Source organism: Mirounga angustirostris, unplaced genomic scaffold, assembly GCF_029215605.1.
Source record: "Mirounga angustirostris isolate CCGP_5_RB_7025 unplaced genomic scaffold, mMirAng1.0.hap1 SCAF_6, whole genome shotgun sequence".
Lineage (NCBI taxonomy): Eukaryota > Metazoa > Chordata > Mammalia > Carnivora > Phocidae > Mirounga > Mirounga angustirostris.
Window position 1 is genome coordinate 153,718,329 of NW_026991714.1, and position 262,477 is coordinate 153,980,805.

The 262,477-nt window shown below is 58.8% G+C and overlaps 5 protein-coding genes, 1 long non-coding RNA gene and 1 other non-coding gene across 23 annotated transcripts; 4 read left to right on the plus strand and 3 right to left on the minus strand.

Annotated features, from left to right (window-relative positions):
• Positions 1-2,738: 2,738 nt before the first annotated feature.
• Positions 2,739-21,447, plus strand: DPYSL4 (dihydropyrimidinase like 4). 2 transcript variants are annotated; one of them, XM_045879101.3, is made up of 14 exons: positions 2,739-4,642; positions 7,810-7,898; positions 8,466-8,650; positions 10,607-10,771; positions 11,336-11,397; positions 11,492-11,572; positions 13,065-13,133; positions 13,512-13,632; positions 14,366-14,522; positions 14,833-14,974; positions 15,610-15,780; positions 17,759-17,938; positions 19,548-19,713; positions 20,645-21,447. In XM_045879101.3, exons 1-14 carry the CDS (start codon positions 4,604-4,606, stop codon positions 20,734-20,736), a joined length of 1,719 nt encoding a protein of 572 aa, XP_045735057.2. In that variant the 5' UTR covers positions 2,739-4,603; the 3' UTR covers positions 20,737-21,447. The 2 variants fall into 2 exon arrangements, with proteins under 2 accessions (XP_045735057.2, XP_045735056.2); XM_045879100.3 differs by having other exon boundaries at positions 2,739-3,607.
• LOC135364673 (uncharacterized) lies at positions 15,786-17,636 on the plus strand (the record flags this gene model as incomplete). Its single annotated transcript, XM_064593560.1, has 3 exons — positions 15,786-16,858; positions 17,098-17,452; positions 17,535-17,636. Coding segments are annotated over 3 exons (1,530 nt in total), but the record flags the coding sequence as incomplete, so codon positions are not given.
• Positions 21,448-22,785: 1,338 nt separating the features above from the next.
• On the minus strand, positions 22,786-94,086 carry STK32C (serine/threonine kinase 32C). Of its 5 annotated transcripts, none has more exons than XM_045879104.1 (12): positions 93,810-94,086; positions 51,511-51,566; positions 35,144-35,295; positions 32,582-32,755; positions 31,640-31,677; positions 31,449-31,538; positions 31,098-31,201; positions 30,482-30,598; positions 29,134-29,259; positions 28,918-29,049; positions 24,337-24,404; positions 22,786-23,445 (listed from the first exon to the last, which is right to left on the minus strand). In XM_045879104.1, exons 1-12 carry the CDS (start codon positions 94,069-94,071, stop codon positions 23,307-23,309), a joined length of 1,458 nt encoding a protein of 485 aa, XP_045735060.1. In that variant the 5' UTR covers positions 94,072-94,086; the 3' UTR covers positions 22,786-23,306. The 5 variants fall into 5 exon arrangements, with proteins under 5 accessions (XP_045735060.1, XP_064451552.1, XP_064451550.1 ...); XM_064595482.1 differs by lacking the exons at positions 51,511-51,566; positions 93,810-94,086 and adding exons at positions 47,437-47,662; positions 48,512-48,658; XM_064595480.1 differs by lacking the exons at positions 51,511-51,566; positions 93,810-94,086 and adding exons at positions 47,437-47,662; positions 48,485-48,658.
• A 2,242-nt stretch (positions 94,087-96,328) lies between these two features.
• LOC123846964 (uncharacterized) lies at positions 96,329-119,202 on the minus strand. 4 transcript variants are annotated; one of them, XR_010412629.1, is made up of 4 exons: positions 119,044-119,202; positions 116,251-116,368; positions 102,535-104,311; positions 96,329-99,344 (listed from the first exon to the last, which is right to left on the minus strand). It is a non-coding gene; the product is annotated as an uncharacterized LOC123846964 (long non-coding RNA). The 4 variants fall into 4 exon arrangements; XR_010412630.1 differs by having other exon boundaries at positions 102,535-104,321; XR_010412628.1 differs by having other exon boundaries at positions 102,678-107,301.
• A 111-nt stretch (positions 119,203-119,313) lies between these two features.
• On the plus strand, positions 119,314-153,764 carry LRRC27 (leucine rich repeat containing 27). Of its 6 annotated transcripts, none has more exons than XM_045879106.3 (11): positions 119,314-119,691; positions 120,949-121,218; positions 123,909-124,039; positions 128,080-128,138; positions 133,704-133,856; positions 136,513-136,885; positions 137,815-138,009; positions 141,315-141,411; positions 146,135-146,253; positions 147,901-148,027; positions 153,056-153,761. In XM_045879106.3, exons 2-11 carry the CDS (start codon positions 121,012-121,014, stop codon positions 153,197-153,199), a joined length of 1,605 nt encoding a protein of 534 aa, XP_045735062.1. In that variant the 5' UTR covers positions 119,314-119,691; positions 120,949-121,011; the 3' UTR covers positions 153,200-153,761. The 6 variants fall into 6 exon arrangements, with proteins under 6 accessions (XP_045735062.1, XP_064451554.1, XP_064451557.1 ...); XM_064595484.1 differs by lacking the exon at positions 119,314-119,691 and adding an exon at positions 120,040-120,133; XM_064595487.1 differs by lacking the exon at positions 119,314-119,691 and adding an exon at positions 121,567-121,651 and having other exon boundaries at positions 121,092-121,218; positions 123,909-124,046; positions 153,056-153,764.
• Positions 153,765-160,664: 6,900 nt separating this feature from the next.
• On the plus strand, positions 160,665-192,953 carry PWWP2B (PWWP domain containing 2B). Of its 4 annotated transcripts, XR_008506410.2 has the most exons (4): positions 160,665-160,851; positions 169,634-171,243; positions 174,787-174,901; positions 185,174-192,953. XR_008506410.2 is itself a non-coding variant. In XM_045879111.3 (3 exons), exons 1-2 carry the CDS (start codon positions 160,727-160,729, stop codon positions 171,228-171,230), a joined length of 1,722 nt encoding a protein of 573 aa, XP_045735067.1. In that variant the 5' UTR covers positions 160,666-160,726; the 3' UTR covers positions 171,231-171,243; positions 185,174-192,953. The 4 variants fall into 4 exon arrangements, 3 of the variants coding, with proteins under 3 accessions (XP_045735067.1, XP_054364452.1, XP_064451558.1); XM_045879111.3 differs by lacking the exon at positions 174,787-174,901 and having other exon boundaries at positions 160,666-160,851; XM_054508477.2 differs by lacking the exons at positions 160,665-160,851; positions 174,787-174,901 and adding an exon at positions 166,470-168,516.
• A 31,920-nt stretch (positions 192,954-224,873) lies between these two features.
• Positions 224,874-224,946, minus strand: TRNAK-CUU (transfer RNA lysine (anticodon CUU)). Its single transcript has one exon. It is a non-coding gene; the product is annotated as a tRNA-Lys (tRNA).
• Positions 224,947-262,477: the final 37,531 nt, after the last annotated feature.

Genomic DNA, 262,477 nt, shown 5'->3' on the forward strand with positions numbered 1-262,477 from the left:
TGAGTCTCTGTGTATGCAGTCATGCATGCTCAACCAGGAGACAAGATTTTAGCTCTTTTGAGGCACCTGGAGGTTGATGTGCTGGGTGGTGACACCTGCAGCCAGGTGAGAATGTAACAAACAACACAGCATGAAAGGAAAGCAAGCTGCGTTTCTCAGGGGCAGAAAGGAGGGGCGACTGTGTCTGCAAGTGTCAGGTTCATTTTCTATTTGCATCAGAAGGCGTGTTCAACTCTGGTGCACACGGCTGTCACCAGACCAGGCTTGATGCCCTAGGTTGAAATCGGAGAAAGCTTACAGGATCAGACAGATATGCTTCTCTTTAGCAGGTGCGGGATTTCTGCTGGGCACTGTTAACCCGCACTCGTCCAGGAAGGACCCATCCTTTCTGTGGTCATGAAAACCACAGTTACTCACTTGGACAAGATACAGGGTGAGTCCACTCCTCCAGCTGAGGCTGCTGCTGGGGTTTGCAGACCGAGTCTGAAATCTTGTTTCATCCTCCGTGCATAGTTTTGTGTCATTCCAAAGACTCCATCCTCTCGGCACTCGTTGTGCTCAGAACCAAATGTCAAACAATAGTCTTGAGCTAATCAAAGCCGCCGCGGAGCTATGGATGAACTCCCAGACTGGAGCTGGGTAGTGTATGAGGCAGGCGTCCAGGAAGTCCGCATGGGGAGGCACATGCTGCCGCCCCAGTGGTTACTGGCCAGGAGTAGCAGCCGAGCGGGCTGGCCATTCAGGAGCTAATGATGTGCACTCGAAACCCAAATTCACATCGCCTGTGTTCATTTGGATCATCGTGATTTTGCATGTTGTACATCTGTGTGGAGCACGTCATAGGCTGTCCACCACATGCCAGACAGTCTTATCATAGCTCTGTAATCTGGAAATGGGCAAACTCTGCAGGGCAGAGAAGCATGTAGATCTGGACCAGTGCTTACTAAGTTGTTGCTTAAATGTAAAAGTACATAGTGGAAATGGCTCAGTGAATGTTTTAAATAATATTCCACGTACCAAACTGTGTTTGTACCATTGCCATGTTCCCAAAAGCCCACATGGAGCTGCGATGCCCGCCCTTGTCTGCAGAGATCCCTGTTTCTATTCATGTATCTGAGGCACCTTCTTTTCATCTGATCACAAAATCTAGCATTTTGGGACTGGGCTTTTGCCAAAAAAAAAAAGGAAAGAAAAAAAGCAAAAAGCGATTAGGTGCATTTGTCACTGATTCCTGCTAGTCCAGTGAGCATCTGAAGAATTCAGGTGTTTTAAAATTACATGCTTTTTCTAAATCCTAGAGTATACCTTTCATGCTAAACCAGTGGGCTGCATTGAATTTCCTGAAAGTACCTGGGCTCTGTTACTGCAACTCCTCAAACAGGGTATGCTGTGTGTCAATGCCACTCTCTCTCATGAAACAAGAGGACGGACCAGAAGTTGCCAGAAAGGTTTATTGTGTAACCAAGATGTGGACATGTGTTATCAACACAATCACACTGTGTCTACAATACCCACAACAACACAGATGTTTTTGTTTGTCTACATTAGAAATCCATGTAAATTACAGCTCCCTGGTTGACACGGATGTGTGAGTGTGTGCACCTCGTTTCCACGTGTCCACGGTCTGTCCAGCTGCTGAAGGACTGTGGCTCTTCCTTAAAGTGTTCAGCTCTTGCAGAACCCGTAGCCTTCAGGACACCCTGCGTGCCTTACACGGCTTGTCAATACCGCATTGGATGTCAGGAAGGAAGGTGTGCCGGGAGTGGGTTTGGAGGCATGGAGACATCAATCCACATGGACCATCACCCCATCACTGAAACCTTAAGATGGATTGTGTGTTTTAACACAGTAACGGATTTACATTTAGGCTCAGGAAAACCAAGTTGTAAATATATGTATCAAATCATATATTTGTTTACTGTATTTTAAAGAGCTTTATTGTAAATTTATGCAACAATGAATTAGGACTCGTTTTACCACGGCAATAGCCAGCCAGTATCCGTGTTCTCTGAAGCAGCTCCTTACTAACCACATTCTAAACATGTGATATTCTGTTCAGTGCTAAACAGTATTCACAGGCCTAAAATAGGTTTGTATGGTGGTCAACTACAAAATTTTGCACATATTTTTGTATTGTGATTCCTATGATACATACCAGAGGATTTTTACTCATTTGTAAATTATTGTACAGTTTTAATAAAAAATGTTTTAAATCTTAGAGGATCAAAGTTCCCTCTTCCCAAGGCATTAAAGTCTGGACATAGTGGCTATGCTAGCCACTTCTGATGCCGTGTTCCACACCAGAAAGGGAACTGGGTCTCCTGCGCACTGGGGAGGGGAGCCAGACGTGTTACCCGCAGCCTCATCCTGCCTCACAGGAAATCACCTGGAAGACAGGCTCTGAAATCACAGGTGCCTGGCAGCAGCTGGCTGAGGTCAGCCACCAGGCAGGCTCCTCCCATAGCTGTTTATCAAGTGAGAACCAGAAGAGAAAATTTAAGGTTAGGAAGTAAAAGAATTTCTGTCCATGAATAAGAACACTGGGCACCAGATTTCACTTGCACTGGACTTCACACAGGTAAGTAGAGGCTGTTTTCAACCACCTTGGGGGAGTGGAAGCCAGAGGTGGACCAGAGGTGGGAAAGTTGCTGATTTAGCTCTGCAGAAAAGCTCCTGCTGCACCAGCACACGTGTCCTCAAGGTGACCCTCATTGTCCGAACTTATATCTTGAAATGCCTGCTGCGTTAACAGGACAGAGGCTGGGATGTCTTTTCCTTAAAAGTCAGTCTCTACAGGGCTTGACAGACGGACAGCGTCGTCCTGTGACCCTGGGCGGGCTGAGTCCCTCTGCCCTGTCTCACCCCAAAGCCTTGAACTTGGCTTTAAGGGCAGTCAGGAGCAGCTCTCCTGGGTGTATCTTCCTGACCCTCTCCACTTGCCAAACGTTTCAGAGTCAGAGCTTCCTGGCCGGGCGTAGGACCCCCCACGGGGCCCAGAAATGTGGCTGGAGTTGCGACAGACAGTGATTTCTTCAGTCGTGCCCTGGCCCGCCCTGCCGGTTGAGCCGGAGGTGGGAACCCACGCACTTCGCTCGGACGGAACGCGCGCCCTCGGGCCAGCCCGGCGCGTTCAGCACTCCCTGCGCGGACAGCGCCAGCCCCTTGCCGGCTGGCTCGTGGTCCGGCAGGGGGGCGGGCAGGGGGGCGGGGAGAGCCAGGCCCGGGCCGCCGGGTCCACGCGCAGCGAGCACACCCGCCACAGGAGGCTGGGGGACCGGCGAGCCCTCGCCCGCTGTCGCCATGGCCGCACGCCAGCCACAGGAGCCCGCCGAACCTCTGCCCGCGGGCCTCGGGACGCTGGGCGCAGGCGGCCCCCGGGCTCGGCCCAAGCTCGGCGGCGTTTTCCGCTGCGTGGAGGACGCCTTTGAGAATAAGACGCTACAGCTGGACGCGTCGAGCGGCGGCCGTCGGAGCCTTCGGGCTAGAGAGCCTTACAGCGGGCCACGTGGCGACCCAGAGGGACCCGGCGAACCAGGCCGACATGGCCCGGAGGCTGCGGCAAGTCTGGGAGACCGCCCGGCTGAACCAGGGCCGCGGCCCCCAGCAGGTAGTAGCCGCAGGGCAGAGGCCGCCGGGGCGTGGGCCAGGGGCTGGTCCTCTTCCCAAATCCCCAGGCTCTGCGAGGGGGCCTGAGGGATCGGGAGGGGCCTCCCTCTCCCTGACCGAACGCCTCTGTGCCTGGGGCTAAGCTGTCCTGCGCAGCGCCTCAGCCCCAGCCCGCGCTTTCGGCCTCTTCTGCCTTGGTTTTGGTCCTCTGGTCCGTCAGGGGCGCTGGGTAGCTGTCTCTTCCTCTCGCTATCCCTTTCTATCTCTGTCTGTGTCTCCTCAACTCTTCCCCTTGTCCCCGAGCTCCGCGCGGCCTCCGGAGAGCAGCCTTGTGGACGTGTGTCCACCGCCGGGTCCCAGAGCCCGTACACCGCCCTGCGTTCCGATCCAGGCCCGGGCCATAGATGCTAAGGAGCGAGGCTTTGGCCAGAGGCACCTCCCGGAGGGAGTCCGGCTTCCGCAGCGCCTGGGCCTGGACTTGCGATTAGGTTCAGTCCCCGCGGCCTTGGGTGTTCGGGTCACCAGGGAGCTGGCGGTGGTCCGCGGGGCAGGGGCGAGGGCGGGCCTCGCAGGACTTTGCGGGACCTCTCCACCCTCCTTCCGGGGGTGCAAACTCCGCACACACAGCGGCCAGGACCTGTCGCAGCCCTCTCCCACTCCCCACGCAGCATGCGTCCGCGGGTCCGCGTGGGCCCTGGGGCACAGGGACCCGGGCCGTGGCCACCGCAGGGGCCGTGGGCCGCGCAGCTGGTAGGTCCTCAGCACGGCTGGGGCGGGGCTTGAACGCAAAGGAGCAGCGGCGGGCCGGGGGCGGGGCGGGCCCGGGGGCGGGGCTCGGAACCGGAGCCGTGCGCCCTGGCGTGCTCGCACTCGGACGCTCTGCGCCCCCACGTACGCTCCCGGGCTCTGCGCGCCTCCGCCCGGGACCCCAGCCCAGCTCCGCTTGAGCTAGGCGGCGCGGGCCGAGTGAGGCAACCGCGCCGGCCGGAGGAGCAGGATGTCCTTCCAGGGCAAGAAGAGCATCCCCCGGATCACGGTGAGCCCCGCACCCAGCCCCCCTTCACCCCACGCCCCCTGCCCACCGCCCCGGGTGGACTGTCCCGGCTCCGCTCCTAGCGCTCTGCCCTCCGGGTCTAGCCCCGGTGCGTGCTTCTGTCCCGCCGCTGGCGCTTCCCGCCGGGTTCCTTCCCGCGCCGCCGGCGGCCGGGTTTTCCGCGAGCGCCTCCCCGGACGCGTTTCCCGAGCCGGACGCACAGGTCCCAGGCCATGCCGCCTTCCCGGGACCTCCTCTGCGCCCGGGGAGGGCGCGGGGCCGGGAGAGGCCTGCTCCGCAAAGCGCAGAGGTGCCTCCCTCCCCGCGGTGGACGGGCGCCGAGGCGGGCGAACCTGGTCTCGGGGCTCTGCCCGGGGCTTGGCGGGCAGACGCGGCCTTTTGTTGGCACCGCCGGCCAGGCCTGGGGCGCGGATGCTGTTCCCCGCACGGCGCCGCTGGCTAGCTCCGGACCACGCGTCCGCCGTGCTGGGAGCTCTTTGTCCGAGACAAAGCGACTCAGCCCGGAGCCCCTGGAGGCCCGGACCCCTCTACTGAACCCGGGCTCGGAGACCGCAGGGGAGGCGAGCGCTCACTGGTCGCGGCTGAGCGGGCACTCTGGCAGCCCCAGACCTCGGAAGGAGAGACACCCTCCCCCCAACAACCACATGCACGGGTGCGGATGGTCAGACGGTCCATCCCGAGCTGCCGGGAAACAAAGCCGCCCCTTCCAGAAGCCAGGCGGAGGGAGGGAGGGAGGCGCCCCGGCGCCACCTGGACGGGGGCAGGGGGCGCCGGCGGGGCTAAGACCCGACTCTGGAGCTGACCTCAGCCGGAGGGTGGCGGGGTTGCCGGGTTCACTTCCTGAGAGATGCTCAGGGAAGAAAGACCCCCTCCATTCCCGTTCAGGAGGGGTTCCTGCCTCCAGATTGGCTCAGGGTCCAGATGATGCGGGAAGCCTGCCAAGCGGCAAGCACAGGTTTGGGTGCGGGTGGGACAGACACAAGGCATCTGGTTTAGGGGAACTTGCAGCCTGGTCGGATGAGCACAGCCCTGCATCTCAGCTGCACTTCCTTCTTGGTTCCAAACCCAGGACAGTTTCCAAAGTCTGAGCTCAGGTGCCTGACAGCGGAGGAGTGTAGAAGTGTAGTGACCACAGGTCTTTTCCTAACTGAGGGATAGTGGGGGACACGCAGATCTTCCTAACTGGGGGACAGTGGGGAACACGCAGACCACAAGTCTCTTCTGCCCAAAGCCCTCCCCTTCCTGGGTGTCCTTGAGTTTATCTGAGAATGAGTCGGTCCACTGGCGGCTGCCTTTGGCCTGTGGCAGTTTGTCAGCTGTTGTGTAGACAGACGGTGGGTGGTGGTTTTACTAGTGACTAGAATCCTGAGAACACGGTCCACATGGATATCAAGAAGAGCGGAGGATAATGCAGTAAGGCTCCCACGTAGTGGGCTGTGTGTTGCTTCAGCCGTCTCGTAGGTTCTTGCTAATCACACTGCACAGCTTGGCTCCCGTGGCATCAGGCTGATGGTGTGTGAAGAGCCCTGGCCTGGCCTCTGGGTGGACACTTGGAAGCCCCAGGCAAGGGGCCAGACCTCCTTGTGAGGTCCACATGCCTGGACAGGTCAGAGGGAGTGCTGAGGCTCAAACTGAGTGATAGAAAAAGGGCCGCAGAGCTGGGTTCCCATCCACAGCGTTCTGCACTCTGCGTCTCTGCTCATTTTCCATGTCTCTGCCCGTAATTCTCACCTGAGGTCAGACCATCACCCCTGACAACCGTGTAATGTTCCATGCATGACTCCACTTTCTACCCCTCTACGCTCCTCCACCATTTGGTGAGGTTCCTAGAAGTGGTTTATGGCTGCCGAGCCCTAGATCAACCCCCACCTGGTGCCACAGCTCCGTGCTGTGGTGGTGACCCACCAACAGCTGACCTCGCTTGCTGGCACTTTGGTCACCCATCTGGGATACCTCCAGGCAGCACCACGACCTGTGATCACCCCAATGTCTTCCTGGCCCTTCACCCCCATGGCCTCTCCATCCGCAGCTCCTGCCTGCCCGACTCCCAGCCTCTTGGACCCCATCTCTGCTTGGCCCCAGGGTTCTGGCCTGAGGCCCCCCATCTCACCTGCGCAGGCTCAGACGGCAGTAGGCTATGGCCCCGGTTCCATTCTCAAACAGCACATTCTACTTTTTACACAGAGCCAATGTGATCCACCAGACCGTGCTCAAACCCCCCCTTCAGGCCCCCCCAGTGGGGCCCACTGACACCCCAAGCCCAGCATGTCCCACCTGCATCAGGCTCTTGGTCCCCTCACCCCTCCCCTCAGAAGGTTCTGGCCCATTTCCTCTTGTGTCCGGTATCAACTCAAGCTTGTTCCTGCCTCAGGGCCTTTGCAGGGGCTGTCCCCTGGCCTGCAACACCGTCCTTGGCCACTTCATGTCCAGCTGGACACTCCAGTAGGCCCTTCTCTGTCCCTGAAGCAGCCCAGCCTCCTCTCCCATCACGCTGTGACATCAGCCTCTTTGTGTTCTTGGTCTGTCACAGTCTGCGATGGCCTTGTGTAATTTCTCATCCTTGTCTGTCTCCCTGTGCTGGGAGGCATTCCCCCCCCCGGGGTAGGGATCCTGCCTGCTGGGGCACTGCTCTAACCCCCACATTTGGCACCACGATAGGCCACACCATTCTGGTATGAACCGGAGCCCAGCTGCCATCCAGGAGCTGCCTCTGTGTGGGCTGACGAGGGGGGCCGACCCTCCAGGCCAGGGTGGGATCCTGTGACTTTGTCCCCCTCTGACCTCAGCCTGAGCTCTATGAATTAGGCGATAACTATTTAAATGTAATGCATTTCATTGCTACGCCTTCACCCACATTGGCCCCCATGGGGCGCTGTGCCTTTGGCGAGGCCACACTGCGGGCCCTGCCTGCCCTGTGGGTGTGGGACCTGCTCGGGGCCTGTGGGAGCCACCGCCGAGCCGCCCTGCCGCTGGTCACCTCCGCTCCATCCTTGGGGGGTGGAGGACAGCGCAGGCTTCTGTGTCCACCTCTGTGCGTACGCATCGTGCCCGAGGGGTTCGAGCATAATCCCAGGGTAAGAAGTTATAGGGACGATGCTGAGGAACTAGGTTTGGAGAAAACTTACCCATCTTCTGTTTGTTTCCGATAGAGCGACCGCCTTTTGATCAAAGGTGGGAAGATCGTCAATGATGACCAGTCCTTCTATGCTGATCTGTATGTGGAAGATGGTTTGATAAAGTGAGTTTCTGCCTCAGATATCTTCACAGAGCACATGTGTACACATTGATCACAGATTATCCACAAGTTTACTTTTGGGTGAATTCCACCTAAATTTCTTTTTTTTTTTTTTTTCCTTTTCCAAAACCCAGCTCAAGCCCAGGCCTTGAGTCACGAGAGATCTCGCCAGTTAGTGGCAAGGTCTCGGGAAGCAGGACATTCATTTGTGTTATCATAGCTTTAGGACGATTTGGGGCTCACAGCAGGTGCTCAATAAATACTTACCGCACCTGTTAGCTTCTCTGCTCGTTGTCTGCATGCGCTCCAGCCACCAGTCAGTAGAACAGCACGTGGAAGGCCAACGGACGTCACAAGGGCAGTCACACAGGCCCAGGTCCGATCCTCCGTGTGACCGTCTCGAACCCCTGGTGGGATGTCGTGCTCTCTCATGGTCTCCAGGGGCCTGGTCAGCGAAGTCTTGACTGTGCTGCCCTTTTCCTCCAGGGGCCCAAGCAGATGCTTCCCTGCCTCACCGTTTGTGTTCTGATCCAGGCTCTTGATAACCAGTGAAATCTGTGTTGCTTTCAGACAAATTGGAGAAAACCTCATTGTCCCTGGAGGCATCAAAACCATCGATGCGCATGGCCTGCTGGTCCTGCCAGGCGGCGTTGACGTCCACACGAGGCTGCAGATGCCTGTCCTGGGCATGACCCCTGCAGACGACTTCTGCCAGGGGACCAAGGCCGCCCTAGCGGGAGGGACCACCATGATCCGTGAGTGTCTCCTGGTGTGCGGGGCACCCATCCCACGCCTTGTTCTACTAGCCAAGCTTGTGTGTTGTGGGAAGAGCCTTAAAATGGGACATTTTTAGGGGTCTGTTTCCCTTTATTACCTTTCAATCTAGGAAATCCTTGCATACTCTTTTGTTTTCCCCGTTCGCATTGTGAGTCATCTTGCCTTGGCCAGCTCTGGAATGCTCCTGGGGTTTCCACGGGAGCAAATGGATGTGTGCCCAGGAATTTATTATTTCCTGGGAAGCTGGCAGCTGGCCAGGGACTAGGTTTTCAAAACCAAAATGCCTTGTGCACGCGGAGGGGGTCGTGTTGTCTAAAACAGATACATTTGCTCCTGAGCCCCGCACCTCTGAAGCTTGGTTTGCACGAAGTCCCTGCCTGTGTCAAGAAGGAGGCTGTGTTTTTAGGAAAAGAATGGCAGAGATGCTCGCCCTCTGTTTAGTGCTGGCCCTGTGCTGGGCGGCAGCTCATATGCCGTGGGAGCTCGGCAGGCAAGCCCCACCTAGCAGCTTGCAAGGTGCATGGGCTTGCCTGTGGTGGACTTGACGGTGGTAAGCGCAGAGCCAGGACGGGACCCAGCCCCTGCTCTGGTGGCCTTGAATGCCGTCAGCTCCGCGGTGTGAGTGCAGGCGTCTCTGCTGTGGTTAACCCCTGGCCTCTCACGCCTAGTTGAACGCTGGCTGCACCGTGTTCGGGCTCTTTGGCTGCAGGTAACTCAGCTAACTTTTAGAAGTCACACTCTGCTAACCTGAGCAGAAGGAGGAGGAAGACCCTCCCTAGAAGGCTGTGAGGGTGGGCTGCGCTCACGAGGTGCTCTGCTGTGCATGGTGCACGGTGCCTTCTGTCACTGCTGCCTCCAGACCCTGGGCTACTTCGCAAGTGGTATTTAGCCATTACTCAACCACCAGGCAAAAAAAAAAGCCAACAATGATCCATTTTTTAGTTTGACTAAGGAGACTGGCCATTTTTGGCTACAGCTCATGTTCGTCACTGGTGGCCAAGGCTGGCCAGGACACCTTCGTGGTTGTCACCTGCTCGTGCCCATGCCGAGGCATCAGACAAGCCGTGGGGTGTCCCCGTGAGGATGGACAGATGCTGCAGGTGCAAGGCTGGCCTCTGCCGAGCCGTGTGTCTTCCTCAGCCTGCCAGGCCCAGGCTGGAGCTGCCGAGGGACCGCGGGGTGGGGTGGCATACACTCCCACGGGGCCCTGGGCATGAGATCTGAGCGGTGGGAAGCAGGGGGGCCTCCATGAGGGGTGCACTGGAGGAAGGCACAGCGTGGGCCAGTAACCCTTGGGTGGGTGTGCCTTCTTGTTGGCCACCCCTCCTCTGAGCTCTTTCCCTGTGCCCAGGAGAGGCCGTGAGCAGTGTTTGGACCTTGGACCTGAGGCTGGGTGGGGGGAGTGACAGCGCAGCAGCCATGCACCCCTGGTCTCCCCAGGTGTGGGGGGGCGCTGTTGGAGGTGCGTGTAGTCCGTGAGGCACAAGCGAGGGAGACCAGCCCTGGAAACCAGCCCCATGCCACCGCTCCGGGCAGGCTGCCCAGCTTCAGCACCATGGACGGCGCCCGCACCTGCCCCGCCCCACCCTGCCCTCCTCGGGCCCTCCAGGTGCGCCTCCCTCCGGTAGACACCTGTGTGGGAGGTTAAGACACCCTAACTGCCACCGGTGCTCCTTGGGGTGAATGTGTCCATCAGGGACTAGGGGGGCTCGAATCCGGCCCCTCTTCCTCTGCTCAGAGAAAGGCTGGGGGATGTGGGGCCGATGGGCATGTTCATGGTGGCAGCAGCCCCGCGTAAGGGGCCTGCGGCCTCTCCACTGCTCCCCAGGTGCACTTTCTGATCTCTCGGGAACGTGAAACCCGTCTCCCCTGGAGGCCAGGGTGGTTCCCAGTAACCGGAGTGGGGGCTCAGCTGACCGCAGTGCCCCCCACAGTGGACCATGTGTTCCCCGACATGGGCGTGAGCCTCCTGGTGGCCTATGAGCAGTGGCGGGAGCGCGCGGACAGTGGGGCCTGCTGTGACTACTCCCTGCACGTGGACATCCCCCGTTGGCACGAGAGCATCCGGGAGGAGCTGGAGGCCCTGGTCAAGGACAAAGGTAAGGGCATCTCCCGAGGCTGGCCTGGGGGCCTGGGCTTCCCTAGCCTTGGCTGGGAAGGGGCGCTTCCCTGGGGCCCCTGGCCAGGCTGGACTCTGCATCCGTCTGCCCCGGGGTGGGGGAGGTGTTTGGGAGTTGGGGAGAAGTTGGACATACTGAAGGTCTGTTCTACTTCCAGAGGATCCAGACGAGGAGGTCATCCACCTCTGCATCTGAGGGATGTGTCCTCTAGTTGCCCTTAGCTGTCCCAGTCCCCTTGTCTCCTGCCCCGGGTGAAGGACGAGGGCTGCACATCTTCCTAGACCTTGAAGGTCTTTTTAGGAGCAGAATGCTTTCAAACCCACAGTTCTCTATGCTGCCTGTGTTGCAACAACCAGTCGGGAAACAAGGCTTAAGCTCTTTTAATCAAAAGTCCTAAAGCTGAAACCGCATTAGAGTCTCAAGGCGGAGCTGATGTGTTAGTTCGGACCAGGCGCCCGTGGGAGGAGATCCGGGAGCAGTGGAGGCTCCTGGGCATCCGACCGACAACAGCCGAGCGTCTGACCCCTCTTGCCTCTCCTCCAGGTGTGAACTCCTTCCTGGTCTTCACAGCGTACAAGGACAGGTGCCAATGCACAGACAGCCAGGTGAGGGCAGGTGTTGAGAGGAGGGCACAGCAGGTGTTTCAGGCTGCCAGCAGGATGGACGCAGCCCCACACACCTCGTGTGCCCTCTTCCCAGATGTATGAGATCTTCAGCATCATCCGGGACCTGGGTGCCCTGGCGCAAGTGCACGCAGAGAACGGGGACATCGTGGAGGAGGTCAGGGTCTGGGTCCGGGTCCAGGTCAGGGTCTGGGTGCAGGTCCGGGTCTGGGCCCGGGTCAGGGTCCGGGTCCGGGTCCAGGTCAGGGTCTGGGTGCAGGTCCGGGTCCGGGCCCGGGTCCAGGTCAGGTTCCGGGCGGGCTGCCTGCAGGGTGGGCGGGGGTCGGTGAGGGGCAGGGGTGGCTCCTAGACACGCAGAAGTGAGCTCTTCATCCCACAGAGCCCGGGGTGGGGAATAGTGAATATATTCTGGTGAGTAGGTTGCCCAGAATCAGAAGGCAAGCCAGCAGGAGCCTGGGGGGGCTTTTGGCCGTAGCAGATTTTTCATGATCATCACGCTTATCAGAAGTTCCCCAGAACCAAAATGTTGCTTTTGGGGGGCTGATATGGGGTTTCCCAGTGCCTTCTGCCCCTGTGGATGGAGGCCTCCCAAGCTGGACCTGTGTTCCTTCCGACCACTGAGCACATGTGCTGGTCCCGTGCCTGCCTCTTGGGCCCTGGGCTGTGGGGTAGGCACCCCCAGGTGCAGGTGCTGCGGGGTACCTGGGAGGTTTGGGGGCTCCTCACAGGGCCACACATAGCAGCACACCTCCCTGGCATTCCAGACCCACAGAGAAGCTTCCTGGCGGGTCAGGCTCAGCCCCATCCCAAGCTCGAAGGTGGTGACACCTGGGGAGGGCCACGTGGGGTTCCCAGGTAACTTGTCCACCCGCCCCGCCATGAGGGCATCGAGTGCTTCACGTGCCTCTCTGGTCCAAGGCCAGGCCCGGCGGCATGGTTAGGAGAATGTGGTGGGTCCAGCTCAGTACACAGGTGGGTGGGCAGAGCGTGCCTGGGAGACACCCCACCAATGCTGGGGAGTCTGGTTATTGGGTCCATGGCATTCTGCTTCTCCCGCATTCTTCACAGTGAAGCTTGGCATCCACATCTTCATTTATGCAAGAGGCCACTGAGGTACAGATCTTCAAGGGCAAGCTGGGGGAAGATGCAGTCTGTCCACCCCAACTGCAGAGCCCCCAGCACACCCCTGGGCGTGTCCTCACTGGTGGAACCCAGTATGGCCGGCAGGGTGCCCTCACCAAGCCCTGTACCTCATCTGTAATTTAGGGATCTGGGGTCACCCACCCTCTTCCTCCATTCTGAGTTCTCTGCAGTTGGTGATTCTGGGGGACCTGGTGGCCCAGAGCTCAGTTTAGGGGTGCAGGGCTCACGTGAGAGTCAGGGGGCAGGGCTAATCTCCGGGTCAGGGCTAACATGAGAGATTGGGGATCAGGGCTCACATGAGATGTGGAGGGCAGGGCTCATCTCAGGAGCAGAGCTCACGTGAGAGATGGGGGGTAGGGCTCATCTTGGGGGCGAGGCTCATGTGAGATGTCGGGGGCAGGGCTTATCTCAGGGGCAGGGCCTCTTGGGCATCACACCCAGACTGGGGCTCTGCAGGGCTCTGGCTGCACCTGGGCTGGAGTGTGTTGTCCTGTTGGTTTATTTAGGAGCAGAAGCGGTTGCTGGAGCTCGGCATTACCGGCCCTGAGGGCCACGTGCTCAGCCGCCCCGAGGAGGTAGGAGTTTGCCTGCTGAGAGCCACCCCAACCCTGACTGCACCCCAGACTGCCTCTGCACAGGGGCAGACCCTGACCCCATGGTGGGGCAGGGCTGTGATGCGCTTGTCCCCCTCTGGGAGGGGTGAATCAACGGGCCCTCCCCCCCACTGGGCTCATGTCCCCCCATGACCACTGGTGGCCCAAGGCCTCTACCGAAGACCAAGAAGGCGGTGAGGACGGGCTCTGGGTACTGCTTGGGTCAACCCAGATCCTGGGCACTGAGCCACAGGCGGGGTCCTCAGTCATGCACGGTGCCCCCTCTGGGCCCAGGATCCAGGGGTGATGGTCAGGAGGAGGCCCAGGGCCCTGGCCCGCCTGAGCGACCCCCGTCCCCAGGTGGAGGCCGAGGCTGTGTACCGCGCTGTCACCGTAGCCAAGCAGGCCAACTGCCCCCTGTACGTCACCAAAGTGATGAGCAAGGGTGCGGCCGACGTGGTCGCCCAAGCCAAGCGCAGGGGTGAGTGCCAGGCCCTGGCCCCGCACGCTTGTGGGGGGAGCTCCTGGGGGTCAGGGGTCACGTCTCAGGACCGGGCGCTCGGCTGGCTACCCTGGGGCTCGGAGCAGACAGGCCCGAGAAGCAGGGGCTGCCCTGCCTGGCCTGGTGGGGGGTCCCGGGTCTGTGGCCCGTGGGGGAGGCAGGCCCTCTACAGGCGGGGCCCAGTCTCCTGTCTCGTCCGGGTCGCAGCTGCTCACCTGTGGGCCCTGTTTGCCCGGAAGTGACAGAACTGGGCACATGTGCACGTGTCTCCTGCACGCACACGTGTGCTGTGTCTGTGTGAGTGTGGCGTGTGCGTGGGGGACGCAGAGCCCGATTCCATGTGTGATGGAACTTGGCCCCCCTGGGAGCCCCACGTCACTGTTCGCTGGGTCAGGGTCTGCCCGTAGAGCACCCCGCAGCTGGAGGAGGCAGGGGGTACAGAGAAGAACTGGGGTCCACGGGGACAGGCCTCGGACAGGCAGGGGCGGGCAGAGCGGACCGTGTCTCCCCGCAGCCGTCGCCCGGCTGCTTCCCCGGCAGGCGGTGTGGGGGAGCGGGTCCGGAGGGGCCCCCCGCGTGGGAAGCTGTCCAGCGTTGGGAAATTGAGGGACAGTTGGGGGTTATCACCAGCACAGCGCCAGGCTCCCCACTCTGCCTGGGTCCTGGGGGGCATGCAGGCCGGCTGGGGCCCCTCTCACGGGTCTCACTGCAGGGGTGGTCGTGTTCGGGGAACCCATCACTGCCAGTCTGGGGACCGATGGCTCACACTATTGGAGCAAGAACTGGGCAAAGGCCGCGGCCTTCGTCACATCGCCCCCCATCAACCCGGACCCCAGCACTGCAGACCACCTCACCTCCCTGTTGTCCAGGTAGGGACCCGCTCCAGGGTGCCCCCGCTGTGGCCCGTGAGCTCCACACCCCCCCGCCCCCTGTCGCCTCAATCTGCCAGCAGCTCCGACTTCTGCACAAACACTGGCCCAGGACGTCCCAGGCCGAGGCCCCACACTCATCTGCCCCGGCCCTCCTGTGCCCTACCCAGGGGTGGCAGCTCTGCCCAGCTCTCCCGGACACCCTCCAGCACCTGTGGGCTGTGCTGGCCGGGGAGGGGGACAGAGCCGACGGCGGCCTTTGCTGGCAAATCAGGCCACCGTGGACTCCCCCGACCCCGACTTTTCTCAGTGGGGACCTCCAGGTGACCGGCAGCGCCCACTGTACCTTCACCACTGCCCAGAAGGCCGTCGGCAAAGACAACTTCACACTCATCCCCGAGGGCACAAACGGCATCGAGGAGCGCATGTCTGTGGTCTGGGAGAAATGTGTGGTGAGTAGAGTGGGGGCCGCAGGCCATGCTCCACGCAGGTTGTCGGAAAGGGAGGCCACTGACCACTAAGCACTCCCTGTGCAGGGAGTGTGGGCTCCCTGGGGTGTTGCCGCCCCCAGGCCTGCCATCCAGGACTCCCGGACAAGCGGTTCTGGTCCCCCTGGAGGAGACCCCCGGCACTGTGAGGCAGCCAGGCCCTCCCCCAGATTCATGTCACCTGCAGAAAGCATCTGGGAGAGTGGGGTTCCTGTCTCCTGTGGAATTACACTCTGCGCTGCTAGTCTCCCCAGAATGGTTGAGATTTCCTCAGACTGCCTGTACCCCCAAACTCCAGCCCTGACCCCAGGCCTCTCTCACCGCCCTGCTTCCCTAGGCCACCTGGCCACCTGGTGGGGAGGGGCTGTCCTGTCCTTCAGGGGACACAGACATCGTCAGAACCTCACATTGACTGACATGCAGCGAGCACCGTGTTCGTGCGCAGCCTGAGAGGGACCTGGGAGTTCGCAGGTGGCGGCACCCTGGGCGCACGATCCTGACGCCGCTCGCTGCCTGGGGGACGGGTGCCCCCGTCCACACACAAGCCTGGAGCCTAGGACCCCCACCCCCCACCCCAACTTGGCTGTCTTGCTTCCCAGGCCTCAGGGAAGATGGATGAGAACGAGTATGTGGCTGTGACCAGTACAAACGCAGCCAAAATCTTCAACGTGTATCCAAGGAAGGGGCGAGTGGCTGTGGGCTCCGATGCTGACCTGGTTATTTGGAACCCCAGGGCCACAAAAATCATTTCTGCCAAGAGCCACAACCTGGTAAGAGAAGCCTGGTCCCTAGGTCAGGGTCCGGGTCAGTGTCAGGGTCCAGGTGCAGGTCCGGGTCAGGGTCAGGGCCCAGGTCGGGGCCCGGGTCCAGGTCAGGGTCTGGGTGCAGGTCCGGGTCAGGGTCCGGGTCCGGGTCCAGGTCAGGTTCTGGGTGCAGGTCCGGGTCCGGGCCCGGGTCCAGGTCAGGGTCTGGGTGCAGGTCCGGGTCCAGGCCCGGGTCCGGGTCCAGGTCAGGGTCTGGGTGCAGGTCCGGGTCCAGGCCCGGGTCAGGGCCCGGGCCCGGGTCCAAGTCAGGTTCTGGGTGCAGGTCCGGGTCCGGGCCCGGGTCCAGGTCAGGGTCTGGGTCAGGGACTAGGTCAGGGTCTCGGCCCAGGTCCAGGTCAGGGTGCGGGTCCAGGTCAGGGTCAGGGTCCGGGTCCGGGTCCGGGTCAGCGTCAGGGTCTGGGTCCGGGTCCAGGTCAGGATCCAGGTCAGTGTCAGGGACCAGGTCCGGGTCCGGGTCCAGGTCCAGGTCTGGGTCCCGGTCAGGGACTAGGTCAGGGTCTCGGCCCGGGTCCAGGTCCGGGTCCAGGTCCAGGTCAGGGTCTGGGGGCGGGTCCGGGCCCGGGTCCAGGTCAGGGTCTGGGTGCAGGTCCGGGTCCGGGCCCGGGTCCGGGTCCAGGTCAGGGTCTGGGTGCAGGTCCGGGTCCAGGCCCGGGTCAGGGCCCGGGCCCGGGTCCAGGTCAGGTTCTGGGTGCAGGTCCGGGTCCGGACCCGGGTCCAGGTCAGGGTCTGGGTCAGGGACTAGGTCAGGGTCTCGGCCCGGGTCCAGGTCAGGGTGCAGGTCCAGGTCAGGGTCAGGGTCCGGGTCCGGGTCCGGGTCAGCGTCAGGGTCTGGGTCCGGGTCCAGGTCAGGATCCAGGTCAGTGTCAGGGACCAGGTCCGGGTCCGGGTCCAGGTCCAGGTCTGGGTCCCGGTCAGGGACTAGGTCAGGGTCTCGGCCCGGGTCCAGGTCCGGGTCCGGGTCCGGGTCCGGGTCTGGGGGCAGGTCCGGGTCCGGGCCCGGGCCCGGGTCCGGGTCTGGGGGCAGGTCCGGGTCCGGGCCCGGGCCCGGGTCCGGGTCTGGGGGCAGGTCCGGGTCCGGGCCCGGGCCCGGGTCCGGGTCTGGGGGCAGGTCCGGGTCCGGGCCCGGGCCCGGGTCCGGGTCTGGGGGCAGGTCCGGGTCCGGGCCCGGGCCCGGGTCCGGGTCTGGGGGCAGGTCCGGGTCCGGGCCCGGGCCCGGGTCCGGGTCTGGGGGCAGGTCCGGGTCCGGGCCCGGGCCCGGGTCAGGGTCTGGGGGCAGGTCCGGGTCCGGGCCCGGGCCCGGGTCAGGGTCTGGGGGCAGGTCCGGGTCCGGGCCCGGGCCCGGGTCAGGGTCTGGGTGCAGGTCCGGGTCCGGGCCCGGGCCCGGGTCAGGGTCTGGGTGCAGGTCCGGGTCCGGGCCCGGGTCCGGGTCAGGGTCTGGGTGCAGGTCCGGGTCCGGGTCAGGGTCTGGGTGCAGGTCCGGGTCCGGGCCCGGGTCCGGGTCAGGGTCTGGGTGCAGGTCCGGGTCAGGGTCTGGGTGCAGGTCCGGGTCCGGGTCCGGGCCCGGGTCCGGGTCAGGGTCTGGGTGCAGGTCCGGGTCCGGGTCCGGGCCCGGGTCCAGGTCAGGGTCTGGGTGCAGGTCCGGGTCCCGCCCGGGTCCAGGTCAGGGTCTGGGGGCAGGTCCGGGTCCCGCCCGGGTCCAGGTCAGGTTCCGGGCCAGGGCCGGGCCGGGCAGCCCTCAGGATGAGCACCCGCCCCTGCCCCACCTGCCCAGTTCCTCCTCAACCCCGGCCCTGCCGAGGTGACGGTTCTTGTCGGGGGTCCTCAAGCGGGCGCACGGCCTCCGAGGATGCGGTCGGCCCGCAGTGCGCTGAGGGGAACCGGGGCCGCAGCGCTGGGTGCCGGACGCTCCCCCCTGTCTCCCCAGAACGTGGAGTACAACATTTTCGAAGGCGTCGAGTGCCGAGGCGCCCCCACGGTGGTCGTAAGTCAGGGCAGGGTTGTGCTGGAGGACGGGAACCTGTGCGCCACCCCCGGGGCTGGCCGCTTCATCCCCCGGAAGACGTTCCCCGACTTCGTCTATAAGCGGATAAAGGCGCGCAACCGGGTAAGGCCCCGGCGGGGCGGGCGGGCGCTTAGTAGCCGCTGTGTTACAAACATCAGTGGGCGCCGATAGGCTGCGGCGGAGGCAGCCCGGCTCCCCGTGCGCGTCCCCGTGCGCGTCCCCGTGCGCGTCCCCGTGAACACTCACGCAGGGACACGCAGTTTCCCCAACAGCTTTCGCGAGCTTGGAAGCTGTGAGTCCTCTTCCCTCTGCTGGGCTACGCACTGCGTCGTCGGGTGCCCCAGGCGTGCGTCTGCCTAGACCCCCCCCCCCCGGCACGTGTCCGTGGCTCACGCACGCGCACGCACAGCACACGTTGGTGGCTCACGCACGCGCACACACAGCACGCACTGCTGGCGCACGCACAGCGCGTGGATGGCGCACGCACAGCACGCGTTGGGGACGCACGCATGCACACACGCACACGCACAGCACGCGTGGGTGGCTCACGCACGCGCTCGCACAGCACGCACTGCTGGCGCACGCACAGCGCGCGTTGGGGACGCACGCATGCGCACACGCACAGCACGCGTGGGTGGCTCGCGCACGCGCACGCACAGCACGTATTGGTGGCTCGCGCACGCACTGCACGCACTGCTGGCGCACGCACAGCACGCGTGGGTGGTGCACGCACAGCGCACGTTGGTGGCTCACGCATGCGCACGCACAGCACGTATTGGTGGCTTGCGCACGCGCACATACGCACGCACGGTACGCACAGGGCTGCTTTACGCAGTTTCGTAGAAGGATGGCGTCTGAATCCGGAGCAGGGCGGGCCGGGTCAGGGGTCTAACGCGCAGACACACGGGGGTCTCAGGTGCTGAGGGCCGCGCAGCTGCTCCCCGGGAGGGACGTTGAGAAGGCGGCCCCGCCGGCCCAGGTGCGGCGTCCCGGCCGGCCCAGGTGCGGCGTCCCGGCCGGAAGGCCCGGCATCCCCAGCCCTCCCGCTCGGTGGGGTGGGGGGCCCGGGGCACCACGTACCACCGGCGCACGGAGGGGTGGAGGGCTCCCGGGCCCTCGCCCAGGGTGATCGGGGGAGTGTGGACGCAGACCCAAACCCTTGGGACTCGAAGCCCCACACTTGCCGCTCGGTGGTGCGCCGCCACCCCGTGGTGACCGCCCCGGGGCTGGCCACCGTCCTGAGTCGAGACACGAATCCCAAGGGAGGCGCCCACGGGAAACACGAGCACACGGGGCGGCTTTGCTTCGGTTCGCGGCCCGTTCGTCTGTCGTGGGGGCTGCAGGGAAAGGTCTCTGGCCTTGGGGCCACTTTCAGGGAGACCCAGGGCCGCCTCCGGGCTGGAGTGGGGGCTCTTCTGGGGCCACAGAACCGTGGGTCCTGAGGAGGCAGGGGCTGTCGCGGCTGGGTTTCCGTTCCCAGAAGAGGCCACCTGCTCAGGGCTGCCCGTCTGAGTGGTGTCCTCCAGCCAGGGCACTGCCGCCCAGCCTCGGGGGCAGGAGGAGCTGTGTGCACGTGTGTGGGCACGGGGACGTGTGCGTGCAAGTGTGCAGGTGGACGCGGGGAGCCCTGGGCTCTGGAGCCCGACCGAGGGGGGCCCGTGGGGCGGAGCACGCTCAGCCCCCCTCACGCCCAGGCCCCTCGGCCCTGCAGCTGGCGGAGATCCACGGCGTGCCCCGAGGCCTCTACGATGGGCCCGTCCATGAGGTGATGGTGCCTGCCAAGCCGGGGGGCAGTGCCCAGGCCCGTGCGTCCTGCCCAGGGAAGATCTCGGTCCCACCCGTGCGCAACCTGCATCGGTCGGGGTTCAGCCTGTCTGGTGAGTGGAGCGGGGCGGGGGGCGCTTTGCGGGGGCATCCGCAGGGGCAGGAGGGCCCCTGGGGTCACAGGTACCAGGGCTCAGCCTGTCGGGGGGCGAGCACAGCAAGGCTGCGGACTCCATCCACAGCCACCCGCAGACTGGGCAGGGTGGGGACTGGGGGCAGAACATGCTTCCGCCTGCCCTCCCGGGACCCAGGCCCGGGGTGTGGACCCGTGGGGAAATCCTGTCCTGCCCCGGCGTCCACCCGAGTGGCCGCAGTGACCCCCACCTTGCACCAGCCATGCTGAGGAGAGGGCTGTCACTCTGAGCCTAGGGGTGAGCGTGGGATGCCTCTGTGGGAACCCGAGTGCCACGCGGGGTCCAGCCCCTCCAGTCTCAGAGTTGCATGTGAGGCACATAAGGAAGGGGTCGATGAGCCCATGGGGACCTATGGGGATGCTTTGGAGGGCTCAGGTGGCCCGGTGTGCCGGCCGCTGCTTGGGCCTGTGGTCGGGGTCCTGGCACGCTGTGTTCCTGCAGGTTCCTGCAGCGGCCCTGGGCCCCAGGTCCTCCCTGCAAACCAGAGCCAGACCCTCCCTCTTCCTGCCCCCGATGTCCTGGCCTGACCGCCCTCTTGGGTGACAGTCCCTGCTCGCTCCCTGGACACACAGGGCCTGGCCAGTTCCCCCTGGAAAGCCAGGGACGTCTTAAAAGCCAGGGCAGCCTTCTCCGGCCACGGGGCTGAGACCCACGGGCAGGATGAGCAGGCCTGGCCCCCGGCCGCACTTCCTGGGCACCCCTGCCTCAAAGTGGGAGCATCGGCGGGTCGCCTCCTCCCTGCACCAGGCTGTCCGCGGTGTGGGTGCATGGGGACGCGGCAGCCACCGCCGTGGTCACAGCTGCAGCCAGTGCGGCCGCGCCCCTGCCCTCACACCCGCCTTTTCTGCAGGGTCTCAGGCTGACGACCACATTGCCCGACGAACGGCTCAGAAGATCATGGCCCCCCCCGGCGGACGTTCCAACATCACCTCGCTGTCCTAGGCGTCCCCTTGGGGCCGTCCCACAGGGCAGCAGCTGGTGGGGGCCGCTCACCTCACTTAGCTCTCCCTTTGTTGAATTTACCTGAAAGGTGCTTGGCCTCACCTTCCCCCCGAAACTCCCCTTTTGGGGTCCCAGGTCTTGTAGGAGGAGCCCGTGCAAGGAGAGGAGGGTTTCACTGCCAGGTTGAGGAGGCTGGAGGTGGTGGCCCTGAAGGACGGCCAGATGCTGCACGAAGGCAGGGCTGCCACCCCGGCCAGGCCCACCACAACCCCCGGGCCCTCACAGATGCACAGATAGCGGACCAGGCTGCAGGTTCAGGGTGCTTGCTCCCTTCTCCCTGTTGTGGATCACTGCCCTGCAAAACCCCGGGCCTCCCGCCGGCTCCTCTCCCTGTCCGCTTGGCGTGGGGGGAGCACCCACGAGGCTTCAGGGACCCATCGGGAACTTAGCGAAGGGCGGCCTTGTTTGTACACGTTGCCAAGGACCAAACTTGGCCCGCGTAGTTGCCTGTCTCCAGGGGAGTCTTAGGATCCTTTAGCTGAGATGCTGTCCTTTTACTACTAAGTGTGCATTGCAGTAGTTGGTTAGAGCAGTGGTTTTGTGCGTTGGGGACAACTGTAGCCGGCAAGCTGCATGCCCCCCGCAGCCCCGACGGCGGCCTGCGCCCCAGGCCCCCGGGAATCGCGTCAATTAAAGGCGTCCAGATGAGAAGCTGCTGGTGTGTGGCCCTGACTTCATTTTCCCACCAGCGGCTTATGCGTGGGGCCCTCAGGGACATTCCTGCTGGCTGCACGGCTGACCACCCCCGGGGACAGCTCTGCTCCACCTCTGGGCAGGGAAGGGGCAGGGCTGGTGCTTCATCTCAAGGAAGGGGGCCTGGGAACCGTGCCTGAATCCAGGCCTGCTGGCCAGACGCAGCCAGACAGAGGGATGCTGGCGTGACCCACGGCCAGGCGCTCCGAGAGAGAGGGTTGGGCTGGAGGACCTGCACCCACATTCCGACCAGATGGGCCAGGAGGGTGTGGCCCTGGCCTGAGGCCTGTGCCTGCACCCCCCAGGGTTCTGACCCAGGAGAAGGAGCTGCTGGGCTGGGCTGGCCTCTCCTGCTTCGTAGAAATGGCCCCAGTTCTGCTCCCAGGTGTGGGATGTTCCCAGAGGGTGTCTTCGCCCTGGGAGCAGGGTGTGCATGGTCACTGGGAAGAAGTGCTGGACGGGTCAGGCAAGGTCCCCCACACCTCGCACTGCCAGGCACTCCGGTACCTGTGCTGACGTCCATTCCCAGTAGTGACCAGCTGTGTCCTCTGGGGGGACACGGACAGCTCCACCCTTGAATCCGGGCTTCTGGTGAAGCTGCCATGGTCCAGGGCAGCCCCTGAAGGTCCAACCTGGTGGTCCCCGTGTACCTGCTAGCCCAGATCTGTTGGGTCAGTGTGACCTCACAGCCAGGTTTCTGGGGCTCTGCTGGGGCCCGTGTCCGGGTCCTGGTGAGACATGATCACGGAGCCAGGCCACACCCACATCCTTGCTGCCAACGCAGGAAACAGGCTTGAACTCAAGACTTGAGCTGACCTCAAGAGTCGGACGCTTAACCAGCTGAGCCACCTGGGCGCCCAAGATTTACATATTTTTGCAAAACCGTAAACCTCTTTCCCTGTTCCAATCTCCAACATCACCAGATCTGTCTCCATCTAGAACCTCCTCTGGGGGTTGGTACCACCCCCACAGGGCATCCTGCAGCCGCCCTCCCTGGACCCTGGTTTCCCGCTGGTGACCGGAGCCCTGAGTCCCCACATGAGCACCTGGGGTTGCATTTCTCACTGCCCGGCCCTCAGCAAGTGGGGCAGCGAGCCTGCCTCCTCCGCCCGGGCCAGCCAGCTCCTCACAGGACCTGCGGTGCTGCTTCTGGTTCTGCGGCAGGCCCGGCCTCCGCCCCGCCCCCCCAGGGCGCCCCCACCGCAGCCGTGGGACTGTGGGAGCCGCCCGGCCCGCGGACAGGCCTGTGCACCCCGCAGCTGCGGGCACGCGACACACACAACACAGACACCGAGCAGCTCTTACGTCGTGATGCTCAGAGGTGAGAAATCTACAGAAACACGGCAGAAGTATCTCTATAAAAACACTCTTCATCTCCCCCTCCCCCGGACGCACAAGCCTGAGTGGCTCCCAGGGAGCCCGTGAACGGTGTCCGTCTGCCCACAGCAGGGCCGGCGCCCATATGTACAGCTGGGGGTGCTGGGACCTCTGTGACTGCCGGGAGTGGGTCAGGGGGCCACCAGGAGAGGCCATGGGCCTCCTGCCACAATTGCCGGGAACGGAGCCGCTGGGGAGGGGGGCACCCAGCCTGCTTGCCCACCCCTCGGCCACACTGACAGCCTCCGGTTGCCCTATGCTGACGAGAGCCAGTGGGCAGGCAGCCCGTCCCAGGGAAATCAGGGCCAGGGTGCAGTGGGGCCACCGGCCGGGTCTGTGCTGGGAGGAACTGGGCTGCTTGGCTGGGAACGTCCACGTGGGGCCTCTGCCCGCCGCCTGTCCTGTCCTGCTGGCCGACCGAGTCTCCAAAGCAACTGGCGTTAACTCTCAGTGAGGCGGGAGGGGCAGATGGAGCCGCACATGGGCCCCGCGGGGCGCGCCCCCTCCCGGTCCTCCGCAGCATCCCCGGCCTCGGGGGCGGGTAGGGGCTCGCTCGTGGAGTCCTGGCTCTTCTTCAGCCTGGTGGGGAAACACAAGGAGGGGCTCTCTGCAGCCTCATCAGCAGCCCCCGGACGCTTCTGGCCGGCACCCAACTTGTCCGAGGACTCACGGGATGGGTCCCCCGGGAACACTGCTGGACCTCATGTCCCTGCAGGCGCCACGGGGAGCTGAGAGCGATGTCCAGCCCAGCAGCGCCCTGTGTGACCACTGAGGCCCCAGGCTCGAGCAGTGGGGCTGGTGAGCCAGAAGCTGAGGACACCTAGTTTAAGTGCATTCCTGTGCATCAGCAATTTTGGAACAAAGCTTTGCAGAGAGCTTGACCGAGTCAGTTCTCACTCAGGCCTCTGACCTCCAGGATGGAAGCCAGTGCCCTAAACCAGTGCCCACACATTGTCCTGGTCACTGAGGCAGGACAGAGCTCAGAGCTGCCTCCTCCAGGAAGCCCTCCGTGCCTCACCTTGCCACTCCTCTCCTGGGCCCACTGTGCTGGGCTTCCTCCCTCCCCTGCAGCAGGTGTTAGCGATCTGTGGCTTGTCATGTCTTCCTGCCCCACAGTCCCTGGCACTCGGTAAGGGTTTATGGAATGCATGAGGGGTAGCAGTTCATGCGACTCTGCAGGACCGCGAGTCATCGGCCCGTCTGGGCAGAGCACCGAGGGTCTCCCCAGGAGATTCTGGCAGTTAGACCCCCCATATAGAACTGAAAGTTCCCAAGGAGCCCTCCTGCACAAGCCTGAGCTGGGGCCTCCCACCCTCTGCCCCTAGGGCTGCTGCCCTAAGGCCCCAGGAGGGTGGGAGTCCACTTCCCAAGCCCCCTGATGCCTCGTGGCTGCTGGGGCTCAGGACCTGTGTGGCCCAGAGAGCCTCAACCTCCTCCCTGCCCGCCGCTGCCCACCCCCAACACACTCACTTTTCTCTGTTAAAAATCACAAAGTCTTGCTGGATGGCATCAAGGCAGTCCTGAAGGTAGTCATTCTCCTATTAGTCAGAAAAACATACCGATGAGTATAGTGGATGCTCTGAGGCTCCCTCGCATCCCCTCAGGGGGTTCCTGAGCTTGCCTCCCTCCCCACCTCTCCTGTGGCCTGCACCTGAGGCTTTCTTTGGAGACCTGCTTTCAGGCTGCTGGAGGAACTGCCCGGGCAGCCAGAGCATCTGGGGCTTTGCATCTCCTGGGTGACCTTAGCCAGCGACCAAAGGATGCCCAGGTTGGAAGCTCCTGCCTCAGGGTGGGTGCTGACACGGAGACAGTGTCTGCAGGATGAAACTTGGCCAGAAACCACACCTGGCTTCACTCCCTCCCCTCCTTGCACCAAAGCCAAGGCTGTGGGAAGGAGGGAGCTGGACCCCGGAACCTGGGAGGGCCTCTGAGTGGACATGGGTGGGCACATTAGCCCCGCGATGTGCCCGCACCTTCCAGCCTGCAAGAGGCCCCCCTGCCACGGGAGGAGAGCAGCACCTCTCCAGGCTCCTGCAAGTGGCACAGAGCAGCTCCCCCAGATCTGCTTCCACCTGCCCTCCTGGCCTCTGAACAGTCCTGGTCACCAGCAGCACGGCCAGTGTGGGACCTGCTACGGTCAGAAAGCCGCTCCCTGCTGTGGGAGGACAGCCTGGGTGAGCACCCGAGGGCTGTGGGAGGGCGGGGTGTGGGCTATGCAGTTGCATGAGGCATCCTCTCATGACCGGGGAGCTCATTCCCTGGCAAGACCCCTGAAGTGGGGTCTAATAAGCTGCAGGGAGGCTCCTGGAAACTTGGAAGACATGATGGCCTAGAAAATTCCAGAACAGCCTGGGGCCAGTGCTGAGGGGAGCTCAGTCTCAAGAGAAGTGGGCAGCTAGAATGGGTCGACAGACTCAAAAGAGTCAAGAACCAAGGACCCTTCAGATGACCATGTTCTCCTGGAGGCCCCAAAGGACATTCCTTTCAGCAAGGTGCTAAGGAATGAGCTGGTGAGGGTCACGGCACCATGGGGCAGCTCAGCGCTGCCTGTTTTCTAGAAACCATGGTGATGATGGCATGTGGGAACGGCAGAAGCCTGGACCTAACTTAGCCGGACCTAACCAGGTGGGAGTAACCAGGGTCACGGCAGTGGGTTTGCAGTGACAAGCAGGTCACCTCCAGCCCCGGGATCCAGTGATGTCCGACGGGTCACAGACTGCCCCTGGGGGTCGGAGAGGTGGACAGCGAGTGCTCAGACACGCGCATGCGCACGCACGCGCTCGCACATAGGCAGTGAGATCAAAGGTACGAGAGCAGAAGGCTGTCATCAGCAACCTTGATGGGAAATCACAGTCATTTCCCGAGCGTACCCCTGAGCACACCTGGGGAAGGGGGAATGCCGGCCTTCGGAGGTCGGTTGGATGCAGGGTCTGCTGGGACACCTGGCCACGCCCACCTCACCGGGGCGGTGACCCCAGCCCCACCGCGTGGCTGTCGCCCCGCCGCCAGCCGCCGAAGGCACCAACAAGGTGCACTCGTGGCATCCGGCAGAGCCTCGCGGCCGTGGGGAGCAGCTTCTGTGGTGGAAGAGAAGGTCCTGCTCCCTGACCCAACAAAGCAGCCTGGTCCTGATAAATCACAAGCCCGCGTCTGCGGCGGAACGGCAGTCCACGACTTCAAGTCTGCACCTTTGCCTTCGAACATTCAGGGCACAGGGACGCCGCTCCCTGTTCTCTTCCTGCCCCTTGGCAGGCCCGGCCCCTGGCTTGTGGCAGACGGCGGGGGCCACAGCACACGTGACCCCGCGGCCGCTCCAGGCGCAGCGGCTGAGCGGGAGGCAGGGTCCTTTTGCCGCACCGGTTACGCGTAGCTCTGGGGTGTGGCTCGCGGCCTCCGGGTGGACGGAGGCGTCCTCTCTGTGCCCCCCACAGGAAGGACGAGGACCGGACTGCAGTCACCCGAGGTGGACCGTGGCACTTCCGTGGCCTTGGCCCAAGGCCGGCTTACCCTCCCGGTCCCTGTCACGATGGAGCCAGAAAGAGCCTCGCTCGTCTGACGTTCGCGGTCCTGCGCCATGCTGGTGGTGATGGTAACTAGATGGGGGGCAGGAGGCGGCACGTCCTCCAGATGTCCTTGTCCACACGCGGCCACGGTGGGGGGATCAGGCGAACTGTGCCCGGCCCTGAGTGGGCTCCAGGCGCCCCCAGCCCGAAGCTCCTCACACTGGTGGTCAGCGCCCACTGAAGACTGGAGGCCAGCACCCGGCATGTGCAACTCTGTCCTCTGCAGTCACTGCCCTGCCACCTTGGCCTCCCCAGAGGAGCCACCACCCTGGCCAGGTGACCGCCTCCACCATCAGGGACAGGGCTCCTGCTGATAATAAATGGACGAGTGCACACACTCCCGCCTGAGAAACGATGCGCCCAGGGCTCTGAGCTCTCGGGCGAGGGTCCGCGTCACGCCAGGAGGGGAGCGACTGACACACAGACCCCCAGAGGAGCAGGTGCGGGTGGGGAGGTACATGAAGGGACATGGAGGGCGGGAGCGGCCAGGGCTGTGGTCCGTCCTGCTAACCGTGCTCATGTTGGTTTTCGCAGGAAGCCTGAGGCTGGTTCCAGAACTATCCAGGGCACGGTGGGAGCAGGTGGTACCGAGGTGGGCCGCACACACCACGGGGTGCACAGAGCACCCCCTTCCATGGCTGCGTCGCGTGCGTCGGCAGGAAGCCTTGTGCTGTGTCTGTGCGTCCGTCCTGCTCTGGGCGCTCTCCTTCCAACGCCCACACTTGCACCATTTGGCCCTCGGCCAACACACACATGGTCGGAAGGCCGCAGAACGCATGTCCCTCCTGCCCCGTAGCTGATGGCCGTGGGGGCTGGGAGATGAAAGCCAGCATCCTCGAAGTGTGGCCGACACGCCAGGGTCCCTGGAGGGTCAGGCTGAAGCCGCTGTCCACGGGACTTTGACATCCACCCCCCGGGGCGTATTTCCTGAATAAACCCTTTGGATGAATCCCTGTCTCCAGGCAGACGTCTGTGGGGCCTTAATGAGCACTGATACCCCAGCTGTGACCACAGAGCGGACCCCAGCTGTCGTCCGCGGAGCCTGCGGCCAGGCTCCACTTCTAGCCAAAAACAGACCCGGGAAGCAGCTCAGATACACTTCCCAAACCTCCTGCAATTCACCGAAAACGCAAGGGACCCAAAGCAGCCGAGCGATCTTGAAAGAGAACAAAGCGCAGGACTCACGGTTCCTGATCTCAAAGCGTACTACAAAGTTACAGCCATCAGGACAGTGCGGGGCTGGCACGAGGAAGACGGACAGATCAATGGGGTAGGATCGCAAGTCCATAAATAAGCCCTTACTTTTGGCGGATTAATGTTTGAAAAGGATGCCAAGCCGTTCAATGGGAAAAGAAAGGTCTTTACAACAAACAGCGCTTGAACGAGTGCATCCACATGCAAAATTTCGACCCTGGACCCCAACCTGACGCTATCCGTAAAAATGAACCAAAGCGGACCCCAGAGGTAAAACTACACAACATTTAGAAGAAAAGGCAGAAGTGAATCTTCGTGGCCTTCGGTCAGGCAGCGGTCTCTTAGGTAAGATGCCAGAAGGAGGAACGAGAGAGCAGAAGTGGACACCCCGTGCTTCACCAAAGTCCAACGCCTCCGCGAACAACACCTCCCGCAAAGAGAAAACCCACAGAACAGAATGCTTGCAGCGCCTCTGATAAGGCCCTTGCCTCAGGACACGCACACGACTCTTAGCAATCCCCGCAGGACCAAGGAGCGTGGCTCGCCTGCTTCCGCGGAGGGGCTCACAGTGCCCACCCCACAGCCACAGCAAAACAGCCCACCTGGAAATGGGCGGGGCCACACCTGCAATTCCAGCTCCGCACACCAGGGGCCGCCACCAGATGCCGGGCCCCACTGCTCCCCAGGATCCAGGCACCCCAGGAATGCCCGCAAACCTGCAGCCCTGCAGGGGGCGACACCCACCTCCCACCTGACCCTGTGCAGGGGAGCAGGTGTGAGGAGGTGACACTGGGCTGGGGGCCTCCGCCAGCTCAGACGGGTCCAGGGGTGGAAGGGGGTCACCAGTGGCTTACAGGGTCACCACTGTGACCCCTGTACCTCCAGGTGCTTCTGAGTACCAGCTGTTCCCCGGGGGACAGGTGCAGGATTGATCCCATGCCCACAGCCTGAGCTCCCCAGGAGCGCCCCCACCCTCCTGGGGCAGGAGAGGGGTTGCTGTGGGTTACACTGTGTCCCTCCCAGACTGACATCCTACCCTGCAGCTCCCTGGAATGTGACAGAGTCAGGAGAGGGTCATCTGGGGTTAGGGTGTCCCTGTAAGAGGAGACACACACAGGGAGAGTGTGGGAGACCCGGGAGCAGAGCTGGGCATGATGCGTCCCCAGCCCGAGCACCACAGCCAGAACGGGAGGGATGTCACCTGCGTAGGAGAAGGACGAGCGGGGCTCAGGTCGGGGGGGGCCCTCAGATCAGGGTAAGGCAGGGAGGACCCCGCACCAGGCCCGTCACTCACCGACTGCGAGCTGTCCCTGCTGCTGTCCCGGGACCTGTTCTTGGCCAGCCGCTTCTTCTTCTTGTGCAAAGGCCTGGACTCCAGGATCATCTCCTCCAGCTCGAAGGTGGGGTCGCAGTGAAGGCGGCCTTTCTGTGGGGGGACAGGAAGCTCAGCCCTGCCTGCCGGTGGGCCCACACCTGCCCAGAGCCGCTGCCCATCGCCTGCCAGGCTTACATTGGGCACGAAGCCTGGCGCCACCTTCTTCTCACTCAGGTCCTGCCACAGCACGCCGGCCAGTGACGGGGCTGCCTGCATGTCCTGCAGGCTGGACACTCGGTGCTTGGGGTCCACAGTGAGGAGCTGGAACGGGGCCCACGTCAGACGGTGCCCAGGCCCAGCACGATCCTGGTGCACAGAGCTGACCGCCTGACCTGGGGCCAGGGTACCCCAGGGAGGCCTCACTACAAGGATCTCAAGGGTCAGGCAAGGAAAGGGGGCATCTACCTCGGGTCAGTCCAGTAATGTGGCCAAGGGGACAACCTGGCCAAGCCCCTGGAACCCAAGGCCAGCAGAGGCCAGCAGAGGGCATGTGGGGTGCCCAGGGACATTCTACTGCAATTCACCAGCAGGCGGCAGCCTCAGCCTGGCTAGCTGCAGGGAGGGCCACAAGGTCCTGGGCACAGCCCCTAGGGAGCCCCAGGGCGCCCTGTGTGACCAGGTCACGCAGGCTGGGTGTCCCCCCACATGCTGTCCTTCCTCTTAGAGGAAAGGAGGTAGACCTATCTGAGGCTTCCCCAAGGCGTGAGGCTTGGCGCATGGATGGTCCCCGCTCCCTGTTTGGGTCTCTGGGGGCCAAGGCCTCACTGCGGGAACCACCTGGGCAGGTGTGGGCAGAACTGTCAGCAGAGACTGGGTGGAGAGCCCCCTGGGGCCCGGGAGAGGCCTCCGGCTGCTCGGCTATCATTCCAGGGCGAAGGTCTCCCGCAGGGGTGAGGGCACGTGGAGGAGGGCCCTGTGGGCCGGGAGCCAGAGCCGGCTGAGCCTTGCGTGTCCAGCAGGCTCTCCCACGCCCGGTCCTGAGCCCGGAGGCACCGGTGTGCTCCACGTGGGGCTCCCTGAGTGGAGCGCGGTGGGGCCAGCCCAGACCTGCACCCCGGCTGGAGACGCTCGGAGAGCATCTCCAGGTCCCTGCCAGGCTGCGGTCCCCTGGGCTGCCGCAGCCGCACGCTCAGGCCGTGGGAGGTGCAGGGGGCTCTGGGGTCTTCTCTGGGTGCTGCTGGAGCTGCGGCCAGCTCATCTCCGACACAAGGACGGGCTAGAGGAGGCCGGAGCACGGCGTGGGTCCGGCTCCCAGCCCACACGTGCCCTCCCCCCAGCACGCCTGACACGGTGACCTGTGCCTCAGTTTGGGCATCTGTGAAATGGGGTGATCATCGTGGGGATTAGGTGAGCCAACGGGCACGTGGGCTTCAGCTCACAACCAGTGCTCGGCAAAGAGCCTGTGGCCGGACGGGCCGTGGGCCTGGGCGGGGGGGGGGGGGTCGGGGGCGGGCGCGGCCTTCCTCCGACGGGAGAGGCTCACCTTCCGCAGCAGGCCTACCATCCCCTTGGACCAGGTGGGCACGTACTGCACGCTCGCCGTGCTGAACAGCTGCACCAGGGACTCCACGGCGTTGCTGGAGTGGATGTCGTAGGGCCTCTGGGGGGGGAGGCAGCGCTACACCAGGTGCCCACCCCCACGCCCAGAGGCACCTGCGGCGGTGACCACCCCCAGCGCAGGCACAGCTCCCAGGGGGAGCCCGGGGCCGGGAAGGAAGCACGTCACCCCTGAGAAGGCCTGGGCCTGGGTGGGTGGGCCCTGAGGCCAGGAGGGGTGGGCGGCGTGGCTCAGGGTGCAGGGTCTCGGAGGCCCCATGACGGGGTGGCCACCAGGATGACCCCCACAGGAAAGTCCCAAGAAGGCCGACCTGCTGACAGGTCTCTGACCTGCCCACGGCCCCAGGGGACCCTCGGGGGCTTCCACTCCTGCACCTGCTCAGACAGTCTCTCTCCATGGAGACGCTCCACTGAAAGCATACATCCACGGAGCGGGCGGCTGTCCCTGAGCACCCATGGGGGGGGCAGCCTCATCCTTCCCTGGGCACTCGGGCCACCGCTGGGGGACACAGCCAGCTCAGGGTCCGGGGCCAGCTCCTTACCCATCCACGTAGCAGCTCGTAGGCCAGCACCCCCACTGACCACCAGTCCACCTCGAAGGAATAGCCGCTCCCACCACTGACGAAAGACTGGAAGATCTCCGGAGCTTTCCAGGAACGGAGAGGTAGCTGAGTATCCTGGACCCACAGGCCCCAGGCCCCCTCCTCCACTAACTGCCTGGGGGCCCCTCCTCCCCCTGGTGTGGGCTGTGGGATCAAATTGGCTGTGCTTAGCAGCCTGCCTCCGTCCCACACCGTCCTGTGCCTTCAGGGGAGTGACCTGAGCCCCCCCTCCCCCCCCCGGCCTGGGTCGGACACAGCACGCCCAGCAGTGGGCCCGTGGCCTCGGCTCACCCATGTACGGCTTGGTCCCAGCTAGTGCGGTGGCCCGCTCCCCGTCCTTTATGATGGTGGCGATGTTGAAGTCGGTCAGATGCGCATGCCCTGCGAGCAGAGAAGACAATGCAAGTGTCCCAAGGGCTGGAGACGCATCCCATGGGCGAGGCGCACGCCCCCACGTCCAGCCTCACACAGCCTCGGCTCACCTTGCTCATCCAGCAGGATGTTGTCGGGTTTGACGTCCCTGTTGAGGGAGCAGGAAATGGGGAGATGGTCCAGGAGCCCCGTTCGTGCCTTGCAGTCCCTGGCAGGGTGGGGCGTCCCCTCAAGGGCCCCTCCCCACTCAAGGCAGAGGCCCCAGAGACCCAAGTGGGCCTTAAGAAGTTGCCACCTGGCAACATTCTGACGGAGCCAGGTTAAACTAGCTATCCTGGTCTTGGGGCTGGGGACGCCTCCAGCCCCCCACCTGTTGAGGCCAGACAGACCCGGGAGAATGCACTGGGACACAGGGGTGCTGGAGCCTCCGAGGACAGATGCAGAGCCCCCTCACCCGCACCCCCAGGCTGGCCCCTCTCCCAGAGCCCTGGGGCTGCACCGAATTGATGATCTGGGTCTCTGCCTTCCACCAGCTGGCCTCAGGCCTCACCTTGCCTGACTTCCAGGTGCTCAGTCAATGTTTCGTGCCTGAATCGTAACCAGATAACAGAATCCCCCAGGGCAGAGATGCAGAGATCCCACCCATCCAACTTGATAATACACCACATGCATTTGCTTGTTTTGTTCTCGGGTACAGCTTTATCTTCCTAACTTGCTTTCAGCTAATGTTAAAATTCGTTTCAGTCCCCAGGGGCATGGCAGATGAGCAAATGGCCTCTGCTAGGTGGTGGCCGGGATCCCACAACTGGACAGACCGGATGAAGGGGACCCCCATCCTGGCTAGCCGGGGGCTGCTCGCACAAGACCCACCCCCAGGGGGGCATCAGGTGCACAGCTGTGGGGCTGGCCTGGAGCCAGGCGCTGATGGGCCCAGGTGCTACACCTGAGGGCGGTCTGCAGGCCAGGGGGTGGGCAGCCCATGCAGGAGCCTGTCCAAGTTCTGCAGGTGGACTGGCCTAGGCAGGCGGCCCAGCTGTCCGGTGTGCACACACCTGTGGATAATGTGCTGGCTGCGCAGGTAGTCCAGGGCCAGCGCCATCTCGCAGATGTACAGCTTCACCGTGTCCTCGGAGAACTGGACGTTCTGCTGCAGGTGGTAGCGCAGGTCCCCGCCCAGGAGCAGGTCCACCACCATGAACATGTCCTCCTCGTCCTGGAAGGAGTACCTGAGGGCACCGGGGGAGAACGTGGCACACGCATGACAGGGGAACCGAGGTCACAGCTCCTGCCACACCTGATGAACCATCTAAGGGCTTGGGTACCCCCACCTCCCACGGGCACTCCCCAGGAGCAAGGCCCTGCCCAAGGCACTGACTCTGCCCGTGCTCAGGAGCTGCTCTGAGCCAGGACCCTCAGGAAGGACAGAGCAGCCGGTCCTGATGGGAGGCAGCCCAGTGGGGAATAGAGATGCTGGGAGTGACCAGTGGAGAGAACACAGCATCATTTTTGGCCATTTCCCTGCTGCTCCTCTTCTCTAAAAAGGGGATAAAAACATCTGCCTTGGAGGATTGTTAAGGAATGGAGACCACAAGGCAAAATGCTCAGGCAGTGCTGCACAAGGGACCAGCTTCTAACAATGGTGGTGATGGTGATTATGGTGGTGATGGTGATGGTGATGATGATGGCAATAACAAAACAACAGTTTAAGGATCTCCTTCCACTTTGTAATTTCTTTTGTGAGCTCTCAGAGGGAGCTCTTATTGTTAAGCAACTGGCTCTTTCAGAATGACGTTACAAAGAATTGACTTTTTTATGTGCTATTCCTCTGCCTGCCCACCAGAAGCCACCCTGCCCTCATCTCAGGGACAGGTGGCCTGGGGAGGGGGATATGGGACCAGAGAGCAAAGGGACTTGGAATGCCAGGCTCCAGGACAGGTCATGAGTCCTGGGGAGCAGTGGACGAGAGCAGATGGCCTCCCACAACGGAAGGTGAAGCTGCAGCGGCCCTGTGCTACCCGGCCCTGGGATGGTGGGAGGCAGGCCAGCCTGTGCAGATGGGGTCCTGGCTGCAGCAGGGCGGGAGGGGAGGAGTAACTGTAACGATGGCTCCCATCCTGCCTCACCTGGGTGGAGCACTTTGCCTGTATAGATGCACCTCCTGTTCTGCACTGGGGACCACTCTGACCTCTCTTCCACTGAAGAGGTGACTGCGGCAGGGTGGACAAGTTCAACCCAGGAGCCCATGTCCTGGCCACTAGGCACCCTGCCTCCCCAAGAGAGGCCCAGACGGCCTGGGAGGGAAGCTAAAGCCCCCATGTTGGGAAATCCCAGGCCTTCCTTCTTGACAAGCCTCCATGCCGTGTCATGGTTGAGGGTCAACCACAGATAGCAACCCATTCCTGTGAGGCTGCAAGCAGGTCGTTTACACCGCACTGAACTACCACCCTAGCGGAGCAGTCACCACCTTTGAGGACAAGGGCTCTGACCCTCCCTGGCCATCAGGCAGAGAGGGCAGGTTTAAGGGGTGCTTGGATGCCTCCAGCTTTAGAACCACTGTCCCAGGATGCTGAAAACGCCACCATGGAGCACAATGATGCGGTGTGGCCCTGCTCACCTGTGCTCGCACAGAGACTAGACAATTGTAGGGCTGTGGAGCCACAGCAAGGGAAGTCAGGGGCCGCATCCGGGGGTGAGGAGCCGGAGGAGGCCTGGGCAGCCCCGGGCCCCACTGCCCTGCAGGCCTGGCTCAGCACCTGGGCAAGGCCACGCCCCCTGTGGCACAGCCAACTCTTCCTCCTGTGTTACAACCAGGCAGGACCCCGGGTTCTGACTCGCGGAGCTGGCTGCGGCCTGCTGGTCACGTTGAAGGACCTCCTGCACCTGTGGTCGCCCCAGGTGAATAACCAAAGGGGGGTCTTCAGCCCCGAGTGTGTCCCCGGAGGAGCTAGCACCAGGTCGCTCTCAACAATGCCCTGTCCCACCTTTCTGTCCCCAGATGCTGGTGGGGCTGCCTCTCCCTCCACGTTCGGCTGACGGACCCCCCGCTCATACTTGGGGGGATGTTTCAATCGTCCCGAGGCGGCACTACCAGGACCAGAACCCATTCACCGCACGCCTTCCCAGCTGCTTGAGCTCCTATGCCCACAAGGGCCCTTGGGAATGCCGCCCAGTCAGTAAGCCCATCAGGGAGCACAGACCCCAGGATGGGGGCTGTCCGGGAGGATTCAGTGAGGACCTCGTGTCGGGGAGGACCCTCGTGCAACAGGACTCCCACGTAGGAAAGAGGCAGTGATTTCACTGCAGTAAAGGGCTCCTTCCCCTCCAGGAGCTGGTCTGGGTGCCCATTCTATGGAAGAACTCAGGCGCCCAATACTCTCCCCACTGGCCTTAGTGGCAGAAACTCCTTGGGCCACAGGCCTCTTTGCGGGAAAACCTGGCCCTTCCGTGGGTGGGGAGACCTGCGTTGACATGGTGCGCCCTGCACACCTGGACAGCTCTGGCCCCGGGGAACCAGAAGCTGAGTGGTTGGAGAGCCAGGGTGTCCCCAAGGCAAGGGAGGAGGGAGCACCGGGGAAGGGCCCTGGGGCAGGGGAGGGTGGTGGCAGGTCACCCACCACAGGTTCACCAGGAAGACGTGTTCGATCTCCTGCAGGATCTCCAGCTCCCGGAACACGTTGCGCACCTCATCCCGCTCGATGCACTGCTGCTTGTTCATGTACTTCATGGCGTACATCTTCTCTGTGTCCCGCTTCTGCACGATGCACACCTGGAGGGCAGACGGAATGTCCACGTCGATGCCACCACCCTCACCCCCCACCCTGCCCGCTGTAGACGCGACCCGGAAACGACTGGATGTCTTTGGTGGGGCAGGACCCAGCCAAGAGTATAGCGCTGGGGCCCCGGCCCTTCCCCAGCGGTGATCTGGCACCCCTTCCTGGGGCTCGGAGCAGCCGCTGACTTGGCAGGCTGTGGGGGGAGGTTGAGGAAGACCCCCTCAGCCAGAGTCCTGCACCGGGAAGGCCCCATGTGCAAGAGCTGCTGTCCTCATCAACCCTCGGCCACCATCCCCATCGCAACAGGGACCCTCCTGTGACGACAGGGGAGTCCTTGCATGGCTCTTAAATGCCAACCCCCTGGGGCACTGAACTGCAAAGTCAGTTAGCTCTGTTGATGGTGCTTACACGTTTGGGACGGAGAGACACAAGAAGCACACAGACTTGGCTGGGGCAAGCCCGGGTGGCCAAGGGGCATCAGTCAGAGCCAGGGACGAAGGTCTCCAGAAGGAAGCGGGGCTAATGCACAAAATCGTGGGCTGGGGGAGGGGGGGCAATGCCATGTCCCCCATTTAGGTTGTAGAGAGACCACTCAGGGACAGATAACCCAAGCCACATGTGAGGGTCCCCTCGCCTTCGGGCTTCAGATCTCCAAGCCACAGGAGCCAGGGTGGGGTGGGGGGTGGGAAAGAACGGGAGGAAGTGGAAGATTCTAGAACTTGAGGTGGGTGGGAGGCTGTCCCCGGCGCCTCACCCAAAGGCAGGTTGGCCCTGACCAGAAGTGTCAGTGAGCATCAGAGTCTCAGGCCAAACCCCCGGGATCCAGCCCGTGTGGGGGAAGCCCACATTCCCTCACCAGGAATGCATCCTAAGAAATGAAGGTGCTTTTTTCAGAAGATGTTCATCATAGTTGAACAAACTGCTAATAACAGACTTTCAAGCAACCTTGACTTCCAACAACCTTACAGACATGGGCAAGTGAGCTCCGTGAAATACCACGCAGCCACGGAAACAACTTTTATAAAGACTTTTAATGACGTGTGACCTTTTTTATAATGCCAAGCAAAACCCAAGGCTCCGGCATTGAATGCATGATGTGGAGGCGAGGTCCCGGACGCAGGCAGAAACGGGAACGGAGTATGGGTGTCTGGCGGGCAGGCGATGGGTGACCGTTGGCTTTGGGCTGCGGACGCAACAGCTGAGCAGCTGTAGCCCGAGTGCCGAATGCGCCCACATGATCCAGGACAGGGCCTTCGTGAGCTGCAGATGCAGTTTCCGAGGTAACGCCGCGCACCACCCTGCCAGCCCCCAGGGAGGCAAAGCTTGCCGGGGTGACGCCCACGGGCACGGAGGGGCATCCTGCCATGCTGGGCTACAAGGACCTCTGAGCCTGCTCAGCTCCCACCTCCAACCCACCCGGGGGCCTGTGCAGGCCACCAAGCCCCCTGCAAAGCTCTGCCTAAAACTGCCTCTAGCTGGGCTGACTGCCAGAAAGCTCGCAGCCAGGGATCCGGGGGCCAGCCTCAGACCTGCGTCGCTTCGTGTTTCCAAAGCCCCCCTACCTGGTCTGGATGCCCCGAGTTAAGCCCGTCCTTCCTGCTGTGCCCAGACCATGGTGGGGGCAGACACACCGAAGCCCCGTCCCTGAGGGGGGGCCACAGCCAACGTCCTGCCCCATCCATGCCGCCAAGGCTTCCCATGTGGATAAAGGCTGGGAGCAGTTCCCGTCTTCCCATGGCAAGAGGAAATGTGATGACCAGAGGGAGGGGCCCCGGTGTGTGGTCTTTTGTCACAGTGGACCCAGGAAGCCAAGATGGCGGGCCGCCCGCTGTCCTGGGAGCCGTGAGGGACGGAGAAGGGTGGCCAGTGTCACTAGAAGGCATGGTCCACGTCTGCTCTCTTTCCCAGCTGTCGGGGCTGCTGGGCGGAGATGGGCGGCCTGTCTGTCGCACAGGGTTCCGGGCCTTGCTGGACAGAGACTGGGCGGAGGCAAGGCCCCCCCACGCATGAGGCCACCAGTGTGAGAACCATGTGCTTTCTAGAATCTTCCTCATTTCAGCAAAATGGCCCAAAAGTCATCTGCAGGAGGGACAGCCCAAGCGCTCTCCCAAAGGGCCTCGGACCGCCGGGCTCAACGGGCTGTGCTGCGTCCCCGTCTCCATGAGCCCGACCTCCGATCTGGGGCCGTCCCCAGGGACGCAGACTGACAAAAAGGAGCAGTGGAGACCAGGGTTTCCCGGCAGGTAAGTGATCACAGGCGTAAAGCCCAGTCACCTGCTTGTCACCCCGGCTCTCGACGCTCTTCCTCAGGATTTCTGGGCCTGTGCGGAGAGGGGCATGGCTGGCGGGCTCCCCCCGTCGGCTGCACACCCGAGGGGCCCAGAGCGGCAGGCAGACTGCACCCCCACCGGGGCTCCTGGCCGAGGTCATGGGAGGAGAAGCCTGGAGCTTCAGAACCGCCTCCACGTCTGCCCAACGAGGCACATTCGGTGGCTCCCCGCGAGGCCGGCAGTCCGGAGAGCTGAAGGCCAGCCACCCCCTCCCACTTTTGGGAGACCTGGCTGACACGGTGCTGCGGTCGTGGACTGTGGACGTGTGGGTTACCACGGGCCCATCCTGCATGTGACAGCTGGGATCACGGGTGAGGTCCTGCTGACAGGGCCCAGGGAGCCCAGCGCTCACACCACATCCCAGGGTGCAGTCCGTCCTGCTGCCGACGACAGTCAGCTCCCGCCACACAGAGGGACAGACGGATGGACGCAAGAGCAAAGCCAGCCCTGTTTCCAGCGGACACTGCCCTCAGGTAGGAGAGCGCCGACTTCTGGACAGGCCGTGTCCAGGGAGGCCGGGCACCTTCAACAGGGGAAACCAAGGCCCCAGCCGTGGAGCGACTCAGAGCTGCCTTCCAGGACTCGGTGAAATTCTGAAAGAGGAAATTGTCTCAAGTGCCAGGAGATACTGCTAGCCAGCCGTCTGATGATGGGAGGGGGCTCTCCACGGCTCGGGGTTTGCGGGTCCAGCCCCCAGACACACCTGTTAGGTGGGTCTCAGCCTCAGCATCACCTCCCTGCCCAGTGGGAGGAGAAGGCCAGGCTGGCGGGGTGGGGACAGCCGCGTGCTGAGGCCGCCGGCCAGAAGAGGGGCGGCAGAAGCCCAGGTTTTGGCGGTGGAGACCTGGGACTCTGCTTCGGCCCCTGACGGGAGAGCTCGGACAAGCAGGATCTGCAGTGCTGGGCTTGGGCGCCATCCCCGCCATTCCCACCATCCCCGCTGTCCCCGCTCAGGCGGCATTTACAGGATGGGAGTGGAAGTGCTCGGGCCTGGGAGCAGGCTGCCGCATTCAACCATCTCCTCCAAGGACCTGGTCTGGGCTTTCTGAGCCGCTTCCTCCAGTCGAGGACTGAAGCAGACAAGCAGGATGGAATCGGACTGAAGCGCCAAGAGGAATAAGCTCTGCTGACCGGGGCACCTGGGCGGCTGGGGTTCCATGCGTAGCGCCCAGGGACAGCCCAGGAGCAGTGGTGGGTGATGGCAGGGTAACTGCCATCTTAATTCAATGCTGTTGGTGTGCGTTGCAGATTTAGTGATTCACCCCAAGCTCTTTTCCTTTCCAAGTAGTTTTTGTTCCCCAGAAAGCAAATGCCTGACAATAGGTACTTAAAGCCTCAAACACCATGAGGAAAGTGCCTCCTGCTCCCACCTGGGGAGCTTCTGGAATGCTGGGGGGCGGGCAGTCCAGCAGGGATGGAGGAAAGAGAGCAGGAGCGCCGGCCTCCATGGCACCACCCTCCGGAGGGCGCCTGGCTTCCCTGACACGCAGACCCACGTCCAGACCCCACGGCGGGCTGCGCCTCGCCAGGGAGAGCTGGGGTCGGTGTCTCCCAGGACGGGCGGGCATGCGCAGGAGGTGGAGGTGGAGTTGTGCTGACCTTTGGGTGGTTTGACGCCCCTCACCCCCACCTCTCGTCCCGCACCCGGTTTGCTGACTTGTCCGCCTCTGCCCGCCTCTTCCAGCAGCCCCATGGACCTGATTTTGTCTGCCTCGTTCCCAGATGTTTCAGCAGGACTGGCATAGAGTAATGAATATTTCATTAATTATTTGAAACCGAAGGGTCCCAGTGCCATCCAGGGGAGCTTCCTTCCCAGGCAGAAGGAACAGGTCTGGCCATGTTCCTGCCCCAGGGCCCCCAGCAGGATGCTAGGTGAGCCAAATGCAGGCAGGACCTAGCCACACAGGACCCCTCATCCACAGACGGGCCCTCAATCGGGGGCGGTTCATATTCATCTTCTCATGTCACGCCCACGGCAACCGCCCCCTCACGGATGAGGAATGTGGACGAGGAAACGGGGTGAGAGTGCAGTGGGCGCCCACGCAGCCCCATCCCAGCCAGCAAACACAGCGCCTGAGTCAAGGCCAAAAGATGGCGACGGAAGATTTAAAACCACCTCTGCTTGCAGATGACCTGGCTTTGCATCTGGATTTGACGGAATCAAAGTAAGCACAGGGGAGTGAGGGAGGCTGTCATTCTCTCTGGAAAGACTCAAGAGTGGGCTGAGCATGTGGAAGGCAGGTTAGGCCCGGAGACCTCATCAGCCTGTGGCTCCTTCCCGAGCAGCTTTACCAGCACGATGAAAACACCACCAGGGATGTTTCACTGTGGTTTGGGCTCTTTCTTTGCTTTGTTTGTGTTTGTTTTTTCCTGGAGCTAACAAGTTGCTCATACAATTCATTTGGGAAGAAAATCAAGCAAAAGTAGGCAGAAAAAAACCTCTAAAAGGAGAGCAAGGCCGTGCCTTTGCCCACCAGGCAGAGCCTCCTCAGTAAGCGATCCTGGAGCAGGACAGACGGGCCAGCCAAAGAAAATGAAGAGAGCCCGGAATCAGCCCCACGGCACAGAGATGTGTTAGTATATCATAAAGGTGGCACCTTGAATCTGTGGGAAAATGGACTTTTTTTTTTTTTTAAAGGATTTTATTTATTTGACAGAGACACAGCGAGAGAGGGGACACAAGCAGGAGGTGTGGGAGAGGGAGAAGCAGGCTCCTCACCGAGCAGGGAGCCCGATGCGGGGCTCAATCCCAGGACTCTGAGATCATGACCTGAGCCGAAGGCAGACACTTAACGACTGAGCCACCCAGGCGCCCCAAAAATGGACTTTTTAATAAGTGGTGTTGGAATCACTGAATAGCTATATAAAAAAGATACAATTTGATCCATTCATGACACTGCGAGCCAGGATAGACCCCAGATGCATGAGTGTTAACATGATAGCTGAAACATAGACGTGCTCCACGAAAGCGTGCCCACAGAGCTGCGTGACCCAGGACAGGACAACGTTCCTGTGACGCGAAGCCCCCGGCAACAAGGGGAAAGACCGATAAACAAGATATAAAAATAAAACATATTTTACATGGAAAAAACACATAAACTTGAAAGACAACACAGTGGGAAAATATTTGCAATTTACGTCAGAAACAAAACGTTAGTGTCCCTGATATAGAATGAACCTCTAAAAATAAAAGAGAACATCAACCCGACAGGAAAAGAGGCAACGGATACGCAAATGGCCTCCTAACACCTAAAAAGATGCACAAGCTTGCTTATCATAAAAGGCAAAGTAAAAACTCACTGAGACGCCATTTCTCTCTGGTCAGACTGGCGAAAATCCGAACGTTGGGAACACATCTCAGAGCAGGCGCTGTGGTGGGGAACACAATGGGGGCTGGCCGGGGGAGGCCACGTCCAGGCCCTCACGTCCTCACGTTTACCTTCCAGCCCACACGTCCGCACCTGCGTCCACGAGCGGACCCCCGGATACACTGGCAAAGCTGTGCGGAGGCTCACGCACGTAGATACGGCCCTGCCTGCAGCTGCACTAGCTGATGACAGCCCCTCGCCTCCCCCAGGGTGTGCGGTCGGCTGGACAGCAGCCCCCAAACATGTCCATGCTCTAATCCCTGGACCTGCGGACTTGTCACCTCACGGCACAAGGGGCTTTGCAGATGTGATCGAGTGGAAGCTTCAGAGATGGGGGATCACCCCTGAGCACACAGGCAGGCCAGGTGTCATCATGAGGGTCCTTACAAGGGGAAGGAGGCAGGAGGGTCAGAGTCAGAGAAGGAGGCAGGGTCTGAGCGATGCGGGGCCACGGGCCAGGAAATCAAGACATGCAGGCTCCTCTAGAAAGTGGACGATGCCCCCTGGAGCCTCCGGAAGGAGCCAGCCTGCCCTCAGCCTGACTGCAGCCCACGGCTCACCCACGGCAGACCTCTGGCCACCAACACAGCCACAGAACACATCTGCAGCCACTGCACTTGCGGCTGTTGTCACAGAGGCCACGGGACACCCATCAGCACGTCCGCCCAGGGTCACGCTGCCACAGAACGGAGTGTTGGTGTGGAGATGGCGGGTGGGGAGTCACGTCCAGAAATCCGATGACGTGAAAAGCAAAGCATGGAGAAATGCGGAATGGAAGCCACCACTGATTTCAGAAGCAGGTTGTATGAAAATATGAAAAAGAAATGAATGCGCATATAAACCGAACTGTTTCCAAAAGAGGAAACAGGAGGGAAGAACAAAAGAGGCTGCCCTTTCCTGAGTGGACAGATTTTCACGGGGCACCACGCAAATATCCTACACAAACATCACATTTAATATAAAGGGCAACCCCTAGAAATCGAGAGCAAAATAAGACATAACACGGGGTGTGTATCCAGGAGGTGGGTTCATCAGAGAGGAACGACTTCAAGGGGCTGTGAGCACCCCCCCGCCGTGGGATGCCCCACGTGGACCTCCCAGCTCTGGCCACGACGAAGGCCTGTAAAATGCGGCCAAGTCCGGGAGCGGTGAGCAGCCCTGGAGCCCAAACTGTGGTCCTAAGTGTCACCCCCCACACCAGGAGGGGCCGGGGTCCCACGGGGAGACCAAGGCTCTGCTCCTTGGGGCGAGGGCGTCGAGTCACACCAGCAAGCGATGGCACCATCGGGGCCAGTGAGCCGAGCCCCAACAGCGTCACAGTGTGTGGACTGAAGGACGGCGCAGGCGACCCATCCCCAGAGTCAGCGTGGCGGTGGAACGCCACTTTGCTAGCCAGTAGAGGACACCAGGGGACCAGCTCTGTCCTTGGACAGCGGAAGAAGGCGTGTGTCCTTCTGGATGCGCTGTCCTCCTGGACAGAGAACGGTTACGGGTCAGCAGAGCTGCAAAGCCAAGAAGACTTCGTGCCAGAACCAGAATACCGCCTCTTGGGGCTCCTCAGGAAGCCACGGGTGAGCCGCCCGCGGCTAACTCGGACGAGACCACGGTGGCCGCGGACAGAGCCGGGCAGCAAGTCAAACCGGATCCGCCCGCTCGTGTAGACCACGCCCGGCTCGCCAAGGGCGGGGCCGTTCGGGATCACGTGCGGGGGCAGCACACACAATGACCTGGACCGTCCGCAGAAAGCGCGGGGAGAAGGGGGCCGGGGGGCCGGGCCTCGCGTGGATTCTGTTCTGAGTCATTGTATAAATCCTCACCATCATGACCACAAAGCACCAGTGGGATCGTCTGAGTCTGACCAGGTCCGGGTAGGAGCCACCGGCGCGGATTATCCCAGGGGCCGAAGGGACCGAGACCGTACGAGCAGAGACGCCCGCTGAAATGTTCACAGATAAAGCGGGACAATTTCGGGGTTCAGTTCAGCTACCCCGAGTGTGGGCAGGTAGCAGCTGAAACAAGATGAGCACCGAGCTGGGAATAGGTGCGGGGTGGTGAATTTTTCTCCTCCTCCCCATTTGTATTTATGCTTGAAGTTTTCCAAAATGAAAAATGAAAGAAGATGGGAGGCTGCACCCTGGTGGCCGTGGAGCCTGATGGGGACCTCAGCAGCAGCCCAAGCGTGGGCCCGACCTGCTTCCCCAAGGCGCAGAGCCCGCAGGATGGGCTGGTCGGCGAGGGACGCGGGGCCCAGCTCAGCGCTGGCATGTGGGGAGGCCTGGAACTCGGGGTCCTGGGGGCTCACGGCTGACTGCCCTGAGACACGGCCCTGCCTTAGCCCACTGGGGGCGGCAGACCTGACAGGTGTCCAGACACGCTGACTGGAGGTGGACCCTCGGGGCTCCCAGGGTAAGCAGCCTAGGTCAAGGGCACCTGCACCACCTCCCAATCCTGAAGAACAGCCTCCAGCCGCTGGCCGTTGCACCAAGCCGGCCTAGCAAAGGAAGCTTCCTTCTCACCCGGGACACACACGGGGGTGGCCGCTCCTGCTGGGCCATGGGCTCACCCCTGGCCATCCACCCACTTGGTGCACCCAAGCCGCTTGGCCTGGAACCAGGCGCGCCTCTCTGGCCTCGGCCCCCAGCAGCCCCCAGCCAAGATAATGACCGTTCATGCGCTGATCAGGGAGGAGAGTGAGAAAGTGGGTGGGAGTGTCCTCCTTCTCTGGAATCAGTCACCAGGGAGACGGCTATTTAAAGGCACAAAAGCAAAGCCTGGGTGACCCAGAGACCAACCCAGCAAGTTCACATTGTGCTTTGGCCCACTTCAGAGCATGTGATAAAGGGTCTATTAGATGCTGCTCCCAGCGGAGGCTGCCATGCCGGGTCTCTTTGTGCCTGTGAGTCTGAAGGAGACGGTGACAGCTGGGAGGGTGCCAGGCACCTGCAGGTCCCAGCCAGCTTCGGCCCTCGGCCTGGGCAGCGTCCAGAGCAGACCCCTCCACCAAGTGAGCTCCCTGGGGTAGGGAGAGGAAAGAGGCTGTGCCCTCAGCCCCGGCCCTCCCTGCTGCCCTGTCCAGCCCCTTCTAGCTGGGCACTGACCTCCCACTGCCCCTTCACAAATCCTCCCACTGCTGCATGCACGGTGTCCCTCTGGTTCTCTGACCAGTGCCTGTGCCCTCCCCCCACACCCTCCGCCTCCCTAGGGCTTGGTCTGTTTGGGCGTCAGCATCCCTCACCCCTCGAGAGCCACCGTGTAGCCCTCAGCCCGCACCCCACCCAGCCCAGCAGGGCCCCTTCTGTGAGGTGGGGTGGACACAGGTCAGCTGGGCAGGGTCCCTCATCTGACTGCTGGCTCTGTGGCCAAGCCCTTCCCATCAGGGTGCCCCAAGTTGGAGCTGCTTGTAAGGTCACTTAGGAAACTTCCACCTGAACACGGGCCCTGTGGAGCCGCGTCGAGAGGGGAGGACAGCAGCGCAGGGAGCCCTGGGTGCTGGAGCCACGAAGAGCTGAGAGCCGGCCCGGCTTCTGCCGAGGGGGGCTGACACCAAGCCCCCCTGACAGTGTTGGGAGCTCAGAGCCTGGAGCATGAGCACACCGGGGCCTCTCCAGCCCTGCCTGGGGGCGCAGGGTCACACTGAGCCGGAGCTCAGGGCCCTCGGGGCTGCTCCTCGCAAGGCTGAGACCCTCCTCCCTTCCTCCCTTCCCCCATGTGGACGCTCGGGCCCCTTCCAGCTGTCCGTGAACCATGCTGTTGGGAACATGGGGGTGCAAACATCTGTTCCAGTCCCTGCGTTCAGTTCTCCGGGGTGCGCGCCCAGGGGTGGGATCGCTGGACCATAGGGCACCTTGTGATATTTTAACGGCAGTTTAATTTTTTTTTTTTTAATCTCTTCTGTTCATTGGCCTATTCAAGATTGCAACTTGTATCATCAATTTGGATAATTTTCTACTTTGCTGGGCTTTGGGGTTTTGCTGATTTGGGCGGGTGTGTGTGTGTGTTTGGGGTGTGTGTGTGGGGGGCGGGTGTGTGTACGTGGTGTGTGTGTTTGGGCGGGTGTGTGTGTGTGTGTGGGCGGGTGTGTGTGGGGGGGTGGGTGCGTTTGGGCGGGTGTGTGTGTACGTGTGGGGGGGCGGGTGTGTGTGTGTGGGCGGGTGTGTTTGGGCGGGTGTGTGTGTATGCGTGTGGGGGAGTGGGTGTGTGTGTGTTTGGGCGGGTGTGTGTGTGTGTGTTTGGGTGTGTGGGGGGGCGTGTGTGTGTACGTGTGTGTCTGTACGTGCACACATGTGCTGATTTGGGCGGGTGGAGGGGGCAGGGGGGTGTGTGTTTGGGTGTGTGTGTGTGTGTATGTGTGTGTACGTGGTGTGTGTGTGTGCGGGTAGTGTGTGTGTGTGTGTTTGGGCGGGTGTGTGTGTGTGTGTTTGGGTGGGGGGGCGTGTGTGTGTACATGTGTGTGTGTGTGTGTGTCTGTACGTGCACACATGTGCATGCTCACGGGCTTCCCTGGGCTGGGACGAGGCTCTTCACGGCCAAGGGCCATTTGCGCCATTTGCGTGGCTATGAGGATGGACCCTTGTGGGAAAACCAGGGCTCGGGCTTGGGCGTGTGCGGGGCCCACAGGCTGCTCTGCCTGAGGGTGACCAGCGCCAGGCCACCAGCCGCCGGCTCCTGCAGACACTGCCGGACACCGTGCATTCTGGTGGCCACGGCTAGCCGGCCTTCAGCAATGCTTCTCCCCAGGGCTCCCCTAAGTGACTGGCATGGTCAGGCCACAATCAAGCACGTGATGCGAACAAGAGCACGTGCGCACGGTCTCTAAGATCCAGAGTCCAGATCTGGTGTCTGGACGTCTCAGAAGGGGCTGTGAGCCTGGTCCAGGAGCTGGAGGGGCAGGACACCCGAGCTCTCGGCCACAGCTGCTCGTCCCCGCGGCGTTTCTGCCAATACAGAGCGTGAAACCCCAGAAGGCTCCTCCTTTGTTAACGGGAGAGGCTGCAGCACCTCGCTGGGCCGCTGGGTGGTGGGTCACTTGCTTCCTCTGCAGTGTTGCCACGGCAATGGCTGGGTGTCCTCACAAACAGGGACCCCCAGGAAAGAAGCAAGGCCGTAAGCTGTAGGACTGCACTTCCTGCGCCGGCCCCCACCTTCCCACTCTTGCCTCATCTCCAGGGTCCATCTGAGGATCTGGTGGTCACAGGGGCATCAGGAGGTTCCTCAGAGTTGTTGGGGTCTGTGGCCAAGGCACACTGTACCCCCACTGTCTTAGCTCTTTCCCCATAAACTGGAGAGAAACAAGACATGCTGGTCCAAACACTTCTCCCCTCCACAAGTAACAGCTCAGCCAGCGCTCCTGCGAGAGCCAGACCTGGGACAAGGGAAAAGGGTCCCCAGGCCTCACAGCTGGATAAGAGCCCCCATCCCTGCCAGATTTCACAGCAAGCACCCTAACTCAGAACCCAGAGCCTCCTGACAGGTCTGGGCTGGGTAGGGGACAGAAGGTGGCCAGGCCCGTCTACCCACAAATGGACAGCAGTAGGCATTCCCAGAAGCCTCCGTGTGAGCTCCAGCCCAGCCCTTCCGCAAGTGAAGAAAGGAAGGGGGTGCCTCTCATACAGGGCATGCAGGGCAGTGGGGAGGAGGAGGCCTGGCCAGGGAAGGTCAGAACCGATTCAAGACTGGGCCATGAGGGCAGAGAGCGGCTGGAGTGCAGGACAAGGGCCAGGACATTCCTACTCAAACACCCAATCGTGCCCACTGTGCAAAAGCTAGTCACATCTCTGAAAAACGCACCCAAGTCAGGGAACTCTGGACTCACAAGGGGACACCCCACCTGCAGGAGACGGGCCTTTGCTTCCTGAAGGGCTGTGCCCTTCTATTGCCTCAACCTTTGCTTCCTGATGGTCCGGCAGCCTGACCAGGTGCCCCCTTGAGGAGGCTCTGCAGACCCCAGTCCCAAGTGAGACCTGGACTCTGTCCCACAGACAGCATCACCGGGAGACGGTATCTTCCAGCAAGGAGGACATTCAGGTTGGCAAAGCCAGATCCCCACCCACTGGCCACACCCGCCACAGCGCTGCCCCCGCCCAGGTTGGGCGCATCAGCCCCAGCCAGTGACCACCCAGGTCCTCGGACCACAGCGGCCACAGTGGCTGCGGGAATGCAGAGGGCAGCGGGGGTCGTAGGGGAACAGGGGTGAGGGGTGACAGACGTCACCATTTTCCAACAAACTGTAAAGTTTGAAAATACAATCTCCTATTCACAATAACAAAGACAGGTAACATGCACAACAGCTTAAAATGTAGTAACTATAAAACAACAGATAATAAACATAACAGGATGCAAAGGATTAATATGAAAATATAACATTTGAATAAAAAAGTATTAGATCCCTAGTTGGTAAGTTATCAACTTTCCCTTAATCTTTAAATGTAATTCCTACCCGCATTTCATGAGTTTATTCTGGTCTTGACAGCACTTATTTAGTAAGTTCAAATGGAAAAATAAATATGAGGACAGCCGGCATCCTGGAAGAGCGTGGGGTGCTGGAGGGCGGGAAGCGAGTACAGCTGGACCCGGCAGCCCAGGGGCGGTGGGCTTGCAGAATCAGCGTTAAATTCCAGGTGGGTAAAGGATCCTTCTCCAAAACCGCGCTTCCTCTGTTCTGGCTGTAAACGCAGTAGTTAGTGATACCGGTCGCACAAGCGCACTGAGAGCGGAGGCCGGTGGGAGGGGGCGGCTGGGGACGTGGAGGGGGCAGGGAGGGGACGGGGACAGGGAAGGGCGGCCAGGGACTGAGAGGGGGCGGCTGGGGACACGGAGGGGGCAGAGAGGGGGAGGGAAGGGGCGGCCGGGGACGTGGAGGGGGCAGGGAGGGGACGGGGACAGGGAAGGGCGGCCAGGGACTGAGAGGGGGCGGCTGGGGACACGGAGGGGGCAGAGAGGGGGAGGGAGGGGGGAGGGAAGGGGCGGCCGGGGACGTGGAGGGGGCAGGGAGGGGACGGGGACAGGGAAGGGCGGCCAGGGACTGAGAGGGGGCGGCTGGGGACACGGAGGGGGCAGAGAGGGGGAGGGAGGGGGGAGGGAAGGGGCGGCCGGGGACGCGGAGGGGGCAGGGAGGGGACGGGGACAGGGAAGGGCGGCCAGGGACTGAGAGGGGGCGGCTGGGGACACGGAGGGGGCAGAGAGGGGGAGGGAGGGGGGAGGGAAGGGGCGGCCGGGGACGCGGAGGGGGCAGCCGGGGACGAGGGGGGCTGGGGACAGGGAGGGGGGAGGGGGGCAGGAAAGGGGAGGCCGGGGACAGAGAGGGGGCAGGAAGGGGGCGGCCGGGCACGGTCGGGGGCGCACCCCGCAAGCTCCCCCCGGGGAAGGCGGTGTGTCCGCCCTCGCCTCTCACCGCGCCCGCAGCCGCAAAGAGCAGCTGGAGAAGCAGGGCCGCCCCTTGCCCGGGGGCCCAGGGCCCCGCAGGAGGAGCAGAGAAGGGCGCTCACCCAGCCGCCCCGCAGAGGGGCACGGACCCGAGGCCCCGGCCCCCGGGGTCGGCGTGACTGCTCAAGGCGCCGCAGACCCCCGACCTGGAGGCGCCGAGTCGGCGGGCGCCGAGTTCGCAGCCGCCATGGGCGCCGCCCTCCCCGCCGGCCGCGTCCTGGTCACATGCCCCACCAGGACCAATCAGAGCGCAGCACCCCGCGTGGTTGGTGCGGGGCAGGGGCACGTGGTCGCACCCAGCCAATCAGAGGGCAGCGTGCGGGTCCGAAGCCCGCCCCGGCTGGTGCGAGAGCCCCGGCGGAATCCCCGGGCAGCGCCCCCGCCCCAGCCCTTCCCCTCGCGGAGATGGGAGATGTTTGCTCACATCCGCCTGTCGCCCTCTGCGACTCGCTTGGATCAAGTGTTACTGGCGACCCGAGGCCCCAGGCACCAGCATACAGCTCCTGCCAAGGACTGTCACGCTCGTCACCGCGGAGGCGTCCACCTGCCCCACCCGCTCACCTCCTGTCCCACCCGCTTACCTGTCCCCACCCGCTCACCTGCCCCGACCCGCTCACCTGTCCCACCCGCTCACCTCCTGCCCCCACCCGCTCACCTCCTGTCCCACCCGCTCACCTGTCCCCACCCGCTCACCTGTCCCCACCCGCTCACCTCCTGTCCCCACCCGCTCACCTCCTGTCCCACCCGCTCACCTCCTGTCCCCACCCGCTCACCTGTCCCCACCCGCTCACCTCCTGTCCCCACCCGCTCACCTGTCCCACCCGCTCACCTGTCCCCACCTAGTGAAGCCGGCTGCTGGACTCAGGCGCCTTGGGAACAACACCTCCCACCCCCAGCCCGCAGCGCAGTCATGGGGAGCTGGGAGGGGCCTCCTGCACTGAGGGCCCCCCCCCCCCCCCGCAGGCTCCTGGCCTGGTCAGAAGACCCGGGGACAAGGCCCCTCCACCGGGGAGCCAGTGGGGACTGTGTTCTCAGCACTCAGACGGTGGGCTTCCACCACCAGCTTCCACTCCGCCTTGGAGAACAAAGCCATCCACCCTGGGACGGGTTTCTGAGGAATCCCAGCAGTTTCCGTTTTCTAAGACAAGGGAGTCTGGAGACGGAAGGAGGTAGAGGTTGCCCAGAAATGCCCCGAGCTGCACTCTTACGGATGATTACAACCGTATGTGTAATTTTATCACAATAAATAAAAAAAAAAAAACCTGGAAAAAAACAAAACCAATAAGCAGTCTTTGTACCCAAGGACCAGAAACAGCAGGCTTGTGAATGGGTGTCAGTGAGCTATTGTCCTGAAGGATGGAGCGGCCTCATGGTAAACAGCCATTGCTGGGAAGAGACCGGTCCTGTCAGACACACCAAACACTTTGCCTCCATTCATGAGGTGGGGGCATCGGTGAACTCGGGACGTTTACATCCACCTGACCCGGTCATCCTTATAAAGCCCAGCTCCACTGTGCTGCCGGGCATGGCCGAGCCTGTGCACACACACATCTCAAATAAGGCCACAAACAGGCATTTACGGGTTCGGCCACACAGGCTTGGAGCTGGCTTTCTGCGGTCATGGCGAGCTTCCAAATCCTCCTTCCTTCTCCTCGTGGGGCCACTGCCCTAGCCGCCGAGAGCAGCTAGAAGGAGCAGAGCCCAGGTCTGGACAGGCCCTGGGCTTCTCCACATTCCAGAAACCCATCCTGCACAGGGCGCCCGCAACTGCAGCCCAGAGACCCTGCAGGCCTAATTGGGCGGCCTCATTAGGGAGCCGTGACAAGGCAGCTTGCATCTGAGGATAAAATCTCAGCAGGACTCCACTGTCACCCCACCACTCTGCAGAGCTCCGTTTCCCGGCCCCGTGGCCAGCTGGCTTTTTAAAGCTAAGACCTGGTCTGAGGAGCCCGAGTCCTGGGGTTCTGCGGACACTGCGGCAGGGGGTGTATGCTGTCCCGTAGTGCAGGAGGAGCATGAGGGGGATGATGAGGACGGGAGGACGCAGGGGACAGTGACGGGGCTGCCCCAGGCCAGCCCCCAACACGGCTCCTCCTCCATGTCTCCGCATACAGGCCACTCCTCCCGAAACCTGTGCAGGGCTGGTGTCCTCCAAGGCCTGACCCTAACCCTAAGCCCCAACGTCTCCCCCTCGACCTTCCCCACGCCCTCTGTGACCCTAGCAGACAAAATTTACATTCCGTTGGGAGAAGCAGGGAGGGCAGAGGGCAGTCCAACCAGCAGATCTTAAAAATACTCTCCTTAACAAAAGCGTTTGAATGAGTTCCTGCGAAGGAGCTAATTAGCTCTGGTTTATAATTTCCCCAGGCCTGGGGGAACCCAAGGCACAGCGTCCAGACAGCTGTTGGAGAGGGGGGCGAAGGCCTCATCTGCCAAGACTCCTCTGCTCAAAAGACACTCTCCATTCCAAAGTGATCCATCTACAACAGACCCATCATGGCCGAGTCCCGAGAGCTAATTTTAACCTTCCGAGTGCTCGTTAAGCCTCTTTGAGTTATAATTACCCCCAATCTCGAGACATTACAAGGCAGCAATCAGGAAGTTAGATGTGGACAAGAGAGAACAAAAGGAGCAGGGAGACAGTTTCGAGCAGGCCTACTTAGAGGCCCGAGCGGCGTGGCTGCCCCGGGATGAGGATGCACACTCAGCTGCACGCTCACCCCTGCCACCTGCACCCCTGCGGGAGCAGCCTGGCCCAGGGGTCACGAGGGTCATGAGGGTCACGAGGGTCACAGAGGCTCCTGGACACTGATTATCTACTGGCACCCCCCCACCCCCGCAGGGGCTTCTAAGACACTTCCTTTGCGGCCTTGAGTGGGTTCCGGTCTCTAAGGAAAGCGGCTCCACCACAGGGCAGGCTTCAGTGTCTCGAGGGAGGGGGTGTCAGGGTCTTGGTCCCACAAAGCCCAGCAACTGCACCATCTGCACCCTCAGCTCCCACTGACAGACACAGGTGGAGCTGGCCTCCCCAGAGCCGGTGGGCCGCGGGAACGGTCCTGCCACGGCCTCCTTGCTGGCTCCTCCTTACCTTGCCGAAGCTGCCCTTTCCGATGGCCCGAAGGATCTGAAAGTGGTCGAAGTTCACTGCAGAAAAAACAGAGAGATGCCCGGTGAGGCGGCAGAAAGACCCAGTACCGTCCACCAGCCCCCAGCTGGAGCAACCACCCAGGGGCCGCCCCCCACCACTGCAGGGAGCCCCCCTGCACCCTGGAAGTGGGTCCTGGTACAGGCTGGAGGCTCAACTCAGGCTCGTGTGTAATGCGGGGACGGCCTGAGCCAAGGCAGAGAGGTGGGTCCTGGGGGCCATGCTCTCCCTCTTCTGGGCTCCTTGCAAGGCCAGGCTAGGCCATGCTGCCCACAGACTGCATACCGGATGGGGCGTGAACAGAGCAAATGGCACCCATAGCAGCCCTCTTCAGTCCCAGGTACCCAGACACCCCCATCCTGAGCTGCCCCCAATGCATGAAGCCCTACAAATAGGGGTCCTGGAGCATGGGAAACAGGCCCCCTGCCCTCCTGCTGAATCTCCTGTAGGGTTCACAGGATGAGCTACAGGGGAGCCTACTGCGGCCCCAGGATAAATAATAGGGACTTTCCAAAGGGAGGTCCCCAGGCCTGTGTGAAACCACCCGGATCCCGATTTCTATTAACTTCCTCCAGACATAAGCTCCCCTTAGAGAAAGGGGTCGTTGGAAATTGCAACTTTACTGTCACGGCACTCAAGAAAGATGTTCCCCGCCACGCACACAGGCCATGCACACAGGCCACGCACACACGCCATGCACACATGCCATGCACACGCAGTGCCCAGCGGGGGGGGGACGTGATAAACTGTGAGTGAGAGCAGTTCGGACGTGCTCTCCAGGACTCTGCTTCACTCTGATCCTGATGTGTAAGGTCCACTCCACTGGTTTCCTTCCCGCGGGCATCTCAGTGCCCCAGGCAGCTCGGGCCAGCCTTGCTTTCCACACCTGCCAGCCAGGGTGCAGCTCCCCCAGCTGACTCTCAGGCCACCAGCTGGTCCCACCTGTGCCCCATGTCTGCATCCCCCCAGGTCCCCATCCACAGGTCTGTTCCCCCCAGGATTCTGTCCCCAGGTCTGTGCCCCCCAGGTCTGTGCCTCCCCAGGTCTCTATCCCCAGGTCTGTGCCCCCCAGGTCTGTGTCCCCCCAGGTCTCTGTCCCCAGGTCTGTGCCCCCCAGGTCTGTGCCCCCCTAAGTCTCCATCCCCAGGTCTGTGCCCCCCAGGTCTGTGCCCCCCCAGGTCTCTGTCCCCAGGTCTGCCCCCACCAAGCTTGCACCCCCCCCCAGTTCAGAACCCTCCCCAGACGGCAGGGCTGCGACATGGCCCATGGCTCTCGTTCTGCCCCTTCAGGCTTTGCAGCACCTGGCGAGTCTGGCTCCAAATACCCTCGGGCGTGTGCCCTGGGCACCTGTGAGAGGCATGGGGCCCCCAGACGCCCGCGAGCCTGCAGTCAGTGCAGCCTGGGCTGTTCCCACGGGGAGGGGCAGACGAGGGCCGCAGCACGCCCACCCGAGAACGGCACGGGGAGCCTGCCGAGGGCACCTGTGTGCGCGGCCCAGCATGTGGCGCTGGGAAGTGCCGCCCAGCGAGCCCGGGAGTGGAAGGCCGTGCGTTAGGGTTGGGCGTGCTCCCCAGAGACGCCAGCCCAGTGCCGGGCTGGCCGCGCAGGGGCACCCCCAGGGCTGAGAGTTAGCAGGGGGCTTAGCCAAGGCAATCACCGAGTTCAGAGGAAGACACGTGTCCCGAACTTCAGGGCTCTCCCAGAGAGGAAGAGGATGAGAACAGATGGTGTGGTAAACAGTAGGTCAGAAGCAGAGGAAATCCACACCATGCCTCTCACTCCGCTTTCACACACTGGAAAGTGAGGTTATCACGGAGAATCCGGGGAAAGAGGCACTTGGAGTTCGGCCGGGCACGGACATGGGAGGAGCTGTGGCCTGGGTCCACGCTGGCTGGCCCTGTGGCCTCTCCTGGGCCTGCTTCCAGGGAAGGGAAGGGAGGGCGTGTACCCTACTGCACAGCACCTGTGATTTTGAGCAGAGTCATCCCCACTTCCTGAGACCCCGGGGCGGGAGGGGGCACACAACGGATTCCCAGACGGCGGACAGGACACTGAGTCGGCCACCTGGAAGCTTCACAGGGCAGACACAGGCGGGACGGGAACCCCAAACGTAGCTGCTGGGCCTTGTGAGGCCAGTGAGCCAGGAGGAATCCCCCGGCAGGCCCAGGGCTGGGCAGGGCGTGCATCCCGCGGTGGCCAGAAGCTGTGAGCAAGGCCACCCGGACACACACAGTGCGCCTGCTCGGAGGAGCTGTTGGCCCGGAGCCTCCAGCCCCACCCGGTAACTGGGGTCACTCTGTCCTCTGGTGCCCGGGGGCTCCTCGGGGCACCCCACGGGCCCACCTCCTCACCTAGGTGCCCGGGCTGCAATCACAGCACACAGCACCTCGCACCTGCTCCGGAGAGCCCCCCGGGGGGAAATGCAGGCCCAGCAGCTGCTCTGGGTCCCGTCCCCCCCACGAGGCCCTGGACTGACTCTGGGCAGGACCAGGAGCTCCTCTAACTGCCCCAGCGCCCAGCACTGTGATTAGGCCGATGCACCCAAATCTGATGCACACACCACCATCATCCAGAAATCCAGAGTCCAGTAGAATCGTGTTGATGAAGTTTGTGAAGTTCCCCAAACGCTGAGCCTGGGCGGGTCTCACCGACAGGAGCGGCTGCCCAGGGGGGCCAGGAGCACAGCACGTGGGGGGCATGGGGGACGGGCCCCTGGCAGGGGGCTGGGCGTTCGCACTTTCCTCTCAACTCTCGGATCTAACGCTCGTGGACTAACTCCCCTCCCAGATCTCCCACTGCCGCACCGAAGCCAGAGCCGCTGCTGGGCAGTACCCACCCCTCAGCCGTCAGCCGTGAGCTGCGCTCAACCTAGAGAGGGGCTGGGCCACCAGGTGGGTGGAGCCCAGGGCGAGGCTGGTCCGCACCCTCGGTGGGGGTATCGCAGCACCCAAGGGCCTGCGTCCAGGGGCCTACTCACACAAGTTGGGTGCAAAGCCTCGGGCCCAGCTCCTCGTGGGCTTGGGTCCAAGCCCTGGGGGCCAAGCTGCCATCCGGCACGCACACCCTGTGCTCCCCACAGGTGTAGGTCACCACCCCTGGCTCCTGCGAGTCTTCGTCCTCTTGTCCTCTGACCGTCCATCTCTCCCGGGCAGACCTGCAGCCTCACAGGGCCCTGTTGTCCTGCACGTGGCTCCTGGGGGGCCTTCAGGCACCCCCATCTTGCAGAGGAGACTCTGCTTCTCGGGCCATTCAGTCCTGGGCCTTGGCACCATCTGACTGAGGGCTCTGGCCACAGGTCTGCACAGGAGGCTGGGCCCCACCGAGTGAGCCAAGGTCGGAGGCCGCTGCGGAAACCACAGGCCAGGCCTGTCCTGGACCCTGGAGGAGGGCAGGGAGGGGTCGTCCCAGAGTGGACACTCTACTGTGGGGAACCAGACTCCAGGCCAGCAAACAAATATGGTGCCAGGTGCCTGGGAGGAAAATAAAGCAGGAAGCGGCGGGGGGTGTGTGTGTGCTAATTTTGCGAGGTTTGGGCCCAGAGATGAGGTCGTGAGCTGGGAGTTCCTGGATTATGGTTGACGGAGACCAGTCTGCTGCATTCGTACAGGGGGTTCATGTCGCTGTGTGACGCTGTGGGTATGCTCCCTGCCGGAGAGACACCTCCGACGTCACAGGTAAAAGGAAAAGGCAATTTGGCCCCACGGTCCTGCGGTTTATATGCCTCCTTGCCAGGAACCTAAGCACCGCAGGAAGGAGCCGTGCCTGCAAGGAGGCGGCCGGCTGTGAGCGCAGCGCCCGCCAGAGCCCTCCTGCCACGCGGGCGCGGGCACAGGCTCTCCCTTGTACAGATGAATATTTAAAACACAAAGGTCTGAGAATATTTGTTCTTCAAGGAAGGCTTTTATGTTGCCAACTTGGCAATCACAAAGCACGGCATTGCTATGAAAATAGGTCATCTTGACGTCGACTGACCGCGAGCGGAGGGAGGTCCCAACTCTGTTCAACCAGGTGGAGGAGTGGCTGCCGGGTCCTTCTCGAGGGCTGCTGGTGTGCCCCAGGGTCACCGACAAGCCCAGTGATCCTGGCACCATTTTTCTTCACGTGTCTTAGCGTGAAGTCCAGCGCCCAGACCGAACTCCCCACGGGGGCTCTCCACGTTCGCCGAGGTTCTTGGCCGCCGCCGGGCTGCACAAGGAGCCAGATCATCACCGGGGGAAAGGCCAGGAGCTTTTCCAAGGGTGCCCTCAGCACTCCCACAGCCGTGATCCAGTGGGACTCATGCAAATCTTTCTGGTTTCCCCGCAACCCAACCTGACCTGACCCTCTGGCCTGGCCACTGGGACACGGTGGCTGGAGGGAGACTCCGAAGCAAGGTTAGGTAATCTCTGAACACTGCCGACTGGAGCTCAGCGCTCGCCCTCAGTACCCAACAAGGTCTTAGGGGAGCTGTGGGTCCCCGTGAGATCCCGGGTTTGAAATGCAGCCCTTTCGTAAGCCAGCGCCCCCAGCGAGGAAAGCAAGAGAGAAGGTGAGCCCAGGGAGAGTAAAAATAGAACTGCTGCAGAGCTGTGAGTCACACTGCTGTGACAGGTGACACAGTGCCCGCACCACAGGGTGGGGGAGAGGGGAGCCCAAGCCCCCCCAGAGGCCAGCCTGCTCCTGACGCCCCTGGCCCAGGTCCTCACGGCCGTGGGTCCCGTGTGGAAGGTGATCGGCCCATGGCCACAGGACAAGTCCTTTCCCACCTGCCTCCCTGTCGCCCAGGAGAGGCCCGGCCCTCTGAGCATCCTCAGGTGAATTCTATACCAGAAGTTGGGATTTATTTGGAAAGCTGCAATCATAAATCAAATGTCACAAGCAGCTGAAATTCATTCAGAAGTTGATGACACTTTGTCAAACAACCTATGACCCAGAAAACTCCCGGAGAAAATCATCCAGTCCCGCTGAGGCCGGTCCCCTGCAGAGTTTGTGTGGCCCCTGTGGAAATCCTCACCCAGCTCTCCCCAGCCAGCACGGGTCCCCTCCCTGGCTCTGCAGGACACACCGGCCAGCCGTCTGTGTAAGTGGTCGCCAGACGGTCTCCTCAGAGACACTACTGAGGCCCTGACCTGCTGGCCACCACCTGCCCTCCCAGGCCACCGGCACGCACCATGGTGGACACCGTGCCTAGCCCTCCAAGTCCTGACCCATGCCAGTTCTCAGAGCCACTCAGCAAGGGATGCTCTCCTCTTACTGGCGAGGAAACAGCTGGGGAGTCTCGGCAGACTCCGGGGGAAGGACCACAGGCCCCTCGGGACATAAGAGAAGGGACCGCGGGGAGCCAGCACCCCACCCCAAAGACCCGGGCCTCAGGGCCTGCCCTTCCTTCCGCCTGGGACACTTCTGTGCCCCGCTGCCTCCCGGCCACCTGCTCACCCCTCCTCCAGGAAGCCTGCGCTGGCCCCTCCAAGCACTCACCATCCTGGCGGCGGGGAGAAACATGCTCACCCTGGCTCTTCCGAGGATGTGGCGCCAGCCCAGAAACAGCGCTGAGGCCTCTGGGGGGGGCCTAGGTTCCGGAACGGTCCCCCTTCTCATGCCCAGGAATGAGCCTGGGGACCTGAGTGACTGGAGGCCCGAAGCCCGGGGGTGCTGATGCCTTCCCGCCCCCCGGCCGGACTCCAGGGGAGACCGCCCCCACGTCTGCTTACAGGAAAACCTCGGTCCGTACCACCTTCGGTGACAGCCCCGCAGCCACGGCTCACCCTGGGTCGGCCCGGCTACCGCGTCTGGAGCTGTGAGCGTCACTTTGACGATGACATCCTCAGACAGCCCGGGAACCTTCATAAACGAGTGACTGCGGCAACAGCAGGATCAATAAGGACCTCGGCCAGCTGGGGCCCCGCCCCTCCAGGGCCCGCAGGGGAGGCCGTCTGCACAGGCGCCCCCCGTCCCGTGGCTGTGGGTGGCATGCCTCCCCCAGGGGCACCCAGTGGGGTCCTGCTGCTCAAGGACCCCACCCCTGGCCACCTCCCTGTCCCAGGTGCTCGTCCCCCACCAGGTCCACCATCAGGGACGGCCTCGAGCACCTCAATAGCACCCCGGGGGCTCCCAGTTCAGCCTCAGTACTCAGGGGCTGGGTGGAGGCCGCCGTGGCTCAGGGTGGGGGGCCAGGGAAGGGGAGAAACAGGCCTTCGGAGCAGCTGAGGCCTGAACCCCGAGGCAGGTCTACCCAGCAAAGCCAACTGGCCCCCGGGCCTGGTGCTGACGGGGCTCGGCCCTGTCGCCTCCAGCCTCAGCACCTCCAAGAGCCCCCCAGCATATGTGGGCCCCAGGGTTGGGACGCAGGTGCCTCCCAGGTGCCCCAGAGGAGAATTGAGCCAAGGAAGGGGCAGAGTGAAGCCAGCTCTGGAGGACCAACAGCCCCCCGGACTGCGTCAGCAACAGCCCAGCCCACCCAGGGAGCAGAGTGCAGACAGACCCAGTGAGGCCTGGCCCAGGGTAGACGGTCAGGGCCAGCCCCACATCCTGGGTGGCCACAGCCGCCCTCGAGAGCAGCTCTGGCTGCACACAGGCAGTCCACCAGGAGGCTGGCTCCCTGTGGAGGGTCCGAGGGGCCCCAGGTCCCCAGGGGAATGGAGGAATTCCATGGAGAGAAGTCAGAGGCCAGCACTTGGTGGGAGATGCTTGGCTAGGCCAAGGGCTGAAGAAAGCCGTCCCTCTATCTGTCTTTCCATCTGCCTGTCTGCCCATCTGCCGCCTCTGGGCTCAAAGTACAGCCCTGCCATGCCCCCTCCCACCATCCCCACAGAGAGGAGCCTCCTGGGGAGGCTAGAGCAAGGGGGCACCGGGGTGCCCAGGCCACCAAGCGCAGTGCCCAGAAGGGGGCCTGGGGGAGGGAGGCTAGCAAGAGTGGGGGGGGGCATGCATGCTGAGAAGGGTGTTCAAAAGGGAAGGGAATGAGGCCACAAAATCCAGCTGGCGGGTGCCCTGCGGGGAGAATGAGGATGGGGTCGTCGGCAGCGTCTGAGCTCGGGCTGGGGCAGGTCCAGGATGTGGATGTGAACCGCACATTGGAACATCAGGAGATGCGTGTCAGGACCTCGGCCTCGCTGGAGGAAATGTGCGCGGGTGGGAGGGAGCGGAGGGAGGAGGGAGCCCGGGGAGGCGCCCGCGGTGAGAGACGCACGGCGGACAAGGTGACCCACGAGACAGCCAGAAGGCGGAGACAGCACAAGGGCCCGGCGCTCGTGAGTGGGCAGGCACGACGCGTGTGACCGCCGCTGAGCGGAACCGTGCTCTGACGCCCGCTGCGTCGAGGACGGGCCTTGAAACCCTGGCGCTGAGCGAGAGGGGCCCGCCACAAACCCCCCGTGCTGCACGAGGCCACGGCCCAGGGACTGGCACGGTGTTTCCCGGCGAAGATGTCCTGGGACTGGACCGGGGGGTGGTGTGCCGCCGACGGCTCCCTTCAAAACGGCAAAGTTTAGGTTACGCGAATTTCGTTTCAGTAAAAAACAATAATCACTGTTTTTAAAAGTGAGCCACTACTGAGTGGGCTGAGGCCAGGTCGGGGGTAAGCCCGCTGTTGGTGGCCCCACGCAGACGGCCCCGCGGCGGGGGACGGAGGTCAGGGCAGACTCTGTTCAGAAGCAGGGGCGCCCCAGGGGCATGGACGCATCGGCAGGTGGGGCGGGGGTCCGAGGAGGGAGGGCGGATGCGGGCCGAACCAGCCCGGCCACACTCACGCACACGCCTGCACCAGCCCTCACCGCCACCCCAGACTGGCAGGGGGACCAGTCCGATTTGAATGGGGCTCCTATTTCCAGGTGGTCACCCTGGGTGGGAGGCCAGGGGGCGGCACACTCGTTAACCCCATCTTTGCTCAATGGCATAGATCATGGGTGTAGCTAGGGCAGCTTCGTTCTGACCCCCTTGCTTCAGAACCACATTGAACTATGTTAAATTCGAGCAAACCCAAGCCCCACCATCAAATCTGTATTTTATTTACACTCAGCCTTGTTTTAAAAAAAGGATTGCAGGCCGCGCTCCATTTCCTCGGCATAGGAGGGCAGCAGGTCGTCTGGGAGGACGTGAGCCTGCATCCTGCCCCCGGCAGCCACCCTCTGGAAGGAGCCAAAGGGCTGACCAAGCAGGCTCCACTCTCCTCTGCCCGGAAGCCCCCAGCTCCCTGGGCATCCACCGTGGTCACGCTGCCCAGGCCGGGCCCATCGGCGTGAAGCTGTCCGACCGCAGCCAGCACTAGGCTTCTGGATCGCGGGACAAGTGTCCCCCACGGTGGCAGGGATGAGCCTGGAGGGTCAGGTCGGACCGTCCTGCGGTGCCACGGGAACAAGGAGCCGGCAGAGCGGACAGAGGATGAGGCCAGTCAGCATCCCCTGAGCCTTCCCCATGACACTGTCAGATTCTCTGTTTCTCTGGCCAACACATCCTCTTTTTACTCAAGTCCCCTCGAGTGCAGGTTCCTGAGGTAAGGCTGCCTGACTTAGACCAGAGCCCCTGTGCCCGTGCTGCCCAGTCTGAGTCCTTCCTTCGTCCTGCGTGTCTACCCAAACAAGTGCCGGCCTTCCTCACTTGGGCTTCACGGTGGACACGTATTCCATGGAGGCAGCCACCGCCGGCTGTGACCCACCTTCTCTGGGGGCCCCTGCTCTTCCATCTCCATTACCGATCCGTCCGTCTGGTCCCGCAGAATCTCCGTAGGACTGTTTGTTCCCTTGGAGTTCAGTCACTCTGTACATCAGCCCTGAGAAAACTGACGTTTTTATGGCACTTGCACCCATTCAGATGCTGTGTCCTCACCTACTTAGGACATTCTCCGCGTAGACGTTGTGCACGTTATCTTAGTGGCTGCTAACTGTATGAGGTACTTTCACAGCTTTATCGAGGCGCAAGTGACACACTGTAGTGTGAACGAGGGGCAAGCGTGCGACTGGGTCGGTTCTGACATCTGCGCACCCTCGTACGTCCCCACAGCCAGGAACTGCTGGTATCTACGTACCGCCAGGGGAGCAGAGCAAGGAGGGTGCACTTGGAACAGATACCAACAAACACCCAGAGCGTGTTAACAACTCCACAAACCAATAAGAAAAAGACATAAAACAACAGAAAACAGTCAAGTTTGTGAACAGGCACTTCACAAAAGATGCCCAAGTGCCCGCACAACATGGATGCAAGCTCAATGTCTCAGTGACCAGGGAAACGAAACTCAGCAGAGCAGGAGACCGCTCCACGTCCACCAGAATGACCGAAGCCAGACATGCTGGCCACACAGAGGTGGCAGGATGTGAGCAGCGGTGTTCACATAAGCTGCCAAGGGAGTGAAGGTGATCTACGGGCACCCCACGGCCCAGCCGGGGCAGACACAGACACATGCCCGCCAAAGGCACGCACCAGAAATGTGGGACGGTCACAGACTGGAAACTCCCCAAATGCTCAACCTTGTAGAGCGGATAGTAGGGTGATTGTCCACACAGAGAACCCCAGGCATAAAGAAGATGAGAGAGTTATTAACCACCATAAGATGATGGAAGAGAACAAAGTGTATCTAAAGTAGGAAGAAAAAAATAATAGAAACAGATAATAGAGGAATATCAACAAAACTTAAAGTTATGTTTGTGATTCGTAACACAGACAAACCTTTGGAAGATCGATTTTTTTTTTTAAGTTTCATTTATCTATTATTTAGAGAGAGAGAAGGCAAAGTGGGGAGGGTCAGAGGGAGAGACAGAATCTCAAGCAGACTCCCCGCCAAGTGGGGAGTCTGACACGGGGCTCAATCCCACAATCCTGAGATCTTGACCTGAGCCAAAACCAAAAGTCGGATGCTTAATCAACTGAAGCAGCCAGGCACCCCAAGACCGATTTTCTTAAAAAAAGAGAGAAAACACAAACATTAAGAGTTTTACAAAGATGATGTTGTTATGGATCCTACAGGCATCTACAGGATGATTAGAAAGATCATGAACAACTAACTTTATAACAACAAATTATATTATGTGGATGAAATGGAGATTCCTTGAAATACACAATTTACCAAACTAATACAGAAACAGAGCCTGAAAAGGTCATTACAAAAGAAAACTGCAGACCAATATTTCCCATGAGTATGGATGCAAAATTCCTTAACAAAATACTAGCAAATTAGCAGCAATATAAAAAATATAATACATCATGACTGATGAGGTACATGCCAGGAATGCAAGGTTGGTTTAACTGTGAAAACCAATGGCTTAAAGTCACTGCACTAACAGGATGAAGAAGGACAACCCTATGACCACCTCCGTAAATGCAGGAGATGCACTTGACAACACACAGAGCCGTTTGTGATGAGGACTCTCTGCAAACGAGAACAGAACCTCTCAACGGGTCATACCACGTTTAACTGAGGCGCACTGAACACTCCCCCTCCGAGATGGGGAACGAGGTGAGGCTGTCCACTCTCATCATTTTCTCTAATGCTATGCTGCCCTGGCCAATGACATAAGACAAGAAGCTAAAAATAAAGAATGGAAGACAGCATAGTGGTCTATGGAGAAGGTCCTAAGGACTCTACAAAACACTTCCAGAGCTGACATGCAAATTAAGCAAGGTCACATGATAGATACGTGGTCTATACATAAAATTTTTTGGATTTCTAATATAATATCAACAAACTATTAGAAAATGAGATTTTCCAAATCCCACCTCATTACATATGTAGGCCTATGTCTAAGAAAGGTGTGCAAGACCCTTACATATAACACTGCAAAACAGAGATTACAGAGGACCCAAGTAAGTGGAGAGGCGCCCCGGGTCAGAGCAGTAAACAGCAAGGGGCTACTTCTTCCCAAAGGTATCTATAGAATTAGTGGAATTCCAGTCAAAGCCCCAGTTGGCTTTTTTTGCTAGAAATGTGTGGGCAGACACTAAAATTTATAAATGAAATGAAATGAAATGAAATGAAATGAAAATGACCTAGAATAGTAAAAAAATAATCCTAAAAAAAAAGAGCCAAGTTGGAGGACTTCACTACCTGATCTTAAGACTTAACATAAGGGTGGGGCACCTGGGTGGCTCAGTCGTTGAGCGTCGTTGAGCGTCTGCCTTCGGCTCAGGTCATGATCCCAGGGTTCTGGGATCAAGCCCCGCATCAGGCTCCCTGCTCTGCGGGAAGCCTGCTTCTCCCTCTCCCACTCCCCCTGCTTGTGTTCCCTCTCTCGCTGTGTCTCTCTCTGTCAAGTAAATAAAAAAAAAAGACTTAACATAAGGGTACAGTAATCGGGACAGTGGGATGCAGTGTGGGGGCAGGTGCAGGGCGATGCAACAGACAGGTCACCACACCCTGGTTTCCACAAAGGCGCTGACATAAGTCTGTGCGGCAACGTGGGCCTCCAAACAATGAGTATCCACGGGGAAAAATGCCATACCCAACAACTAATTCTAGGGGGGTTGCAAACATACACATAGACCAATTCCTGGAAAAAGCGACATTTTTGCAACCTGAAGAGAGGCAAAGATTTCTCAGACGTGATGCTAGAAACACTAACCGTAAAGAGACTAATAAACTGTGCTTCATCCAAATTAAAAATGTCTGCTCTTTAAGAGACACTATGAAGGAAACGAGAAGTCAAACGCAGCAGGAGGAATATTTGCAAATACACACGTCCAACCAAGGACTTGTAACCAGATTATATAAAGAACTCCTTCAAATCAATAAGGAGATGACAGCCAATGTGAAGATGAGGGGAAGTCTTGGACAGACGTTCAGAAAGGGGGACAGAGGAGAGGCCAGCTAGCGGGTCTGAACCTCCAACCCAACCAGGTCCACCACACCCCACAGCACAGCCCGTGCACTAGACCAAAACCACCAAGTGTCGCACGCACGTGGGCGGCTCAGCCCCCCGCTGCTGGTGCGGATGGAGCCCGCCGGTCCCTTTGGCCGCCTCCCACAGACCTACACGTGCACTTACCTCGCGCTGCCAGCCACCACCTTCCCAGACATTTCCCAGGAGAAACCAAACAGACGTCTACACAGCACCGTTCTCGGCAACCTTATTGGTAACAGCCACGTACTGAAGGCAACCTAACATCCACCAGGGGAGAGCGGGGAGACACTCTGTTATATCTGTACAATGAAACGCTCCCCAGCGGCTTTCTTGTAAGATCCGTAACAACATGGATGAATCTCAAACCACTGCGTCCAACAAAAGAAGCCAGATTCAAAAGAGCACATACCGTACAGCTCCACCCCGTAAGTCTGAGGACAGGCAAAACTAGTTCAGGGTGACAGAGCCTCCAGGGGCGGAGGGGGCTGTGCGGAGCAGAGCAGGAGGCAGCTTTCTAGGTGACAGCAGTGGGTCCTGTCCTAGGGGGTCCTGGTTACACGGGAGTACACATGTCCTAACTTCAGGTCTCTGCATCTTACCGTAATTACACCCCCTGTACAAATACATCAAAAAGAGATGGTGGCTATTTTGCAGAGGGGTGGTTTTAGGTATCCAATCTGCTATACTGCAGGATGGAGCCATTCCCCACGTGCGTGCAGGAAACTGGGGGTCAGAGACGTTCAGTGACCTGGCCACGGCCACCAGCAGACAGAGCAGTGGGTCACAATCCAGTCTCCAGGACCCACACACACCTGTGCCCGGGGCAGAGGGGACGGGCCAAACCCAGGACACTGAGCTGGGCGTGAGGGGGGTGGTGCAAGGAGCGGCTCGTTCGTGGTGGGGGTGGGGAGTTGGTCAGAAGGTTCTTTCTGGAGGACACGGGTATTTGAAGTGGGCTCAGCTGGTGGGAAGGGGCTCCGAGGAGAGTGCCAACGTGAAGCCCACGTCATGGGAGCAGGGGCTGGTGGAGGGACCCAGAGGCTGAACCAGCAGGCCTGGCTGCCAGCCCTGGGCCCTGGAGCTGAGGTGGGGAGGTCAGGAGGAGCTGCGGCCACGGCCTCTGCCGCTCCCCCCGGCACTGGGGGCGAGGCCCTCTCTGAGGGGCAGCGAGGCTGGGTGGGGGCAGCTGTGCGGGGTGCCCTCCCCAGCCCCTGCCGCAGTGGAGCAGACCCGGCTAGACCAGCCGGCCACAGAGCCCCGGCGGGAGCGGGTTAGCTCTGAGACTGCTCCGTCAGTGGTGGCCGGGGTAACCCCGCACAGCCCAGCGCCAGACTCGGGACCATCCTGGGCCTGCCCAGAACCACTGCCCTCCCCCCACTCCGCCCCAGGGGCTGTGCCCACACAATGTGCCCCGGGCTCAGTGTGGACAGAACTCAGCAGCCGTACCAGGGGCCATCCCTCTTTAGAAGCAGGGTGCTGGGGGCAGGCTGCTGGTCTCCTTTTGAGGTTCCTTCGAAACCTGACCAAAATGGAGAATTTGCACAGCACAAAATTAATTTTTATTCTGGAGCCCAATGACACACCTCAGATCACACCTGTGTGTATATATGCCTGTGGCTGCAGCTCTGTGCATGTGTGTACATGTGTGCTTGTGTCTGGGTGTGCGTGTATGTGTGTGCCTGTGGGTGCAGCTCTGTGCCTGTGCCTGCATGCGCACGTTTGTGGGTGTCTGTGTGCATGTGTGTGCACGTGTGTGGGTGTCTGTGTGCATGCGTGTGCATGCGTGTGGGTGTCTGTGTGCATGCATACATGTGTGCATGTGTGTGGGTGTCTATGGGTGTCTGTGTGCATGTGTGTGGATGTGCGTGTGCATGCGTGTGGGTGTCTGTGTGCATGCATGTGCGTGTGTACACATGTCTGTGTGCATGTGTGTGCATGTACGTTTGCATGCATATGTGTGTGTGCATGTATGTGTGTGCCTGTGGGTACAACTCTATGCCTGTGCATGCGTACATGTCTGTGTGCCTGTGGGTGCAGCTCTGTGCATGTGTGTGCATGTGTGCTTGTGTCTGGGTGTGCATGTATGTGTGTGCCTGTGGGTGCAGCTCTGTGCCTGTGCCTGCATGTGCACGTGTGTGGGTGTCTGTGTGCATGTGTGTGCACGTGTGTGGGTGTCTGTGTGCATACGTGTGCACGTGTGTGGATGTGCATGTGCGTGTCTGTGTGCATGCATGTGCGTGTGTACACGTGTCTGTGTGCATGTGTGTGCATGTACGTTTGCATGCATGTGTGTGTGTGCATGTATGTGTGTGCCTGTGGGTACAACTCTATGCCTGTGCATGCGTACATGTCTGTGTGCCTGTGGGTGCAGCTCTGTGTACGTGTGTGTGATGTGTGCTTGTGTCTGGGTGTGCGTGCGTGCATGCATGTGTGTGCCTGTGGGTGCAGCTCTGTGCCTGTGCATGTGTGTGCATGTATACGGGTGTCTGGGTGCATGTGTGTGCGTGCGTACCTGTGTCCATGCATATGTGTGCATGCGTACATGTGTCTGTGTGCCTGTGTGTGCATGGAGGCCCTACACAAGCTCTCTCAGGGTGTGGCTTTACTGAACAGCCGGCCCCACAGGTCTGACGGACACATCCAGCCTGGAGCCTGCAGGCTGCACTGGGATCCTGGCAACATCTACGCCGTGGGAAAGAGATGCAGGGCGAAGATGCCAGACCCACCCCCAGAGAGCTCGGGAAGTCCTGCGAGCTGAGCTGCTACGGGGAGGGAGGTGCCCGGGGAAAGCTGTCCAGGGAGCACGAGGCCTCGCAGCCGTTTATCACCCCCACCGCCCTGCTATGAGCTGCTGCTGGGGGCAGGACTGATTTATCCCCAAGGCACGAAGGCCCCTTGCCGAGCTGACGAGAGTCGCACTCCCACGTGTCAGCTTACACATCGAGAGCCACCAGGCCCCGGGCTGCCCCGGGGCCCCACCCAGCTGGGGTGCCCGAACCGTCCCCAGGCAGAGGTGGGGCTGTCCCGGGTCCCCTTCAGCTCCCGCGGCCCCAGCATCGACCATCAGTTAATATCCTACATAGTCATTTACACCTCACCAAGAATCAGTGACCATCTAGCCAGCCTTCTAACGGCTTTCAAACAAACGGATGGGATTCGGATGGTGCTTTCTGCGTTCATTACATGGCCTCGCCCAGAGGACAGCCTCCAACCAGGACAGGAGCTGCTTGTCCCAAAATGTGCTCTGAGGTTCTGCTCTGTGTACCTGGTGGATCCAGGCTGGGGTGACCCTGGTGCCACCCAAGTTATCCTGCGACGCCCAGCCTGGTCCCCTGCACCCGAGAGGCTTGTTGAGTGAATGACTGAAGGAACCAGTGAGTGAGTGATTGAGTGGGAGGCACGTTTCTGCCTGGGGTCCCAGGGCCGGCTTCCCCAGCACAACCTGCCCGGCCACCACGAGCCAGTCTGCCCCCGGGTGTGGCCATTCTTGGACCTGGATGCCTCCCAGGGTCCGAGGGCCCGGGGCGGAGGGACTGGTCTGGGGGCTCCGCTGGCCTGGGGAGTGGCTGACAGCCAGCCCTGGCCCAGTGCTCAGCAGAGGGCAGCCCAGCATCTCAGTCAAGCTGAGCCCACGCTGCTTTCACATAAACAGAAGCACTGCAGCATTGTTAAGGAAAAGTTGTTATTTTAAATTCCATCTCACGGTAAGTGCATGGTTTTATGTCAGACCTTTTCTTTGAAAAGAAATTTGTACATAGTTTGGATCGAAAGTCGAGATTTAAGGATTAATAAACCACATGGCTATTTGTTTTGCAGGAGACGAGTGTTGACAAAGCCCTTTAGCAGGCTCCAGAGGCTGACCCGCCAGGCTGACATTTACCCAAGGCTTGGGAATCTGATGGAGCCGGACCATGGGGCCATCCCTGCCTCTTGTCCAGGCAGACGCTCACCACCTCAATCCCCAGGCACTGGCCTGTCCGCAGAATGAACCTGAGCAAACGCAAGCCAGAGCATCACGGGCCCAGAGCAGGAAGGGCCCTTCCTTGTACCTCCCCAGCGTGATGCCCCCGCAGCAGTTGGGGCCTCTCCGGCTCAGAGCCATCCACCGGCCAGCACCAGCCTCGCAGGCTGGCCGCTTCCCCCCAGGAGCACTGGCTGGGCCTGAGGCACTCTCCCCTCCACTCTCTGGAGGACACCCCAACTGCAGAGATGGGCCTGCTGCACCCCAGAGGTGACGGCTGTGACAGGTACCCTAAGGAATCAGCCCACAGTCCCGAGCCCCAAGGACCCGGCCTCTAACACAACAGGGCTTCCTTGAGGCACCAAAGGGGGCCCAGGTCCAGGGCCCTGTCCCCAGCACCTGCCACACCTCCACTGGCCGCCCAACAGCCACGGGGGCAGATCCCGCTCTCCACGCACCGGCATCCGGCCGCAGGTGTTCACGCACAGCCGGGTGGATGCCTACCTGCAGGACAAGCTGGTGCCCACAGCAAGAGGGAGGTGAGCAACAGCGAAGGAGCCCCATCCCTGCTGGAGAAGTCACTTGGTGCCATGAACACAGGCCAGCACACCAAGGAGAGCCCACTGTAGCCCGTGAGCCCTGCCTCAGAGTCCAGTGTCCCTCCTTGTATCTCAGCCTGTTTTCCTTAACACGCTTCCTCCAATGAGCTGGCATGGCACCAGCAGACCCCGTGGGCCACTCCTCTGCGGCCCAGAGCTAATCATCTACATCCGTGATTTTAAATATGTATTTATTTATTGGGGGGGCAGAGGGAGAGAGAATCACAGACAGACTTTGTGCACTGAGCACGGAGCCTGATGCGGGGCTCGATCTCCCAACCCTGAGATCATGACCTGAGCTGAAATCAAGGGTCAGACGCTTAACCGACCCAGCCAGGTGCCCCTGCATCCCTGATTTTAAGTTGGACAGCCAGGGGGTTTGGGGCCACCGGACCCCACACTTGCCCCCTGGAGCTCACCCAACTTGTATTCCTCTGGCACCGACGTCCCCGCACGGGACCCGTCTCCATTAGAGGTACGGTGGCCTCCCCCCAGCTCAGCTTCTCTGTGAGGAAGCAAAGATGCTTTAAGCTGTGTGGAAGGGGAGTTTGCAAGGAAACCCCATCTGTCCAGAAAATCCAGGTCCCAGCCCCTTTTGGGGGCCTCCTACTGTGATGGGGAGGCAATGAAGACAGAGACCCCGCAAGGGTTGGAAGGAGCATGGAGCCGCCAGGAGGAGCCCCAACACGCGCTGGGCAGGCAGCAGGTGGGCCCTGCCCTGGGGTCCCCCTGCCCCGCCCCAAGTCTGGGGCCCCGTGTTCCAGTCCACAGGAAACCAGAGGGCGGGGTACAAGTCAGCGGGGAAGGTGTTCACAGAAAGACACAAAATGCTAAACCCTAAGGAGAGTCACACGGCCAAGCAGCCTGGGGCTGGTCCCACAGACAGCCCTCCGTGGATCCCTGGCCAGGGATGAGGTCAGGACCGCCACCCTGAGCTGGTCCCAGGGTGTTTAGATGGGGCCTACTTGTTTGCTCAAATCCCGGAGCGTGGCCACAGGCAGGGAGCAGCCCATGTTTTCTCTCCAGGCTGGTCAGGACAACCGCCTGGCCTGCCTGGCCCGGCACACCAAACCCCCAGTGGCTGACATGCAGCTCCACTCTCTGGCTCAGGAGGTTGGACAGTCATCCTAGGAAATGGTGGGTCTATTTTTGGCTAAACTGAATAGAATTAAGGAAAGGCATTATTTTGAGACAGAGCATAAGACTTCTGCTCTCCTTCATGTTTCCAAAAATAAGAGTCAGAAGAACTGAGTGGCGCCAGGAGTCTGCATCCTCGTGGGTGCTCTAGCTTGTGGTTTCCAGGATGAGAGTCTTGGCCAGGATACGAAATCGTGCGAAGGTGGGACGAGGTGGCCAGGCCTACGAGGTGCTCCCCAAAGCCTCCAGGGAAAGAGCCAGGGCTGCCCAGCATCTGCAGGCCTGGGCGCAGCATCAGCCTCACGCAGTTCCTGGTGCAGCGAGGTGGCCGGGCGGGGTGTGCCGGGACCATCAGGATGTCGGCCTCCCGCCACCTGAGCGCACTTCTCCTTGTGAGCAGGTACGGAGAACCAGCCTCAGCTCTGCACCCACAGCCTCCACTGATGGCAAATGGAGACCTGAGGACCTGAGTTACCTGCTGGCCTGTGACCCCTGGGACGACCCGGCAGGCACCGATCCTGACCTAGAGGGGATTATACGGGGGAAAGCTTTGGAGGGAACAGGTTTTTCCTCCATGTTCCTAGCACACGTGTGTGCACACATACACTCCTTTCCAGCTGGCTTCTTACCTGGGGCCTCAACATACACTTGCCTGACCATCTACCCCGTCCGTCCTCAGCCCTGTCACCCAAGGCCATCGTGCACTCTGGCTGGCTGGGACGATATTCCTTCACCTCCTTATCACATAAATCATGTACATTGATCCTGCAGAAGGCAGGAGGTGCAGGGGCATGGCAGAGCTCCCAAATCCCTCCAGGGAGAGACGGGGGGTGGGGGTCCCCAGGGGGAAGACCCCCTTCACAGGAAGGCTCCCGGGAACCCCATCTCCCACCACCCTCATTGCAGATCTTACCCTCTAATACAACTTTCAACTGTCTCTTAAAAGGGGGTCCTGCAAGGGGCGTAGTTAGCAACAGAACCAGACAGACAGAGATCATCACACGCCGGGACACAGATCATCACACGCCGGCGTGCGGAGAGACCCCGACATCCAGAGCTCTGGGCGGGACAAAGGCCTTTCCAGTCAGCACGTGAAGAGGAAAGACAGGAAGTTTGATCCTCCGTCAGACCTTACGACCAAATAAAATCCAAACACAACAGAGGTGGGCACCTGTGTGCATGTGTGTGTGCATGCACACACACACACACGCATGCATGTGTGCATGCACACGCACGCATGCACACAGACGCATGCACACACACATGCACACACAGATGCACACGGACGCACGCACATGCACAAACACGCATGCACTCACAGATGCACGCACATGCACACACGCACGCACACACAGATGTACACGGACGCACGCACATGCACAAACATGCATGCACGCACATGCACACACAGACGCACGCACATGCACATGCACGCATGCACACACAGACGCACACATGTACACACGCATGCACAGACATGCATGCACACACAGACGCATGCACACGCACGCATGTACACACATGCATGCACACACAGATGCACGCACATGCACACACACAGACTCATGCACATGCACACGCACACATGCACACACAGACGCACGCACATGCACACACATGCATGCACTCAGATGCACGCACATGCACACATGTATGCATGCACACACAGACACACGCACATGCACACGCATGCATGCACACAGAGACGCAGACGCACACACATGCACACACACACTAAACCCATAAGAACTCTATGATAGTGAATTTATCTATAATTCTGCAGCAAGAGGGGCAAACCCCAGAAACCACAAAGGAAAGACTCTACCATTAGTTTAATCATATGCAAAATGTTAAAACCTCTGTACACAGAAAAAATAAACACTTTTTAAGTCAAAATCCTGCAAGCTGGGAAAAGGTATTTGCAACAAATATGACAAATCGGGGCTAATTTCCTTGCATTACAATGAACCTCTACAAATTAGTGGGAAACCCAACCTGACGGGAGGAGGCCGGACGGGTGGGTCAGGCAGGAGACTGTGCCCACCTCATTCTCAAGGTAAAAGTCAACGAGACAAGAAGATAGCGCTTTCACTCGCCAAAGTGAAGGTTTGGGTCCCACCCAGTGCTGGAGACGGTGCGGTGGGGCTGGTGGCCCTGCTTGCTCCCAGTGGCGAGGGGAGAGACCCGGCCCTTGTGGGGGCTGTCAGCACAGGGATTCAGAGTCGGGGCGAGCCCACTCCTCCAGGCAGGGATGCCACCATCATCAGGCCCCACGGCCACTAAGCTCACAGAGGCCCATCGAGGTCTCAGAGACGTTCAACACCCAACAGTCCCAGCAACCCAGGTGCCCACAGCCGCAAAGTGGACTATCGTGTGGGTGTGGAAAAGCAGGAAGACTTCTGTGCAGTAAGGAGCTAGCCCTAAGACTCAGTACACGGTTTCCACAAAAGTGCGAGAACCCTGCTAGATGGCGGCTCCGGCTGGGTGAGCTTGCAGCCTACCTCAGGGGCGCACGCGGGGGTAGACCCGGAGCATACGGTGGAGGACAGTGCGTCCCCACTGCTCCGCACGGCTTTCATGTTCACGCCCTGCTCACCAAGGAAGTTTTTGTGCCAATAGGGATTATCTGGGTGTGAGATTGTGGGTTTCTTTTCTTCTTTAAGCTTCTCTGTTTATTTAAAAAAAAAAAAGCCTGTTAAATGTGACATAAAAACAGGCGTTCCACAGCTATCCCTGATATCCCTGATGTACTCTGCTAGCCCTCCCCACTGGGTGAGGGAACCCGGCTTGAATGGGCCCAGAGCCAGGCCTGAGGTTGGGGGACTAGCTCGGGGGGGATCCGGAACTGAGAACGAGTTCAGGGGGCTCAGGAGCCCACAGACGCAGCTCAAGAAGCAAGTTGCAGGTGGCCCGGCGTGTACGGCCCTCGGTGCGGAGACGGGAGCTGCCTGGGGGAGCAGACTCTTCCGTCCGCAGGTCTTGTGCATCGCGGGAAGGGGGCGCCCTGCGGGAGCGGCCACAGGCACCGAGCTGCGCCACACACCGGTCTCGCTGGGCTTAGAAAGAGCTCGGCCGCGCGGTGACCGCGCCCCCCGCAGGCTTTGCAGAGCCACCCACCAGCTCTCTAGAGAAAGCAGCCGCATGCCGCCCCCTCCCTGGGCCACGCGTCCCTGGCACAGCCGGGGTGCCAGCCAGGACCAAGAAGGCTCCCGAGCACCTTCCCCGGGGCGCCAGCCACAGTGGCCCCCACCGGCACGCAGCACAGCATCCTTTCTGGGATGGCTCTTGTGGGTTCCTTCTGGTGCTGGGCGCCCCCCGACCGCAAACCCACGCTGCTCCATTCACGGCTGGCCACGCTGGCCCGTGGCTTCGTCAGGGAAGCCCCCACATAAAGAAGGAAATCAGTGACTGTTAGGAAAATGCAGCAAAGGGCATGCGAATCTCTCAGCTGCCCTCAGGAGCCGGGGGCCATCAGTTAAACGTCTTGGCCACCCGCTGCCACACCTCCACGGAGCTCAGCCAGCAGAGGGGATGCTGTGCATCCTGCTTGTCACCAGAGGGAAGGGAGGGCACAGTGCCCGGGGAGACGCACGGGACTGGTCAAGCGACAAGCTGAGGCCCGAGGAGGTGGCCCTGTTCCGAGTCCCCTGCTCCCCCACACCCCACTGCCAACATGGACCGCCCACCATGCAGCTCAGCAGGTGCAGGTGCCCATGGGAGAGGGAGGCACAGCGGGGACGGGGAGGGCGCAGGGCGGGTAGGCCCGTGCTCAGCTGGGGCCTCCAGGACCCGGGCTGCACCCGTCATCCTGCCAGAGCCTGCCGCTCTCTCTAAACCGTCCGAAGCAGCCCCAAAAAGGCCCTCCCTCCCTGTGCTCAGCACCAGGCAGCTCTCGGCCAGTGGCTTCGGGAACCAATGCAACAGGGGCCTGCTGCCCGAGCAACTCCGAGGGGAAGAATCTGCCGGGGAGGAATCTGCAGAGCCGCTTTGTGGGCGTGTTTCCAGGAAACAGCAAGTGTCGCTGAGGCACAGAGGTGTGAGGATCCAACCCTGCACGTGAACCCGCCGCGCGGCCCAAGCACGCATTCTCCTGGGCCCAGGGCTGTGGCCGGACAGAGGGGCCGCCGTGCCCTCGGGCACAGAGGAAGCGGGCGAGGGCGCAGTTTGCTACTGGAGCCGATCTGGGCGGCGTCTGGGGCAGGACGGTCTCCCCAGCAGCCGCAAAAGCTGGGCGCGTCCGGCTGGCTTTCTTGGCCCCAGCGTCTGCTGCAGAGCCGAGGGCCCCGGCGCACAGAGTGGGTGCAGATGGAGGCTGCCATGGAGATGACCCAGCGCCCCGGCGAGTGGGGTGCGCCGATGACGCCCGCAGGCTGCCCTGCCGTGGTGGTGACTGCATGGGAACCACCAGCTGTCACCTCCCCCCCTTCGCCCCCACGGGCCCAGGTGGCTCCCACTTCTCCCCACACTCAGGCTGTCCCAGGAGGCCCTGCCCAGCCCCCACCCCATTTGAAGGCCAGGGGTCCCGAGGGAAAGGAGGGGCACAGCCATGTCCCGAGGGCCAGAGGCAACGGGGAGGCCGGGACCGAACGCGCACGCACAGCACACAGCCAGAGCCTGGTGGGCGCGGAACGTGCTCTTCTTGGTCGCAGAGTCTCCACATTCTGGGGCTTGCTGCTGAGGCCCTTGCAGGCCAGTTGAAGGGAGGCAACCCCCGACACAGGCATGCAGCCTTCAAGGGGAGACGAGAACCAAACAAGACCCGAGACCACCCAGACCGCTCCCGGGGCTCGCCAGGCTGCAGGGAAGCCTGGGAGCACAGCCTTGCAGATCAGGAGGTGGCGGCTCGCAGTGCAGAGTCATCGCCCGCACCACGCGGACCACGTGGGCCTTCGCCGTCCAGATAAACAGTCCTGTAGGGCGTCAGCACTGGGCCCACATCCCGAAGACCAGGGCTGCCTTCAGTATATGGTCCCAGATCTGAGGTGCTGGGGTGTGCAGTGGACCAGATTCCCCTCCCCTTACCTTCTAATGTGGAAATTGATAAACAGTGGATGGACAACTAATAGATGGGGGAAAAGGAAAAACAGAAAAACCCCAGCGCAATTGTAGGCTTAAACCCAAACATACCAATAATTATATTAAAGTAAATGGATTAAAATTCCAATTAAAAAGCAGACATTTTCCGACGGATTTTTAAAAAGCAAAACTCAATGATATGTTATTTTCAAGAGAACTACTTCCCAGATGGGGTAAGAGTAAACAGGCAGAAAAGGATGTCTCCTGCAAACAGTCATCAAAGGAAAGCTAAGTGGCCTTGTTAATACCAAAGTAGACTTTAAGCCAAGGCGTATTACCAGCGATAAAGACAGACATTCACAATGGCCAGGGTTCCAGCCGTCGCGCCGACGGGACAGGGCCGGCTGTGCATGCGCCCAGCAGCAGAGCAAAAACTGTGAAGCAAAACCAGACAGAATGACAGGCGGACACTGATGGGGTGGGAGGTTCTACCGTTCCTCTCCTGGTCACAGAAAACACAAACCACCACCGTCAGGGATGGAACAGAGGCATCGCCGCAGAGCTTAGCCGGAAAATGACAACTTTATGCCAATAAGGTCAACAACTCAGCTGAAATGGGCAAATGCCAATCCTCGAAAGACACAAATCACCAAAGCTCACATGGGAAGAAATGGAAGATCCAAATACCCCATGTCTATTAAAGAAACTGGATCTTCCCACAAAGAAAGTGCTAGGCTCACATGGCTTCGCTGGGGAACTCTAGCAAAACTTGAGAAACTCATGCAAACTTCTTCAGAAAACAGAGGAGGGGGGAGCACCTCCAACCAATTTTCTGAGACCCGCATAAACATGATAACAAAACCAGACGAGGACTTCACAAGAAGATAAAATCTAGACCAATATCCCTAGTGAGCATGGACATAAGAATTACTGATGAAGCGGGTGCCTGGGTGGCTCAGTCAGTTAAGTGACTGCCTTCGGCTCAGGTCATGATCCTGGAGTCCCGGGATCGAGTCCCGCATCGGGCTTCCTGCTCAGGGGGGGTCTGCTTCTCCCTCTGCCCTCTTCCCTCTCATGCTCTCTCATTCTCTCTCTCTCAAATAAATAAATAAAATCTTTAAAAAAAAAAAGGATTACTGATGAAGCATTAGCAAATTGAATGCGGTAATATATAAAACCTAACTTAGAGACCCAAGGCTGGGATTGTACTCAAAAGACAGCGTAACTTACCACATTGGCAAAATAAAGGAGGAAAATCGGATCACCTGCACATGCACAGGAAAAGCACTTGACAAAATTCAACATCATTAATAATGAGTAACAAAACCCCACCAGACGAGGAAGAGAAACTTCCTCAACCTGACAAGGGCATCTCTGAACAAGCTCAGCCGAGACGGCACTTGATGGTGAGATACTGAACGCCTTCCCCCAAGATCAGGAGCCAGGTACCTGCTCTCCCACTTCCGCTCAACTCTGTGCTGAGATCCTAGACGGTGTGCTAAGGCATAAAGTTCTAGAAAGGGAGAAATAAAACGGTCTTTGTTGATGACATGATCGCGATGTACAAAATCTGAGGAAATGTACAAATGAGATACTAGAATGAGTTCAGCAAGGTTTTAGGATACAGTCAATGTGCAACAATTCATTTTTTAGATTTGATTATTATTATTTATTCTTTTTTTTTTTTTTAAACACAAGACTTCATTATCCCCGTTACAAAGGGCAGGTCTTCGCAGGATGAGGGAGGGAGTTCTGATGGGGAGGAGGCGCCTACTTGCCAGCGATGAGCGGGTTCTGCAGGGCCGTGACGACCGAGTCCCCGCGCAGGAGTCTTGGAGATGTGGCGGTCCTTGCTGACTGTCCTTGCCGCTCTTGGGGACTCGATCCACATCCTCCAGCACCACGTTGCAGTGCCCGTCGGAGGCCTTGCTGTGGCTGTGGGTGAGCACTAGGGTGTCGCTCTTGACTGACTCTGTGAGCACGGAGAGCGGACCCATGTCATACCCCCCTCCTCCCACTTCTCTGGCTCCTCTGGGGTCACGCCATGCTTGGGCCCGTCAAGGAGGCTCACGGTAGTAGCCGCTGCACCCCCAGGTCAGGGCCGCCTCCTCTGGGCTGCGTCTGCATCTAACAACTTACTGTTTTACACGTTGAATGTGTAGGCATAAATTCAACAAAATGTGTGCAAGCTCTGCCTTGAACGTATGAAACACATCAGAGAGTCAGGACCAGAATGAACAGCATGAGTTGCTGTGTTCATGGGTTGGAACACTCAAAAGTTTAAGAGGTCCATTCTCTCTGAATCGACCGATAGTTTCAATGCAACCCCGATCAGTGTGGCAGCCAGAATATTTTAGGAATTGACAAACTGATTCTAACATACCTGTGGAAAGGCAAAGAATCTAGAAGAGTCAAAACAATTTTGAAAAAGAAGAACAAAGCTGGAGGGCAAACACATCTGCTTCAAGATATATTATAAAGCAACAATAATCAGTACAGTTGGTATTGGTGTAAAGATCAAACAGACATCCCTACTGCAGAAGGAGGGGCAGGAGGAGGAAGAGGAAGAGGGAAAGGGTGGAGAGAGGGAGGGAGGAAGAAAGATAAGAAAGAAGGGATGGAGACAGGAAGGGAAGGAGGACGGAAGGGAGGGAGGGAACACTGATCCTTACTTCATGTTAATAGAAAAATCAACTTGAAATGGAACTTAAATGAAAATTAAGACAGATAAAGCTACACAAATTCTAGAAGAAAACAAAGGAGAAAAACCTTTGTGACCAGGAATTGGGCAGATATTTCCTAGAAAAGACAGAGGAACAAACCATAGAGGAAGAAATTTTGACTTCATCAAATTAAAAACTTCTTATTTTCCAAAATCTCCTTCAAAAACTGAAAAGGAATCAGATACACAGCACTGTATCTGCCCATTCCATCGCACACCTGAGTTAACCGTCAGAGGATGGGAAACCTTTCTGCGATGACAGAAATATTCCACACTAGACGGCAGTGGTGGTTACGCGACTATATGACTTGTGAAAAGTCACTGAATCACATCCTTAAAAATGATAAATTTTACTTTACGTAAATTACAATTCAGAAAACTGAATTTAAAAATCAACTTATTTCTATTGATAGTAAATATACCGATAGTAAAAAATATACCGATAATAAAAAAAACCTAAAAACAAGACTATAAGAAATAATGCCCCTATGACAGCATCAGACCTAAAATGCTTAGAAATAAAATTAATGAAAGATACACAAGACCTGTATACTGTGTACTGGGCGTGTACTGAAAACCACAACCCATCGCTGAGAACAAGTGAACAAGACCTAAATAAATGGAGAGATACAACGTGTGCATGGATTGGGGGACACAGTATTATTAAGACGTCCATTTTCCCTATAACTGATATAGGAGATTTAACATAACCCTCAAAAAATCTCAGCAGACTTTTTGGTAGTAAGTGGCAAGCTGATTTAAAGTTTATATGGAGGGGCGCCTGGGTGGCTCAGTCGGTTAAGCGTCTGCCTTCAGCTCAGGTCATGGTCCCGGGGTCCTGGGATCGAGCCCCGCATCGGGCTCCCTGCTCCTCGGGGAGCCTGCTTCTCCCTCTCCTTCTACTGCTCCCCCTGCTTGTCCACTCTCACTCTCTGTCAAATAAATAAATAAAATCTTTAAAAAAAATAAAATAAAATTTATATGGAAATACAAAGGACACAGAATTGCCAGAACAATTTTGGAAAATGAACGAAGTTGGAAGATGTACACTCTCTCTCTTCAAGATTCCTCCACGCTATAATCATAAGACAGTGTATCATTGGTATAAGAGACAAAAAGAGACCCCAGAAACAGACTCCCACATGGAGAGCAACGGACTTTTGACAAAGGTACCAAAGTAATCCTGTGGGGAAAAGGAAGTCTCTTCACGGGAGGGTACTGGGATAACCGGGTATCTACAAGGGAAAAATAAACTCCCTACCTCACGCTCTGCACAAAAATGAATGAGAAATTGGTCCTAGACCTAAACGTGACTTCACAGTAGACAGAGATTTCAGACAAGACGCAGAAATCACTAATCAAAAAAGGGACTGCTCATCAAAAGAGAGCACTGAGAGGAAGAACAGGCCGAGCACAGACTGGGAGAAAGTACCACCGCACAGACATCCATCAGGAGACTGGAATCCAGGACATCTAAAGAGCTCAGTACTCCTACAGAGCTCTGCGTTAACAACGTGCACACGCACACACATCCACGCACACACACGATACAGAACAGGCAAAGGCTCGAACAGACGCTTCACACCACCGTAAGCTACAGAAGTGGCCCATCAGCAAATGAAAAAGTCATCGACATCGTTAGTCATCAGGGGAATGCAAATGCTCCTGACACCAAAATGTCTCTTTGTTCATCACTTTTGGAACATCATCATCTGCCAATGTAAGAAACATAATTTTCTTGATAATTGTATAGTTCTCCATGACAATTAGATTCGGCCGTGCCTGCAGGAGAGATCTGCAGAACCCCTAAGATACCAGCCGGCCACCCTGTGGGCCAGCAGATGCCTTCACCCCAGACCTCACGAGCACCCCAGGGCCCAGCCAGAGAGGAGAGCAGGTCCGGGCCATGACTGCCCCTGCAAACTCCAGAACATTCCCTGAAGGAGACCTGGCATGCATGACACCCATCTAGTCAGAAAGACCCAGCTGGGGCTGGTCTAACCACTTCCACATCAGCTCATGCACTTCCTCTTTTCACCCAGCTTAATTCAATGCAACAAGCATGTATTGAGCGCCTACTATGTGCAAGGCCCCAGGGAGGCCAGGATGAATGCAACGTGGCCCTGCCCTTGTGGCATTCTGAGAGCTGGAGAAAGATGGGCGCTCCCGTGATGGAAGACTCCTAGAGAGGGTCTCTGTGTACTGTGCATGTGTGTGCATGCACGGACCCACTCTTGTGTGCAAGGGCATGGTCTACAAACAGAAGGCCAGTCTTCATGGTGGGGTCACCAGTGCTTCCACGAGCCCCCTCGAGTCTTCAACCCAGGCCATGCCCACGTCCCGCGCACCGCGCCCCAAGCGTCGGAGGCCTGGGCTGCTGACAGGCCCCCCCAGGGCCCGGGGACAGAGGCATCACCGTCAGAGGGTGCTGGACCACCGGCCCCCACCTCACCCCTCTCACGCCCCTCCTTCACGGAGGGCGTTCATGGAGCGCGGCTCTCTGATGGGGGCTGCTATCTGCTCACAGGAGTGAAGACACTGTGAGATCGTGTAATTAACGGAGCCTTTCGGGCCCTTCAATTAACTCAGTCTGCAGATGGTGAAGTCCTGTTCTCTGGAGCATTGCACTTTTTTAATTAAAAGGAATTTGAGATCATTTTGTAAAGGTTTCTTGGATTCCACTGGACATGACCACGCGGGCCCAAAGCCAGGTGGCCCCGCCTAGCTCCAGGTGACCAGGGTCCCCTCCGCTTTCTCAGCCTACATGGCCGTCACAGTAAGACCCCAGGGGGGCCAGAGCTAGCAGAGGGCGGGGCTCACCTTTGCAAGGACCGAGGAGCCCTGTCTCCCGCGGAAGTGACCAGCCCGCCGGGGAGCCGTGCGGCACAAACCCGCTTCCCAGCCCCCAGGCCCAGCCCTGGGGGCTCTCGGCCTGCGGACCTGCTGCACACAGTCAGCACGGGCTCCACGTCCACCTCTGGGCACAAGATGGCCCTTCCTAGCCTCCCGCCCCAGACAGACAGACGCCGGCCGCAGCAGGCAGACAGGCGGGTCTCACCCTCCCCAGGGCCCCAGCTCCCCCAGCACCAGGCCTTTCTCAAGATCCAAGGCTCCCTCTGCGGGGGGTCTGTGGGGTCCTGCACAGACAAAACTCCTCCTGGGCCCTCAACCGCTCCAGCTGCTTCTCAAAGACACAGGAGCGAGAACATCCCAGACAGCAGCCTCCAAAGGGAAGTCCAGCTCGCCGTGCACGGCACCTCCCACCTCCACAGGGAGGAGGCGTCCACGCGGAGTGGACGGCTGGGGCATGCACAGCCCCGGACACTCGTGCGCCAAGCCGGCGCCTCTCCCACACTCTCGAGGCTCACACATACTCGCACACACACAGGCGTGAGTCCGTCCTGCCAGGCCCAGGGGCAGGGACTCCCAGAGACGCTCTGGAAGCAACACCAGACCCTCAGCCTCAGTGGCACTGCCCAGCCGGTGGCTCGGTGCTCCCACTGGTTAGGGCAGTGGTTCTCAGCTGGGGGCGGTGTTACCCCCGGGGGACACGCGGCAACGCCTGGACGCATGACTGACGGTCACAGATGTGGACGGGGCTCTGCTGCGGGCACCAGTGTGTGGAGGCCCAGATGCTGCTAACGCCCTGCAGGGCAGGGGACCAACCCCACCACACAGAATGGTCCGGGTCCAGATGTCCACGCTGTGGAGCCAGCTGGCTTCGAGGGGGCCCCTGCTCCACCCAGAGCAGGGCAGCCCCCACTGGCTCAGCCTGTGGGAGTCCAGGGGATCCCGTGGGCAGAGCCACGCCCAGCCGAGGCCCCAAAGCCCCCCCATGCACCAGTGATGGCCCCAGGAGGCGCCAGGACCCTCCGCGGAGGGAAGAGGCCATGGCCCTGGACACGAGGCACGCACCTGCTCATCAGCCAGGTTCTCAGCTCCTGTCAGATGTGCGTTTCATAACCAGCCCACACGCAGAGTTTCCAACCTAATTCAGGGAAAGTGCTTTCGGGACACTTGCACCTGCATCTGCCGAAATTCATCCATCACGTTTGGCCCAAAGGCAAGTGCGGTCAGTCTCCTGCGTCTCCTTCCGACAGCCAGGGCAGCCGCCCCAATCCCGGCCCACCGCAGCCCCTGCCCAGACGCATCCTAAAGCCTGGCTCCTGGAACTGTTGTTCTGAGTGACCAGGCAGCTTGACCTAACGGCTCTGACAGCCGGAATAGAAAGCACGCCACCAGAGAAGATGGAACAGAGTGGTCAAGAACAGCAGCCAGGGTCCGGATGCCCCAAGGGCCCTGCTGCTGCTGGCTGGGGAACCGGGGTCACCCTGTGCCTGGTGCCCCCAGGGCCAGGGCCTTCTGATCAGACACAAAGCTAAGGAGTGAGGCTTTCCAGAAGCAACAGATGAGCTGCCAGGAGAGCAGGGGGAGGGGCCAGAGGGCACGGAGGGCCGGGTCAGGGCACCCAGCAGCAGGGACTGTGGCCGGACACACGGGCTGGGAACATGGGGAGCCCGGGGAGGACACGGGGCCCCAAGCAGGGGTCAAGGCTTCAGGGCAACAGAACTTGAGTTTGGAGGGGCCGAATTTGGGAGTATGAGACACACGAGTGGTGGTGTCGAGTCAGAGACTGGACAGAAAAGTCTGGAACGTGGGAGGCAGGTCCCGGCTGGAGATATAAATTTGGGAGTCGGCATATGGATGACATTTGAGGTGGCCAATGCGTGAGTGTAGCGAGACGGAGTCGAGAAAGAAGGACCAGCCAAGGGGCCAGGAAGAAGCCCGGGTGGCAGCGACCGGGAAACCTCATGAAGGGAGGGATCTAGGAGGGGTCTAGGAGGGGTCCGGCGTGCCGGGGGCTGCCACGGTCAGGGACGAGGAGGGCTGAGGACTGGGCATTACTCTCAGCCACGTGGACAGGACCTTTCCCAGAGCGCAGGGCCGTGGGCTCACGGGAGGGCTGGACACCGCAAGGACAAAGCAGGTCGAGGAGTCTCGCTGGAAATGGGGAGCAACAGGGACACGGCATCAACAGAGCTTTCTCAGCACGGGAGAAATGCAGCATGCTGTTACCTCGCTCCACAGGCATGCGTGAAAAGCCGTCAGGATGCCTGGCGCCGCATGCCCCGGGGACACAGGGACCCGTGGCTCAGCCCTGTCCACCCTCAGAGCACGACACACAGCTCAGGCTCAGCCCTGGTGTCCCTGGAGCTGGATCTGCAGGCTCAGTGTCCTCCCCTCAGAGCCGGGACCGTGGACATCCTGCCATCCCAGAGCCCCCAGATGTCCTGGGGCAGGGAGCGCAGAGATGCACGCATTTTGTTGGGTCTATACCTAGGAATACAATCCCGGGTCGTAGGGGTCAGTGCTGCCCCCCAGCCAAAGACAGCAGACATGTCTAAGGCTGACCAGGCTGGGTTTACTGCTTCCTGCACCGTTGGGGCACCGGGGCATCTCCGCAGCAGGGTGCTTGAAAGGATGGGTCATAAGGTTTGGGCTGGGGCGGGGGCGCTACGGGGGTCGGGGCAGCGAGCCTCAATGCCGTCAGGAGCCATGTGCCACGCCAGCTCCGGATGTGAGGGCCGTGCGCTCTCTGCCACGGGGTGTGTGTGTGCGTGCAGGTCCTGCCGAGCAGTTTCCAGAGTGGCTGCGTGAATTTACGCTCCGTGTCCGCGGCCGGCAGCGCAGGTGCCCTCTGAACATACTCGGCCCGGTGACGGGGCGAGGAGTGCGTGAGGAGGTCAGCCTGGGCTGTAGAAAGACGGTCCTTTCCCAGGAGCCCAGGCCTTGGATCCCAACACCGTCCCCGACAGAAGGACTGGGGCTCCCCGGAGAGCTGGTGAGTCGAGGGCTGGGTCAGGGGATGCACCGGTCGGGCCAGAGGAGAAGGAAGTGCTCAGAAAGCTGCAGCCACAGGGGTGTGCCGAGGCCACGGGAGCCCACGCCAGAACAGCAGGAGAGGCAAGAATGAAGTCATACTGGATTGTGACCCAAAGTGCAACCCAGCAGCGTGTGAATGGGGCGAAGAGAGGGATCTTCGCAGAATTCCAAACCACTTACATAGACCCTCCCCTCAAGGAGGTGGAGCGTGACACCCACCCCTGACGCGTGGGCTGTGCGTGGTGGCGTCCTTCCAAAAGGTCAGCGTGGAGCGGACAGGACAGTCCAGTCCCCTGACAGGGGAGACTCCTGACAAGCGGCCTCAGCCAGGGCGTCAAGTCAACAGGTTCAGGGACCAGACAGACCCCTGCTGTGACGTGACCCCAGGTGCTTTCTCTGAGCCCTCCCCGAAGACCAGACCCCAGTGTAACCACTGGGAAAACCGCAGAGGAATCCTACAAAGCACCCGACAGTCATCCTCAAAACCGTCAAGGTCGTCAAAAACAGGGACAGGCTAAGACACTGCCGTGGCCCAAGGAATGTCAAGAGAGACCACGGAGCGTCACATGGGGCCGTGGAACGGAAAAGGGATGTTAAGTAAGAACGAAGAAAATCTGATTGACCTGTGGACTTCAGTTGCTCGGTTATGGCTGTTAATTTTACGTGTCAACTGCGGGCGCCCCGATTACACACTACCCTGCGCGTGTCTGGGGTGTCTCCGGGTGACGTTAGCACCAGAGTCTGAGCATTCTGCAAAGCAGGTCCCCCCCAGCAAGGGTCTAATGGGGGAGGAGGGAGGGATTCTCCCTTTGTTCCCGCCTCACCGTCCGGGGCGGCTCAGCTCAGGCCCGGCTCACCTCGGCTCTGCCTGAGGCCTGGGAGCTGCACGTCGCCTCGCCGGGTCTGGGGCCTGCAGACAGCAGACCGCACACCCTCTCGGCCTCCCTGACTGCGCCGGTGGCCCACTCCTCGAGATAGATCCCCGGACATTCACGCACACGCGCACGCGCCTGCCCTGCACCTGCTCCGCATGTCCGCTCCCCTGGAGCGCCCTGGCTGGGACGCGGACGCGTCCCCGTGCGCTCAGCAGGTGCGGCTGCCTGACGCCACACTAACGTAAGACACTCCACGGAAACTAGGCGCGAGCACTCGCTGCCTTGCCTTCCCGACTTTGCCGTAAATCTACAAGATTCTGAAATAAGTGTATAAGGAAAAAGTTTTTAAAAAGCCATACACGCTTTGTCTGTATGGGAGCTCGGACTGGGAAGTGGCGGGATGGACGCACGGGGCTGTGGTCTCAATGCTGAGATTATATAAGACACTGAATTTCCTCATATTTTTTTCTTGTCATTTTTCGTTATATAATAAAAAGCTATAAAGTAAAAAAAAAAAAAAATCATCCTGGCAACAGCGTCTGGTGGCTAGATGAGCAGCCACATAATTCATCACCCAAAGCAGGACACGTCCGAGGGTGACAGGGATGCTGTTAATCGCCATGCCCGGTCACGTCCAGCGACCACAGGTGTGCGGTCACCACGCGGAGGCAGGATCGCTGGCTGTGCCCTCCCTAAGTCCCTAAGCACAGGTGGCCCTGGAAAGGAGCTGGGTCAGCAGGTAGGGAGTGGCGGTAAGGGGCCGCACACTGAGTCTGCCTCGCAGGCTCCGTCCCCACGACCCCTAGCTCGGTGTTCACTTCCGGAGGCACTTCATCCATCAGGCCCCTTACTTCTGCACATTCTAATTGTCGTGGGCTCTGGTAAAACGGCATCAGGATCCTAATAACTGGGGATTCCACGGTCCGACTCCCAGTTCCACGATATGCCCTCGGCAAGAGCTGCAGAGACGCGCCCCTTGGGGCCTGGGGTCTCCCTTCTCTGTCATGGTCGCCCTGTAAGCCCGCACAGCCAGCCACCCCACCACGGCCTACCGACGCCTGTCTCAGGTCCCGCTTGCTGCTCAAGCACCTTGCAGGACTGGCGGGAGGGGCCACCCCAGGTTTTCCAACCGCCAAATGTGGCCACAGGGCCCCCTAGTCCAGGCATGCGGGTCACACATGTGGGGACAGGGCCCCCTCTCTTTGCAACTTCCTTCCTTCCTGTGTCCCTGGACCCCACTCTCTGTCATGTGCTAACTTTGCAAATCATCCTTTCTGCCTGAGGAGCCAAAATACGACTTCAGCAACACAAGATGACCTTGATTCTTGAAGAAAAAGAGAAAACACAGGAATTGGGCCAACACAAACAGACATGACCTAGGATAGCCGCAGGTGGGTCCCCCAGAGCACAGGGACCTCTGAAGCCAGGACGCGGGTGACTCGCCCAGCAAAGTGTCCATAACCAGGTTGGGACACAGGTTGGCAGCCTCCCGGCTTCTTGGACCCACCATGCTTCCCCTCAGAGGCCTGAACTGAATTCAGTGTGTGTCCCAATGTTTTCGGGGGCTCTGAAACAGCGACTGCTGAGCTGGGTGCTGCTGGGTCCTCTTGGCCACACTGGCATCCTGCGTGGCCCCAGGTTCGAGGTGGCCCAGAGGGAACTCGGGCAACACAGGGAAGGCAGACACAAGGCGGTGGTCCTGATGCCCTGAGAGATAGGCCGGGTGACAGGGGCTTCCACCTTGTCCCTGTCCTCCCCTGCCCTCCCCATCTTCCCCAGCCCAGCCCTCCCCAGCCCTGCCTTCTCCCTCCCCTGCCCTGCCCTCCCCTGCCCTCCCCCTGCCATCCCTTTTCCTCCCCCTGCCCTCCCCTGCCCGGTCCAGCTCCATCTGACAGCCAGCCCCGCCAGCCACCCCCAGGTGCAGAGTCTTGGCCCTGTGCATTCCCTCTCCTGAACCTGGGGACCTGCTCGAGCCCACGGTGCCTGTCCACACCTACCCCATGCCTTGGCCTCAGCGCACCCAGAGTGGCGGGAGGAAATCCCACTCTCCCACTGCGGAGACCAGTGGACATGGAGGAGCCCTGAGGCCACAGAGGACAGCTGGTGGTTTAAAATATGCCCACATATTCTTTGACATTTGCTTCAAAGGGTGGAGCCCGATCCCCCCCGTGAGTGTGGGGCGGGCACAGTGAGTGGCTGCGGACACACGGCCTAAGGTGGGCGTGCCCGCACGTGACCTCAGAGTCTGGGGCCTAGAAGGCACCGTGGCTCCTCCTGTCTCCTGGCTCGCACAGAGGCTGGCCGCCATGGCGTGAGGCCACATAAGCAGCTCCACGGAGAGGCCCACGTGGGGGGGAGCTGGCTTGGGAGCAGGGCCCCCACCCGCCCAAGCTGCAGACGGTGCAGCCGAGCCGACAGCCGCATGCGGACAGCGAGGGGGACCCTGAGCCACACGCACCAGGAGAGCCGCCCTGACCTGACCGCTCCCAGACACCGAAGCGATGTGCCTGGAGCCGTCTGAGGCCGCTGTTAGCAACAGATCCCAGGAATAGATAACAAAGAGCGGACAGCGAGACCGAGACCCCCAGGGACGTGACCCGGGCGAGCCTGCCAACCGCCTCCATTCCAGCTGAGAATGAGGCCCCACGTTGGGGACCGAGGACGCGCCGCAGGGGGCCTGGATCCCAGGCATCACGAGCAGCAGGGAGACCCGTCCCCACGGCCCCGACCCGTCGTGAGACTTAATAAAGCACAGGCATTGCTGTGTCTCTAGGTTTGGGGTAGTTTATCACCAGCAACCACCAAGGGTGCGGGGACCCCGCCCCGGCCTCCAGCGGGAAGCTGGTGGGAAGGACACGGGCCAGCCAGGCACCGGGAGAGACGAGGGGCCTGGACGAGAAGCACCGAGCACGCAGCAGACCCCTCCTTGCCCCACGGGGGCACAGCAAGGACGAACGAAAGCTGCGCTGTGAAAGGCGCGCACGTCCGTGCCATGCCTGACACACTCACAAATGACAAAGTCGTCTATTTCTCGCTTTTGCCACAAGTTCTGCCTTGTGCATGCAAAGCATGAAGAGTCATGATGTGAATTCTGAAAGCAGAGACCTTTCTAAAGTCAACTTTTTAAATCACTGTGAGAAAGTGAATGTACTCAGCTCCTATTTTTAATAAATTGGGGGCGACACTGACTCCCACCTACACCCTCTCCTGGCTTCAGAACCTAAATAACATCCCCGGGGTTTTCACAGGATCGAACGGGCCTGCGCCTGAGCTGCCGTGCTGAGGACCATCCGTGGGCTCCGTGTCACGTCGGGGGAAACGTGGGCAGGGAGACGCGGCCCTTCTCACAGCTGAGAAGCCTGCTCTCTGCCCTCGGCCACACTGATAGCAGTTGGCTGCCTTGGTTTTTAAAATAATAGACTTTAGGGGCACCTGAGGGGCTCAGTCATTGAGCGTCTCCCTTAGGCTCAGGTCAGGGTCCCAGGGTCCTGGGATCGAGCCCCACATCGGGCTCCCTGCTCCCCGGGAAGCCTGCTTCTCCCTCTCCCACTCCCCCTGCTTGTGTTCCCTCTCTCGCTGTGTCTCGCTCTGTCAAATAAATACATAAAATCTTAAAAAAATAAAATAATAGATTTTAGGTCAATGACAAAAACATTTTTTGATGAAGCAGGCATCCCAGATTTTAAAAATAACAATAATTTTATTAATTACAGCTTCTCCCAAATTGTCTCAAATTCTGATCATTAAAATCATTCAGCGTTTGGATCCAGCCGGTGTATGGGGAAGGGAGAAGTAGCCCAGCATGTCCCGCAGGGTGCCCGGCCAGCTCACTGCCTGGGTGGGAAGGCGCACCCCGAGAGGCACTCTGGGCATGGCCAAGCCCTCAGGGGGCAGACATATTGATCCCACCTAATGGATGGGGAGCAGGGATGGAGAAGGCTTGCATGCTGAGGACAGCAAGGTCTAACCATTTCTTGGAATATCAGCCAGGAGCAAGAGTGGCTACCGAAGCTTTATCTTTACCTACGGTTATACACAGATTGCAGAGTGAGGCAGGTATGAAGAAACAGACAGTTCAACATATTTTTAAGTGAGGAAGAACAATCTGGACAGGAAGGAAAAGCGACACCAGGTGGAAGGCCTGGTCTTTCACCAAGGTGAACGCCGAGTTTGACTGAGCTTCCTACGGACGGGGAACTGAGCACAGGCCCCTAAAATAAGAACCAACGGGTTCCAAAGAGGACCAGAGCGGCCACTTGGGCCCCCCAGGAGGGCAGACCGCACCCATCAGCCCCACAGCGAGGCCCTCGGGGTGGGGCCGGAGCCACCATGCTCCCCACGCACGTGGGTGGGAAGCCGAGCGCCCTCCAAGCAGCCAGCTCTGGGATCAAGCATCTACACACCCCTCAGCAACCCGCGGCTGGTGGCAGTCGCACCAGCAGCCCTGGGGAGGGGTCAGGGGAAAGATGCCAAGTCCCCACTTACAAAGAAGGAAGACCGGGGAATCGTGCGGTGGTTACGTGTGTGACAGGCAGTGCCTGAGAAGAGTAACGCAGAGATAAAAGCACAAACCAGAGACGTGGTGTCATCCCCTGCGTGGCAGCTTGTCCCCAGAGGATGACGAGGGCACGTGTGGTCTCCCACCCAAGCCCATCGCCCTGCGCACCGAGCCCGGAGGGTCCTGCCCTCAACAGCCACACCTGCTGTGCACCTGCTCTGCCCTCCCGACTCAGAGTGGATCCGAGGACGGGCAGCAGGACAGGCAGACTTCTGGGCCCCACCCCAGACCTGCTGAATCAGAATCTGCCCCCTTCCCTGAGGACCCACAACGGCTGGAGACCCTGCAAGGGCCGCCCTGACCCTGTGCAGAATGAGCGCTATTCCACGGCTCTGCTTCCTTCAGACCATCAGCCCCAGAGAGAAGCCCTGAGCAAAAATTACCCCCGTTGCATTCTTGCATTACTTCTCGACTGGAAAGCTGGGTGGTTAAATTTTTAAAAGAAAATCGGCTTATTTTTAGCACTTTAAAACACACAACCAGATGGACAGGCATGCAGAGCTGACGTGACAGTAGGTCCCAAGTCCATTCTAGGACCAGCCACGGGGAGAGAAACACATCGAGCTCCATGGCTGCCCACAGGCCCTCCGGGACCCAGAAACCCAGGAACAAATGTGCCAGGGGGCTTTCCAAAGGGACTGCATGCCCTCCTACCCAACTGGAACCCAAATACCCTCCCCCACACCAAGGGCCTCGGCACCGTTTCTGCCAGCTGGCAAAGGACCCCACAGTGTGCAGCCACCAGGCTTCTGGCCACCAAGGGAGGCCTGCAGTGTGGGGAGTGGGTGTGAACTGCCATTAGCCCGAGTGTGGGCCCCACAAAAAACCGCCACCCTGTCTTCCCAGTCGGGAGGGAAGGAAACAGACTCCTAATAACCAGGGGCCAGACTGGCCCCAGAAACTCGGGCCCCATCAGCATTATGGGGCCAGCCACACGTGCGCCCAGCGGCTCTCCTCAGCCCTGCGAGCTCTCAGGAACACAAAGGAAAAAGTGGGGCATAAACACCATACGGTAACGGACCATCCTTCCTGGCGGTTCATGGCAGAGCACCGAGAAAAGCCAAGCAAAGCAACTCAAAAACTCTGGCAACCAGCAAGGGTCTCCAGCACAGTGGCCACTTCTAGGAGGAGTGTTTTAAAAAGAAGAGTGTGCCTTCATCCCAGCACTGATCAGCGTGAAATACGATGGGGAAAGAGATCCTGTTGACGGTTCAACAAAACCCAGCAACCAACACACAGTAAAGGGCATTTTAAACTTAGAAACAGCCGAAATGTGCTCAACCTCAGAAAGCACGGGACCCCCAGGAGGAAGACCCTCTAGCTGCCGGGTCACACGGTGTTCTGAATGGACTGGAAGTTTCAATCTGTGTATAACCGTAGGTAAAAATAAAGCTTTGGTAGCCACTCTTGCTCCTGGCTGATATTCCAAGAAATGGTTAGACCCTGCAATAGAAGGAGGCACAGACGTGGGCTTACCAACGGGGACAGGGCACAGCAGTAACACGACACCAAGGCCGGAAACTGCCGGAAAGGAAGCTATTGATGAATCTGACCACACAAAAATTAAACACATCCATACAAAAAAACCCCTAGCAGCGTTGCAAGATAAATGGCAAACGTGCGTGGGGTGGGGGGGCGCTGTGCCAGGGTACGGCTTTGCGGACCCAGGACGGGGCAAAGACACGGGGCCGCCACGGTCCCAGCGGGAGGCAGGGGCTCGGCTGGGTGCCAGAGCTCCCCAAGAGACAGATGCCCCGACGTGAGAAGCAAAGACATGGTCAATCCCACCAGCAGTCAGAGAAACTCAAAGCATTCATACAATCCTTTCACCTTTCAGACTGTCAGAAATCTAAGCATCGCTAGCAGCCAAAGCTTGTGAGGATTCAGGGAAAGAGGACTTTTGAGCATGCCCAGAACAAGCAATGGCCGTGCGTCCTGGCCACTCGTGCTCTGCCCTCCTCGTCTCTCTCCTGTCTGCTGCCGGTCCCCCACGTGCCCCTTCGTCTGCTTACCCCGCACACAGCAGCCACATCTTGAGTGGCCGCCATGGAAGGCGCGCCCAGGACAGCACCTGGTGCACAGAGGGACGGTTCCTATGGGCGCCAGCAGGTCAGCTGGTCAAGGTGCCTTCCGTGGACACAGTTCTGGGGTGGCAGGTCGTTCCTCCATGCAGGAACATGAGCACACAGAGATGCTCATTGCCAGGTTTGTGATACTGTGTTTGTGAAGAAAGTGGAAACATCCCAGTGTCCTACAGCAGGAAATGAGGTGAGCAGAGAACATCATGTCTACCCGGAGCAAGGCTGAAGGGCAGGGACTCGGCCCTGGCCACCCGTCAGAACCACCAGCAGGACAAGATAGGCGTGCCGAGCTCCACCCCCAACGGGAATTCCTGGGGGGCGGGGACCAGGCATCCGTAGTTTTAAGGGCACCATGGAGTCTAGCTCCCAGCCAGGCTTGAGGGCCGCTCTTGTGAATCCAGCCAACAAATGCTGTAGATCTATCAGATGTTGGCGACATCCCGCTAAGTAAAAAAGCGGGTTACGACCAAACCATATATGGAATGCGATCCCATTTCTGCATCAAAGGAAAAAAGTGTGTTTCTCCACGGCTGGAAGTGTGAGAACATTCCTAGAACAAAGCTGCAGAAAACGCACACTGACATGTTCGCTGCGGAGAGTCTCGGTGCTAAACCTACACGTCTGGATTTTCCTATTTAGGGCAATTTTAGGAAAAACAGGAAAGCATACACATGTATACATTTTAATGCTTCTATAATTAGAAATAAACAAAGGATTTCTTTTTACATTTTAAGAAAGGTGACTTGAGAATCTGGTGGCCTCCCGTCCTGGCGTGCTGCCCACCCACCCAACAGTCCCGGGCGAGGTGTTCTGCGGCCTTCAAGGACTCCTTATCCCCAGTCTTCTCTGGGGGAGCAAACCTCGCAGTGATTAGTGGTCCCCCACTAGGAAGCTAACGTCACATTGGGTTTGAGTGCTGGCCATGACTATGGAGAAGGGCGGGCGCCCCACTGGGTTGCGGACCTGCTCAGGGGGGCAGCTGGAGCCCCCTCAGTACCGCTCAGCAGCCTCATGACCAAGACCGTGTGGACCGTGTGGACGAAGGGGCTCGCGAAATAGCGCGAAATAGAGCGGCTCTGGGGCAGGGCAGCCGAGGAAAGACAGGTCCCTGGCAGGTTCGGCCCCTGAAATCCACGGCTCCCCGAAGTCAGCGAGGGCTGGGAGCGGAGGAGGTGTGGCGTTAGGGGGAGAGGGAAAGGTGCCCCTGGTTCCAGCGTGAGACAGAGGTGCAGAGAATCTGCACCTGTGCCCGGCACCTGCCAAGTACCCACAGGGGCTCTAGACTCCGCGGGACCGACGGGGGAGAGGACACTTCTCTATCACAACCACGCTTTCTAGTTGGGGTTTACCTGGCACTCTGTGAAACTGCCTTTTTCTTTTCTTTTATCCTTTTCTCTGCATACCAAACTTGATATATTAATTGGGAGTTTTAATCCAAAAAATTCATCAGAAGGTCTTCCATTGCCATAGCAACCGTGCAGTCCCGGTAAATGCATGTCCGCGGCACAACACGGCTGCCTCTTCAGGCCCGCTCGGCAGCGGGGCCAGCAAAGTGATGCAGCCCCGTCCGGGGGGGCCGGGGGTGACCTCACACTGGCCTGGAAGAGAGCTGGGGGTCAGGGGCCACGCCTGCCCCCGACTCGCCTTCCTCCGTCCCAAACCCCATTCCCTATTCCTTAAATAAGCCCACGGCCCTCTCTGCAAGCTCGTGCCGAGATGCTTGAGCTGTAGGTGCCCCGACGATGGAACGCACACGCGGGACGACGCGGCTGTCCGGCCAGATGACGCGGACGGCTGCCGCGCCCAAGCTCACCAAACAAAGCCTGGATAAGTCCCAACGGTGGGTTCAGTTTGGGCATGTGGCCGCCATGCCAAGTGATGAGCAAGTAACTGATGTCACATGTCCTAAAGAGCAAGCACCTGTAGCAGACTCAGCGCCCCACCTCCCACCTCCCGAAGCAGCTGTGGCCTCGGCCAACCCACTGCAGGCAAATGCAGGGGTTGGGGGATGCGCCGAATAATTCTCAAATCAGATTGCGAGCAGCATCGACAGATTCTGTGCTCTTTTTGCCTTTTTAATGATCCATGAAATCTGAGACATAACACACTGTGAGCCAGTAGAAAAATCCTACGTTAAAAAGCTGAAGGCAGCCCCCGAGCAACATCAGTTTCTCTACTCCCGAGTTCTCTGCCTCGGAGAGCACAAGGCTAGGGCATGGAAAGAGTGGCCAGCTCTTGGCTGACCCAGCGAGCACAGAACTCAGATGTTTTTCTCAGACACCTCCTCATCGTGCAGCCAGAGAAGCTTCCTGACCAGTTCCTAATGCACTCTGAGCTCTCCTTACTCGGAATATTTATGTTGAAAACAAAAATGCATAACATAGGAAAGAGTCACAGCCCTGAGTTCTGCTGCCCCAGAGCTCAGGGCACAAGGACGGCAGACCCAGAACACACCGGACTGATGGGGCGGGTCCGAATGCCCCTCCCCTGCTGACCGTGGCCACACTCAGCAGCCCGGCACCCCCTGGCCAGCCCACGGCAGCCTCTCCGTCACTCCGATGACCACCCGCACACGGCCTGCACACTCACCACCACTGAGGCCTGAGGTCGTACTACTGTGATTTCCTATTATGCTTAAATTATTTATCACAACAAATAGTTTGGGCTCCTGTGCTGAGCTGTGCTCTAAAATTATAAAAGACCCATCTTACCTCTGCAGGCTGCCTACAGATGAAAAAATGCATATTTCAACTATTTTGAGGAAATGTCAAAAAAACATCAAATGTGTCATCATTGTACCATTTAAACTATCTCCATGACATCCGTAGAAAAGAGCTGTATGTTTGCGTGCGAATGTATCCCGGTGCCCCAGAGGCAGACCTTCCCTGCAGGCAGCTGCCAAGTGAAAGGTGGTCGGTCACGTGTTTTCCATGGGCACCTGCCTCCGCGCGGCCACTCAACAGATGCGGGTGGGTGGTCTGGGTCAGCAGCTTTACCTGCAGGAGGACCTGAAGGGAAACTCTCAAAGGGAGTTCCCAAAGGGCAGGTCTCCCCACAAAGGCCAAGCCATCTCCACCGCACATCTGAGCCCAAAGGTTGGGCACGTGGGGCCACACCACACTGTCAGCCGCAGACTGAGAGCTCCCGGAGCCAGGGACCCCCCACACCTGTGGGGCAGGCGTCTTCCTTCGCAGAAGCGGCACACCACAGGTGCAGCGTAGACCAAGCCTGCACCCCACCCCTAAAAGGAAAATGAACACATGCAGCCCCCGCCACAGCGCGCGGCTAAGCCGGGACCGCTCCGACCACGGACCCTCACCCCGCAGGGCGGGCCGGAGCCCCCTCCCGCCGCTGCGCCGCCACTGGACACGGAGGAGGCAGGAGGGAGCCCTGGACGCGCGTGGGCGCCGCAGGCACCATCCGCGAGTTTCCTCGGAAACCGAGGCGCCCGGGATGCCTTCCCACCCGGGTGGGCGCAGTGTCTGCACGCGAGGAAACCCTACTGCCGCGGCCCCTCTGCGAGAAGGCGCAGGGTCCCCACGCGGCGCGGGGCCCCACGCTGTCCCCAGCAGCCCGGGGCCCCCGCCGTGCGGCCGCGCTCACCGTCCTCCTTGTCGTCAAACACCGGCCTCCGCGCCGCGGCCGCCGACATGGAAGAGCCCATCCTCTTCTTCCACTTGCTCCACGGAAACAGGGGGCGCGGCTGCGCGCGGGCATCGCCCGCGTCCCGGGCCCGGGGCTGGCCGGCGGCGGGCGGCGGCGGGGCCGGGGGCGCGTCGGGGCCAGGGGGGCGCGCGCGGCCGGGGGGCGGCGAGCCGGGCGGCGCCGCGGCGCCGCTGCCCCTGCGCTCCGCGCCGCTCCTCATCGCCGGGCCTGGGTGCGCGCCGCGGCCGGAGCCGGGGACATGGCCCGCCCGCAGGGCCGGGAGCGGGAGCCGTGGACAGGGCTCGCCGAGCGCCCCGGCCTCGGCGCCGGCGGGTCCTGGCTCCCGGGCCGGCTCCGCCGACTGCCGGCGCGCGGGGGCGGGGCCGGGGCGGGGCCGGGGCGGGGCCGGCGGGCGGCGGCGGGCGGAACCGAGCGCCGGGGGCGGGCCGGGGCGGAGGCCCGGCGGGCTGGCGCGGGCGGCGGCGCGCCACGCCTCGTGCCCGCCGCCCACCCCGGCGGGGCCGCCGCGCCGCCCAGGAGGCGGAGACAAGAGCGGGGGAGGCAAGGCCACGGCTCCCTCCGGGTATCCCGGACCCCGAAGGACGGGAAGAGTCCCGCTCTGCGAGGCGGCGGAGACCCGGGGCTCCCCTTGGGTCTCCCCACGCCGCGGCCTCCACGGACAAGGCCGGCCGCCCGGTGTGGGCAGCCTTGAACTTGACCCTGCGGCTCTGCGCTTCTCGGGCCGCGCGCCGGGCCCGGGAAGAGACGCTGGGAAACGGCCGCGCGGGGCCGAGGCTGGGCTGGGGTCGGCGCGGGCGGGCCGGCTGTCCCGGCCGGGCGCCCATCCCGCGCTGCGGCTGCGCCCCGGGGGGCGGGGGCGGGCGCGGCGCGAGGAGCCCGGCTTGCGGGCGCGCGCGCCCTCGCGCACACGCGCCCTCGGGGTCTCGTCGGCTGGGTCCTCGCCGCGAGGCCGGCGGGACTCGAAGCCCGAGCGGGAGCCGCTGGTCCGCGTGCACGCCGCCGGCCCTCCCGGAGCCGTGCGTCCGCGTTGCCCGGAGTCCCCCGGGCCCGCCCGGGTCCGACGGGGCCGCGGCGCTCCAGGTTGGACCTCGGTGAGCCTCTCCGCCCCTGCTTGCACGGGGCAAAGACACGGGGCCTCCCCGGGGGGAAAGCGCTCGGCACCGCGGACGCCCCGGGAGAAGGCGCTTTCCGTACCGCCTAGCCCCCTGCGCTCTAGACCTCGTCACTGAAGAATCCTTTCTTGTGACGGGTTCACTTACGGAAGCCTGAAGTTCTGCCTGGTGTGCAGGCCCAAAGCCTGTCGTTCCTCCTCCCCCGGCCCCCCACCCCCCTGAGGGCCTGGAAGGGCCTTCCGCTTCCCCACCGTGAGAGCGGATCCCCAGCACCCCCCACCCTGAGTTACCAGGCCCTGCGGGCGGATTTCCCCCGCGGCCGCTCCTCCCCCCGCGCACATCCTTCAGCCACCCTGGGCTCTGCCCTGACCTCACAGCCCCTCTCCTGGCTCCACCCCCATCCCAGCTTGTGGTACTCAGTCTTGGTGGTCCCCACTCGGGTCTCTCTTCATGGTAGGCTATGCTCACCCCGCCTTTGAAATTCAGTGTGGCTCCTTGACCTGCTTGACCAATGAGATGTCAGCAGAGGAGACCAGTGTCCACCTGCCTAAGAGGGAGCCCGCATCGCTTGGGACCACCTGCAGACCAGCCTCAAGCACGCAGGGCAGGTCTTAAGCCATCCAGATGGGGGGAGTTACTTTTACCTGAGCAGAACCCAGGTTAGTCCACTGACCTTCTACCCACAGCCCGTGTCCCTGCCTGGCTGACATGTGCGCATATCCCGTCTGGACGTAAACTGAGGCCTCCCAGATTGGGCTCAGCCTCCCTCCCTGGAGCTCCATCCAGCGCTGCCGTCCTGGGCTCAGACGCACGCCTATTTGCCAGTCGCTGTGCTCCCTGAGCCGGTGCCCTATAGGAATTCATCCTGCAGGAGCGAATGTGGAATGTTTTTGAAAAGGGGGGGCAGTGAGGCAGGGTTATGCTTAGAGCCACCGTCCCTGGGACTGCACATCAGAATTCCCCCAAACCCACAGCAGCCTCGGATTGCCCAGTGCAGACTGACCACCCTGCAGTCTGCACCCAGTGCAGACTGACCACCCTCTCCTTCCCAGACCCTCTAAAGGGGGCAGAATTAAAATAAAAAGGTATAACCAACCCCTGCCCAGAGGAAACAGATGAGATTTTTTTTTTAAAGATTTTATTTATTTATTTGAGAGAGAGAATGAGAGCACGAGAGGGAAGAGGGTCAGAGGGAGAAGCAGACCCCCCGCTGAGCAGGGAGCCCAATGCGGGACTCGATCCCGGGACTCCAGGATCATGACCTGAGCCGAAGGCAGTCGCTTAACCGACTGAGCCACCCAGGCGCCCGAGATTTTATTTTTTTTTTAAGATTTATTTATTTGAGAGAGAGAGAGAGAATGAGCTGTGGGGAGGGGCAGAGGCAGAGGGAGAAGCAGACGCCCCACTGAGCAGGAAGCCTGACTTGGGGCTCGATCCCAGGACCCAGAGACCATGACCTGAGCCGAAGGCAGATGCCCAACTGACCGAGCTACCCAGGCGCCCCGAGAAAAGACTTTAGAAGGAAAAAACATGTCAGTGGATTCAGAAAGTGGCTGGAAACATTACAGGGACCACTGGCGAGACTGAGGGCTTGTAGGTAACAGGGAGCCCTGGGAGCGGGGCCACAGAGGGGCGGGGAGAGGAGCAGTAGAGCCACAGGGCGACCTCCAGCGAGGACAGCTGGGCACAGACAGTCCTTCTCTGAAAGGACTTGTCTGAGAGGCACCAGGCCCAACAGAAGACAGTGAGGGGACCAGCAGAGATGAGTGGGGACATCTGCACACTGAACTGGGAGCCCCAAATGCCCAAGCAGGCACCCGCCCTGGGGTCAGGACATAAGAAGAACCTCCTCTGGGCACACTGAGCACCTCTCAGAAGACCCCTGGGCCCTAGGATTGTGGGTCCCTCACAGGCCCAAGCAGAAAAGAGCAGGAACCAGCACAGCAGATGGGCCTCCAGCTGGCCTCGGGGCTCAGGGCACAGCTCTGTCCGGGAAACCCCCTGTGCCTGGCCATGGGACGGGGTCTCAGGAAACCCAAGGACTGGCTATGCAAGCTGGAGCAGGCCCACAGCAGGGCACGAGACAGAAAAGGTTAGGGCTGCCTCACCCGCAGGCAGACCAGGTCACCTCAGCCACAAAGGTGACCATGGAATTCAGGGGAGGCCGGGAGGGAGCAAGGCTGGAATGGGGGTCAGCTGTGAGTGGAAGGGGGCATTGAGGCCAACAGAGTGTCCCTGGCTACCCTGGCTGCCCACACTGATCAGGAGCATCAGCTAGCTCAGGGCTGGCTGTCCTGTTCCGGTGACAGGAGACAGCCAGTGACTCAGTACCAGGTAAACATGTCTACCACATCAAGCATGCAGGAGCGCACACGGGACCGTGGGCGGTGTATGACCATGGAGCCACTTTATGGGGTGGCTAGGCAGGGTTCTGAGACTTGAGCATATACCAGCAGCCCTCTGAAGGCTGTGGCTGGGGCCTAGGATGCTGGCCCCAAGGTGGGAACAAGCTGGCGTGCGAGGACATGGAGCGGCCCGTGTCTCTGGGGGACAGTGAGCACCCCCTGAGACAGGGAATGCAGAATAGCCAGGGGTTGATTTCGCACGAACGTGCACTGGTCTCTAATTTGTCCAAAAAGAGCTGTGCTTCCTGAGGGGGTACCCTTGACATTGAGTCAGGGAAGGTCACATGGCTGGGACCAGCACAGCCTTCAGTTCTCAGGCAGTCTCGTCTTAGGTCACTGTTGTGACATTGACGCTTGCCCGCGTCTTCATGAACAGTCCTCTTATCAAACTGTGCTCAGACTGCCTGACTCCCATGTGCAGTTTCCTGCTCGGGAACGGATACCAGAATGGCCCCGGGAAACGGGAAACAGAAGCTCCGAAGGGATTCTGATCCCGGGGCACTCACCTGTGTGCCCATGTTTAGCCTCGTCCCTGGCAGGAAGTGGAAAATGGGTGCCATCAACATTCTCCCCACGCATCAGTTCCCAGGGCTGCCTGAACAAAGCATCGCAAAGTGGGGGCTGGAAATAGCAGAAATGGATTCTCTCACAGCTCTGGAGGCTGGGCCGTTAGCAGGGCTGGTTCATTCTGGAGGTCCTGAGAGAGAACCCATCCCATCTCCAGGCTTCTGATCGCTCCTGGCGATCCTGGAGTCCCTTGGCTTGCAGAGGCGTCCCTGCCTCGAGACATCACATTTCATGTATGTGTCCTTGTCTTTGCTTCCCTTTTAAAGACATTTGCTGTAAGATTTAGGGCCCACCTTGATGCAGGATGATATCAACTTGAGATCCTTACCTTAATTACAATCCTTAATTGCAAAAGCCCTCTTTCCAAACAAGGTCCTGTTCATAGGTTCTGGGTGGACGTCTCTTTTGGGGGGCCCACCATTAAACCTGCCACAGTCCACTCTTTGGTCCCCCAACATCTATGTCCATGTCGTGTGCAGAATACATCCACTGTGTCCCAGCACCCCCAAAGCCTCAGTACTGCGGTATGAACTCCAGGCCTACAATCCCACCTAAGTGTGATCCGCTCGTGGGCCCCAGTGTCACCATCTGACTCAGGTGCGAGTGAGACTCTGGGTGTGTCCTGTCCCTGCTTCCAGACTGCACAAGCACAGGACGGACATCCCCATCCCAGAAAGAGAAACTGAAGGAATGAAGGAGTCACTATTCCCAAGGAAATTCATAACCTCGCAGGGAAGCTTCAGTTAAGTTCCGAGGCCCGAGGAGAATCCTGTCACAGGACGCACCACCCTCGGGGCCGTTCTCCTTTCTTCCTGACAGGCCGCACGTCCTTGCTGCTCAGCGGCTCCATCAGCCCCTGTCCTGCTTGTGGAGCTCTGTGCGTCCCGTAGCAGTCCTTCCCTGCGTCCTGAATCTGTTCCTCCCAGTCCCAGCCGGCGGACTTCTGTTCCAGTGTTCTCAAGGGCCTGGTATGTGTCCCGTCACACAGGAGGGCCCTCCGCGGATCTCTCCCCCACGATCACACCTGTACCCCTGGGCTCTGCTGAGATGGCCAGGTGGGTCCAGAGTTGCTCCGCTAAGCTCTCCAGCAAGTGGCTGCCTTGCTGGCACACCCTTGGCCCTCTGTTTAGAATGTGCTTTTCCGACAGTCCATTTCCCAATTTTTGTATTCTTTGCAATCTGGATGAGCCAAGAACCTCCCAAATCATTAGGGGCTGGTTCATTTCTGCTTAAGAGACCTTCCTCAGGGGCGCCTGGGTGCCTCAGTGGGTCAGGTGTCTGCCTTCAGCTGAGGTCATGATCCCAGGGTCCTGGGTTCAAGTCCCGCATCGGGCTTTTCGCTCAGTGGGGAGTCTGCTTCTCCTTCTGCTGCTTCCCCTGCTCGTGCTCTGTCAAATAAATAAATAAATAAAATCTTTAATAAAGAGAGAGAGCTTCCTCAATTCACCTATTTTCTCTCCATTTTACTCTGAGCAGCAAGAGGAAAGCAACCCACACCTCTAACACTTTGCTTGTAAACCTCCTCAGCCAGCAACCAAGTTCATCATCATGTTCCACCTGACATCAGAACACAATTCAGTCAACTTTTCTACCACTTTATAACTAGGCTCACTTTTCCTCTGGTTTCCGTAGCACATTCCTGGTTTCCACCTGAGACCTCACCACCTCACCCCCTTTAACATGCACACATCTGCCAACACCGTGGTCGTAATGAAGAGTGTGTCCTCTAAGATAACATCCCTTACTTCCTTCTGAGCTCTCCCCAGCCCACCGCAATGAGCCATATATCCACCAACTGTCTGTCCAGAGCATTCCAGCTGATTAATGAGACCCACCCAGATTACCCAGGGGGATCTCCTTTGTTTCAACTTAACTGATGGCAGATGCTGACCACGGCTTCCTAGCACAGATCGTAGCACACCTTCCCGGCAGCTGGTTTAGTATCTGGTTAAATAGCTCCAAGCCTAGCTGACGCATAAAACTAACCATGACAGCTGTGGTAGAGTAGAGCATGGTGGGAGGAAGAGGGACCTCGGGAATCAGATGGGGACATCTGGGCACACGTAGGTGAGGTGGAGAACGTTGAACCCCCAAATGTCCCTGAGCCTCCCTTGTTGGCAGGAGCAACCTTTCTCTCCGCCTGTGCACAGAAGCTTCTCAGCAGTTGTACCTGGAGTAGGTGCCTCTCGAGCTAACACCAATTGTTTTCAAGACCCACCCTTAACACCCCCATTGCCCAAAGGCCCCTAGGAGTCAGACGGTTGGATGGTCAGGAGACACCAGAGCATAGATGGACAAGTACAAAGACTGCTCTGGGAAGAGAGAGCCTTTATGCAGAAAGAGATACAAAACCTCACCTAACTGTAGCCAGGGGGAGCAGCCATCGAAGTGGAGTCTAGAGCCATTGGCCCAGGAAGGAGGAAATAAGGCTCAGGACGGCCAAATCCATTGACCTGGCTGCACGTACCAAGATTTAAAATATTAATTTGAGCACCTGGAGGTGGCATTAATCACCACGCAGTTTGGATAAGGAGGGGCTGGACTCCGTGGTGGGGGCAGTTAATGAGACTGAACTTCCCTGGCCTTCTGCAGGTCCTCACTCCTCAGCGTGTACTGCAAGGACAACAGCAGTGGCCCCTTGGAGTGTTGTAGAAATGGAGAATCTGGGGCGCCTGGGTGGCTCAGATGGTTAAGCGTCTGCCTTCGGCTCAGGTCGTGATCCCGGGGTCCTGGGATCGAGCCCCACATCGGGCTCCTGACTCAGCGGGGAGCCTGCTTCTCCCTCTCCCTCTGCCTCTCTCCCTGTTCATGCTTTCTCTCTCTCTCTCTGTATCTCTCTGTCTCAAATGAATAAATAAAATATTAAAAAAAAAAAAAGAAATGGAGAATCTCAGGCCCCACCCCAAACCTGCTGAGTCAGAGTATACACTTTAAAAATATACATTTTACATGTAAATGTTTTCACATTAAAGTTTGAAAAGCATGGCCTAAAGAAGGAGGCTAAAGGGTCAGGAAGACAGGCAGGTAGAGTGGACTGACCCCAACCCTGCCCTCCCTCCTTGGTGAGGACACCTCCCCACTCCCTCCATCCCCTAACGTTGGGGTTAGTTGTTCTCCAGCCCCCAGGGAGCTCCGTGTGTCTGTCCTCTGAGGACCGGAGATGGATGTGGGGGTGTTACAATGGACTTGGGCTCCTGGGTCTCAGCAGTAACAGTGAGACCAGGGGTGGGGTCAGCTGGTAGCTCCGGGTGGCAAGGCCACCACAAGCAGCCCAGGACAGAGATGCAATCAGACATCTGCCCCACAGGGATCGATGGCAACACTCACTTGGTTGACCACAGAGTCCCTAGAAATGGGCTTGACAGTGTAGCTGGGCATTCTAGGGTCGCTGGAGGAAAACTAACTACGTTAGAGAATTCACAGGAAAAGATGGACAATATGGGTGAGGAGACAGGTAATCTCAGGTGAGAAATGTAAAGTCTAGAATTGAAAGATACAATATCTGAGATTTAAATTGTTTTCAACAGCCATACTATTCTATTGGAAAAATTAAAAGACAGCATCAGTAAACATGTAGACAGGTCAATAGAAATTATCAGTGATGTATGTGGAAAATTGGAATAAAGTAGGTTCTTGTAAAGTGGAAAATGGCAGCCAACTTCTCAACAGGAGACATGAAGTCCAGAAGACAATGGAGCAACATCTTAACTTTGCTGAAAGGAAGAAACTCCAACATAGAATTCTGTATCAAAGGAGAATATGCTTCAAAAATAAAGGCTAAAAAAGGCATTTTGAGAGAAACAAACAATAGAGAGAATTTGTCACCAGCAGGAGAGCCCCATAACAAATAAAAAAGGAAGCTGTTCAAGGTAAACGGAAATCCTACTACTTGAAAAGCTTACCTTTAAAATTGATTGGTGCGGCCACTATGGAAAACACTGTGGAGGTTCCACTCCACTTCTGGGTTTTTTAAAAAAAGGAAAACACCAGTTTGGAGAGATACATGCACCCCTACGTTCCCTGCAGCATTATTTGCAGCAACCAAGATTTGGAAGCCGCCTGAGTGTCCACTGATGGGTGAAAGGATAAAGAGGATGTGGTGTATATACACAATGGAATATTACTCAGCCATGAAAAAGAACAAAATCTGGCCATTTGCGACAACATGGATGGACCTAGAGGGTATAACCGTAAGAGAAATAAGTCAGCCAGAGAAAGAAAGATACCATATGATTTCACTCATATGTGGAATCTAAAAACAAAACAAGTGAACAAACAAAAGAGAAGCACACAGATACAGGAAACAAACGTGGCTACCGGAGGGGGAGACGAGGGGTGGGGTTATATAACTGGAAGTTATAGAATAAGTAAGTCATGAGGATGTAATGCACATCACAGCAGATGTAGTCAGTCATACTGTAATGTAATAACTTCGTATGAGGACAGACAATAACCAGACCCGTCGCGGGGATCATTTCGTCACGTATGGAAGTATCAAATCACTGTGATGCACACGGAACTAAAATCAGGCATCGTGCCTCTTTCTGGTTGTAGGAAGGGTCAAATGGAGCTACGTACCTTCACCTTCGATGGGTCATCTTGGCATGCCCCACACCACTGGCCCCTAGAAATGCCACTGGGGTAGAAGGCCGTTGAATTTTAGTCCGATTTACCTCCCACCTTCCAACACGTGAACATCAACAAGCGCAGAGTATTCGTACCTCCTGCTCCCTGGGTCCAAGCAGCATCATGTCACCAGTGTAATGGACCGGTGTGAGATCTTGTGGAAGGGAAAGGCGCTCGAGCTCTCGGCAAACAGAGTTACAACAACTGGCTGGAGAGGGACGCGCCCCTGAAGCCCACGGTGAGGGTGTGCTGCCTGAAAGCAGCTGCTTCCGGGGCGTCACTGATGGTGGCCGACAGAAGGGCGTTTTCCCAGTCGACAGCATGCCAGCCAAGGGGGCGTGCTGATCTGTTCAAGCAACACATGCACGCTGGTACAGCAGCTGCGACGGAGTCCCACCCGGCTACGCTCATGATAACACACTGCCACTTTCCAAGACGTAGGCCAGACAGGGGAGTTCAGCGGGGACGTGGAGGCGATCACCACCCGGTGGCCCTGCTCTCTGCAGCCCCTCCAGGAGGGCAGGGCTGCTTCTGGCGCACTATGTTCCAAGGAAGACGAAGTTCTTGTGGCCCCCTCGGTCTTCCCCTCTCTGCGCAGGTCTGGGCGGCAAGGTGGGGTGCCACCAGCTGTTCCGTATGTCTATTCCAGTTGCGCCCCTGAAACTGGGGACACGACCACAGGGTGCCTTCTGGAGCAGGCCCGACCTAAAACTCCACTGATGGGGGCGCCTGGCTCAGCTGGGTAAACGTCTGGCTCTTGATTTCGGCTCAGGTCATGATCTCAGGGTCCTGGGATGGAGCCCCGCATCGGGCTCCCTGCTCAGCGGAGGGTCAGCTGGAGATTCTCTTTCCCTCTGCCGCTCCCCCTGCTTGCATGCACATGCACGCACTCTCTCTCGCTCTAAAAATAAATAAATCTTTAAAAAAATAAATAGATAAAACTCCACTGATTACCTGACCTCCATAAGCTCCCACTCTGACTAGTGGGCCCACGTGAGGTTCTGGGTCTCCTAGGATTGATGTCTGTTCAGAGCCAGTGTCCAGGAGTCCCAAGATGTCTGATGCCTTCCTTCCCCCCCAGTGCTCAGTTCCCCTGGTCAAAGGCCACCAGTACCTTTGGGGAAATCTGGGAGAAAGGGTAACATATACATTCCTGGTAGTGTCCTGGAGCCCTTCTTCAAGGGGACCTCTCCATTCAGGGGGCTCTGGGTGTCTACACTGGCTCTAGTCTGGAAACTACTGAGTGGCCATGACTCCTATTTTTGTGGTTCAGGCTAGACTTCTGTTCACTTGACCTGGAGCTTCTCTGACAGCACAGATCAAGTAAGAACTTGGCTTCCTATCTATTCCACCGGAAGACGCTAGAAACCAGCCAACACCACAGGGCTGCTCAGGTCAGACCACTCTGATTGCTGCTTTGCTTCTGCCCTCCATCATGGTCAGCACGCCCACCTTGCTCGTGGTGGCTAAGTGCTCAGCTGTCATTGCCCACGGCAGAGCGGTTCATCGCATTTTGGGGTGTATGTAGGATAGTCATGTTAGGTGGAATTATGGTCTCGTTACGTCTTTGCTTGGAGGTTAAGTATAGTTTAAGGAGATGCGTATGGTGCCGAGGTGACAAGGCGTAGACTCGTGTGATGGTTCATTTTATGTGTTGACCCGACTGGGCTATGGGAAGCCCAGACAGATGGCAAAACATTATTTCTTGGTGTGTCTGTTGAAGGTGATTCTGGAAGAGACTAATATTTGAATTGGTAGACTGAACAAGGCAGACTATCTTACCCCCAAGTGGGTGGGCATCATCTAATCTGTTGGGGACCCGAATTCTCTCTCTTCTGGAGCTAGGCTGTCCACCTTTTCCTGTTCTCAGACATTGGATGGAGGTCCTGGCTCTCAGGCCTTCAGACGCTGGGACTTACACCATCTAACCCCCGCCGCCCCCATAGTCCCATAGCCCCTTCCCTGGTTATCAGGCCTTTAGCCTTCAGACTGGGAGTTAGCCCTCAGTTCCCCTGGTTCTCCGGCTTGCAGATGGCAGATCCTGGTGCTTCTCAGCCTCCATAACCACAAGACCCAATTTCTATATATATCTCTATAGATCCTATTGGTTCTGTTTCTTTGGAAAACCCTGACTTGTACGACAGCCCAAGAAAAAAACAGACAAGCCCCAATCGTGGTAGGAGACTTAAATCTCCCTTTCTCGGTAACTGATAGAATAAGCACACACACATGCAAAATTACTAAGGATGCAGAATTTTGGGGAAAACCATTATCCACCTTGCCCTAACCGGCATCTAGAGAATACCATCAAATCCTCTGCAGAGTTTACATCACTTTCAAATGTGCAAGGCCTATCCGTGGAGATAAGCCATATCCCAGGACTAAAAGAAAAAGTTTCAGTAAATTTCAAAGTTTTGAAACTATACAGGATATGTCGTCTGAACACAACAAATTAAGGCACCAGGGATAACAGATGCCCTAAAGGTCTACGCACATTTCGAAATTAAGCAACGGACTTGAAATAATCCACAGACCAAACAATAAATCACAAAGGAGATTAGGACATATTTAAAACTGAATGACTATGAAAACCAACATAACAAAATTTGGGGGATACAGCTATTTTTAAATGCTTATAAGAAAAAAATCAGACAAGTTGAAAATCAATGATCTAAGTGCTATCTTAAGGGGTTAAAAAAGGAAGAGTAATTTAAATTCAGTGTGAGTAGAAGGAAGGAAAAGACATTAGAGCAGAAATCTATGAAACAGCATGGTAAGTGAGAGAAAAAAAATCAACAAAGCAAATCATTGTTCCTTTGAAAACAATCAATAAAATCAATAAAACCCTAGCATTATTGAGTAAGAAAAAAAAAGCAAAAAAAAAAAATGGCCATATCAGAAATGGAAAAAGGGGCTACCACTATAGAGCCTAATGAGATTAAAAGAATAACCAGGATGGGACGCCTGGGTGGCTCAGTCGTTTAGCGTCTGCCTTCGGCTCAGGTCATGATCTCAGGGTCCTGGGATCGAGCCCCGCGTCAGGCTCCCTGCTCAGCAGAGAGTCCGCTTCTCCCTCTCCCACTCCCCCTGCTTGTGCGCTCTCTCTGTCTCGCTCTCACTCTCTCTCAAATAAATAAATAAAATCTTTAAAAAAACACCAAAGTAATAAAAAAGAACAATCATGGAATATTGCAGAAATTCTGTGCCATAAATTCACAACTCAAAGAGGAGAGGTCCTTTAAAAATGCAATTTGTCAAGATTGATAGAAGAGAACATGAATAGGCCCATACGTGTGCAGAAAACTGAATTTATAACTAAAAACATTCCCACAAAGAAAATTGCATTTGCTGAGAAAACTGAACATCCGTATGAGAACAATAAACTCAGACCTCTCCATGAATCCTAACTCAGGACGGATCAGGGGCCTCAGTGTAACAGCCAAAACCATGGAAGTTCCACAGGAAAACCCGGGGAAACCGACGTGACTTTGTGTGAGGCAAAGAACTATCAGACGTGACACCAAAAGCTCGAGCCATTAAAAAACCAGAATGTGAAGACGGAATGTGGTGCTGGTCCCACAACCCTGTAAATTTTCAAAAAATCATTGAGTTGTGTCTGTTCAATGGGCTGCTGTCAGGAGTCTTTTGGTTTCTGGTTGTTATCTTTCCATTTTTATGAAAGTATAATTGACTTACTGCCAAACTGGCCCATGGTACCTCAACAGGCATGTTTTAAGAGACTGTGAACAAGGGGGTGGGTGAAGTGGCTTCTTGGGTAGGGCAGAGGTCCACACTGGACGGAGCTGCTCCCCAGACGGAGCTGGCCTAGGGCCATTTGGACATGGTCCCCGAGGGCTAGTAGAGGGATGAAATGACCCTGTACCAGCTGGCTGTTCCCATGATAATTCTGCATCACAAACCACCCCCAAACTTAGCTTGGCCACCAAGAATTTGCCTCTAACTCATGCATCTCTGGGTTGGCTGTGGTTTGACAGATCTCACCAGGCTTGGCCCTGGGCCACGGATTCAGGGCAGGTCTGTCCTGCTGGCTTCTATTCTCCTGGGACCAGCAGGCCACTCGTGTGTTTCCCACAGGAATATGAGGGAGCAAGAGGTCGACTCTGCCCGCATCCCGTCTGCTCACGTAGTGGGGGAGGTCAGAACAATGGTGTTCCCCGACAAGGAACAGCATATGCACGGCACCAGCTGAGAAGGGCTGGGGGTGCTGGCCGGCTGGAAACGCAGGACATGGGGGGCAGGGGTCAATCGTCACAGGCACCCGTGGCCCCACGGGGCAGGTTGGCGACTGCTGATCGCCACGGCACGTGACAGCCCTGGTCTACGGCCGTCTCAGCGGCCACGCACTCTCAAGCTTGTGTCCCAGCCGCTGAGGGTTGCATGGGACTGCCCGAGCCAGAACCACAACACGACACGCTGCAGCCGCATACCACACAGTCTCCACGTGGCCTGGCAGTCAGGTTACGGACTAATGGTGGGCCGTGGTCCACTGCGCTTGCTGTAGAATCCATGCGTTCTCGTCCTCCATGACTGGCTGGATTTCTTGTCCTTTCCTTTTTCTTTTCCACGTTTTAAAAATAGCCTGCATTGTCGGGACCTCAGTGCTCTGGTGGCTGATGACCGGGAGACAGCCCGGTGCGCTCCCGGGGGGCTCCGCGGCCCTGGCGAGTCCTTACCCTCCCCGACCTCCAGGCTCCTCATCTGTAACAACCAGAGCGTGCAGCAGGTAAGCACACCCACGTGGCAGAAACAGCTTCAAACTGCCTTGTTACGAGGCGAGTGGGCACTCTGACATTTTCTATTTCTGCTTTTTTAAAAATCCCATTTAAAAAATGCCCTGGCCCCAAATTAGATCTGACTAGTTTATTCTGAACTACTTGACCCCTGCTAATAACACAAGAGCACAGAGGAAGCTTCCTGCCCGTGGCCTCAGTCCCCCTCCGCCTGGCTGCTGTGGTCCATCTGTGGCTCACACTGATCCTCACACGGGAGCATCCTGAACCCTCAGCCCTGGGCCCCAGACCCAGCTCACGGCGTGTCCCAGACATACGCAGTGAGGCAGGCAAACACAGGCCTCCTGGAAGGCAGAGCCTGTGTCCTCCCGGGAATTCCTGCAAACGGGCCCCACGCAACATCACACGGGCTTGTCAGGGGTGGGGACTCACCCTGTCCCGTCACTCCTTCCTGGGCTGCCCAGCCACAGGCAAACACCTAAACTCACGGGTCCGCATCTTGTCTCTTGCGCATATGCGGGACTCAGAGATCTTTATATCTGACAATTTCACCAGGGGTTCCATCACCCCGGAGCAGGTGGATGAGTGGCCATCACCAGCCCACGCTTCCCTTCTCTGTCAGCTGGACTCCAGTGGGCCAGGCCACTGTCTGTCTCTACCCAGATGCTGTGACTTCAAGCCATCCTCCATGGCCACTGTCCTCTTGGAGGTACCCAGCACCACCTCTAAGTAAAACTCAACCTCAGGATCTGCCCCAGGGGCTTGTTGAGGAAGAGGGATGAGGACCACACAGGGAGGACAGATCTGGGGGGAGAATCCCCCACCCAACTTCTGATGCAGTTCCCTACAAATACCCCTGAAATCAGTAGGGAAAAGGGCCACTTATCTGCATTGTCCTGAATCCTCTCTTCAAAACAGGTGATAAAATAAAGGACAGTTTCAACTTTTTGTGGGCCCTGTTCCTGGACTCCCAGGGAAGCTACACATTGACATTTACCAAGGTCAGAATGACTCACCAAACCTCAAAGCATGGCTCTATTTCTGCCCCAGGACCCCGTGTACATCCGCTTTGTTAAAAACATACCCCAAAAGGAGCATTCCAAACATACAGATAAGCGAGAAATCCTCCCTGGTTCCCATGAGATTCAAGTCACACAGCCTCGCACAGGCCACAAACAGAAGATAAAGTCTGTAAGTTTCTGTAATGTCCGTCGTCGTGATGATTTGTAACTCTTCATGTAAAAACATACACAACCCTGCCCCAAACGTCCCTTCCCCAGGGCACTCTCTCCTTGTGAAGACGTGCATCCGGGCAGCTGTCCTCACTTGGGCTCCAATCAAAGCCCTTTCTCTTTAAAATTTTGAGAAGTTTTGTTCATCTGCGTCGAGGCGGGCTTGTTACCGCCCTGGCTACCGCATCTGGTTTTGAATCTACGGAGCAGACGCAAGCTTTGCAGCGGAAGTCAGGCTTCTTTAGGCGTTGGGAACGTATCGTCTGGTCGGTCAGGGAAAGGCCGCCTGCCCGGGCACAAACTGGCACGGGAGCCTCAGCTCATCCACACGGGCAAGTGTGCCACTTTCATCCCCCTGGGGTCCCCAGGTCAGGGCTGTGGGTCAGCCTCTGCGGGGGCCAGCCGGCACCGCTGGGAAGGTGCCAGGCCCTGCAGCCGAGAGGCTGGTCAGTGCGGGCGCTCAGCTCAGATCTGGCCCAGGCCCCAGGCACCTGCTGGGGATGGAGGGGATGGAGGCAAGGGTCGCGGTGACATCGCCCAGCCTCCTGCAAGCAGGAGCAGAGCGCCTCGGTGCTCCGTGGATGCCGGCCCCAGGCCAGGAGCCAGCGGCAGTGTGGTTATTGGTGGGGCCCTCCTCAGGGTGAGCTTGCTGCTTCTAGGGCCCCAGAAAGGCCCCCGTGGAGAAATCGCTTCTGTTTTAGAGTCTTGCTGCGGGAGGGGATCCCACTGTTTTATGTTCCCCTTAGATGTGCCCGGAAGGAGGGAGGTGGTCCAGAGCTGGGTGTGAATCCAGGTCCTTCACTCCCCTGGGAGCCGTCTCCAGCCCTCGGGCACCCCCCTGTGTCTTAGTTTCTCCCATGTGAAATCAGGGTAACGCCCCCCCTCCCAGCATCATCGAGATGAGCACCGGGCTGGGGTCTCACTGCAAGCTCCACTCAGACTCGCAACCATCCTACAGAATACCTTTCACGACCACCCCAGTTTACAGATGAGTTACAGGAGCTCGGGAGTGACATCTCGAAAGGACCTGCCCGGGCCCGGGTGTGAGCAGGGACGGGGCAGGACCCCCAGACGCCCCCCAGCAGCTGGACAACATATGCTTGCCGCTGAAGTTCTTCCTTGCTTTGCAACATGACACGCGGAACCTCCAAAAGCTCTGAAGCGCAACCGTGAAGCCCCCGTGAGCCGCCCCCGGCCACCAGCACCCTCACCCGTCGACGGTCCGGCACCTGCCCCCCCACCAGCTTCCTGAAGCTATGGCAACAAATACCACGGGGGGAAGGGGCGCCACTCTCCCCAGCCCTCAGGGTGTGGGCGGCCACCCTGTCCCCGTGTCCACACAGGGCCGTCCCTCCATGACTGGGTCCTCACCTCCCCTTCTCATAAGGACGCCAGTCAGAATGGATTAGGGCCCACCCTAGTGACCTCGTGTGACCTTCGTCACCACTTCAAAGATCCATCTCCGAATACTGTCACCCTCTGCGGCACTGGGGTCAGGATGTCCAGCAATGAATTTCGGGGAGCCACAACTCAGCCCGTGACACCCCCACGTGCACCCCCGTCTCCTGCCTGCCCCCCAGCCTGGGCTGTGGGCCAACCCACCCCTTGATTTCCCCCTTCTTAGAATTTCATCATTCCCACTTGCACCTTATCATCTAAGGTTGCTGGTATGAGAAACATTTCCTACTGCATGAGATCTCTTGCAATTTGCTTCTTTCTGTCAAAAGCTATTGATAGGATTCATCCCTGTTGTTGCAAGAAGCACCTGTTCACTCATTTCATGGCTTTCCCTTGCCCTGGGCTTGGGGTCCTTTCCAGGCTTTGCTGAAGTGGGGAGGGGGGCTGCCATGAGCGACTCTGCCCACGTGTCCTCTCTGTTTGCTTCCCTGAAGCCTCTGGGTGAGCAGTGGGGTCACCGCAGGCCTACCCGGGGTGCAGATGCTTCCCCAGGTGCTCCTAACGAACGGACGCACACCCCACAGCAGCAGCAGGACCTGGGGGCTTACTCCTCTCCTGGCAACTGAACGCTATCTCGTTCAGGATAAAATTGTTTCCCTGCTAGCTGATTACAGTGAGCACTTTTAATATCTTTATTGGCCATTTGTTTTTCCTCTACTGTGAGTGGTTGGTGCCTATCTTTTGCCCATTAATCCAATTAAACCTATTGTTTTTATCTTTTTAAATTGAATTATAGGAGTTCTTTATGTATTCTGCATACTAATCTACTGAAAATAAGAATTACCAATATCTTCTCTTGCTTTTGGCTCAGCTTTTAATTTTCCTTATGGTGTCTTTTTGATAAGCAAGAGTACTTTTAATGTAGTGCATTTATCAACATTTGCTTTTGTGGTTAGTGCTTCTATATTTCATTTAAGAAATCCTTTCTTAGCCTAAGAACAACATAAAATTCACCCATATTCTCCTCTAAGAATGCCTGTAGAATAAACTCTTCTATCAACATGGAGCAGGCATCCAGAAAACCGTGTAGGTTGCAGGGGTGCAGCTCAGATTTTCACAAAGTGTGCACAGCTGTGTAACCACCAGTCAGCACAGGAAACAGAACCTTCCAGCATCCGAGGAGCCCTGGGACTTCTGAGCTCTTCCCAGGACACACCACCCCAGCAGGGGAGAGAGTGACTGGGGAAGCCGGAGCCTGCAACGATATGGAGCCACCCATGGCAGCCCCCTCTGGCCTTTCTCCAGTCCCCCGGGTGGAAGCTGGGGTCTCTCCTCTCCCCTCAAACACTCATGCCTCACAGCCCTGCTCTCTTCGGCCCGGGGGCCGGCCAGCTAGTGCGCCCTCTCCTGAACACACTCCATCAGTTACTAGCTTTCAAAGAGCATTCTATGAGCCCAAGGACCCTGGTGTGGTTCTGTGTCTGTGGAACTCAGAGCCTCCCCAGCCCAGCGCCCAGGGCAGGAGGGGACCCTCTCGTCTGGCCCAAGGGCTGCCCCAAGCAAGGTTGACCACCCTCCCACTCTGTGTACCCTGTTTCCTTCCCCACTTTTTGTCCTTCTTGAAATAAATCGCGACTTCTTCAGTTGCTTGGTTTTCTTCGAGCCTCGTGGGAATTCTTCCGCCCCTTGCAATGGCCTCGAGGTGCCATTTCGACCACCTGGGTCACCACAGGCATCTCTCAGCCCCGGCTGGTCATGGCAGAGGCGTCCCCCTCTCCACACTTCTCCCGCTGGGCTGGGCTGCCCTTTGTTGTCATCTCCGACACTCCCCGTGTCCCCTGGGTCGTCTCGGTGGCTCCCCCTGGTTTGGTGGACGACGTTCTGTGTCTACACCGTTTGGCCCCTATTCCAGGTGCACACCTGGGATCCCGGCATCGGCTTTCACTGCCATCCGAAGGGCTGCCTGCCGTTGAGAAAAACAAAGACTCCTAATCCTTTGTAGCTGAACTGTTGCAGGCTGTTTTACTCTCTCGAGTCTTGTAGACCTTTCTCTTTGAAAGCAGTGTTTTCAAACATCACAACCTGCGCCATGCTGAGGGTCCCTTTTCTTTCTTGGCACCAGATCCCCCATGGAGCCCTCTGCTCAAGAAACATGTCCTTCAACTCTGGAAAAATTTAAAAATTACTTCATGGATTATCACTTCCCTTCTGATTTCACTCTTCCCTTTCTGATTTGAATTGTGAAACCCTTGGATTGATCCTATAGTGTTCATGCATGTTCCCTCTGATTTTCCATCTCTTTTTGGTTTTGCCTTAATTCCTGGGAGATTATCTGAAATGTATCATCTAATCCAGTTTCTCCAGCTCACCACTGTTGACCCTCTGGTGCCAGATAATTCTCTGTTTGTGGGGGTCATCCTGTGCATCAAAGGATGTTTGGCAGGGTCCCTAGCCTCCACTCGCTAGGGGTAGGGGCTCCTCCTTCCTCAGTCCCCCAGCCCAAGCTCTGACCACCAAAAACGTCTACCATTATGGCTGAGCGTCTCCTGGAGGGGCGGGTGGGGACGCTGTGCTGCATTTAGGTCTAAGGGCAATGCTGTTGCTGTCTCTGCCATGCCCTCGGGACGGGGTCCTGGCTGGTGGAGGGGCAGCCTCAGAGGCCCCCACTGGACCTTCTTGCTGTGACGGTCCTTAACCCACAGGCCAAGAAGCTAAGGGAGTTGTTTCAAAATGTACCCTGGACTTGTTTTGAACAGGCTCGGTAAGACATGCGGACACGGAAATGACCACTGTGAAGGGACAGGTATCTGTGGGCACAGGGTTCCGGAGAAGCGGGGGGCGGGGGGCGGGGGGCGGGGCCCACCCCACAGGCCGTGCGGGAGCACCCGGGTCGGCCAAGAGGCAGAGGGGGGACATGAGTGTGCAGTGTGGTTTCCAGGAAAGGAACAGGTGAGCAGCTAAACAGGCTTAGGACTGAATGGATGGGATAGTTGTGGTGGGCTCTGGGCTAGAGTGGCGGTGGTCCCTGGTTGTCCGGTGCCTGGTCACTGCCTGGTCACTGTCTGCTGGACGGTCCATGCTGGATGGAGGAGGGGCTCGGAGGAGACCTCCAGATTGCTTAGTGCCGTTCGAAAGGCAACTCCCAGGCCACTCTTTTGCCGTCTCCAAGAACTGGCTCTCGCCGCGCAGTCAGCGAGACCCAGCGTGAAGACACAGAAGACGGTGTAGTTAGTACAGTGGTGAGGCTGACTGCCACGTGTCCACTCCAGCAACCTACTCAGGAGCTTGGAGAACGGCCCTGCTCGGTGGTCCGTGGACCCAGTGTGCCCACCACAAGCCACACCTGGACCAGGACGTATTTATTACCTGATCTCTACATGCTCTGCTCAAACGCGTGGCCATGGCGACACCTCAGGCCTTCGGGTTGGACAGCCCCGCCTGTGAGCAGCAGCCCTTGAAACAGTCCAGTGCACATGGCCACAGCACCCTGGGGAGGCACTGGGGGACACTGCCCACGCGGGGAGGGCCGCCCTCTTCTGTGGAGCCTGGTTTCTCCACGAAGCCACACGTCGCGGGTCCAAAGCCAGGCTGAGGTCTGGAGACGGGCCAGGTGTCGTGCCTGGTGCGGCAGCTGCCCCTGGCTGCTTGCTTTCTCCCTCCTGGACTTCTCCTGATTGTGTGGATCGTGTGGCTGGCCCGGGGCTTCGTCCTTGGTGCCGCCAATACCCGTGGCCACAGGCTGTCGGCCACCGCATCAGGTGATCACTGCACTTCTCCAGTGAAGGCCGTGCCTTTCCAGGAGGTGTGCTGTGGAGACGACATGACGGCCCCCAAAGACGTCCACATCCTAACCCCTAAAACCTGTGAACACGGTATGTACAGGACAGAAGAGTGTTGAACACGTGGCTGAGCTAAACATGTTGAGAGGGCGAGGCCATCCTGAGTTATCTGCCGGCCAACATCATCACAGGGTCCGTCCAGGGTGGGAGCAGGAGACGCGACAATGGAGCGAGGACACTGTTGGGGGCGCAGAGCCAAGGGATGCAGGTACCTCTAGAAGCTGGGAAGACAGGGAAACAGATCCTCCCCAGAGCCCTGCAGACACCCGACATCACCCAGGCAAACGCGTCCACACCTCCGCCCTCCAGAGCGGCAAGAGAGTAAATGCACGTGTTGCAGGCCATTGAGGCTCTGGCCATGGCAGCAGCAGGAAACGGGGTTAAGACAAGCTGTTCCCACCCTACGGGGCATGAATGCCCAGGTGATGAGAGCCCAGCAGACACCTGCCCGGAAATACGTCTCAGCTCAGTCTGTGCAAACAACAGCCTTTAGTCCGACGCCGAGAGCAAAGCATCCCTGTGTGTTGCCTCCCTCCTGGGCACCAGTGATGCCCGCCCTCTGCGCGGCGTCCCCCCTGTCGGGACCGTGTCATCTGTCCCACTGCCGCTTTCTCTGCTCGCCAGAACCCCCTGAAAGGTGCCCACACATGGAGGGGCAACAACACGCCAGTGAGGAAGACAGGAACACATCCTCATTTGCTCACTCACTGAAATCTGACTGGGCTCCCACATGCCGCTCTGGGGCCTGGCCTCCGTGCTGATGCCCCGAGGGGCCCCCCAACCACAGAACAGCAAGGTCCCACAGAACCCACATTTTCATTGCACTGAGGGGCTCGCAGGAAGTGAAGGACGTTGCCAGGGGACAAGAAAGTGACTCAAAGCCTAGTGTGTCTGGAGGAAGCAGCTTCATCCCGAGAGGAACAAGGGAGAAGGGAGGGCCGGGACCTGGGAAGATGGCGAAGGGCCGGGACCCTTGGGGGGGGCTCCGAAGGGCAGGACTGCCCACCACCCCACGACGGGTTGGGGGTGGAGAGCTTCTGCTCTCCCGGGATTTGAACCCTTGTCCCCAACCATGCAGAAAGCCCCACTGCTCTTATGAGGGGTTTGGGTGAGTGGGATCTTTGAGGACCTTGCAGATGCCTGGATTTTAAGGGTGGGTCGATGCAGAGGATGGGAGGCCATGTGGAGCCAGCCCTCTCTCCCTGCTACGTTTCCCCCCATCCCCAAGAGCCTGAACTCACAGGAACCTGAGGAAGGGTGACTGGCACCCCCAGGCCGTGGGGCTGGCACGGGCGGTCTATGGAGCTACACAGCTTGTACCCAAATCTCAAGGTCGAGCTTACCACCCAGGGTCACTTGGAACCCTCTCCAAAGAGTCATCACACGTCCCTCCCAAGGTGCCCGAGAACCAACGTCTGCCCCGCGGTCCTCTTGCCTTCCTGAGGCAATCCCGCTGCCTGCACTGCGTGCACTCTCAGAGGGCGGGCAGCACACGTGAAAACCAAGGTCATCTGTCCTTTGCGACCTTACTTCTTTCCGAGGAAGAAGGATGTATTTCAGCCAGCGCATTTCAGCACAGTGGCCCAATGGGCAGAGCGGAGATGTAGGCAGCAGCTCGGGAGCACGCTGAACATCTTCCAAAGAATAATTTCCAGCCATTGTGACATCTGTGAAGCTTCTCTAGAAATGCTTATTTTGTTTTTAACTTTCTATATAGTAAATTTCAAGTTTTTAAAAATTTTTCTTTCGCTTTTCTTTTGATGAGGAAGTGTATTAGTTGTTGGGAACCTACCAAACATAACTTAACAGCAGTCTCATACCAAGGAATTAAACAGGAAAAAGTAAAATAGAGCAAACTCTCTTATGTCCTTTGTGTGAAAAACATTTACTTCCTCTGGAAAGGAAGGCACTATCATTCACTCAGAGGCCCTCCCACGAGTCCCTCCACCCATGGCCACAACAGATCATTTTCAAAAGAAAACTCTTAAAAACTCCAAAAGTTCCATACACCAAAAGTGGAAGGGAGATGCAAAACAGGCTGCAGATGGAGACCTCAGACCTGCGGGACTCCAGGCCCAGAAAGGGGCAAGTGGCTGCGAATGCAGTCCCTGAGGAGTGAAGGGTCTAAAACTGCCCGCAGGAAGTGGGGGGCAACAGCCCAGAGCATCACCTGGAATCAGACCTGGGACAAGTCTCCCACTTCTATGGCAGGAAGTTGAGAAAGAAAATCACCTTCTGCAGCAATTGCCTAAGGATGACCAAGAGGATGGACCTGGGCACTGCTGGCTCTGTGACTTCATCGGCACTTCTCAGTGGGGGGCTGTGTGACAGTCCCGAGCACCCGGTGTAACACACATCACCGCCGCAGAGCCCCAGAAGGCTGAGCCCGGGGACCTGCAAGCTGAGACACAGGGAGGGGTGAGCAGAGAGAGGAAACGAGACACAAACCTCTTGCTTAAGATGAGCCTGCAAGCCGCAATTCCAAAGCAGGTTCCTCTAAGAAGAGAACAAGATCCAGATTCAGCTGATGAATTCATCCCAGATGAAAGGGAAACAATACAGCAGCCTGAAAATTAAAATAATAGAGCAGACTTTAAAATAACTATGTTTAGGATTCTCAAGTTGGATAAAGAGAAAATAGCAACAAAAACTTAGAAGGGATTATATAACAAAACTGGAAAAAAATGAAACAAGAACCAGTACAACAGAGAAAATTAGAAATGAGAAATGAAATCATTAAAAAAAAAAAAAAACCCAACCCTGTAGATGACACAAACTCTAAGTGGACACCAGTGGAGGCAGATTTCCCCGTGGGGAGCGCAGGTAAAAAACAGGAAGAGCTGTTTGGAGACACAGAAAGAACAGATGGAGTGGCTTCAATCTAGTCCCTCCCCAAAGACCCAGAATCCAGGAATCAAGGTCAGGATGCAGGCCACAGAGCACATTCCATGTGAGGACAGAATGACTGCAATGTCCCGGATTGAAGACTGAAGATCTCAGACAGGAAGTGCACATCAAGTGCCAAGCAGCATAACTGAAACGCAGTCCGCACTTAGGATTACTGTAGTGAAATTTCAGGACATCAAGGACACAGAAAGAAAAGATAGATCTCCTTCACTGCAACGGCAACTGCATGGACACCAAACTTCTCATTAGCAACAACAGCATCCAGAGTCCTGTCTTTAAAATTCTGATAGAGGGGCGCCTGGGTGGCTCAGTCGTTAAGCGTCTGCCTTCGGCTCAGGTCATGATCCCGGGGTCCTGGGATCGAGCCCTGCATCGGGCTCCCTGCTCCGCGGGAAGCCTGCTTCTCCCTCTGCCTGACACTCCCCCTGCTTGTGTTCCCTCTCTCGCTGTGTCTCTCTGTCAAATAAACAAATAAAATCTTTAAAAAATAAATAAATAAATAAAATAAAATTCTGATAGAAATGAACTGCCAGCATAGAATTCTATAGCAGTTAACCATCATCCAAGAGTGAGATCAAAATGAAGACTTTTCAGAAGAATCACCCTTTGTGCCTCCTGGTTTCTCCCCTTTCCCACAGGCATGTCTGTAGCCTCCATACCGTGCCTGTCCTGCCACCTGGAGCACTTGGGAAGCTGCTCTGAACTTCTCACCTGCCCTTAATCATTGCGTGTGCCTCCAGAAATCACTAGCCTGTCCTCCTCTACTTTCAAACGTCATGCAAGAGCCCCTTGCTGGCGAACCTGTAACCATATAGACAAGTATTCAGCCCAGAGGTTCCCAAAACCTTTGCTCTGCAGAGGACACATTCCAAGGGCAGACAGGTGCTGGGTTCGCCAAAGACCACCTCGTTCTCACCCAATGTGCGAGACTGGTTCAGTGAGTCCCCTGTGATGACTTCTCTCCCTGCGTGTTGATGGATATTATCTTCTGACCGACTTTCCACTTCACCAACACCCTCTTCAGCTCTAGGTAATTTGCTAGTAACCAATCCAATCAATTTTTGTTATTGTATTTTTCAGATCCAGAATTCCAATTTGATTCCTTGCTATAATTTCTAGTATCACTGCTTCCTCGAACACATTAATCCTCATTATTTTAAAGTGCATGCTTGCTGACTTCATTATGTGGACCACCCATAGGTCAGTTTCTGTTCTCTCTTGTTCTTCTTGGGATCTGATCATGTGTTCATGTTGCCTTGTGTGTGATGCATGTTACACATTCTAAAACCATGCAGATAAGTTGAGATCTAAGATGGTATTTTCTTGCCCTCTAGAAAGTTCTGACATCGGCTTCTGGCAGGGAGCCAGACACCCAGCACCCCAGGTCACCTTAATGCAATCAGGGTCTGCCGTGATCCGAAGCTGAGCTTCAGGCCCCACGAGGTTTGGTGTTTTTCCAGTCCACTCTTCCTAGAGCCTGGCATTTTGGGGCCCCAACCCAAAGTCTGGGTGTTGACTAGACCCTCCCTCTCTGTAGTGGTCTCAGAAGAACAATTCATCTCTTTGGTCTTTGGTCTGTGGGGAGCTTTGCTCAGTAGCTGAGCTTTCTACCGCGTCTCCCAAATAGAAAGGTGCTCACTGGGGAAAAGTTACCCTTTCAGGAACTCTTCACTCCCGCGTCTGTGGAAGGGTTGGTCATGATGACCCGGTGTGCCATCTCCATAGCAGAAACCGAGAGTGATCTTTTACAAGGTGGACCTTACCTTAGAGCCTGCGTAAAGCTCTTCGGTGGCCCTTGTAGCTGATACCCTCGGCAGCCTGCCCAGTGGGCAGTACTTCTAAGAGCGACGCCAATTTATTTCAGCTATTGCGGTGGCTCTGGGAAGGGCGACTTGGCTGGCCTCAACCACCGCCTCCCGCACCCCAATTCCCTTTCCCGCAGGGTTTCCCGGCTGGGCCACCAGCGGCATTTTGGGTGAGACTGGGGGGGGGTAGCCGCAGCAAGGTTTTCACACCTGGAAGGTCAGGGTGGCGGCCCGCCGTGGCCGCAGCTCGCACATCTGCTGGCTCGCCTCCCTCGCGGGAGGCGGGGGTGCAGCTGCCCCCGCCCCCGAGGCCTGGCGGCTTCTCGGGCTCCCGCAGCCGAGCGTGCGGTTGTGACGACGGCCGCCAACTGCTTCCGCAGGAGGCCGCGGCGCAGGCCACCCTTCGGTCCGGCTCGGCCCCACCTCCCCCCGCGCGTGTTCCTCCAGCCTCCCTCCCCCGCAGCCGCCGCAGCACCAGCCTCCAGCGGCCGGGCCCCGCCACCCTCCTCCCCGCTCCCGAAGGACGCACCCCGGGGCTTCCGCGTCTGCCGGGCGTCGCCCTCCTCCACCTGGGCGCTTGGCCGCGCACGGAATCGCGCTCGGCGCTGCCCCCGCGCGGCTCCCGCCGGCGGCTGGCGGCAACTCCGGCCGAGCAGCGCCCAGAGGCTCGCGGCGCGCGGCCGGGAGGACGCCGCCGGGGGCGGGGCGGGGCGGGGGCGGGGCGGGGGCGGGGCGGGCGGGCGTCCGTGCGACGGCAGCGATCCCGGGCAGCCGGGGCTCGCGGGGGCGGCGGCGGCGGCGGGTCCGGCCCGGGGGGGGGGCTCTCGGGCCCTGGAGGCCGGTGGTCAGCCGGCGGCCGCAGGGGCCTTCCTCGTGCACACGTCTCTCCGGACCAAGGCACACGTGTCCCCGGGAGCGTCCCCCCTGGCTCGCACCGCAGGCCACAGGCCACAGGCCACAGCGCCACGTGCCGGCCGGAGTCGGCGGGCGCTGCGGGGACCGCGTGCGCAGGCGCGCCACTCTCTCCGCGGCTGCGCGCCCTCCGTGCGGCTTGGCGCCTCCGAGACCCCGTAGCGGCGTCTCCATGGCGACCGCGTGGGCTCGGCAGCCTGCATTGTTGGGCTGCCCCTCTCGGCGTCCGGGTGTGCCAGCGTGCTCGCGGAGCCGGGCGCCGCAGGTGAGGCGGGGGTGCCGGGGCGGGGGGGCGCCGCAGGGGAGGTGGGGGCGCGGTAGTGGGAGGGCAGGGGGGCTGCAGGGGAGGTGGGGGCGCCGCAGGGGAGGCGGGGGCGCGGGGCGGGGGCCCGGTGCCTGGGCAGGCAGCAGAAGGAAGGTGGTGCCCCCGCCGGCCCCCACTGCCTTGTCCGGCTGCTCTGGCAAAGGCTGTGCGTCTCAGTCCTGCAACTTGAGGACCGAGGGGTCCGACCAACCGGGCATGGCGCGGATGGGGAAAATGAGGCGGGGGGTGGGGACAGCGTCGCAGCCTCCACCCCTCAAGGAGCCAGCTCCGCCCTATTTTAGATCCTGTTGTTCACGCTCGGCTTTGAGATTTTTTCCCCCTGTTGGGAGGTGTGTAGGAGGTTGACTGCACCCCTCCCTCCCTTCGCAGTCGTGATTCACAGGTAAGGACCCACCGGGAAAGGCCCGTGGGTGTGCACCTGTGGGTTGGCCCTCCCTCAGTTGCTCGGCCTTTAGGCAGTTCCTGAACTAGCCCAGTGCTCGCATTCCTCATCCCCCAAACGGGAAGGGGCTGTGTCCACACCTATACCAGTCCTGGGACAGCCCCGGGGGTTGGGTTAATGCGAGGACGAGTTCCAGTGCCGATTATTGTTGCTGGATCCATTGTTTAGAAATTACACGTGTATGCCTGGCTGGAAGAGCTTTTGGGCAGCAGCAGCTCCTGAACTACTTTCGAAGTATTGTTGAGCACCCGAAATTCAAGATTCTATTTTGACAGCGCTGCTCACTGAGCCAATGGCAAAACTGGAGGGATTCTGGGACACAGGGAGCTTAACTCCTAGTGCGAGGAGCTCAGAACCACAGCAGAAACAGTGCAAACTTGGGAGCCCCTCCACACTCACATTTTATGGAAGGAATATATTGGTTTACAGACTTTGAAACGTTCTGCTTTGTTTTTATCCCTAAAATAGTCATTCTTATTTTGCATCATTGTGTCTTCCAGGAGTTAAAAGTTAAATCTTGGAACTCCATGGTACAAAGTGAGGAGTATAACACTCAGTCAGAACCTTCTTGATTTCCAGCTTCCTTCCTTCCTTCCTTTAAACGTAAATGTCAGATTTATGATACTGTTTATTAAAAATGATGGTTTTGTAAGCAAGTGAAATGGTTGCGTATGTGCTACCGAGCTACCCTGTGCCCCCTGGGAGGACGTGTCAGGTCACCTAGATGTTGCTGTGTCTCCCCTCCCTGTCTCCAGGTGACTGCAGACCAAGGAGGATGAGCAGAGGTCCCTGGAGCACTGTTTCCTCCTGGCTGACAGATGGAAGGAAGCAGGTCCTGCGAGGTTCCCCCGGGGCCGGCTGATCCAGAGAGCGACGCTGGTCAAGTTAGGAGCACGCCTGCTTCCCCCTCCAAAGAGGTTCACAAGGGTGTTAAGGGGGTCATCTGGTCTTCCTCGTCGATTTTAGACTTGAGTCAAAGTGGTCTTCACCATTTAGGAGAGATCTTTAAAATTCCCAACCTTAAAGTAAGTGGGGTATTTCTCAGGGCATTTGTGCCTCTGCCGAGTGGACATAAGTGGCTGTATTTGGAGTCCTCTCTTTAGGAGAGAGTTTCTAGGATGAGAGAGAAGAGGGTTAACTCGGGGTCTCATGTGCTGTTCACCACAAAATGAGAAATTCTGGTATGGGGACCAGCCAGTGGAAATAGCTCGTGGGGTCAGACTGTGATATCTATCCTCTCTTCTTGGGAAAGTCTTAAGCACCAAAAAGCCCATGGTAGAAACTGCTGCCGAAAGCACCCTTGATCTCCTATTTAAAACATTCCCCCTAAAAGCTCCCATGCAGTATTAAAACAGGTAAATGCTGTTTCTCAGCCCTGCCTTGCTGACTGACGTCACATGCTGACTTTCCCCTGTGCCTGGTGCCTCGCCCAGCCCCCACCAGCTGCTAACCTAGCAGGTACTGTCTCTTTCCCTGGGGTTTCTAGAATAAGGTTCCGTCAGAGCACAGTGTTGACGTGAGCGGGGCAAGAGTGCAGGGCCTGGGTGCCTGCTGCCTTGGACTCACGTAATTTCCTTAAGCCTCGTTTGTCTTCATCTGCAACGTGAGAATGAGACTATTCTTGTGGGTTATTACAAGAGTGGAACTGTAACGCGTGTAAAGCACGGTATCCGCAGGACACACGGACACATTGCGTGGGGCTGTTGGCTGACATCTCAGAGCGCTTGCACAGAGCTGCGTACTGGGATGTCAGTCACCCTGCTGTCGTGTGTCCCATGCCGTGCGCTGGCGGTCATGGCTGGCACTGCCCCTGCTCTCTCTTCCCTGAGCACCGACCTCTTGGAGTGAATTCCTGTGTCATCAGGGCCGCCCAGTCTGAAGGCAAACACTCCCAACCGTGAACGAGGACTCCCAACACGTCATGAGATTTATGGGACCTCCACACATGAAGGAAGAAGGAGGAAATCCTAAAACTGTTGTTCAGGCTTAATAAAGAAGCATCATAACTGTTCATGCCTCTCCAAAAACAGAGATGTGATTATAAATGTTATTACCGTGGCAACCAAACATGGAGTGAGGTGGCCCCTCGGCGCTGTGGGTTACAGGTAGTGTGCAGACGAAGCAGCGATCTCTGGAGTCACCAGTCGCACGTCCAGAGACCAGTGCACTCGTGGAGCACAGGAGGGCCGTCTTCGCGCGGCCCCACCGGACCCAAGAGGAAGGGTGGGCTTCTGCGGCGCAGCCCCCTTGCCGTTGACGGGGACAGACCTTTGCAAAGAGCAGCGCGGTCTCTTCCTGCCTTTTCTGGCATCTAGGATCTGTGGTTTCAGAGCTGAGCACTGGAGCCAGCTTGCCCTGAGAGAGAGGAGGCCTGAGAGGCTTAGAGCCCACGCTGCAGCGAAGGCCGAGAGCCGTTCCACGTCGGGGTGCGCACACGCTGTGTGTGCATAATCACCCGACCTCGTCCCAGAGAATGCCCGCGGCCAGCAGGGTGACTGGCCGCGCCTCGGCTGGCTGGAGATTTCACTTTCCATGCGCTGGTAAAGCTCCCGCCCTACCCCGAGAAGGGACTCGGCGGACGGTATGGGAGGCAGAGCTGGGAGTCGTGACGCTGTGGCCGATGGGGCGGCTGGCTGCACCGGGCTGCACTCAGTGCTGCTCAGTCACGGCGGCAGGTGGGTCCCGTGACCCCGTTTACAGGGGGGACACTGAAGCCCAGGGAGCTTTGGGAGCCTGCTCAGAGTCATACAGCTCATAAGGTTTCCAAATCTAGACTTGAACCCAGGAAGTCTGGCTTCTGGGCCAGTGTTCCTAACATCTGTGCTCTGTCATCTGGTAGTAGAGCTGTTGGGTATGCTTACGCGGCACGCAGATTCATGCAGAAACAATATCGCCACAGATCCAGCATCGGGGACGCCTGGGGGCTCAGGCAGTTGAGCGTCTGACTCTTGATTTCTGCTCAGGTCTCGATTTCACGGTTGTGGATTCAGGCCCCGTGTTGGGCTCCACGCTCGGCATGGAGCCTACTTAAAAAAGAATTTCCCAATAATCGTGCCCTGCTGTGACTGTGGACTCACGCGCGTACCTTTTACACGGCTGGAGTCAGTGCCACGCATGCTGACGTGGACCTTCCCTCCCTCGTACGCCTCACGACAGCGGATGGCTTCTGTAGAGCTGCTGATGGTAACCGGGGTCAGCAGCCACGTGCACTTGTCCTTTCGTTTCCTTTGAACTCTTGGCTTGGGACAAGTCCCTGGGACCAGACCCGGCTCTTGCCATTTGTCCACTGACCAGAGTTGCCGCAGGCTGCCTGTGATGGGCGCCAGGGAAGAGGCAGGCCCAGCGGAGCCCGAGAGGCACTGAGTGTGGGGCCCAGGAAGGAGGAGAGGGACTGAAACGCTGGGGGAGTCGGTCTGGTGTTAAAGGGTATTTGCAGAGAAAGTGCTGTGGGCAGCGGGGGAGGCTGGGCCGTCAGCCATGAGGGAGCCGCGGGGCCAGCCCGGGAGTCATACTCCAGCCCCAAAAGCTGGGCAAGGGACCCTGGTACCTTCCTCTGTGACTCTTGTCTGCTGTTTAAGCTAAGAGTAAGATATTATGGGCTTTCTTTTCACTTGACACGTGTGAATGCAAAAGCCTGTGGTTCTGGAAATGCTCTAGGATGTATCATGTTTTAAAGTATAGTTGACAAGACATTCTTGTTTCTTTTCCCTGGAAGCAATTGCATCTTCAAAGAAATGCCCTCTGTGAGATTCCTAAAGATTTCTTCCAGTTACTGCCAAACCTCACTTGGTTGGACCTCCGCTATAACAGAATCAGAGCGCTTCCTTCTGGGATTGGGTCTCACAAGTAAGTGGTATGTTTGTATTTCCAGATTTTAAGAAACCATCATGTGTTAAAATGTCTGAGTGCCTGTTCTTTTGCTGCTTATTTGCAACTCCTGATTGAATTTTGATTTCAGTGTAGAAGCATTTAATGCTATTTTTAAAGCCAGCTAATAGATGCGGTGGTTGAATGTACCAAACGCACGTAACTATAGTTATAATGTAGGGTATTTAATAGCACAAAGAATGCTGGTAGCCACAGTACCTTTGCGGGGCCAACAGTGAGGTCTTTGCAACATCCGGTTCCAGCTCTGACTCTCATCATGCGAAGCTGCCGGAAGGATCGGGCATGTGCCTGATGATCTACAGCCAGCCTCTCTGCTCCTGAGGGCCTGCGGGTACTTACTAGTTTCTGATAAATAACAAGAAATGCTTTCCATTTTGGAAAGCTGGAAACCCCAAAGTAAGGAATGCCTGTTATTGGCCACATTCCCGCCACTCTGATCCCGGGTTTTCCTCACCCCCACGTCTGGGACAAATGCCGTGCCTCCCTCCTCCTCACGTGGCCCTGGCTGGCAGTCCAGGGTCAGCCGGCCTCCCTGGGAGAGCCCCACCTCCTGTCCTGACCTCAGCGCCTACAGCTCCCCATCCCTCCCTGTCAGTGTGTCCTGACCTTTTGAAACCCTTCTGGTAAACACTGTAGGATCTCCTTTAACGTGAGTGCCTCCTGGGCAGAGGAGAGCACACGCATAGGCCATGGGGGTGTGTGGGGGGCAGATGTGGGGGATGGCGAGGAGGCCCGTGTGCCGGGACCCAGGAGGGCTTGCAGTGTTGGGCTTCATTTTGGAAGAGCTTGGGAGTCACGGAGGGTTTGAATGGAGAGGGGTGGAATTCGACGTGGCTTTGAGTTCACTCTGTAAGGAGAGGGTAGCGGGCCGCCGGTTAGGAGGCAGCGGCCTGGGCAAGGCTGACAACGCAGAGCTGCAGGGCACTTGAGAGCCCGTGGGTTTTGGGTTGGATGTAGGGCGTGGGAGGAAGACAGGTATCCAAGGGCAGCCCCCTGTTCCTACATGAGCAACTGTGTCCACAGAGAGCCATGCAGTCACCGGGAAGCATCAGACTGGGGGTCTGTATAAGGACCTTCACTGGCCTGACCTGTAGCTCCCTGTTGTTCAGAGTAATTTTTAGGAAGTGAGTATTTTGTCACATGTCACAGTGAGAGAAAATCTCTGTGAATCATTTGTGCCTTTTCAGGCTCTGCAAGGAAGCAGCTAATTTCTGATGCTAAGCGAAGGTCTCTGGCGGGGGGAGTCAGAGCCAGGAGCCGCCTTCCTGGAGCTCCTGGGATTGTTGGGGTCTGCAGAGCACATCGCCTGCCGGGAGTCGTACCACTGGACGCACAGAACTGTGTCCTTGGCCCCAACCAGGGCTGTGTGGCAGGTGGCCGAGCCTTCCCTGGGCCTGTGCCCACCGTGTCCCTCCCAGCTTGACGGCCTCGTGAGTCTTCTGAGCTTGTGGTTCAGGTGGGCTGGGGAGGCTTTGTTCTTCCCAAAGTCCTCATCTTCTGTGCTGAGGATGATTTAGTGCTTTCTGTCCAAGAGTTGTGCTCACACAGCCCAGGAGACGGATTGCTACTCAAAGGGTAAATAAACAAAAGCCCATTCCCCAAGCACTGCTCTTTCCTATAAAATAAGTCTACAGTCTTCCAGTTTTGATTTTGCCAGTCAAAGCCAGCTGCTTAGTATTGTTTAAGATATAATTTTACATGTGATTTATAGCCCATTATATCATTAAAATTAGATCAGCTTGCTGAAGAGGTGAAACACATTAATCAGAAATGTTAAGTAATTATGGGCTTATTAAAAGCCTTAAACTTTCTAAAAAGCCTAATTAAAGCAATGCCAGTGTTAATGTTCTCCCCCCATTGTCTTGGCCGGGTGAACTTGTGAGCAGAGAGAGCGAGAACGTGTGTATGTCAGTATTTATGCCTCCTTAAGCCAGCAGCTGTGACTCAGCTCGTGAATGTGTATGTTCAGCGGGAAGTCGCTGACATAACCGGTGGATTACTGATAGGATTTACGGGGTCAACATTTATCAGTTTATTATTCAAAGTGTGCACGAGAATATTCAAACAGATCATTGCCCTGGTATGCTTTCTGGTGGATGGTTGGTTGCCGTGGTCTCCGCCCACCGCAGCAGACCCCCAGGCCAGCAGGCCGGTGGGCAGGGACGGCCTGACCGACAGGACCTGCTGTTGGGGAAGTCCAGGGCACCTGCCCACCTGCTGCCCAGTCTGCAGCATCTGTCCACCTTACGCAGAGCAAGCGCTCGCCCATCCCAGGCCTGTTTTTTGTATTACACAACTAAAAGGGGCTGAACCAAAAAGCAGTAGTTGAAGTGACAACATTGAAATAATTCATCTTTGTGTACATCAAGAAAAGTTTAATCTATAAAGTCTGTTCCTTTAAAATTTCAAATAAAAAGGAAAATCCAAGGGAGTAAATGAAAAGAAAACTGCTAATCCTCAAGTAATCTGATTTTCCTTTGGGGTTGCCAATCCAAAAATTAAACTTAATTTAACTGGAATAATAGAACTCTCAATTGTATGTCTGTGAAATTGTCTTTTTCCTTTCAAATCCTGGGGACCTTGCGTTGTGATGTTGGATTTTAGTTTTTTCACCTTTGAAGGTGAAATGAGGCTTGAGATGGCCTCCCTCCACCCACAGTGTGGATTCATTTATGGGATTTGTAGGTATGCTCAGCTGCTCCTCTCTTTTCCTTTGGGAAAGGAGGGTTGAAGCCAGGGGGCACAGCTTGGACCCCACTCCAGCCACTCGGTCCCCCTGCTGGTTTCCTGGGGCCGCTGAGGTCAACGATAGAGGAGAAGGCAGCTGGGGGCTTTTCCCCAGGGGCTTGTGAGGTCTTCCCCACCGTGGCAGGCAGCCAGCCCCACACGGTCAGCATCCCTGCATGCCTGGCCAGCCGACCCACTCTCTGCTGTGGTGTGCTGGCTGGCAGACCCGTCCCTGGAGATGAAACAGTACGGTGGATTCAACAATTTTCCCAAAGTCCTGGGAGGCCTAGGGTGATGCAGATACAGAGTGGCCGGGGTGGGAGGGGCCTTGCCTTCTGCCTGGACGCCCATCCCCTGGGCTAGAAACATGGTATTTGTGGGTTTTTTATACCAGATTTCAGCTGGTGGTCCCTAAAAAGTAAAGGAGAAAAAGAAATTGATCCTTTGTGTATGATACAGTCTTAAGAATTAAATGTGAAAAACAAAAGAAGCAGAATAGGGTAAAAGGGGCAAGATAGAGTTTAACACGATATATTCATTTTTCCATATCATTCAGTTAGTTACTTTTTAGTGGGCACCTTGTATCCTCTCTCTCCACGGTACATTTTGTGTGAGATTTTATAGGAGATGTTACTAGGTGTTAGTAGGGAAGGGATCTGGAGTCAAAGACATGGAGAAACACCCCTTATTCCTCCTTGCCATGGTCTGAGACGTCCCAGAATCCTTCACCACAAATTATTCACCCCCAGCAGGGTGGGTGTGCAGCGCAGAAGGCTCCCAAGCGTTTTGACCAAGGAAACTTGCTCACAGGGCACGTCAGAGTGCTGGATCCCTCACCGCACACCTCAGGAAACACGGGAGATCAGCAGTCGGAGCACCAGTCCCCCTGCGGGGCAGTGTTGCCCCCGCTGGAGATTTGGCAAGGCTTGGAGATTTCGTGGTTGTCATGGCGTGGGGAAGGGGTCCTGTTGGACTGGTGGGTAGAGGCCAGGATGCTGCTGGACACCCCACAGGTGCAGGACAGCCCCCCCAACAGAGAATCCCCTGGTCTTGAATGTCATTGTGCTGAGAAGGCAGGCCTGGCCCACTGCTGAGCCCGGGGCCACGTTTGCAGACATCCGTGGGCCGCACGTGTGGCCGCAAGCATGTTTGCCTGCATTGATGGTGTCTCCTTAAAGAGGCGGCAGGGGAAGAAATTTGATGGTGTATTTTGGAGATGGTCATTTCATTTTTTGCTTTTTAAATTCTGTATTTTTTGTTTTGTTTTAAAGGCATTTGAAAACTTTGCTTTTAGAAAGAAATCCTATCAAAATGTTGCCTGTGGAGCTGGGTAAGTGTTCAAACAATAAAATGAAAGCTGATTTTAAAATGCTGCCTTTTTAAGTTCATGGAACCTGTAATGGGAACATAAGGCAAGTCATAGGGGGCGAGCTGGCTTGTACTTCAATCATCCCCTTTGCTTCCTCCTTCCCAGGCTCTCAGATAGCACAGCTCCCGAGAGCTGTTAATGTTGTAATGGATATTCTACATAGAAAGTATGGCACATAAACACAGGATAAGAAATAATAAAAATGAAGGGCTTTGGAGCCTGGGCACAGCTTAAGGAAAGTCGGCATCAGTGCTGCTCTGTGGAGTCGTGATCCCTCCTTCGTGCCTCCCTCCCTGGGAGCCTGGGGGTCCGGACTCACCCTTTTCTTGCTTTCCTGGAGAGCTTGCCGCTGACGGCTCCCTAACAGTGCATGTTTAAAGGGCCCTCCTTCTGAACTTTTCGCAAGTTGAATCATAACCAATATGAATTCCTGGTGATATGCAGTTTTGGCTCAGCACCGTGCTGCTGGGGTTTATCCGTGGGGATGCGTCTAAGTGTAGTGCCTTCATTTGTATTCATTTTCCCTGCTGTAAATAACGAGGAGGAGGAAACAGAAGACGATGTTCTCTGTTCTGCATCTGTTTGTCTCACAGACTTCTGCTCTTTACTATCTCTGTTTTTTTAGGTTTGATTTGCTATTCTTTTTCTAACCAATTGAGTTGGAGGCTTAGATCACTGATTTTTTTAAAAAAAAAAAGACTATTTATTTGACAGAGAGAGACACAGAGAGAGAGGGAACACAAGCAGGGGGAGTGGGAGAGGGAGAAGCAGGCTTCCTGCGGAGCAGGGAGCCCGATGCGGGGCTCGATCCCAGGACCCCGGGACCATGACCCAAGCCGAAGGCAGATGCTTACCTGATTGAGCCACCCAGGCGCCCCCTTAGATCACTGATTTTAAACCTTTCTTTCCTAATCTATGCAGTCACAACTATGATTTCCCCTCAGTGCTACCCTGGCTGTGCCCACAAACCTCAACATGCAGCATCTTTATTATCACTCAGCTCAAAATATTCTCGAATGTACTGTGACCCATGGGCTCTTTGTGTTTTGCTTCGCTTAACACACAATGGGAGATTTTCTAGTCTCTTCCTTCTGTTGAATTCTAATTTAATGCTACATGTACTCTGTAATTTTGGTTATTTGAAACTTGTTCAGGTGTGCTCTCTGGCCCAGGGTACATTCTGTCTGGTAAGCATCACCTGGTGCACTAGAGAAGCTTGTGTATTCTCACATTGTTACTTGATGTGATGTTCTATGTATTGAGTTAGGTCAAGTTGATTAATCACAGCATTCAAATTATCTACATCTTCTTTGTTTATTTTGTCAGTGCCTGAAGGACTGTGTTAAAACCTTGAACTATGTGCATTTGTCTGCCTTTCATTTTAGATCTGTCAGCTTTTGCTTTATGTATTTTGATCTTATGTTATTGGTTGAATAGAAATTTGGGATTTTTATATTGTTATTTTTGTTACTCTGGTGTGTATAGTGGTACTGCACTGTGGTTTTCGTGTGTGTTTCTCTGATGGCCAGGGACGTGGAACTCTGTCATATGCTTACTGGCCATTCAGTATGTATAAGTGTGGCCACTCCAACCTTCTGCTTACTCTTTGCATGGTGTATGTTTTTCATTCTTTTACTTCCAACCTGTCTGTATTTACAATACATTGCTAGTATTGTAGGATATATTTGGGTTCACTTTTTATCTAGTCAGACAATCTCTGCCTTTTTAATTTTTGTTTTTATTTTTTTTACAGATTTATTTCCTTAATAAGGGGCAGAGAGAAAGTGTGCATGTGCATATGCACAAACAGGGGGAGGGGCAGAGGAGAGGGAGACAAGCTGACTCTCTAGTGAGCAGGGAGCCCAAGGTCATGACCTGAGCTGAAACCAGGAGTCGGCTGCCTGAGCGACTGAGCCACCCAGGCGCCCCTGTTTTGTCTTAATTCTTAATGGATATTACTGATCTAGAAATACGGGTTGGATTTTTTTCATCTAGGACTTTAAAGAAGTTCCACTGACCCCAGGCCTCGGAGGTCATTCATTCTTTGTTCTTTATGAACTATGTTGATGGGCTCTGGTTACTTTCAAGATTTCTCTGTATCTTTGCTCTTCAACAGTTTGACTATGAGGTACCTACCTGTGGTTTTCTTTGTATTTATCCTCCTTGGAGTTTGTTGAATTTATTCAATTTTTAAATTCACATCTCTTGCCAAATTTGGGACATATTTTGGTCATTAAGACTTCAAATATTTTTCTGCTCCTGTTCTCTTTTTTTACCTATTTATTGGAACTTTTGTTATTGTCCCACAGATCACTGACCTTCTATACACCTTAAAGGTCATTTTTCTGCTCTTCAGAGAAGATAGATAAACATCTTCAAGTTTATGAGTCTTTCCTATCATCTCCGATTGGCTGTGAACATTGCCTAGTAATTTTTTTTCAGATACTGTGTTTTCATATTTTAATAGTTCCTACTTTTCTACAGAGAGTTATTTTTTCATTTGATATAAACATATTTTTCCTTTAATAATTTTTTGGATTATATCTAGGACATTGTGATAGATACATTGTAGAGATTCTGGATTCTGTTATAGTCCTTCTTAGAGTATTGGTTTTTTAAAAATAGGTAGTTAAGTTGAAAGGACTGTGATAGACTCCGAACTCTGGCAGTGGGCAGTAGCTATGGCCATGCTGTTCCCAGCCTGTCCAGTGCTTGGGAAGTTCAGGACTGTGCCACGGATTTGCACACAAAACATGTACACGGAGACAGAAGGCTCCCCTCTGCAGACTTCTTCTTTCTGGATCCACGCCTTCACTTTTTAGCTGCTGTGGTAGCCCTACAGGCCGTCCTCTGGCGCTGCAAGTCACTACAACCGTATGGGTTTCTGTCTGTTACAGCTGCCCTGTGCGGCGCAGAAAGCCCTACAGATCCTACACTCTGTGTCTTTCTCTCTCGAAGCTGTCGTTCCGCCTCTAGTTTCTGCCTGCTTTTCATTTCTTTCTTGCCCAGTTTCTGCAAACCAGCAGAATCCCCTCATTGTACCGTGTGTAGTGTTACTCAGTGGTTCTCTAGACACCACGTGCACGTCCTTGACTGATGACCGTCTGCAGAGGCGAGCGCTCTTCCCATTGCCTCCTCCCTACCTCTGTGCTATTGTTTTCATAGATCTTGCTTTTATGTCTTGCTATAAATCCAGCAGATACATCTTAAGCTGTCAGTATTTATTTATATTTTCTTACATCTTTACCCCTCGTTTTTCAAAGTTCCCTGCTTCCATCTGGGATGACCGTCTTGGCCTGAAGATCTCTCTTTGTGTTGTCATTTAGGTTTTTTTTTTTTTTTTTTTAATTTATTCATGAGAGTCAGAGAGAGAGAGAGGGAGAGAGGCAGAGGGAGAAGCAGGCTCCCCGCCGAGCAGGGAGCCCGATGTGGGACTCGATCCCAGGACCCTGGGCTCATGACCTGAGCCGAAGGCAGACGCCTAACCATCTGAGCCACCCAGGCGCCCCTCATTTAGTTTTTTGGTAATGAACTATTCAAGTTTGATTTTCTAAAAAAGCATCTTTACTGTTCCATCATTTTTGAAGAATATTTGGCTGAGTATAGGAACCCAGATTTCATTTAAAAATATCTTTATTGGGGCACTTGGGTGGCTCAGTCATTGGGTGTCTGCCTTCGGCTCAAGTCATGGTCCCAGGGTCCTGGGATCGAGCCCCGTATCGGGCTGTCTGCTCAGCGGGAAGCCTGCTTCTCCCTTTCCCACTCCCCCTGCTTGTGTTCCCTCTCTTGCTACGTCTCTCTCTGTCAAATAAATAAATAAAATCTTTTTTAAAAAATGTCTTTATTGTCTTCTGGCTTCTAACCTCTGTTGAAAAGTCAGCTATCAGTCTTACTGCTTTTCTTTTAAAATGGATGTATCTCTTTTGTCTGGCTGCTGAAAATTCCTCTCTTCATGTTTAATTTTCAGCAGTTCACCTGTGATGTGCCTGGGTGTGGCTTTCTTTGTATTTACCTTTTTGGGGGCTTCCTGAGCTTCTGGAATCTGTTTATTGATGTCTTTAGTCAGATTTGGAAAATCCCTGGCTGTCGATGTTATTTCTGTAGATCTGGCTTCTTTCTCATTCTCCTCTCCTCCTGGGCCTCCAATCACATGATGTTGGGGTTTTGATTCTGTCCCACGTGCCTTAAAGAAGCTATTCTTTTCCCATGCCCTTTTCTGTTTGTTCCAGTTCACATTACTTCCTGTTAACTTGTCTTGGAGTTCACAGATTCTGTCTTCTGCCATTAAACTCATTCATTTAGTGCAGTGGTTGTCAGCTGGTCCCAAGGCTGTATGTGCGGCGGGGAAAGTTTTCAGTTATGAATTCATTTTAGTAATTGCTGCAGGCCAGTTCAGATGAACCACTCTTCCTGCATCAGATGGGAATATCTTCATTTCATCTGTATTTCTCCAGGACAGTTTGGGTAGATCAGGGCACTTGATCCACAGGATTTTTCGGCCCTCTGAACATGTTGTTCCCTGTCCTCTGGCCTCCACCGTTTTCAACTGGAAGTTACTCTCGTTGTCCCCTTGTATGTCATCCCCTTGTTTCTCTTGTGCTGTTTTCAAGATCCTTTGCTTTTCTATGTCTTTCAGTGGTTTTGATGTTTCTAAGTGTGATTGCCTTTGGCTTATCTTACTTGGTTGTGAACGTCCCGGAAGTTACGCTGATGTCTGCCGCCAAGCTGGGCATGTTAGCACGTGTCCTCACGTAGCGCTCTGCTCGCCCCCTCGTCCTCTGGGGCTCTCGCTACGTTCCCATGGGTCAGCATGCGTGCTGCTGTCCCACAGGCCTCCGCAGACTCCTGATCTCGTCGTTCCTCACTCTGGCCATCAGACCATCACTTGTCTCTTCTGCCGTCTCATATCTGCTGTTGGGTCCCTCTGGTGCGTTTTTCATCCCGGGCTTTGTAACTTCAACTCTAGAACTGCTATTTGGTTCCTTCTTCTGTTTTTGTTGACATTCTATACTTGTTGGGTCATTTTACCATGTTTTTCTTTAATTATTTAAACATAGTTTTCTGCATTCCTTTGAACATATTTGTGACTGCTTTGAAGTTGTTGTCTGCTTACTCCGATATCTGAGCCGACTCGAGGCTAGATTCTAGTGACTGCTTATTTCCTGAGTATGGGTCATAGGTTCCTTTTCTTTACATGCCTTTTAGGGGTTTTTCTGTCATTGCCAAGAGGCGTGTTAGATAATATAGCAATTTCGTGTTCTGATTTTTGCCAGAGGCCTGTTATTGCTGCTTTTATTCATTTTATATTATTTATTTACTTTTGTAACTAGCCTGGTACTTAATCTGTGCAATCTGCCTTCCCTGCAGACTTTTTTCAAAGCAAATCTCAGACATCTGTCCTATCGTTTACCCAAAATTCTCAAAAAGGTCTTTTTTTTTTTTTCTTTAATGTGCAAACAGTATTCTCTCTTTGTTTGATTCCACGTAACAGTGTGTGTAGTTCTGGGCTTTTCCTCTCTCGCGCAGGGAACGTGACCTCACTGAAAGCGCTGAACCTGAGACACTGCCCTCTGGAGTTCCCCGCTCCACTCGTGGTGCAGAAGGGACTGGGCGCTATCCTGGCCTTCCTGCAGATCTATGCTGCCCAGCACTCTGCCCCCCAAGATTTAACTTCTGAAGGTTTGTGGGACAATTACTACAACAAACTGCATTAAAACTGAAGTTAGTGATTTTCAAAGCCAGGACCGGGGAGGCTGTCTCCTCCTTAATGATGTCACAAGGCCTCGCATGTCCTCTGCTGGACTCACACCGTGTTCATGTGTCTTTGCCGACCTGTCAGAGCTATGCCCTTATTTGGTTCTGTGCTCATGGGTTTGCATTCTCAGTTCCCATTATAGAGCCTGTCTAAGGTGGGTTTTGGTAAAAATTCACTGGGTTAAATCAGATGAAACCGTTCTCACCACCAAGCTACCATCAGGCACCTGTTTCAGGAATTACCTGGTCCTTCAGACCACTACTTAAGAGCAAGCACAACAGAACGCCCTTACTCCTGTTTTGGTGGGTGCTCATTAAACACTTGATCCCATGTTTTCAACGCACGGACCATCCAGCCGTGCATTCCCACATGCTCATGAGTGAGCACCTAGTCACACTTAGACAAAGTGGAGATAGAAGAGAATTGTAATTGAATGCTCACAAAAAAGTAAGCATTCCAAAAATTTACTTCAGAATATCTAAATTTTCTCTACTTAAAATATAACTTCTGGAATTGATAAAATACATATATTTGGAACAGCCACAATAGTTACATACGTGATCTAGTCAAAGCATGTACATAATTAAGTCTATCTCAGTAAACGTAAGGAGCATCCAAAGTGATTAGAAGGTGCTGCTGCACTTAAATCATCTTTCTCCAAAATCCAAATAAATGGCCCCAGAATGCCCAATTTTAAACACTGATTGTATTTGCAAGTGTCTTAGTCTGTGTCCCCCAGAAGCAGCCCCGAGTCAGGAGTCAAGGGCCAGTAATTGATGGGGGATGAGATCCCAGGCGGCAACGTGGAGGCTGAGCAGGGGCGATGGGGAAGGGAGGAAGCCAGCGCAGGGGAGAAATGGGGCAGGTATGCCCTGGACGCCAGCGCTTGGTCCTGCTGGGTGCCGGGTGAAGCAGGTGAAGCCCCACTGGGCCTCCGCGGTCACACTTCGCCTCTCAGGTGCCGCCCGCATTTAGGGATTTACAGGACCGGGATCTACAAGGTGACATTTGTCAAGGGCCACTGCTGAACTCAGGCCCCGGAGTTACTCCCAGCACAGCGAGGGGGAAGGGCGTGCATGCCGTGGCAGCAGCAGGGCTGGGTCAAGGGCTTCCCCTGGGGTGGGCACACAGTTCTCCAGCCCTGCAGGCTGCCTTCACACGCCAGAGGAAATGCCCAGGCACACACGTGCAGCTGGGGGCAGGAAGTGAGGCCAGCAGGCTCTGGAATGGTGAAGGCCAAGGGCATGTGTCGGCACCCACGGTCAGTCACGCATCTGTTCTGTCTCCTGCCAACCTGTCGCCGCGAGTCATGAACCTCCTGTTCCCAAAGAGTATACTAGCTTCATCTCTTAATTACGGTTCAGAATCCAGTGCCGTCACTCAGAAACCCAAAGCCAAGAAGGAGTCTATGTCAGCATGACCTGTGACCTAATTCTGTCCTGGGGGACGGGGGTGCTGCAGGAGGTGGGGGTTACTCGTAACGTCCAGAGCTGGTCCGTTGATGAGGGGACATTTGAGCCTAGTCCTAAAGGCAAGAATATTCTTGGCCAATTTTCTTTCGGGTAATTTACCTAGAGATACAAGTGTTTAAAGTCATCAAAATTATTGTCAAAGAAAAACAGTAGGCATATGGGCCAAAAATTGATTAGAAATAAAGATATTAAAAGATCTAGGGTGGGGGGAAACAAAAGTTATTTATTTGCATAGATTTATATGGAGCGTGAGGGCCTTGGGGCAGAGGGAGCCTGTCCCTGCCCCCTCCAGGCTATCTCTGCAGAGGGAGCCTGCTCCCCCCCCCCCCCCCCAGGCCTCTATGTAGAAGGAACCTATCCCCGCCCAGGCCTTCTCTGCAGAGAGAACCTGTCCCCCCCTTGCCCCCAGGCCTTCTCTGCAGAGGGAGCCTATCCACCCCCTCAGGCCTTCTCTGTAAAGGGAGCCTATCCCCCCCCAGGCCTTCTCTGCAGAGGGAGCCTATCCACCCCGCCCAGGCCTTCTCTGCAGAGGGAGCCTGTCCCCCCACCAGGCCTTCTCTGTAGAGGGAGCCTGCCCCCCCCAGGCCTTCTTTGCAGAGGGAGCCTGTCCCCCCGCCAGGCCTTCTCTGTAGAGGGAGCCTGCCCCCCCCAGGCCTTCTTTGCAGAGGGAGCCTGTCCCCCCGCCAGGCCTTCTCTGCAGAGGAGCCTATCCACCCCCCCAGGCCTTCTCTGTAAAGGGAGTCTATCCCCACCCCCAGGCCTTCTCTGTAGAGGGAATCTATCCCCCCCAGGCCTTCTCTGCAGAGAGAACCTGTTCCCCGCCCCCACCCCCGGCCTTCTCTGCAGAGGGAGCCTATCCACACCCCCAGGCCTTCTCTGCAGAGAGAGCCTGTGTCCCCCACCCCAGGCCTTCTCTGCAGAGAGAGCCTATTCCCCCCCGCCAGGCCTTCTCTGCAGAGGGAGCCTATCCACACCCCCAGGCCTTCTTTGTAGAGGGAGCCTGTCCCCCACCCCAGGCCTTCTCTGCAGAGGGAGCTGGTCACGGGGTTTGATTCTGGAGAGCTGGTGTTGGAGTCCAGTCTACTAAAACAACATTTTATCCTACTAGTGATTTCACCAGTTACAATGATGAACCTAAGTGAGCTGCCACAGCCCTCGTATTTATCTGAGGAAGAAACTGTGCCTGATGAAGATGCCATTAATTTCCAGGATCAAAAGGGGTTGTTAAAAGAAAAGGCAGTCTTTTTCCTGCCTGTTGAGAAGCTAGACCTGAGTGAACTGAGAAAGTCCACCGATTCCTCGGAAGACTGGCCGGGTGAGGAAGAAATCAAGCGCTTCTGGAAGCTGAGGCAGGAGATCGTTGAGCATGAACAAGCAGAAGTGCTTGAAAACCAGCTCTTAGCGATGGAATTGCCTCCAAATCTCAGGGCAGCATTAAACATGAAAGAGAAAGAACATTCCAGCCCAAGACATGTGCTCAGGTGAGATTTAGAAGCCATGCTGTATTTCCTTGATCTTTCCAAAGTTGTAATATTATTTTGCAGTTATCTTTTCAGACGTCAGGCTGTGTCTGGCTGGCTTTTATGGTGCAGTGCATGCTAAGCCTGGTTAGGATTGTGGTTGCCCAGAGCATGGACCCCACGGGGGAGATTATGCCAAGAGAAAAACAAGCCCTGTGTGTGTGTGTGTGCACGCACGTGTCTGTGGACATTGATGCAAAGAGAATACTTACTGGTGACTACAGATCGTACGTTCACAGGGGGGTGAAGCCATTCTAGGGGGACAGGAATTAGCCCCTGGGGGTGCACAGAAGCCTCGTGGTTACTCCGGTTCCCGGCACTGCACAGCTCAGCTCTGTGGATGGCAGAGACACGTGTCCAGAGTGTCTGTGGGGGTCCAGCTTCGTGGAGGGGCTGTTTGGAGGAGTAAGTCTGAGAGGCCAGGGGCCGGGCCATACTGAGAAGCAGATGGAAACCTTGCATTTACCGCATGAAAGGTGTTCGGGGGTTTATCATACTGTTATTTCACCTGTTCCAAAGCTTGGAAATTCTGTAAAGTCTGATTAGTGGATGATAACCTTGGAAGTAGCGGAGGCACAGAAGGCAGGTGCCCGGCCGTGACGCGGCCTTGACATTCTCTGCCTGGCCTGTTTCACGCCTGCCGTGCAGAAACCCCTCCCTCCCTGCCCTTCTTCAGTTGGGTCTCCTCCTGAACAGGGACGGGAGCTTGTCCTGCTGTGTGCTAGTCGTCCTGTCCCGAGCTCCCTGCGAGGCCACTGGTGTTTTGGCCTCGGAGCGAGCCTGCAGCCCTTGGAGCAGGAGCCCCGGGCTGTGGGGCCCTGGGAGGGCACCTCTGTCGTGCCGTCTGTCCCCGTTGGCCCTGCTTGTACATGTTGCATGTTGTGTTCTAGCGCGGGCCATCCCAGGGTGAGTGTGCATCGCAGGGGCTGTGATTGTAGAAGGAAGAGGCCCTCCATCAGGAGCGTCCTGCCTGCCCTGGTACCATCGCAGCTCGCGGGGCTCCCCCCCAGGAGGCCCCAGGAGAGCAGGGCCGTGGCCATCCGGGAGCACTGGGAGAAGCAGGTGGAGATGGAGCAGCGGAGACGGTGAGTGCTCATCAGCAGGGCTGCGTCAAGGCCTGCCGGACACCCCTGCTCGCACGGGCATCTGGGGCCAGGCCTGCTGGCCGTGACTTTTCTGGGGAAGGGTCAGTTTTTGCTCTTCGTCCTGCTTGGTCTCGGGCAGGTGTGGGCACAGGCCTCAGGCCGTCATTGCTCCATGTCCTCTGCACCCCGCCTGCCTTCTTTCCTGTCTTTTTCTCTGATTTCTTACTCTTTCTTAACCCCCTTCCCCTCCTTCTAATCACCTGGCTCACAGGTCTTTTCTAAGGAAAGGTATGTGCTGCAGACGTGTGCACAGAGACAGTTCACTCTTGCCCCGCCTCATTGGCCGTGTCGCTGGCTGTGGCGGCTTCGGTCTGCCCCCCAGGAGCCTGGCTGGGGCCTGTCCTCACGGCCGCCTCTGTCCTCCAGCTCCGCCGACCACCCGTCTCCATTGTGCTCTGGGCCCTGGGAGGCCGTCCAGCATGGACTGCATCCACAGCACCCCAGTGCCCCTCTCCTTCTGGCTGGGTTTGGCCAGTGGGGGGCCCCAGCAGGAGGTTGGAGAGGAGGCGGAGAGGGAGGGCAGGGTCTTTATCCCCCCCATGCCTCCCTGTGAATCTGCCTGGGTCCCTCCTCCTGGGGCTTGGGGCGGCTGCAGCCCCTGCCCCAGCCCCGGGCCCCTGCTCTGTCCCTGGGGGCCGTCCGCCACTGCCCATGTGAATAAACCCTCCTCCATCCTGAAATCATCCCGCGTGAGTGTATTTTCTCTGAGGACCCTGATGGGGACAGACTTGCTGGCAAACGCAACATGTCAGTGGTGCACCTGCCTCGTCCCCACACCAGACATGCTGTCCAGTGGGGTCCGGTCCCTTCTGTGAAAGGAGGGACAGCTCAGGCCCTCAGAACTGTCAGGGCTCACAATGTTCCCAGCCCTGGGCTGTCATCCGCATGGCAAGGATGCATCCCACGTGTGGCTGGCACTTGGGGGTGTGCTCTGGGCTGCACCTGGAGTCCTGGCCATCCCGGCAGGGTCATGCAGGTCATTGGCCACAGGTGCCAGGCAGCCAGTCAGCCGGAGCTCAGGCCATCCCCCCGAGGAGCCCTGAAGAGGCCCTTGGCTGGAGTGCAGGCTCCAGGGCGGGCGGTCCTTCTGCTGCTTCTCCACAAGCCCAGGTGGCTTCGCAGGGCACATCAGCGTCTGAGCTAGTGATGGAGCCCTTCTGGGGCAAAGGCATGGGCTTGACCCTGCCCGCGGGGGGCGCCTGGGCTCGCCTCTCACTGTGATGCACCCTTTCCTTGCTGCAGGCGGGTCCCCCTCCTCCCTCACTTCGGCCCCCCCCCCTTTTTTTTAAGATTTTTGTTTATTTATTTGACAGAGAGACACAGCAAGAGAGGGAACACAGGCAGGGGGAGGGGGAGAGGGAGAAGCAGGCTTCCCGCTGAGCAGGGAGCCCGATGCGGGGCTCGATCCCAGGACCCTGGGATCACGACCTGAGCTGAAGGCAGACGCTTAACGACCGAGCCTCCCAGGTGCCCCTTATTTTATTTTTGTAAAGATTTTATTTATTTATTTCACATAGAGACACAGCGAGAGAGGGAACACAGGCAGGGGGAGTGGGGGAGGGAGAAGCAGGCTTCCCGCGGAGCAGGGAGTCCGATGCGGGACTCGATCCCAGGACCCTGGGATCATGACCTGAGCCGAAGGCAGACGCCTAACGACTGAGCCACCCAGGCGCCCCTCGGCCCCTTTCTTGATGGTGTTTCGTGACAGCACCGCCCCAGCACCGGCCTGTGTGGACCCCGTAGATAAGCATCTGTGCCCTGTGTCAGCGTGAGTCCCACTCAGTGCCCGCCCCCGGCCCAGCCTGCGATCGGGACGGTGCACGGGAGGGTATGCAGGGTGCTGGTGCTTGGGGAAGCTCTGGCCACGGCGGGATGTAGGGGCAGGAAGTCGGCTTCCCTGACACAGCATGGCCGGCTCGGGGGCTGCCAGGATGCCGCACTCCTCCGTGGGAGGAAGCTCTTGACTATCAAGGGCAGGAGAACGCTCTCTTCTCGGTTTCTCTGCCGAAATGATGTTCCTTGGCCTCCTTGGTGACCGTGTGCAGAGTCCTGTCCTGTGGCTTGGACTCAGCACAGCCTGCGGACCCCCGTCAGGCCACTTCAGAGCGTCACCCCTGTGCCTCTCAAGGGGTGGGTCCTTTCCATCCCATTTCACACTCAGATGGAGCCCTGTGTCCAGAGGCGCAGCGAGGGGCTAGGTCGTGCAGAGTCACAACTGGATTTGGAGTGTTGAGTGGTGGGGAGCAGAGAGCCCGGCTCAGCCGGGGGTAGGGGCGCAGCAGACTTTGGGGAGGGCACAGGAGCAGTCTCGCAGGGCAGCGAGGCTGGGGACTCGGAGTGTGCTGAGGGTGAAGCCCAAGGCCAGCGAGGATTTGCTGGGACCCAGTCCCATCCCCAGACCTGCAACCACAGCCGAGCCAGGGGTGGGTTTTATGTTCAGAAATTTCACAACAATCTGTTGCTGCAGCCTTGCCTCTGTGCTGTGGTCAGTGAGTCTAGTGGATACTGTTGCAAGGAGGTCACGGTGCAGGGACAGGGAGGTCACCGTGGTGCAGGGGCAGGGAGGTCACCGTGGTGCGGGGACAGGGAGGTCACCGTGGTGCGGGGGCAGGGAGGTCACGGTGGTGCGGGGGCAGGGAGGTCACCCGGTGCGGGGGCAGGGAGGTCACGGTGGTGCGGGGACAGGGAGGTCACCTGGTGCGGGGGCAGGGAGGTCACGGTGGTGCGGGGACAGGGAGGTCACGGTGGTGCGGGGACAGGGAGGTCACGGTGGTGCGGGGGCAGGGAGGTGTCACGGTGGTGCAGGGGCAGGGAGGTCATGGTGCAGGGGCAGGGAGGTCACCCTGGTGCAGGGGCAGGGACGTCACCGTGGTCCAGGGGCAGGGAGGTCACCGTGGGGCAGGGGCAGACTGTGCCAGCAGCATGGCGGTGCCCCGGCGGAGGGGATTGGGGGACAGAAGAGGTTCACTGTTAAAAGTGAAACTCAACCATCTAAGAGGACGTTGACTTGTCAGGGATGCCCTCACGTCTCACAGGGACCTCTGAAGGCCTCTGACACCCGAGCCGGCAGCCAGAGCCCCGCCGTCTTCTCTGGGGCAGGGTCCTGGTGCCCCTGCTGGTCCCCTGGCACAAAGCCGTGGGACAGGAGCAGACAAGCAGTGCCCATCTGTCTGTGGGGAGGGACGGGAAAGGGCTTGGGAAGGGGCTCTGCTCAGGGCGCTAATGAGCCACGTGTCCCCCCGCAGAGATGAACGAGCGCTGCAGGAGTGGAGGGAGCAAACCCGTACCAGGAGGATGGCAGAGCAGGCGCCGAGAAAACCCCTGCCTCCGTGGCGGAGTCTGGTACGAGGGGGCCGGTGGGAGGGGTCCTGTCCAGTGCCGGGGGCGCTGCGGTCCCCACTGCGCAGACGAAGCCCGAGGCCAGACAGCGAGCAGCCTGGCCACCTTCTATGGGCCCTCTGACGGGCCTGCGTCCTTCCCGTGCGAGGAGTTGGGTCTCTGGCCGGTGGGGTCGGGGAAACAAGCACACCCACCCCGAGGCTGAGGTGTCTCTCTGGGTCTCCTGGGCCATGGTCTCAGCCTGGGCGCCAGGGCGGCGGGCTGCGCGGCCGTCCCCTCTGTTCCCTCATGCCAGCTCCCAGGTCGTGTGTGGCACACTCCACCCTGAGTGCCGCGCGTCTCCCCTGTGTCTCCCCAGCCACCCCACAGGTCTGAACCCGGGCGTCCAGGGCGGCCTGCCTGCGGAGCACGCCAGCTCCCCTCCCCTGTGAGCCTGTCCTGGAGGAGACAGCACCGGCTCGCACCAGCACCGTCCCGCCGTCCCGTGACTGGCTGCTGCCTTCCGTGAGGAGGTCACTGTGGTGCACGGAGAAGTCGCTTTGTCCATGACGCCCCCCCCCAGCACAGACCTGCTGTTCATGGGAGGGTGGCCTGATTCGCCGGGCTGTCCAGGACAGCCTCCCCCGGTCCTGTGTCCACCCGCCGTGCGCTTCCAAGTGTGCAGATCAGTTACGTTGTCGGGTGGCTTCTAGGACTGGGCTGAGCTTTTGCATCTGGGGTGAGAAGCCACAGAAGGGATGTGCTTTCTCCCTGCACGGCGTACCCGGGTTATGGCACCCACCCCCCTTGGTCCCTGTTTGTGATGCTGCTCCCCCTTGGCGGCCGGGCCATTCCTGGGGGACACTGGGAGGCCCGCAGAGGTGTTCCCGCGCACTTGTGCCTGCCATCCTCCAGGCGGGCTCTGGTCTGCAGCAGGGGGACCCACTGGCGCCTTCCTGTCAGGAACCTCATGATGCCCATGTTGCCTTTGTCCATTTAAACAAAGCAATGGTTTGTTACCCTAAAAAAAAAAAACAGTGGAGCCTTTTTATCCACGTGCAGAATTATGGGAGGACACGCACATTTTGGAAGCCAGTGTGGTGGGGATCCCAGGTCCTTAGAGCACCAGGTGGGGCAGGGACTGTGGCCTTTCCCACGGAATCCATTGGCTCGTTCCCTCACCTGCGCTTCTTACGAAGGAGACAGGAGAGCAGTTGGTCCTCTCACACGTTTTGGACCCAAACCCCTGTGTTCTCTGCAAACTGTTAGAGCGACGGCAAAGCCACAGTGACTTGGGAGGAGATCACACTCCCTGCCCTTACCTTGTCCCCTCACTCGGGAGTGGGCTGTCCTCTGCCCCCTGTGTTGTGGGCCACGTGTTCTGTGCTCCGTGTCTTCATGGTATGTGTCCTGTCCCCTCTGTCATGTAAACATTCAAAATCCGTGTTTCGCCACTTTAGGAACAAGACTTGCACAGGTAGACATTCTTAAGAATGCCTTCAGAGCTTTATTATAGCAAAAAATTGGAAACAATTTAAATGCCAGGAGATGGGGTGGCTCTAAGTAAATTGTATCCCAATTTCGGGTTACCCCTGTGGCCGTGGGGAAGGATGAGTTGGCGTGGTACCTACTGACTCGAGTGTCTGGAAGAAGTTCTTACAAGTTAAAACAGCCCAGGTTGAGAGAGCAAATGAGACTCACGCTGGTCTGTGAGAGCATGCCATGGCCTAATGAGAACTACGTTTGTCCCTTGTCCCCACAAGGCTGCAAAACCCCATGGGACCTGGGGTGGTGGCGTGTCTTGTTATTCATAACAAGCCCCGGGGAGCGCAGCTGAGTTTATGCAGACTGGGGACACAGGGTGGGCCCTACATAGCCTGGCCACGTGGCTGGTCACCAGAGAGGGTGTGCGGCTCCGCACCCTGCCCAGCACCTCGTCCTGTGCAGCTCTTCCGGAAGCTGTTCCTGAGTCACAGCCTCTGCGTTGGGTCGGTGCACGTGAGCAGCTGTGTCTCGGAGTTCTGCGAGCCACTCTGGCGAGTTATCGACCCCGCGGGGTGGTGGCAGCCCTGCTTGGTTGCCGGTCGGCCAGCAGCGTAGGGGGCAGCCCGGCCCTGAGGGACCGAGCCCTCTGCCTGGGGGGCCTGCGCCACCCTCCGCCCCTGGTGTCAGGATGGAGTTTGGTGGGCTCCTGGGTGGAGCGTTGCCGCACATGCGAGAAGCCAGCCCACGGTGGGCGAGGACGTGGGGGTTCCGTGAGCTGTGGGAGCCGAGTAGGAGCAAGCCCCCAGCCATTGACCTCCTGCAGTGTCGGTGCTGACCGTGTTGTGCAGCCAGCCCCACCCTCCGGCCCCACGACTCTCATCCTCCTAGACGGAAGCTCGGTCCCCATCCCCTCCCCCGCCCTGGCGCCCACCGTCTCGTCTCCGTCTCTGACTGTGCCGGCCCCGGGGACCTCACGAAGGTGGGGCACGCAGTGCTGGTCCTTCCGTGTCTGGCTTCTTTCACTCGGCATCAGGCCCTCGGGGCTGCTCCTCGCAAGGCTGAGACCCTCCTCCCTTCCTCCCTTCATCCATGTGGACGCTCGGGCCCCTTCCAGCTGTCCGTGAACCATGCTGTTGGGAACACGGGGGTGCAAACATCTGTTCCAGTCCGTGCGTTCAGTTCTCAGAGGTGGGATCGCTGGAGCTAACTTCTTGCACGTGGTTAGTTCTAGCTGGAAATATGACTTCTTGATACTCTGTAAGAAGGAGGGTATCCGGTGATGTATAATTTGTGAACCACATAGAGGTACTGTATGCAGTCACTGTTGTATTTTATAGCATGGAAACTTCAGAGTATTTGTATAACCTAGAATGACACAAAATTTCATAAATCAAATAGGAAACACAGAAGCTCTGAAACTAAAAACAGAAAATTGTAACTTCCTAAAACTGAAATTTCTAGATGGACTAAAATACCATAAAGTCAAAAGATACAGGAACCTATTTGTAACGTGTTTTGAGACATAAGGTTACTACCTATGACGAATGACTACAAATAGACTTTTTTAAATTAAAGAATCCGATAGAAAAGTGGGCAAGGGGCAGTCCCCGGAAGGGGAAAGCTGACAGGGTCAGCAGGATGGGAGCTCGGGAGCTGTGGGGGCGACGCCCTCAACCAGCCACTCGGCAGGGCCACGTGGGACAGACTGTGGGGATGGAGGCTGCTACAGCATGGGGAAGTAGCTCTTTAAGTTAAAAATGCGAATTTCTTTGAGCTTTTGGTAATTTGTGCTTTGACAGCAGCGGTCCGATCACAGGCACCTGCAAACACACGCCTGTGGATTGCGCTGTCCTCTGCAAGGTGACTGCGTACCAGTGAAAGCTGGCCCCGCGTGTCCCCAAGAAATGGCTGCGTCAGGCTCTGTCCCCGCGCAGAAGGGCTGTGGGCCAGCAGGGCGCGGGACACGACAGGGCACCACCCAGCCACCTTGTTTCCCACCCTGCCCCTGGTCCTTGCTCTCAGCAGAGGACTGGGTGTCTGGGAAGTCTTCCTCCTGTGTGTTTTGTACAGATAGTAAAATGTGGCTGGGGACTTCTTTCCAAGTAACGTACTTTTATACTAAAAAAAATTAAGTTGCATGTCTGACTTTAAAAAATACCTACTAAATTTACACGTGTCCTTCTCTTCCTGTTGGAATAATGTTTAAGAGAGTTCTCGTTATGTAAAAGTGGGCCAGCTCCCGCCCTCCCCTCCGCCTGCCCCCCCCCCCCCCCCCCGCCTGGGGTGTTAAGCGTCTTCTAAGGGTCAGGCATGTGATGACCAGACAGGCCCTGGTAATCCACTTAGAGGTGCCGTGGCAGACGAGACCGTTGCAGGCACCGTCTAGGTAAGCGCTACATTGATCCCACCAGACTCCAGCTGGAGGAGCCCCTGGAGGAGAGGTTCAGCACCTGCCTCACCTTCCCCTCCGCACACCTGCGCGTGCCTTGTCCTCCCCTCTGCCCAACCTTCTAACCCCCTAAGGGGCATGCCTCCTCAGAGGCAGGTACACAGACACGTGCAGACAGAGCACAAATACACACAGGTGCACACATAGGTACATTCAGGTACACGCACGCACACACACACATGGGTCTAAAGCCCCCTGAGGTGGGGAGAGATCAGTCTGGTTCTCAGACTTCACCCCCGAAAGTGGGGGGAGTGTTCGAGATCTCTCACTCCTCTCCACCTGCGTCCCATGGACGCTGCGGGTTTTCACTTGGAATCACAGTGCGCCGTATCCAAAAAAGCCAACTTTGAAGTACTTCTCTTGGGTTTCAACGTTTATTTGTGCGGGTCTGTGATGTCATTCATCTAAGAGCCGTGATTTTATGACACACGTAAGGACCCGACTCCTCCTTCCCCCCGCTTGTCAGTTGTGGGGGGTGCTTACGCATCAGCTTGAAAGTCAGCAATCGAAAATATAGTGGCATCCACTGGAGAGACTGGGGGCCCATCGTAGTGTGTTTTCTGTCTGTTGTGAGGACAGAACTTCTGGCAGGGATCACCTTCCAGGCGTGCCCGGCACCTCTCTGCCCTGCGCCCCGCCACGGCCAGGGGCTGGCCAGGCCCAAGGCGGGAGTGGGTGGAGCGTGGCCTCCTCAGGACAGCCACCGATGGGCCTCCTCACAGAGGAAGGACGAGCCCAATTCCCCTGGGCGCTTGGCTTTGTGTGGACGGCAGTGTCCCCTCGGATTCCTGAAAACATCTTGTGTTTTCCCAGATGGCCTCAAAGACTCCCTTTGCCACGGATGTGATAGATTATGAGGAAATGCCAGTGAATCCGTCTGGAAAAATGAGGCCAAGCAAAGAGAAGTCGTCAAGAGCAAGTAAAGACAAGAGGTTGGTACCTGGGATCCAAGTTCCGCGGCCCTCTGCAGACACACTCACCGCACCAGGGCCCGTGGGCAGCAGCGGAGGGCCTGGCCATCCCCGCGGCAGGCTCCGGGGAGAGGAGTGGGCCCGCAGGGAGCAGCAGCTGCTGGGGGCCTGGCGTCTCTGTCGTTTCCTGTGTTCGCGCTTCGGGGGTGTGCTTGCTGAGCCCCGATGCTGACCTAGCGTCTGCCCCCCAGGAATGCCCGCTGGGCCCCTCACCCATCCCCAGCTGCTGCGAGGCCGCTGTCTGTATGGTGACCCACCCGAACTAAATCTGTGTGTGTGTGAGTGTGTGCACATGCCTTTTGCCAAGGAACCGCTCTCTTCTTGACTCTTTGCACATGAGACACTGATGCTGTGATTCTGCTCTTCTTTTATACTATTTTTATACTATTATGCTGGGAGAGCCACGGGTGGCCGGGGGCACTGCTGGAAGACCCTGGGGCTTCAGCACCGTCTCCTGGGCCCCTCTTGCTTCCCTAGCTGCTCCCTTCTGACCTGCACCAGCCCCGCCTTGGGCACCGGAAGCCTGAGTGGAAGCGAGCTGTGGGCGTGGGTGGGGGACTCCCAGGCTCGCGGGAGGACCGGCCTGGCCACCTGGCCTGCACCTGCTGGCCCTGCCCACCGCTGTGTGTTTTAGCGCTCTGGAGACCAAGCATGGTTTGAGAGGCCTGGAGGAAGGTCATCATGGTGTGACATGTGAATGGCAAAGGGCTGTTCTTTTCTGGGGAGTCCTTGCTCCTTCGTGCCTAGAACACTTGGGGACAGTCTTGCAGGTCCGCACACTGGATGAACCCCCAGCCACGTGGAATGGCTTAGATGAACATGGACAGCAAATGTCTCCTCCCAGCTTATGAGCGTCACTGTCAGAAAGCCCCTGGCCTCTGACCACCCTGTAGACCAAGACCCAGGGTCAGAGGTGCGGACACTTGGAGCCTGTGTGGGGCAGGACTGGGGGCTGCTGGGAGGAGCGAACGAAGCCAACGCAGAGCCTGCTGCAGGTGTGGGGCTGGGGTCTTCCGGGAGGCCCTGGCCAAGGGGGAGCCGGCTGTGTTCCCAGCAGACTCACCCCAGACTCCACGGCCAGTGCGCATGCTGGGGCACTGCGGCCCTCCCACGCACCCTTCCAGAATGCTCTGCTGTTCTGAGCCTCCTTGTTCTAACAGCAAAGAATATATATTAGCCCAAAGCCCTGATGTTGGCAGAGAAAGTACATCTAAAATCCTAATTTAATACATCCTGTTTAAGGATTGATTACAACTGTGTATTTCCTTTGAAAACAAAGACCTTCTCCTGCACGTGGCTTTCTGTGCATTGTCCTGAATGTGTCGTTTCTTACCTGGATTTGAAGTTTAAAACATAGTGTGTGTTCTCGCAGCTTCTGACCACCTGGGCCTGTCTGAGCTGCTGCCTGGAGGGGGAGCAGGTGGCCTCTCATGGCCTCTCATGGCCCCACCATCAGCGCGTCGTCACCGCGTCGTGACAGCCCCTGAGCCCCGGGACCGCAGTGTGGCCTGGAGGAAAAAGGAAAATTCTCTCTCCCCTGTTGGAAGAGGAGTTTCTGAGACTCAACTTGATGTGTAAAATCCTTTCCTTCACCCTTTGTTTCCTCAGTGCCTTCCGAGCGGGGCATATAGGAGAAAACCTAAAACAGCACATTCAGAAAGTACACAAATGCAGAAAAGGGCTTCAGGGGATGGAGCCACTCGAAATCAGGCAGGCTGCGCAGGATTTGGAGATTGTAAGTATTTGTCGGCCGTGTGTAAAAATTAACTGTTCTGGGGAAAATCAAAGGGAACTTGCCACGCGTGTGTTCTCTCCCATGATGGGGAGCGTTTACCGGGCCTCATGCTGAGGGTGTGCCCAGGATCATGGTTAGAGGGCAGGAAAGTGTTTTCGTGGCACATGAGCCCACAGATGTGTTGTGCCACCACTTGATCAGTGGAGACAGATAGGGGCGTGTCTGTGGGGTCCTTGCCCACGTTTCGTGCCCAACACAGCCTGGCGGGGCCGTGAGAGGGCCTGGCTGCAGCCGGGCCCAGGCTGACCCTCCAGTGTCTGTGTGGCAGGGAGGCTGGCCTCTTCACATGCGCCTGTCTGTTCGCAGGTACTGGTACGCACCCGCTGTGTGTGCAGAAATGACTGGGGTCATGAGAGTGATGCCGTGGTCAGGAAGGCAGCTTTCCGCCCTGAAGGACGCATAGTTACCTACCCAGCCGGTGGAGGGAACCCACTGTCCTCCCTAGAATGGCCGAGCTTAGAGAGTCTGTGTAGGCTGACCCTGATGTTTCTGTGCGCTTGCTGCTCACGGTGCAGGAGAACACGCCTGCTCTCCCCGGCCGGCTGGGCTCTGGTCTGCGAGTCTCACCCCCGATGCAGTGGCTCAGCACTGCCTGTCGGAGGGCGCATTGTCACCTCTCTCCGTGGACCCCGGGCAGGACACGGAAGGTGGGAGTGCAAGCGAAAGGCCTGGGCCATGTCATAGGGACCCCCCCATCAGACTCTCCCCTCTTCTCAGAATCTTTTCCTTCCCAGCCCAGAGAACTGTACCTGCCTTCAGGTGAGCTTTATTCTTCCCAAATCTGTTGTCTACAGCTGTAACCTCCTCCTTGAACACCCCAAACTCTACCACGACTTCTAAACATCTGTGTCTCAAGCTTCACATTGTGGGAGAGTGAAAAGTCTGTTTGGTGTTAGGAACAACTCTGTGCTCACAAACCTAACGTGAAATGGACCAGTTCCCTGAAAGACACCATCTGCCAAAGCTCATACAAGAAGGAATAGATGATTGGAATAGATTGATATCCATTAAAGAAAGTGAATCAATAATAATTTTCCACTGGGTTCACTGGTGAGTTCTATCAAACACTTAAGGAAGAAATTATACCCACTCTCTATAATCTCTTCCAGAAAACATAGGCAGAGGGAAAAAATTGTAATTCATTCTGTGAGGCCAGCATTACTCTAAATCAGAACAAAGGTGTTACATGGGAGGAAAACTACAGACCAATATCTCTCCTGAAAATTGATGCAAAAATCCTCAATAAAATATTAGCAAATCAAACTTAACAATATATAAAAAGAATTATACACCATGATCAAGTGGAATTTATCCCAGGTGTGCAAGGGTGATTCAGCATTTGAAGATCAATTTATATAATGCTAAAGAAGAAAAATAACATGATCATGTCAGTGGATGCAGAAAAAACATTTGACAAAATCCAGCACCTATTTGTGATAACAGCTTTTAGCAAACTAAGAATAGAGTGGAACTTCCTCATCTTGACAAAGATATACAAAAGCTACCGTGAACATCATACTTCATGGTGAGAAACTAGAAACTACCCTTTCCCCTGAAGATCAAGGACAAGGCAGGGACATCCCTTCTGAACATTTCTGTCCAGCATCATACTGGGAGTCCTAGCTTTTGCAACAAGACAAGAAAGGGAAAAGATATACAGGTTAAGAAGCTAGAGCTAAAACTGTCTTTGTTTTCAGATGACATAATCGTCTATGTAGAAAATCCAAAAGAATTGACCAAAGAACTCCTACAACTAATAAGTGGTCATGGCAAGGTTATAGGATCCAAGGTTAATATATAAAAGCCAATTGCTTACCAATACATCAGCAAATAAGTGGGAGTTGAATTTAAGAACATATCATTTACATTAGCACCAAAAAATGGTGCTAGGTACAAATCTAAAAAAATATGTACAGGATCCATATGAGAAAAACAAAACTCTGATGAGTGACATCAAAGAAGAACTAAATGAATGAGAGGAATCCCATGTTCATGGATGGGAAGACTAGAGATTCAACACAATCCCAATCAAAATCCCAGCAAGTTATGTTGTGGGTATCGACAACCTGATGCTAACGTTTAGATGGAGAGGAGACACAGGCCCAGAATCACCACAAATACTGAAGGCGAAGAACAAGGTTGGGGGACTGGCATTACCCGACCTAGTGGAGCAAAGGTGGTCTCTTCAAGAGATGGTGCTGGAACACTTGCAAAATAATGAATCTAGAGCAGACCTCACACCTTCACAAAAGTTAACTCAAGATGCATCACAGACCTAAATGTGAAACGTGAAACTGCAAAACTTCTAGGAAATAAAATAGGAGAAAGTGTAGGTGACCTTGGGTTGGCAGGGAGTTTTTACATAGAACACCAAAGGTATGACAGAAAAAGTTGTTAACCTGACTTCCTTAAAATTTAAAAATTTTTCTCTGTGAAAAGAGTAAGACAAGCCAGAGACTTGGAGAAAATATTTGCAAAACACACATCTGATAAAGGACTGCTATCCAAAATATGGAAAGAAAAACAAACAACCCAGTTAAAACATGAGCCGTGGATCTGAACAGACACCTCACAAAAAAAGATATAGAGACGCTAAGCATAGGAAAAGATGCTCAATATTGTATGTCAGGAGGGAATTGCAAATTAAAACAGAGCTACCACTCACATGTATTAGAGTGGCTATAACCCTAGCCACTGACCACACCGGTTGCTGGTGAGGATGTGGAGCAGCAAGAACTCTCGTTCATTGCTGGTGGGGATGCAGAATGGTGCAGGCACTGCGGAAGAGATTGGTGATTTATTACAAAATTGAATGTACTCTTACCTTGAGATTCAGCAGTTGTGCTCCTTGGCATTTACCTGAAGGAGCTGAAAACTTAGGTCCACGCAAAAACCTGCTCACGAATGTTCATAGCAGCTTCACTCATAGTTAGCAAACCCAAGAGCAATTGAGATGTCCTTCAGTAGGTGAGTGGGTAAGCAAACTGTTTATGGATCCCATGGAATGTCACTGGGTCCAAAAAGGAATGAGCTATCACGCCACGAAAAGACCCGAGGGAACCTCAAATGCATATTACTGAGAGAGCCAATCTGAGGTGACAACTGTATGACATTCTGGAAAAGGCAAAACTCTGCAGATGTGGGAGGATCAGTGGTTGCCAAGAGGGAGGACAGACGGAGCGGGGAGGACACTCAGGCAGCAGAATCACTGTGACCGCACAGTGATGGACAGCTGTCACCATCTGTCTGTCTAAACTGGTACAATGCACAACGCCAGAGTGAGCCCTGGTGGGCACTACGGACCCTGGGCGATGACAGTGGGTCCGTGTCGCTCCTGGATTGTGACAAATGTCCCAGCTGGTGGGGGATGAAGACAGCTCTACAGGAATAAAGCCTCTTCATTTTCTGAAAAGTCTTATTTGAAACTGAAACCTGAGATTGCTGGGAGGGAATAGGGCACACGGGAAGGGCAGGAGAGAGGAACGGAGTGGACTCCTCACCAAGGGGCAGAGTGGTCTGCCATCGGAGGGGAGTGCTGAGCTCCGACCATCAGGCCGGGTGCCAGGTGCCTACAGAGGAGGGGGGGGTGCCTTCACGGGCGGGGTCTCAGGCACGTTCCACGCAGCTTTTCTTGTGAAGTGACCGCAGAACGCATTTCTCCAAAACAAGACAGCAGAGCAGGAAAGAGGAGTAAGTGTTCTGGGAAAAGGGAAGCTGACCCAAGAGAGTGCCCGGGTTCCCCCAGACAGCCCGCTGTGCAGGCCGCCAGGCTGGAGTGCAGCCAGGAGGCTGCAGGGTGTCTCCCAGGCAGACAGAGGAGGCTGAGCGTCTGACCAAGGGGAGAGGACATTGAGGACTCCGTGACAAGTATGTCGAAGACAAGACTTTCGACGGAGCAGTTCTTAACCCACGAAGAACTTTCTACGGGAAAGAAGATGTCACCGGTGGACACTTGCTGGATCAGCAGCAAGTGCAGTCCCCCCGTGAGCAACACAAGTGTGCCCTCCGCGGGGCGCATCGTCCCCGGACGGCACTGTAAATGTGATTTCCGGAGCGACCGTGTCCTCTCGCGCTGACTTTACTGGAAGAATCCACGCAGCACACACAGCACATGCTAGCCGACCGCGGCTCTGGCCCACAGCAGGCTGTTAGTAAAGTTTGGGGGAGTAGATAGTTACACACGGAATTTGGACCGGGCCGGTTTGGACGTTGTGCAGCGGTCAGCTGTAGTATTTACTGAGTCGTGGTGACATAAGCTGAACGTTCATTTCGCCCCTTGTTGTGATGGGTCTGTGTGGGGGGACTCAGGTGCCTGGGCTGGAGGTGGGGTCCAGGTCATGCCCAGGGAGGTAGAACTGAGGACCATGGGGGAGCACAAAGGCCGGCCCTTCTTGGGGATGGGATGGGCCCAGCACTGCCAAGGTCCCACTGGCCAGCGTCTCTGGGGGCAGAGGCAGGAAAGAGCCTGCTCCTTGGTGCTGGCCACTCTGTCCCACTTCCTGGGCCCAGCAGACTGGCGAGGAACGCTCTTAGGGACCCCTGGTCCCGTTGCTGTGTCTGTGGCGGGAGGATGGCACTTGAAGCCCTGCCCTCCGAGGCAGGTGTGAGTCTTGGGTGGGACCATGGCAGGGATGCTGAGCAGGAGAGCCTCCATCCGTCCATCACCTGGCCTTCACTCAGACAGCTGTAGGCAGAGGTCACAGGCGGGGCCCAAGTGGGACTCCAAGAGGAGTGGCCCGGGGGTAGACCTCAAGAGGCTGCCGTCCTCCACGGGCCGGAGGGCGCGCTCAGCCGGCTCCACTGCAGAGCATCCCGCGGTGAGAGGCCCCTCGGGGAAGGCGGGCTCTGGCCAGGGCGACAGAGTGCCGCTCGCCCCTGCAAGAGTCCGCGGGTCTGCACCGGAGGCATGCTTTCGCCGCGGGCCCTGCCGGCCTGGATAGCTTTTACCCCCTCCCTTTCTCCCAAAAGGCTAGAAAGCTGCAGGGCGAAGTGAGGAAACTGAGGCTGGGACCGAGCTGGACGAGAAGCCGCCAGCTGACCGCTCTTGCTGGACACCTGCCGCTCCACGCACCTGCATCTCGGCCTTGGGATACACTGTTCGACACGAAGTAGTAAGAGGAGAGCGGACAGATGCTAAGGAGCGAGTATCCCTTGTGCAGACCTGACAAGTGGGTTTAGCAGCTCGTGAGCCCGCCAGGTGCCCCCTTCCAAGCGTCTGGGGGGGAGGGGGCGGGTCCGACGCCACCCCCGGGCGGTGGTTCACGGCCTCAGCTGCGTGGCTGCTTCAGAGGCTGCGCCAGGTTTAAGCTGGATTAAAGGAGAGAATACGGTAAACAAGCCACGCGGTTTTCACTCCCGTGCCCACGTCTCTGCAGATCCGCCTGACGACATGTTTTGGTGTCAGCCCCTGTCCCCCCCACCCCTGCCGCCCTGGTCACCCATGTGACCCTCATGTCCACTGACTCATGCGTTTCAGTTGGGGGGGGGGTCAGAAGTCCATGAGTCCCCTCCCTGCACCTGGCACTGCTCTTCTTTGGCCTCACGCTTCCTGCTTGCACACCTCTGCCCCTGTCCGCCCTTCGCAGCCCGCCCTCACCCAGGCCAGTCAGACCCTGCCCGACTTACTCTCTGCAGGACCGTCTGATTGAGTGTTAAATAAATTCCAGGCCTTAACCTCGAAAATGTCCTTGATTTGACCTCAGCTCCTTGGCCTCTGGGTGGGAGGGAGGCAGTTAGACCAGGCCTACATTGGGGTCCGGTGACCCCCCACCAGACCCTGGCATACTATTCCCGCTGCCCTTGCGGGGACGAGCACCACCTGATCTCTCACCTGGGGACCCCACACTGCCTCTAGAGCTTGGCCCCTGCCCCATGCAGGGGAGGCGGGTGGACTGGCCTGGAGGGGAGGGAGCGTGGGGCAGCGGCAGTCTTCCTGGGGCACTCCCCACCCGGTTCTTCCCCTCCCTTAGCTTAGCCGATGGTTTCTTTATCGCTTCTCCTAAGAAGGGGGTGTTGGAATAACATTCTGCCATAATGTGGTGTCCCTCACTTACCGCGAGCTTGCATGGGGATGACTAACCCAGACTCCTACTACTTTGCAGGTGCGCAGGCGAGCTGGGGGGTCAGTTTTAGAGGCCCATCCTAGCTTGGCCCTGCTCCTGATTGGGCCTTGTGGTTGGTTCCCTTGTAGATTTGGAGTGTCTGGGGTGGGCGTGCCCTCCCTGGCCCCTGACCGACCCCCTCGTGCTCCCCTCTGCTGCGTGGTCATGTCCTCCTTCCTTGGTTTCTGAGTGAGCCCCTCTGTGCCTGATGGCCAGGACTGTGTGTCCTAGGACCTCCTTCTCTGCCCAGCGGCCCTGGGAAGGGAGAGGGAGGAGGACCTGGAGGAGGGGCCGGGAGGCCGGGGGTGGGGGCAGAGATTGTGCTAGGAGGTGGGATGGTGTGGGCTGTGGGGCCACGGCCAGGTGTCCCCACCCAGGACCTGCCCTGGGAGCAGAGCCCTGGCCTGGCACCATGTACCTTGCAGGCCTCGGCGCCATGACCCAAGTTTTCCTGCAGGTGGCGCCTCCTGTCAGCCGTGACCTGGTTCTGGGCTGTCCGGAGGCCCACACCCACCCAAGAGGGCAGATGCCCTGTGCCCAGGGCCGGGGCAGGGCCACCCCACAGGCTGATGTCTGGGGCATCTCCGCCCATCTTGACCAGGCACCTTGGATTCCTCAGAGACCCAGGCCTGAAAGGAGGGTCAGACCTGGCCCTTGGCTGCGACCCCTTCTCTTCCCACTGGCCACCCGTGCTGCCAGGAGCCGGTGCCCTTTGGAATCCCCCACACCGGCCACTGTCTAGCCCAGGAGGAATACTCCTGCCTCCCCACCCGTGTCTCCGAAGCAACCCACAGTGTGGCAGTGTGGCCAGGACGTGGCCCTAGGCCTTGTGGGCAGAGGTGCATTCAGGTACCCCAGGTGGTCGTCAGGCGGGGGGGGCCGCCCTGCCTGCTGAGAGGAGCAGGACCAGACCTGGGCTCCTGCAGGGTGGGGGGCAGGGTGGGGGCAGGGTGGGGCCCCCGTGCCGGGTCGAATGCAGGTCATGGCCATGTCAGGGGGGCTGGCAGTGCTGCTGGACTGGGTCGGGGCGGGTCATGGGGTGTGCAGGCCGCTGGGGCTCCTGGCGTCTGCCCTCTCGGGTGTCCGGACAGAGGCTGGCTGTTTGCACCATCCCCATGGGGCAGGATGCCAGGAGGGTCTCACAGGCTTGGGGCTGCATATTTCCTAGTGCACAGAAAGGCATGTTATGGGGCTGAAAACAGCTAGCCATGTCCTTGAGGAGCCAGAGGCTCATGGGAAGCAGAGCCCCTACCTCCCAGCATTCCTGAGCGGGAAGAAATGGTGCCACGCCCCATCCTATCCTCCCAGTGGGGTCCCATCCCCGTGCTCCCTGTGGGGTCCCCATCCTATAGTCCCATGGGGCCCCCCATCCCCATGCTCCCAGTGGGGTCCCATCCCCTTACTCCTAGTGGGGCCCCCATCCTATACTCCCATGGGGCCCCCATCCCTGTGCTCCCAGTGGGGTCCCATCCCCTTACTCCTAGTGGGGCCCCCATCCTATACTCCCATGGGGCCCCCATCCCCGTGCTCCCAGTGGGGTCCCATCCCCTTACTCCTAGTGGGGCCCCCATCCCTGTGCTCCCAGTGGGGTCATCCCCATTCTCCCAGCAGGCCCCATCCCTGTGTTGCTATATGGGGCAGGTGGAGGGCCATGTGCACCCACAGGCATCGGAGTGGGCAGATGGGACAGAACCACCCAGGCTTGCCCGAGGCTTTCTGCGGTCACCAGCGAGGTTTGGTGTGTGCCCGGGATGCTGTTCCCTGGACTTGGTTCCGAAGGACCAGCACAGGCCTCTCCCTGCGATACCGCCCGCCCACCTGACCCTCTAGGCGTGGGCGAGGGGGGCGCCTGTCCTGGAGGGGGCTCAGGACGCTTGGGGGCTGAGAGCGGGAGGCATGACAGAGCCCTCGGCGAGGTGGGCTGTGAGAACATCCCCTGTGAGCTCTGAGAGGCTTTTCTCCAAATCACCCCCAGGTTGGGTAACTTACAACTAGTTCAGCTGTGAAATATCATGATGTTTTAGCAAACAGAAGCCCCCCTTTCTGGTGTGAGGTTTGACAAGAACCACAACACAGAAGATGTCTAATGAGGTTAATGAGGTGTCAGGAGAATGAAAACCCAGGAGGCCGCCTGGGGCCTCAGGCAAGCTGAACTTCTATGGGCCTCTCATTGCTGGTCATGCGCTGGTGATTGCTGAAAAGACGCGGCAAGGGGGGTGACCCAGCCGTCAGGACACCCCCAGGAGACACCCGCAGAACTCAGCTCACTCCCCTCATGCTGCGCCTCCAGAACGTTCCCCCATGTGTTTCAACATCTGCGTCTGGGTGCCGGCAGCTGAGGTGATGGTGGTGATGGGACAGTGGTGGTGGAGGGGATGGTGGTGGTGACGGAGGGGACGGGGGTGATGGTGTTGGTGACAACTAAGTCTTCCAGAGTCCTTACTTGAGGCCAGTGCTATGCTAAGTACTCCAAGTATTAGACTTTGTACTCTCCACCTTGAGGCCATGTGGTGGTGCTGCGGTTATTCCCACTTTACAGATGAGGACGCTGAGGCACGGGGGAGGTAGGCAGCCTCCCCACGGTCACAGGGCAGGACTCCAGCAACCTGGCCCCAGTCCATCCTCTTTACTGCTCTCTAGCCCCTCCAGCGGAGTCCTGGCCGGTTCTGCTCCCAGCCAGGCCGATGACCAGCTTCCTCATGAGATGGGACAATCATCCTCATAACCCATGGGGCAGGGCTCCGTCCGAGCCTGCAGGGTGGTCAGACGGAACAAAACCAGTCTTGCAGACCCAGACCTTCCAGGTGGGGACAGAACCAAACCCATGCTTCCAACATGAACTGTGAAACTGCAGGGGAAGGTCCAGGGCCCCTGGGCTCAGCATTTGCAAAGCAAAGACTCTCTGGAGCTCCTGCCTCCCAGGACACCACACGGGCTGTATGCCAGTGCCGGCCCCAGGGAGGCTTGGGGTTCCTGGCAGATGCCCGGGAGGGAGGCCGGGTCAGCGCGTGCTCCCCACTCTACCCCGGACCTAGGACGGGTGTGAGCCTGTGGGTGCTTAATGACGTGCGACATCCCCTGCCCCCGCCAGGCCCTAGCTCTCCGGGCTCATCTAGTCCCCTCCCTCCCAGCAACTGCCTGGCTTGAGAAGTGCCATCAGGGGGCCCATGCCCCTCTCGCACCTGTGCGCTCTGGGCCCTGGCTCTGGAGAAATCCGTGGGCTCTGACCCGTGGCTCCGGCCTGTGAGGACCCCTTGACCAGGCAGCTGTGGTTCCATCTCAGAGGCTCCTGGCTGAGTTCCAGTGAGAGGGAGTGGGAGCAGGGCCAGTGTTGGGGGGGCAGGGCAGGGGTTACCTGCTGCCTGGACCAGCAAACCCTGAGTGGCACTGAGAAAAGACAGAATGACAAAGGTGTGAGCAAGCCCTACAGCTGGCGAGACCGAGGGACAGTGCTGGGGAGCACTCAGCAGGCTGTCCTGTGGGGGAAGGAGCTGGGAGTGGGGACACCGGCCTGGGGCCTGCAGGAGGAGGGTCAGGGATGGTGGTGTGCATGACGCCGGCAGGGAGCGGGCGCAGATCCTGGAGGACCCCTGAAGATCAGCACCCCAGGGGAAGGGGACACAGAGGTTAGCCCCCTGCCTGGAGCACCCCTCCCTCCAGCTCGTGGTCACTCAGCTCAGCTCAGTGAGGGTGCTGGACGGTCTCCTGTCCTCCTTCATGCCACCACCCTGCCCCTCTGTCCAGGCTTGCCAGCCCTTGGTGACTCTTGGGCAGGCCAGGCCAAGGGCTGGGCACTGGGTAGGCCCGGTGGAGGCCTCAGTGCCCGCAGCAGAAAGCAAAGGCTTTAGGGACCAAGTCCAGAGACCTAGGGAGGAAGCTCCAGCCCTGTTTTCCCTTAGCCGGGGGTCACTCCGTAGCCCTTCCACAGCCACGCTAGGCCGCCTGTGGGCAGCTCGCAGTGGGCAGCCACTCTCAGCCCCCGCTGCTTGGGGCCGTTCTGTCTAGAACCTGCATGTGTAGGGTTGGCCTTTGAAGGGGACACTTAGAGGAGAGAGCACTGGGTCAGGAAGGAGTCAGCACATGGGGTCAGCACACAGGCCCTCTGGGCTGATTCCACCTTCCCAAGGACATCTGCGTTTTCATCAGAGGCTCTGTGGCGGGTAGCAGGTGAGTTGGCTGGGCTGGGAGGGATGGTCTGCGGGGAGCAGGACCCCCTAACAGTCACCCTTTAAATTCCAGATCAAAGTCCTCTCTGCACATCCCTTTGTTCTGCCTTGTGCAGACTGGGTTTCTGAAAATGGCTTCCAACTCCACTTAGTGCCCAGCACACAGCCCAGCAGGGGCAGAGGCTGAGAGAAGACGGGGCAGGGCGGGGGGGGGGGGGCGCTTTCTCACCTGTTCTCCCCGACTCAGCTGTGCAGCATGGGTCTGCACACCCTCCACGGCCTCTGTGGGCCCCTCCCTGCCCCAGCAAACACTCCCTGTCCCGCCCAGCTCCCCCCGCCAGACTGCTGATCCTGCGAATGCCTGGGACTGACCCCAGAAGCCCCCACCTCCCCACCATATGGCATGCTCTTCAGAAGGTCCCCTTCTGTGTGCACCCCAGCACCCAGCACCTCTGCCCAAGCTGCCCCGTGAGGCCCCTTCTCCCCAGGGGACTGCCTGCTCACTCAAGCATCCCCTCCAGGGCACCTTTTCCAGAGGCCTCCTGTCTGCACGGAGCTCCCTGGGCACACAGGGACATGCTCACACCTGGAATGTCCCCAGCAGTCCTGGAGCCGACTCAAACCCCAGCAACCTGGTTCACGGTGGTGTCCCGAATGCCCAGAAGGCATATGGGGCATGCTTGGCACCTGCCACCAAGGATGACCTGGCATTTCTGCCCCCAAGCCAGCCCTACCTAGCTCTGGAGTGGGGAGGCTGCAAAGGCCTGTGGGTGCAGAGGCTCCCTGTGGGGGCCCCACAGTGACAGGGAGGGAGCCCGCTGACCCAGAATGGGTGGCCATGTTGAGGTGCCTGAGGCCTGCCAGTGGAGTCCCTCACTCCCCAAAGGACGGCTGGTGTCTGCTGGAACCCCCAGCCACACAGAGAACAGGTGCCCCCTGGGCTCCCAGGCCTCCCCTAGGGCTCCCTGGGCCTTGATCCTCAGCCCTGTCAAACTGGGGGCTGGGAGGCACTGCCTGCTCCCGGCGGGCCCCCTGACTCCGCCCGGGCTCCCCTCTGCCTGCTGCCCGCGTCGCGCGGCCGCCGCCGGAGGGCGAGTAGGAGCGGCGCCACTGCGGGCCCCGACAGTCCCCGGCGGCGCCAGGGGTGGCGGCCACAGCGCAGGTCGGAGCTGGGCGGGGCCGTGCGCGGGCTCCAGGCGGGAGGGGGGCGGTGGAGGGGCGGGGCCTGGCGGCGTCCGGGTCGTCAGGACAACCCAATGACCCGCCAATCTCCTGTGCCCAGCCAGGCGCAGCAAGCCCGGCTCAGGGGACCAGCCGGCCGAGTCGGGCCGGGCTGGGCCCGGGGCAAGGTCACCGCAACAGGCCGGCCCTGGGGGCTCTGTCGGTTACGGGGTCCCGAGCCAGGTGCGGGATGCGCAAAGGCTCGGGATAGTCGAGAGTCTTGCTGGGCTGGAGGCGCGCGGGAGCACCGGGCCCGGGGAGGGGTCCCAGGTGGGGCCCACGTCTGCTCGGCGCCTGCGCCTCCCATTCCCCCCAGCCGGACAGCTGCGCGCGTGGGGGAGCCCCGCTCTCGCTCGGGAAAGGCAGTCCTTTCCGCTGTGAACGCCCCGTGGGGCCCCTGCCCCTCTGGGCACGGCGGGGTCGCACGCAACCTGCAGTTTCCCCAGCGACCCGGGGCGCGCGACCGAGACCGGCAGACGGATCCCCCTCCCCAACGCCGTCGCGGGCCACGGCCAGGCGCACAGGCAGCCCTGAGCCAGGCGCGCGCCCTCTGGTCCCCCGGGGATGCGCCGAGCACAAGAGGGCCGCCAAGTGCCCCCTCCGAGGCGAGGGTTAGCGTGGGCCGCCGCGGGGCGCCCGCCGGTGTCCCCTCGGCGCCCGCGTCTCCGCGGCCCGGCCCGACCGGCTTCCTGCTCGCGTCGCCGGGACTTCCTCCCCGCAGTGCCGGGTGGCCACCGGGCGCCTGACCAGGCGCGGGGGCGCGGGGGCGCGGGGGCGCGGGGAGGAGGGGGCCGGGCAGGGCCGGGAGTGAGGGGGGGCGGGGGGGGCCTGGAGCAGGGGTCCTGAGCTCAGGCCCGCAGGTCCTCTCGGCGGGCGCTCGCGGCCGCCGGGCCCAGGGGAGGGCGCAGCCCTGCCCGTCCCGGGGTCCGCAGCGCGCTTCCGCGCCGGCTCCCAGGCGCCCGGCCCCGGGCCGCGCTCGCGGGCGGGGTGCCCCGCGCGCCCCTCCCGCCGCCCCGGCCCGCTCGCGGCGGCCGCCCCGAGCGGAGCTTTGTGACGTCAGGCGGCCGGCGGGCGGCGTCACGCGCGGGCTGACCCGGCGGCGGCGGCGGGGCGGGGGCGGGGGCGCGCGGGCCGGGACGCGGCGCGGGAGCATGGAGCCGCGGGCCGGCTGCCGGCTGCCGGTGCGGGTGGAGCAGGTCGTCAACGGCGCGCTGCTGGTCACCGTGAGCTGCGGCGAGCGCAGCTTCGCCGGGATCCTGCTGGACTGCACGAAAAAGTGAGCGGGGGGGGCGCGGGCCCCGGGGCGCCCGAATCTCCCGGGACGTCCCCACCCCCACCGCGCCGGCGGGCCCGGGGCGCGGACCGGCCCCAGGGCGGGGGCGGCGCGGCGCCCGCTTTCGGTTTCCCGAGTCCGGGCTCCGGGGCGCGCGAGTGCGGCCGCCGCTCGGGGGCCCAAGTGGCTCTCAAAGTCGTCGCGACTTGCCGGGCGGGAGCGGCGGTGGGCGCCGAGGGGCGCGGGCGCGGGCGCACCGCCCGTGTCCCCGCGCCGCCGCCGCGTGCCGCCGGCTCCCCAACTCCGCGCGTCTGCCATAATTAACGCACTTTTCTTTGTTCAGACGCACTGTTGAATTCGGCTGTTGCCAGAATTGTCATCGGTTGGGGGGTGGCGGGGGAGTGGGTTCAGACGAGCGCCGGAAGTGCCCTGCCAGTCACTCACGAGCGGGGGTGCCCGCCTGATGTCCCGCGGCCCCCAGGCTCCTAGGAGCCACTCGGGGCCCTGGGCTGCTGGCACGCAGTTGTGTCCGGCCGTGGGATTCAAACACAGTGTTTGGTGGTGGTGGGTGGGGGAGCCCCTGGCAGCGTAGGAGTGAGAACATACAGGTGGCGGTGCTGGGCAGGGGGTTGGTGGCGGGAGCCCTGCTTTCTCCGGTGGAAGGGGTCCCTGGGCAGGCCTGGGGGCACATCATCCTGAGACGCACCTGTGCGCCCACTGCAGGGACTCAGCAGCAGGAAGAGTCTCCTGGTTACAGTGTCACATGGTAGTGAGCTGTCTCACAGATAAATGATTAGGCATTAATCAGGCCCTAATGTCTTAGTGCTCCTGCTGGGCCTTATCTGGAGGCTGCAAGCAATAAATGCCTCCCCTTGCAGAGGCCCAACTTTTTGCCTCCGAGGGGCCCAGATTTTGTGGCAGTCGCCTGGACGTGGCAGGAAGACCATCACTCTTCAACAGTTAAGCTGCTGCTATTCTCTCTCCATTAGATGGGCCAGAAACCATTTATGCACAAGTCATGTGATTTAACATATGGCCTCCCGGGTGACTGTCGCCCCACTCTGCCCTGGAGACCACGGAGGGTGCTTGGCGGGACCAAGGGGTGGGGCTGGGGTGGGGGGGGGGCTGCAGCAAAGCCACCTGGAAGCTGCCAAGCCTGTGCCCTGCGGGGTCAAGGTCTCATGCCAGTGAAGGCCACCACTTCCTCCCTCTGGCGGGAGGGCCCGCTGGGGCCTGTTCCTGCTCCTGGGTCTGCGCAGGGCTGTGCCTGGCCGGGCCTTTCCTCCTTGGTGAGGGGCATTGCCGCAGAGGATCCCTCCTCCGTTTTCTGGGCTCCCCAACTCAGGACAGGGGAGGCTGTGGGCCCCTCTGACTTGTGGGGGGGAATGTCGGTGGGGGAGGCAGCCTGGCCTCCCTTTCTGTCTGCCTCCACCCCCTGCCCCCCACCCAGGCTGGGGCTAACCTGGCTTGGAGATCAGCACTCCCCTCGTGGAAGGAAGCCGGCCGGGCTGGGCTCCCCAGCATGGGAACTGGCAGCCGTAGACTCGTGGGCGTCAGCCCTGCCAGGGCCACGTTCAGCTGTAACCGGAGCCACCCACAGAACCCGGGCCTCGGTGGGTGCAGCTCTGCTTCGCACGGGCTCCTGCTGCAGCCCCAGCACCTCCAACCCACCACTGCTCCGTCCGAAACGGCCCCGGCCTGCCCTCATCCCCCCTTTGCTTACCGCCCCGACTTCACCCTGTCTTCTGTTCTGGGCCCACAGTGTTAAGAGTTCAGTGCTCCTGTTACAGCCCGTTCATCAGGTGGGGTCCATTGGCAACTTATAACCTGGCCTGGGTGTTCTGGGCGGTGGGTGTCTGGCCTTGAGCTGCAGGGTCCATAGCCTTCCCGAGGCCAGTTTCTCCTCCGTGCCTGCCCCCCTTCATCTGTGACAGTGGCGGGGCTGCTCCCTCGGTGGGGGCCCCATCCTGGGTGTGGGTCCTGCCCAGCCAAGCCCAGCAGCTGGGAGCTCCGATTGGGAACTTCCGGGTCCCAGTGCAGTGGAGTTGGGCAGACTGTGTTCGGGGTAGCCCAGCCACAGCTGTTGGTGTGTGGCCAGGCACACACCAGGAACTGTCATTTAGCAGTGGCTTCCAGAGCTGGTGCGCAGACCTGGAGGACGGGAAGCCCCATGTGGCGGTAAATTCATTCCCATGTCTCCTGCAAGGTCGGAGCCGTCCCAGGGGAGGGGCCCTTCGCGCAGGTCCCGTTCTCTGTCCTGGAGCAGGGCCCAGCAAGCAGGGTGACTCACTGGGTCTTTGGGAGGCGGTATCCCCTCCCTTGGCACCCTGGGAGGTGGCTTCTCTTCCCCAAATGTTCGCAGAGGAAAAGAGCTCCCCGAGGCCTCCAAGGTCTCAGCAAGTGTGTGGTGCTGCCTCCTCCCCCCGCGAGTCTTGAACCTGCTGCCAAGCTGCTTTGTGATCTGAGGGAATACACTCAGCTGCTTGGTGCCCACCCTCATGCATCCCCCTGCATTCATCGACTCCCCACTGTGTACCTGGGCTGAGTGCCAGGCACCCCGCTCTGCACGCACGATCCTTCTAGTCTCCCTACAAGGCCGTGATTCCTTCTGGTGTAGTAAGGATACCAATGTCCCAGGCCTGCCTTGACCCCACGGGCTCAGACTGGGGTTCAGGGTGGGTGTGGGCATTGTTTTGTGGGTGGTTTGGGGGTATACCTCTGGCTGAGGCATGGCCCAAGGACAGCAGAAGCCCGGTGAAGGAAGGTCTCATGGACAGTAGGAGTGACGACCAGCTGCCCATCAGGTCTGACAAACCCCGAGGCCCCCGGCCTTCATCTCTGAGCTGGTGTTTTTCAAACTTCCCCAGTTGTGAGTCATCCAGGGTGCGATTACCATACAAGACTTCTGGGCCTTTGTGGCCCACACCCCACCCTGGGAGGTTGGGGCTCCAGCTTCTGTAGCCAGCCAGTCAGGAATCCCAGCAGGCCCGTCCCTGGACAGGAGAGCACCCTTGTTCCATCCGGGGCGCACTCCCACTGGTGACCGGTGCCGGGATGGGTCGCTGGACAAATAAGGATAGACACCTGTTCCAGGTCCTACTGGGCATGTCCTCCCTATCCTCAGGGAGCCAGAGGGACTGAGAGCAGGGTGCCCAGTGTAGCATAGTGTAGTGTGACCCCCAGCAGGCAGACAGCTGCCTCACAGGGGACCTGGCCAGTGGGGAGGTGAGGGGGGGGTGTGGAATGGGGGAGCCACCGGATGGCGTAGAGAGGGATGTAGTCAGCTGCTGTGGTGGTTAAACCTTTGAGTCCAGGACTCGGGGGGCCAGATGTGCTAGCCTGGCTCCGTGGCTTGCCCCAGAGAGCCTGGGTCTACCATGGGGGAGGGGCAGCCTCCCATGTGTGGCCTTAGACCAGGGACCACGCTGGTATCCAGGCTGTGACTTCCCCGGCCAACCTGTTTTCCCCAACTCCCTGAGCAGAGGTGGGCCTGGAGGCCCGGTGAGGCTGCCCTCTCCAGCCTCCCTTTCCCACGTGAACCTGCTCCCGTCCGTCCCTCGGGGCTGCCGGCCTGGTGGGGGGGGGGGGGGGGCGGACTGCGGTATATTTTCTAAACTAACATGTGGGACGCGGGGAGCCCGGCCACAGAGTGGGCCTTGCCGTCTGGACTCAGGTCTGCCCTGGGGCCACAGGCTCCTGGCTACATGGTGCTCCCTGCAGGTGCCTGAGATGGACCCTGGGGTGTTTCTGGTCCAGAAGCCACATTTCTTCACCTCTTTACTGGACACCAGGATTGCCTCTCCCCGTGGGAGGATGAGGAAGGGAGGTCCAGGGCAAACGTGGACCCGGCTGGGGTCAGAGGCTGCTGTGGGGTTCCATAGCCACTTGGGTCCCGAGTCTGCAGAGTGGGGAGGCCGCGGGGGCGGCCGGGAGCTCTGGCAGGCGGCGGGGCCAGCTCCTCCTGGCCGCGGGCCAGCTCAGGCCTGGCTGCTCTGGGGGTTTGCTGAGCTGCTTGCATGGGTGAGACTTCACGGGGGCGGGGGAGCTGAGGCCGGCCGCGGGTCTCCTGCCAAGGACTGCAGGCTAGGCTGCTTCTCTCTCCTGTGTCCGTGCAAATGGCCCTGCGTTCGTCTCGGTAGAGTGGGGACCTTCCGGGGAAGAACTACTCTGCTTTTGGGTCTGACCCCCATTGGAGTCTCCTGGGCTCTCAGTGTCCCCAGCCTTTCCTCGGATCTGAGGCTATTTGACCCTCCCCCAGCTCCCAAGGACTCTGTGCTGAGCTTTGTTTCAGGGTCCCCCAGTTTCCTGCACGGAGACCTTGGCCGGCCTGGCAGCCCAGTCCCCAGGGCCCCTCCCCACACACCTCTCTGTCCTTGGGGAGGGAACCAGCAGGAACCCTCAGCAGCACGGAGGGCAGGACGGTGCGGGGGCCTGGGCTCCTGGCCCGGGGCCTGGCAGGCTGTCTCTCCCTGCCAAGGCCCTGCGGTATCACCTGCCAGGCTGGCCGGGGCCTCCATCCCCGGGCACGAGCCAACGTCAGCACAGCCTGGCCTCACTGCGGGGCTGGGCCCTGTGGGCGAAACGCAGAGTGGTGCCACGCCTTGTGCCCTGGAGTCCAGCTGAGGTCGCCCCACTGGGGCAGGGTGCTGCCATCCTTGCCAGGGGGAGTGGCTGGTGCTGTGTGCGTGCCTGGACAGGGGTTCAGACCCCGACCGCCCCGGGCTTCCCTCCGCCCCCCATCCGTAAGCAGGGGATGGCCGAGCTGTGTGTGTCCTGGGGCTGTGTGGAGGGTTCGGGCGCTGAAGCCCGCAGTCCGGGGAGGGAGCCATCCCCGAGCTGCTGTTTACCCACCAGGGGTGTGGGCGTGGCCTAGGCGGGGCGTGGCCTGGGCAGGGCCCGCCCCGGGAAGGAAGTGTGGCGGCTGCATGCCGTGCCAGAGTCACGGGGCTGCCACCGGGTCCTCAGCAGGGTGCCACCCCCGGGGGGGGGGGGGCTGCAGCTGACCTCTGGAAGCCCCCCCGCACCCCGCCCAAGGCAAGAGCCCCCCCATAGGCCGAGGGCGCCTGCACACAAGGGCAGGGACGCGCCTGCTCTCCAGGCTCCCAGTGCTCTGTGAAGCCAAGGCCAGTGTCCAGTTTGACCTGCCAGGGCAGGGAGGGGTCACTGCCTGACCGGCCTGTGCCCAGGGGCCATGCCTTAGAGCTGTGGCTCAGGTCAGGGCCTGGATCTCTGTCCCAAACATGCAGGGACTCCCTGAGGGGGGTTGTGCGCCATAAACCGGGGACAAAAACCTCCCTGGACCCAACTTTGGGGCCTTCGGGAATAGGGGGACTTTCCACCACCCCCCACCAACACCCCCGCTCCAGCCTGCCTGTAGCAGGAGAGGACTGCACAACCCCCAGGGTGGGCTGGCTCCTGCAGAGGAGGGTTCTGGGGGGACGACGGGTTAGTTTGGGTAGAGGGTGATGGGAAAGTGGCTGTCCAGGGGTTTTGCTTTTGGGGTGCCCTGGGCCCCAGCCTGGCAGGAGGGGGTCTGCACTGGCACAGACTTGGGGGCAGGGGGCAGGGGAGTCTCACGAGCAGGCTGACCGCAAAGAAGCCTGGGGGGGTGGGGATGCAGATGAAGGGGAGGGTATGAGTGAGCGCCCCCCCCCCCCCCGTTCATGGTCTGAGTGCCTGCAAAAGTGGGCAGAAGTAGGCTTTGGGGGGCCTTGGGAACAGCCCTCCAGGTCTAGGCATGTGGATCCTGCCTGGCATGTGGACCCCTCCTTGCTGTGGGACCCCTGTGGTCTATAGACCTGCCGACAGGGTGTCCTCTTAGAGGTCCTGCAGCCTTCCCTGTGGCCCTTGTCTTACGCCCACAGGGTGGCAGTTGGGGTGCTCTCTGCCTCAGCCTTAGCTGGGGTACCCACTCAGTGTAGGGGCCAGTGTGCCATCCAGGTGTTGCCCGCGGGGCCGAGGCTGTCCCTTGAGGGGCTCCTTGGGGGCCTCTTGCACTGCGGGTCTTCTGGATGTCACCCTCTGGCAGGGCACCACTGCTGCCCGGGGTGGGGACCCCCTGGCCTCCCCTCTCTCCTTGCTAACACCCCCTGCATCGGAGGCCCCTTCGTGGGGTGCTGTGGGTTACATGGAGGGGACCCTGACACCCCTCACAGCAAGGGGCAGTGAGCATGTGGCCCAGGAGCTCAGGGTGAGTGAATGCGTGTGCCTTCGTATGAGCACAAGTTTAGCGCTCAAGAGTTTTTAGCTGCTTTTGAATGCCCGGCAAAAGAACCAGGGGCTGACTTCTGTGTGGGGTCCAGTCCTGGCTCTGATGCCCGGGGACTCAGGGTGACGTTTGCTGACACACCTGCCTGTCACGACCGCGGTTGGGGGTGTGGGCAGCTTTGGGCAGGGGCTTGTCTCCCACACCTGGACTCCGGCAGACTTTCCATAGCGGGCCGCACAGCACCTGTTTTGGGCCTGGCTTCCGTGCAGCTCGGGAAGACCGCCAGGGCAGCCCGAGCGAGCAAGCGTGGCTCTGTGCCGGTAAATCCTGACTTAGAAAACCGGCGCTGGCTGCTGGGGCCGTGGGGTCTGTGCACCCAGTGCCAGGTGAGGGAATGACCCGGGGCCCCCTTTCCCACCGCTGGTCCGCAAGAGTCTGAGCCCATCCTAGTGTGGAAATCCACCAGTGCCGGATTCCCACGATGGCTGAGATGCAGGAAGCCGTGTGCACACGCAGTCAGCACCTACGTAGGGAAAGGACTCTGCTGCCGCTTGGTCAGCCAGGACGCAGGGCCTGGGGCTGCAGGGGTCGCAGCACAAGCCGTCCCAGGCCACAGGGCAGGTGAAGAGCCACATGCCCAGAGGAGGATGAGGAGGGGATGGTGGGGCTCATCAGCCACCAGAGCACAATCCCACCGGGGAGGGAGCTGGGTGGTCCCTCTCCCCAGCTGGCCCTACTGCTCCCCCCACCGCCTTTTCCCTTCCTCTTGGCCACAGGTTACGGGCAGGTCAGCCCTCTGGCCACACAAAGGGCAGGAGCAGGCTGCCCGGGCCAGGTGGCCATGGACCTTTGTTTGCTGGACTCTCTGGTCATGAAGAGAAGACGTGAGCCCCTTGCCACCACCCCCCCCGCCCCACCCACGAGGACTTTAGATTCAGGGCATGGCCACAGGTAGATGAGAACCTGATGGGAAGGAGGAAAACTACAGTTTCCAGGCTTTTCCCATGAACTTGAATTAAACAAAAATGGGGCAGTGTTTGCATGCAGACCTGCCACCATGTTTATTAGTTCGTCAATCTCGTGGCCCTGAAGACCATGGGGAGGCGATGCCCTCCGTCCCGTCTGTGCCCGGCTCCCGGCCCTGGCGCTTGGGGGCTGTGCGGGGGGCGGTGATGTCATGGACGGTCGGCCCTTCTCAGCTTGCCTGGATGCTTCTGGAGAACAGCAAATGGGGAAACCATTTGAAAATTGAAACAGTGGAAGCGTCCATCTGTCATTTCTACTCTGGTCAGATTCGAAGTGGGGAGTGGGGACAGAAGTGTCGTGTTCTAAGCCTTGTTTCCCGCAACTTGGTGGAAGTCTGCTTTTGTGCTTACAAAAACAACAGCTTTTAGCTGAAGCGGTCTTGCGAGATTGCATCACGTTTGTTGAAAAGTCATGGTGCTCGCCACTGGAGAAAGGTATGGAGTATTGGGCTGGTTTTTTACTATTTCTATGTTTTCCTGCTGCACCGTGGGTCACTGGTCAATTAGATGCAGCGACATCCACAGCATGGGGCCTCGGGGATGGCCCTCCCCTCTGGAAGGCGCTCTGCCCGCTGACGTTCATCAACAACCCCCCGCAGGTGCACAAGACCCCCGCCCCCCAAGGTGCCCAGAGGAGGCTGCGTGGCCCAGCACTTCGCCGGGAGAGAGCAGGCCTCTAGCTGGGCAGGTCCCGGCTGGGGAACCCTATGGGAGCCACCCTACCCTTGGCCTTGGCTGTGGGGGTCTCCATGGGAGGGAGGTGGGTCTCCTGCCCTCTCTCGTCCCCTTCCCGTGGGTCACATGGCCTCGTCGATGCCGCTTGGCTCACTCCCCTCCTGGAGCTGGAGTCCTGAGGGAAGGGCCTGGCAGTGCCAGGCAGGAGGGGTGGTCCTTTGAGGTTGCGGTGGGCAGGGCTGGTGTGGCTGTCACCTTCACCTGCAGGCAGTGAAGACTGTTGGGACCGACTCAGCATTTAGGAGGGAGTGGGCTCTGGCTGACACCTGTCCTCTGTCCATGGCCGCCATGGCAGCCCCCACCCCCGGACACCCTCGCACATGGCAGGCACCTGGGCCCATGGGTAGCATGCTTGGGGTCTTCCCTCGGGGAGGAAGAAAGTGGGTGGACAAGGCCGGTGACCAGGGGCCACTGGCCACAGAGCAGCCCCCCACACAGGCCCAGTCAGGCCATGTCACAGCACCCCAGACTCCCCAGACCCTGTTCTCAGGCTTCCAGGGCCCCCACGCCTACACTGGGTCTTGGGAGGTCTCCAGCTGCGAGCCCACGTGAACGGAGATATGGACACCGGTGCCTGACAGACCTGAGAGGTGGCCTTCATGCTGGTCCCCAGGCTTCATAGAGCACATGCCTTCCCCTGGGATGCCCCAGATGGGGGACACGCAGGGGCGTTTGCCCCTGTTCAGAACCTGGAGGCACCTGAAGATGCTCGGGGCACATGCCAGTGCCCAGATCCCGCCGGGCCCCTGGGGGTGGGGACTGGGTGCAGCGGTGTCCTCATGGTCCTGACTGTCCCCTTCTGTCTCCCCACTGCCAGGTCCGGCCTCTTCGGCCTGCCCCTGTCGACTCCGCTGCCCCAGCCCGAGGACCCCCCTGTCAACGGCTGCCACGGCCCGGCCCCCAAGGAGCAGGACGGAGAGGCGATGCAGCTAGGGACGGGCCCTCCGCCGCCTCCCTGTGGGGAACAGCCCCCCGAGACCGCAGACCCCAAGCCGCCCCCACCCCTTGTGCCACCGTTCCCGCCGTATTTCGAAGGCGCTCCCTTCCCTCCCCCGCTCTGGCTGAGAAGCACCTACCGACAGTGGGTACCGCAGCCGCCACCCCGGACCATCAAGAGGACCCGCCGACGCCTGTCCCGTAACCGCGACCCAGGCCGGCTCGCCCTGAGCCCCATCCGCCTGCGGCCGCGCCAAGTACTCTGTGAGAAGTGCAAGAGCACTCTGAGCCCCCCCGAGGCCAGCCCCGGCCCCCCAGCTGCCCCTCGGCCCCGCCGGAGGGTGGGCGGTGGCCCCGGCCCCAACAGGGAGCCCCGCAAGCTCGAGGACCCTGATGGTGGAGGGGACACGACGGCCACCAGCACGAGGAGAAGCAAGAGGGAAAGGCGGGAGGAGGACAAGGCCCAGGTCCCCCGGAGCCCGGCCATCAAGATCTCCTACAGCACGCCGCAGGGCAAAGGCGAGGTGGTGGAGATCCCCTCCCGCGTGCACGGGTCCCTGGAGCCCTTCTGCCCCTCCCAGGCCCTGCACGGGGGCAGCCAGGATCCCGGTGGGCCCTCCGCCTCTATCCCCAGGCTGAAGCTGACGCGTCCCGGGCCCCCTGGCACCGACCTGCCGCCCCCCAAGATCCGCTTGAAGCCCGACCCCCGGGGGGCTGGGGAGCGGGAACCCGTCTACAGGGCCGAGCTGGTGGAGGCGCTCAATGGCCACGGGCGAGGCCCCCGGGCCAGCTCACCCGCGCTCCTCGGCCACGGCTCTGCCGGCGGCGGGCTGCTGGACTCTTCTTCTGGAAGCTCTGGCGAGGATGAGGACTTCAAGCAGTGTCCCCCAGGCCAACACGGGCAAGAGAGCCTGGCTTTCCTCGCCACCTGCCCCAGGCGGGGCACAGAGTGTGCCAGCGAGTCAGTGTGGAGCAGCGACAGCCTGGACGAGTCCAAATCGTCCAGCTCGGAAGTCACATCACCAGACACGTGTGACCTGTCGTCAGGTGACGGTGCGTCTGGGCTGCGGTCCTCGTCCAAGGACGTGAGGCAGACAGTCCCACCGCTCACGGTCCGGCTGCACACGCAGAGCGTCTCCAAGTGCGTTACCGAGGACGGGAGGACGGTGGCCGTAGGGGACATTGTGTGGGGTAAGATTCACGGTTTCCCTTGGTGGCCAGCGCGTGTGCTTGACCTCAGTCTTAGCCAGAAGGAGGACGGGGAGCCCTCTTGGCAAGAAGCGAAAGTCTCGTGGTTTGGTTCTCCAACTACGTCGTTCTTGTCTACTTCAAAACTCTCCCCTTTCTCTGAGTTTTTCAAACTGAGATTTAACCGTAAGAAGAAGGGGATGTACCGCAAGGCTATCACGGAGGCTGCCAACGCCGCCGAGCACGTGGCCCCGGAAATAAGGGAGCTCTTAACCCAGTTTGAGACCTAACTCGGGCGACCAGGTGAGTGCGCGCCGGGGCTGGGCTCTGGCGGCCCTCTGCTCCCAGCCGCGGCCTCCGGCCACTTCCAGCGCCCGGCCGTTTGGAGAATTGTCCTGCTCATGGCCAGGGTCACTCAGCTTCGCCGGGCACCGGAGAGAGGCTTTCAAAGTAGCGGCCTCCGCGGCCCGTGCCCAGAACAGGCCCAGTTTGTGTTGCCGTGAAGGATCTGCTTACCCTTTTATCTGCCTTCCCACCCCAAGGAAGGAGCAGGTTTAAAGATGGCAGTCTTGACCGAGGGGTGGGGTGGGGGCTTCCTCGGGGGCCACGCACTCTGAGAGGACACAGCTTCCCCTCTCCCTGGACTGGAGCCGTGGCCCCTCTCCCTCCTGTTCCCAGGTGGGTCCTGACTCAGGAAGAAGGAAGGGCACTGAGCTGCAGGCCCTCAGATGCCACTCCGGTGGCCCTCGCCCCCCACCCTTCCGACCGGCCTGGCACCCGTGTGGGTCCTTCCTGGGCCTGTGGCGGCCAGGCGCTCTGGGCTCCCGGAGGTGGCTCTGGGCTGTGTTCCCGGGCCGGCGTCTTGCCCTCCGACTCCTCTCCAGGAGAACTTTGTAGGATCTTCAGCCACGGGCCTTAGGAGGGTCCTCCTTGGGTGTCTGTCCATGTGGACATACCACGTGGGGGTGTCAGGAAGTGGCTGAGGGACAGAGACTGCCTGCCGTGAGCGTCCCCTGGGACCCGGCACAGGGAAGTGCTGGGCATGGTCTCATCGAATGGCTGCCACCAGCTCTGGAGCCTGCGCACTAGGGGGTGTCCAGCGGGTCACTGGCCCTAGTGGGGACCTCCCGGAGCCAGCTCCCCTCCGTGGCCTCCCCCTTGGGAGGAGGTGGGTCCCGTGCAGGTGGCCTGGGCTGGACCAGAGGGTGTGTGGTGGGGTCCCTCCTTGGAGGTCAGGCCACGGCCGTCTTCCTGACCCCGTGGCCTAATGCCTGCAGAAACAGAGGTGCGGGGAGGCGGGGCTGTGCCCAGATCAGTGGTCCTCCATCCTAGCTGGGCCTCTGCCTTGGTTTCTGTGACCTTCAGCTGACCTTGCCTGGTCTGGTCCACCTGCCCATCCTCCTGTCTGGCACCATAGTCCCCAGCTCGAGCCCTCAGGCCTTAGCGGGGCTGGTGGATATGTGGTTGGGAAGGGGTTTGTGGGGCACCTGGCGTGACCCCCTCACTGCTGTGCCACATGGATTGGGGGGCCCAGGATTGAGAAAGCGATGATGATGAGGGGGGCACCGGGGCAGGGTCACAGCCGGGACTCTGGAAGCCTTGTCCCTACCCTTCCCCCCACTGCTTCCTGTGTCAGTCCCAGTCAAGTGCCCTGAATGACTCCCAGGGGTCCAGACACAAGCCTATCCTCTCCAGAACCAGGCATAGCCCCTGTGAGCTCTGGGTCTTCGTGTTGGGGCACAGCCATGGCACCAACCTGTTGGCATCGAGCCAGCGAGGGTCTCAAGTGGGGGCACCCTGTGGGGCCGTTGGCCGGCTCACCTGAGGGAAGGGGTCTGGAGAATGATCAGACGCAACTTCCTGCTCCGGGCATGTCCTGGGGGCCTGGGGACCCTCTGTGGGGTCCTGCCCATCTGTGTGCCGTCTGCCATCCCCAGCCCAGGCTCGCTGCCCACCAGGCCCCTCCTGCCTTTGGCCTGGTCGGGGGTCAGTGTGGAATCTGGGCACCTCTCCCACTTGCCCCTTTCCCGTGAGCTGTGGGCCGGTGTCGGCAAGGACGTGGTGAGCAGTCAGTCCTCAAGAGTGACCTTCAGATCCCTGGTCACAGTGGGCGCTTACTAGGGACTGTGAGCCCACCTGGGGGGCAGGGAGCCCCCCTCCCCTGGAGAACGTTGGCCAGCGTGTTCAGGGCTGGCTGTGTTTACCTGGAAGCAGAGGGAAGAATCTGGCCAGACGGGTTTCCCTGCTACAGGGGCTGTGCCCACAGACTGGCCTCTCCTCCCTCCCTCCCTGCCTCCCTCGCGGCCTCCCTCCCTCCCTCCCTCACCCTCTGGCTCTCTCTGTCTCTCTGCCTCTCCTTCTCTGTCTCTGTGTGTGTCTCGGTCTCTGGGCAGCACCATGCTTCCCCAGCAGTGCGTGGAGCTCTGGGAGCGTAGGATGCTGGATCTTTTTAGCACCAAAGCACAAAGCGGTTTTGGCAGATTGGCTTGAGTTTTGTGTTTTGAGGATGGAAGACTGCTCTGAGGGCCACACCAGCTGGTGTTTAATCGGCTGGCACTGGTGAGCGGCGCTCTCCTGGTGGATAAGTTTGCTTGTCCGTGATGCTGTTTGGGGGCCAGGCCCTTGGCCTGCTCCTTGAAGGGGAAACTGGGAACCGCCTTCTGTGGGGACGGTGGGCTTCTCTGGGCGAGCCAAGGGCCGCGGGGTCTGGTGCAGGGGGCTGCCCTGCAGAGCGTGTGTACAATGCTGATGGGGCTTGTCTGGTCGCTGGTAGCTGGCCCCCCGGGAGGAGGGCTGTGTGGGCCTGGAGCTCGGGCAGGGAGACCAGCCGGGGAAGCTTGTACTTTAGGCCATGTCCAGCCCAACAGGCGCCGCTGGCGGCCCCAAGGACATGGGTGTCTGCAGTGCCCCCCGGCGCCAGTCAGGGGGCATCCCAGCCGACCCCGCGGGGTCAGGGCCCTCCCAGGGACGTCGTGCCCAGCATCCAGTCCAGAGAGATTCCTCTGTCCCATCTTGCAGGGTGGCTGGAGGCTCAGCTGACTGGGGTGCCCCCAGGGACGTTCCGGAGAAGCGCCAAGCCGGCCTGGGACGTGGTGGCCAGGGCAGTGGTGAGAGGCCAGCCGGGGGCCTGGCTGGGCTCCAGTGAGAGGGCACAGTGGCCCTCAGCAGGGACTGCCCCCAGAGCACCAGTCCAGCCTGGGGGGACGTGGGCCTCCTCCTGAGGAAGGCCCTGACCTCCAGGGACAGACACAGGGCCGCCCGGCACTGGCCTGGCTGGTCGCCTGCTGCTCTGGCCCCAGCAGCCCAGCACTTCGGGCCTCATTTTCCCTGTCTGTCTCCGAGTGACGGACCTGCCTCTCGGGTTGGGTGGTGAGTGAGGGGTCCCCGGGGCGCCTGGTAGTGACCTGTCGGCGGCCGCCTTTGGAGGTGGCCACTGTGCCCTCTCTGGCTCCGTGGGGGCTGTTTTCACAGGGGCTCCTCCCGTGCCCTGCCCCCCCCACACAGGCTGTCAGGGCCCCCCAGGGAGGGCAGTGGGAGGGTCACAGGCTGCATTCCTGGGGTGGGGACGGGCTCATGCTCCTGGCTGGATGGGCGGGCATCCTCCTCCGACTTGGACCTTGAGGGGCTCGGCTGGCCAGAGGGCCTCGTCCTGCAGGTGGGGTGGGGACAGCCGAGAGTGTGGGGCCAGCCCCCCACCCTGAAAGGTGATGACGACTCCTCCTGAGGGTGGCGGCCCGCCCCCGGCGGGCCGAGAGCTCCACTAGATGGGGGACAGAGGGGACACAGTGTCACTGCGGCCTCACCCTGTGAATCACAGCCCCCAAATTTGTGCATAATCACACACAGGAACGTGCTGAGAAGGGACGAGGGCCCCCCAGCGAGCATCTGGCGAGGAAGCTGACCTGGACTGGGGATCCGGGAAGGCTTCCTGGAAGAGGTGACATATGGCTGAGCGCGAACGGTGAGCTAATCGTGAGCTAATAGGCTGGGGGGTGAGCATCCTAGGCAGAAGGAGGGCGCAAGCCCGAGGCCTGTGGCAGGAGGAAGCCTGCACATTCCAGGATAGGGGAGGAGGCAGCCAGGCGTGGGGATGCTGAGGCCCAGAAGGCAGCCTTGTCCTGGGAGCAAAGGACACCATGGGGGCCGTTAGGCAGAGGGGTGAATGGCCCCGTTTGGGCTGAAAAGACCCCAGCTGGGGTCAGGAGGTGAGGAATGGCAGGAGGACAGAAGCTGAGGCCAGGATGGGGAGCCGATGGAGGGCAAGGGGCGAAGTGAGGAGCAGGGGCCTGAGAACTGGGGACCACTGGGGACCAGGTGGCCCCCGCTGGCTGGGGCCTGAGTGCCTGAGTCTTGGCTGGGAGATGACTCGGGCCCAGTACTCAGGAACATTGGGGCTGGGGTCATGGAGCTGGGGAACCATCTAGGCCCCACAGAACGGCCACTAGGGCGGAGGAAGCTGTGGAGGAGAGAGGCAGGTGGGCCACGGACTCGAGAGGGCAGTGGGCGCTCACGGATGGGCGGGGCCCACGAGGCAGGGTCGGAGCCGTTACTGACAGTCATGGGGAGCACGCCCTGAGGGGCCCAGTGTCCTGGGAGCCCCGACGACGGCACCATGTATGGGCCTCTGGAGCCTGGGGCCCCTCCTGGGCAGAGCTGGGGGGTGGGCGGGCTGTTGGTGGTGCTCTGTTGTGGCGGGGCCCGGGGTGGGGGGCAGGAGGGCACCCGGGGCCCCTCCCGGCCTCTCGGGCCAGTGGGAAGTTCACAGGCTCCGTGTGAGCGGGAAGGGCCCCAGGGCTGTTGTCCAGCCTCCTGTGGAACCAAGGGCCCCAGCACTTCCCTTCCTGCCTCGGTGGCCGGGGTGTTGGAGGGCAGGAGCTTTTTGGGGTCACACAGCCATCCCCCTCGCGGTGCCAGGGGTTGGGTAACTCCAGGACTGGACTTCGTGACTCACTGAGCGTCACTGGGCGTCCTTGGGGCTAGCCTCATCCCATGTATTAGCTTCCTGGGGCCGCTGTCCCCCCACCCTGGCCGCTCGGAAGAACAGGACTTTATTCTCACGGTTCTGGAGACCCGACCCCGAGCTCAAGGTGTCAGCAGGACTGCACTCCCTCTGGAGGCTCCAGGGAGGCTCCTTCCAGCTCCCGGGGGCTCCCAGAGTCCCTGGGCTTGTGACGGCATCTCCTCAACCTCTGCCTCTGTGGTCACGTGGCCTCTTCTCCTCCTCAGTGTCCTGCAGGGACCCCAGGATGGCCGCGTGGGTGACCCAGCGTGGCCTCATCCCAGCGTCCTAGTGTAGTCACACCTGCAGCGCCTTTCCCACTGAAGGGGACGGTCCCCCAGTCCCAGGGGTTGGGACCTGAAGTGTGTGGGGCCCCGTTCACCCACGGCCAGACAGGAGGATAAGGGGCCTGCATGTCCACCCCGCTCAGGCCCACCAGCCTCTTTTTCGACGGGCCCGCTGGGCTCAGGGAGGGGTCCACTGGTGGGAGACTGGAGCCTGCGGGGCTTGTGCGGTGGTGGACGGACTTGTTCCAGAGGATCCACCGCCCTGCCCGGGAGGCGGTGCGTGTGGGCGGTGGGTCCTGGCAGCTCCACGGGCCACTTGGCGCTTTAGCTCCATGGTGCTCATTTCTCCCGGGTTACGGAGCCCCCGCAGGAGAGCCAGCCCGACCCCGCTCGCGGAGCTGCGGGGCCTGGCCTCACACCTGCCTGGCGGGGTCACCCCCACGGAGGCCGGAAGCTTGTGTGGCTCTTGCTGGTGGGGCTGGGGCGGAGGCGTCCAGACCCTGGGTCCGCGGTCTCACTTTCCTTGTGGGTTCTCCCTTTTGGAACAAGGTCCTTGAGCTGCAAGCCCCAAACTGGCTTTTCTCTTTTCCAACCCTAAATAAAAAGGTACTTCCACTTCTGAAGATGGGTTTCTTAGCGGACTCCCCGCGTTGCTTTCAGGGAACTCAGGTCCTCGGTGAAGGTTGTAATTATTTTGTTCCCAAAGGAAAGCGAAGGCCTATAATTCTGAGCCTGCTGTGGGAACTTAGGCCCCGTCCCGCCTCCCGGCTGCTGGCACCATCCCTGCCACCTCCTCCGGGCCGGGCCCTGCGTGCCTGGGAGGGCCGGGGGGCCAGGTGGGGTGCAGGTGGGCGAGGCAGGGGCAGCGGCTACGCAGTGCCCAGGAGACTCATGGGGTGTTTGCAGCTGCTCTTCCGGGCACCGGGTGCCTGGGGTGAGGGGACTTCTCCTGGTGGGGGGTGGGGGAAGGGGGCGTCCAGGCAGGTGCCCCTCCCCCGGTGAGATGCCTGGCCTGGCAGAAGAGCCCCGTTTGCCCTGGTTTTCATGGCTTCCATGCCACCCCAGCTCCAAATACTCAGCCCTGGCCCCACCCCGCCTCTGCACCCCTGGCCCGAACCCCAACCCAGAGGCCCAGGGCACTCGGGAAAGGACCCGCACTGCACCCCCGTGGAGGGGCCCTGCAGGCGGCCCCCCTTCTTCTGCGCTGCTACCCTGTCCGTTGCTTAGCCATCCTGCAGGGACACTGGTCGCCCCATAACTCAGGTGCAGTCTTACCGGACAAAGGCAGGACCACTCGCCAGAGCAACCAGTGAGCTCTGTCCTGGGCGTGTGTGTGTCACACGAGCTCGTGACTCCCTTCCATCCACGCAAATACTATGGCTTTTGGTGTTCGTACTGTCCCGTCCCTGGCGGGTAGCTCACCAGCACCCGCATCATCTCTGGCAACGGCCGTGCTCTGTGCCTGACGGGATTCCGGCTCGCGGTGGGCATTTCCCGTCCAGCCCTGGGGTCGGCCCTCCCCCAGGGGGTCCTGGGTCCTCTCCGGGGACAGATGTTGGCCACCCCTCCTGCCATGAGGGGCCCTGAGCTTCCCCGCTATTTCCCGGCTGTTTCTAGCCTCTGCCAATGACAGAGAGATCGTGACTTTGTGACTGATTTTTCTCATTTGGAATTTTTACTTCTTTAACTTTTATATTTGCATTTCTTCTCTCTTATGCTGAAAATCTTGGTTCTTTGTGAAACTCACGTCATTAGAGTTGACCTCTGAACAACACGGGCTTGACCTTCGCGGGTCTGCTTGTAGGCAGGTTTTTCTGAGAAATACACCGCAGTACCGTGAATGTGTAAGAGCAAATTTTTCTCTCCCTTCCAGTTTTCTTAATAACACTTCCTTTCGTCTAGCTGAGTTCGTTGTAAGACTAGAGCGGGTCATACGCACAACATACAACATACCTGTTCGGTGGCTGAGTCGTCGGTGGGGCTCCGATCCCCAGCAGGCTGTTGGTAGTTACATTTGGGGGGAGTCAGAGTTATACATGGAGTTTTGAGCGTACGGGGGGCCACACCCTAATCCCCGTTGTTATTCAAGGGTCACCTGTGTGAACTTTCCGTGTAAACGTTAGCGTGTGTATCGTATGTGGAATATTAAATGTACTATGCCGTGTGTTTGACATGTAATGTTCCAGCCACCTAATCTCCGTGGAACGTGTCATAGGTCATCATGTCAAAACAACGGAACCGCAGTGTCACCCGTGGGCGATTAGTGGGGACTCTGCAAGGTTTCCTTGTGGATCGTCTTGTCCCTGGGGTCTGGCCCTGCATGGCTGGGGGCCCTGATTCCCCTTCCAAAGTCATCCAGACAAATCCTCTCTCTCTGGTTGTTGTGAGCTCAAAACACAGAGTCGTTGATTTCAGTCTACTTTCCCCTTCTACATATTCCTGTCTTTGTACATTCTGGTGTGTGTTTCGTAGCTCTGTGCTCATTTCTGAGGGTCCCACGTCAAATCGATGCGACCAGGCCCACTTGGAGTACCGCACAGGGGTCAGCGTTGGCTCAGCGGTGGTTGATCCTCCTACGTTTGCGACATAAGCAGACACACACGTGAAGCCCCCCTCCCCGCTTAGGCTTGAGCGGCATCCCTAGTCCCCCGTGCCTCGCCTTCCCTCTGACCCACACCGAGAAGATGCTGGTGGCCATGGCCAGAGGCCATGGGCAGAGACCACGTCCTCGTCCTGGCAGAGCCCACGGGCACACCGCAGCTTGTTCATCAGCATCCTTACGGACTGCGGGCTGTCCGTGCTTTCCTCAGACAAGGCAGGCTATGAGCTGGGGGTGGGAGCAGTCACCAAGCAGGAAGGTGCCTGTGTCCTACAGGCCCTGGGGGACCTGAGACTCCGACCTGATCCAGCGGTGGGGCTGCAGGCTCCAGGGCAGGGAGGCCCCCGAGAACACAGGTTTTCCCTGGGTCCTGGCTCGTGGCACCGGGTGGCAAAGCCTCAGTGCCTGCCTCACTCCACGCCTGCTGGCCGCCGCCTCTTCCTCAAAGCCGTGGCTCTGTGTCCCCTCCTTGGGGAGGGTCTCCCAGAACTCCCCGTGCACAGCTGTGCCTGACAAGCCCCGCACGGCGTGCTCACCCCACACCCTGTTCTGTGTGCGGTCTCCCCGTCAGGTAAGTTCCGTGAGTTCAGACTGTGGCAGCAGGGGCCCGTGGCCCCAGGGGATGGGCCGTGGCTCCCCAGATGGGGACACTAGTTCATGGGGGGCACAGAGCCAGGGTTCACTCCCGGGCCGGGCTCTGCACTGTGCATCCAGCCTGCCAGGGGCTGCTGGGCGGCCCTGCCTTGGCCTTGGAGACGAGAGCCAGTTGCCTGCTATGTCCCTGCGCCCTCAGCATGGGGGAGATACTCCCCAGTTATGGCTGGAAGGGTAACTGGACGGGGGAGGCAGCCTGGGAAGAGGGTCTGGGGCAGGTGGGCAGGTTGGCATCTCCCCGAGGCACCTCTGGACTATGAACCCTGAGCTGGAGGCTCCCACGTCCACGTGGACAGGTCACGTGGATCACAGGCCCTCCCGGGGGCCCTCCCCGCACCGAGGGGGAGCACTGGCTGGGAGTCGGGCGCCTGGGCCTCTGGACCACGAGGTGTGGGCCGCCTGTCAACTTTGTGGGTATCCTGGGGAAACCTGACTCCCAACAGCTATCTTCCCATCCTGCGCTATGGAGGAGTTGGCATTTCCCATGCGGGCATTCCTGGGACTCGTCCCCTTCCAGTGGGCGTGACTGACCCTGATTCTGAAGGCCTCCTGCCGGCGTCTCTGAACTTCCCAAGGGAGACAGGGCTGCACCCCCATTTCCTTCCTGGGCCTGGGTCTGCAGTACGGTGTGGGTGTATGTGGCTACAGGAACCATGGGGACCAAACAGGTGGTGTAGGGCCTCGTCCTGCAGAGCGGGGTGCTCGGTCCACGACAGAGGCCACGCTGGTCTCAGCAGGGTTGAGGGTGTGGCCGTGCTTGGCCAAGAGCCAAGCTGGAGGGACAGGGCCCAGGGGCAGAGTGCCTGTGTGTGTGGCCCGTGGAAGGCCACGTGCTGTGGGGCTCTTGGGGCTGGGCATGGGGTCACAGGTCCAGGGTGGGAGCGTGAGTGGCCACTGCGTGGTGGACACTTATGAGGGGTGGGGTCGTGTGTGTCGGGCATCTGCGTGGCTCCTGGGGGCCCTGCACGTGTTCTGTGTCTGCGGATGGTGGCGCGGCGAGCAGCTGTGGGCCTTCGCCTTGCTGTGGGACGCGCGGGGGTTCCCGCTCCCGACGGGCCGCTATACCCATGCTACCATGTGCAGCTGGCTGCAGTTGGGTGAACAGGCCTTAAGTGCGGAGAGCCGCAGGTCTGGTCGCCCGTCTTGGGGCCTGAGCGCTGGCCGCTCGCGCCACGCTTCCCGCCCGATGCCCTCGCAGCCCAGGCCCTCCTGGTCACCGCCGTCTTCCCCGCAAGCCCCAACGGAGGACCCGGTCCCTGGGGCACCAGCGTCTAAGACGGGCAGCGCGGCCTCAGCCGATCTCGACTGCGGGGCCCGTGGTGGTGACCTCGGGGCCCCGTGGGGGACGCAGCTCCTGTGCGCTCCGCTGGGGCCCTGAGGGGCAGACGGGGGCAGGGGGCTGTCCGAGCGCTTGCATGGTGGGCGCGGGAGCCAGCGCCCTGCCCGGGGACACCAGGGAAGCCGTCCTCCCAGAGCAGGTGGGGCAGCCTGCTGGGCCGTTGGGCTGGTTCCCGGCCAGTAGGGCGTCTCCCTGCCCAGGAAGCCCCGGGAAAAACGAGCTTTTCTCGCACAGAGGCCGGAGCCTGTGTGGTGACCTCACCTTTGCCATTGTTTCCAAGTCGGGGCGGGGGGGTGGTGGTAGGAGGGACAGCAGGGGGCTGGGCTGCTCTGGGACTGGGCGTCCGGGCCCGCGGCGGGGGGAGGAAAGAAGCTTATGCTGAGGGGTTTCCTGGCTGGGGTGACAGCAGAGCAGGGGACCCGCCCGGCCGTCTCCAGATTTCTAGGAACACCTGCTCTTCTCATGGAGGCCCAGCCAAGCCGGGGGGCTTCCAGGAGCCGCTGTCCCCCGCGGTAGACACCGAGAGACGACCAGCCCTCCTCAGGTCGCTCGAATCCCGTGTTTGTAAGGAGGTTGGCGGCTGAAGGATGTGTACGGACGGCTCGAAAGGTCGGTCGTGGAGCGGGGCGTGGGCAGTTTTAATGATCTCCGGGGGCCGAGTGGCGTGAAGTGTGCTTGCCTTTGATGGGAGCCCCTGAAACACTCAATGGAAAGGGGTGACCGGTGGATTCTGGGTGGCGCTGACCCTTCGCCCCCCGGCAGGTCCCCCTGTGATGGGCTGTGACCTCCCCGGACCCCGACGCCCTTCCTCACCTCTCCTCACTGCTTCTCCCCTGCACTCAGCTCCCCGCGATCGTGGAGGGATTGTGGAGGTGGGGCTGCCGACCCCAGCTGGACCCCTCCTGGAACGGGAACAGTCTGGGGGTCCCAGCTGCGTCCCCGCAGGGAGAGGTGAACAGGAATGGGTTTGTGTGCCCGGCTACAATCTGGTGCGTGTTTCTCAGGAAGGAATTGCTCCTCCAGTCGCTGGGAGTCTGCCATCCTCAGCAGTGCAGGGCCAGAGTGGGGGCGGGTGTGGGGAGCAGGGGCGGGGGCTCCATCCAGCCCCCCGTCCAGTCCACGCACAATGGCCGTCTCCCTCACCCAGCTTCCCTGAGACTTCCCCCAGCAGAGCTTACCCAGCGACAGCAGGTCACGTTCTTCTGGGGCACACTTCCTCGGGGACCCCGAGTCAGGGCCTCTGCCTGGCCAGGGAAGGGACTGTGCCCCAGGGCAGGGCAGAAACCTCTGCCCGCTGAGTGTATGTTGCTCAGGCCTCGTCCCTCGCGGGCCAGGGGACCGTAGAGCCTGTCTGGACACAGCCAGCCTTCCCTGCAGGGCTTGTGGTTGGGGCCGGGGTGGGTGGTCAGGCCTGGACTTGGGGCGGACTGTTCCCAGCAGAGGCACCTGTCACCTGGGAGCCCCTCACTCCTGGTGCTCAGCCTGCTGTCCAGCCACACTGCGGGGGTGGGGGGGGTTCCACGACCAGGGAAGCCTATGGCCTGATGGGGTCCCCTTCTCAGGCCTCTGAAAGACCAGGCTGCCCCTTGGGGACACCTCGATTCCAGACATCTGTTCTCCAGGACGGAGGGAGGGACTCTGTGTTTGGAGTTGCCCAGTCTGTGGTGCTTTGTTCTGGCCGCCCTGGGACATGGGTTTGCAGCCTGGTATCGAAGCTGGCTGAGTGACCTTGGGCAGGGTCTGGAGCCCCTCTAGCCTCAGCCCCTTGGGGTGATGGCACCCCCGGGGTTGTCAAAATAGAAATAACCCAGGGAAGCTGCCCCCGGTCCGCCCCCCCAGACCACCAGGGCCGTGGTCATCACTGTCCTCTCTCTGTGCCCACTGCCCCTCCTGCCCCCCTGGGACCTGCTGCTCCCACCCCCTGAGACCCCGGGGCAGGGTGAGTGTGGCTTGCTGCGGCCACTGAGGGGGCCTTTCCGGCTCGTTGGAATCCTGGCCATTCTGGACAGAGGAGGATGGGCAGTCCCTCCTTCCCCCTCCCAGCCAGACCGCTCACCGGTGGGCTGCTTGCTCTCAGGCCTCAGCCCCGGGGTCTTTCCTGGGCCCCCAGGAACCTGATGGTGGGTCCGGGCCTGAGCAGGCAGTGAGCCCCCGCCTCGGTGACACTGCAGGGCGGGGCCATCCACCATGTCCACCCTGTCCCACGGCCAGCAGCTCTGCGTGGGGAGGTCGGTGCCTTGCCCCCTCCACCCAGCCTCATCCCTGCGGCTGCTTGGGCCCCAGCTCCTTCCAGCCACCTGATTGTACCACCTGTCTCCCTCCAGGCCAGCCCCCTGGGCAGGTGTGGCGGGCACAGGGCTGGCCTGGGGACCTGACCCCTGCTCAGGCACTGGGCTAGCAAGGGGGGAGCCCGGTGCTGGTGGAGGAGCGGCAGGGGCGGGCGGGAGACACGCGGGTTTCTCTATCTCCAGGGGTTTTATTCTGCGTAAATGGAAAAAGGCTCTGATTCTCGGTTCACACGAGAATAAGGCGTTCCTGAACATAATTTCATTTAAGTTTTATTTGTACCGGCGTTATGTATGTTCAACTTGTAAAGGCCCACTAGTGATAGAAAGTGTGTAATGAGAGAATTCATCTCCATAGTCCGAAATGAGGCACTTTCCTGCTGTTTCTTATTCCATGATTTTTCAATTGAGGCGCCGTTCGCGGACATTTTTTCCTGTAGAAAATGAAGACGGAGCAATCGTAGAAGCCCCCGCCCCCCTGGCACGCACACACACAAGCACCAGGTGGGGGCTGAATCGAGACTCGGTGTGGACATGGGAATTCACAGCGTGTCCACACGGATCACCAGGACTGTTCTCTGGGAATTGAATTTGCCTCATTTTGGGGCTGCCTAGTTTTTATATTCTTACCATTTATTTGTGCCCAGATCAGGGACATCAAATCTCCCAGTGCTTTCAGACATGCATGCCATCACTGTGTGAACAAACTTCCCCCGAACACAGCCGCTTCAGACGTCGCGGGCGCCGCATTTCTTCCGATTCTGTGGGGTCCTGGCCACGCCGGGCGCCGGGCCGTGGACTCCTCTGCTGTGGCCACTTCTGCGTGGTGCCCCACCCTCGGACTGCGCATGGCTGTGCACGCTCTGTCTCTCTCTGTTCCTCTGTCTCTCGCTCTCTCTCTCGCTCTCTCTCTCTCTCTCGCAGGCGCACCAGGGCCCCTCCGCGTGGCAGTCTGCGCTTCCTCCCAGCACGGTGGTCTCGACAATCGGGACCTCGTCGCGGCCGCTCCGTCCTGGGGGCTGAGCCAGGACAGGCTCATTGTCACCTCTGCTCCTTGTGGTGGCCTCAGGGCACCCCGGGTGGGGGGACACCATGCCTTCTGGTGGGAAGAGCCACGGGATTGCAGTCATTGGCGCTCTGTGGCGCCCCCTTTCCTGGAGCCCCTGTCTGGCCGGACCGGCCTCTGGCTGCCCCCCCCCCCCCCCCCCCCGCCGCCAGGAGCCTCCTGTGACCCAGTGACCCTGCAGACCTGCATGTCTCCCTCCACCCCTGACTAATGGGCAAGTGGGGAGTTGTGGCAGAGAATGCTCCCCCTTAGGCTGCTGGCCTTGGGCGGGCTCCCCTCCTGCAGGCTTGGCTGCTGTCTGGTGTTGAGATATAGCCTGAGGTGCCCATGTGCCCCTGCGGCCAGGGCCGCCTGCTCAGGGACGGCTCTCTGGGGACCTGGGTGGTCACATGGGAGGTGGGGACGCATCGAGAAGCAGGGCTGAAGCTTGACTTCCCACCAGCCTGGGGAAGGTTTTTTATTCGAGGGTCTGCCCCCCGACCCCAGAGGGTTCCCCCAAACCCGGAGGGCGTGTCTCTCCAGAAGGCATCAGTCACACACCCTGATGGTAGCACGTTGGGGTTCCTGAAGCTGTGAGCCCCAGGGCCATGTGCACAGCCATTAGCTTCCCCAGCCCCCCAGGCCGTGAGCAGCCGGAAGGATCTAGAACAGTAGGCCTCCCCTCAGCACCCCTGTGTGCTTCACGGAGAGCCCCGTGGTCTGGGCTTCCAATTAGTCAAGGGTCCTGTGCCTTTTTCTGGGAAATTCAGGGTCCCTGGGAGGTGGGATGGACACGGGTGGGGTGCAGGGTCGGGAGACCCCACCCAGGAGGCACAGCGGGCACCAGGGAGGTGGGACTCCTGGGGTGGTGAGGGCCACTGGGAGCTGGGGGTCCTTGGGGATCCCTAGCGAGGCAGAGCCTGAGAAACATGGCTCACAGACCCGCAATGGGTGCTCTGACCCAGTGCTTGGGCCCTCAGCACCTGACCCCGAGGTAACCTCTTTCCCGTTCTGCTTCCGTCAAGGTCATCGACGATGAGAGCACAGCTGTTCTGGAGCTTCCGACTTTGTGGGTGCCCTCTAAGTCCCCCATTCCGTCTGAGGGACCCTGCGTGCCTTCTGGCCAGCTGTGTGCAGAACATGCCCGGCCCGGGGAGGCTGCCTGCTCGCGGTTCCGCAGAGAGGAGTTGTGTCCAGCCCGGAGGACGGCCCCCACTAGCAGAGCGGTTCCTCTCCACTGAATGTATTTATTCCCCTCACTCAGACTTCAGTTCTTCTGGTTTATGAAATTCCAGGAGCCCAGCCTCACGCCGCTGCTGCCGACTCGTCCGCGCCCGCGGGGGCGCCACGGAGTGGGGGCGGGGCACCCCGCGTCGGGCATCTGGGGCCAGGCCCAGCACGGGGTCTCTGTGCACTTGAGAACCGGGGGCCCTGCCTCCCCCATGTCCCTCCCAAAGCCAGGGTCCCGCCGGGTGCCCAGCACCTGCCCTCAGGGGCCGCCGTGCCCCCCCCACAGCTGGGCGGCTCCCCAGGCTGTGGGCCTGGGGCGGGTGCCGCTCTGGGAACGTTCAGACTTCCACAGGAAAGCAACCTGGCCCCGTGTTTGTAAGAGTGGGCTCCTCTCTCCTTTCTGTCACTTTGAAGACCAAAAAGAGAAAGAAACAGAAAATGGGTTCTGCTCTTTCTTTGTTTAAACATGAGCGAGAGTGAAGGGAGGTCTGTGTTGAGGCTGCGCTGGGGCGCTCTCATTGCGTCGCGGGAGGACGGGCCTGTGGAGGGACGCGGCAGCTTTGAGAAGCAGAGGGCCCCGGGGAGGAGGATGGGGGGCCGCATCCCCTCCCCACCTGCTCCCTGCGGCTGCCCTGGGTGGGGCAGCAAGTCTGCAAACGGGGTGGCCTTGTTCTCCTGCCAGTGACACCTGCCGTCTCCTGGTTTCCTGGCTTGCTCACTCGAGCTGAGGGGCATCCCAGAGAGGACGGTGGCAGCTTGGCCTGTCCCTGGTCTTACCAGAGCATTTTAAGGGCCTCGCCGCCCCAGCTGGACTGCTCGTGGCCAGGCTGGGAGTGTGCGCGGGTGGGGGGCATCTTCTGGTGCTCTCAGGACAGAAGAGGGCAGGACTCCCCTCCCCCGTGGTGCCCGTGGTTCTGGCCCTGACTCTTCCAAGTTGGGGGGGGGGTGTCACAGCAGAGCCAGAATCCCACCGGAATGAAATCCTCGGGAGGAGCTGTTCTAGTCCGGGCCCCTCCAGCCCTCCACCCCCAGGGTCCACTGCTGGGAGGAAGACCTCACATGAGTCCAGCAGGGCGGCGGGGCGGGGGTGTGCTTTGGAGGACGGAGAGATGGTGCCATCCTCCCCTTCCCTCCCCCCCCAGAAGCCCCCTCCCTGCCCTCGCTCCATGGGTCCAGCAGAGCCCAGGCCCTCTGTGCTCACAGCTGCCCTAAGGCCCTGAGCCCAGCCCTTGGGTGCCCACTGTGAGGTAACACCTGGATTGGGGGGCGGGGGCAGTACCAAGGCAGAGAGGGAGTGTTCTTGGGAAGCTAGGCATGGCTCCTTGGAGAAGCACGTGTCTCAAGCGGAATGGTGGGGACTCAGGGTCCCTGAGCTGGACGGCCACACGCAGCCCTGGACTGGGCACTTTCACCGCTAACTGCCTGGCCCAGGATCCCAGCCCAGGGCCTGCGGGTCAGAGCGGCAAAACCAGCCCCCATGGTCAGGTGTGGGGATGACCGCTAATGTGGGGGTTTGCATCTGGGCACCCTTGCCCCAAACTCCAGAGCCCAGTGAGGGCCCCTGCAGGAGACACAGGCCGGTGCCCTCCTCCCAGCGGGAACCTTGCAGGCTGCAGCCTGGCCCCAAGACAGCCCTCAGGCTGGGGCTCCCCGGTCCCTCGTCTGCCCTGTGCCCCATGGCCCAATGCCACCTAGTGCTGCCTGTGGCCTGGGGTCTCCACCACGTGTCCCGCGGCCCGCTGGCTTGGGTGCCCAGGACTGTGTGGCACCCCAGGCTGCCGGCCAGAGGGCCTGGATGAGAGCCAGCCTCACTCCCCTCCCCACCTCTACCGCAGCTGGGGTGCACTGGTCTCTGGCCATGCAGGGGCAGCAGTTCTAACTAAAAGGAAAGACAGCTTTTTTTTTTTTTTTTTTTTTGTCTTTGTGGCTGTTTCTTTTAAGCAGAAAATTAACCACGTTTTCTTGTCAGTTTGATTTCACAGTAGCCACACCTCGCCTGTCTGTGCGACAGTCGTTCCTCCCAGGAACTGGGGGGCTGGTCCCTGGCGACACCTGGGTGCCCAGTAATCTGGTACCCTGCCACCCCCTGGATGTGAGGGATGGGGGACAAAGGCAGCAGGCAGAGGGTGGGCTTCCCAGGGAGGAGGAGTGCTCTGGGGAGAGGTGCTGGGCGCTGGCTGGGGAAGGTTCAGCGGAGGAGGAAGGCTCCTGCCAGCTTGGGAGGGGCTGCGGGGGACGCCTTCTGCACAGAGGGACCCCACCCAGGAGCATGGCCTGGGCGGGAGCGGCCAGCCTGCTCAGGGTGATGAGGTCCTGGGTGTAGATGGGGTGTGCAGCAGTGTGAGGCTGGGGGCATCAGGGAGGCCAACGGGAGCCATCCTGGGGCCCTGCCCGCTCTGGGTCCTGGCCTCTCTTGCATCCCACCTGCGGGAGCTGGTCCAGCCAGGTGACCGTTTCTGCCCATCTCCTCGCTGCCAGAGGCCTCAGTCCCCAGCTGCCACCCATGGTCTGGACAGCGCTGCAGGAACTGCCACCAGGGCTGAGCCCACGTGGGCTCTCGGGGCCAGGGCCTGGGGTATCCTTAGCACCGGCGTTTCTGGGCTGAACCCGTGTTGAGGAGAAGGACAGTGGAGGCCCACAGCCCACAGCTTATAGGGGCCTGGCTCCCACCTGACACCCTGGGGTGACAGACATTCAGTGTCTCTCCAGACCAGCCAATCAGGGCAGAGGGACACTGCTGCTGGCTGTGGGGGGGTCTGAGGAGGGGCTGGTGGTGGGTCTAAGGACTGGAGGGGCTTCCTCTACTATAGAAGGGGCCCTCGGATGGAGGAGGGAGACCCAGACTTGCAGAGCAGCCCCGGAAACCAGCGTCCTATGCTGGTCCCTGCAACAGGCAATGTGGGGGTGCTACCCCATTGTTTAGTTGGGGAGCCAACGCCTGGAGAGGGCATGACTCAGGGTACTGCTGAAGGGACTTGGGACCTGAGGCTTAGGCTCATCCTGCCCCTGCCAGGGAGACCGACCCCCTCTTCCAGCCCTCGGACCCCATGGGCTCATGACCTGGCCATATGGGGCCGTGTGAGGCTGCCTAAGGGCCTGGGCCTCGGGCAGCCTGGGCTTCACGATGGGGGCAGGGCCTGGGCCACAGACGTGGTGGGTTGGGGGGAGCTGGGCCCTAGGACAGCTGGCTTCTGCTCCCCCGTAAAGTGCAGGAATCCGTCACATGTGTCCTGCTCGGCTGCTCTTGGGGGCAGTGGGGGTGGGGGAGAGGAGATACATATCAAGTCCTCGCTGTGGCCGAGGGTCTTTGCCATGCAAGGGACCTGCAAGTGACCACAAGTGCCCACATTTTCCAGCTGGTTCCCCATCCCCTGTCTGCCAGATTGAAGGACCCCAAAGCCCTGGACACTCGGGATCCTGCAGAGGTGGCCACCTCCCCCACCACCCCTCCCCCCACCATGCCAGGGTATGGGGGGGAGGGGTACCAGTTGGTACCCTCCCCCTTCTGCAAGGGTTCTGCTTCCCTCATCCTAAAATAACCACTTTGGGTGGAAGAAAATTAGTAAAATAAACGTAGAAAAGAAAATAAAAATCTCATGCAGTTCCCCTCCCCCCTTCCTCACCTGACGGGCCTTCTGCACACTTCTCCCTGGGGGGCCTTTCTGGGCACTGGTAGGTGTCGGCCCTCGGCCTCCCGCCACCCAGGAGGTTCTGTTCACCTTCCCAGGGCACGCACATCCTGGGGGCTCACCCCCTTTCTGCCTTCGGCCCGGGGTGTGTGCCGCGGGCATCTCGACCCCCTTGACGCTGTGGGGCAGCTATCAGCCGGCCTGAGGCCGGGGCCTGTGTGGCCTTTCTGGGTTCTGGGTCCTGGAGTCCTGGGTCCAGTCAGTGACTTGTCACCAGGGCCGCCTCCTTGCTGCGCCACCCGCAAGGGCACCCTTCGCAGCCCCACCTGTGGCCAGAGCAGGCCTCCTCACCCTGGAGAGCAGAGATCAGAGTGGAAGGCCCTCAGGCCTCTGGCAGGGCGGCCAGCACCCTCGACCCTGTGCTTTCACGGACTGGACATCCCTGACCACGTGAGGGAGGCAGGGCAGGGGGCTCCCCTCCCTCCTCGGTGGGGCTGAGGGCAGGGACCCAGGGGCCCCAAACCTGAGTGCAGCCTAAGGAGCCTGAAGGGGGGTCAGGGATCAGGGTCCTCATCTTGCTGACAAGGAGGCTGAGGCTAGGCTGAGGCCCGTCCTGGGGGAGGGGCCTGCCGGATTGAAGGACCCCAAAGCCCTGGACACTGGGTGGTTGAGACAGAGAGAGAATGAGCCTGGTACCTCGTCTTATGCTCTTATGCTAACCCCACCATGGGGCCCCCACCCTCACAACCTCATCTAAATGGAACTGCTTCCCTGAGGCCCATCTCCAAAAAAAAAAAATGCCAGCCCATCAGGGGTTACGCTTCAACCCCTGGATTTGGATTTTGGGGGGAAACAAACATCCAGTCCTTATCAGGGCAGGGGTGTCGACAGGCAGAGGGCATCCTGACCAGCTAGGTGTGAGCTGGGCCTCAGGGAACAGCTAGGAATGCAGACAGGAGGAGGGAGCCAGGAGGGCCAGGAGCAGACATGCCCCCCGCCCCACGCGCAGGGCACCGGGGAGCGCTGAGGGTGGGGCCCAGGATGGGGGCCTGCAGAAGGGGGTGAGGGGCCGTGGACGGGTGTGGGCAGCACCAGGGGTGGTGCAGGCTGGGGGCTCGGGGAGCACAGGGGAGAGCCTGAGCCCCTCACGGTGGGAGTGGCACTCCGTGGGCTGCAGACCACCATGGGGATGGAGGAGAGCCGTGGCTGGGCTGCTTGGTCCTGCACTGGGCCTCAGCAGGAGGGGACCGTCCCCCACGAGGAAGAAGGCTGGGGGCAGCTGGGTCCTGCTTCAGGGGGTCCCTCAGGCCCTGCCCAAACCACCAGCTCCCATCAGCTCCCTCCCCTCTCCCTCACTCCCACCACTTGCGGTTCCGCTGGGGACCGGTGTCCAGGACCGGCACCCATGTGGCAGCAGGAAGGGGAGAATTTAGGGCCAACTGCTGTGATAGGGTCCCAGACCCCAGGTCCCTAATCTGGATTCAGTTTCAAGCCTGAGGCTCCTAATGGCTATTTGTCACAGAGAGAATGGTCGTAATGATTTGTTTGAGCAATTCACTGCGTATTTTTAGGGTATGATGGTTTTGCAACAGAGACACGCACGAGAGTCTGGGGAGCCCTTCAGACCACCCGCCCCGCCCCCCAGGGAGACAGGGAAGAGGTTCTCTCAAAAACACGCTTACTGAGAGGCAGCGGACATGGCTTCAGGCCTCTTGTTCACTGTGTGCAGTGCAGTGATTTCTAGAATATTCTAGAACACGCCCATCGGCCCCCGACAGCCGTCCCCCAGCCCCTGGCAATCTGTTTCTCGGGGGTTGTCTGTTGTGGGCTGTTCGTGCAGATGGAGTCCTACACTTTGTGGACTGTGTCTGGCTTCCTTCACGGAGCGCAGCGTCTCCGACGACCGTGTGCCTGGTAGCACCTGTCCGCGCTTCCTTCCGTCTCCCGCGAGTCTTCGTCCATCCGTGTGAGCGCCACGTTTTCTTCACGCAGCTTTCTCTCGGCGGGCATCGGCTGTGTCTGTCTGGCCGCCAGGAGCAAGCAGCAACTCCGTGTGGGCCTCAGGGTCGGGAGACTGCATCCTTCTCGTGACAGTGTCGTGACGGATTTGCAATCTCAGGGGATCCGCTGTGACCTTGAAGAGCAGGCACTGAGTGAGACCCTGGCTTCTGGCCTGGGGCCCGGCTCCCCGACCCGGCAGGATGCGGGCCTCCCCCCCACCCGCCAGAGAGCTCCTGAGAGGGTAGCCGGCGGGGCTGGGACTCCAGGCGGGGGTGGGAGTGGGGCACAGGCAGAACCCAAGCGCTCCTCGGTCACACAGTTCAAGCTGCCTTTCTGGTCACACGTCTCCCTTGGGGATGGTCCCTAACCAGCGGTGCCCATAGGATGAGTTGAGGTCCGCCGGTCCATCACGACTGTTCCGCTGAGGCTGGAGAGGAAAGTGATGAGGCGTTCGGGCAACCACCTGTAGCCTGTCCCCAGCCCCACTGGCCTGGCCACTCAGCGTCACGCCCCAGAAGCCCCAAGCCCCCGTGGGATGCTCCTTCAGGCAAGAGCTGGGTCCACCCCACCGGCGCCTGATCCCTTGACCTGGCGCTCCGGTCACCAGCCTCCCTGGCTGAGCCCGCTGTGTTTCCGGGCCCACCCATGTCCCCACCGCCATCTCGCAGTGGGGAATAAAACTCTCAGTGACCTAGCATGTGGCTTTGGCAGGACGTGGAGGGCACGCCCAGGCGGACGAGTGCTCCCCGGCCTGTGGTCTTAGTATGGGGCCTTGGTTTTTGCATCAGGCTGTGTTCTCGGGGCAGCAAACTGGGGCCTCAGAGCTCTGTCCAGACGGGTCACACAGCGAGCAAGCGAGCCCCCGCCGGCTGACGCACTCCCCACAAACAGCCGTCACTCAGCTTAGTTCTAGAGGAATCCTTGCTTTCTGATTCACATATTGTGCCTTTTTTCCTTGAAATATTTGATGTGTTCCATTCCAACTTTAAACACATTAGCTCTGAAGTAGACTAATCATTTAGCTTGTTAAACTGAATTTGGCTCTGAGATTTTAAAATGGAAAAAAAATCCTGCCAGAGCTATACATCTAAACAGACAGCACGGATGGTCGTTCACAAGCAAATGTATCTCTTTCTCCAGGGATCTGTGGTTGGGTTAGTATTTACTGGGAGTGGAGAGTGTTTCACCCGCCAGGGCGATATCCAGCCTATGCGACAGATGTTAAACATCGCTGCAGAAACGCCAATACCTTGTTTCTTTTCAGAAATGAGCTTTTTGAAAGCAATGCTGAGATTAAACCACACGTGCATTCAGAATGAAAAGCATTAACGAAGAATTTCAGATCTGCAAAGCTGGGAATGGAACGTTCTGGGCGTGTCCCAGAGGGGGCTGTTGGCGGTTGCCGCATGCTTGCATGCACGTGTCAACACGGACTGCACCTTCTTCGCCATCCTGCTTCCGGTGTCCTCTGTCCCGTGGTTGTCACTGGCCGTGGGCAGTGGCCCTGGGACGTGTCGAGGGCTTGGCGGTCCCCAGGTCCCGCGCTGCTCCCTGGGGAGGAGGGGGCTTTGGCAGCCTGGGGACAGTTGTTTTCATAATTAATAGACTTTAAATGAACCTTATATTTTAGCGTAGCTTTGGGTTTACAGGATAGTTAGGCAGATAGTAGAGTTTCCTCCTCACAGGACTCGGCTTCCCTCCCTGTTCTTCACGCCTTGCATGAGTGTGCTACTTTGTTGCAATCGACGAGCCAGTACTGAGACATTATTCTGGATAATGTGCACGGTTTACACTAGGGTCACTGTGCAAAGCCATCTGTTCTGTGGGTTTTGACAAATGCATGTGACATAATCCACCATGATGGTGTCCCGTGGGATCGTTTCACTGCCCTGAAAACCCCCTTCGCTCCACCTGTTCATTAATGTTTTAAAGGAATAAAGACACACGTGCTCACAAATGAAAGCAGTTACTTGGCAATAATTATCAAAACGCTAGAAGCAGACGTGTGATGTGGTGATGGGCGTGCTCCTGGCAGGCGAGAGGCGCCGTGGTTTTGAGGTTGTGGAAAGCGTGGACTTTTGAAGTGTCTGCCACACGTGGACCACGATACAGACGCATCTGTGCTTTCGGTGAGGGACAAAATCCCCAGGACCTCGGACATCCCAGTAGAAGGAAACGCTAAATTTCAGTTGGAGGTTAGTGCAAATAAAGATGTCATTTTCTCCCGTCTAAGTTCACGGACCCCCTGAATTAAGGATCCCTGATTTAGAAAAAAAACACTGAACACTTGGAAAGTCAGAAGAACACAGGCCAATGGGAATAGAGAATGGGTTTTCAAAACCAAATCCGTTGTTTTTGAACTCTGCGCCATGACGGCAGCCGAGTGCACTCAGCCCTGCTGTGGTACCGCAGACGCTTGCCTCGGGGACCTCACGTGGACCAGAGGCGGGTTCATCACGGGAGTCCATGAGGCTCCGCAAGAGTGAGTGTAATCAGCTCCCTCCTCAGAACAGGTGCGGAGGCTGCGTTTCAATGTCTTCCCGGGACCGCGGCAGCTCCCTGAGCCCCGGGGGAGCCCTGCGTCCAGCCTGCAAAGGGTCCCTGCAGGCTGGAGGCCCAAGACCTTTGTGCACCTGCACCCGGGGTCATCTCCACGCGGATTCCTCCTGAATGAACGACGCTGTGCAAACTGTTGAGTGCGGTGTTGAGGACGAGCCGGGCAGAGCAGGTATGGCCTGGCCTGGGCCTGGCTCCCGTCGTGGTTGCCCCAGGCCTTGGGACATATGTGCTGCCCGGAGGGACGCTCAGGCCCCGAGGAGGGGAGAGCATCACCCTGGGGGCTGTAGGGAGAGGCCTCCTGCAGGCGGGGCTCCGTGGGCCACAAAGCACAGAGCCCCTTGCAGTGTGGCCCTGTGTGCACAGCGCTGTCATGGTCGGCCTCAGCCCTGGGCCGGAGCAGCCGCTCAGGGTCCCCACTCATTGCCCCCTTGCTAGGCCCTCCCTGGCTTGCCATCCCCCCCAGGTGCCCGGGCCTCCCACTGTCCCCCTGCCGTGCCCACACATGCCATTTTCTTCCCCACTTGTTGTGACCTCGTTCCTTGGGGCCAACGCCCTTCTCTGCCCTTGGACCCCAGAGCAGGCACCCTGTCCACCATCGATCCCTCCCTCCCTCCCTCCCTGGAGGCCGAGGGCCGGTCTGGCTGGTGGGTCAGGTGGAGTCGCTCCCAAGTCGCTAGTCCAAGTGGGCACCTGGTGGTGGGGAGGATGGGCAGCCTGTTCAGTCAGGCTAGGACTTGAATGTCCCCTTGCACCCCTGGGGCTCAGCCTCTGGCCATCCCTATTCCTTCCGTGGTGTCTGCACCCCCACGTGGGGCCTGGTTCTGAGCCAAGGCGCGAGTCGGGCAGGGTGTGCTGGAGACCTCCCTGCAGGAAGGACAGTGGTCGGCTGCGCCTGCCCCAGCTTTGCAGCCAAGCACCCACCTGCCCCCCGTCCATGCCCTGGCCCCCGTGCCCCACAAAGAGCCCCAAAGGAAGGCCCTGGCACACTCAGTCCTACCTGTTGGCTGGCACGTGGCCTAAGCTGTCCAGGCCTCTGGCAGAGGGACTTGTCTGTGTCGGGGTCATTCCTGGGCCAGGGACTGGGCAGAGCTTCACCCGGTAGGCGCGACAGCTCAGGGCGGTCATGCGCCTCCCTGGGCGCCCTCCTGCCCCGGGAGTCAAGCTCCAGGATGATTTGGTGAAGCTGCTCAGAGCCAGGCAACCCACTTCTGACCTGCCAGGTGACTCTCCCCGCCCCGTGTCTGCCCAGTGTCCTGTGTCGGGCGCAAGGACAACAGTGTGCAAAGGCGGACCTGTGCTCTGCTCAGGGAGCCGTTTCCTGGGGAATGAAAAGCTCTGTTGACAGCATTTGCCAGTTTCCATGGCGTAAATACTCCCGGCACGGCCGGGTCCCAGCTGCCCGTCATCACGGAGCACCCGTGTGTTCCGCTCCGCTCCGTGAGCCCGCTCCCTGCCGTGTGACCTCACGTGGTGACACACGCCGTCTCCAGTCCCCACACCAGCCCATCTCCCAGTAGGGAAGCAGCCGTTCAGAGCGGCCCCCCAGCTGCTACGTTGCAGCCCCAGGATTTGAATTCCCATCTCCCTGGCTCCACAGCCTCGCCTCCCTGGGCCGGCGGCCGGGCCGGCGTGGTCCGCAGGGGCACCTGCACCTGGGGGCAATGCCTTGGGCACGAGCTGCGGCAGGCTCTGCACTCTGTGCAGGTCTCTGTTGGGAAGACTTGGATAACGTTCTGGCATTTCTAGATCAGAGAGTGATTAAGGCTGCCGCAGAGTCCAGGAGACTGGCTCCGGACCTTGGCTGGCGGCCCCTGCCCTCTGCTGCCCACAGCCCCAAGCCTTGGTGCCGGCAGCGTGGTGTGGGTCACTGAGGCTGGCTGCCTCCAGGAGTGGCCTTCTCTGCAGGGAACTCCAGCGCCGAGCCCGCATGGCCTTCACCCCAAAAGCCCGGAGCCTGTGGGACAGCACGAATGAGCCCCTCTGCGTGGCCAGGGCCTCTCTCAGCCTCTGGCCTGCCTGGCCTCCATGAGCACGTAGACACAGGGTCTTGGCAGTGGTCCCTCCTCTGGCTCCAGCAGAGGCGCAGGACCACGCCCTGCCCGGGAAATGAGGGTCCCATCCTGACCCCCCTTTCCTAGAGGTGTCCCTGACCGCGGCCCAGCTCTGCTGTCCTTGTCCCTTCTCCTGGGGGAGCAGGACTTCATGGCCGGCTTTCTTCCTGCCCCTCTGCTTCTTCAGGAAATGGCTTGTCTCCAGGAGAGCGGGCATCTGAGGAAGGGGACCCTGCCCGGGGGCACTGCTGATGGGGGCTGTGGCCACATGGCTGGGCAGGGGCAGGGCCGGGCTCTGGGGCATCAGAGCCTGGGTTCAGGGGACTCTGGGGAGTCTCTTGGGGCTTGTCCCTTGCCCACCGGGCCCCCTCTGCCCACGTGTCATCTCTTCTGCTTCCAGCTGGTGCCCACCTGCAGCCTGAGGCCCCAGCGGGCTCCAGGAGGCTTGTCTGGCGCACGTGGGGGGCCCCTGAGACTCTGCAACCATAATGGTGACACGGTTCCCTAGGAAACTGCAGCCGACTGCCAGGCCTGCCTGGGGGGTGGGGGCAGCTGCAGATGCCAGGTGGGAAGGTGTGCGTGTCCCTGTGTGAGAGAGAGAGTGGGGGTGTGGGTCTGTGTCCAAGGGCCCCGGGTCTGTGTGCGGGTGTATGTGAGTGTGTCTCTTTGTGCCTGGAGGCTCAGGACGGGCAGCCTGGCCCATCCAGCACCACAGTCCACCTGGGAAGGTCCCCTCGCCACTCCCCGCCCGCCCCAGGCCTTCCGGCAAAGCCCCACTGGCAAACAACAGCAGGCCCACCTGTGTGGTCACTGGGGCTGAGCCCTGGCCTGGCCTGGTGGGTGGCGTGGTCCTCCGAGGGGCCGGGCAGGCCTGGCCGGCTCGAGGCAGGACCCTCCAGTTGCTGGGGGTGGTCCTCAAAGCCCAGCACCCAGCCTCCTCCTCCCCCGGCCCTGCTCAGCCTCTCCCTCCCCCACCCCCTTTCTCCAGGGAACAGCCCACCCTTCGAGTCCCCGTGGGGTACCACACCCAGCGGCTTTGGGGCACCATGGAGGTCATAGGGGTGGGGGTGCAGGTCACAGGCGCCCCTTGGGACATGCTGGAGGCCACACCCCTCAGGCCCTCCTCTGCCCCTCCCCCAATCTGCACATAAATCATGGGGCCACAAGAGGTAAGCAGGTCACTCCTTGTGCCAGGAAACCCAGGACCCTCCCTTGCGGCGCGGCCTGTTCTATGGTGTGTGGGTGTGTGCAGCTTGGCTGGGAGATCCAGGAGCTTTGGCGGCCCCTCACCTGGGGACCTGGGGGCCTGGGGGCAGGTCCCAGGCAGGTCTGCAGTGTGGACTGTGGCAGACTGTGTGGGGCTCCTTGGTGACAGCAATGTGAGGACAAGCTGGAGGCCACTGGCAGGAAATGCAGGGAGCAGGGGCTGACCAGAGGGGCAGGGCCATTCACCCCCCTGCCAGGAACCCAGCTGCCCCGTCCCTGCCCCATCTTGGGCTCTGCATCCATGCTGAGGAGTGGGCCAGAGACAAGACAGAAGCTCTGTGGTCACTAAAGCACCTTCAGCACCTCAGTCTGTGTCTGGGACCTCGGCTCCCCTCCATGCCCAGCACCAGGAGAAGCCACACCATCCTCCAGGCACGTGGCTGGGCACAGAGCAGGGAGGCCTGGTCAGGAGGGGCTCTGGCTCAGCAGGCCCAGCCCCGGCCAGCAGAGCACCCCTGAGGGCCTGGACCCACCCAAGGGCTGGGAGGGAGCCACCTCCTGGGGCCAGGGATGGGGCGCCCCAAGGGGTCCACTGTGTTGAAGCTACAGAGATGGGGGCCCAGGGGGCCCTGTGTCCAGTGCAGATGGGGCCATGGCCTATGCCCAGGCCCCCAGGAAGAAGGGACTGGGGGACAGAGAGTGACAAGGGGCGGAGGGCTGGCTAGGAAACGGTGCCTCTGTCCAGGTGTGGGGGGCCTCCCTCCGTGCCCTCCCTCCCCCACTTCTCTGCCCCCCGCCCCGACCCCGGGAGCAGGCGGCACGTGGCAGACCCAGTCCCTGAAGAGACGCACACTGGAGCCAATATATAGATTTTCTAGTCTGCTCAGCAGAGTGCGCGTGCGTCGTGGCAAAGAAAGAATAAGAACACGCAGAGTTCATGGCTAGCGTTCCCAACAAGCACGTTTGTTTCCCCTCTGAGCTCACACTGGATAAAGACAAACAAGGTATCAGCGGCGTGGCCGCACTGGGCGCAGCCCCCGGCCCCCGCCGCCCCCCACCCCCTGTGCAGGGCTGGCCCCCCGCGCCCTCCCCGAGCCTGCCCTCCCCGGGCCCATGCGAGCGGCGCCCCGCCGGAGATCCCTTCTGCGGCAGTAATGGAGGCCGGCAGGCTCCAGTCACCGTGCGCGGGGCCTGGGGGCGGAGAGGGGAGGAGCGCTCCATCTGTCATTGTCACCAAGTGGAATTCAGCGCGGATTCTGCCGGTTCCGGAAGCAGCAGCAGAACCATGGTCCTTGTTCAGATTAATTAACGACCCTGGGCAGCAGCTCGGGCACAACTGAGCCTCAAGGCCAGGTGGTGGTGGCCCAGGGCTGGGCGCCTGCTGGGGCCTGGGGCCGGGGGTGGGGGGGTCAGCCTCAGCTCGGCCTGAGTCTCAGGGGGGCTGTGGCCAGAGAACCGGGAGGGGGCCCTGGTTGTTCTCGGCTGGTACACAGTGCCCCCTGGCACGTGTGGTCTGGGCGTGGCGCCGTGGCCCGCTGGGCCCACTGGAGCCTCGGCAGCTGCGATGGGGCGTTTCACCCCTGGGCTCGGCGGGGCCACGGTCACAGCCAGATGACATGCCAGGTGTTTTAGGTGAGATTGAACGCTACCCTCGGCCACCTGAGTGAGGCAGAACACCGGCCTGGAAGAAACCTTCCCCGTCCCCCGTCCACGCACACGCGCCACCCCTCCCTCCCCGTCCCCCCTCCACACACATGCGTCACCCCTCTGACACCAGCAGTGTGAGCTTCTCCCTGCCCTGAGCAGCTCTCTTCACCACCAGCTGGTGTCCTAGATTTGGTTCAGCCTGACACTCCCTGGAGTTGGGGCAGACCTCCCAGGTTATGGGCTCAGTCCCAGGAGATGGCCCCTCTCCAGATGCCGCTCGCTTGTCCCCCCCCCCCCCGGCACCCACTGTTTCCAGCCCACCTGCTACAAATCCGAGGTTCCCTGGACCACTCCCCAGCCCGGGATTTACTTATTTGCCCCACGAGCTCACAGAACTCAGAAGCTCCCATGTACTTGGACCACTTTCTTTTACAGTAAAGGAGCTTCTGTCTGGGTAGGGCTGGGCTGTGCTTCCCTCAGAGTACATGGGTGTGTTCATCTACCTGGAAGCTCTCCGAACCACGCCTGTCAGAGGTTTCTACAGCGGCTTCATCACGTGGGCACGACTGAGCATTATCTCAGTCTCCAGTCCTCTCCCCGTCCCAGAGGATGGTGGGGCTGTAAGGATGAATGTTCCAAGCTCTAACCACGGCATGGTCTTTCTGGTGACCGGCCCCCATCCAGGAACCCACCCAGAGTCACCTCATTAGAACAAAAGACACTCTTGTCAGCAGGACATTCCAAGGGACTTAGGACCTCTGTGTCAGGGACCGGGACAGAGGCCAACCTATAATTTTTCTATTATTTTATACCCTCCATTATGTGGTGGGCCTCATCCAATCAGTTGAAGGTGTCAAGAGGAAAAGACTGAGGTCCCTGAGGAGGAGGGGATCTGTCTCCAGGCAGCCTTTGGGCCCCAGCTCTTCCCGGGGTGTGCAGCCTGCGGCCTGCCCTGGAGATTTAGGGCTGTTCAGCCCCCACAGCCGCTTGAGCCAGTCCTTAAAATCTCCCTCCCTCCCTCCCTCCCTGTCTCTCTCTCTCTCTCCCCTGGTCTTTGACATTCACAGGGAAATCAGGGTGTGGGAAGGGCCCCTTGCCCACACACGAGCCCCAGCCAAGCACTGGGAAGCCAAAGCTGCTCCTGCCCTCTGAGGGATCTCTGGGGTTTGGGTCCCACTGGACACCCCAGAGACTGCTGGCGACCTCTGGTGTGCCCCACTCACCACGAATCCAGGCCACGTGTCCGGGGCCCCACTGAGTGCAGAGAATAGCAGCAGGAGAGTGACCCCAGATCAGCCCACCCCGAGCTCCCATTTGGGACACTCACGCTCCAGGATGACGTGGCCTCGACTTTGGGGCTGGGGCCTGTGGGCTTCTGATCGCCCTGGGCTCGGCCTTGACCCCAGCCTCACCAGGGCTTTATGGGAATGCTGGGGATTCCCTCCACCAGCCGCCTCCTCCTTGAGGTCGGGGTAGCCCGTCTACACATGGGCCAATAATTCAACCTCACTTCCTGCAAATACAGACCCTAAGCCATCCTCAGGATGACCTGCTGGCCAGCCCCTTTGTGTACTTTCTCGTTTGGCCCTGCTCTGACTACAAAAACTGTAGCTGTTTATGTTATTAAGAAAATGGGGAAAATATATATATAGAAGAAAATTAAAATTGCCCATAATCACACCCACCAGAGATAATCATAGTTATGTCTGGTATATTTCTCTAGGAGGGCTATGCACACACACACACACACACAGACACACATAGAGCTGTTGAAATCGTTCTGTACACATCATTTCTTACACATTTTTTCATGCATCAAAATGTGTTCAAAACCGAAAGAAATCTAATGGCTGCCCAACGTCCCCTGTGCAGGACTCCGAAGGAATTCGCCGTTCCTGACTTTTGGACATGCTATTGGTTGCCATGGTTTTGTGTTTATGACAAGCCTTGAGCAAGTCTGTCCTTGTCTGAAGAGGTCGAGCTCCCTGGGAGAGGGCCCCGGGGGAGAGGCTCCGGGATCCAACCATGAGGACACTTTCAAGGCTGTTGGTGCAAAGGGCTGAGCGCGTTAGGGCAGCTCAGGGCCTGGCTCCACTCACGCTCAATGTCCACTCTCCTGAAATCTGCCACCATGCAGACCGTCTGCACGGAGCCGTGAAACCCCGCCGAGCAGGACTGGACGGGACCTGGGCAGGCCCGGCAGGATGTGGCCCGTCTTGGCCACGGCCGGCGGTCACTGGAGAAGAAGCGGAGACCGCCCTGCAGCCAGGCACTCGAGAGGGCAGCGGATGGCCTTTCATGTATCTTTCAGCACCTCTGTCCATTTTTCAGAGTTGTGGAGGGTGCCCTATTCTTAACCCCCCTTAAAAATAGCTTTATTGAAATACAACTCCTATGCCGTACAATTCCCCATTTAAAGTGTGCACGTCGGGGGTCTGTTCATGGAGACGTACATCCGTCAGCACAGTCTACTCTGTAAGCGGTCGTCACCTCCCCACCAGGAACCTGCCCTTGCCTCACCCTCCCTGGTGCCTGGAGGCCACGACCCTACCTTCCATCTCCAGCCATTCACCCGTTCCCGGACTTGTCATGGGAGTGGGATAGACAACATGTGGCTTCTGACGCCATGGTCTCAAGGTCCCTCCATGGCGTGGCGTGGCATGGTATGTGTTCATCATGCATTCCTCTTTGTGGCTGAGTACATTCCGCCGTGTGGATGAGCCGCGTTCCGCGGATCCACCCATCCATTGTCAGACGTGTGGCATGCGGCCCCTTCTAGCCCCTGGGACCACCGCTGCTGTGAACACGCGTGCCCACGCTCCCCTGTGGACGTGTGTTTCCGTTTCTCTTGGGCACATGTCTGGAGTGGAGCTGCTGGTCATAGGGACTCTCCGCTTAACCGCTTAATTGTGTGTCACGGCGGCCACGCAGGCTGCGTCCCCAGCAGCCGAGAGCAAGGCTCCGCTTTCCCCACCTCCCCCCGGCGCTCATTATCGCCCAGTTGTTCCGTCCCACGTCGTCGGGGGGCGTGAAGTGAGCCCATGCTTCCTGCTGCTTGCTGCAGGTCCTGTGAACAGTGGGTGCCGATAATTGTCCAACAAGAGGGCATTAGATCGATCAATCACAGGCGGCCACAGGCAGCCCACGCCAAAGGAATGTGTGCTAGAAAATGTGAGCTGTGATTGGAAACATTTGGGCGAACAGTTTAAAAGATCGAGGAACTTGGGGTGCCCGGGGGGCGCAGTCAGTGGAGCGTCCGACTCTTGGTTTTGTCTCAGGGCGTGATCTCAGGGTCGTGGGATCCAGCCCTGCGTCTGCTGGAGATTCTCCCTCTCCCTCTGCCCCTCCCTCTGCTCACATCAGCATGGGTGTATGCTCTCCCTCTCCCTCAAATAAATAAATGCGTCTTAATAAAATAAAATAAAACATCCTGGAACTCTTGCCTAAAACTTGGGGCAGAAACAGAATTAAAAATGAAGCCGGCTAAAATCCCCCATCCTCCTGATCCCATATTTTTAAACGCTTATTTTATTTTTTTTCTTACTACAAAAGTAATCACAAAATATGGACAGTCAAAAAGTACCCTAAGCCCTCAGACGCCCCGGAAGTTCTTGCCAACCCTGCTCAGGTCTCCTCCCAGTGTGTGGACAGGCATGAGAGTTTTAACGAAAGTGAGTTCTTAGCAAACCACTGTATTGTGAATGGATATGGTTACAGCCCCCAAAGGCTGACGGGTCCTTCCCAACAGCATGAGCAGGAGGAGGAGAAGAGTGACCGAGGGAAGAGTCGGGAACTGGGCATCTTGCGGAGACCAACGGAAACATCCCCATGGCAGATGACCGGGCACCAGAGGCAGGGGCCCCCACCGCAGGCCTCGTCTCTACTTTGTGCAGCCGGACATGCCCGTAATGCCATGTGCACCAAGCATGGATGGGGACCAGAAACGTTCTGAGGAACTGGAAGGGAGCATACTCTGGTCCTGCTGACCCCGTGGGCAGGGCGGGCTGCTTCTGTTCAACCCCAGCTCTTCCGGGCCAACCTGCTCCCTGCTCTGCCCCCTGCCAAGGCCAGCAGATCTGGCTCCAGGTCTGCAAGGCAGGGAGGAGAGGGGACCCAGACCCCACCGGGGACCCAGGCGGGGGACGGCGCCATCCCAGCCTCGGTCCGCCATGCCCGTGGCTTCCTGTCACAGCTAAATCTTTTTAATACAAAAGTAATTTAAGTATCGGCGACCAATTAGCTCTTTACCGAGGCTTTCGTTTTTAAATGAATATTTAGGAGCTGTTGCTGAGCAAGTGTGGGTGCATGGACCCTGGAAGTTCCTGAGCTGAAAGATGATGGGCTGGGGGCCCCTCCCAGGGCCCTGTCTGAGCTCCCACCAGCCCAGCACCCCCCTTCCCCCATGCCCTGGAAGATCGGGCTCCTCTAGAACCAGGGCTGGGCGCAGGGTGTATTCCTGCGGGGGGTGAAGTCTTGCTCCCCGACTCCCAGACCCCCTTCCCAGTGCTGTCTGGGACACACTGAAGAAAGACCCTAATGTCAATGCTTCTGCCAGTTGCTTGAAGGGAGGCCCAGGGTAGGAGAGGGAGACTTTTGGTTTGAAAGGGACGGCACAGAGTCAGCCTGTGGGCTGATGTCTCTGAGTAAAAAAAGGAGCCGGGGTTTGGGGTTTCTTTGCACAGGGATGTGCCCAAAGCCCCTCAGTCCCGGCCAGCAGTGGACGGGCCGTGGGCCTCTAGCCTGTCTTAATGTTGGCATTTAGGGAAAGGATGGTGCTCCCGCGTCCCCAAGCAGTGAAGGACACACCCGGTCACACGCCCCACCCCTCTGCAGACTGTGCCACTAACGAGGCCGTATTGCGTCCCCAGTCCCCACGCAGAGGCTGTGTCCGAGGGCCTGGCTCATAGGCGCCCACCCCGGGAGCTTGTTGGATGTTTGACCTCCACGGGCCATGGCCGGGCAGGAGGCAGAGAGGCCCGCTGGGCGCCTTGAGGGCATCGTGGACCTTGTGGATACGCACTGTGACCGGGGCAAGAAGGAGCCCCTGCTGCTCCAGGCCCACAGCCTGCTCTCCACCGGGGTTCTGCCTCAGGGCCCCAGAGCTCCCCGAGGGCCGAGCTGCAGGTGGAGCCAGCCCCATGGTGGGGAGGAGGCTGCCCCCGGTCCAGGTCCTGCTCCCTCCCACCCCTCAGTCTGCTCTGCCCCCTCCAAGCGGGGCAGCATTTCTCCCCTGGGAGTGGGGAGGTGACTGTAGGAGCCCTCAGACCAAGCAGCTCTGGCCACCCAAGCTTCTGTCCAGGGGCTCGGCCTCCCTTTAGAGAAGCCCCATGCTCACCCCCTCCTTCCCTCAAGTCGCTGAGGCTGAAAAGGGGTGGGGGCTGGGAGGGATGCCAGCAGGGTCTGGACACCCTGCCTGTCACAGGCCACCGGTCACTGCTCACCTGAGGCTGTGCCCCAGCTCTGCCTGCTCTGTGGGTGGCCGCACCGCCCCCTCTGCCGCGTGGGATCCGGGCGCTGGGGCCCCCACGGCTGTGTCCACGGGCACGAGGCCCCAGCCAGAGTCATACTGCCCCGTGACTCCCAGCCCCTCCTGCCTCCACCCTCCGGCCCCTGCCCCCCCCCAGGACTACCAGGGAGTAGGGCGCCAGGAAGGCAGTTTCAGGGGCCGGGAAAGGCCTGGGGCCCGGTGGGCCCTGGAGCCCGCAGAGGAGTTAGGCAGGCAGGAGGGAGGAGGTGGGACCCCCCCAGCCCTGCCTTCCGGTCCTGCCGCCCCCCTGGGTCAGGTGCCGGGCTGAGTCAGGGTGGGGGTGGGGTGGGGAGGGGTGGGGTCAAATGCAGTGGGAGCCTCAGGTGCGGAGCATTCCAGAAGTGCGGAAGTCTGGGGAGGGCGGAGGACCTCAGCGAAGGCCTCTGGGCTCCGTGCTGACTCACTGGGAGAGGCGCAGAGGAAGTGCGGGGAGCTGGGGGAGGGGAGGGGAGGACGGGGAGGGGCCTGCGGGCCCGGCGAGGGCGCCAAGGGCGCTCCCTGGCTGCTTCCCTGAGCCCTGGGCTCCAGCCACACGCTCAGCTGCCGGCGGGGCCCTGGGCGAGGGGAGGGTCCCTCGGGTGGGGCGGGGTGCTGGGGAGAGTCCTGCTGGGGGCCGAGGGGGGCTGTGGGGTCCCTTGAGGCTGGGACTTCCTGAGAGAACTACCAGCCTCAGGCTTTGGATCCGCAGCTTGGGAAGGAGGCTGCGGGTTTGCCAGCTGGGCCCCGGGCCTGTCCCTCCTCATGATGGGGCAAGGGGCCCTCAGGGCAGCCCAGGGAGCCCAGACGGGGGTGAGGCGCCCAGGAACAGCTGGTGAGGCCATGTGGGGTGCTGAGGGAGCCTAGTGGTGCCCCCTCCCCGTGGTCGCAGGGAGGAGGCTGGTCTGGCCCTGGGCTCCTAGCGCCTTGGGCGGGGCCTGGACGGGCCTCACCGAGAAGGGCAGGGTGTGCGTGTGCGCGGGAGGCGGGGGCTGTGAGGGGCGCGGGCGCGTGCACGGAGTGAGTGTGAGCATGAGAAAGAGTGGGGGTCTCGCCGCTGTCCCTCCTTCCTCCCTCTCTGCCCCCTTCCTCTCTGAATCAACCAACCTACCAATCCCCCCCGCCCTCCACCCGTTGGTCACACTGGGACCCAGTGGGCACACTTCTTACGTTGACCTCGGACAAGAACATATTTATTTCCTAGTTCTCTTCAAGGCCCAGACAACCAGGAGAACGGCCCTCTCTTCTCCCTGGCAGCCCACCCCCACCTCCAGCCTGAGCCTCTGCACACCCAGGGGCCCAGGGCCTGGACCAGGCCGGTGATGTGGGGCGGCTGGAAAAGCCAGTTCTGTGGGGCCGCCTGCCCAGAGCCGGCCTGTGCTGACAGGTGGATCACAGGCTTCCCAGGGCCCTCCGGGCTCGGCAGGGGCTGCCTTGAGCCTGGAGGAGGCTGGCTCACCCCAGGGAGGGAGAGGAGGGCTCCCCACACCCTTGCACCCTCCTCACCGACTCCCAGGGGACCAAGGGCACACAGGTCAGGCTTCCAGGGACTCCTCAGAGCCTGGAGGAAGGAAGGGCAGACTGGGCAGGGGAGGGGAGGCCTGGGGTCCTGGGGGTCCGTGGGGAGGCCCGAGTGTCCCCTTATCTCTGGGAGAAAGCTAATGGCCTGCACCGGGTAGAGACAGGAAATTCCCAATCAGAATACAGCATTAAGTGATGGCTCTGCAGACCCTGGGACAACCCAGGGGACAGATTTTCTTTAACCACAGGAGGAGAGAGAGCCCCCCTCCACCCCTGCAGAACTAGGTCTGCCCCCCCACATCGCCCCTCCATGGGCGCCCCTCCTCCCCAGGGACCCAGCCCCTCCCAGCTCTGCCCCTGTGCCCCAAGCTCTTCTGGGAACTTCCTTACGGCTTTGTCTTGCACTTTCTGTTTTTTCAATCATTTTAATGAAATAAGGTTTTAAAAAGCGATTCATTTATTACAGAAAAGATAAAAATATAAAAAGAAGTTTCCTTTTGGGGAAGAAATGGATAAGAGATCACGGGGTGGGCGGAAGGGTAAAGGGCCGTGGAGCCACCTGTTTGTCCTCCTGGAGCCCAGCTAACTCCTGCTCTCGCAGAGCTGCACTGCACCCATCTCCCCAGGGCCACGTGGGCGCACAGCGAGGACAGGCGGGGTCAGCCAGGCGCAGCTGGGGCGGGGGCCAGGAGGGCGTGACCTGCGCCCAGGGGTGCCCCCACCCGAAGCTTTGTGTGACATGTGGATGGAGGGGGGCGTCTCCCTCCCAGTGTGGACCCCCAAATATGGCCATGCTCAGTCTAGGAAACATTCACACCGTCCTTCTGCATACGTGTTATTTCTGGGGCCCACCCTCAAGCACTCGTGTTCTGAGCAGTACTGACCAGCCAGCAGGCCTGATGCCGCTGAGCCGGGGACGGGCTGGCCTTTCCCGGGTGCCAGGAGGGTGCTGGGTCAGGCGGTCAGGGAGGCGAGTCCCATCCCCACGGACGTCCACCTCAGGGCCTGGGAGGCCAACACAGTGGGCAGGAGACGCACCCCCCCCCAAGGGATCGGGCTGGGGTCTGGGGGGAGGGGCACGGCCCCTCCCTGCACCCAGAGACACCCCCCCCCCCGGGGCTTCCCAGCCAGTCCAGCTTCTCCCCATGAGCCCGGGACACAGGGAAGGCTCTGACAGTCAGGGGCAGTGTGAGGGGAAGGCCCCCAGTCCTGTGCTGGGCAGGACAGAGTCTCAGCTTGGCCCTTTCCAGGCAAGGCCTTTGGTGAGGGGGGAAGGAAGGGCCAGGCCAGGTCACCCTGGGTGCCCCGGAGAAGGTCCCTGCCCCCAGCACACCCTGGACCTGGAGTCCCAACCGGCCCTCTCCCTGACCCTTGGCGCCTTCTCCCTCAACCCGTCGGCCCCCTCCTCAGACTGCGGCTGAGAAGCATCTGGGAGGCAGAGCTGGGGTGCCAGGGGCATGACCAGCTGAGCCCCGACCTGGGGCCTGGAGGCCGCCGTGCTTGCACCTGCACCAACCGGGAGGAGGACTGACCTCGGGGCTTCTGTCCTTTCCTACTTGTGGGGAATCCCGCCCCACTTGCAGTAAGGGGGTCTCTGCTCCCTGGGGGCTCCTCGGAGGGGCCCACATTCTGTGAGGCCTACTCCAAAGAGATGAAAGGGTGCCCCTGGCTGGGAGAGTGGAGCATGCGAGGGGTCAGAGCCCCAGGGTCCCTCTGCTGCACATGTGGGTAAACAGAGTCCTGGACACAGGAAGAGTGGGGGGGGGGGGCGCACCATTAACTCTGCACCTGCTACATGCCCGGGTGTCCGCCTCACCTCTCCTGCCCTCTCACACCTCTGAGGTCAGCTCCGGGCAGATGAGGGAGCCCCGGGGCGGGAACCCGGATGGAGCTGAGCTCCAAGGCAGCGGCCTCTAACACCTTGCCTGCCACGATGGCTGGGCATCATCCCCAACCTCCACGAGGCCTTCTGAGCTGAGACCGTGTGTCTTTTATGGACGAGAGGCCAAGGCCCGGCTTCAGGGATGGTCTGCACTGGACTCACACTGGCCCCAGACACCAGCCCTCCTCTCTCCGCCCGGACGCCAGGACACACCTCAGGGGCTTCTTTGGGCTGGGTGAGGGTCAGACATGTTCAGAATGAGGTCTCAGGGGTCCAGGCAGCATGGCCAGCCAGGCCCCGTCAGGTCTCTACAGGGCACGGAACGGGCCTAGGCACTAGGGGCCAAACCTGGCGTGGGGGTCCCTCTGATCCGCAGCGGGCCAGGACACCCACCCTGCCACCGTTGCCTGAGCTGGGCAGGTAAGGGTATCTTTCTGCAGGGAAGAACGTGCACCTGCCTCCTTGGAGGGACCCCCGGGCAGCTGCCAGAGAACAGCCTGCTGTGGGCTGGGTGCCAACCCAGCTCCATCCAGGCAAGTGTGGGCACAGGGGTGGCAGTGTGCCCATGGTGGAGGGGTTTGGGTGTCAGACAGAGCCAGCCTGAGTGCATGGACCTCCACCCTGGGCCTGTTTCCTCGACTGCCCCCTGGGGCCACAAGGTCTCCTCTTCGGGTGCAGTGAAGATGATGTGAGTGGACATGCAGACATCCAGAAATGGTGCCCCGCGGGGTGCCTGGGTGGCTCAGTCGTTAAGCGTCTGCCTTCCGCTCAGGTCGTGATCCCGGGGTACTGGGATCAAGCCCCACATCGGGCTCCCTGCTCAGCGGGGTGCCTGCTTCTCCCTCTCCCACTCCCCCTGCTTGTGTTCCTGCTCTCGCTGTGCCTCTGTCAAATAAATAAAGAAAATCTTAAAAAAAAAAAAAAAAGAAAGAAAGAAACAGTGCCCCCAACTTTCCTGGGAATGCATCTATCTATCGGGGCTCAGAGGTCCCCCCCACCCCGATCCCAGAGGCTGACTCACAGGCAGATGACCCCCTCTCAGGTGCCCTCTGCTGTCCCTCCCCGCAGAGCTGGGTGTGAGACCTCCGGGGCCTCCCACCCACATGTGCCCTCACTGGGACTGCAGGGGTCTGTCCTTCCAGTTTACCCTTTCCAGATCTGTGACCTGGATCTTTCTCAAAGGCCACTGCCGTGGAAGCCACCAGAACACCCATGCAGCAAGGACACAAACAGACATGTCTGCGTGTGAGCCTGTGCGTGCATGTGCCTGCTGGAGGGTCAATGAGCCAGTGTGTGTGTGCGTGAATGCATGTGCATGCACGTGTGTGCATGTGTGTTAATGCATGTGTGCATCCATGTGTATGGATGCATGTGCATGTGTATGTGTGTGTGTGTGTGTGTGTGTGTGAATGACTGGAAGGTTCTCTTCGCTCTCCTGCTTGAAGCTGCAAGAATGGCAGAGCAACCCCCCAGGGGGCTCCTGTCCCTTCAGCAGGACTGCGGGCAGGTCGTGGGAGGCCCTGCGCTTTGGAGGGAGAAGCAGGATCTTCACAAAGAACTGAGTCTGAGCCAGAAGCTCTGCGAGGCTCACACAAGTCTGGTCCTGAAACAGAGCATGGCCCCCCCTTCACCAGACAAGGGGACCCGGCCAAACACTGACCCCTGGGACTGACCTTCAGACATTGGGTGACTGCCCCTGGCCTGCCTGTCCGCCTGTCCGCCAGCCCGACGGGGCAGGGGAGCTCACATGCCTTCAAAAGGCACATTCTCCGGGAGACCGTCCAGAGGGGAGCAGCCAGGGCCCAGCAGAGTGGATGCGTCACTCAAGGCCCGTGGTGGGAGGGGGCAGGCAGGACCCTGCCTGGTGCTCGTGGTGGGCATGCTCAGCTGGTGGAGGAGGGGATTTGGGAGAGGAGATGGGGGGGCGGTTCTACCTTGCTAGAGGAGGGTGTCAACCTCGCCCCAGGCGTGTCTGGGCTGCTGGGACCCCAGGGACTGTGGTGTCACAGTTGGGGGGGGGATGGTGAGCTGCAGCGGTTGGCAGAAAACCGTGAGCCCAGTGGGGCAGCCATGGGGAGCATGCACCTGGGCGATGCCCTGGAGTGGCCGCCTGGTCCCTGGAAGCAGGTGGGGCTGCCGTTAGAGCCCGGGCTGCCAGCAGGGCTCCAGCCCCCGAGGGAGGCACATAGGACAAGCCAGCCCAGCCCTGCCCACCCCCCCACCCCGCTGCCTGCTGAGCACCCAGCAGCCTGGCCCTGAAGCCACACAGCCACGCAGGGAACGGGGGCCCTCTTCTGGCCACTTTGCAGAAGATGCAGCCACCACCAAGCCTGCGGCCCTTTATGCCCGGTGCCCACGCTGCCCCAGGGGCCACGAGAACAAAGGGGAGGCTAGAACGCTGGGTTTCACTTGGCCATTTCCAAGCAGCTGGACCTAGGTCAGGAAATGACAAGCCACTCTGGGCCCTGGTTTCCACCTCGGAACCACAAGATCATATTACCCCCTCCTAGGGTGTGCAGAAGGTTCCAGATGTATGAAGCTCCTGCAAATAGCAGAGCCCGCACGTGTCTCTGGGGTGTGTGCATCCCTGCTCTTTCCCTGGGCCCTTTTGGGGACACTTCAGACCTGGCCTAGAGCCCCGCCCCCCACCCCCCAGGCCTGTGGAGGGCAGGCTCAGGCCAGGGCGGGGGGGCGGACCCTCGCTCCCCGGGTGTCTGGCTGTGAAGCAGCGGTGAAGGGTCTCCACGGTGCAGTGCTGCCATCTGCCGACGTTTCTCGGCATCGCGCCCCTAAGTGGTCACAGCCTCGGGCCGGGGTCCCAGGGGTGGAGCGATGCTCCAGGCAGGGCTCACAACAGGTCAGAGGTTCCCAGAGACCAGACACAATCCCTTCTCCCCAAAGTAAGGGCTTTAAAAAACTCATTTACCTGCACAAACACTTGCCGGGGAGGAAAGGAAGTACGGAGAAGGCTGGCCCCTGGCTGGGCTTCTGAGAGAGGGGCCTTCTCTGGGGTCTGGGTGAAGGCCCCAGGAGGGCAGGCCCAGGACGAATGCTGGGGTGCTGGGGTGCTCTTATGGGAAGCCCCTGGGGCAGGGCCCAAGGCCTCCGGACTGCGGCGCCCGTGGGCGGCTGCCCCGGCCGTGCCCCACCCGCCCTGCCGCAGCAGGACGCAGTCTGACTTGCCGGCTAGTCCCGGCCCCACCTGCCGTCACCACCCTTCCGGAGAGTGAGAACCGTGCCCCGTGCGGCAGCTGCAGCCTCGGGAACAGAACAAGGCCTGGAGCATCTTCGGTCAGGGAGGCTGTTCCGTGAGGCTGCGGACAGGAGAGGGCCGCACCAGCGCAGGGAGGGACGGGGCAGCACCGAGGCCAAGACGGAGGAGGACAGCACCGAGGCCTCCGTGCTTGGGTCTCCCTGTGAGGGGACAGGTCATCTCCATAGCAACCACGAAGCTCGCGGCAACGTGCTCCCAGCGCTGGCGGATGTGCGCGAACATCACGCGGAGAGCCACGTCCGCTCAGACGTGAGCCTGCATCAGACCAGTGGCCCGGGCTCTGGAACCCTCCAGTGCAGCTCGGAGTCTGGCTCCTGGGGGCTTCCAGACCTGCTGTCCTGGGATCCACGGATCGCAGAGCATTTCCCTGAGCCCAGAGCCTTCCACAAGTGTCCCCTCAGTGGATCAGCGCCAGCCAGCACTCGGGGCCTTGTTCGCAGGGATGCCTGCCCTAGCCAGCTAGCTTTCCATGTTGCCACAAAGCGCCAGCAGGGCAGCCGACCGGCCCAGGGTGGTGAGGATGTAGGTGGGCTTCATGGCTGGGTCTTTGTGTTTACAGACTGATACCCGCGGAGCAGCCCCTCACGGGGAAGGCCACCGGCAGCCCGCACCCGGCTGAGAGCCAGGGGGTAGAGGTGCAGCTCCCTCAGCGTCCCTCAGGAGGCCCTGCCGCAGACCGCAATGCTGTCTGGTTAGAGGTGGTCGCTTTTGGGCCTGGACTGGGGCCTGGCGAGCCACCGATGGCCGGGGTCCCGAGTGAGGCACACTCAGGTGTCGGGTGTGCGGTAGGAAACCACGTCGGTATTTACAGCGCCATGGGGGATCTCAGAGAGGCCCTGCCAGCCCAGGGTGAGTGCCCTGTGGGCCCCTCTATTATTAGAAACTCAACCCCACAAAGACTGGCTCCATCCTCCCAAAGCCCAGTCCAGGGGGACCCTCACCCACATGGAGCCGTCAAGGTGGCCTCAGTCCTTGGTGCATGGATGGGAATGTGGCTCTAGTCCTGCCATTTCCTGGGAATGGCGCCCTGATGCAGGCAGGTGCTGCTGTGGGTGGGGGAAGAAGGAAAGACAAAAACATACCCCCAAGAGAGAAGCTGCCGCGGCTGTCCTGGGGAGAAGGTCCTCCTGTGACAGTGCAAGTCCCCAGGAGCCAGCTGGGTGAGGGGCGCCCTGGGAGCAGTGGGAGTGAGCCTGAGCATGTGTAGCGCCCCCTTCCCTGGGCTGCTCCAGGGGGTCAGAGAGTGCAACCCCCGTCCTGGAGGCAGCCCCATCCCGCAGGACCCACAGCAGTGCCCACCTCTGCCAGCAGAGGGCGCCCCGCATGCGAGAGCGGGTGCCCTGCACACCCAGTGCCCAGCTCCACTGCGTCCCCACTCTCTTCACATGGCCTACAGACGGCCCCAGACCCCACAGCACGAACGTTGCACCAGAGACCCTCCAGCTACAAACCCAGAGCCACCGCAGAAGACTTGAAAGTTTAAAGAACAAAACAAGTGGCCCCCTCACCCCCCAATTAGAGACACCAGACACCCCCCTCCCCTGGGGAGTTCCTCCCAGATGGTCTCCCCGAAGACCAAATGCTGTTTCTCCACATCTTTCACCTTCCTTACCTGTACCCCGATTTCACTAGGGCCCTTGTGGGCGCCCGACCACCGCCAAACTCTCCACAAGGACACTGCGGTGACACCTTGCTGGCCATGTGTGTGAGCTGCCATGTCGCCTTCAGCAGCAGCAGCAACTCCATCACCTTCATCATCACCGTCATCTTCATCACGTTCTTCTTCATCATCTCCATCATCATCTCTCCATCATCTCCATCATCATCTTCATCTCCATCATCTCCATCATCATCATCATCACCATCATCTTCATCATCATCTTCATCATGTTCGCCTTCATCATCATCTCCATCATCATCAGCTCCATCATCTCCATCATCTCCATCATCTCCATCATCTCCATCATCATCTTCATCTCCATCATCATCTCCATCATCATCATCTTCATCTCCATCATCTCCATCATCTTCATCATCATCTTTGTCATGTTCACCTTCATCATCATCTCCATCATCATCATCTCCATTACCATCATCATCTCCATCATCATCTCTCCATCATCATCTCCATTACCATCATCATCTCCATCATCATCATCATCTCCACTACCATCATCATCATCTCCATTATCATCATCTCCATCTTCATCTCTCCATCATCATCATCTCCATTACCATCACCATCATCATCTCCATCATTGTCTCCATCTTCACCACCCTTTCCACCATCTTCATCTTTATCTTCGCCATTTTTGCTCCACTGCATTGAGTCTGGAACCCTAGCTGTACCTCAGTAGGCAGCAGCCCTTTTTAGACAGCACAGGGGGGTTCTCCTCCCTGATTTGGAAATGACTGGGCTCCTAGCTCTGAGCCCAGGAGGGTTTGACCTCAGGGTGGGTGGCATAGGAAGGGGTGCAGTGACAGTTGCTCCCAGCCAGGCTCCCCACATGACCGTGACCTCAGACAGTACCCTCCTTTTTTTTATTCAACATTTTATTTATTTATTTGACAGAAAGAGAGAGATAGTGAGAGAGGAAACACAAGCAGGGGGAGTGGGAGACGAAGAAGCAGGCTTCCACAGAGCAGGGAGCCTGATGCGGGGCTCAATCCCAGGACCCTGGGATCATGACCTGAGCCGAAGGCAGACGCTTAATGACTGAGCCACCCAGCCACCTCTGACAGTTCCTTCCTGTAAGGCCATAGGGCCTCTGAGGGTCTCCCAGGCCAACAATCCATATTTGTGACCAGGATGAGGACCAGGAAGTCCAGGCGCCATGGCCGGATCTCCCAGGGTGAGGGGCACCAGGGGCTGCACCATGGCACCTGTGGGCATCTCACTTGGTGGTCCTTGCTGCTGGAGTTGGAAACACATGGGGACTTACTGTCTATATGACAGCCTCGAGCTGAGTGTGGACGTGCAGTGACCATAGGTGCTTTTGTTTGTGGTCTTGTGTATGCACACATGCATGCGTGCTCTTCTCTCAAGCAGGACTCTGGCCTCCCAGAAGGAGGGTTTATGAATTTCTTGTGGCCACTGTAACAAAAGACCACAGCTTGGTGGCTTAAAAAGATACAAATTTACCATCTCACAGTTCTGGAGGTCAGAAGTCTGAAATGGACCATGCCCAGGTGTGGGCAGGGGGTTTCCCACGAAGTCTTTGGGGAAGAATCTGTGTCCTGGCCTTTTCCAGCTTCCCGAGGCACCTGCTTTCCTTGGCGCGTGGCCCCTCCCTCCATCTTCAAGCCAGTAGATGTCTCTCTCTGCCCTCGGGACTCTCCTGCCCCCTGCCGCCCCCTGCAAGGACCCTCGAGATTACACTGGGTGTGCCTGGTTCATCACGGATGCCCTCCCTGTCTGAACATGGGCTGTTTATCAGGCTTCATCCCACTGGCAACCTGAATCCCTGTGGCCGGGCAAATTCATAGGTCCTGGGGGCAGGACGTGGACATCTTGGGGGTTTTTATTTCCCCACCATCCTCTTCCCAAGCAGCAGGGCCTCGTGTCCCGAGTTGAGGTGGGTGCCCCATGCAGCACTCGGGGCACTCAGCACCTGCCAGGGGCAGCTGGGCAGCCGGGACCCAGGTGCCCAGAGCACAGGCTCGGGGCCACACCTGCTTGTCAGGTGAGGATAACGCTCTCCGTGGGGTGTGGTGGGCTCATTCAGCCCCCGCTCCTCTCTCATTGCCCACGGCAGAGTTAGGGCATCTGTAGGCCTCTCTTCTCGCCAGGCCCCCTCCCCGCAAAGGGGCAGCACTTCCTGGAGAAGTGAGGGCTGCACAAAATGGACAAGGGACAGGGCGCCACATCATAGAAGGCCTGGCTCAGTGGTATTGTCCCCAATTCAAACTGTTCAGCAGATACCCCATGAGGGACAGTGAGGAACAGCTCCTGTTTGCTTTGTGGTTCAGGAAACCCATCACGACTAAGCTCTGCCCAACGATGGGCCGTCCACGATGCTGTCCACATCTGTCTGGCAGCCTCAGGGGGAGTGGGACGCAGGGTGACAGCTGTCTACGAGGGCCTGTGGCAGGACCCAAGAGGGGACATCTTGGGGGTCTGTCCTGGGCCTGACCCGGCCTTGCTGGGGAGGGGAGGGCAGAGGAGAGCAAGCACCATCATCCACCCCTCCCCCCGCCGCCCTTGACTTGGGGGGGCAGCCGCAGGCCAGGTGGTCATCAGCTGACCATCACACTGTCTGGGCAGGCTTCCCTTTCCCCAAGGTCAGTGTAGGACCCTCCTGCCTTCCTCTTCAGCCTGAACCTGACCAGAGTTAGGACTCCTTTAAGTCCCAGAGGCCTGGGCCCGACTGGGTACAGAGACCTGGGGGTCTGCCCAGGAGTGGACTCTGCCCTCAACCTGCCAGGCCTGCCTGTCCCTCTCCTGTCCTGAGACCCAGCCCATGCTCTCCAGCTCAGGCCTCACCTCCTCCCTGGAGCCCTCCCAGCCTCTCCCTCCCCTTCCCAATTGGGCCCCCAGGCCTCTCTCCCCACCTGCTCTGGGGTCCTTCTGCTCCCAGGGCTATGAACTGTTCTGCTCCGTGTCCCCAGCACTACCTTGGCTACCCACGTGGAGATGCTCAGAACACTAGTGCATGGCTGAGGGGATGAATGAATGAGCGAATGAATGAATGAACGAACAGGTATCATGTGCCTGGGTAGGACCTCCCTGGCTGCTGGGCCCTGCCCTGGCATTGCAGATGGGCACTCGGGGCCCAGAGAGGATGTCGCACTGCAGGGGATGGGCCTGGGGAGAGGGGTTGCCTGCCCACGGGGAGCGTCTCCAGGCTGGCGGCCACCTTTGTTTGGAGACTTCTTAGAATCACTGTCTCTTGCTGTTGAAGGGAGGCTGTATGTGTCCCGGCCTCCCTGGTGGGGGTCCAGGGAGCAGAGACCTGGGGTCCTCCTGGGAATGTCACTGCGATGCATTAATCTGCACAACCCAGAGCGGGAGGGCCCGCCAGCCTCCTCGAGGCACCTGTGGGTTCCCTGGCACAGGGCGTGCCTCTGGGGGGCCCAGCCTGCCTGCCCCAACACCAGATCCCTGCAGCCAGCCTCCTCTGACTGCGGGGAAATCAGGTTACCTGCAGCGTCTCCTCGCAGGAGAAGGAGGAGCCTCTGAAACCAGGACAGATGGCGGTGCCTCCCTGGGGGGGAGCGGACTCATTAGTCATTTCTAAATTAGACAGAGGGGTGGGGGGACTTGATGGGGTCCTGGGAATCCACGGAGCCCCATTCCAGCCCACCCAGGAGGCCTGCTGCTGCCTCTGAGGCTCAGCCACCTTGGAAATTGATGGTGGGCAGCGTGGGGACAAATCCGATGGGGGAGGCAGGGCGAGCCTGCAGGCAAGGAAGACAGGGCTGCGGAGATGGGGGGCTGGGCTAGAGAGGCTGCCCCCGGGCCCGGCTCCCCAGCGACACAGCCTAGCGCCCTGACAAGACTCTCCATCCAGCAGCAAGGCGAAGGGAGCCCACAGATCCGCCCCAACCACGGTGGCCATCAGGATCCATGGGCAAAGCCCAGACCTTCATCTGGAAGCATGTTCACCGGAAGGAAGCCAGCAGGAAGCCGAATGTGTCCACAGGCCTCTCCCAGGCCCCTCCAGGAACAGTGGCTCAGGAAGCCGCGGCCAATGGGCGGTCCTTGCTCATGGCATGAAAATGGGGCAAGATGGCATTCCTTGACTCCTCCAGAGCCAGAGCGTGGACCCGCACTGCTGGGGACCCCAAGGCCCGTTCACCATCTCCGGCTTCCTCAGCAGACCTTGGCAGCTTCTAGAAATGTCTGGGAGAGGAGAGCCTGCCTGGGCTGCTGGCGTGGGATGGGCATCAGGCTGATCCAAGGCTGCCCCTAGCATGCCCCAGCTGGGACCCGGGGGGCGGGGGAACAGCACCTCCAGCCTCCATTCCATGGCTTGGGCCTGTTCCAGGCCTCCTCTTAAAGGGTCCAGGCTGAACTGCAGCTGGACCTGGCCGGGGCTGGACAAGGCCAGAGCCAGCAGGGCGCCTGAGAGCTCACGGGGACACTTAGACTTGGGGGGCCAGCCCCAGCACAGGCGGTAGAGGCCTGAGTCTGGGGTCCAGGGCCAGGGACAAGGCCTGGGATGTGGAATGAGGGAGGGGGTCATGCGTTCCGGCTGCAGACGCGGAGCATTCAGGACTGGGATGGGCTTTGGGATTGTGAGGTCATGGCAACAGGCATCAGGGTGAGTGTCTGGGGGCAGGATAGTCCCTGAGAACCGCCTCCCTGAGTCTGCTGGAGACAAAGCCTGGTGTCTGGGCCCCAGCTCTTCATTCACAGACTTGGCAGAGGCCTTGCCCCTTGGGCCTTGGCATCCTTGCTTATAAACAGGCCCCAAGAAGGACGCTTGCGGCCCCGTGCAACATGAGGCTGATATGTCCGCCAACGATGCCCAGGGGCTAGCACCAAGGTGCAGGCAGACATCCATTCTCGGGCCACCCTTTCCTGTGCCCCCAAGACCACCTTCCCAATCCCCTCATTTGTCTGCTCTGGGCCTCTCTCCTCCGATGGACTTTGTGCTCCCTGGGGCGGGGGGTCGTCCTCAGCGCCCTGCACAGCCCAGACACAAGGCAGGCGGTCAGTGGGAAGCTACGGAGATGACCAGCAGTCAGGGAGCAGGCTGCAGGCCTGGAAGGAAAAGGGCCATCTCCACATCTGCAGACCCAGCCGTCTCCCCGAGAAGCAAGTGGGGGCGTGGGGCTGGGGCTGGGGAAAGGGGATGGGGTCCCAGCAGAGGGTCACCAGCCCCCCAGCCACCATCTCACACTGCATGTCTAGGGACATCTATGGTGCCCAGACCGCAAATCGGGGATGGAGACCAAGAGGGCCGGGTCCCGTGCCAAGGTCACCCTGCCTTCAACAGCAGGCTGGACTCCAGCCAGGAGGTCTTAACCCCAGGTCCCCGAGCCCCCCTGTAGCCCGAGCTCCCTGTGCCCCCACAGTCCCGGCAGGCTTTGCAGCAGACCCCTGGTGGGCGGCCAGCACTCGGCAGGGCGCCTGCAGCCGCCAGCAGGCTAAGCAGGAGCCCTGCCCACACGCTCTGGAAGGGCCACGGGCTGCCTTCTGCCAGAGCCTCATGTTTTCTGGCCGCCACAAACACCGGCTTGCTGTGGCCAAGCCTGGCCTTGGCCTCGGCCTCTAGAGGGGCCAAGCCCGAGGGGAGGCCTTCCCCAGGAATCCTCCAAGCGGTCTGCCCTGCCGTGGCTGTGCGGGCCTGGCCAGTCAGGCACACTGGGAAACAGGCCCCGAGGGGGGGTCACCTGTCCTGCTGGTCAAGCTGACCCCAGACAAGCCCACTCCTGTCCTGGGCCTGCAGTTTGTGGGGACGCCACCCCCGAGAGCAGGAGGAACGGGTGGGCTGGGGGGTGTGGCCGATGGTGGGCGAGGTGTACCCCCCCACACCCCCATCCTTCCCCAGGCCTCCCGGGGGCAGGATGGCGGCCTTCCTTCTCTGAGCAGCGCTGCTGGCCCGAAGGTGGGAGAGGCAGGGCCAGGCTGGGCTCCCAACAAGCCCATCTGGTTTTCTTCTCTGGCTGGACTCCAGGGAGCCAGGCCTGTCCCAACCGAAGCCGGAAGCTTCCAGGACTCCCCGCAGGCCAAGCCAGGCCCCACCACCGGCCCCCGCGGGAGGAGGAGCCGAGCCCTCGGCTGGGAGTGCGGGGCACGCGCCTGACCCCTGACATGGTGCCAGGCCGTTGCAGGAACAGGGCAGGCCGTGGCCCCGGCAGACTCGCCCACGCGAGCCGCCCACAGACGGGGCTGGGTCAGGGGCCACCCGGCGGGGGCAGAGGTCACGGTTTGTGCTGGGCTTGCTGGTCGCCTGGCCCTGCCCCCACGTGGAGCTGCCACACTCCTGCTCCGTGGGCCTGACTCGCATGCTCACCAGCACCTGCCCGGGGCCTGCGTCTGGAGGTCCCCCTTGGGCTCCGTGCAGGACTGCACCAAGACCCTTGGAGGCCCCTAGCACCCAAGGATCAGGGTGCCCCCCACCCCCCCCATCACTGCGTAATTCAAAATAAAAACAGCGCTAAGCTGTAAAGTACGGGGAAGGAGGTCAAGGTTCTGCTCTTTCCCATAGAGACAACTTGGATGCCGTTTTGGAAATAGCAAATACCAAATCCTTTCTAAAAATGTCATTGGTGGCCTGGCCCAGCTGTGGGCAACCCCCAAGGCCCGCCCTTCACCTGCTCCTGGCTGCCTGCCGCCTTAATCCGCCCGAAGAAAAGCCGAAAAGCCGGCTGCCGTGAGCGTCAGCGGCATGCGCTTCCCTCCGGGGAGCTGCCCAGGTCCGGTGGCTCCGGGGGCTCAGCCTCCTCCAGGAGCGCAGACACAGCCCCGCAGTTCCCACCCCATCCTGGCTCGAGACCCAGGAGGAAGACATTTTCCTTGGGTGTCCTGCTCGGGCTCGCCTGAGCCTGGGCCACCTGCCCACCCTGCGCCAGGAAGGCTGAGGGCCAGGCCCACTTGGAGCGGGCCCTGGGAAAGAGGGCCACCGCCCCCGCTGGGAGGGAGGCTGCCGGGCCAGCAGGAGTGGCACTCGATTGCCATCCGCCTCTAGGTCGCATGTCCCCCCACCAGCCTGTCTAGAGGTGGATGGCAGGCTCCGCCGTGCGCCCCTCCTGCCTGGCGGGTCCCTGGTCCTCGGAGGGGAGCGCACCTACACAGGTGGGGACGGGCCCTGGGCAGCTCCTGGCTTTGTCTGACCAGCCCTCTTGTTGCACTTGAGGACACTGAGGTCCGGGGAGGTCAGCCCTGCCTGAGGACGCAGGGCCACAGTAAAAATCCAGCATATGGACGGAATGAAAGACCCTCCGCATCCGGCCGCCACTGGCTAAGGTCCTGTGGTGTCTATTGCTGAGCTGGGGGCTACCTGCAGGCAGGGACTGGGCAGGGCACCCAGCAGGTGACACCCTGGGTGACAAGTGGAGAGGGAGGCCAGGAGATCCAGACCATGGGCAGTCACCACAGTGCCCTGCACTGGCCACTTGCTAATGAAGGAACCATCCAGAAGAAGGAGGGCTGGCCCAGAGGGCAGGAGGGTCTGTGGGCTCCCTGCTCCCAGGGTTTGTACCCAGACGGTGTTCCGCAGGAGGTGGGCTTTCAGTGGGGGGGGGCCCAGCATGCCCCCCGACCCTGCCAGCACCCTGCCAGCCGGAGTTTGGAGGAGAATGGTGCAACTGTGGAGGGAGAGACCCCGGCCTCGGTCCCTCCCCTCAGACCTGCTCCTGTCACCGTGGCCCAGATTCTGCTTCTGGAAATACACTCTCAATTAAATCGAAAAGCCCAGAGAGAAAACGGGGGGTTACACAACACCTCGTTACCTGCAGCTCCCAGCGGCCCGGGGGACACGGCTGGTCCAGGCCTCCCAGGTGAGGATGGGCTCCCTCCCAGCTGGAAGGCACGAGGATGGGCAGGGAGGGGATGGGGTGTCCTGGGCCCGGCCCGCTCTGTCCTGGGAGGGTGACCTGGGGCAGCCTGCGGGCCCCTGGTCTTCAGAGGGGTATTGCCCCCTCCCAGGGCTGGTGAAGCGACTGCGGGCACAGGTGACTTGCCTGCAGCCCGCTCTGGTTTGCAGGTGGCTCCCGCCGAGGGAGGGAGAGGCCAGAGGGGCGGCCCGGCTGAGGATTGGAGCTCCAGGCTCCAAAGGGGCCACAGGGGCAGCAGCGGCGCCGGTTCCGTCCTGGCCCCGGAGGGAGGGCTCCCTGGGCCTGCTGACCCCCACACTGCCCTGCTCAGTGGCTCCCCCGACGGCGGGGCAAGGGCTGGGTGTGCCTGGGGCAGGCAGCGCGGTCACCAAGCCGCGTCGCAGCCCAGAAACTCTGGCCGAGCTGAGTACTGGCCGCATGCTCTGGCAAGGGACACTGCTGGCCCGGGAGGTGTTTATGGCCGCTTGGCCGGGAGGAGCCCCGCCAGGTCCAGCTCTGCGGCTCCAGCCCCCCTTCGCTGGGTGTCTGCTCCGTAAACGCTCTGTGGACTGCCCTGGGTTTGCCTTCTCTTCCACAGCCGTGCTGCCTGCCTCAACCCTGGAAGCGAGTATCAGGACTGCAGAATTCCGTCAAACCACAGAAAGCCAGGGTGCCCCACGTTCAGGGCCAGAGGGAACCCTGGGGACCCTGTAGCTGCCTCCCTGTATCCTGGCCCCAGGACTGCTCCTGGCCAGGTCGGTGCCTGCCCCGGTCAGACCGAGTCCCCGGCACCATGGTGCTCACGCCCTGGCACGAAAGCCCACAGCAAAGTGGGATCCCTGTAGCCCCAGATGCTGGTGGAGAGAGGGCTGGGGGCAGATGGGGGGGAGGTGGGGGAGGGGGCGTGAGCAGGGGCAGTGAGGGCAGGGCGTCTGCGGGGTGGGGGTGAGCCCTGCTGGCCTGGTTCCCTTCCCATGAGGGCAGGGGGGTGGGGGGGCTCTTTGTCTCCAAAAGAAACTGCTTTTTTGTTTAGGAAAACATATTAATGGGCCCTTCAGGTCTGAAGGGAAAATCCCAAGGCAGAGGCTGGGCCCAGAATCAGAACCGGTGTGGGGGGGTCCCCTTGCAGGAAGTGCCCCCCACCCACCCCGGAGAGCCTGTGGGGGCAGATGTGCCCGGGACCAGGATTGGGCGGTTTGGTGCGGAATAAGCTTACCTGGTTTTTGTCTAATTTCTCTGGTGCCCAGAGGCTCTAGGCATGTTCACTGTAGACACTTGATCTATTTTATTGAAACCCTTGGGTCCTAGTCTTTCCCATTTTCCACTTTTTGTTAGTTTTGGAGCTTTTCTTCTATTGCAAATGTTTTTTCCTGTTTGTCACCTGGCTTGTAATTTATTGAAGACATGCACATAGAGAAACGTGGAGTGGTACGCACTGAAAGTTAGCCATATTTTCCTTTGATGACTCTTCTTTAGGTTTATGCTTAGAAAGTTCTTCTTAAAATTGGCACAATGCTTACATATCTTTTATTTACAGGATGATTATTTTTCCTCCTTTTTTCATACTTCTCTAATCTGGAATTAATTTATATGGATGCTTGGCCGGGGATATAACTTGATTTTCTTCTCCAAATAATTAACCAGTTATCCCAGGGATGTTGGTTCGATACTCGGAATGTAACAGTCGACCCGCGTTCCTGGTCTCGTACTAGGGCTACTCGGCTGTGGGCAGGGTTAGAGCAAATCCAGGAGCCTGTAGCTGTGACCGTCTGGGCCCAAGGGAGCCCACAGGGAGCTGTCTGCAGAGAGGCCACTGCAGGGCTGCACCCCCGGTCAGAGATGGTCAGAGACCCAGCATGCCCCCGGCCGCTGGTGGGAGACAGCTCCCCAGCCTCCTTCTCCTCCCACCTCTCTCACCTCCTGCCCCTCTCCCCTCTGCCAGACCTCATCCGAAGGTGGAGAGCTCAGAGCAGGCGGGGCGGTCAGACACTACCCAGCTTGACAGGATGACGTCAAACTCTAACAATTTAAAGCAACGAGATGCGAAGGTGGTAGAACACTGTCCCCGAAATTCTGAGCCAGAATTCTTTACCCAGCGAGATGATCAGGTGAGTGGGAGGGCCGTGGAGGTGTGCGTGCCTCTTTTCTCCAGAACCCCTGAGGAGAGGACACCAGGTCCAGGAGACTGACCTGCTGTGGGGCCTCGGAGCATAACTGGGCCAGAAGACTCAGCAAGCCACGCAAATGGAGCCCCCACATCCAGGTAGGAGGTCGTGGGTCACAGCAGACCCACGCTTCTGCAGCAAGCAGAAAACGCCAGAGAAAGCACAAAACTCAAGGCGTTGAAGGCGGGGGTGTACCCCAGAGACATTTCCTCACCTGGGTTCTGGCTGAGCATCGTTTGGGCCCAGACGAGAGGCCACTGCTGAGAGAGAGAAACCTGGGAAACATGCAGTCTTGCTTGGAGTAAAGGCCAGACTGGACCCTGGAGGGGCTTCAAACACACCAAGAGGGGTTGCTGAGTTCGGTGGCCACAGGGGAGGCTGGGAGCCAGGCTGAGCGGTTCTGAGAGGCACAGGCCATCCCATCCCTCAGGCAGGGAGCCCTGCAAGCACGCCCCAGCCTCTCAGCACATTCACTAGATGGGAGCCAGGAATCAGGAGGCTGGAGAGTTGGCTGGAACCTCAGAAAGGCAGTCAGGCCCCTCATAGCCTCAGGCCAGTGAGACATGCAGCCCTGCCTGGGATGGGGTCTCCCTCACGCTGTGAGTCAGCCCAGCCAGCTTCAGCCCTGACCGCCAGACACCTACAAGATAAGACTGGTGGAAGATAGTCTTCCCTGGACCTCACTCGTTCTTTTATACACAATGTGAAGCCTACAGTGAACACTTATCAAACATGGAAGAGGCAAGAAAATATGACCCATAATTAAGTGGAGAAATAGACAATGGAAGTAGACCCAAAGATGATGTGGACATCAGAGTTAGAAGGCAAGGACTTCAAAATAACTACAACGAATACATTATAGAAAATTGACGAAAAGATGGAAAATTTCACCAGAGAATTGAAATCTTTTTTTAAAAAAAACTGTAATTTAAACTATAAGGGGTGCTTGGGTGGCTCAGTCAGTTAAGTGCCCGACTCTTGATGTCAATTCAGGTCTTGATCTCAGGGTTTGTGAGTTCGAGCTCCACGTTGGGCTCCACGTTGGGTGTGAAGCCTACTTAAAAAAATTATGAAAAGATGAAATGGATATTCTTTAACCATATATTCAATATGTGAAATTAATAACTCAATCAATGCCCTTAGCAGCAGAACACAGGATTGAGGAACCAGATACCAGGTTAATGGAAAATACCCAAACTGAAGCACAGAGAGTAAAAACAGATAGGTAAAAAACAAAACAGAGAAACATGTAAGACATATGGAGCATGCTCAAAAGTACTAATGTACTAATAATTAGAGTTCCAGAAAGAGAGGAGAGAAATGGGGCAGAAGCAGTGTGCAAAGAGATAATGGCTAGAATTTTCCAGAACAAGTGAAAAACATCAGCTCATGGATTCAAGAAGCTTTGCAAACCTTAGGCAGAAAAATCAAGCTAATGAATAATAAGGCCATTATTAACTCTGAGAAAATATAAAGTTACCCAACAAAGGAAATATAATAAAATTATATTTCATAGCTCAGATCAGAATGACATTTACCTAATATAATAACACATACACTAATTTTGATTTAATAAAAATTGTGATATAGCCCATAAATAATGGAGGGGGGGTAGAAATTCATGGGTCTTTATAATGGTGGAGGCAATGTAAGAGAATTTCAAACTTCCAAACTAGGAAGCCAGCAGATAATATCTAAAACTGATAAAAAAAAAAAATCAAGCAATGATAGGAGAAATGTATTATTTAGAAATGTATGAGGTATGAAGAAATTTTTTAAAAGAGCTGAAAGTATTGGCCTCTGGGGAGCAGAAAATTTCTAGAAGTGAGAGGAATTAAGGGACTAAAGCATTAGATATGTAGATATAATTAAATTATTATTTAATAACTAGATATTAAATCTAATATTTAATATAATAAATAGATTTATTTATCTATAAATAATCTAACAATTTAAAGTAATGAGATGCAAAGGTGGTAGAACACTGCCACCGAAATTCTGAGCCAGAATTCTTTACCCAGTGAGATAATCCGGTGAGTGGGAGGGCCGTGGAGGTGTGCTGTAGATATAATTAAATTATTGATATAGCTTAGGTTTTATAATTTTAGCTGATCATTGTCTTCAAGGGATAAATCCCAAGCACTCAATGTATTATTAATTTAAAATAATGACTGCATTTAACTTGCTATAAATGTTTTTGGAATTCTTAGGTCTGTGTTCATAATTGAGACTGTACCATAATTTTTCTTTCTTTTCTTTTCTTTATTTTATTTTTTTAGAGAGTGAGGTAAGGGGAAGGGGCAGTGGGAGAGGGAGAGAGAGAATCTTAAGCAGGCTCCGTGCCCAGCATGGAGCCCGACGCAGGGCCCAGTCTCACAACTCTGAGATCATGACCTGAGACAAAATCAAGAGTCAGACACTTAACCACCTGAGCCACCCAGACACCCCACCATTGTTTTTCTTTTAATGCTATCTTTGTTAAACTTCAGTATCAGGGTTAAACTAGATTCATAAAATTAATTGGGAAGAGTTTCTTTCTTTCTTTCTTTCTTTCTTTTTTTAAAGTGGGCTCCATGCCCAACATGGGGCTTGAACTCATGATCCTGAGATCAAGAGTCACACACTCTACCAACTGAGCCAGCCAGGCACCCCTGAGAAAATATTTATATATATATTTTTATCATTTTTCAATTTATATGGAATTGGAAAAATCTGTTGCTTAAAATTTTGAAATATCCACCCATAAAATTGTATCAATCTGCCACCACTTATGGGAAAAATCCTTTTGCAAACTTTCAAATTCATTCCATGGTTGTTCACCTATTAAACTCTTCAAATTTCCTCTGAAGGCAATTTTGGAAAAGCCCATTCTTTTTTTTAGAAAATCACCCCTTTCTTTTAGAGGTACAAATTTATTTTAACATTGTATATTTTTCACTTATAATTTTTATGTTATGTGATTTTTTTGAGAATTGTTTTTGATACTTAATTCTGCTTTGTAACAAAACACAATTATTTAGACTCATTTGACATGTAATTGATTTTTTTAATTTTAATTTTTTTTTTTAAGATTTCATTTATTTATTTGACAGAGAGAGATAGCGAGAGCAGGAACACAAGCAGGCGGAGTGGGAGAGGGAGAAGCAGGCTCCCCGCAGAACCGGGAACCCAATGCGGGGCTCGATCCCAGGACCCTGGGATCATGATCTGAGCTGAAGGCAGACAACTGAGCCACCCAGGTGCCCCAACATGTAATTAATTTTAAAACTCACCAAAATATCTTTAAATTTCAAGATGTCCCTCATCACTGTGTCCTTCGTCTGGCACCCCCCTCAGGAGCCAGCGTTGGGAAGCAGGAATGCACACTCTTCCCCATTTCTAATGCAGATTCCATTCCTCAGGTTTACTTCCAGTTTCTCTGTGTTCTTTCCATCCAGCCATCTTTTTATTTCCATATGATATTTAGGCAGCAGCTCGCCTTTAAAAATCTTATCTTATTCCACTAAGACCTCTTATTTGTCCTCTTATTTCTTCAGCGTGTTGATTCTTGATCTTTAATGAAAGCTCAAAGCAGATACTTTGAAATATATACTTCTCTGTTAGAAAATCTTTTGTAAAATATGATTTTTATTTTCATCTTGGTTGTTATATTCTGTGCTTTATTTTTTAAATTTTTTTCTTTTTTTTAGGTTTTATTTATTTATATGACAGAAAGAGAGATCGAGGGAGCATAAGCAGGGGGTGCGTGAGAGGGAGAAGCAGGCTCCCTGCTGAGTAGAGAGCCAGACGCGGGACTCGATCCCAGGACCCTGGGATCATGACCTGAGCCAAAGGCAGACGTTTAGCCGACTGAGCCACCCAGGCGCCCCATGTCCTCTACTTTTGGAATGAAGGGTTTTTTTTACAGGTCCCAAGTGGGTTTTATTTGGGGGCGTGTGCATGCGTGTGTGTGTGCGTGTGTGCTCACACGTGGAAGGGTTGTGTGTGTGCATGCACATTTGTGTGTTTGTGTGCGTGCGCAGGTGTGTTTCCTGCTTGTCGTCCTGGGTGGAATGAGGCCTCGCAGACCTGGGGAGTGAAGACATCTGCGAGCAGAAGCTTCTTGGCTCCCCTCATGCCCGTTTGCTTTCTGACGTAGCTGAAGGGGGTTGCGGCACCCAGCCCCGGCCGCCCCTGACGTGTGCGGGCCCTCGGCCCCTGATGACCCAATACTGCTCTCTCCCCTGCAGAGAGCGACTGAGAGCCACCGCTTGGGGATGACCTGGCTCTCGCTACTCTGGTTACAGCCCCAGGGTGTGGGTGTGAAGAACTCCCCTTCACGTCTGTCTCCAGCTGGGCTGTGTCCCAGGAACCCAAGTCCCAGAGTGGACGCAGGCCGGGTAGGGCCCCTCGGGGCTCCCCCTCAGGTGTGCCCGGGGTGTCCTCTGGCCGAGGGTTGACCTTCTGGAGGGAGCATGTCTCTGGCTTCTACTCAAGCTCTTTAGCTTCCTGGGAGCTCCTGCTGGCGATCGATACGGCATTTACCGCTGCAGGCAAGGAGGGCTCACGTCTCAGGCCCTGTGGCATTTTGGTAGCTCGGTATTAATCAGCAGCAACCTTTGCGTCCGTCAGCCACCTGGCTTGCCCGTGTGTTCCAAACGCCAGGGCCTGACACTCGTCAGAACAGCCTGCAGGTCCTCATCGACCAGGACGGGCTCGGGGACTGCTGCCTGACCCCTCCCATCACCCAGACAGGCCCCACCGCCCACTCCTGTCCAGCTTGGGGCACTGCCCGTGAGGAGCCTGGGAACCCTCATGCAGGCAGCTGGCCCTCCCTTGTCCCTCTGTCCTTGTTCAATGTCCCTGTGTCCACTAGACCCCCCCTTCTGAGGCCTGGGCCCTCCCTGTCCCACCTGACTTCTGCCCTGAAGTCTGACCCCACCTCAGCCCTCTACCCGCCTCCTGTTTACACACGCGCCTGATTATGCAGTCCCCGTGCCCCTTGCCCTAAGCCCACTCCTGGGGTCATGGGCCTCAGGCCTCACCTGCCCCAGAAAGCCTTCCCCAGAAAGACCGGGCACCCCCGCCCGCTCACCCGCTTCCCCAGCACAGGGGCCAGTCAGTGGAGCTGCTGGGAGCTGATGGACGCCCACGTGGGGTCCTGTGTTCTGTGACCGTCTGCTGGTGTGGACTGCTCCCTCAGAGACGACTGGGAGGCCCCTGTCCCTTCCAGGGCCCCAGTCCTCTGAGGGGTCAGGAGAAAGACCATCAGCCTGGAAAGAAGTCAGAGCCACCTGCTGCCTCGAGAGCCTCCTGACAGAGACCATCACAGGGTGTATGACACCATGTGGACACCTGGCTGCTGAGCAGGGATGGGAGGACGGCTGTGTGGCCAAGGGCCACATCCGGTCCTCACCATGTGCCTGCTCCCGAGTCCCGGGCCCCCAGGACGGAGCTGTCACCCCTCGTGAGACATGCAGTTCGGGGTCCAGGTGGATGCACAGAAGCGTCTGCTCACAGGGCTTCCCCAGCACACGGGACTTGCTACAATGGCCACTGGCCCACAGATGCTGGCCACCAACTGTGGGGACCGGACAGTGCATCCTTGCCCTCATTCATCCATCCCCTCATTCACTCATTCATTCATCCCCTCATCCACTCACCCACTCACTTATTCACTCACTCACTCATTCATCACTCATTCACTCACTCGCTCACTCATTCACTCACTCACTCACTCATTCATTCATCCACTCATTCACTCACTCACTCGTTCATTCATTTACTCATCCACTCACTCATTAACTCACTTATTCATTCATCCCTTCATCCACTCATCCACTCATTCACTCACTCACTTATTCATCCCCTCATCCCCTCATTCACTCACTCATTCATTCACTCACTCACTCATGAATGAATGAGTGAATGAACAAGAGCAGAAGACCTGTGCCTGGACATGCCTTCACAGGGCTTTACTTCTTCTGTCTGTGAACTGAGACTCAAAGCTCCACACTCCAGTCCCCACTACGTTGCTGACTTGCACTTTGAACCCTCTGCTGGCCAGTAAGAAGGAGAGTGTGACCCTGGCAGGAGGACGGACGTATCGGAGCCCACCCGAGTCCTTTCCTGAGCCCCATCATAACCCCCTTTGGGGGCCCACATGTCCACTGGCCCCAAGCCTGGAAGGGGCCTCGTGCTTCGACGCTGCAGCAAGGCCCGTGGACAAAGAGGGGCTCTTCAGGGCAGATTCCATCCCAGGCCTCCTCCCCCGCGTGGACCCTGGCAGGGCCGCCGGATCCCTGGGGTCACGGAGTGTCTCCTCGCGCTCCTCAGAGACGCTGGAGAACCATGTGCTGTAGCATCACGTGTCTGAGAAACATCATCCTGGGAGCCCGCCAGCAAGCCCAGAAGGTTCTGGAAACCCCATTTGGAACATAGCAAGGAATTACTCCAGATGCTTCGTTTAGGAAACAGCTCTGTCTACAAGGTCAGGGCATGAGGCCGGGACAGGCCCAGCTTTGGGGTGGTGGCCAGGTACCCGGACATGGCGGGCCGACACTGGCGCATCTGACCTGTGTCCTATGGGAAAAAGCCTGAGAGTCCCACCCACCCAGACCCCACCAGCAGCCACGAGCGGCAGCCTGGCCCCCACACGCCTCCAGGAACCCCACCAAGGCCCTTGAGGACAAGGACTGCAGCTTGTGGGCCAGAGAGTCCCAGGGCCTGGCCTGGGTCAAGAGGGTACCATGGAGCCTTAACAGAAGAAAAGAAGGAAGGTTAAGAAAGCAAGTGTCCCACTTAGAAAAAGAGCAAGAGGCTAAAACCAATAAAAATAAGAGAAAGACGACACAGATTTGAGCAGAAATATATATAGTAGAATTTCTGGATGAAAATATCTGATAATTATTTTTGTGATCTTGTCGTAAGAGAGGACTTAAGCAAGACATAAAAAGATTAACCAAAAAAGAAAATATTGCATAAAGTGACTACATGAGAATTTAAAACTTACACTCGTTAAAAGCACCATGTGGAAATGCAGGACACTCACCGGGGAAGATGTTTGTTTGCGATAGAATCGACAGGACACTGTTGATGGTATGCAACACAATGATTCGGTAAGTGTATATGTTGCATGATTATCACCACAACGAGTTTAATTAATATCTGTCACCTCCCGGAGTTACAAATCTGTTTCCTTGTCAAATATACAGAACGGTATTCTTAGCGATAAAGGTGTTTATAACATACACAAATTCCAAACGACCACTACCCGGTGTTTTGTAAGTACATTATTTATTTATTTACTTGTTTGTTTGTTTGTTTGTTTATTTGAGAGAGAGAATGAGAGAGAGCACAGGAGAGAGGGGAGGGTCAGAGGGAGAAGCAGGCTCCCCGCCGAGCAGGGAGCCCGATGCGGGACTCGATCCCGGGACTCCAGGATCATGACCTGAGCCGAAGGCAGCCGCCCAACCAACTGAGCCACCCAGGCGCCCTGTAAGTACATTATTTATGAAAGTGTAAGAAAAACCCAAACAGCCCAAGAAAAAGTGAGGGAAGACGGTGAACAGCTAAGGCGCAGAGGGGGACGCGGTGAGCGGGACCGCAGGGAAGCCCCTCCTTCATCTCGTGGGACACGTGAATTCGAGACCCAGTCAGCTGGACGGAATCAGCAAGCCTGACAAGACCTCGTGGCCGCCGCGTTCCATGCCACAGCTGCAGGACACAGCCACGGCCTGGCTGGAAAGCAACGTGGGCTTTCCTGCAAAGTCGAAATTCACAGAGCCCAGCAGATTGACTCCAGGACACACTGCACCTCCCCAGACCAGGCCCCACCGCTCTGAACGCAGCAGCTCATTAGCCCCCCAGAGCAGCCATCCTCCAGGCCGAGGGAGAAGCCAGCCTTGCAGCCGTCCAGGAGAGGTAAGGGAAGGGGCTGAGGCTTGGTCCCCTCCAGGGGCCACTCGTCTCACCTGGCCTCCAGGTTCTGGGGGAGGGGCTGCAGGGAAGGAACTCATCAGGGCAGGGTGAGCTGCAGGGTCTCCCACTCCGTCTCCCTTGGCAGGCATGAGCCATCGCGGAAGGGTGCAGTGAGGACCTGAGTGGGTGCGGGGGAGCCCCAGGACGGGGCCCTGGAGGGGCCGTGGGGGCCTCTTTTCCCAGGGACGCACTATTTCCTGCCAGGAGCCCTGGCCTGGCCTCAGCCCTGCTGAGTGATATCCAGCATCACGAGTCCCTCCCCAAGGCTCTTTACTGGTGGTCCTGGCTGGAGGGACCCTGGACCCCTCACTTCCTTCCGAGGAAGGTCGTTATGGATGCTTTTTCTACAGCCCACCAGGTGGCGCGTCCTGCCCCATCTTTCCCTTGGCTTCTGCACCCTAGGCCCCACGGCCCCTCGCCAACGTGCCACCGGGGGAAGCTTCAGTTCCAGGGTGCTGTGCGGGGCGCCGGACGAGGGTGGGAGGGCAGGCTGCAGGATTTCTGGGTCCTCGCCCTTAGCCTGCACTCTAGGCTCACAGAAGTCCATCCCAGGTCCACTATGAGCCCCGCCGGACCTCGAGTCTTTCTCCGAAGCAGACGGATGTCCTTCCTTCCTTCCTTCCTTCCTAGTTGGGCTGCCACCACAGTTCACCCCTTTGAAGGTAGGTCAGCCTGGCTGAAGATCCTGGCTGAATACTTACCAGCTGGGGGCCCTTAGGCAGATTCTTTTTTTTTTTTTTTTTAAGATTTTATTTATTTGTGAGAGAGAGAATGAGAGACAGAGAGCATGAGAGGGAGGAGGGTCAGAGGGAGAACCAGCTGGGGGCCCTTAGGCAGATTCTTAACCTCTCTGAGCCCCAGGCTCTTGAGCTGATTAGAGACGCACAGCACCGGACGTCCTGCTGATTAGAGACCTCCCCTCCACATTCCTGAGTGCTCGCGTGCCACTGGGCCCAGAGCTGCAGGACGCTGCTGACCACGGGCCCCTCTGCCCAGGTAGGACCTCCCCCAGGGCCTTGCGTGTACCCCGTGCCCCCCGCCTTCTCCCTGTGGGGAACCTTGTAAAGAGCAAAGCCTCCTCCCCAGGACAGAGCCACGGTTGGCCGTCCGCTTCCGAGAGGGGCGCCAGCTGAGCAGCAGCTAGGAGCCTGCAGCCTTTGTTCAGAGCTGACAGAGGGTCCCTCTCGGGCAAGCGCCACAGGCTGGAATTGCTCAGGGCCACCTGGAGATTAGTCTACCAGAAAGTTCTAAGAGCCTGGTCACTGCATGTGCGTGCACACACACTGCATGGCCACACAGACCCACACACAGATGCACCTGGATGTGCAAATTCATCCTCCAGCTGGGGCCCAGGTTTGCATTTCATGCAGGTGACATGGGCCTGTTTCACTCAGGGCACAACCACAGGGACACACAGCCACAGGGACACAGAACCACAGAGACACAGAGCCACGGGGACACAGAGCCACGGGGACACACAGCTACGGGGACACAGAGCCACAGGGACACACAGCCACGGGGATATAGCCACAGGGACACACAGCCACAGGGACACACAGCCATGGGGACACACAGCCACAGAGACACAGAGCCACGGGGACACACAGCCACGGGGACACACAGCCACAGAGACACACAGCCACAGAGTCACAGAGACCCAGGGACACATAGCCACAGAGACACACAGCCACAGGGATATAGCCACAGGGACACATAGCCACAGAGACACACAGCCACGGGGACACACAGCCACGGGGACACACAGCCACAGAGACACACAGCCACAGGGACACAGAGCCACAGGGACACAGAGCCACAGAGACACAGGGACCCAGGGACACAGAGCCAGGGGGACACATAGCCACAGAGTCACAGAGACACACAGCCATGGGGACACACAGCCACAGGGACACACAGCCACAGAGACACATAGCCACAGAGTCACAGAGACCCAGGGACACATAGCCACGGGGACACACAGCCACAGAGACACAGAGTCACAGAGACCCAGGGACACACAGCCACGGGAACACACAGCCATGGGTATACACAGCCACAGGGACACACAGCCACAGAGACACAGAGACCCAGGGACACACAGCCACGGGGACACACAGCCACAGGGACACACAGCCATGGGTATACACAGCCACGGGGACACACAGCCACAGAGACACAGAGACCCAGGGACACACAGCCACGGGGACACACAGCCACGGAGACACAGAGCCACGGGGACACATAGCCACAGAGTCACAGAGACACACAGCCACGGGGACACACAGCCACAGAGTCACAGAGACACACAGCCACGGGGACACACAGCCACAGAGACCCAGAGCCACAGGGACACAGAGTCACAGAGACCCAGGGACACACAGCCCTGGGGACACACAGCCATGGGGACAAAAACAGTCACATGAACAGCCACACAAACACAGCCACACACAGTCATGCACACACTTTGGTCCAAGCTGAACAACTGAGGTGTTACTTCCCACAACCCAGAGGGAAGGCTAGTGGAATCTGTTCCTGGGGGTTTGTAGGCCAGGGGACGGGGGAGAGAGCCAGCAGGGACTCATGACCTCTCAGGTCACTCCTCAAATGTCACTTCTTCAAAAAGACCCGCCAGCCAGGCCCTCTCCTCTGTCACCACTGTAATTCCTCATCTGTCCCATCTCTGTCCCTCTGGACCGCGAGCATTGAGGGCAGGGACACGTGTGGCATCTCTGGCCCACTGGCCTGTCCCGGTTCCATGCAGCACACCTCGTGCAGTGAACAATGCACCATGTAGGTGGGAGTTGGGAGCGGGAAGGCACATTCTTGGCCATTTCTTGGTTCCGACCAGGGCTTCCTGACCAGTGGTTGGTAGGGAACGAGCCAGAGTCTTGCATTGGGAGCCTAGTGGGGAGGCCCCAGATTCCTAGACCACTCCTAGATGCCTGGGGCCAAGCTGTTGCCACGTGACCATTCAGGAAGTGGGAGTGGGGAGAAACCCCTAGAACCTTCTGCAACCAAGCTTGCAAACTCTGGGGACACTGGAGGAAGCTGTGCGGCCGGGCTGCAAGCAGGTCCAAGAACCACGTCAGGACCAGGTCCCCGCCTGGGAGCCCTGTGGTGGCCATGGAGGTGGAAGGAGGTTCAGGATGCTGGAGGTCCAGGCAGGGGGCCTGGCCAGGGACACCTGTGCTCCTCTCGTGGGTCACAGCTCACTGTGGCACTAGGTCAGCCAGCCTGAGATGCTTCCTTACAGAAATTCTGGTTTCACAGACAGGAGCCGGGATACACATGAGCTTTAGATGCGGAGTAAACAGCTCTGGATGAGCCAAGGCTTGTTTCAACCAAGTGACGTCCTCTGCTTAAACCAGATGAAAGGGCAGGGTGCAGGCAGGAGAGGCCTGAATTGAGCCACCGCCTCCTGAGCAGAGCCCCACGCACAGGGACCCCAATCGTCCCCCCAGCCCTGTGCTCTCTGCTGTCGCTCAGATGGTCTACCCAAGTCTGGGGGTCATGCTGGCAGGAAGCAGGTGGCCCCCCCGCAGAGAGTGATTCAGGGAGGTGCTCAACGGCTAGGGCAGGGCTCAGAGGGCCACAGGGGCCACGCCACAGGGAGTGGCCTGTGGGGGGTGGACAGTGTCCAGCCCAGGGCTGACCGAAGGGAAGTTAATCTAACTTCCTCCTGAGGCTTGCATGCTCTCCGAGGACTCTGGCTGTGCATGGCTGTGCATGGGGGGCCTGTGGCCTGGGCGAGTCCATCCATCTCTCAGCCTGCTGACCCCAGTGTGGGCTTACTGGATCCTGTGGACATTTCCACCGATCTCAGGAAGGGCAGCACATACCTCTTTCAACAGCTTTAAGACAAGTCAGATGCATTACTATTTAATGTGAAAGTCTATGCCAGCAAGCTCCTCTCAGATGTCCTGAGTCCAAAATGGGATGCATCTACTGTGACCCAGTTTCCTCCTTCAAAAGTGGCCAGGGTTGATCCTGGGTCCATCCTGGGCTGAGCCTGGGTCCTCTTAGGCTAATCCTGGATCCATCACGGGCTAAGCCCGAGTCCTCTTAGGCTGATCCTGGATCTGTCACGGGCTGAGCCTGGGTCCTCTTGGCTGATCCTGGATCTGTCACGGGCCGAGCCTGGGTCCTCTTGGCTGATCCTGGATCTGTCATGGGCTGAGCCTGGGTCCTCTTGGCTGAGCCTGGATCCATCACAGGCTGAGCCTGGGTCCTCTTGGCTGAGCCTGGATCTGTCACAGGCCAGGCCTGGGTCCTCTTAGGCTGATCCTGGATCTGTCACAGGCTGGGCCTGGGTCCTCTTAGGCTGATCCTGGATCTGTCACGGGCTGGGCCTGGGTCCTCTTGGCTGAGCCTGGATCTGTCATGGGCTGGGCCTGGGTCTACTTTGGGACATTGGGTCCATTCAAGTCTCTGCTCTAAACCACTGCATCTTCGGGCCCTGCTCTGTTCTTCCCACCACCTGGAGAGTTGGAGCACTGTTTGCTGTGCTCCCTCATCTCCCCTGGGCCCGACCCTCTCCTCATTCTTGTCTTTCAGACTGAGTCACTATAGAGGAATCATATTTAAGTCAAAATGCCCAGGAACTAACTCTGGGACGTTTCTTTTGTCCCAGCACCAGTCTTGCCAGCCTTGACCAGACCATGTCCATTTTGGTGACAAAAGTCCCCAGTGGTCCCATCCCCAGCTCAGAACATGTCTCCCCCTTGGGAGAGACCCATTCCTTTGGGCCATGACTTCCTCAAAAGTGGGAGCTGGAGACAGTGGGGGGCCAGAGCGTCTGTCCATCTGTTCTCTGAAGCTTTCTAACCCAAACCAGCAAATTGTGGACAAGAAAAAAGAACAAATTTAATTAACACTTTGGGTTTGATTCTCTGAGAACGTTTCTACACTTAGCTATGCCTCTTCCTGCCACTGATGATGCCGAGTCTGTCTGCTAGGAGGCAGCGGGGCCCGTCAGCGAGGCCGGCTGTGGGGCTCCTCCCCAGGTGGCCCCCTCCACGCACGTCTGGCCTCCAGCTCTGGGGACCATGGCTGTCCAAGCAGACGCTGCACGTTGTTCTCTTTGGCCTTGAAATTATTTAATACCTCCCACCTAAAGACTTTGTTAAAACAGCTTTTTTTTTTTCCTGTTTGGACCTCACAGTTCCGAGCTGCTACAATGTCCTATGGTGGCCATCTGACGGGCTAGTGGCTCTGTGGGTTGTGTGGACAGGGCTTGTGAGCTAGCTTTTCCTCCGGCGGGGCAGAGCCGAGCACAGGAGGCTCGGGGAAGGACGACAGAGCTTGGGGCTGGGGCGGGGCAGCTGGGTGCGGGCCTTGGAGCTTGGGAGAGCCACCAACAGTGGGGACTGTTTGCTAAGAGAAACCCGCTGCCCCCTCCCCAAGGGGGGTCGAGGACGCAGCCCTGCTTGCTCTTGGAACGGGGTAGCAGGTGGGATTAGGGAGCCAGCGTCCTGCGGTAAAGGCAGCCAAGACTGCAGGGCCTGGACACCCGTGAACCCGCGTCCCTTGCCACCCTGGTCTCTGAACTTGTACGGGGAAGCAGGTCTTCTGTCACATCCTTAATGTGAACTTATTCTTGGAACTCACAGGAAGACTCACTGAGCGAAAGTCACCCAGATGCAGGGGGCCACCCACGCTCGGGTGCAGAGGGAATGTGGAACCGCACACCGAATGTTCCAGTCCTATGAAATGCCCAGCACAGGGGATGCACAGACACGGCAGGTAGATGCGTGGCCACTCGGGGCGGGAGGCGGGGTACTGCGTGAGGGTCTGGGGAGCAGGCTTCTCCTGCAGGTGACGAAAACGCTCCGGAGCTGGCTGTGCAAATGGCCACAGGTCTCTGCAGACATGCCCAGGTCGCACACGGTCCCTTCACGGGTGAGGTGCTCGTGCATGGAGTCTGTCTCGTGAAGCTGTGGGAAAACAAGAATGCCCCAGCGAAAGGACTTTTCTCAGCAGACATTTCTATAGGCAAGTGTGGGTAAAGGCTGGGCCCCACGCGGGACCGCGTCTCCCACCGACCGCCCCACACACCCACCACCAGGGACCCCGCTGCCTCCTGCCCGTGCCCTGGGAGACGGGTCCAAATGCGGGGCGCGCTCACACTCGGCACGGGACCCCAGGGGCGCCTTGCCAAATGCGAGCAGCCACGGAAATTTCCCACGATATGTAGGCCAAGATGAGTCAATGACAAAGGAAATCGCTTTTTTTTTTTTAAGATTTTATTTATTTATTTGTCAGAGAGAGAGAGCACAAGCAGAGAGGCAGGCAGAGGGAGAAGCAGGCTTCCCGCCGAGCATGGAGCCCGATGCGGCGCTCGATCCCAGGACCCTGGGATCACGACCTGAGCCGAAGGCAGTCGCTTAACGACTGAGCCACCCAGGCGCCCAGGAAATCTCTTTTTAGATTTATCTCTGGTAATGATGACTTGTAAGGTCAGTTATTAAGGATCTGCCCAGATAACGTTTTCATGAGTCTTTCCGCCAGAGGAGACCTGTTCCCAGTGGCCATACACAGCCTGCAACAGAGCACGGTGGCGTGGGCTTCATCCCTCCTCCTTAAAAAAAAAAAGGCATCAATACGGTTCTAGGGCCTCCAAGTTTTCTGCCAGGAATGCCTCAGGCACCTCACCCCTAAGTCACCGGGGAGCTTTCCAGAAGGCAGCTTCTCTGACACAGGGCTGCTGGTCAGTCAGCGGCGTCCCGAGAGGCACCAGATGGACACCCGGGGTGGAGGGCACAGGGGCTCCGAGACCCCGGGACCCCAGGACCCACAGCGGGGCCACCCACAGTGTTCCTCACCAGTCCCCAGGACATCCTTGCCATGACCTTGGAGACAGGCTGTCATTCCTCCACCTCTGGTCCCTGGCCCAGGCCCATCCTGAGGTCCTGGGGGCTCTGGCTGGCCCTGTGCACCCTCCCTCTGGGAAGGCCCAGCCAGGCCCAGGTCAAGGTAACAGAAGGCACATCCCACGTGTCGGCTGGCCAAGCACCAGGAGCTGCTCGGGCCAAAGGTATGAGAGGACGCAGGGAAGGGAGAGCCCCAGCTACATACCCGGGTGATCGGAAACCACAGCATAAGGCCCGAGGACAGCTGCTTCCAACCAGCAGGCGTTTCGGGGGAGATGCGCTGCCCAGAGTCCCTGGCCAGCCCCTTCTCAGCAACTGGTCAGTGCAGGACACAGGCCTGGGCCTGGCTGAGACTCCGGCAGCCCCAACACACCCTTGCAGCCCAGAGCTCCCCGCCAGCCAGCGGAGGCTCTGTGGACCCCCATGGCACATCAGTGCCCCTCTGCCCAGGGCTGTTCCCTCCCTCAGACCAGGAGACCCCAGGAGCCGTCCCGCAGACCCCAGGTCCACCTTCCTGGGGGGCCTCCCAGAGGCGGGGCTCTTGCCATCCCTGCTGGCAGGTGGTCAAGCGAGCGCAGGGTCTGTGCCCCTTCTGGGAACATTCCCAGCCTTCGGAGACAGTGGGAACTTGTTCTTGGTAGACATTCTCTGACTTTGATAAAAATAGTGAATGGTCCGATTTTCCCAGGGGCTGGCCCCCCAAATGCTAAAGGCAGCCATTGTGTTCAGGCGGTTAGTGTAGGAGATGGAACAGAGGGGCCTATAGAGAGGCTCATGTACCCCAAGAGCATCCCACGGAAGCCACAGGTTCAGTCCCTGCCGCCCACCTAACACACCGCCTTGTTTCCTCCCAGAGCCGCGCTGGCCCGTGAGGTCTGATGGGGGCCTTGAGAAGAAGTGTGAGCGGGGAGAGCCCGGGCCAGGCTGAGAACAGTGGCCAGGGCCAAGCGCGGGCAGTGCATGCGCCCCCGGAGACGACCATGCCTGCCCTCCCACATGAGCTTGGCCCCCACGACACTGGTACCCTGCATGGCGGGGAGGGGGCATCCTCAGCTTGTACCTGAAGGGAGTGTCCTGGGAAAAAGGCCCCGGACCCGATGCCCACCCCCAGAGCGAGGAGGGGCCTGCGTCCGTGAACAGGGGCCGGGGCGACAGGGGCCACTCGGCGCTTCGACTGAGCTGAGTCCTGGGGTCTGTCCAGGCACTGTCTGGAGGCAGCCTGGCTTATGGCTTCCCCCCACCCTCAGTGCCCCGGGAGGACGGTGGGCCAGCACACAGGCGGGGCCGAGAGGACATGAGGGACAGAGCCTCCACGTGAGCCTCAGCCTGCCCTCGGGCGGGACCCGGGGACTCAGCACTTAACATTCTGCTCCCCAGAGCTGCGGCCCCTTCCTTCCTGACGCAGACACAGACATGGTTTCGAGTGAGTGACAGGGGCCCGTCCTTCCAAAGATCAAGGGAGCTCGTCCCTGGGCTCAGTGTTCTGATTGTAAGTAGGTGGCTCACATTTCAATTTGGCAAGGATATTGAAACGCATCCCAGAGGAGCTGTCAGATGCTGGGCGGAGCTGCAAGAGCTCCTGCGGAAACTCTCAGAAAGAGGGCATGTAGCGAGTCACTGTGGCCGAGCGCCGTGGTGCCCTGAGCCTGGAGCTGAGTCTGGCTTCAGTTTCCCATCTTCGGGACAGGTGCTCGGGAGGCACGGGGCCCTGCTCTGTGCACCCAGGGAGGCCACTGGAGGCCGGCTGGGCTGTCGCAGGCCATGACAGGGCCACGAGAATGGCCCGAGCCCATGACCCACCGAGGGTTGTGTGTCTGCCCGCCAGAGGTCACGCGGCCATGCCCCTGCACACCTGCCCGGGGAATGCTCGCCCCCAGAACCCTGGGGGCCACGCACATCGACGGTAGCAGCCCTGCCCTTCCTGGCGACATAGCCGGACCCCCGGGGACCATTCAGGCTCAGACCCACTCCCAGCACAGCACCCCAGGACTGCTGAGCACGGAGGGTGCTGGGCCTGCCCCAGAGCGGCGCCCAGTGCAGCTTCGGTCCCAGGGAATTTTAGTGTGCGTGTCATTCCCTGATGATCCTGGGTGAACTGAGGGGTCCAGACTGGGATTTGAAGTGACATAAGGGAGGCAGGGGAGACCCGAGGGCCCTGGGGAGGTGGGGGCCCCCTTGGCTTCCCCCGCCCTGTGACCTCAGCCAGCTGCTGCCTCCTGGACCTTCGTCTCCTTGGCTAGAATGGGAGGGCGCAGGGCTCCCGTGAGCAGGCCTGTGTGAAAGCAGCTCATGGGAAAACGCAGGAGATCCCGTCAGCAAGCACGCAAAGCAAGGCCGCTTCGAAACTGAGTACAGTGGACCTCTGGCAGATGGAGCCCTTCCAGTGGACAGGAAGTGGTCATGTTCTGGACGGAGCAATGGAAAAAAGTCATTTTTCACAGAAGTGTCATGCGTGCAACTAAAACCCTCTCGAAAGCACCTCAATGTTTGCTTCTCCGAGCCTGCAGAAGCCAGATGAGCAGCGCTGGGTCGTGGGGGCGTCCCCAGGGGTGCTGAGCATATTTCCCAGAAAGAAGCTGCTGCTTCTCCCAGGGACATCTGGGGGCAGCCCCTGGCTACTCCGTGGGCAGACACCACCCCTGGGCCAGCTGTCTCACCCTGCTGGGCCTGGCACACTGCTCAGGGGGGCCCGACCTCACAGAATGATCGGACAGCCCTCCAAAGCCCTGGTCACGGCCCACAGCACATGGTGAGTGCTCACGGGATGTCAGCCAGGGTTTGCCATGATCTGGGATCTGGGGAGTCCAGCACTTTCACCTGGTGATGGTTCCATCTTGTAGAAAGAGAGACGGCTGGAATTCTCAGAACATCAGGTTATGTGCTGAGTGTGCATAGTTTCTGCTGTGATTGAAGCCTGTGTCAGTCTAGACTCTTAATTATACAAGATAGAAAACACAACCAAATTAACTTCAAGGGCAGTTGTTCATTCACATGGCATAAGATTCAGGTATGGCTTGATCAAGCATCCCAGTCTGGTTTCTAAGTGTGTATGTGTGTTCTGGCACAACTCTCTTCTTCGTCGCAGGATGGCTGCAACAGCTCCAGACCGTTCCCATAGGTACAAATGCGAGGGAAGAATGAGCATATTTTGTCCAGAATTGCCAGCAAAATTCTCATTATTCTTCATTGGCTGTCATGGGGTCACTTGCCCATCTCTGACCAGGAAGATGCGATGCTTTGATGATCGGCATGCCTGGATCACATGCCCATCTCAGTGCGGAGGGAAAGGGGAGAGAAAGAATACCCCGCTGGGTGACCCCAAACAACCAAGGTCCACAGAAAGCCCCCCTCCACCCGCCTCTCCCAGGGTGGCCCCTCAGAGCAGCATCTCGACTGCCCAGCCCTGCTTTCCAGTTCTGGGCTTTGAGACATAGACGGGGACCGGGCCTTTTAGGGCAGAGCTCCACAGGAACAGCCCCAACCCCCACGACCAGACGGCCCGGTGCTCCTACCCCGAGTGTGAGATGCCTGGAGCCTCCTGGTAAGTTCCTGCTTAGGCATAAGCTACATGCACAACCTGACGGCCAGTGCGCGAACCTCAGCCTGGGGTCCCAGCATTTCCTGGGATAAATATTGCTCCGGAGAGGCTCTTCATCATTCCATAGTATTCTGGTCAGAGTTTATTAAGACTGTTAGGGACGGATTTAGAAGTTTACCAAACGCGGTTTTATGGAGAAGACAAGGTGTCTCTTCATCGACCTTTGTCCTTGACAGAGCTTATACATTTCTTGCTCTTTGCGTTCCTGGGGCAAGCCCTACTTACACATGGGAGGTTGCTCCTTCCTCATCTTTGTGATTTTGATTTGCTAGTGTTCCAGCTACAATTTTTGTATCTGGGTGGCTGATACGTTTTTTGGAATCAGTGTCAATTTCTTGATTGAAGTTATGCTGGCCTCATAAATTGAACTAGGAATCATCTAGTCTTTATCAGAAAGGTTTGTACCTTGGGAATTGCTTGTTCTTTAAATGTTTGAAAGGATTCCCCATGCAAACTTTATTTAGAGGTGATTGTTAGATACCATTTTCCAAAAATCTTCTATAATTATTGATCAGCCCATGCAGTTTTTCTCATGCTTCTTTTAAAAAATTTTTTAAATTGAAATTCAATTAATTAACATATAGTATACTGTTTCAGAGATAAAGTTCAATGATTCATCAGTTGCATATAACACCCAGTGCTCATTACATCAGGTGCCCTCCTTAATGCCCATAACCCAGCCACCCCATCCCCCCCCACTTCCTCTCCAGCAACCCTCAGTTTGTCTCCTAGAGTTAAGAGTCTCTTACAGTTTGCCTCCCTCTCTGATTTCATCTTATTTTATTTTTTCTCTCCCTTCCCCTATGTTCATCTGCTTTGTTTCTTAAATTCCACATATGAGATCATATGATAATTGTCTTTCTCTGATTGACTTATTTCAATTAGCATAATACCCTCTAATTCCATCCATGTCACTGCATATGGCAAGATTTCATTTTTTGATGGCTGCATAATAGTCCATTGTGTATATATACACCACATCTTCTTTATCCATTCATCTGTGGATTGACATCTCGGCTCTTTCCATAGTTTGGCTATTGTGGACATTGCTGCTATAAACACTGGGGTGCATGTGCCCCTTTGAATCACTATGATCATATCCTTTGGATAAATACCCAGTAGTGCAATTGCTGGGTCATAGGGTAGCTCTATTTTCAACTTTTTGAGGAACCTCCATACTGTTTTCCAGAGTGGCTGCACCAGCTTGCATTCCCACCAACAGTGTAGGAGGGTTCCCCTTTCTCCGCATCCCTGCCAACATCTGTCGTTTCCTGACTTGTTAATTTTAGCCATTCTGACTGGTGTGAGGTGGTATCTCCTTGAGGTTTTGATTTGGATTTCCCTGATGCCGTGTGATGTTGAGCACTTTTTCATGTGTCTGTTGGCCATTTCTATGTCGTCTTCTGCCCATTTCTTGACTGGATCTTTTGTTCTTTGGGTGTTGAGTTTGGTAAGTTCTTTATAGATTTTGGATACCAGCCCTTTATCTGATATGTCATTTGCAAATATCTTCTCCCATTCTGTCGGTTGTCTTTTGGTTTTGTTGACTGTTTCTTTTGCTGTGCAAAAGCTTTTTATCTTGATGAGGTCCCAATAGTTCATTTTTGCCCTTGCTTCCCTTGCCTTTGGCGATGTTTCTAGGAAGAAGTTGCTTCGGCTGAGGTCAAAGAGGCTGCTGCCTGTGTTCTCCTTTAGGATTTTGATGGACTCCTGTCTTACATTTAGGTCTTTCATCCATTTGGAGTCTATTTTTGTGTGTGGTGTAAGGAAATGGTCCAGTTTCATTCTTCTGCATGTGGCTATCCAATTTTCCCAACACCATTTGTTGAAGAGACTATCTTTGTTCCACTGGACATTCTTTCCTGCTTTGTCAAAGATGAGTTGACCATAGAGTTGAGGGTCCATTTCTGGGCTCTCTATTCTGTTCCATCGATCTATGTGTCTGTTTTTGTGCCAGTACCATACTGTCTTGATGATGACCGCTTTGTAATAGAGCTGGAAGTCTGGAATTGTGATGCCGCCAGCTTTGCTTTTCTTTTTTAACATTCCTCTGGCTATTCGGGGTCTTTTCTGGTTCCATACAAATTTTAGGATTATTTGTTCCATTTCTTTGAAAAAAGTGGATGGTATTTTGATGGGGATTGCATTGAATGTGTGGATTGCTCTAGGTAGCATTGACATCTTCACAATATTTGTTCTTTCGATCCATGAGCATGGAACATTTTTCCATTTCTTTGTGTCTTCCTCAATTTATTCCATGAGTGTTCTATTTTCTCATGCTTCTTGAGGCCATTTTGTTAACTTATATTTTTTAAGTTATTTTTATTGCGATTTTCATATTTTAACTGCATGTCTTGTTGTTATATGATTTTGCTTATTTATATTTTTGTTCTGTTTCTGGATTCTATTTGCCACCGATCTCTTTCTTTGTTGCCGTTTATTTCCATGGACCAGGAGTTGGATGTATTGATCAGTTTGATTGTTTTTCTAATTTTTTAGTCTTTGCTTACAAGATACTCAGTTCCTCCCCCCAGCTTGCTTTTTAACTAAGGTAGTTGAGAAATGTCCAGATCTTCATTCTTACTCCCAAGAACAACATTGAAGAGCCTCGGTTTGCCTCTGGGAAGAGCTGTTGACACCTCCCAGAATTTTAACAGGTAGTATTTGCAATTCTGTGATGTCCCAAACACTCGGTGGGTGTGGCTCTGCTCTTTGGAGGATTTACTTTCATTCTAGTGGCGGGGAGTCTCCGTGCAAGCCAGGAGGGCTGGCCCAGCCCAGCGTGAGGAGGGGCAGTCCCGTGTCCCACCAGTGAGCACCGCCGTCAGCCCTCGTTGGGGAAGTGAGGGGCTAGTGCAGGTGCCCCGCACAGCCCGAGCTACGTAGGGTCCTTATTGTGCTTGTCGTTCCTTTTCCAGTGTATTTCATCGAGGTTAAAAAGTGTGGTCTCTACAAAAACACTTTCTTGGAGTCGTGAGGTTTCATGAGGTCTGGCACATGAACAAATTTGAGGAAGATCTAACATACATTTGCCAACAAGTGCGTTCTTTACATGACACAGGGCATTTTGTAGAACAATTATTTCAGCTGTGCCCCTGAAGGTTTGAATTCCCTTCATGTGTCGAAAGCGGACAGAAGTACGTGATCGCCTGTCCGCACAGACACACTTCTGCAGACAGACGTCTCACTTCCTGTGTCCTCCACCCGGCGCGCGGCCCCCGGCGCCGCCCCGCTGCTCCTCCGGCTCGGACTCCTGGGCTGCCTCGGTTTCCTTCCTGCCCGAAGATTTGTCCTTCTTGATGTCATCCGAGGGGAGGCCATTGCCATTTCACTTCCCTTCTACGGGACTTGCTTACGGGCTCTGTGACGTGTGCATTGTGTGTGTACGTGTGTCTGGTTGTATGTGGTGTGTGTGCATGCAGGGACACGTGTGGGCACACAGGGTCCATCCCGTGTCTGCCAATGGCGGGACTGGCGACTGGTTTTCCTCCTTCCCTGGGGGTGCTGCATGGAGCCCCTGGGGTGCCCGTGTCTAGGGGTGCCTCTGTCCTCCAGTCACCTTTGTCCCAGGCCCTGTGTCCACGGCTCCTGCTCGCCTGGCCCTCAGGCCCCATGGGGAGCCCTCCAGGCAGGGCTCCATGCACCGAGGGGCGGTCTGCTGCCCTCCGACAGCCCGCCGGGATTCAGCAGAGTGGGAGCCTCGAGGGGCTATGGGAACCAGCACAGCTGCCTCAGAAAGTGGCCCCCACGGCCGAGAGGGCCACGCAGGCTTCCAGTGGGCACAGGCTGGGGTTCCTGAGCAGGAGCTGAGGGGGCCGGCACGTGGCCAGCAGGGGGCAGGGGACATCCGTCGGTGTCCGCCAGCCAGCAGAAATCCCTGCCCAGGTTCCCCAGGTGGGGTGGGTTTCCGTGTTTCTGTCTCAGGGGTGTCTTAGTGGGAAGTTTAAGAAGAAGTCCGTGACAGGGGCCAGCAGCCAAATATTTTAAATGAAAACCTTCTTCTAAGTGATTCTGAAGTTAATGAAAAAACAGCATAATACTTCCATTCCAGAAAACAGCCTTTCATTTTTCCTTACTTCACTGAAGACGAACTTAGGAAGAAGAGGCAGAAGCAGCTGGGTATAATTACTGTCATTATCCATCTTTGGTATAATTACTGTCATTATCCATCTTTGGGAAGCAACGTCTTCCCTAAATAGAGCAGCGTCCTGGCGCTCGAAGCAGAGAAAACAAACAGCCGCCGATCCGAAGGCTGTGAGTCCAAGGTGAACCCCAGCAAAGCCGCTCTTCCGAATCCCCACATTCTGGGAAATAAATGGCAACGGACAGCCCACAGCTAGACGCAACAGGACACTTGGTGGTGCCTGGGAAGACCAAGCGGATGTGATTGGGCACGAGCCGGCCCCGCAGGGCGTGGGAAGCCGCGCACCCTAGGCTGCCGCCCTTCCCTGCTGTCTGCATCTGTGTTTGCCAAGGTGAGGGCCGGCCCGAAGCCGTGGGACCTGCCAGGAAAGTGGGGGCAGGGCTCCTAAGACCTGCCCTTTCCGGCTGGGATCCTCAGCAAGTCCACGCACAGCCCCCAGCCCCACGTACCCCTCAGGTCGGCCTCCCCGATTCTACGGGGGACCCCCAGTGCGCAGGGATCCCCGCCCACCACAGAGACCGGGGTCCCGCGGAGCCACGCCCTCGCCTCCTTCCTCTCCCTCAGCTGGGGGCACAGCTCGTGCTCGGTGGGAAGGGGCCGGGCAGCCCAGTGGGGACATCTGTCAGGGTGCTTCCACGAGACCAGAAGGTGCTGCAGACGCTCAGCGTGCTCCCATGTAAAGCTCCCACATACGCATGTGCCACACGTACACGCGCCCACGTGGGCCACACTCACGCACAGCAGCACATGGGCACACGTGTGTGTGTTCACACGTACGCATGCACTTGCATGCACACCATAACACAAAGCGCACACGCGGGCATACATGTACACGCGTGGGCGTGCACTCACGCACACACCGTAACACGTGAGCATGCTCACACGCACGCACGCAGCTCTCCTGCTGACCCCACGGCCCTCGCCACATCCTGCAGACACTTCTTGAAGGAGTGGGCAGGATCGGGGCCTCAGCCCGGCCAGGCGGGGCAGGGCATGGAGCCGGGCTGCGGACTCGCCACGCCCCCTGCACTCGGCCTGGCTGACCTGCTCCAGAAACTTCTAGTAACAAACGGCCCGGCCGGCCACCCTGATGAACCTGGCTGCTGGGGGCAGTGCCAGCCTGGGACACACTGGGGGGTGCCTTCAGGTGCTCAGTGCCAGGGTGAGACCCCCAGAGCTGGGGGCCAGGGCCACACTGGGGGGGTCAGAGAGGGGAAGGGGGCCGTGGTCCCAGGGTGCTTAGGGACACCTGGGGGGGGACCCAGGCCCAGCCCCTTGGGCCTCACGGCTCTCCAGGAGGTGAAGGTCAGCCACATTCTTTGCCAACACTGGAATTCTGACATCAGATTTTCCATGCTCGGCTTGGGGGGAGGAGCCGGCAGGCGGAGGGCCTGAGGCTCCCAGGAGGCCAGAGGGGGAGGGCTCCTCTGCCTGGCCTGCTTCTGGGCCCCCGCTGCCCACGCCCACCTGGCTGCCTGGAGCACCCTGGCCGTGGGCCACCCCGCGACTTTCTCATCCCGGCTTGAGGTCTTGCTGAGTCACATGGGGGCTGGGTTAGGGGCTCTAAAAATAGCTGGCCGCTGGAGCCAGGCTGGGAGTTATTATTAGGCTGGGACAGAGCCCCTCCCGGGGGGGGCTCCCCTCTCAGAGCCCCTGGAAAAGCAAAGGACATGGCCGGGGCGGTAGGGCTGCCTGGTCCCCCAACCCTGGACGCTGAAGCCCTCCCTGGGCCAGGGGTTGGAGTCCCCTCCTGCCCTATTCCCACCCAGACACCCCTCTCCTGGGCACCCCACTGAGGCCCCCACAGCAGCTCCTGGCCCTTCATAAAGGCCAGAGTGCTTCCTGAAGAAACTGTGGATGTGGGGGTCAAATGCAAACGTGACCCCTGGTTGGAAAATGATTCAGAGTTTCAGGATAAGTAGGGGCCCCTTGAAACCCAGCGTCCTGTGGGACTGTCCAGCCCACACCCCGGGAAGCTGGCCCTGCACCTGTCCTCAGAGGTCGTTTTGGTTTCCCAAGGAGACAAGTCACAGCCTCAGAGCCTGTGGGAGCTTGAGCCACCTCAGGTGCTGGGGTCCCCCGGATACCCCGGTCTGGGGTCTGTTTCCACGGGAAAAACAGCCGTCAGGCCAGCACCTCTCCAGGTTACCTTGAGCCGTTCACATAACGTCATGGCCCTCGGGATGGTCATTCTGCTGGTGAAGAAGCAGGTGGCCCCTGGATGCTGCTCTGTGGGAGCCAGACCCCAGCAAAGAGCCCCTCCCTCGGAAACCCTCCAGTTAACCCCCTGCCCCCACACAGGAGACCGACCGAAGGGCATGCATGCAGGTTCCTCCACCCACTCCAAGCCCCTGCCCCCACGCTGACCCAGGACTTCAGACTCAGCCAGCACTGTCTCCAGCCACGGCCTCCGACCCCAGTGACCTCCAATGCCAGAGACCACTCGGAGGACAGCCTGCCCCAAGGGCTGGACGCCAGCCTCATCACAGAGCTGCTGGTGCCCTCCCCACCTCTGTGGGGTCCCTTCTGGTGTCAAAGCTGCACCCACACAGCAGTGGGGCTAGAAAGCGCCGGCGTATCAAGAGTAGCTCACTGCACTCAGAGAACGTGAGCCGGACATCCTGGGGCACAGCCGCCCACTCCCTTTCTGGACAGAAACAGAGTGCGATCCAAGAGGCGGGGGGCCCAGCCCAGGCTCCTCAGGAAGCCCCTAGGGAAACAGGAACTTCCCCAGAGCACTCAGTGCAGGAATGTCCCTGCGCTGGGGGAGGGGGGGCCTGCTGTGACCTACCAAACACTAACAAGGATGGTGCCCAAGTCAGGGAGCCAAATGGCACCTAGGCCATGGATGTTCCGTGATACCCAGAGAGGCACAGCTTCTGGGGAGCACAGACCGTGTCATGTTGGCACCCATGGGGCTCAGCCCAAAGCGCCGGCGCCCCCGCCCCTCTGAGGACCGCGATCACCCGATAACTGCACAGCTGAGGCTGGGACCTGAGGGGTTTCCAGAGGCGAGAGCGAGGCCAGCCAGGCCTGGGAGGTTCACGTGCTCACCCCTGACCCCACAATGGGGCCTCTCCAGATGCCCCTCCCTCCCGGGCCAGAAGAAACCCATTTCCATGCTTTTCTCCTAGACCTCATGGCAAAGATGAGACTTTTCCTCCTGAAAGGCCACAAGCCAGGCCCAACCTGTCTGCCTCGGGTAACGCAGAGCCCTCGTGAGGTCTCCGTGACCACGATCCTGAGCGCCCACTTCCTGGGGCTGGGCACCTGGGGAAGAATGTGGAGCCATGTGGTCAAGCGGCGAACGCTATCTAGGGGGCCCCTCGGCGCGCAGGGGACGGTCCTGCAGGGAGAAGGGTGCTGACGAACCAGGACCCGAGAGGCTGGGGCTGTAAGGCCTGGCTCACACCATGCTGCAGACCCGAGCCGCCGGGACACCGGTCGGTCACGGGCGACCACAAGTCCGCTTACAGCTGCCCACACACAGGCCTGCTTGTGCAGCCCCATGCGAATGTGCCCTCCACCTGCCCTCGAAGTAGGTCACTAACAGGGCTGGATTCTCCCTTCCCACATGGGTCCCCTGACTCCAGCCCCGGGCTGACCCTGTCTTGGGCCTGACTGTTGGCTTTTTGAGTCTTGTGGGGAGCAGGCTTTTTGCCCAAGCAACCCTCTGTCCCACCCCGACCCAGAGTGCCCACAGGGGCCTGGACATTGTCTGCTCCCAGGACCTGGGCCCTTTCCTGGGGAGACACACACAGCACTCACTGGTTGGTGGGCGGCTGGTCCATCTCCTGCGGAATCCCAGCACCTACCCCCATCGAGGGGGCTGGTCCCCTCCAGCGAGAGGAGGGAAGTGAGGTTCCCAGGCTTGGGAAGGGGGAGGGAAGGAGGGAGGAGGGGAGAAGAAGGAGGAGGAAGGAAAGGGAGGAAGGAGCAGGGGGAGGGAGGGCCGGGAGCACAGGCTCTGATCCAAAAGTGGGATTTCTAGAAATGAGCCAAGCACTGGGAGGAAGAAGCTCAGTCCGCGACCCCCCAGCAAATGGCCTTATCTTGTCTGTGTCCTTACTGCTCCCCAGGCCGCTGTGCATAGCCCCTCCCCCCACAATTCTAGGGGAGCCCAGCCACCCACTCTCCCTTGTCCCTGGAGGCCCCGGCGCCCATGCTCAGCTCCACGCAGGCCTGGGCAGCAGGGTAGGGACGGCCCGCACCTCCCCCCAGCACAGGGCAGGGGGTGGCCAGCGAGTGGACGCTGCTGCTGACCATGCCGTCGTGCAGAGGGCGCGTGGAGGACGCCCCCTGGCCGGCAGCCCCACGTCTTCTCTCCGCTGCCACCACCTGCCTAGGTCGTGAGTGTGTGGAGGCCAGGCCTGGGCTGCAGAAATGCCTCTTTTGTCTCTCATCCCCCAAATCAAATGTTGGCTTTTTATTTTCTCATTAGGGCAGTGTGGGCAAGTAGGCCTGACCCCCCTTCCCACTTACCGGCCCAGCCCTCCTCACTCCTGACTCCCACCTACACGCCCTCTGGGGCAGGCGACCCTCTGTGCTGAAGCAGGTGCTCAGCCAGCTCACCTGTGCACATCTGTGTCCCCTGCAAGGTGGGCCCAGGCGGCAGCTGTCCCGACCTGGGCTCCAGCACGACGAGGGTGTCAATCAGCCTGGAATGCTGGCTTCACTCGGTCCGGATGCCGGGCAGCCCACGTGGGGTGGCGTCTCTTTCAGGGTCACCTTCCCTGTGAGCCGAGTCCGCGGGCCCCAGTGAAGGGGCCGTGCCCGTTCCCCGTGCCTCAGCTGCAGGCCAGGCTCCAGCCAGGGCGGCGAGTCCGAGGGGCCCAGGACTCGGCATCTGGAGCAGGACACCTGGGAGGGTGGTGCAGAATTCCTGCCTTTCCCTTGGCTTCTTGGGAAATCCAGCCCTGTTAGTGACCTACTTCGAGGGCAGGTGGAGGGCACATTCGCATGGGGCTGCACAAGCAGGCCTGTGTGTGGGCAGCTGTAAGCGGACTTGTGGTCGCCCGTGACCGACCGGTGTCCCGGCGGCTCGGGTCTGCAGCATGGTGTGAGCCAGGCCTTACAGCCCCAGCCTCTCGGGTCCTGGCTCGTCAGCACCCTTCTCCCTGCAGGACCGTCCCCTGCGCGCCGAGGGGCCCCCTAGATAGCGTTCGCCGCTTGACCACATGGTCCCCAGAAGCAGGGGACCAGTAGGGAAAGAGGCCTTCAAGGACCCCAAGCTGCTCCCTTGGGTGGGATCCCACCTGTTAGGCATCCCTTTGTGAGCACCACTAGGTGCAAGAGCCCTTCAGACCCCAGAGACAGGACCCTCAGCACTGGCCCACACTTGGACACTCCTGCTGGGGAGGGGCCCTACCCTGAGCACTGTGGTCTGTGAGCAGGTGTGCAGCCCTGTCGACACCGGACATGGCCAGGCCCGCCAGTGGACCCTGCAGATTGGGGTGAGGGGCACACAGAGGGAGAGGGAAACTGAGGACGCAGACCAGGAGGTGAGGGCCACTTCCATGACCACTCTGCTGGGTCTCCCCGGCCTCGGACTGAGGGGACGGGGTGGGCCCAGTCCAGAGGTAACAGTAGGCCCCAAGGCAGGTGGGCACATTGGTGTAGGACCCCCTGGTCCTGCAGACCCCCAATGGCAGCCTGGACATGTGGGCAATCCCCCTTCCGGGGGCCTAGACACACTTTGTGTGGGCGCCTGGGATGGGGCAGCTGGTAGGCACTCCAGAGGGTCCCCTGCTCCTCGTCACTGGAACTGAAAGAAACCTCCGTCTGTATTGTGGCCCTGTTGTCAGGGGTGGTATTTTGGGAGTCCCAGCTCAGTCTTCAGGCGGAGCCCCCAGCCCAGGGCTGCTTGTTGGCTCGGCCTTTTGGGCAGGGGCTGTTGAGAGCTGGGGAGCGTTCAGCCCCGAGGGGGCGCGGTTTCCCATCTGCTCCGGAATCTGGGGCCTCCGGGCAGGCACCTTGGGCAACAGAGGAATGCCAGGAGGGTCCCCCGGGACCGAGGAGGACTCTGGCCTGGGCCCTAGAGGCCGTTGTGGGGGAAGCTGGGGGCCCACGGCAGGGCTGGCTGTGGGAGGGTCAGGGCGGGGCGTCCTCTGCTCTAAGCTGCATCCCCGCAGCCACGCCCACCTCGGCCTTTGCCCAGCACCCCCGCCCCAGTGAATCACCGAAACTCTGCACTTACAGGGCCCCGCCAGACCGCCAGACCGGGCTGCCTGCCCAAGGCCAGGACGCGCCATACCCGGAGCCGGGGTCTGGCTGGCGGAGGCCTGGACGCGTCACCTCTGCCAGCAGAGGATCGTGCTGCCTGGGGCCCGGGCTCTCCGTTCCATCACTCCAGGAAATGGAAATGTTCCTAAAACTTTTCACTTTACAGCTGCTTTTACTTTTTAAGTCTGTGCTTAAAATAGCCCGGAGCGGGGCCTCTCTGGTTTGCCTTTCCTGAGGCTAGAGACGGTTGGCTCTGCACAGGCAGGCGTGTGGGGGGCCGTCAGGAGGACGCTCAGCCAGAAAGCGCTTCTCCTCTTTATGTAACTTTGAGTTGCAAAGCTCATGTTTTGAAAGTCAGGTGACTAGCAGGCTGGTTCCATGAAATCGCTTTCCTGTGCATGGTCTGGAGGGCTGTGTGGGAGCCAGGCCGGTTCCCCTCACGACCCTGCATAGCTGTAAACCCAGACTGGGGGCTGAACCCACAGACCCTGGTGCCCTGGGTCCAGGCACTGGCTGTGGTCCTTCTCTGCTTGCTGTTGTCCTCACTCAGCCCTGGGGGCCGACCCTACTGCTGTGCATCCCTCCACCGATGGGGAGACCTAGGCTGGGAAGTACGGTGGTTTGCCCGAGGTCACGACAGAGCTGAGGGAGATGCCTGGAGCCCTGTGCTCCCCGCCATCAGGCCCGGACCGCCGCCCCTGTGAGCAGCCCCTCCGAGGGGCTGCCACACCTCCAAGACACGCCCGAAAGGGGAGAGCCAGGCTGCCCCCGGAGTCTTCCATGTCCCCCGCCACCGCCAGTGCTCACTTTCCTGAGGGTGGTGTCCCGGGCCAGCGCAGTCTTCCTGTCTACTGGAAAGTGGACAAGACTGCATCTGGGCTTCAGGGTGGAGCCCGGCAGAGTTCCCTGGTGCCCCTCAGGCCGCCCCAAATCTGGCCAGTATGGGAAGGTGCGGGCAAGAGGTGAGCTGCTTCCCCGGGGCCATGGTGAGCACGAGCCCCTGACCATGCTGGTCACCGTAGCGCCCGGACGGCACCAAGGAGACTCCCCGGGCTGCCTGGAAGCAGTGACACCCAAAGCTAGTTTAGAGCAGGTGGACTCAGTCTGAGCGCACTCTGGCCGGCTAAGGGCATGGGGGCGGGGGCACTCACGAGGCCCTGTGCACACCTGACCAGATGCCGTCATGCCTCAACCGCACGGGGCTGAGAGTCTCCCCGGGGGGCCGGGTGTCTGCAGGCTGGTGGCTCACGGGGCCCCGGGGTCCTGGGCCTGGCCTCCCTCCCTCCTTGTCCTCCTCCTGCCCTGGGGCCCACACCCCCGAGGATGACGTCTGGAGGCAAGAGGCCATGGTCTGTGCCAGAACACTCCTCAGCCCCTCCCCCAGTCCACTTCCTCTTCCTCCCCTCCCCACTCTGCGGCTCTGGGGCTGACCGCAGCCCCGTCCTTCCAGGTCATCTGCTGAGCCTGGTCTCTCTGAGCCCCACGGCACGGCCAGTGGCCAATCCCGAGAACCTCACCTCCGCCTGTCCTCTGCCCGCTCTGTCCCAGGGGCTGCACCCCCTGGCTCCTGAGAACACAGCTGGCTGCAGGACCCTGAGGCCCCAGGACCACCGCTGCTGGGCTGAGCCTGGGCCTGCCAGGAAGAAGAGAAAGACCATACCGACCAGGAGCTCTGGAAGGTCCCTCCTGTGACTCTGAAGCACATGTTGATGGGGCTTGGGGCTGCCAAGAGGGACTCCAAGAACCAGGACGTCAGAGCATCACCGGGTAGCCCCTTGGAGAGGGCAGTGCCATGCAAACCTGGATCACAGTAGGAGGGGGTGGCCCCACTGGCCAGGAGAAGCAGGATCCCAGCAGAAATAGCCTGGCCTGGGAGCCAGTTTCCGCCAGGAGAGCAGGAAAGTTGAGGAAAGTTTCCATGCTCCTGCCTGGGCCGGAACAGGGTTAGGGGCTGGTGGGGCTGCCAGGAGCCGAGTCCTAGGGACAGGCCATCCCAGAGCCCATGTCCTGCGCACGCTCCTAGGCCAATTCTAGGGCAATGTCCCGACTCTATTTGGTCTGCAGGGGATGAGTATACTGAAATTGTTCTTAGAGTAAATTCGTCATTGTTTCTTGTGGGCTGAGAGAAGAAGCCCCTCCACTGATTCTGCAAGAAAAGCCACCACCTAGGGGCTGCTAACGCCGGTGACCCCTTGGGGGGAAGGGAGGGGCCTCCCCAGCAAGGGTGCGGCCTGGCCACCTGCCCACCCCCTGCAGAGCCTGATGATCCCGGGGTCCACCTCATCCTGTGAGGTGTGGCGTGAGCCTGGGGAAGGTGGGCATCCCCTCCCTGCTCAATCTTAGGAAAACAACAAGGATCTTGGGGGTGGGAATGATGCTCACTCTTCATCTATCCCAGCCCTGTCCACCCTTTCCCCTCTGCTCTGGCCCAGAGGCTAAGCTCGGGCTTGCCTGCGGATGTCTATTTGCTAGGGACAGCTGGGTCATGTCTTCCTACCCCTCCTGCCCTGGGCTGTGTGACCATGGCCTGCACAGGCCGTCCCCAGGCTCTGGCCAGGCTGTCCCCTCCCCTCGCCCTGCAGGACTGGTCATGCTCCCGGCCCTGCTGCCTGCCCACAGCCGGGGGACCCCTCGCAGGGCCTGAGCTGACATTCCCAGCAGTGATGGTCCAGGTGTGGCTCGCCCACGAAGCAGGTCCCCTCCCTCGGCTCAAATTCGATTCTTGTGAAGGTTTTGTTGCTGGTCTTGTGAGGACTTCAGGACGTCCTTTACCTCTGGCCCAAGACTTGCTTGGCATCTCCTCCGGCGGCCACTGCCCCCGGCCCCCTTCCAGGCTGATGTCGTTCACCACGAGGAACCCCGGAGTCGTACGGTCACTTGTCCCCATGCTCCCGGCTGACACAAGGAGCCCCACGGTCTGAGGGTCTGGGCTGCATCGTCCGAGGCGGGACAGGACAGCACATCGCAGCCCCGCTTCTGGCTTGCGCCGTTGGCAGGGTGCGGCAGGCCCCGAGTGAGGCCAGCTCTGGAACCCCGGGGCCAGGGGGCCCCAGGCAGGGCTCAGATGCCGTCAGGGCCCCTGGGCCTCAGTCTCCCTCTTTTTCTGCCTCCAGCGTTCTCAGGCTCTGTTGGTCTGTCTCTGTCCATCTGTCCCTTTAGCTCCTGCTTTGCTGTCTTTGCAGATGGCCTGGTCTCGTCAGGGCTCCCTCTGCACGTGGGGAAGCTGGTGGAAGTGGCTCCCTCTCGCCCCACCCCCAGGCCTGCGCAGCAAAGCCCCTCGGACCCTGCACAACCCTGTCAAACAATGAGCTCAGTGCCCATGGGAGTAGAAGATGAGGGGAGAGGGGTCTCCGGGAAAGGGGAGTCTGGCTGGCCCGGAGGGGAAGTGTGCAGTGAGCATGCCTGCCTGCCACAGACAGGGAGTGGGCCCTCACCTCCAGGACGCTGTTCAGGAAACCCGCAAGGAAAGGAGGTGGGTGTCCCGGAGTTGGCCGGGCATCCATGCTGCATCCCCCAGAGGAGCCCAGTGGACTCTGAAGGAGGGAGTACTCGGGCAAGAGCCTAGGTCCATGTCCCTCTGTCCTGGGTGGGCAGGAGAGTAGAGGCCCGTGTGGTCTGTGGCCCCACTATGCCCCCTTCCCTGGAGGACAGCGGCTCGGACGTGCCCTGAGAAAGGAGGGAGCTGGCACGGAATGGCTGTCTGCGCTCGGCAGCTTTGATGAGGAGACGGGGGAAGAAAGTCTTGCCGAAGAAACAGTGGTTTACCTGGACCGGGACCACACGCTATCTCTGAACTGTGTGTGTGTTAGGAGTGTTCCTGCAGGTCCTGTCTCTGCGCTCTGGGGAGACCCCACTGCACCCCAATCCAGCCCCAGGCTGCATCCGTGTCGTCTGCCTTCCGGGGTGGTCCCCTCTCCCGTGTCCTTGCCAAGGCACTGCTGGCCACCGTGTCCAGGTGGAGGCAGGGGGGGAAAGGGAACCCAGGTGGGGAGCAGGGGAAGTGTGCCTTCTCCGGGGTCGGTCCAGCAGTGCAGCCCCGAGAGGGACCGCAGAGAGAAGCCGGTCCATGCCGGGGTGGGGGCATTGGTTCTTACTTCCTGAAATTCCAGGGACTCCTGTCTGATGTTTCCTGGGCTTTGGCTAGAAGACAGCAGCCTTTGAGGCAACTGCCACATTAATTGATCCAGAGTCGGTTTAAGGTCGAAGGCTGAGGTGCCGGCTGCTGAGTGGGCAGGGAACCACCTGCCATTCTGCAGCTGATTTCAGGCCAACGACTCCTGTCAGCCTCTGCGAGCACTGGCAGGAGGGATCTGCGACCGGAGTAAAGCAAAAGTGAAAGACAGCCGTGCCGCGGGGCATTGGCTTCATGGGCAGAGCCTCTGTCCGCAGGGCCTGGTGCGCCTGCCGGGCGGCCCTTCCTGTCATGGATGCTTGAAATGGTTTACCCTGCAAGGTACTTCATTTATGGGGCGCCTGGGTGGCTCAGTGGGGTGCCTGGGTGGCTCAGTCTGTTAAGCATCTGCCTTTGGCTCAGGTCATGATCCCAGGGTCCTGGGATCGAGTCCCACATCGGGATCCCTGCCCGGTGGGAAACCTGCTTCTCCCTCTGCCCCTGCCCCTCCCCTGCTTGTGCGCGCGCTGTCTCTCTCTCTCTCTCTCAAATAAATAAATAAAATCTTTTAAAAAAAAAAGGTACTGCATTTAAAAAATTATGATAGGACATGTCATAAAGTAAATATTTTACTTGACTCATATTTCAAAAACCAAATAGTTTAATTCAATCTATTTGTGGTTTGAAAAAAAAAATCTGTCCTACGTTTTTCATTTCCGGGTGCATCTAAACTTAGCTTTGAATAGAATGAATACCTTAATATCAAACCTGTTAATGCGATTGCCTGCCTGAAAAATCGAGAGAATGTCTAGGAATTTATTATAGAGAGAAAACCAGAAGTGATAGTTTTTAAATGTCAAATGCACATTTAGATTAAGTTGCATGTCTGTGTACAAACTATGGTAATTTGAAATGTGTGGAAGAAGCCAGTCGTAGTCCTAACGACAGGACAAAAGACTAAAATACCCAGAAATACACTTGAGAAGTATGTATGACATTTTTTGAAAAAAAGTAAATTGCACTGAAGGACATATAAGAATCTTTACATTAGTAGAAAGGCCTGTTTTGAGACTAATGTATTTTAATTTTATAATTGAAAGGGTAATAAATAATTCCTACCAGATAAAAGAATGTATCATATAATATCAGAATTCTCTTAATATTACTAATGATATATTTCTGTTTAATTGAGGAAGCAAAAAAACCATAAATAAATATAATTGGAAAATGAAATATTTGGTTTTTCCTAATTTTTCTCATTAGACTCGAATTATCCTTGGTTACACACAAATGGTGAATTAAAGCAGCTCACGCAAACGAGTGAGGAGGTATTTCTAGCTGCGTTAATTGTAATTATACCGAAGTCAATACTCTTTTCATGAGCGAACCTGTTTCATAAGGTATTACTGGCTAGAAATAAATAAATATTGTAAATAGAAAGAGATTTGGAAACACAGTGTGTGTGTAGTAAGGGTGAGGTCTGGCGTTCCGGATTACCCTGGAGGATGACCCATACCAGGATGAGGCCAGGATAATTCAGCCACGAGCAGATGGGGCCCGAGTAGCGAATTGATGATTGTCCTCCAACGTATGAAAAACGATTCCAGAGGGTGTAGCGATCAGCTCTTTGTTTTCCTTTTCCCTTTTTTAAACTCAGAAAAACTAGCTCAAGAATACAGTCAGAGGGACTTGAGCCTGAACACAGGACACCTCCCTTGTTAAACACGATGAGAAGCCGGGTGGAGAGGCGCTCCCTTCACAGACGGACTGTTTCAAGCGCCAACAGCATTTCCCTCTTTGATTTGATGTTCTGGGGGCTCTGCCTGGACGTTGCCAGGAGCGGGCTGCTGGTGTGAGGGCACGTCTGCTCCCCGAGTCTGCGCAGGACTCTGCCTCCCATCACGGATGGACCCTGCCGCTGCGCCGCTCTGAGGGTCCGGCGGCCTCCACGGGGCCCTGAACCCCTCCCCGCTCCGATTTCCCACTCTGCAGGGAGCGAGGCCCACCGAGGCCTCCCCACGCCTCCCTGGCTAGCTGGGCCTTGCCTCTCCCTGCCCCCCTCCACAGCGGCCTCCCACCACCCTCAGCCCTGGAGTCCAGGTCCGCAAGGGACCAGTCCCAGGGAGGCGTCCTAGCCTTGGGGCCTGCTTCCCGTTCACCCCAAGCTGTTGTGGGAACTGCTCTCACCAGGAAGAGAACCCACTTCAGAGCCGGTGCCTGACGCTCAGTCCTGCGCTGTAGGACTGTGTACAGCACCTGGAGCACTCGGCCGTCGTAGGCCACGGACCACAGCACTCTGGGGCTTCTGCCACTTTCCTTTAAGACGGAGGCACAACACTGCCAGGACATTGTCGATGAGGATCCACCAAAGCAAACGTGGTTGTCAGCAAACACAAAGCGCTGGAAAATCAGTTTTACCAGAAATGTGCTATGTGTGTGTCAGGAGCGAGGCTAGATTTCGAACAGGCCACTGCTCACAATGACATAAACATTACTTCAACTTAGTGAAATCATTTATTCCTGTGTTGCTCGCCTCTCTGTCCGTCCACTCCCGGCTGCTTGGGTTCCCGTGGGCCAGCAAGCCTCACGTTCTGGGTGCACCAACGCATCGAGCGGCAGGAGCTGCTCTACATGGAGCTCAGAGGAAAGGGGAAAGAGACCCGCACTCACAAAATGCCGTTGACTGAGGCCTTAGATACGCACGTGGGGTGGGGGCGGTTCTTTAAAATACTGTCGGGACACGTTTGGTCTCCGGAAGACTCGAGAAATGGACGATAGTCATGAATCTTTACAAGGCTGATTTCATAAATACAAAATTACAAAGCAGAAGTTACAGCTGAGTTGAGGACCCGGAGACGTGGAGACTGGACGGCCAAGATCGCGATGCTGGTTCTCGCAGCAAGAGTTGGTGTTCCTCCAAACGTGTATCCGCAGGAGAAGGTCCTGGCCCTCTGGCTTTATGCTCAGAATGAACTGACACCACGTCGGAAGCCTCGACTGCTTTAAAAGACTTTAACTCAGAGACAGACTCTGCTTGTATAATTTTCCTCACTTTGCTTTAGTTCTCTTGGGGACGCTTGGTGATTCTGGAAACTGTCCTTGTGGCACAAAGGGCTGGCCCCAAGGTCATCTGGTGGGCACTTGCTTGCCCAAATCCCAGGACGTGGCAACATTTTCTGCCTGCGTAATTTTATGTGGAGAACTTGGCCATGTCAATGCCCTGTTTCTGCCAAAGGAGAGGAGATAACTGCCCTCCCAGAAAAGCAGGCCTTGCATGCTCACACATGCATCTCACTTGTAGCAGCAACGGGGACTGTGCCCAGGGAGACCAACAGCCACTCTTTAATCTCCTCCAAAGTCCAGTGGAGTGAAAACAGCCGTGAGAAGCTCACTCCCTGGTAGGGCCACAAGGAAGTGTGGGGATTGGCCAGCGCTCGTGTGGCGTCCAGATTGCAAGGCCCAGGCTGGATAGCTCAACCCTGCTGGGAAAAATGATGGGTGCCATTCATCTTATGGAGCTGATTAAGAACAAATCCAACAGGAGAAACTGAAGGTCTATGGAGCAGAATGCGAAGTCCTGCACACTGGGTCCCACCCGTGGATTCGGGCTTTCTCTCCAAGAGCTAGGCATCCTCTTGGTCAAGGATGGTGACACGTATAGTGATAATATGCCCAATCCTCCTGATCAGGGACTCACTTCCATGGAGGATTATGTTTCATTGGGTGGAGCAGGGGGGACAAGACCTAAGCCACAGGCTGCCACCACCCCACTCTGTCTGGGAGAGGGTGTTTGATGCTCTTTGGAGCAGGGGTCCTGTTTCCCGGGGCCCAGACCTCTTCCCAGCAGGTGCCCCCCGTGTCCCTCCCTGGCTCCCTCCCTGGGTAGGTTAGGATGGAAAGCCTGCAGCAGGCCACTCACGGCCCCAGGACCCAGGGGCAGACAGCTCTGCAGGTTCTGAGGAAGAGGAAGCGTGTCATGCAGCCTCTTGTTATTAGGTTTTGAGATATGTGATGCTCACAGTGCCTTTTCTAAGGAATTAAACATGCAGATCTGAATGTGGTCTGTTTTCCCATGTATTGTTTTAATTAAAGCTCCGCAATCTCTTACCTGAAACCCTTGGGACCAGATAGAATTCAGAATTCAGAATTTCCCCCCTAGATTTTTAGGAAGACGATAGGCTGCATCTTCTGCGTATGATGGGTCACAGACAGCAGGTCCTGGGAGAGAATCCTGTATCCACATGTTTCGATGTTTCAGAAACAACACATAAGGATTTTCGTAATAAGCCAGCACGCAAGGACCCTAATTTGTCTTACTTTAGTTCAGGTCATGCCCACAAACGAGTTTAAAACCAACTTTCTGATTTTAGAGGATTTGGGTTTTATGTGGGTTTAGAGGATTTGGGGTTTGTGTCATCATGCGTGAGAAATAGATGTCCATAAACATTACCATTCATTCACTTCCTTTCCAGGCTCAGAAGGTCAGCCTCAAGGTGCCACTTTTGTCCAATGAAATCCATTTGTGTTGAACGGGCCATTCCATGAGTTTTGACAAATGTATGCACCACGTAACTCCTCCACAATCAAGAGGGGAGTATTTCCCGCCAAATCGCACCCACCCTCTGGCTCCCTTGCACTCGGTCCTCCCCTGCCTGTGGGGGACGGCCGCCAGCCTGCTCCTGTCACTGTGGGGCACAACGTCGAATGCGTGCAATCGGGGGGCACACACTCTGTGTCTGGCTTTTGCTCACCGTGGAGTTTCGGAGACTGAGCCATGCTCTTCCTATTGCCGCATGGTATCCTCATATGCTCTCCATCCTCGGGAGGGACTTTGGAGCCAAAAAAACGTAGCTTTTAAATCTTGATGAAGTGCAACTTACCCCCCCCCCCCTTTTTTTGTCATTTGTGGATAGTGCTTTTGGTGTCCTCCTCTCTGAGAAACCTGTGCCTGCTCCAATACTCTCGGGAAGTATCATTGCTTTAGCTTTTGCGTGCGGGTCTGTGATCCGTCTTTTGTTAATTTTGGTGTTGTGTGTGTGTGTAAGGGTCAGTCAGGGTTTGCTTTGTTCCAGTTGATCCCAGCACTGTTCGTTGACAAGACAGTTCTGTCCCATCGAATCGGCATCTTTGTCTAAACCATTGGACCACATGAATGTGGGTCTGCTTTTGGGTTCTCCGTTCTGTTCCTCTGATCCTCAGGCCCATCCTTATACCAATAAAACACTGCCTCGATTACGATAGCTTTATAAGTCTTGAGATCAGGCAGGGTGAGGACCCCAACTTTGTTCCTCTTTTTCAAAACTCTTTTGGCTGTTCAGGTACTTTGCATTTCCAAATATATTTTAGAATGAACCTGTCAATTTCTAAAACAAAAAACAGAAGCCAGCTGAAAAGAGTGGGATTGCGTTAAATCTAAATCTCAACTGAAGAGAACTGACATCGTAACATCACTGAATCTTTCAACCCACGAACACAGTACGTCTCCCCATTTCCACGATCTCCTCTAGCTTCAATCCTCCATGTTCTGCGGTTTTCATCATAGAGGTCTTCTCATCCTTTGTTATAGTTATTCATAAACATTTTAATTTTGGGGCTCTTGTAAATGGAAATGATCTAAAGTTTTGTTTTCCAATGCTCATTTCTAATATCCAGCAATATAATTGATTTCTGAATATTGACTTGCATTCCATGACCTTGGTAAATTCATTTATTTGGTAGTATTTTTTGTAGATTCCTTAGGATTTTCTATGTCAATGATCATGTTGCCTGAAGCCAAAGGGAGTTTTACCTCTTCCTTTCCAATCTGTATGCATTTTCTTTCTTTTTCTTACTTTGTTGCACAGATAGATCTTTAGTTCAATGTTGGATAGAAGAGTGGATACCCTTGCCTTGTCCTGAAACTCAGGCAACAAGCGGTGTCTGTCAGCGCTCATACGGTGTTTGTACACATTTTTCACAGATGCACTTATGAGATTTAGGAAGTCCCCTTTATTTTTAGTTTGCCAAGAGTTTTTAATCACAAAAAGTTGCTGGATTTTGTCGAACGCCTTTTCTGAACGCACTGGATTGATGTGCAGAAATGGAAACAACCTGACCTCGCAACACGATGTGTCTGTCAGGCGTCTGCGACTCAGGCATTAGAAGCCTCCAGGGAGAGTTTTCAGTCGTGTCAGAAAGCACTTACATTAGAGTGCTGGGTTTTAAACAGAGGAGCCAGGACCGTGTGTATGGCCTGATCCGCTGGGTGAGGAGCAAAGTGTAAACGGTACTTAACAGAGGTCCCGTCAAAGGAGTCACAGTGCGTGGTTTGTTTGCCGTGAAACCATGAGCCGTTGTGGCTCCTAACCACGATTGGTGCAGGTCCACAGACTTCAGATATTCTACGATGAGCGTGCGGCTTTCCTAAGGAGGCTTTCGGTAAGCGGGCACGGTGCCGCCTCATTACAGTGGCCCCGTGTGCATTTCCGGCCGGTTCTCCCGCTGTGATCTCAGCTTCCTGGGCACGGTTAGCACCTCTTCCCTGGCGTCCGGGGTGGTGCACAGCACAGGGAGGGCGCCCAGTAAAGACTCACCGAATGGATAAGTGATGAGTAAAGGAACGAGCGCGTGGACGGAGGGTAAGGCCGCACGTGCTGTTGAGGATCGCGGCGGCTTGGCGTCCTGGCTCTGCCCGGGCTGGCTGTGTGGAGCTGGCCAGCTTTTTACTCCCGAAGCTCGGTTTTCTTATCTATAAAACAGATACAAACCTCATATGACTGCTCATGCGGACTAGAAATAACAATTGTGAAGCACCTCACACACAATGGGTGCCTGCAAAGTGATCGCTGTTACTGGAGAGAGCTGACTGATGAAGAAAGAATCCAAATAATTCAGAAGGACAGAAACCTCCCTTTCCCAGATGAGTGTGAAGTAACAAGCTGCCGTTGACTTACTAACGGCAAATATGCCTCTGGCTAAAGCAACTGAGTCCGGCCCCTCAGCAAGAGGACGGAGCCCTGGATTCCTTCACTGTGGGTCCGGCCGAGCTCTATGCACAGAATCAGCCTGAGTGAGACCTTGGACCCAGTGTGCTGTGTACAACGGACTAAGGGTGACCCCTCCCCACACCCCGGGCAGGAGTGTTGAAAGTGGAGGACCACATGATTGGAACACACTCTGCAACCACAGAGTGCCGTGCATCTATCCATCTAGCGGCCGAAGGAGGACTTCTAAGCATGCTTGTGGATAAGGAATCCCAGTTGCGAACCTCTCCACCATCGGATGATACGAATCCAT

What these genes read in the sequence shown, in the direction of transcription:
- DPYSL4 (XM_045879100.3), top strand. Translation starts at nt 3,542, where the DNA reads ATGGCCCGGAGGCTGCGGCAAGTCTGGGAGACCGCCCGGCTGAACCAG. An exon ending in TGGTCTGGGAGAAATGTGTG is followed by an intron (nt 14,975 to 15,609) that starts GTGAGTAGAGTG and finishes CTTGCTTCCCAG; the next exon opens with GCCTCAGGGAAGATGGATGA. An exon ending in GGATAAAGGCGCGCAACCGG is followed by an intron (nt 17,939 to 19,547) that starts GTAAGGCCCCGG and finishes TCGGCCCTGCAG; the next exon opens with CTGGCGGAGATCCACGGCGT.
- STK32C (XM_045879104.1), bottom strand. Translation starts at nt 94,071, where the DNA reads ATGAGGAGCGGCGCGGAGCGCAGGGGCAGCGGCGCCGCGGCGCCGCCC. An exon ending in GTTTGACGACAAGGAGGACG is followed by an intron (nt 51,567 to 93,809) that starts GTGAGCGCGGCC and finishes TTTTTTCTGCAG; the next exon opens with TGAACTTCGACCACTTTCAG. An exon ending in GAAAGGGCAGCTTCGGCAAG is followed by an intron (nt 35,296 to 51,510) that starts GTAAGGAGGAGC and finishes TCTGCCCTCCAG; the next exon opens with GTGTGCATCGTGCAGAAGCG.
- LRRC27 (XM_064595483.1), top strand. Translation starts at nt 122,777, where the DNA reads ATGGGAGGCAGAGCTGGGAGTCGTGACGCTGTGGCCGATGGGGCGGCT. An exon ending in CTGCTCAGTCACGGCGGCAG is followed by an intron (nt 122,869 to 123,156) that starts GTGGGTCCCGTG and finishes ATTTCTGCTCAG; the next exon opens with GTCTCGATTTCACGGTTGTG. An exon ending in CCAAGATTTAACTTCTGAAG is followed by an intron (nt 133,857 to 136,512) that starts GTTTGTGGGACA and finishes TTATCCTACTAG; the next exon opens with TGATTTCACCAGTTACAATG.
- PWWP2B (XM_045879111.3), top strand. Translation starts at nt 160,727, where the DNA reads ATGGAGCCGCGGGCCGGCTGCCGGCTGCCGGTGCGGGTGGAGCAGGTC. An exon ending in CTGCTGGACTGCACGAAAAA is followed by an intron (nt 160,852 to 169,633) that starts GTGAGCGGGGGG and finishes CCCCACTGCCAG; the next exon opens with GTCCGGCCTCTTCGGCCTGC.